This window comes from Daphnia pulex, chromosome 6 (assembly GCF_021134715.1).
Source record: "Daphnia pulex isolate KAP4 chromosome 6, ASM2113471v1".
Lineage (NCBI taxonomy): Eukaryota > Metazoa > Arthropoda > Branchiopoda > Diplostraca > Daphniidae > Daphnia > Daphnia pulex.
In genome coordinates, this window is record NC_060022.1 from 6,470 (window position 1) to 263,299 (window position 256,830).

General features: G+C 41.0%; 39 protein-coding genes, 14 long non-coding RNA genes, 1 other non-coding gene and 1 pseudogene across 110 annotated transcripts; 30 read left to right on the plus strand and 25 right to left on the minus strand.

The window, feature by feature from the left end:
• Positions 1–11,781: 11,781 nt before the first annotated feature.
• On the plus strand, positions 11,782–13,317 carry LOC124195624. The gene is made up of 5 exons (XR_006875329.1): positions 11,782–11,985; positions 12,049–12,320; positions 12,426–12,606; positions 12,833–12,967; positions 13,062–13,317. It is a non-coding gene; the product is annotated as an uncharacterized LOC124195624 (long non-coding RNA).
• Positions 13,318–13,366: 49 nt separating this feature from the next.
• Positions 13,367–16,256, plus strand: LOC124195377 (FERM domain-containing protein 3-like; the record flags this gene model as incomplete). The annotated part of the gene is given in 9 exon segments (XM_046589747.1): positions 13,367–13,556; positions 13,633–13,705; positions 13,708–13,861; positions 13,928–14,080; positions 14,156–14,170; positions 14,262–14,396; positions 14,398–15,148; positions 15,276–15,453; positions 15,520–16,256. Coding segments are annotated over 7 exon segments (861 nt in total), but the record flags the coding sequence as incomplete, so codon positions are not given.
• Positions 16,257–17,494: 1,238 nt separating this feature from the next.
• Positions 17,495–20,079, minus strand: LOC124196147. The gene is made up of 2 exons (XM_046590961.1): positions 19,273–20,079; positions 17,495–17,772 (listed from the first exon to the last, which is right to left on the minus strand). Exons 1-2 carry the CDS (start codon positions 20,007–20,009, stop codon positions 17,685–17,687), a joined length of 825 nt encoding a protein of 274 aa, XP_046446917.1. The 5' UTR covers positions 20,010–20,079; the 3' UTR covers positions 17,495–17,684.
• A 1,264-nt stretch (positions 20,080–21,343) lies between these two features.
• Positions 21,344–23,645, plus strand: LOC124195599 (protein bicaudal C homolog 1-like). Its single transcript, XM_046590086.1, has 10 exons — positions 21,344–21,469; positions 21,566–21,778; positions 21,858–22,085; positions 22,146–22,346; positions 22,417–22,576; positions 22,633–22,746; positions 22,809–22,967; positions 23,034–23,147; positions 23,215–23,334; positions 23,403–23,645. Exons 1-10 carry the CDS (start codon positions 21,434–21,436, stop codon positions 23,414–23,416), a joined length of 1,359 nt encoding a protein of 452 aa, XP_046446042.1. The 5' UTR covers positions 21,344–21,433; the 3' UTR covers positions 23,417–23,645.
• Positions 23,646–23,900: 255 nt separating this feature from the next.
• Positions 23,901–25,244, plus strand: LOC124195608 (annotated as a pseudogene).
• A 1,259-nt stretch (positions 25,245–26,503) lies between these two features.
• Positions 26,504–27,480, minus strand: LOC124195612. The gene is made up of 5 exons (XR_006875320.1): positions 27,425–27,480; positions 27,234–27,331; positions 27,058–27,163; positions 26,694–26,842; positions 26,504–26,620 (listed from the first exon to the last, which is right to left on the minus strand). It is a non-coding gene; the product is annotated as an uncharacterized LOC124195612 (long non-coding RNA).
• Positions 27,481–29,249: 1,769 nt separating this feature from the next.
• LOC124195611 lies at positions 29,250–38,287 on the minus strand. Of its 11 annotated transcripts, none has more exons than XR_006875319.1 (9): positions 38,120–38,286; positions 37,829–37,932; positions 37,425–37,633; positions 30,622–30,675; positions 30,345–30,506; positions 29,992–30,266; positions 29,682–29,922; positions 29,546–29,621; positions 29,250–29,453 (listed from the first exon to the last, which is right to left on the minus strand). It is a non-coding gene; the product is annotated as an uncharacterized LOC124195611 (long non-coding RNA). The 11 variants fall into 11 exon arrangements; XR_006875317.1 differs by having other exon boundaries at positions 29,546–29,600; positions 38,120–38,285; XR_006875310.1 differs by having other exon boundaries at positions 29,250–29,456; positions 29,546–29,600; positions 38,120–38,285.
• Positions 34,341–46,935, plus strand: LOC124195607 (GTP-binding protein Di-Ras2-like). The gene is made up of 5 exons (XM_046590100.1): positions 34,341–34,940; positions 35,308–35,577; positions 44,215–44,403; positions 44,591–44,755; positions 45,215–46,935. The coding sequence occupies exons 1-5, from the start codon at positions 34,839–34,841 to the stop codon at positions 45,359–45,361; spliced, it is 873 nt and encodes a 290-aa protein (XP_046446056.1). The 5' UTR covers positions 34,341–34,838; the 3' UTR covers positions 45,362–46,935.
• Positions 46,936–51,277: 4,342 nt separating this feature from the next.
• Positions 51,278–54,999, minus strand: LOC124195597 (transmembrane and coiled-coil domain-containing protein 4-like). Of its 2 annotated transcripts, none has more exons than XR_006875307.1 (12): positions 54,793–54,999; positions 54,580–54,724; positions 54,355–54,493; positions 54,135–54,286; positions 53,616–54,068; positions 53,478–53,509; positions 53,325–53,387; positions 52,695–52,802; positions 52,193–52,326; positions 51,968–52,096; positions 51,723–51,835; positions 51,278–51,472 (listed from the first exon to the last, which is right to left on the minus strand). XR_006875307.1 is itself a non-coding variant. In XM_046590083.1 (12 exons), the coding sequence occupies exons 1-12, from the start codon at positions 54,949–54,951 to the stop codon at positions 51,392–51,394; spliced, it is 1,704 nt and encodes a 567-aa protein (XP_046446039.1). In that variant the 5' UTR covers positions 54,952–54,999; the 3' UTR covers positions 51,278–51,391. The 2 variants fall into 2 exon arrangements, 1 of the variants encoding a protein (XP_046446039.1); XM_046590083.1 differs by having other exon boundaries at positions 51,972–52,096.
• A 521-nt stretch (positions 55,000–55,520) lies between these two features.
• LOC124195610 (eukaryotic translation initiation factor 4E type 3-like) lies at positions 55,521–56,759 on the plus strand. Its single transcript, XM_046590101.1, has 5 exons — positions 55,521–55,672; positions 55,765–55,993; positions 56,066–56,188; positions 56,251–56,350; positions 56,419–56,759. Exons 1-5 carry the CDS (start codon positions 55,521–55,523, stop codon positions 56,454–56,456), a joined length of 642 nt encoding a protein of 213 aa, XP_046446057.1. The 3' UTR covers positions 56,457–56,759.
• LOC124195606 (probable rRNA-processing protein EBP2) lies at positions 56,760–58,178 on the minus strand. Its single transcript, XM_046590099.1, has 5 exons — positions 58,005–58,178; positions 57,859–57,942; positions 57,485–57,796; positions 57,151–57,422; positions 56,760–57,081 (listed from the first exon to the last, which is right to left on the minus strand). The coding sequence occupies exons 1-5, from the start codon at positions 58,074–58,076 to the stop codon at positions 56,817–56,819; spliced, it is 1,005 nt and encodes a 334-aa protein (XP_046446055.1). The 5' UTR covers positions 58,077–58,178; the 3' UTR covers positions 56,760–56,816.
• Positions 58,179–58,329: 151 nt separating this feature from the next.
• On the plus strand, positions 58,330–61,697 carry LOC124195596. Of its 2 annotated transcripts, none has more exons than XM_046590082.1 (11): positions 58,330–58,819; positions 58,995–59,116; positions 59,177–59,272; positions 59,342–59,497; positions 59,569–60,602; positions 60,671–60,780; positions 60,859–61,027; positions 61,132–61,171; positions 61,237–61,374; positions 61,448–61,551; positions 61,611–61,697. In XM_046590082.1, the coding sequence occupies exons 1-11, from the start codon at positions 58,754–58,756 to the stop codon at positions 61,679–61,681; spliced, it is 2,106 nt and encodes a 701-aa protein (XP_046446038.1). In that variant the 5' UTR covers positions 58,330–58,753; the 3' UTR covers positions 61,682–61,697. The 2 variants fall into 2 exon arrangements, with proteins under 2 accessions (XP_046446038.1, XP_046446037.1); XM_046590081.1 differs by having other exon boundaries at positions 58,551–58,819; positions 61,445–61,551.
• LOC124195600 (sorting nexin-7-like) lies at positions 61,690–63,883 on the minus strand. The gene is made up of 10 exons (XM_046590087.1): positions 63,675–63,883; positions 63,447–63,595; positions 63,339–63,357; positions 63,002–63,277; positions 62,741–62,942; positions 62,503–62,663; positions 62,315–62,440; positions 62,111–62,242; positions 61,901–62,035; positions 61,690–61,835 (listed from the first exon to the last, which is right to left on the minus strand). Exons 1-10 carry the CDS (start codon positions 63,729–63,731, stop codon positions 61,773–61,775), a joined length of 1,320 nt encoding a protein of 439 aa, XP_046446043.1. The 5' UTR covers positions 63,732–63,883; the 3' UTR covers positions 61,690–61,772.
• Positions 63,884–63,904: 21 nt separating this feature from the next.
• Positions 63,905–68,549, plus strand: LOC124195595 (PP2C-like domain-containing protein CG9801). 3 transcript variants are annotated; one of them, XM_046590078.1, is made up of 8 exons: positions 63,905–64,538; positions 64,756–65,006; positions 65,083–65,589; positions 66,361–66,596; positions 66,670–66,840; positions 66,909–67,155; positions 67,228–67,488; positions 67,570–68,549. In XM_046590078.1, the coding sequence occupies exons 1-8, from the start codon at positions 64,390–64,392 to the stop codon at positions 67,974–67,976; spliced, it is 2,229 nt and encodes a 742-aa protein (XP_046446034.1). In that variant the 5' UTR covers positions 63,905–64,389; the 3' UTR covers positions 67,977–68,549. The 3 variants fall into 3 exon arrangements, with proteins under 3 accessions (XP_046446034.1, XP_046446035.1, XP_046446036.1); XM_046590080.1 differs by lacking the exon at positions 65,083–65,589 and having other exon boundaries at positions 63,925–64,538; XM_046590079.1 differs by lacking the exon at positions 65,083–65,589 and having other exon boundaries at positions 63,914–64,538; positions 66,909–67,488.
• A 95-nt stretch (positions 68,550–68,644) lies between these two features.
• On the plus strand, positions 68,645–73,037 carry LOC124195598. Of its 2 annotated transcripts, none has more exons than XM_046590084.1 (8): positions 68,645–69,162; positions 69,228–69,683; positions 69,762–70,293; positions 71,239–71,681; positions 71,761–72,009; positions 72,096–72,263; positions 72,370–72,582; positions 72,672–73,037. In XM_046590084.1, exons 3-8 carry the CDS (start codon positions 69,771–69,773, stop codon positions 72,678–72,680), a joined length of 1,605 nt encoding a protein of 534 aa, XP_046446040.1. In that variant the 5' UTR covers positions 68,645–69,162; positions 69,228–69,683; positions 69,762–69,770; the 3' UTR covers positions 72,681–73,037. The 2 variants fall into 2 exon arrangements, with proteins under 2 accessions (XP_046446040.1, XP_046446041.1); XM_046590085.1 differs by having other exon boundaries at positions 69,762–70,290.
• Positions 73,038–73,441: 404 nt separating this feature from the next.
• Positions 73,442–73,513, plus strand: Trnae-uuc. The gene has a single exon. It is a non-coding gene; the product is annotated as a tRNA-Glu (tRNA).
• A 345-nt stretch (positions 73,514–73,858) lies between these two features.
• On the plus strand, positions 73,859–75,830 carry LOC124195605 (growth hormone-inducible transmembrane protein-like). Of its 2 annotated transcripts, none has more exons than XM_046590097.1 (10): positions 73,859–74,005; positions 74,071–74,304; positions 74,372–74,483; positions 74,557–74,698; positions 74,788–74,963; positions 75,024–75,148; positions 75,219–75,286; positions 75,353–75,453; positions 75,519–75,609; positions 75,701–75,830. In XM_046590097.1, the coding sequence occupies exons 2-9, from the start codon at positions 74,097–74,099 to the stop codon at positions 75,601–75,603; spliced, it is 1,017 nt and encodes a 338-aa protein (XP_046446053.1). In that variant the 5' UTR covers positions 73,859–74,005; positions 74,071–74,096; the 3' UTR covers positions 75,604–75,609; positions 75,701–75,830. The 2 variants fall into 2 exon arrangements, with proteins under 2 accessions (XP_046446053.1, XP_046446054.1); XM_046590098.1 differs by having other exon boundaries at positions 74,076–74,304.
• On the minus strand, positions 75,605–78,079 carry LOC124195601 (bestrophin-4-like). 3 transcript variants are annotated; one of them, XM_046590090.1, is made up of 10 exons: positions 77,519–78,079; positions 77,344–77,454; positions 77,246–77,272; positions 77,013–77,166; positions 76,825–76,945; positions 76,666–76,752; positions 76,447–76,601; positions 76,267–76,389; positions 76,079–76,186; positions 75,605–76,003 (listed from the first exon to the last, which is right to left on the minus strand). In XM_046590090.1, the coding sequence occupies exons 1-10, from the start codon at positions 77,641–77,643 to the stop codon at positions 75,917–75,919; spliced, it is 1,098 nt and encodes a 365-aa protein (XP_046446046.1). In that variant the 5' UTR covers positions 77,644–78,079; the 3' UTR covers positions 75,605–75,916. The 3 variants fall into 3 exon arrangements, with proteins under 3 accessions (XP_046446046.1, XP_046446045.1, XP_046446044.1); XM_046590089.1 differs by having other exon boundaries at positions 76,079–76,389; XM_046590088.1 differs by lacking the exon at positions 75,605–76,003 and having other exon boundaries at positions 76,038–76,389.
• A 178-nt stretch (positions 78,080–78,257) lies between these two features.
• LOC124195603 (bestrophin-4-like) lies at positions 78,258–80,632 on the minus strand. Its single transcript, XM_046590091.1, has 13 exons — positions 80,339–80,632; positions 80,235–80,264; positions 80,092–80,172; positions 79,994–80,020; positions 79,819–79,922; positions 79,703–79,752; positions 79,504–79,624; positions 79,339–79,425; positions 79,092–79,246; positions 78,899–79,024; positions 78,713–78,820; positions 78,574–78,633; positions 78,258–78,501 (listed from the first exon to the last, which is right to left on the minus strand). Exons 1-13 carry the CDS (start codon positions 80,464–80,466, stop codon positions 78,466–78,468), a joined length of 1,113 nt encoding a protein of 370 aa, XP_046446047.1. The 5' UTR covers positions 80,467–80,632; the 3' UTR covers positions 78,258–78,465.
• Positions 80,633–82,388: 1,756 nt separating this feature from the next.
• LOC124195604 (JNK1/MAPK8-associated membrane protein-like) lies at positions 82,389–84,305 on the plus strand. Of its 4 annotated transcripts, XM_046590096.1 has the most exons (9): positions 82,404–82,596; positions 82,662–82,796; positions 82,863–82,922; positions 82,989–83,129; positions 83,195–83,381; positions 83,450–83,524; positions 83,591–83,766; positions 83,821–83,897; positions 83,969–84,305. In XM_046590096.1, the coding sequence occupies exons 2-9, from the start codon at positions 82,706–82,708 to the stop codon at positions 84,182–84,184; spliced, it is 1,023 nt and encodes a 340-aa protein (XP_046446052.1). In that variant the 5' UTR covers positions 82,404–82,596; positions 82,662–82,705; the 3' UTR covers positions 84,185–84,305. The 4 variants fall into 4 exon arrangements, with proteins under 4 accessions (XP_046446050.1, XP_046446049.1, XP_046446052.1 ...); XM_046590094.1 differs by having other exon boundaries at positions 82,389–82,596; positions 82,684–82,796; positions 83,591–83,897; XM_046590093.1 differs by having other exon boundaries at positions 82,390–82,596; positions 83,591–83,897.
• LOC124195593 (protein dispatched homolog 1-like) lies at positions 84,244–93,638 on the plus strand. 3 transcript variants are annotated; one of them, XM_046590076.1, is made up of 13 exons: positions 84,244–84,377; positions 84,464–85,374; positions 86,005–86,225; positions 86,566–86,638; positions 87,058–87,181; positions 88,430–88,614; positions 88,695–89,066; positions 89,140–89,675; positions 89,805–90,364; positions 90,436–90,871; positions 90,947–91,073; positions 91,158–91,467; positions 92,091–93,638. In XM_046590076.1, the coding sequence occupies exons 4-13, from the start codon at positions 86,622–86,624 to the stop codon at positions 93,411–93,413; spliced, it is 3,990 nt and encodes a 1,329-aa protein (XP_046446032.1). In that variant the 5' UTR covers positions 84,244–84,377; positions 84,464–85,374; positions 86,005–86,225; positions 86,566–86,621; the 3' UTR covers positions 93,414–93,638. The 3 variants fall into 3 exon arrangements, with proteins under 3 accessions (XP_046446032.1, XP_046446031.1, XP_046446033.1); XM_046590075.1 differs by lacking the exon at positions 84,244–84,377 and having other exon boundaries at positions 84,390–84,557; positions 84,983–85,374; XM_046590077.1 differs by lacking the exons at positions 84,244–84,377; positions 86,005–86,225 and having other exon boundaries at positions 84,433–85,374.
• An 885-nt stretch (positions 93,639–94,523) lies between these two features.
• Positions 94,524–98,376, plus strand: LOC124195500 (putative protein TPRXL). 2 transcript variants are annotated; one of them, XM_046589934.1, is made up of 5 exons: positions 94,524–95,475; positions 95,740–95,795; positions 96,249–96,355; positions 96,438–96,618; positions 97,619–98,376. In XM_046589934.1, the coding sequence occupies exons 1-4, from the start codon at positions 95,055–95,057 to the stop codon at positions 96,610–96,612; spliced, it is 759 nt and encodes a 252-aa protein (XP_046445890.1). In that variant the 5' UTR covers positions 94,524–95,054; the 3' UTR covers positions 96,613–96,618; positions 97,619–98,376. The 2 variants fall into 2 exon arrangements, with proteins under 2 accessions (XP_046445890.1, XP_046445891.1); XM_046589935.1 differs by having other exon boundaries at positions 94,529–95,475; positions 96,438–96,613; positions 97,616–98,376.
• Positions 98,377–98,769: 393 nt separating this feature from the next.
• Positions 98,770–100,046, plus strand: LOC124195501. Of its 2 annotated transcripts, none has more exons than XR_006875233.1 (5): positions 98,770–99,115; positions 99,193–99,282; positions 99,347–99,467; positions 99,541–99,661; positions 99,986–100,046. It is a non-coding gene; the product is annotated as an uncharacterized LOC124195501 (long non-coding RNA). The 2 variants fall into 2 exon arrangements; XR_006875234.1 differs by having other exon boundaries at positions 98,771–99,115; positions 99,568–99,661.
• Positions 100,047–101,616: 1,570 nt separating this feature from the next.
• Positions 101,617–102,792, minus strand: LOC124195502. Of its 2 annotated transcripts, XR_006875235.1 has the most exons (5): positions 102,699–102,792; positions 102,498–102,640; positions 102,110–102,259; positions 101,780–101,867; positions 101,617–101,678 (listed from the first exon to the last, which is right to left on the minus strand). It is a non-coding gene; the product is annotated as an uncharacterized LOC124195502 (long non-coding RNA). The 2 variants fall into 2 exon arrangements; XR_006875236.1 differs by lacking the exon at positions 102,110–102,259.
• Positions 102,793–102,840: 48 nt separating this feature from the next.
• Positions 102,841–104,953, plus strand: LOC124195503. The gene is made up of 2 exons (XM_046589936.1): positions 102,841–103,249; positions 103,760–104,953. Exons 1-2 carry the CDS (start codon positions 103,109–103,111, stop codon positions 104,582–104,584), a joined length of 966 nt encoding a protein of 321 aa, XP_046445892.1. The 5' UTR covers positions 102,841–103,108; the 3' UTR covers positions 104,585–104,953.
• A 2,284-nt stretch (positions 104,954–107,237) lies between these two features.
• On the minus strand, positions 107,238–175,082 carry LOC124195517. 7 transcript variants are annotated; one of them, XR_006875247.1, is made up of 13 exons: positions 113,103–113,275; positions 112,763–112,937; positions 112,488–112,695; positions 112,220–112,427; positions 111,596–111,790; positions 110,699–110,805; positions 110,330–110,583; positions 110,071–110,233; positions 109,405–109,977; positions 109,177–109,298; positions 108,789–108,991; positions 108,460–108,642; positions 107,238–108,353 (listed from the first exon to the last, which is right to left on the minus strand). XR_006875247.1 is itself a non-coding variant. In XM_046589957.1 (8 exons), exons 5-8 carry the CDS (start codon positions 109,216–109,218, stop codon positions 108,207–108,209), a joined length of 507 nt encoding a protein of 168 aa, XP_046445913.1. In that variant the 5' UTR covers positions 109,219–109,298; positions 109,405–109,977; positions 110,071–110,233; positions 110,330–110,583; positions 110,647–110,700; the 3' UTR covers positions 107,238–108,206. The 7 variants fall into 7 exon arrangements, 2 of the variants coding, with proteins under 2 accessions (XP_046445913.1, XP_046445914.1); XR_006875245.1 differs by having other exon boundaries at positions 110,699–111,790; positions 112,488–112,690; positions 113,103–113,334; XR_006875246.1 differs by lacking the exons at positions 107,238–108,353; positions 108,460–108,642; positions 108,789–108,991; ... (8 more) ...; positions 112,763–112,937; positions 113,103–113,275 and adding exons at positions 169,827–170,577; positions 171,477–171,689; positions 171,796–171,978; ... (5 more) ...; positions 174,773–174,814; positions 174,928–175,082.
• On the plus strand, positions 113,772–115,915 carry LOC124195509. 2 transcript variants are annotated; one of them, XM_046589946.1, is made up of 7 exons: positions 113,772–114,042; positions 114,126–114,367; positions 114,443–114,665; positions 114,739–114,908; positions 114,982–115,162; positions 115,248–115,463; positions 115,529–115,915. In XM_046589946.1, exons 1-7 carry the CDS (start codon positions 113,932–113,934, stop codon positions 115,760–115,762), a joined length of 1,377 nt encoding a protein of 458 aa, XP_046445902.1. In that variant the 5' UTR covers positions 113,772–113,931; the 3' UTR covers positions 115,763–115,915. The 2 variants fall into 2 exon arrangements, with proteins under 2 accessions (XP_046445902.1, XP_046445900.1); XM_046589944.1 differs by having other exon boundaries at positions 113,773–114,051.
• Positions 115,949–118,163, minus strand: LOC124195507 (serine/threonine-protein kinase RIO1-like). The gene is made up of 9 exons (XM_046589942.1): positions 118,033–118,163; positions 117,836–117,975; positions 117,368–117,776; positions 117,115–117,301; positions 116,929–117,047; positions 116,667–116,862; positions 116,488–116,610; positions 116,181–116,429; positions 115,949–116,120 (listed from the first exon to the last, which is right to left on the minus strand). Exons 1-9 carry the CDS (start codon positions 118,101–118,103, stop codon positions 116,016–116,018), a joined length of 1,599 nt encoding a protein of 532 aa, XP_046445898.1. The 5' UTR covers positions 118,104–118,163; the 3' UTR covers positions 115,949–116,015.
• On the plus strand, positions 119,030–123,511 carry LOC124195505 (coiled-coil domain-containing protein 66-like). 2 transcript variants are annotated; one of them, XM_046589939.1, is made up of 12 exons: positions 119,030–119,292; positions 119,395–119,509; positions 119,666–120,113; positions 120,233–120,323; positions 120,422–120,494; positions 120,579–120,687; positions 121,575–121,718; positions 121,822–122,207; positions 122,307–122,442; positions 122,556–122,674; positions 122,856–123,369; positions 123,432–123,511. In XM_046589939.1, the coding sequence occupies exons 1-12, from the start codon at positions 119,238–119,240 to the stop codon at positions 123,483–123,485; spliced, it is 2,244 nt and encodes a 747-aa protein (XP_046445895.1). In that variant the 5' UTR covers positions 119,030–119,237; the 3' UTR covers positions 123,486–123,511. The 2 variants fall into 2 exon arrangements, with proteins under 2 accessions (XP_046445895.1, XP_046445896.1); XM_046589940.1 differs by having other exon boundaries at positions 122,907–123,369.
• Positions 123,961–126,406, plus strand: LOC124195514 (neurofilament medium polypeptide-like). Its single transcript, XM_046589953.1, has 5 exons — positions 123,961–124,532; positions 124,602–124,845; positions 124,904–124,972; positions 125,039–125,440; positions 125,502–126,406. Exons 1-5 carry the CDS (start codon positions 124,350–124,352, stop codon positions 125,552–125,554), a joined length of 951 nt encoding a protein of 316 aa, XP_046445909.1. The 5' UTR covers positions 123,961–124,349; the 3' UTR covers positions 125,555–126,406.
• LOC124195515 (tetraspanin-18-like) lies at positions 126,411–130,771 on the minus strand. The gene is made up of 9 exons (XM_046589955.1): positions 130,454–130,771; positions 130,280–130,363; positions 130,066–130,167; positions 129,875–129,949; positions 129,686–129,754; positions 128,079–128,252; positions 127,393–127,422; positions 127,135–127,236; positions 126,411–127,023 (listed from the first exon to the last, which is right to left on the minus strand). Exons 1-9 carry the CDS (start codon positions 130,520–130,522, stop codon positions 126,931–126,933), a joined length of 798 nt encoding a protein of 265 aa, XP_046445911.1. The 5' UTR covers positions 130,523–130,771; the 3' UTR covers positions 126,411–126,930.
• Positions 132,360–134,869, plus strand: LOC124195511 (protein disulfide-isomerase TMX3-like). Its single transcript, XM_046589948.1, has 10 exons — positions 132,360–132,458; positions 132,525–132,588; positions 132,662–132,701; positions 132,777–132,940; positions 133,003–133,186; positions 133,258–133,643; positions 133,736–133,789; positions 133,860–134,052; positions 134,131–134,323; positions 134,425–134,869. The coding sequence occupies exons 1-10, from the start codon at positions 132,434–132,436 to the stop codon at positions 134,445–134,447; spliced, it is 1,326 nt and encodes a 441-aa protein (XP_046445904.1). The 5' UTR covers positions 132,360–132,433; the 3' UTR covers positions 134,448–134,869.
• Positions 135,022–139,144, plus strand: LOC124195504 (cyclic nucleotide-gated cation channel beta-1-like). The gene is made up of 16 exons (XM_046589938.1): positions 135,022–135,214; positions 135,298–135,495; positions 135,879–136,092; positions 136,164–136,303; positions 136,372–136,500; positions 136,608–136,867; positions 136,926–137,015; positions 137,081–137,268; positions 137,350–137,491; positions 137,583–137,742; positions 137,811–137,938; positions 138,014–138,067; positions 138,133–138,296; positions 138,362–138,463; positions 138,536–138,632; positions 138,713–139,144. Exons 1-16 carry the CDS (start codon positions 135,193–135,195, stop codon positions 138,977–138,979), a joined length of 2,355 nt encoding a protein of 784 aa, XP_046445894.1. The 5' UTR covers positions 135,022–135,192; the 3' UTR covers positions 138,980–139,144.
• On the minus strand, positions 139,019–143,148 carry LOC124195510 (bestrophin-4-like). The gene is made up of 13 exons (XM_046589947.1): positions 142,772–143,148; positions 142,592–142,702; positions 142,498–142,518; positions 142,300–142,403; positions 142,186–142,241; positions 142,036–142,120; positions 141,917–141,952; positions 140,314–140,400; positions 140,088–140,242; positions 139,800–140,027; positions 139,623–139,730; positions 139,489–139,548; positions 139,019–139,429 (listed from the first exon to the last, which is right to left on the minus strand). Exons 1-13 carry the CDS (start codon positions 142,852–142,854, stop codon positions 139,223–139,225), a joined length of 1,341 nt encoding a protein of 446 aa, XP_046445903.1. The 5' UTR covers positions 142,855–143,148; the 3' UTR covers positions 139,019–139,222.
• Positions 141,258–156,126, plus strand: LOC124195519. Its single transcript, XR_006875251.1, has 3 exons — positions 141,258–141,555; positions 155,569–155,673; positions 155,739–156,126. It is a non-coding gene; the product is annotated as an uncharacterized LOC124195519 (long non-coding RNA).
• Positions 143,590–146,775, minus strand: LOC124195506 (bestrophin-4-like). The gene is made up of 14 exons (XM_046589941.1): positions 146,377–146,775; positions 145,964–146,303; positions 145,760–145,870; positions 145,671–145,691; positions 145,479–145,581; positions 145,361–145,417; positions 145,196–145,280; positions 145,085–145,120; positions 144,932–145,018; positions 144,711–144,865; positions 144,432–144,632; positions 144,244–144,351; positions 144,110–144,169; positions 143,590–144,025 (listed from the first exon to the last, which is right to left on the minus strand). Exons 2-14 carry the CDS (start codon positions 146,275–146,277, stop codon positions 143,717–143,719), a joined length of 1,647 nt encoding a protein of 548 aa, XP_046445897.1. The 5' UTR covers positions 146,278–146,303; positions 146,377–146,775; the 3' UTR covers positions 143,590–143,716.
• Positions 146,774–149,598, minus strand: LOC124195513 (bestrophin-4-like). 2 transcript variants are annotated; one of them, XM_046589952.1, is made up of 13 exons: positions 149,241–149,598; positions 149,033–149,131; positions 148,729–148,839; positions 148,475–148,587; positions 148,315–148,401; positions 148,210–148,243; positions 148,055–148,144; positions 147,855–147,973; positions 147,737–147,772; positions 147,324–147,455; positions 147,147–147,254; positions 147,023–147,082; positions 146,774–146,955 (listed from the first exon to the last, which is right to left on the minus strand). In XM_046589952.1, exons 2-13 carry the CDS (start codon positions 149,070–149,072, stop codon positions 146,899–146,901), a joined length of 987 nt encoding a protein of 328 aa, XP_046445908.1. In that variant the 5' UTR covers positions 149,073–149,131; positions 149,241–149,598; the 3' UTR covers positions 146,774–146,898. The 2 variants fall into 2 exon arrangements, with proteins under 2 accessions (XP_046445908.1, XP_046445907.1); XM_046589951.1 differs by having other exon boundaries at positions 148,475–148,655; positions 149,241–149,592.
• On the minus strand, positions 150,567–153,670 carry LOC124195508 (bestrophin-4-like). Its single transcript, XM_046589943.1, has 13 exons — positions 152,875–153,670; positions 152,686–152,796; positions 152,592–152,612; positions 152,415–152,516; positions 152,293–152,350; positions 152,142–152,226; positions 152,040–152,075; positions 151,887–151,973; positions 151,660–151,814; positions 151,364–151,591; positions 151,194–151,301; positions 151,051–151,110; positions 150,567–150,979 (listed from the first exon to the last, which is right to left on the minus strand). The coding sequence occupies exons 1-13, from the start codon at positions 153,108–153,110 to the stop codon at positions 150,680–150,682; spliced, it is 1,587 nt and encodes a 528-aa protein (XP_046445899.1). The 5' UTR covers positions 153,111–153,670; the 3' UTR covers positions 150,567–150,679.
• LOC124195512 (bestrophin-6-like) lies at positions 153,965–156,765 on the minus strand. 2 transcript variants are annotated; one of them, XM_046589949.1, is made up of 13 exons: positions 156,617–156,765; positions 156,197–156,304; positions 155,994–156,104; positions 155,734–155,914; positions 155,524–155,644; positions 155,365–155,442; positions 155,160–155,278; positions 155,047–155,082; positions 154,831–154,953; positions 154,599–154,706; positions 154,475–154,534; positions 154,204–154,411; positions 153,965–154,139 (listed from the first exon to the last, which is right to left on the minus strand). In XM_046589949.1, the coding sequence occupies exons 1-12, from the start codon at positions 156,652–156,654 to the stop codon at positions 154,340–154,342; spliced, it is 1,155 nt and encodes a 384-aa protein (XP_046445905.1). In that variant the 5' UTR covers positions 156,655–156,765; the 3' UTR covers positions 153,965–154,139; positions 154,204–154,339. The 2 variants fall into 2 exon arrangements, with proteins under 2 accessions (XP_046445905.1, XP_046445906.1); XM_046589950.1 differs by having other exon boundaries at positions 156,197–156,301; positions 156,617–156,764.
• LOC124195516 lies at positions 157,526–163,122 on the plus strand. Of its 9 annotated transcripts, none has more exons than XR_006875244.1 (13): positions 157,526–157,684; positions 157,850–158,023; positions 158,096–158,295; positions 158,356–158,557; positions 158,971–159,149; positions 159,520–159,629; positions 159,761–160,048; positions 160,145–160,314; positions 160,407–160,982; positions 161,089–161,210; positions 161,396–161,598; positions 161,745–161,927; positions 162,034–162,147. XR_006875244.1 is itself a non-coding variant. In XM_046589956.1 (7 exons), the coding sequence occupies exons 4-7, from the start codon at positions 161,169–161,171 to the stop codon at positions 162,208–162,210; spliced, it is 537 nt and encodes a 178-aa protein (XP_046445912.1). In that variant the 5' UTR covers positions 159,987–160,048; positions 160,145–160,314; positions 160,407–160,982; positions 161,094–161,168; the 3' UTR covers positions 162,211–163,122. The 9 variants fall into 9 exon arrangements, 1 of the variants encoding a protein (XP_046445912.1); XR_006875238.1 differs by having other exon boundaries at positions 157,537–157,684; positions 158,091–158,295; positions 158,971–159,162; positions 159,520–159,685; positions 161,396–161,530; XR_006875239.1 differs by having other exon boundaries at positions 157,537–157,684; positions 158,091–158,295; positions 158,971–159,162; positions 161,396–161,530.
• LOC124195518 lies at positions 165,361–167,022 on the plus strand. The gene is made up of 5 exons (XR_006875250.1): positions 165,361–165,507; positions 165,566–165,705; positions 165,950–166,099; positions 166,335–166,422; positions 166,516–167,022. It is a non-coding gene; the product is annotated as an uncharacterized LOC124195518 (long non-coding RNA).
• A 1,329-nt stretch (positions 175,083–176,411) lies between the features above and the next one.
• Positions 176,412–177,931, minus strand: LOC124195537 (exosome complex component RRP42-like). Of its 2 annotated transcripts, XM_046589984.1 has the most exons (5): positions 177,567–177,801; positions 177,225–177,422; positions 177,063–177,169; positions 176,861–177,003; positions 176,412–176,801 (listed from the first exon to the last, which is right to left on the minus strand). In XM_046589984.1, exons 1-4 carry the CDS (start codon positions 177,603–177,605, stop codon positions 176,934–176,936), a joined length of 414 nt encoding a protein of 137 aa, XP_046445940.1. In that variant the 5' UTR covers positions 177,606–177,801; the 3' UTR covers positions 176,412–176,801; positions 176,861–176,933. The 2 variants fall into 2 exon arrangements, 1 of the variants encoding a protein (XP_046445940.1); XR_006875261.1 differs by adding an exon at positions 177,814–177,931 and having other exon boundaries at positions 177,063–177,707.
• Positions 177,932–179,412: 1,481 nt separating this feature from the next.
• Positions 179,413–180,434, plus strand: LOC124195405 (DNA-directed RNA polymerase II subunit RPB7-like). Of its 2 annotated transcripts, none has more exons than XM_046589794.1 (6): positions 179,413–179,515; positions 179,586–179,695; positions 179,760–179,919; positions 179,987–180,046; positions 180,106–180,240; positions 180,308–180,434. In XM_046589794.1, the coding sequence occupies exons 1-6, from the start codon at positions 179,504–179,506 to the stop codon at positions 180,353–180,355; spliced, it is 525 nt and encodes a 174-aa protein (XP_046445750.1). In that variant the 5' UTR covers positions 179,413–179,503; the 3' UTR covers positions 180,356–180,434. The 2 variants fall into 2 exon arrangements, with proteins under 2 accessions (XP_046445750.1, XP_046445751.1); XM_046589795.1 differs by having other exon boundaries at positions 179,987–180,037.
• Positions 180,435–187,327: 6,893 nt separating this feature from the next.
• Positions 187,328–201,427, plus strand: LOC124195438. Of its 2 annotated transcripts, none has more exons than XM_046589840.1 (5): positions 187,328–187,554; positions 195,004–195,201; positions 195,684–200,372; positions 200,444–200,578; positions 200,643–201,427. In XM_046589840.1, the coding sequence occupies exons 2-3, from the start codon at positions 195,012–195,014 to the stop codon at positions 200,054–200,056; spliced, it is 4,563 nt and encodes a 1,520-aa protein (XP_046445796.1). In that variant the 5' UTR covers positions 187,328–187,554; positions 195,004–195,011; the 3' UTR covers positions 200,057–200,372; positions 200,444–200,578; positions 200,643–201,427. The 2 variants fall into 2 exon arrangements, with proteins under 2 accessions (XP_046445796.1, XP_046445795.1); XM_046589839.1 differs by lacking the exon at positions 187,328–187,554 and adding an exon at positions 193,560–193,917.
• A 4,545-nt stretch (positions 201,428–205,972) lies between these two features.
• Positions 205,973–211,262, plus strand: LOC124195538. 4 transcript variants are annotated; one of them, XM_046589985.1, is made up of 8 exons: positions 205,973–206,186; positions 206,382–206,469; positions 206,665–206,870; positions 208,045–208,311; positions 208,477–208,638; positions 208,714–209,243; positions 209,653–209,858; positions 209,928–211,246. In XM_046589985.1, the coding sequence occupies exons 7-8, from the start codon at positions 209,756–209,758 to the stop codon at positions 211,091–211,093; spliced, it is 1,269 nt and encodes a 422-aa protein (XP_046445941.1). In that variant the 5' UTR covers positions 205,973–206,186; positions 206,382–206,469; positions 206,665–206,870; positions 208,045–208,311; positions 208,477–208,638; positions 208,714–209,243; positions 209,653–209,755; the 3' UTR covers positions 211,094–211,246. The 4 variants fall into 4 exon arrangements, with proteins under 4 accessions (XP_046445941.1, XP_046445944.1, XP_046445942.1 ...); XM_046589988.1 differs by having other exon boundaries at positions 208,477–208,954; positions 209,928–211,262; XM_046589986.1 differs by lacking the exons at positions 205,973–206,186; positions 206,382–206,469; positions 206,665–206,870 and having other exon boundaries at positions 207,544–208,311.
• Positions 211,263–211,922: 660 nt separating this feature from the next.
• Positions 211,923–213,600, plus strand: LOC124195520. Its single transcript, XR_006875252.1, has 5 exons — positions 211,923–212,213; positions 212,326–212,407; positions 212,499–212,641; positions 212,710–213,031; positions 213,096–213,600. It is a non-coding gene; the product is annotated as an uncharacterized LOC124195520 (long non-coding RNA).
• A 2,199-nt stretch (positions 213,601–215,799) lies between these two features.
• Positions 215,800–217,408, minus strand: LOC124196397. The gene is made up of 5 exons (XR_006875693.1): positions 217,261–217,408; positions 217,046–217,193; positions 216,807–216,977; positions 216,524–216,596; positions 215,800–216,170 (listed from the first exon to the last, which is right to left on the minus strand). It is a non-coding gene; the product is annotated as an uncharacterized LOC124196397 (long non-coding RNA).
• A 67-nt stretch (positions 217,409–217,475) lies between these two features.
• On the plus strand, positions 217,476–218,903 carry LOC124196396. Of its 3 annotated transcripts, none has more exons than XR_006875692.1 (4): positions 217,476–217,609; positions 217,717–217,822; positions 218,062–218,184; positions 218,385–218,553. It is a non-coding gene; the product is annotated as an uncharacterized LOC124196396 (long non-coding RNA). The 3 variants fall into 3 exon arrangements; XR_006875690.1 differs by having other exon boundaries at positions 217,480–217,609; positions 218,062–218,149; positions 218,385–218,903; XR_006875691.1 differs by having other exon boundaries at positions 217,498–217,609; positions 217,670–217,822; positions 218,062–218,149; positions 218,385–218,903.
• Positions 218,904–220,298: 1,395 nt separating this feature from the next.
• LOC124196432 lies at positions 220,299–220,660 on the minus strand. The gene is made up of 3 exons (XR_006875721.1): positions 220,617–220,660; positions 220,426–220,523; positions 220,299–220,355 (listed from the first exon to the last, which is right to left on the minus strand). It is a non-coding gene; the product is annotated as an uncharacterized LOC124196432 (long non-coding RNA).
• A 681-nt stretch (positions 220,661–221,341) lies between these two features.
• LOC124196434 lies at positions 221,342–222,744 on the plus strand. The gene is made up of 2 exons (XR_006875723.1): positions 221,342–221,535; positions 221,726–222,744. It is a non-coding gene; the product is annotated as an uncharacterized LOC124196434 (long non-coding RNA).
• Positions 222,109–225,828, minus strand: LOC124196427. 4 transcript variants are annotated; one of them, XR_006875713.1, is made up of 8 exons: positions 225,594–225,826; positions 224,922–225,139; positions 224,382–224,818; positions 223,912–224,312; positions 223,586–223,820; positions 223,368–223,518; positions 223,149–223,290; positions 222,109–222,824 (listed from the first exon to the last, which is right to left on the minus strand). It is a non-coding gene; the product is annotated as an uncharacterized LOC124196427 (long non-coding RNA). The 4 variants fall into 4 exon arrangements; XR_006875715.1 differs by having other exon boundaries at positions 223,149–223,305; positions 223,586–224,315; positions 225,594–225,828; XR_006875712.1 differs by having other exon boundaries at positions 223,586–224,312.
• A 1,759-nt stretch (positions 225,829–227,587) lies between these two features.
• On the minus strand, positions 227,588–228,797 carry LOC124196428. The gene is made up of 2 exons (XR_006875716.1): positions 228,594–228,797; positions 227,588–228,520 (listed from the first exon to the last, which is right to left on the minus strand). It is a non-coding gene; the product is annotated as an uncharacterized LOC124196428 (long non-coding RNA).
• A 350-nt stretch (positions 228,798–229,147) lies between these two features.
• Positions 229,148–230,263, minus strand: LOC124196415. Of its 2 annotated transcripts, XM_046591499.1 has the most exons (3): positions 230,125–230,263; positions 229,881–230,019; positions 229,148–229,772 (listed from the first exon to the last, which is right to left on the minus strand). In XM_046591499.1, the coding sequence occupies exons 1-3, from the start codon at positions 230,134–230,136 to the stop codon at positions 229,330–229,332; spliced, it is 594 nt and encodes a 197-aa protein (XP_046447455.1). In that variant the 5' UTR covers positions 230,137–230,263; the 3' UTR covers positions 229,148–229,329. The 2 variants fall into 2 exon arrangements, with proteins under 2 accessions (XP_046447455.1, XP_046447454.1); XM_046591498.1 differs by having other exon boundaries at positions 229,148–230,019.
• A 2,380-nt stretch (positions 230,264–232,643) lies between these two features.
• On the minus strand, positions 232,644–233,404 carry LOC124196420. The gene is made up of 2 exons (XM_046591504.1): positions 233,262–233,404; positions 232,644–233,122 (listed from the first exon to the last, which is right to left on the minus strand). Exons 1-2 carry the CDS (start codon positions 233,271–233,273, stop codon positions 232,775–232,777), a joined length of 360 nt encoding a protein of 119 aa, XP_046447460.1. The 5' UTR covers positions 233,274–233,404; the 3' UTR covers positions 232,644–232,774.
• A 4,751-nt stretch (positions 233,405–238,155) lies between these two features.
• On the minus strand, positions 238,156–251,953 carry LOC124196398 (mucin-2-like). Its single transcript, XM_046591459.1, has 5 exons — positions 251,818–251,953; positions 246,898–247,891; positions 241,960–244,466; positions 239,407–241,878; positions 238,156–239,342 (listed from the first exon to the last, which is right to left on the minus strand). The coding sequence occupies exons 2-5, from the start codon at positions 246,919–246,921 to the stop codon at positions 238,811–238,813; spliced, it is 5,535 nt and encodes a 1,844-aa protein (XP_046447415.1). The 5' UTR covers positions 246,922–247,891; positions 251,818–251,953; the 3' UTR covers positions 238,156–238,810.
• Between the last annotated feature and the right edge of the window lie 4,877 nt (positions 251,954–256,830).

A 256,830-nucleotide genomic window follows, 5' to 3' on the forward strand; every position in this document is an offset into this window, starting at 1 on the left:
GCTGAGCACGATGAGATCAAAATCGCGTTTAGTTCCAACACTTGCCACTTGGTGGCGCTGCTTTCCAGACTTACTAAAAATGCTCAGAAACAGGCAATCGAGGATATATTCTTGATCAGCGTTTCACGCTGAGCACGATGAGATCAAAATCGCGTTTAGTTCCAACACTTGCCACTTGGTGGCGCTGCTTTCCAGACTTACTAAAAATGCTCAGAAACAGGCAATCGAGGATATATTCTTGATCAGCGTTTCACGCTGAGCACGATGAGATCAAAATCGCGTTTAGTTCCAACACTTGCCACTTGGTGGCGCTGCTTTCCAGACTTACTAAAAATGCTCAGAAACAGGCAATCGAGGATATATTCTTGATCAGCGTTTCACGCTGAGCACGATGAGATCAAAATCGCGTTTAGTTCCAACACTTGCCACTTGGTGGCGCTGCTTTCCAGACTTACTAAAAATGCTCAGAAACAGGCAATCGAGGATATATTCTTGATCAGCGTTTCACGCTGAGCACGATGAGATCAAAATCGCGTTTAGTTCCAACACTTGCCACTTGGTGGCGCTGCTTTCCAGACTTACTAAAAATGCTCAGAAACAGGCAATCGAGGATATATTCTTGATCAGCGTTTCACGCTGAGCACGATGAGATCAAAATCGCGTTTAGTTCCAACACTTGCCACTTGGTGGCGCTGCTTTCCAGACTTACTAAAAATGCTCAGAAACAGGCAATCGAGGATATATTCTTGATCAGCGTTTCACGCTGAGCACGATGAGATCAAAATCGCGTTTAGTTCCAACACTTGCCACTTGGTGGCGCTGCTTTCCAGACTTACTAAAAATGCTCAGAAACAGGCAATCGAGGATATATTCTTGATCAGCGTTTCACGCTGAGCACGATGAGATCAAAATCGCGTTTAGTTCCAACACTTGCCACTTGGTGGCGCTGCTTTCCAGACTTACTAAAAATGCTCAGAAACAGGCAATCGAGGATATATTCTTGATCAGCGTTTCACGCTGAGCACGATGAGATCAAAATCGCGTTTAGTTCCAACACTTGCCACTTGGTGGCGCTGCTTTCCAGACTTACTAAAAATGCTCAGAAACAGGCAATCGAGGATATATTCTTGATCAGCGTTTCACGCTGAGCACGATGAGATCAAAATCGCGTTTAGTTCCAACACTTGCCACTTGGTGGCGCTGCTTTCCAGACTTACTTAAAATGCTCAGAAACAGGCAATCGAGGATATATTCTTGATCAGCGTTTCACGCTGAGCACGATGAGATCAAAATCGCGTTTAGTTCCAACACTTGCCACTTGGTGGCGCTGCTTTCCAGACTTACTTAAAATGCTCAGAAACAGGCAATCGAGGATATATTCTTGATCAGCGTTTCACGCTGAGCACGATGAGATCAAAATCGCGTTTAGTTCCAACACTTGCCACTTGGTGGCGCTGCTTTCCAGACTTACTAAAAATGCTCAGAAACAGGCAATCGAGGATATATTCTTGATCAGCGTTTCACGCTGAGCACGATGAGATCAAAATCGCGTTTAGTTCCAACACTTGCCACTTGGTGGCGCTGCTTTCCAGACTTACTAAAAATGCTCAGAAACAGGCAATCGAGGATATATTCTTGATCAGCGTTTCACGCTGAGCACGATGAGATCAAAATCGCGTTTAGTTCCAACACTTGCCACTTGGTGGCGCTGCTTTCCAGACTTACTAAAAATGCTCAGAAACAGGCAATCGAGGATATATTCTTGATCAGCGTTTCACGCTGAGCACGATGAGATCAAAATCGCGTTTAGTTCCAACACTTGCCACTTGGTGGCGCTGCTTTCCAGACTTACTAAAAATGCTCAGAAACAGGCAATCGAGGATATATTCTTGATCAGCGTTTCACGCTGAGCACGATGAGATCAAAATCGCGTTTAGTTCCAACACTTGCCACTTGGTGGCGCTGCTTTCCAGACTTACTAAAAATGCTCAGAAACAGGCAATCGAGGATATATTCTTGATCAGCGTTTCACGCTGAGCACGATGAGATCAAAATCGCGTTTAGTTCCAACACTTGCCACTTGGTGGCGCTGCTTTCCAGACTTACTAAAAATGCTCAGAAACAGGCAATCGAGGATATATTCTTGATCAGCGTTTCACGCTGAGCACGATGAGATCAAAATCGCGTTTAGTTCCAACACTTGCCACTTGGTGGCGCTGCTTTCCAGACTTACTTAAAATGCTCAGAAACAGGCAATCGAGGATATATTCTTGATCAGCGTTTCACGCTGAGCACGATGAGATCAAAATCGCGTTTAGTTCCAACACTTGCCACTTGGTGGCGCTGCTTTCCAGACTTACTAAAAATGCTCAGAAACAGGCAATCGAGGATATATTCTTGATCAGCGTTTCACGCTGAGCACGATGAGATCAAAATCGCGTTTAGTTCCAACACTTGCCACTTGGTGGCGCTGCTTTCCAGACTTACTAAAAATGCTCAGAAACAGGCAATCGAGGATATATTCTTGATCAGCGTTTCACGCTGAGCACGATGAGATCAAAATCGCGTTTAGTTCCAACACTTGCCACTTGGTGGCGCTGCTTTCCAGACTTACTAAAAATGCTCAGAAACAGGCAATCGAGGATATATTCTTGATCAGCGTTTCACGCTGAGCACGATGAGATCAAAATCGCGTTTAGTTCCAACACTTGCCACTTGGTGGCGCTGCTTTCCAGACTTACTAAAAATGCTCAGAAACAGGCAATCGAGGATATATTCTTGATCAGCGTTTCACGCTGAGCACGATGAGATCAAAATCGCGTTTAGTTCCAACACTTGCCACTTGGTGGCGCTGCTTTCCAGACTTACTAAAAATGCTCAGAAACAGGCAATCGAGGATATATTCTTGATCAGCGTTTCACGCTGAGCACGATGAGATCAAAATCGCGTTTAGTTCCAACACTTGCCACTTGGTGGCGCTGCTTTCCAGACTTACTAAAAATGCTCAGAAACAGGCAATCGAGGATATATTCTTGATCAGCGTTTCACGCTGAGCACGATGAGATCAAAATCGGGTTTAGTTCCAACACTTGCCACTTGGTGGCGCTGCTTTCCAGACTTACTAAAAATGCTCAGAAACAGGCAATCGAGGATATATTCTTGATCAGCGTTTCACGCTGAGCACGATGAGATCAAAATCGGGTTTAGTTCCAACACTTGCCACTTGGTGGCGCTGCTTTCCAGACTTACTAAAAATGCTCAGAAACAGGCAATCGAGGATATATTCTTGATCAGCGTTTCACGCTGAGCACGATGAGATCAAAATCGGGTTTAGTTCCAGCACTTGCCACTTGGTGGCGCTGCTTTCCAGACTTACTAAAAATGCTCAGAAACAGGCAATCGAGGATATATTCTTGATCAGCGTTTCACGCTGAGCACGATGAGATCAAAATCGGGTTTAGTTCCAACACTTGCCACTTGGTGGCGCTGCTTTCCAGACTTACTAAAAATGCTCAGAAACAGGCAATCGAGGATATATTCTTGATCAGCGTTTCACGCTGAGCACGATGAGATCAAAATCGCGTTTAGTTCCAACACTTGCCACTTGGTGGCGCTGCTTTCCAGACTTACTAAAAATGCTCAGAAACAGGCAATCGAGGATATATTCTTGATCAGCGTTTCACGCTGAGCACGATGAGATCAAAATCGCGTTTAGTTCCAACACTTGCCACTTGGTGGCGCTGCTTTCCAGACTTACTAAAAATGCTCAGAAACAGGCAATCGAGGATATATTCTTGATCAGCGTTTCACGCTGAGCACGATGAGATCAAAATCGCGTTTAGTTCCAACACTTGCCACTTGGTGGCGCTGCTTTCCAGACTTACTAAAAATGCTCAGAAACAGGCAATCGAGGATATATTCTTGATCAGCGTTTCACGCTGAGCACGATGAGATCAAAATCGCGTTTAGTTCCAACACTTGCCACTTGGTGGCGCTGCTTTCCAGACTTACTAAAAATGCTCAGAAACAGGCAATCGAGGATATATTCTTGATCAGCGTTTCACGCTGAGCACGATGAGATCAAAATCGCGTTTAGTTCCAACACTTGCCACTTGGTGGCGCTGCTTTCCAGACTTACTAAAAATGCTCAGAAACAGGCAATCGAGGATATATTCTTGATCAGCGTTTCACGCTGAGCACGATGAGATCAAAATCGGGTTTAGTTCCAACACTTGCCACTTGGTGGCGCTGCTTTCCAGACTTACTAAAAATGCTCAGAAACAGGCAATCGAGGATATATTCTTGATCAGCGTTTCACGCTGAGCACGATGAGATCAAAATCGGGTTTAGTTCCAACACTTGCCACTTGGTGGCGCTGCTTTCCAGACTTACTAAAAATGCTCAGAAACAGGCAATCGAGGATATATTCTTGATCAGCGTTTCACGCTGAGCACGATGAGATCAAAATCGGGTTTAGTTCCAGCACTTGCCACTTGGTGGCGCTGCTTTCCAGACTTACTAAAAATGCTCAGAAACAGGCAATCGAGGATATATTCTTGATCAGCGTTTCACGCTGAGCACGATGAGATCAAAATCGGGTTTAGTTCCAACACTTGCCACTTGGTGGCGCTGCTTTCCAGACTTACTAAAAATGCTCAGAAACAGGCAATCGAGGATATATTCTTGATCAGCGTTTCACGCTGAGCACGATGAGATCAAAATCGGGTTTAGTTCCAACACTTGCCACTTGGTGGCGCTGCTTTCCAGACTTACTAAAAATGCTCAGAAACAGGCAATCGAGGATATATTCTTGATCAGCGTTTCACGCTGAGCACGATGAGATCAAAATCGGGTTTAGTTCCAGCACTTGCCACTTGGTGGCGCTGCTTTCCAGACTTACTAAAAATGCTCAGAAACAGGCAATCGAGGATATATTCTTGATCAGCGTTTCACGCTGAGCACGATGAGATCAAAATCGGGTTTAGTTCCAACACTTGCCACTTGGTGGCGCTGCTTTCCAGACTTACTAAAAATGCTCAGAAACAGGCAATCGAGGATATATTCTTGATCAGCGTTTCACGCTGAGCACGATGAGATCAAAATCGGGTTTAGTTCCAACACTTGCCACTTGGTGGCGCTGCTTTCCAGACTTACTAAAAATGCTCAGAAACAGGCAATCGAGGATATATTCTTGATCAGCGTTTCACGCTGAGCACGATGAGATCAAAATCGGGTTTAGTTCCAACACTTGCCACTTGGTGGCGCTGCTTTCCAGACTTACTAAAAATGCTCAGAAACAGGCAATCGAGGATATATTCTTGATCAGCGTTTCACGCTGAGCACGATGAGATCAAAATCGGGTTTAGTTCCAACACTTGCCACTTGGTGGCGCTGCTTTCCAGACTTACTAAAAATGCTCAGAAACAGGCAATCGAGGATATATTCTTGATCAGCGTTTCACGCTGAGCACGATGAGATCAAAATCGGGTTTAGTTCCAACACTTGCCACTTGGTGGCGCTGCTTTCCAGACTTACTAAAAATGCTCAGAAACAGGCAATCGAGGATATATTCTTGATCAGCGTTTCACGCTGAGCACGATGAGATCAAAATCGGGTTTAGTTCCAACACTTGCCACTTGGTGGCGCTGCTTTCCAGACTTACTAAAAATGCTCAGAAACAGGCAATCGAGGATATATTCTTGATCAGCGTTTCACGCTGAGCACGATGAGATCAAAATCGGGTTTAGTTCCAACACTTGCCACTTGGTGGCGCTGCTTTCCAGACTTACTAAAAATGCTCAGAAACAGGCAATCGAGGATATATTCTTGATCAGCGTTTCACGCTGAGCACGATGAGATCAAAATCGGGTTTAGTTCCAACACTTGCCACTTGGTGGCGCTGCTTTCCAGACTTACTAAAAATGCTCAGAAACAGGCAATCGAGGATATATTCTTGATCAGCGTTTCACGCTGAGCACGATGAGATCAAAATCGCGTTTAGTTCCAACACTTGCCACTTGGTGGCGCTGCTTTCCAGACTTACTAAAAATGCTCAGAAACAGGCAATCGAGGATATATTCTTGATCAGCGTTTCACGCTGAGCACGATGAGATCAAAATCGCGTTTAGTTCCAACACTTGCCACTTGGTGGCGCTGCTTTCCAGACTTACTAAAAATGCTCAGAAACAGGCAATCGAGGATATATTCTTGATCAGCGTTTCACGCTGAGCACGATGAGATCAAAATCGCGTTTAGTTCCAACACTTGCCACTTGGTGGCGCTGCTTTCCAGACTTACTAAAAATGCTCAGAAACAGGCAATCGAGGATATATTCTTGATCAGCGTTTCACGCTGAGCACGATGAGATCAAAATCGCGTTTAGTTCCAACACTTGCCACTTGGTGGCGCTGCTTTCCAGACTTACTAAAAATGCTCAGAAACAGGCAATCGAGGATATATTCTTGATCAGCGTTTCACGCTGAGCACGATGAGATCAAAATCGCGTTTAGTTCCAACACTTGCCACTTGGTGGCGCTGCTTTCCAGACTTACTAAAAATGCTCAGAAACAGGCAATCGAGGATATATTCTTGATCAGCGTTTCACGCTGAGCACGATGAGATCAAAATCGCGTTTAGTTCCAACACTTGCCACTTGGTGGCGCTGCTTTCCAGACTTACTAAAAATGCTCAGAAACAGGCAATCGAGGATATATTCTTGATCAGCGTTTCACGCTGAGCACGATGAGATCAAAATCGCGTTTAGTTCCAACACTTGCCACTTGGTGGCGCTGCTTTCCAGACTTACTAAAAATGCTCAGAAACAGGCAATCGAGGATATATTCTTGATCAGCGTTTCACGCTGAGCACGATGAGATCAAAATCGCGTTTAGTTCCAACACTTGCCACTTGGTGGCGCTGCTTTCCAGACTTACTAAAAATGCTCAGAAACAGGCAATCGAGGATATATTCTTGATATTCTTGTTCCTCGTGTCAAGACGCATCTTTTAAGTGTATTTTGGTAAGATTCTGATTTACTTTAATTTTGACAATAGATGGCGCTGACGTCGATTGTTTAAATTGAGTTTTAAAGCACTTCTACTGGTCGGATAACTTTTTAAACCCGATATTCTTGTTCCTCGTGTCAAGACGCATCTTTTAAGTGTATTTTGGTAAGATTCTGATTTACTTTAATTTTGACAATAGATGGCGCTGACGTCGAATGTTTAAATTGAGTTTTAAAGCACTTCTACTGGTTGGATAATTTTTTAAAACCGATATTCTTGTTCCTCGTGTCAAGACGCATCTTTTAAGTGTATTTTGGTAAGATTCTGATTTACTTTAATTTTGACAATAGATGGCGCTGACGTCGAATGTTTAAATTGAGTTTTAAAGCACTTCTACTGGTTGGATAATTTTTTAAAACCGATATTCTTGTTCCTCGTGTCAAGACGCATATTTTAAGTGTATTTTGGTAAGATTCTGATTTACTTTAATTTTGACAATAGATGGCGCTGACGTCGAATGTTTAAATTGAGTTTTAAAGCACTTCTACTGGTCGGATAATTTTTTAAACCCGATATTCTTGTTCCTCGTGTCAAGACGCATCTTTTAAGTGTATTTTGGTAAGATTCTGATTTACTTTAATTTTGACAATAGATGGCGCTGACGTCGAATGTTTAAATTGAGTTTTAAAGCACTTCTACTGGTTGGATAATTTTTTAAAACCGATATTCTTGTTCCTCGTGTCAAGACGCATCTTTTAAGTGTATTTTGGTAAGATTCTGATTTACTTTAATTTTGACAATAGATGGCGCTGACGTCGAATGTTTAAATTGAGTTTTAAAGCACTTCTACTGGTCGGATAATTTTTTAAACCCGATATTCTTGTTCCTCGTGTCAAGACGCATCTTTTAAATGTATTTTAGTAAGATTCTGATTTACTTTAATTTTGACAATAGATGGCGCTGACGTCGAATGTTTAAATTGAGTTTTAAAGCACTTCTACTGGTCGGATAATTTTTTAAACCCGATATTCTTGTTCCTCGTGTCAAGACGCATCTTTTAAATGTATTTTAGTAAGATTCTGATTTACTTTAATTTTGACAATAGATGGCGCTGACGTCGAATGTTTAAATTGAGTTTTAAAGCACTTCTACTGGTTGGATAATTTTTTAAAACCGATATTCTTGTTCCTCGTGTCAAGACGCATCTTTTAAGTGTATTTTGGTAAGATTCTGATTTACTTTAATTTTGACAATAGATGGCGCTGACGTCGAATGTTTAAATTGAGTTTTAAAGCACTTCTACTGGTCGGATAATTTTTTAAACCCGATATTCTTGTTCCTCGTGTCAAGACGCATCTTTTAAATGTATTTTAGTAAGATTCTGATTTACTTTAATTTTGACAATAGATGGCGCTGACGTCGAATGTTTAAATTGAGTTTTAAAGCACTTCTACTGGTCGGATGATTTTTTAAACCCGATATTCTTGTTCCTCGTGTCAAGACGCATCTTTTAAGTGTATTTCGGTAAGATTCTGATTTACTTTAATTTTGACAATAGATGGCGCTGACGTCGAATGTTTAAATTGAGTTTTAAAGCACTTCTACTGGTTGGATAATTTTTAAAAACCGATATTCTTGTTCCTCGTGTCAAGACGCATCTTTTAAGTGTATTTTGGTAAGATTCTGATTTACTTTAATTTTGACAATAGACGGCGCTGACGTCGGATGTTTAAATTGAGTTTTAAAGCACTTCTACTGGTCGGATAATTTTTTAAACCCGATATTCTTGTTCCTCGTGTCAAGACGCATCTTTTAAGTGTATTTTAGTAAGATTTTGATTTACTTTAATTTTGAACAATAGATGGCGCTGACGTCGAATGTTTAAATTGAGTTTTAAAGCACTTCTACTGGTTGGATAATTTTTTAAAATCGATATTCTTGTTCCTCGTGTCAAGACGCATCTTTTAAGTGTATTTTGGTAAGATTCTGATTTACTTTAATTTTGACAATAGATGGCGCTGACGTCGAATGTTTAAATTGAGTTTTAAAGCACTTCTACTGGTTGGATAATTTTTTAAAACCGATATTCTTGTTCCTCGTGTCAAGACGCATCTTTTAAGTGTATTTTAGTAAGATTCTGAGCTTCTTTAATTTTGACAATAGATGGCGCTGACGTCGATTGTTTAAATTGAGTTTTAAAGCACTTCTACTGGTCGGATAACTTTTTAAACCCGATATTCTTGTTCCTCGTGTCAAGACGCATCTTTTAAGTGTATTTTGGTAAGATTCTGATTTACTTTAATTTTGACAATAGATGGCGCTGACGTCGAATGTTTAAATTGAGTTTTAAAGCACTTCTACTGGTTGGATAATTTTTTAAAACCGATATTCTTGTTCCTCGTGTCAAGACGCATCTTTTAAGTGTATTTTGGTAAGATTCTGATTTACTTTAATTTTGACAATAGATGGCGCTGACGTCGAATGTTTAAATTGAGTTTTAAAGCACTTCTACTGGTCGGATAATTTTTTAAACCCGATATTCTTGTTCCTCGTGTCAAGACGCATCTTTTAAGTGTATTTTGGTAAGATTCTGATTTACTTTAATTTTGACAATAGATGGCGCTGACGTCGAATGTTTAAATTGAGTTTTAAAGCACTTCTACTGGTTGGATAATTTTTTAAAACCGATATTCTTGTTCCTCGTGTCAAGACGCATCTTTTAAGTGTATTTTGGTAAGATTCTGATTTACTTTAATTTTGACAATAGATGGCGCTGACGTCGAATGTTTAAATTGAGTTTTAAAGCACTTCTACTGGTTGGATAATTTTTTAAAACCGATATTCTTGTTCCTCGTGTCAAGACGTATCTTTTAAGTGTATTTTGGTAAGATTCTGGTTTACTTTAATTTTGACAATAGATGGCGCTGACGTCGAATGTTTAAATTGAGTTTTAAAGCACTTCTACTGGTTGGATAATTTTTTTAAACCGATATTCTTGTTCCTCGTGTCAAGACGCATCTTTTAACTGTATTATAGTAAGATTCTGAGCTACTTTAATTTTGACAATAGATGGCGCTGACGTCGAATGTTTAAATTGAGTTTTAAAGCACTTCTACTGGTCGGATAATTTTTTAAACCCGATATTCTTGTTCCTCGTGTCAAGACGCATCTTTTAAATGTATTTTAGTAAGATTCTGATTTACTTTAATTTTGACAATAGATGGCGCTGACGTCGAATGTTTAAATTGAGTTTTAAAGCACTTCTACTGGTCGGATGATTTTTTAAACCCGATATTCTTGTTCCTCGTGTCAAGACGCATCTTTTAAGTGTATTTCGGTAAGATTCTGATTTACTTTAATTTTGACAATAGATGGCGCTGACGTCGAATGTTTAAATTGAGTTTTAAAGCACTTCTACTGGTTGGATAATTTTTAAAAACCGATATTCTTGTTCCTCGTGTCAAGACGCATCTTTTAAGTGTATTTTGGTAAGATTCTGATTTACTTTAATTTTGACAATAGATGGCGCTGACGTCGGATGTTTAAATTGAGTTTTAAAGCACTTCTACTGGTCGGATAATTTTTTAAACCCGATATTCTTGTTCCTCGTGTCAAGACGCATCTTTTAAGTGTATTTTAGTAAGATTTTGATTTACTTTAATTTTGAACAATAGATGGCGCTGACGTCGAATGTTTAAATTGAGTTTTAAAGCACTTCTACTGGTTGGATAATTTTTTAAAATCGATATTCTTGTTCCTCGTGTCAAGACGCATCTTTTAAGTGTATTTTGGTAAGATTCTGATTTACTTTAATTTTGACAATAGATGGCGCTGACGTCGAATGTTTAAATTGAGTTTTAAAGCACTTCTACTGGTTGGATAATTTTTTAAAACCGATATTCTTGTTCCTCGTGTCAAGACGCATCTTTTAACTGTATTTTAATAAGATTCTGAGCTACTTAATTTTGACAATAGATGGCGCTGACGTCGGATGTTTAAATTGAGTTTTAAAGCACTTCTACTGGTCGGATAATTTTTTAAACCCGATATTCTTGTTCCTCGTGTCAAGACGCATCTTTTAAATGTATTTTAGTAAGATTCTGATTTACTTTAATTTTGACAATAGATGGCGCTGACGTCGAATGTTTAAATTGAGTTTTAAAGCACTTCTACTGGTCGGATAATTTTTTAAACCCGATATTCTTGTTCCTCGTGCCAAGACGCATCTTTTAAGTGTATTTTAGTAAGATTTTGAGCTACTTTAATTTTTTAATATATTTTAATCCGAAACCCGACCGAAGCTTTATTTGCTTTATTAATAAAACACTTGGACCATAAACAAATCTTTTTCATGATATACAATTCCGTAACCATTTTAAGCAAGTTTTTAAACTATTTGTAATAAAAGAAAGGAAAGTCATCTTTTTCCGCAGTGCATTGACAAATTTCAAATTTGTCACTAGAGGACCTTGGATATTGTAAATTTGTAATTAAAATGTAGTTCTACTGTCGGCATTCTAATAATTTTTTTAATTGTTTGAGTTCTATTGTCGGACTTTTGAAATATTTAAAATTCAATTCATTCATCTCCAGTCCATTCGTTAAAAATTTGAATGGAGTTCTATTGTCGGACATGAAAACAATTTAACAAATTATTGGAGTTCTATTGTCGGGCACTGGAGTTCTATTGTCGGGGATTTTTAATAATATTTATAAAAGGAGTTTTGATGTCTTTGGAGTTTGGAGTTGTACTACTGTCGTTCGTCGTGGGGAAACTGTCGGTTGTAAGCCTATCACTAGGTGGCTCAAATTAATGTCCACCAGGTGGCGGTGTGCCCATTCGTGAGTCACCAAATGACCAAAATTCCGCCATTATTTTTTCTTTTTTTGAGACCCGAGACCGCCCGAGACACTGGGAAGACGTCAAAGAAAGCTAAATGTAATGTGAATTCCGCAATTTTTCATTATGAGACTTGAAAAGGTAATATAAATTTTGATACATTAAGGATACTGAATGTAAAATATTTGTGTGTGATCTACACAGGTAAATCAGCTTATCATTTTCACTTGCAAATCCACTGATGACGTGTCCTGAAACATGCTCGCTGTTTTGCCGTAATGTCGTCTGGGGCTACCACCTGTATGGGCTTTAAGTCTCATCCCATGCAGAAATACTACATAACAGAAGTAACAATGTCCAATGTTCCTACAATAAGGCTATACATTCAGTTCATTGATAGACCCCTGTGCGTTGTGCTGATTGTAGAAGATTCTGATCAGTTAAGTGTGGAAATGTTCTTATTTCCAGTTGTTTGGGTAACCAGTTTTTTTTTTAATTATTATTTTCAATTGTTTTCTAAAAGTGTATTCTTTTTGTAAAATTTCTAACGTAAAAAAAATGTACTCAAAATCTATTTTCAGAGACGTACTGAGGGCAAATGGGTTTCACATCCAGATGAAGTCTGAGCTTCTGTGGTGCTGTCTAACATGTTTGTGTTGTTGTTGCTGCAGCCAGCTGGGTGAATGGTGTGGTAAGATGCTGCTGCCATTTGGGTGCTGGTGTGGTAGGCTGCTGCGTGCAGTCCAAGGTGTGGTCACTGTGGTGAGCTAATGCATACAGTTTGTTGTGGTGGTGTTACCCTATAATGTGTCAATAGTCTTGGCCAATATTGCAATGGATATGCCAGGGGTGTAGTCTAAACTTAACAGGGATCGCTTGTTAAGCCAGAAGAGATGCATTTGAACTCGTTCTTTCGAGTCGAGGGAATTTTCTTTTGTTTTACCACCCGACAAGTTAAATATTTTCATTGCTTTTTTATTCGAACTAGATTATCTTCGAGTTGCAGTTTGCATCGTTTTCAACCGCCCAGGCGAATGTATAGTAGCCTAAACATTGGAATTCAGCCACGTTATTGCCGCATTTCGCCTTGTAGAAGATGAAGACAGTTCCGATACAGACACTGGTAAAATTCGTTCTCTTGGGACGAACATTTCTCATTTTATCATTAATTTGACTGTTAATGTCTATGTTTTTAATTTACTGGCCCACTCTTTCAGATGTGACGGCCGAGTCCGCCGCAACGGCAGTGATTCGTTGCGACAGTTTATTCCCATTTACCCCGGTATCTAGAGCAGCGAATGAGGTGAACGAACGAAAATTAATCATTTCATGGGAACAGGAGTTTTTGACCTGTCAATTAATTATATATAAGACAGGCTTATTTAAAGAGAGTATTTGTTTCATATTGGGATTTCTTTAATTTCTGGAAGGAATTTGTGGACGTGTCCATGTAAAGATCTTTTTATATACCTTTTTTAAAGATTTGAATGACAGGGTTTGGATTGAAATGAAATGAATTTGAATCAAAATAGTCGCACACAATTTGGTGCTTTGCTTCCGGGTCAAGTTCTACCCGCCGGATCCGATGCGATTTCAAGAAGCCACTCGCTACCTATTGTACCTGCAGTTGAAACGGGACCTCCAGCACGGGCGACTCTACAGTCCCGGCCCGGGTCACGACTTGGCATTTCTCGCTGCTCTCTGCCTTCAGGGTATTTCTTTCTTTTCTTAGTTTAAAACGATATGTACTTTTTTATTTTAAAACATTTTTTTTTGTGATAAAAACAGAGGAATTGGGTGACTACGATCCTGAACGCCATCTCCCCGGCTACGTCTCTGAAATGAATTTGGTGCTAAACGCCTAAACCAGTCGGAGAAACTGGAAAATCAGGTGAAAGAATTCCATTCGGGACGGGTCGGCGCACTGGTCGGCATTTCCGCCTCGCAGGCCGTCAACGCCTTTCTCAAAAAAGCCGCAAGACTCGACACTTATGGCGTCGATCTTCACCCAGTCAGAGTGAAAAACATTTCACATTTTACTATTCATTTTCGCATTTCTAATCCATTCAATGAATATAAACAGGATCCAAGAGGAGTTCGGCTCTACATCGGGACGAATCACAGCGGAGTGGCCACCTTCTACAACGGACGTCGGACTCGCCACTTTCGCTGGATCGACATCTCCAAGCTCAACTACGAAGGCAAAATGTTAATCATCCATCTCATCATCATTGAGGTATTCATTCATTATTATTTGCACTTGAAATTTTATCATAACTCATTTCTTCATTTTCAATTTGGATTCCAAAAGGATGCCAGAACTAAGGTAACATATTATTGATCCATTTCAATTTTAATTCAGGTCTGAAAAATGTCTTAAAATATTTTCCCTCAATTGGAATAATAAAATAAAACAGAAGAAACACACGGTGGGATTCAAATGCACCACTTCGTCGGCCTGTCGCCATTTGTGGCGCTACTCGGTGGAACAGCGCATCTTTTTCACGTTCACGTCGTCGGCGGAAATTCCAGCTGTCGTCACGGGCGGCAGTTTTCTTCTCGTGCGGATCCAAAGTTCGTTATTCCGGTCGGGTGGAACGCGAGCTGGCCCTGGAGGAGGTGGCCCTGCTGGCCGCAGCGGCCGCCGCCTCCATCCAGCAACACCCAGACGGAGGAGGAGGAGGTGGCCTCTGAGCCAATCCGCGGCGACGACGACGACTACGATGACGACTGTGACGAGGAGGCGACGGACGACTTTTCCTTCGATCGCCACCGTTCCGCCGAACGCAACACTCCCAATGGATCGAGGCGGAGTAGAAATCACGACGACTCGTTGCCAAGGCAACGCCATCACCCTCACGATCAAGACGGATTGTCTGCTACAACACGAAACCACTAAATAAATTTTTAGAAATTCTTTTTTAATTCAATTTTAAAAACTAGTTGGACCGGAAGGACACGATAGTTACGAGGCGTCGTCGTGCGGGAGCGGAGCCAGTCAGGATGACCGCTCGGATGTGGCCAGTTGGGTGGCGCTGGACCTGCGGGGATTGCCCCGCCACAACCTGCAACACCAACAACAGCTGCACCACCCACAACAGCAGCATCAACGGCTACGACACGCTGATGAACGACTCGGATTTCTACGGCTACGCCGGCAGCACGACGGGCAGCACGGCCGCCGATCCGTCCAACAACAGCTGGTCCCTCCATCCCTCCGACACTCAGGATCCTCATCACTGGAAACGCAGACGCAAAGCTGAAATCAAAATTCGGCTTCAACTTGAATGTTATGGATGTTAAGGTAATTATTTTCGAAAAGCTGGATAATTTTTATTTACATTAAACTTGCCTTCCAACATTTTATTCAACGCCTCGTGGATACAATAATAGAAAAAACTTAACTGGTGCAATTTAATGACGAAATTTAGGGAAAAAACGGAGAGTTGATCGTCGCCAGATGGCGTTGAAAATATATCCACCAGGTGGCCTTCTTGAATTCAATGCTGTCATTTGATTTCCGAGACGTTGAATTTGCAACGACAGTTAGAGACTTGTGTATATAATGACGTTCGTTTTCTGCAAAGGACGAATGTGCTCTGTGTTAAGGTACTCTTCTTTCTGTTTAAGGTTACATTTCTCGATCGTGACATAGTTAATCCTTGATGCATATAGGTGAAATCCTGCCTACTGTTTCGAGAACATCAAGTTGAGCCATCATTACGTGGTCACATACCCATTGGGATCTAAGACGCTTACTACCAGAATACTCCACTACCATTATTCCTTTCAGGTCTCTATTCTTCACTAAGCTCTCCAGTTTTGGTTATTAGATTTACTCAGATAATTCATCTTAACTTATCGTTTTGAGAAATTTAAGCACTCACTTTTCTATTCAATACTTAACATTTTACTGATTATATATACATGTCAATGCATTACATTTCTTTCATGTCTTAGGTTCTGTCAGCCAGGTCAATTTGAAGCTGTTTTTGTCCAATGCAGAATATTTCGACTTGCTGCATGCCAACTGCATAAATTGGGAAGTGACCTTTCTTGCATGGTTATTGTTTTAGGAGAAATTTAGTCACTTACTGTCCTCGAATCAACAATGATAATTTTACAGACAATGCAATAACATTTATTTTTTATTTCAGGGTCTGTCATCCAGGTTAATTCACAGCTGTTTCTGTCCAACGTAGAACATTTCGGCTGACCTTGCTGCTTTCTAACTGCATTAATTGGGAAGCTACCTTTCTTGCACATTTACAAAAGTTTGTTGTTTTATTGCTTCATATCTGATTTGTTTCATAGGTTTTGTTTAGGCACGACTGATATTGTCAATGATGCTGCCAGTCTAATGCTGTTGCCTGCCTGTTTTAAGGAATACTGGATCAAAATCGAATTTTCGACGGTCGTTTTTCTATTTTTTTTGTTTTTGTTTACGTTGTGAGTGGGTTCTTTATTTGTTACTAAGTGTGTGGTTTTGAGTTCAGAAAGCTGCTTGTTTTGTTTGTTTGTTGTTTTTTTTTATTATTTAGCTTTTTTTTTGCGTCGCGCCAGAATTTACTTTGTCTTAGGTCTATATGGAATGGTAAGTGGTAATGATAGTGGGAGAGGGGTGTTTACATATGCTGTCACGTTCCGGGGGCGTTTAGACCAGATACAAGGATTAAGACAAATAGATAGGTAAGTACAAATCACCGCAAAGAAAAAGGAATTAATTTTAAAGAGACCCTAACATCACAAGAAGTAACCAAAAATTCGTCTTAGCCGAGTCCTAAGGTAAACACAGTCCGTCTAGTCAGACGTTGAAACGTTAGTCTCTCCAAATACTATTTATCCGTCGATGGTACGAATTTCAATTATCCATCATTCAGTTTTTATTTCATAACTCGATATTTTATGTGCAGAATAATGGAAAAATGGGGAGGAAGGGATTGAAAGTGGCGGCCATTTTGAAATTCATTTTCTCTCCACCACAACCCGGAGATTTACATAAAAACTAGTCAAAACTGAAGACGAGTGAATTTTTTTTTCATGTTAACTAATTCAGACTCATTATTATACAAGTCATATTTTTATTGTTAATTCTATAGAAAATGGGGAAGAGACCACATTTAATCTGTAACTACTTTCTCCAAAACGTTCGTTTAAATTACAGACAGGACAGGATTGGTACCTTTGATCCAAATCGTATTGATTCTTATGGATCAATAGAATAACTGGCGATCGAAATTGATGGACGGCTGCCGAGATTTGGGTATGATTTGACTTGGCCAGAACTGTATGTCAACGTGTCGTCAGGAGACACAGCACAAAAATGACTGGCAACTTCATGTCTTCCATAAGCTTTCTTTTCTATCTACAAATTAATTCCCATTTAGATACAGCTGATGGGTGCCAAGGAGACTATTTATCCATGAAGGACATCATGGATGGTTGCTGGGACTTTTAATTACCGAAAATTGCACCTTCCGCTGACCACTTTTCCCAGTCATGTAATAGACGAACTTTCTTCACTTTGGTTGTTTTGACCGACTCGATTTTGTGGCTGGAAAAAAGGCTAAACCCATAATTTGTAAATTGTTCGAGCGAGCTTTAGCTCGCGATGAGCAATTTGGATTGTTGGGGGAATGGAGTGAAGACATTGACTGTGTGCGACCTCTATATTTCAGCTGCTTCTCAGCAAACAAAAGAACAACAAAAACGGGGGATAGGTGAGAGATGGCGCTCAGGTGGGCGGACCTTTCCCTTAGACACATCAGAATTGGAAGCAAAAACAAACTGTGGATCTGGCTTAACGGAAAATGTGTAAGGTGATCCATGGTTCAAATGGCCTATTTGTTGTTGTTGTTCTGATCGCCTTTATTGGCGGGATTGGGTGAGCCACGGTCGAAATTGGATCTGCGGCTATCATTGTTGTATCTAGCAAAAAGATAGAAGGAAAGAGGAATTAGTGGGCCGTCAATAATCGGATGCTGCACCTAATTCAAGTTAAATAACATAATGATAACGGGAATGAAGTGGGCGGGATGGGTGGTTAGAAGACAGTCAATGTCTTCACTCCATTCCCCCAACAATCCAAATTGCTCATCGCGAGCTAAAGCTCGCTCGAACAATTTACAAATTGTCGGTAAATTCGTTCGACATTGACTGTGTCTTTAAAGCAAGATATAATCAGATATAATAAGATATAAGATAAGACCCCCTGATGGTCGACAGTTACCAACGCCTGAAAATTGGAGCTCGTGGGAGCCCTGCTGGACTGTGTAACATGGATGCGCCACCAAATCGGCATTTCGTCTAAAAAAGGCGTCAATACTCTTTCATACGAATAGTTGTCGGAGGGTTCCTTCCCACCGTGCTGCAGCTCTTGCTGGAACGAAAATTAACAAGGAAAAGCTAATACCTCCTTGACGCCAGACAACAGAGAGTTGTGGTTCCGTTGCTTACACCAACTGCTCCAAGCGACCTCAGCGGACTGGTATGCAGGGTGCGTATTCGATCGAATTGCTCCCAGTATGAGCTCGATAATTTCCTTCGGAAAGGTTCGTTCTTCCAGACAACTCCGGAGAACCACCGAGCGATAAAACAGATGGATTCGTTCCTGTCAATGGATGACCCTCCCCCAACGGGGAGATCAGCCTACTTGGATGGGAAGAGAAGGAGCGGAATTTCCGTTGCTAGCTCTATCAGGGACGAGAGGTCAGTGGTGTTGCTAGGGCAATCTCGGCTAGTTTCCTAGTCCTTATTCGTTTCATACTGCCCCCCTCCCTTCTTTAAAAAGGATGCATCCGACGCCCTGGACAAATCCGTCGTCGGGAAAAATGAGCGGACGGCCAGATGTAAAATCTGCCTTTGAAACCACCCAAGAAGGACTTCTACGAGCCTCTTGTAAACGTGCCGAAAGCGTAAATTGCTCTCTTGACCTGATCAGATGATCATCCGGTTTGGAATCTAAGGGGATCCGAAGAGCACGGAAGTGTGCTGGGGCACTGCTATACCCGTGCGCCAAGATTAAAATCTCATCCCAATAAAGTTCGAGGCGAAGGTCGTTCTTCCGCAGGAAGGTTACCACTCCCCTTACTAGTCTGGTGAACGCCCATCACATTGAGTTTAAAACGAAGGAGGGGGGGCACGAATTCGAAGAAAACGCCCCCATTTAAACTGAAGGAATTTCAAAAGGCCTTCAAAAATAGGAAAAAATTTGAGACCGACAAGTATGAGTCAATCAAGTTCAACTTGGTGAGCCAACCCGCTCCCAAATAATTGGACGGGATCACAAATAGAATTTAGTTGTAGATATGGGGCCACCGTTGACAAATTCCACCGATCGAAAGCCGGTCTTGACAATTTAACATAAAAACGCGCTATGCGTCCAAGAGAAAAAACCCATAAAAGGAAAGGAGACTAGATTGGACATACCGAGATCCTTTAAAATTGGAATAGCGACCGCCTGAAGATGAAGGGGGGTGGCTGAAATCGCGATTCGATTGGCGTTGATCATGACCACCTTTAGATCCGGGCGCGCGAGGGGCTCCCGCGTTTTCGAGAGCGTTCAGAGTTTTCACTTGCTCGACCAGGGCCTGGGTGAACTTCGGACCGAAGAGGTGTTCTCCACCCGTTGGCAGGACAGCTTTGTCGTCTAGCAGTCCAATATTCTGCGGGTAGATTTGGGCCAGAATGTTGCGGCGTCGCGCGTTCGTGATGTCGTGGTACACCACCGCCCAGAGCTTCAGAGCTGTTTTGACCGCCTTGGCGTCGGCTCGGGATTTCTTCTTTTTCTTGAGCCGACTTGCTAGAAACATGATGGGCTTGACTAAGTCAAGGATCTTGAAGGTTTGGTTCCTGTAGATTTTCTCGATTGGGTCGATGTTGACCTTGGCTGCCGAAGATGACTTAACTGCCTTCAGCCGGATGTAGAATGCATCATCTAGATTGGGGTTGATCAGCAGGTCGGCGTTCTTCTTTAGTTTGGGTCTAAAGGCCTCTCTAGCACTTTTCGCTCGAGTGTCATCTAAACCCGATACGACCCAGTCGGCCAAACTAGCTGACTTTTCACTTGAGAGACGAAATTTCTTTACGCCTCCTCTTCTTGATGAGTCGGAGCCTGAACTACTAGAATTTGAGCTAGAATCGCTTGACTGTTCGGGATCCGACATGATGTTTGCACAACGAGAGCGAAAAGAGATCTGATGTGTCTAAGGGAAAGGTCCGCCCACCTGAGCGCCATCTCTCACCTATCCCCCGTTTTTGTTGTTCTTTTGTTTGCTGAGAAGCAGCTGAAATATAGAGGTCGCACACAGTCAATGTCGAACGAATTTACCGACAATGAGAAGAAGAAGCAAATGTTTGTCGTGTGATTCTTCTTCCTACAGCCATAATAGTACTTCCGGTTACGAGGCGTGGCACCTTGTGCAAGTTTAAATAGTCGAGCTATAGACAGTCCAGCAGCAACAGTTCCTCAACTGACCAGCAGCTTTGCCAATAAGCTCCTCCACTTGTAAGCGATAGAAAATGAAATTCGTGGTGAGTCCAATTTAATTCTCGATTATTTTAAAAACAAATTTAAAGTTAACTATTTCTGTTCACCTATTCAGATTGTGTAGGTTTGTTTAATGGCTGTGGCCGCTGCCGTTGACGAGAATAAACCGGATGATGCGGATCTCAACACCAACATCGAAGATCCAGCCGATCTGGACGTCGATGACTGGCACAGTCGCCGTTACTTTGGCCACTATTACAATCCCTACGGCTACTACAACCCCTACAGATACGGCAAACACTGGCGTGGTCGACGATCCGCCGCTGAAGACATCCAGCAGCCGGAAGCGGAAGCTAATCCCGTCGTCGACCAAGACGCTAACGAGAACCAAGACGCACCTCCCATTGTTGACCTAACTGGAATTTGAAATTTCACTTGGCAATTCCGTCAAAATATTACGCTTCAAAATGTTGTTTTAACTCTGGAAACTGGATCTGCTAAAGGTGTTTTGTCATATTGCCTTTGGATTTTCTTTTAATAAACTTCTTTCAGAAATAATTTCTTTGATATTCGAAATGAAATCATTTAAATCGTATTAAATTGTGTGTCTCAGGAAAAGGTATAGAATTTAGAGAGCTCATTAACAGCATCATTTACTGTGGCCCAAAGGGATTTAAATTGACTTAAGGCTATAGAATTAATTAGATTTGGCATTTCAGATTTAGCATGTTAAAGGATTATGTTCAAAACAGATATCTAATCAAAAAAAATCTTATAAAAGTTAGTCTCAGATATAAACTTACCGATCGTAATGCAACTGTTCACACAGACCGACAATTAATCGCCAACGTTCACATGCTGTTGCATCACGTCACTTTTTAAAAGGCCATCGGGCATCTAAAACAGCCACTGGGCAATTCCACACTTGTTGAAGAGGGGCGTTAAGAAGCATGTGAGAAGGAAACAAGTTCATGACCATTTAACTTTCAAGACCCCCCGTTTGACCTTGATCGATCAGCTGGTCTGACCTTACATGACCGTCGAGTCGTTGTGTGGAAGACCTCATTCGCTCTTGTTCTTTCGTTGGCTCAACACCTCGCCATGGAATCTCTCAGCAGCTCTGCATCCGGCATTTTGGTATGTTAAAAATTTAATTCCTTTCATTTTAATTGTTGTGTGTGTGTTTCTTGATAAAAGAAACTAAAAAGAAATCTTTTTTGAAATTATTTACAGTCTCCAGCAGCCACATTGTCGATGGAGGTGAGTTATCCTTACCATTCGCATCTCATCGGTAGATCTGGGCAAAATGTGAACCGCGTGATGGACGAGTCAGGGACTCGTATTCATTTCCCTGATCGTAATCGCATTGTCGGAGAGTACAAGTGCAACAACGTTATCATTCGTGGACCCATGGCTAACATCGAACAAGCTCGGACTCGCATTCGGGTGAGTCATCCATCCACCGCACCAGTCGGCCATTTTGATTTGCCATTGTCTTGAAAACATGTTCTTCTCGTATGTGTAGATGGATATTCCCGTCGAGATTATTATCGATTGCAGCAATGAACGGATTGCATCCATCGGCCAAGTGTCCCTAGAAAGTTTCTTCTCCACCACTTATGACGTCCTGTTGCGTTTCTACCCGAAAATTGACGGTCTAAACTGTCAGGTGAACATCCGTGGCCAACACCATCGCATTCAACGTCTCAAAGAAGCAGTGACATTTTTTGGTCGAATGACACAGACCCAATTGGTACCCAAAAAAACAAAAAGTTGTAACGTTATTTCCATTAAATAATCCGATTAATGGCAGGAATCGATGGGGATGAAAATCGAAACGTCGTTTGATCACGTGTGGCTTATTCACGACCACATTGACAAAATCGCTGCCGAAACCGGAACCGGAATTCGAATCCCGGATATTTCCAACTTGAAGGAGATGCCGAAAAAGTATTGCATCTGGATCCGTGGCCCTAGTGTCGATTCTGTTTACACCGCCAGTACGTTTCTCACTGTAAGTCATTTTCAATCTTTTCTTAAATTGTTGCAACATTTTTCTGAGCGATTTTCTACTGGTTGGGTAGGGACTTTTGCCGATGCAATTGATGGTCCAATTATCGTCGGATCGTATCAATCCTTGCCTCCTGACGGAAGCTCAAGAAATGGATGTTTTGTTTCACGTCGAACGTTCCGCCTTGGGTTCCCTACTGACTGTCCGACTCACTTCGTACGAATTGAATGCACGTAAGTCATGCCAATACATTTTAATTAATTGTAAATAAAAGGGCTTTTTTCATTAGGTAATTTGTACGAGATGTTGAGACGCTGCCTAGATCTGCCCGTCAGTCACGCTGTCGTGCCAAATTTGCCTCCCATTTGGTTGCATCGTGCAGATTTGGTTCGCAATACCTTCCGTAAATTTGCCAACTAATTTCTTTAACTTAAATTGGTCTTAATTATTAATTGTATCTTCTAGTTCCGACTACAAAGAAACTGTTACAAGAGTTGTCATTTGTACAAGTCCAGCGTGGCACCAGTCCTCCTCTGCAGCTGAACGGAATCGTAGTGGGAACTCCGCAATCGCCAATCAGCACCGCAGATTGCAGCCTCTCTTCCGCAAGCGTCTCTTCACCTTGTGAGTGTTTTTCCTTTAATAAGTTATTTGTCTTGGAATTTGTTTATTCACGATTTCACCTGGCAGGTGCTTCGAACGAGTCGTGCATTCCCGCATCGCTAACAGCCGCAAGATTCGACCCGAACTCGTCGCGTCATCTCTCCGACTTTTTGGGGACTGTCGGTTTATCTCACTACTCGGGTAAGAAATTGAATTTTCATTCTTTTGAATTGAATAATTGCATTTCTCATTTTGTATTGTTTTACAGATCTCTTTTTGAGAAATGAAATCGACATGGCGATGTTTACAACTCTAAAGGATGAGGACCTCATCAGCATCGGCGTCACTTCGTTCGGGGCTCGCAAAATATTGCTCAATGCCATTCAGGGTAAGTTGTATTTCATCTTCCCTAAATGAATCAAAATTAATTTACAGGTTTTATTCGATTTGTTTTAGAATTGCGCATGTAATCGGAATCGTTTGCTTTGCGGAAACCAGGATTTTAGCTGAAATATCTTTTTTTAAATTAATATTTTAACTCAGAAGACACACGTAATCCCATTTCATTGATTCAATCTTCTTCTCCCCCCTTACTCTGACCCAGGACTTTCATTCGACCCTTCCTGTCGGACTCCTTCTGCTCGTTTCTCACTTTTGATCGTCCTGTATTGATTTCTTAACATTTGAACTGCTGAACATCGCATCCGCCATTGTAAATTGACATTTATTGAAAATCTTCATTACACGACTGACCCTGTTGTGTAATCTTTCACTTGCCAAACCTCTCCCGGCCCAACTTACTAAGCGCCATTTTAAAAAGATGAAAGTTCCAGAACTCCAATTTTTAAAAATTATTGGAGTTCTACTGACTGTCGGGTATTTTTAATCCGCCGCAGTTGTAAATGTGAATCATAGATGGCGATGGAACTTGTATTTCGTCTGCTGAAAAAAGAGAATGTCTGCAATTGTCAACCTACGTGTTTCAATGGTATTCACTAATTTCAGCAGTTTGTGTCAACTAGACCCATTTCTCATTATCCCACATCATTTCGCAAAAATTAAGAAATTTAAAAAGTCGACGGTAACTTTCATCTTTTCAAACTTAGTGTCATTAGATTGTTTACACGAGAATGGCATGTGCTGTAAGAATGTAACCGGCTTTCTGTTAAAATTTATTAGGAATTCCGTTCGCTGGATCTGAGTCCCAACAAGTCGTTGAATATGAGATCATACAGACGCAAAGTATACAAGAGAGCAGCAGTACATCCTCCATGTTCCAACAAAATGCCAACTGATCAAGACTGGCCCTCAGTTAGGCCAGTTGCCAGGTTTTTCCATCCAGCTCGTGTCCTGCTGCCCTTGCATCAGGGCTGGGTTGTTCCGGGGCAACACCACCCGGTAAATTTGCCAATGCAGAGTTGATGAAGATCCCCAACTTTCTTCACTCGACACCACCCACTATTGAGAGACAATGCCAAGCATTGAAAAGTGAGAACAGTGTAATAGATATTTTAATAAAGCTTTAACCATTATTTGTTTGTAGAATTCTGCATAGAATGCCGTAAGAGTTGGATATCAAGGAAAAGATTGAAAATCATTTACCCATCACAATCACAACAAGTGATTACCTCAATTCCTTCCCCTCATTGAGTGATGCCGAGCCAGAATTGTAACACTTCAGGTCTGAAAAGAAGAAAACAAAACCGCATTTTGATTTCCTGTTATAAGTAACTCTTTTTTTTCTTTTCTCCCCTCATGTAGGTGAAATTGAGCTCTTTGAAATTGGGCAACCATGCCAAGGATAAATTCCTCTTTTTCCTGTACCGGCTGTATGTTTTGTAAGAAACACTTCAGAACTATTCAGGTAAACATGTTCAACTTTCTAACTGTGAGACTACAGACTTAGTTAGTCTGTGACTATCTCTTAACTTATTTGTTGTTGAATTTTAAGTTGTCTACCTGTAAAGGCTTGCTAGCTGTAGGTTCTTTTGCAACTTTTATTCTGAAAGATTTGTGTTTGCATAGTTTACTACAACTTATGTCATTTTTGTTTTTGTAATTTAAGACATTGTTTCCTTGATAGTTGATAGTAATTGAGTTTTTTTTTAGATTATCAGTCTGGTAAAAGTATGAGCTTCTTTGTTGCCACCCAACGTACACATGGATTTGATGCAGCCAGCTGAGGGCTTTAACTCTTGTAAGTAACATAAAATGACATTTATTTATCTAGATTAATTCATTTCGTTTTGGTTATAGGTTTAGTGTTTTATGTTCGCGTAGTTGCTGTCCGATCACGTTGTTGAAGCCTATGCTGGTGAAAGATCTTTCTACGTCAAGTTCAACTGGTGCTGGTGCTGATGTTGTGTTACCAAAGTTGCATCATATTTTGTTAAATTGTCATCGTGACTATTGCAGTTTACCGGTTATAAGTTCAGAAGCAACAAAAACAAATATGGGATGTTCATGTCAAACAAATAATAAACATGTTTTTTGGGGTAGGGAAAGGAAAGTGGTGGATGTTGGAGGGGGTAGGGAGGATATTTCAAGTTTGGATAAAAATTCAGTTAATCTATAACCCTACAAACGTATCCCCACCAATTAATCTCCAAACCCCATAAACATATACCTTCCAATTCTTCAAACCCCGAAAACATACACTAACCAACCCTTAAATCCATACCATACCCTTAACCCTATAAACCAATGTTAAACCTTAACCATGTAATATCTGTAATAAAAAAAAGAAAAACATTACATGAACCAATTTTTATTTCTCTTTAAAAATGTTCAAAAAATTCAATAAACAGAGCGTCCGGTTCAAGACGGTTTACTACTGCACGAGTTTAAACGCAACCCGCCACCACCGCTGCGGCAATGAGACAAAAAGCGATGGTCTATTTGTGCGGAAATCTGCGTCAGTCAGGTTACAAATTTTTCAAACTCATCACTTCTGTCGAATTTTGCATCTAATCTATTGGTGCAAATAGCGATCCTATGTGATTGGTAGTTAAGAAGATGGTTGTTTAAAAAACAAACAATGGTGAGTGTTTTTGGCTACACAGAACACCCCATTGTTTGTTTTTTAAACAACAATTTTCTTAACTACCAAACACATGATGGAATCGCGATTTGCACTAATAGACTAGATGCAAAATTTTACGCGAGTTGTTGAATTAGAAAAATTTGTAACTTGACTGACGGAGATTTGCGCAAATAATAAACCATGGCTTTTTGTTTCATTGGGTAGTGGGTTGCTTTGTTTAACTCGCACATGCTGTTATAGGACATGTCTACGGCCCCCAGAGATATTTATCTGGACCGAGAAGAAGAGAGAAGTACGAGGCAAGTTTTACTGAGGAGATGTAGTCATACTAGGCTTCCGGGTTAGACTCATGAGTCATGACCCTCCAAAAGTTTTCATCGGATCATGGGCCTTCCAAGTCCCCGTTCGACCAGAGCCCTCCCCTCCTCCTGGTTTCACAGCGGGTGAGTGACCACCGGCGGGCGTTGGTTAGTGGTTAGTTAGGGAAACGGGGCCACAGAAAAGAAGGGAGCCCAGATATGCACTTGTAATTGAATCTATCGTTTAAACAATTTATCAGTCTTGAATTGCAGCATTCTCTCGTCGGTTTTTCACCTTGGTTAAAGGCCATGGCAAGTAGCGAAGGATTACCCTGTAGCAGAATGAACATTAATTTGGATGTCAATAATATTCAAACAAGATTGTAGCGACAGAATAAGCAATACCTCAAATAAAGATGGCCAGCTTAAGAAAGTAAAAAGGGAGATTCAAGGGTAGCAGTCAACAGGGTAGTAAACAAGGAACCTTGTTGACTTTCTTGAAAGGACTTCTCATAAAGTCTGCCATGCAAATTTAGAAACCTGGAGTTTAGAACCTGTAAATAAAAAAATAAAAATAAGTCAGCTTGTTTAAAATTTGTGTCATCAATGTGCTTGACGTCTTTAATCTAAAAGAATAAACAGTTATCAGGAGTATACACTCAAAAGCGTCTCTTAAACATTAGATAGACGTGACTACGTGGAGATCAATATTTTAAATACATTTTAGACTGCAACGTAAAAGTTTCAGTGATGTGATAAGTAAACTTACAAATGAAACCACCAATCAGTTATCCAATCTTCTCTTGAGAAGATGAAATCAGAGATTTTCCTATTCTGGGCTTGGTGATCTAGCAATTCCAATACAATTATGACTCCTAATAGAAGACAAGAAGAGTATATGTTTCAGCAATACATGAAATGGATAAAGCTAGTGTTGGTTATTACCTGTATCATTTCGATGGAACATTCAGTAGAATACAATGATTCTGAACAAAACATATGACGGTAGACTGCACGACGGCCACGACCTTTCACATTTCCTCCTATAAGTTGATGAGAAACATTAAGGTTATCCAACATGTACACGGAATAGAACACATCACCGACAAGTTAGAGAAGAAATCACTCGAATTTACCTATGAATTCATTGGTAATTTCCGAAGAAAGGATAGCTTAACTTTTGACAGCAAACCGCCATTCCATAACTGACACAATCAACACGACAATTCACGCCATCTATTTGACACATCTCAAAACTCAGTATTTGCAGGTGGTCTTAAGATACTCAAAAAACTTGAAAAGTCCATATTAGTTAGCTAAAACCTAGCATTCAATCCTTAGAACTGTACAGAGAACAAAGCTCACTTGCTAGTTTAATGCAAATTTTCCGGAAGTATACCGGAAGTAAGCGATAGCGCCTTAACCATTGAGCTGCCGAACAAATAATTCAAATATTCGTGATCTCCGTGAAATTTGGGGTCGATTAAATGTAATTTAAACGAAATCCAAAATTTGATCAAAATCGAGAATTTTCCTGGACTATAGTTCAGGAAAATTCTCGAAACCGGAAGTACGCGTACGTAAAAAACAGAACATGAACTTTACCACAAATATTACGAGGATCACGAATATTTGGTTCTTTTGTACTTCAGATGAATATTTACTAAACTACTGACAGAAATGAGAAAACCGGAAGTAGAAAAAAAAAAAACATTATAAAAATCTAACAAGTGAGCTTTGTTGCTGAAATAGAAACTGGCAGTTATCACTAAAAACTTCGTTAGTGGAAGCGAGAAACTTCTTCAGAGATGTGCAAAGTAAACGTAACTAAACTAAGCCTAAACTAAAGCTTTTTAGCGTTAGAAAAAAAATGCCCGCTCTAGCTTGTTGACAACTTGACACTCAATTGAAAGAACAAACAATGGCAAATAACTTTGATACTCACGTAATATTCTCACTTTCAAAATGTATCACCAATAGGCAAACAGGTAAAAAGCTACCACCGCAGCATCACAACAGACGAAATCCTCAAGGTGATAATGGACGTCAGTCCAACTACTACAATGAGAGGCAGCTTGACATTCTTTTATGTGCCTTGTCTGTTAGTGATTCCAGATTGTTGACGAAATATCGTATCCCCTTTAGTATCACTTTTTAACTTTTAACTTTATTGATTTATTCCTGTCATTCTGCACTTTGCCTTACTTGTGATAAATCTTTCTTTTTCTCTGCAGGTTTCGATGGCCACTGATGATGTCCACTGTTAATGGAGATGCTGCCTAATGATGAGATGGTGAAAGGTGTACTTAAAGCTGTTGCTGCTGCTGTCCTTGGTGTCACAATTCAATTTGTCGTTTGTTAATTTGTCTGTCATGTTAAATCTTTTCCATATCTGCCACTCTAATCTCATCCATGCAAAGTACACTGAGGCAACCTGATCTTACATGATCTAGGAGTGATTCAATTGACAACTACGAGATAAAAAAACGTTCTGCTAAAACTTTCTTTCTATAATAACGAAATTTAATTAGTTGGAGCAGTATATGCTATGTAAATGAAAACAGAAAGATTCTGAAGGATGATGAAATATAAGTGTGGAAATTTAAGAAATAAATATAACACTTTATTTTAAAGATTTCGTAAAGAAAAAATAACTGTTTACGGTCTTTTTAACACTATTTTGTAAAAAAGTTTACCATCCTTCATCATACATATTTATATTTTACCCCTTTTAAATTAATTTTATTAATATGAAATGTTCAATTTTCCTTGCAAAGTTCCATCAATCAAGACAAGGGGAGACTGCCTTGATTGACTGTGCCCAAGGAGATTATCTGGACGAGGAAGGAGAGAGGAATGCGAGGCCAGTTTTGTTAGGGAGCGATAAGTCATAGTAAAGTACAAAAGTAGACTTCCAGGTAAGACTGATAATCCTCCAAAAGTTACATCAGATAATGCGCCTTCCAAGTTTCCGTTCGAGTAATCATTTTACAAATTTTACGAATCAATAACAGTTAACATACTTCGGGACTTCTTCACAGGATTACACCAGCAAGAAAGACTGCATGAAACACATCAATTTGATTTTATAATACGTTTCACCATCCAACTGCAAGAAAACCAACGGACAGCAAGGAAAGCTCAGACTTCACCAGGCTGTTAATCCTACTAGGAAAAACAATTACTATCAGCAAACAGTCAGTGACAAAACATAATGACAGAAGATGTAAGTTAAAATATACAATCTTCAGAATTACTTTTTAAAGGAATTACAGTTGGCAAGTTTTCCCCATGTAAACTAGACTGAAATTTCTAAAACAGATGAGCAAAGAACTGGTCATCAACTAACAATATCTGTAGCATTCAGGTTAGAAAGATGGTCAGCATAATTACTTTCATTCTAAGTCCAGTTTGCAGTTGGTGTTGCGGTAATTGTTCTTGTGTGACCATTACATAAAATCGTTACCGTATCAACGCCACTCTTCTTTAACATTTCTTCAGTTTCCATTTTGTCTGTCTTTGTTTTAATTGCATCAACAGACAGGTTCTTATCAGGCTCCAGTCTTCTTCTTTCTCAACTTTGACGAGTGACGACCAAACTTCTTCGTCAAATTCCAAACAGGACTGGTTGTTGCTAAAAAATGTATCAGATTATTAATTTATTTCAGGCAAAATGGGCTATGGGCTGTTTAATCGTATGCACCTTGTCAACTGTATCGTGGAAGCCATTTGCCTCAGATTGAATAGCTCTTGATAAAGTTTTAAAAAATTCCATCTTGGCAAGGAACTACATCTTCCATTACAGCAGACCAATACTTTTCTGGAATTCTTGCTTTTTCCGTTAAAACATTGTGGCAGTTTAGATGGGTAGATGTGGCTGGCACGGAATGTTCACATCAGGTTCAGGTTTGTTTTCTTCATGGCTGCTGAAAGTTGAATTTTCCTTCTTGCCCAATCTAAATTTAAAAAAAAAATGAACTGAAAGTGAAGAGATCAAGAAAAGAATGAATGAAAAGGATTATAATTAAGCAAGAAATACATGCACATGTTCATTACTAGACTCATCTGGTTCACCCAGGATTCCCGGCAGTTATGCAGGCCATACAGAACATGAAATAGGGACAAGAGCTTAGTCTTGACTCTCCAGGTACAGCTTGTCGACAAACAAAATTGGCATTGATGGGGTATTCTTCAGTGACTTTTTCTTCAGTTGTGTACCTAAAAGGAAAAGTAGACAAATTATATTTGAATTAATTAATTAATCTTCTAAATATCTGTTGATCAAATAAAAATCTACATGATAAAAATGTCTAACTATAAGTTGCACTTTCACCTGGTTAACAGAGCTTTCCATACTCATTCATTTGCAGTCACTCAATTCATTTAGCTGAAAAGAAGAAAAATAACAAAATTAAATCATAAACTAGAAATGCTTCAAATTACTCATGAAAACTGTCGAACAAAACTTTTAGCAATTCCTTTTTTTTGATGAATTCTAACAAAACTTACCCAGCTTTACTAAATCAAGCTTACTAATTATTATAGAATTCAAAACAACCAAAGAATTACCACAACCACAGCCATGAAACTAGTTTGATCATGCTCTGCCATTACCATGACCATGAGGTAAATGAAAACCTTTACATCAATTGTTTTAGATCTAACTTTAATTCACCTTTACAATTTTGCTCATTTTCTGAACATAAACGAGGTTTTAAAATTAAATTCGTATCAACTGTTATGATATGATCAATTTAAAAAGATTAGATTAAAATTGCATGTCCAATGGCTCCCATAGTCCAAACAATGAGCCAAAAGCAACTAGGCAAGTGTAGTAAGCACCAATCAAAAACAGAAGTAGCTATACATGCCTGCCCCCAAATCATTAATTTTTATGTTCGCTTGACTGGCAAACATGGCCGATGAACCAACCTGGCCATCTGTTGACAACTCTTGACACTACAACCCACCCGCACCGTAAGAAGGGAAAAAACAAAACAAACTTTGGTGGTAAATTCGTCGTTCGATAAAATTCAAGTACGTGACTTTGGCACGATCCGGCTCGGTCACGTTGCCTAGACTATTTTTAGTCGACAACTACTACACCCCCCCCCGTCTTAATCAAAATTGATGATAGTGGGCCCTGCAGCTCGGCTGCTTTTCCATGTACTACAGGAGACTGCGCAATTCAAATTCATCGACTATTTTTAAAATGAAGACTCGATCGAAAAAATAAAATGTCGATAGGGCATGCACAGTGAAAAACTGTTGTGATATCTGATTGTCTTGATAACAAATTAAATTGGATGCCGCATCCAATTTTATTCATTCGATTCTTTTCCCGTATAGCTAAATTCGGATTATCTGATCGACGTTATAGTTTGGTCTTTTTTGGGAGGACGGGATCTCGGAAGTGATGGCCGATTTGACTCTCATCTGTTAATACTGTTACGTATTGTCATGTGCGGTCGTCTAAACGACGGTACATAAAAACGCGCGCGTTATTGCCTCACATCCATCCGTAAAAGACCTCCCACGTTTCCAAATGCAATTGTGCAGCTATTGGCCAGGGTGGAGTATTAAAATGGAGAGTCTGCCCATAGATTCATACACATGCTGCCGGCTGCCGGCTGCTGTGGGTTGTGTGAATATAAACCAAATTAAGGGGGGTGACAGCATCGGCCATGAAAGAACCCAAGGGCGACATCAATCAATTGGCCAAACGGCTGTCTCCAAGTATCTTTAGTCTCTCTATGCTCTATATAGATGATGCCAATAATAAATGGCTCGTGTGTTTGGCTATGGTGAACGCGGCCGCCAAAACACCAACAATTTCCCACGAGGCCGTTATAATATAGACGCTGTGTGTCATCTATTATACATGTCGCTTCCGGTTTTCTGGGAAAAGGTCAATCCTGATAATAAGAATAACAATAATATCAAAGAAAAACTATGGCGACAAAGACAATCATGCGAATGGACTTATATCAGACTTTCTAAACATTATTGATGTTTGAGTGTGGGCTGCTGTTGATGCGGCGGCGGCCATATAACACTTTGTTATTAGACACACAGCACTCGCCCACTTTTTATAACGTGATCAATATGAGTAGTCTAGTCCAGTCTAGTAATATGTATCCATCAGCAGTAGGGGCTCTTTTTTGGTGCTCGTTCAACTTCCGGCTGCTCCTTCCGTGTCGGAATCAACCGGAAATGAATAATCAATACGTTGCTACTGTTGGCCCAAATATTATGTCTCTAATACCTAAGAATATCTATACACAGCGTAGAGCTAAATATTTAATTATAATAACAATAATACAAGATACGGTGTCTATAGTACATGTCTCCGCCATGCATAGTACGTGTGTCGAGAGCACTGCACTCGTGTGTTGCCATAATGATTGTGCATACGTAGAGCAGGAGGAGCTTTTTGATGTGATTTCTCGATCCTTTTAGACCTTCAGTTGATCAATTCCCAGGCGCTTCCCTCATTTCCTCGAGTTGCCAGACCTTTGACATTCGTTTCCCCCCCTTCATCAGCATCCGGCAGGAGCAGAAATATTATGAGATAGAGAAATGTCTAATATAAATGGAGGCCTCAACATATCAAGGAAATAGCCGCCATATTTGCGGTCGATTCACACGCAGTGTCGTGCGGGAGGAGCATCGGACGGCTGCGATGATGTCATGTCGATGATGGCCGTCGTCGTCTTTCTCGACATGATGTGTAGTTGTATACTACTACTACACACAACATGTGTGAATGAGGCTGTATAAATATAGCAACGCCGCCTTATTTATCGATCGCTATATTGTTGTGTAACCAAAGCTCTTCAATTCTTGATCGACCAACTTTGGCCTGCCACTTCTCCTGTTCCTGTGCCCATATACACTTGGCTAAACAAAAAGTCGACAAAAAGATTCACCAGGCTTCAATTCTGATAGATGTAGACTTTTCTTTATTATTACGACGTTCGCAAAAATGATGTCCTACACTCGCCGTCCAATTGCATTAGCCAAAGTCGTGTAGCACGGGATGTTCTCATGGATGTTTCAAAGACGCAACTTTGACGTGGTCCTGTCCGATTTGAACTTTACGGGGAGAGAGACTGATGGACTTTTCATCCATAAATGGATTGGGTCGCACTATTAATTCAACAGTCAGACGAGCCAGCCTGCAGATCACTATGACTTGTCGGCTGTTGAATAAGTAAAATGGAATCAACAAAGAGAAAAAGAAAGAATATCTAGAACTGAGCCTCATTCACGATGGACGGCGAACATCAGAGTTGGAACATGCTGTGTAGGAGTTGATACATTTCTGATGGAGATTTTAGCACACAAGACTTTTGTTGTCTTTATAGACAGGCCAACTACAACAAAACAATCGATATAGAAGCGTCTCATTGTTCGTCTTGATTCATTCGACACCATTCCCATCTCAAGATGGACCTTTTAAAATAGGTCAGGAACAGATAATCAAAGTTCAATTTCAACATTGATCGACGTCTAAAAATATCCGAAATCGAATCTAAATAGTAAGAGGAATGTGCCCTTTGATAAAAATAAGAATCGACGTATCTCTTTATAAAAGTTTAAAAGAATGAAATGCGGAATTTGACATATGACGGGAGCCGTGGGGTAAGAAGGAGCGAGTCAAGAAATTGCTGCTGCATAGCCTCTACACATTTTTGTCCCTCATATGTTTTGTTGGAAAAACAAATAACCGAAATCGATCGGGCCGGGGGCCCCACGTCAAGTCTATATGCTGTGCTGCCTGCTGCTGCACCTCTTGTATATTGGGTGGTGCCCATACCACTGCGCTGTATAGAGAAAGAGACGGGAGATGGGGCTAGCTGCATACAACATGTATAAGGTGCTAGGCTATATAGGGACGAGTGGGGGCTTGGATATAGAGCTGTGGGTGGGGGCTATCTAGATAGAGGGGGCTCCTATACATAAAGGAAAAAGGAGCGACTCTATATAAGTTTGTTCTTTCTTTTCTTTCTTTTCTGCTGTCTTGTAGTCTATACGCAGCGGTGGTGGCGCGGTGGGAGTTGATGGATATCAAGGGCGGAAAGCGCATCACAGCAGCAGCAGCCAAGCGACGACTGGGCTGTTCCCTTTTAGCTCCTTCCCCATTTCATCCACCTCCTCCTTCTTCGTCAGTTGCTCACCAGACGCCGAGTCAAACGTCCACGGCTCTTTCTCTCTTCCCCCCATTTGCCCCAAAAGTCGAAATCAGTTTCTACTCCAAAGCCAACCGAAAATTGCAAGTGTCTATACATCGAGTGCCGCACTGTGCTGCTAATTGTGTGTCTCATCAGTCAATGAATTCGAATTGGCGGTTGTAACAATCTGCTATAGGCCTAAATTACATCTACTTTGAGACAGAACAAGAAAAAGAGTGTCAAGTGTCTAATACGGTGTCGTCGTGCTGCTGTGCTGGTTGATTCCGTCTATCAAGAGTTTTGGCAGACGGCAATTGTTACACAAGAAGAGTGCGAAATATAAAAATTTGTATCGATCCATCTGCTGCATTGGCGGATGACAGCAGGAAAAAAAGATCCATGGATTGAAATTTGGATTTCCTACTCAACTGCCATTGATATACGGCATCTCCACTTTCCATATGACACTAGAGACCAGGCAAGTCAATCATCCATTAGTCTGAATCTAATCGAATAACAGAATAAAAATCTAAAAAAAAAGTTGGATTGGTTGAATGCAGCAGTGGCCTCTCGACCCACCAGCAGTTGGTTCTTATTTGTTTCATTTCTTTTTATACTACGTCTGAGCAAAAAGAAAAATAAAAGTTGGCCAGAGTCAAGTGCTCCGTGTTAGATAACTGAGCACTACAAATAGTGGGGGGTCACTTTATTCCTGCCATCCATCATCGTTTTTTCTTCTTCTTCTTTTTTCGACAATTTCCCCACATGTTCGCACCGAAAAAAACATGAAATATGATATTCCACTGCTGTGACGACGACGGACGCCGATATCATCAATCGAACAGCCTTTTCAGCAGCAGTCTAACTGTCACTGCGCCACTTCATCAGTTGTGAACTTGTGGTCGTCAATCACATCCCCCAACAGCAGCAGCAGAGCCCATCCATCCATCCCATCCAGCCCATCCCAGCAGAGAGCCATGCCGGAACAGAGTAACGACTACCGGGTGGTCGTTTTCGGTGCCGGAGGAGTCGGCAAATCTTCACTCGTCCTCCGATTCGTCAAGGGCACCTTCCGCGAGTCTTACATCCCAACCGTCGAGGACACTTATCGCCAAGTAAAAAAAGACAATTACAAATCAAAACTATTCCACAATCTTTTTTAATTATATCAATTCAAATTTGCCGCTTTCTTCTCTCATTGAAACATGGGGAAGTGCTGCCAAACTTTGGCTGGTTGTTGCCAACTATACATGTATACGTAATGAGGTTTCTGGCTGACTCTATCTCTATATGCATATAGGGATGGTTCTAATCAATGATGTATCGAGTTAAAGAGGGTGCCAGGAACAAAGGCAACAAAAGAAAAGGAATAGATTTGATAAGGAGAAAAAGCAGGCCTCCAATGAATGGGCAAAAAGAGCCTCCACTAAACCTCTTCTCAATTCGCATAGAGTGTCTAAGCTGATCTTTTCTGCTTCTTCCTCACGTTGGATATGGAAGGGGCCCGTCGCTGCAGTATTGATCGGCTCCAGCACACACGCAGCCAGAGGGCGCCCAGCACACACCCCGTTATATTCTCTGCTGTGTGTGTGTCTATATGAGAGAAGAGCAAAAAATAAAAACCCCAAAAAAAGGACGCGACCATGTTCTATAGACAGAGCAGAGAGAGTAGTGATGAGCTGTTGGTTCATCCGTGTTTGAATCAAACTCCTTTCCCTCCAATGACGTCACACCGACATTTACAACATCCGATGGTGCTCTAGACTATAATACACATGTAGATTTCTATACAGCCTTAGCATGGGAATAAAAAAAGGGCTTAATGTGCTGTGGGGTTAAATATCGTCTGGCCATGTTCTTGAGACTATATTTGGACAAGAAGCTTCACTTTGCGCCGACTCGGCCAGGGCCGGCCCAGGCTGTACATTTCACTCGCCGACGTCCCTCGTTACATCCTCCTGGATTTATAATCCTCTACACGTCATATACGGATTCACAGGGATGTACACAGGGCGACCTAAAGGCCGGATAATACCAAGAGAGAGAGAAAAGCTGAATGGTTGCCATGGCCACCGGGACCCAAAAATAAAAAAATCCATATTCTCTATATTATTAGAAATGAAACGACTGGAATATTAGACACGTATACGTTCCTGGCAAAGCAATTTTAGATTGATCTGCCTGGCCATGGCCCCACTTTGCAATTTCAAAAAGGTCGCAATGTGTGAAATAAAAGGCGAATCCAATCCCTGCTAGCTGCATATCGTTAGACTCTTTTGCACACATGCACAAATGTCAACAGATCCTGCATATATCCGGCAGATAGCTTTTGTTTGCGCCACAGAGTGATGTTGGCTTTCAAGTGCTGCTCCTCTCTCTCTCCATGTTGGCAACCCAAAATATCTCACATGCTGATTCGCTATAAACAGATATCCCTATACATTTCCTTTTCTATTCATGAAACGAGTTTGCTACTGCTGCAGATTCCATGCCGACCAAAAACATATCGTGGGCGATACAAGTTTACTTTCCTCCCCCCTTTTTTGTGAAACCTATTTGACAATGCCGGGGCAGGGACAGGAAACGATATCCCCTATAAGATCCCTGAGCTATTTTTGAGTTGCCTGCAAAACTCGTCGATAAATGGTCGAGCAAAGGTCACACCATTGTCTCGTTGCACTTTGCAATTTCAAGTGTTTCAAGTTCAAATGGCTTTTTGCAATTCAATTGTTTACCCACAGACAAAATTGTGAGGTACAAAACAAGCCTGATCTGCAGTATTTCTACATATTACGAGTTATTTAATGAACCCTGATTGAGTCAACAAAAATGGCGAGAGAAAAAACAGATGCAGTCGCCTAATTCGGTACGAATAATCGTACTGCGTAGCCCACCAAGTAACAATTGATAACCAATACCACCCAATAGTCAAAAAGGAAGAATAGAAATAGATTTGTCCTACCTTTAAGCCTGGGACAATATGCAGCCAGGTATCCACGAATGCTCCATCCATCCGCAGAAAAAGTTGAATCCACCAACCGGAATAGGTAAAAAGGGCGTCCTCGTGAATACACCCACACTCACATGGATGTACACGAGGACAATTCAAAGAAAAGGAGAAAAAAAAAATCCGTAACTCGGGCAACAGTCTCCAATTGGGGTTCTGTTTATCTAAATTTTAAAAAAAGTTAAAAATAGGTTTACGAATAATGTTGACAGAGAAACAACAAGTAATGAGACAGTGCTGCAGGGTAAACCTGAATTATTAATAAATGGAAAGAATTGAAGGTTTCGATGTAACACACTGCGCATTTGTGCAAGTCATACACCATTATAAAGTCTAATCAAAGTAAAGAAAATCATTACCAAAGATGATAATGCCGGGATAGTTATTGCTGATGACAGGTCAATAGTAGCAGAAGCTAAACTTGCACAACTTGTAGTTTCGATGGGTGGCTCAGGTCTCAAATCTGCAAAAAAGGAAAAGGTTATGTATAGTACAAACTGCCATGCATAAATAGTTAATCAAAATTAATCATAATAAATAATTACATCATGAATGTTAGTCAGGCACCAACATTTCATGAATTTGGAAAAGGTCTAAGTCTTCTATTTGAGCTTCATCATCATTGCATTTGTATTCTTAGTTTAATTTACCTGTCAAACAGCATGGAATTCACAAGACGACCACAAGTTAGAAATTTGTTTTGTTGCCCAGTTTATCATGCAGTCAGCCAGTCACGTACACGTTTCCAAAAAAGTGATCGTTTTCTTTTCTTTAGAATCTTCAACCAGGGGCATGGAGAGACAACTTGTCGCGTGCCATTTTGGAAATTGTGAAACAAAGTGACAGCAGACGACACTAGAATATTCTAATTAGTTTAAGATATCGATACATTAAATGATTAAAAATCAACCCGTTCAAAAACGATTAAAACGACGACCAAAGCAGTTTTCTCACCCGCGTTCGACATCCGCTGGACGGATGGGAATTATTCAAGTATTAATAAGTTGGCCTCATCAAGTTAAACTTAGCTCACTTGCTACAGTCGAAGGAAAAGTAAAACTGTGCATGAAACACCCAGAAAATAACTTTTAAAAACCAAAGTGTCCACAATAAAACCCAGGACCTGTTTGGCTTATAAATTCCAATAGGGAAATAATAATAAACCTTTTGTGCACCATCAGCGAGTCTATAATAATCTCCAATCATCGGGATAGAAGACATTTGAATGAATGGGTCTCGGACTAAAGTTTGTTATGCACGCTCACTAGGCCCATAGAATAGAAACGGAACGTTTTCTACAGCTTAAGCCAATAGAATAGGATGATGAAATCCAAGTGATGAAATGTCATTTCCCACTATAGTATCTCTCGGTATTTTCTGGGCTGGTGCTGCTGGTGCATTATTATGCTGATTTAACCATGCACGGGTGCTCAAGGTTCGTTTTGGACAGGATCGCACACGATCGATCGAGAGCCAGCACACGCTCCGCTAAATATCTTCCGCCTGTCCTCTCTTATTTATAACACTATGCATTCTGACAGCAATATGATGATAGTCTAATAGAACTTGATATGCCCAAATGCCAATCAATAAATCAGAGCTCGACAGGCTTACGACCTCATTCCAATCGATGTTTGAATTCCTCGTGTTGTATAATAATAATAGAAAAAGAGAGAATGAATATCAAAAGGTGATAATTGATCATCTCTTTGACATGGGCGTCTCGGCACTCGGATTTCACGAGGGATATTATATTGGATGATGATGCTGTGGACGTCGATCGATCATCGATAGTCGTGCTGCTACCTCATTTTCCTATTATATGAAATATAGAAATGTATTATAGGCCCGAACAAAAGGGAATAGAGAGAGAGAGAGAGTTGATGGCTGATTTATTTATTTATCAAAATACGTTGGAGGGTCTTTGACGTCTTTCCCTGTATATCCACCAGCAACTGCTGCGTCGAGTGTATTTATAGGCCCTTATAGAATATCCTTCCGGCTGTCGGATCATTTATTTCCCGGCATTCTTTGCCCTACATATATAAAAGGTTGGAGATCTACCCAACTTATACAAGTATAATATCCTTTGAATTAAGATCGAAAATAGCAGCAGTTACATTCCCAGAAAAGGGCTGAGAAAAATGAACGACGTCACATCATCTGTTATATAGGATGAGCGCCTTTTTAGCGCGGGAAATCGGATGAAGCGAATAACTTGATGTTATTATCACATGAAAAGAAATCAAGATATATATAAGGCTCTGGCTCTCTGCGTATATAGCATATAGTGTGGGGTGATTCGTGACACCCACTCACACGTCTTTAGACTTATAGACCCGTGCTGTTGCTGATTCGATTCAGATAATTTTTATGATTATATTATTAGACTTGAACAGCTTCACATATATGCTAAAAAAAATTTATCAAATCTAATGAGACTGCTCATATCGTTGCATTGGAGCTCCTGATGCGTGGGAGAAAATACGGGGGACTCTTTCTTCTGCTGGCCAAATATAATTGGCTATCGCTGGAAACGATGAGAATGTCATCACTATGGAAAACCCGTCGTTGGGTTAATTACATGCTTCATATATGGCACATGATTTAGATATATCTATATATCAACCTATAACTTTAAACTAAACTGGCGGCCCTTGTCAGCATCAGCCCAGCAGGACTTTTATCCATTGAATGAAAATGACATGGGCACATAAATGATGGGTGAGATCAAGGATATCAGGACGAGGCCTGTATAATAGCAGCACAGATATATATCATTGCGAAATGAGGGGTTAGAGCTGATGACGAGCGAAATCTTTCCCGACACGGACTATACAACGTCTCCTGTATATTAAATGGCCTTTCATTATTAAAGGAGAGCATCAGCATGCAGTATAGTGTCCATTTGGCCGAAATTGCGGTATATATTATACCACACACATGAGATTAGATTTTCCATCATCATTTTTAGCACACACGGCCGTCTGCTGAGATGCTGGGCGACATCATCAGCCAGAGACGGGCGAATTATATTTAATACGAGAGTTGATATTAATAAATTTATGGTTGAGATATATCGTCATATATAGGCCGATTATTATATAGGCGATGCAGTGAATTCACTGTTAAAAAAGGTCTCGTTTATGGGTAAATACATATTACCGAAAATTGTTACTATGTATCGAAAATCGGTAGGTTCTCCGTTTCGGTAGTTATAACCTTCGATTTTCAATAGCACGTCTCGACCAAAAATGTACATTCTCAATTTTTGTTTCCTACTTTTTCCCTTCCTTTTGTCTAGTTAAAAAAACAGCCTAAAATGTATCAAAAAGGTACTGTTCCCTACAACATATAGAAATGGCACAGCGGATCAGCATCCGACTGTGATGCCGGAGACCCGAGTTCAATTCCTACCGAAGTCTAATCTTTTATATGAGAATGGACGATTATTACTCTCGATTTCCGAGACGGAAAACACGTCTCGGTTATCGTAGATTATAATATACGTTTCTAGTTGCCCGGTTTCCGAGGACTGTATGTCTCGAAAAACGTGAGGTATTATTAACAGTGTTATAAATAGACTGCCAGCACAGTCGACAGGATGATGAGAATATAATATTAGACTCTGGTGGGTTGATACTATTTTTCTGAAATTTAATTCTAATCAAAATTGACATTTATTGCTTTCAACTGAAAATATATACGAAGGTACAGCCATATCTGTTTCGGTCGCGGATACACATAAATATAGATTGGGCGCGGTTGAATTTGAATTTGAAATGTGCAAATATGCATAGATCAACCCCTGTGATGTTATGCAGACTTGCATGATGGGATGAGCTGCTGTCACTGGCGACGAATTCAACCGGGCCAGCAAAAAGGGGGAAATATAAATGTAATAAAACTGGGCTGCTGCCGTGCGTTGTGAATAATAATTGAGATGAAACAATCGATCCAAACTATAAAAAAAAGAACATTATATATAGTATATAGTCCCTGCAGAATGTGTAATAGCAGTTTGGCCATTATATTAGCACCAGCAAAGCCGGATTATTCGGGCCGCAATATAGCTAGAGACGACACTAACTCTCTTGGTCACAATAAAACCCTCGGCCCTCCCCACACATACGCCCAAATCAACCCACAACTGCAGAAACTGCTGCTGGACAGTGTGCTGGGTCAGCATAGATGCAACTAAATCGCCAATAGCACTTAATGCTATTGGACTCGACGGACAGTATAGCTATATAGCAATAATAAGGCTCTCTGCTATACATATAGACGGTGCGCGTTTATTAGAAATGTATATAAGTTGTGTGCTACTGCTGACCTCTCAGCAATATAGTGTTGGCCTCTATAAGCCCAGCACAGCAGCTAGAGCTCAACGAGTGGCATCGGGGGACTCTTTTATAAATAATCTTGAGCCTTTGCAGTATATTACCTTGACTCCGGCTCTATTTAGATGTATATATTTGATGTACTTTTATGTATCGCATTGATATGAGATATAGGGTAAAACAGCGAATTCCGGACAGCGATCCGACTTATGGCGTTTGTGTGTAAACCCGAAATGCGAATTTCCGGACAAAACGCGAATGCCCCGGACATTTTTTCGAATTCCGGACAGAAATATTTTTAAAAACTAATTATATCAATCGATGCAGTTTTTAATTCTTAGTAAAATTGCTTAAGACATATAGTACAGTGCAATGAAAGTATTTTGAGATATTTCGATTTAAAAAATCAAAACATTGAGCTGTCAAAAACTGTTTTCGTCTGCCAAGACTTTTCGACCTGGGATCAAAACGACTTAACAACATAAAATTAATATTTTGCAAATCCCTTTCGTTTACTATATTTCACAAGAACAAATAGGCCTAGAATTCTAAAACAAAAAACGAAATTGAAATCCGTATTGGAATTCTGGAGAAATTAAAATAGAAAGTCGCCCATACGTGACGCGAATGTCCGAAAACCACCGAAATTTGAAAATTTTCTTAGAATTTCTAAGTTAATATTTTTATAGAAAAATTGGTATCAATAAATGTAGAATTAAGTCCTCTTTATGTCTAGCTGCATAATGGTAACATGACGTTAATATAATTCGTCTAATTAATGAAGGTTCTTTCCCCATAAAGCCCTTGATGCGAATTCTGGACAGCAGATGGAAAAAATATGACTAACACTGCATTACTCTTTATCCGTCGTATCTATATCAACATAGCTCAGCGGTATAACATCTGTCTACCATGCGGAAGGACTGACGTTCGATACCTGCAGAGGGTAAATCTGCATTAAAAGATTTAGTAAAATCTTTTAGTCGTACATGCAATAAGAAATACAAAGCAAGCAACAGACATATTGAAACAAAAATAATATGGACATCAGCTAGGTTCATACGTAATAATGGCTTCTTCTTAAACCATAAATATATTCAATAATACATAATTGTAACAATTATTGAAATAAGTAAAATAATCTCAACTGTTACCATCACGCTATTTAATTTTAACGTTATTGCAGTTATGAGATTTGAACGTTCAACCTTCACGTTTACAAGCGGACCTTAACCCACACTGCCATAACGATACTTGTCTAAAACTATAAAGATCGATTAGCGAGCGGAGCGGACTATGTAGTCTGTCCGGAATTCGCATCATGGCTCCTTATGGGAGCAAGACTGACGCTACATATAAGTGATTTTGAAAAAAATTTTACGCCCTTCGAACATTTTTGGGGGAATTTCAAGCAAAATGGGGTTACGGGCATGGGAATTAAATTAAAAATCACAAAGACTTTAATTATTTTACAATAAGAACCATTCCGGACGAAAGATACACCATTTTGGGGAATGGTAGTCATTATAAAACTAACTGCTCGATTTTTTTTCAAAAATTTTTTCACTAAAATTACTGAATTATTACGCCTTTTAAAAATATTGATAAACAAGTGGAACGGGAAAGAAAAATTATGACGACAGCTTTTTTGGATCTGCTAAGATTCGATCCTCTTGTCGCTCAAATCTTTTTTTTTAAATAATGGAAAAACTATACAAAAAAACTTATAAACATTGCACATCAATCGATTCGCCTTACAATTCTGCGTCGATTGATGTATAGACATATTAAAAAACAGAAAATAGAAATTTTTCAAAATTTTCTGTCCGGAATTCGCGTCAGCTGTCCGACATTCGCATTTTGGCCTGTTTTCTATTTTCTTCGATATTTAAGAAAATTCTTAAAAATAACGACAAAACCTTATATAATATTGTAGATCTTTCAATTCTCTATCGATTGATATAATTAGTTAAGGGATTTTTCTTGTTTTAACCTTAGAAATTCCTTACCCCGTAAAATATGTTTACTAACTGACAACACAGAGCCAAAGTTGTCAGCCGTATATAAAAATTGAGAAATTTCATTTCATGATAACTCAATTAATACAGCGTATTTTTAGATGCCCTTTGGCTCAATTGTGTATCCCCTGTCATATTTTGAAATTCATTCATTAGTTTTCGTTAATATTTCGTCGTTTTTTTATAATTGTAAATTGAAAAAATCGACTTTTTTGTCCGGCATTCGCGTATCCGAGATGCTGTCCGGAATTCGTTGTTTTACCCTAATATGGTTGATGTCTATACATAACGTGCTGCTGCATTTATGGATGATTGCAGCTATAGCCCTATTATGATAATCTATAACCAGCTTTTCTGTCTTGGTCGCCGTGTTCGATCGTCCGACAGGTGATAACGTGCAACAAGAATTCCATCTGCACCCTGCAGATCACCGACACGACAGGGTCGCACCAGTTCCCGGCCATGCAACGGCTCAACATTTCAAAGGGCCACGCCTTTATCATGGTCTACTCCATCACGTCCAGGCAATCCCTCGAGGAGCTCAAACCCACCTGGGAAATCATCCGAGAAATCAAAGTTTGTTCATTTCTTCCTTCCTTCTCTTTATTCTATTCTATTCTATTAAATAGACTTTGATTTGATTCATTTTGATTTCTTTTCAATTTTGGCTTTTGATTATTTCGTCACGGCGACAAATTTGATTTCTCTTGCGCAATAATCTGTAGGCCTATTTAATAAATCTATGCCAATTTGGTTCCAAAAGGGTTCGCTGGAGAATGTGCCTCTGATGTTGGTGGGCAACAAATGCGACGAGACGGACGCCAGAGAACTGACGGCCAAGGAAGGCGAAGAACAGGCCAGGCAATGGTCCTCCCACTTCATGGAAACGTCGGCCAAAACCAACTACAACGTCAAGGAACTCTTCCAAGTACGTCTTACATTACATCCAATCGATGTACTATACATATATTATGAAATAGATCTATATGTGAGCGAATCTATAAGGAATTATGTCAATCCCATATAAGCTGATGGCAATCCAATCCCACCATCGTCCGCCCCTTATAGTCTATGATATAATAAAAGTTAGTAGTATTGATATTATTCTACAAAGACTTGATGCGTATTGAGAAGCAGCCTGAGCATGCGGGAATCTTTTTAAATCGGGATTGCGATGGGGCTTCTCTTTTCTTCTTCTACTTTCTCTAATAAAATGGCGTCGCGATGACAATCGTCGGCGACCGTGTGTGACGTCAACACTAAGCGAACGAACGAACGAACGACGCACACAATTGTCTTTTGTTTCGCTGCTGCACGACTGTAGATCATCACGAGCTTATATCGGTTTTCTTTCTTTCTTATTTCTCCTTTTCTTTGATTTGTAAAGGAGCTCTTGAGTTTGGATAAGAACCGAGCCATGTCACTTCAACCGGATTCCAAGAACAAGGCCAGTCGCTCGGCCTCGGCTCCACCGGGAACATCTGGCGCCGGATCGTCGTCGGAGAAACTCAAGGACAAGTGTCGTCTGATGTGAATTTATACATACGCGATTATTCCTCATCAGACTCCTCCTCCTTCCACCATATTCCCACACTATAAACACACACGTCTACACACTTGATCAACGTACTATACTATATTATAAATAAGACTGAACTGCTATAAATTCGATTCCAAATGGGCTACGTACATCGAAATTTCGTTTATTACATCATATTTCATCAGCACTCAATCCATCGGTATATATATTGATTGATATGATATTATTATAATATACAGTCATTGATGGGAATCAGCTTCAGAAGCTGTGATTGGCACGTTATTGTATAGGCTGGCTGCGTTATGGGTTTAGGCTTTATTTTGTAAAAATAAATAGTTACGACGACATGATAGTATACCCGATCAAAAGAAATCTGTTTTTTTCTCTTTTAATTACATAGAGACTTTTATCATTCATCTGACAGATGTAGAAGCCCGTGTACAGAATTTTGATTTGTTATTTTATTCAAATTCAAATTGTCGATACCACATCATTCGCGTCCGCTTATTTAAAAAAACAAAAACAAAATGACTATACCAAATTTTACAGGAAATTCACATATATCAATCAAAGATATTGGTACGTGTATAATAGGCTTAGCCTACATCATTTCAAAAAATGTGTAATACAAAATAGAGAGAGACACAGACGAGAGACTATTATGGAGCTCAGCATTCGATTGGTTATTATCATTTTGTCCCAGACAATTTTGTATCATAGGCAATTATCAAACACTATCAATGATGTAATAATAATAATAATAATAAATAGCCACTTTCGCGTTTCCCCTCAATATATACCTTTTTGTATAATCATGATAGGGCAGAGCAGGTTATTAAATATTAAAATACTCGAAGCGCATGATGGGATATATATAAATAGACGTAAACTTTCCGGATAAATTAATTGTACAATATGCCAACATCATCACCACTATAAATTACATTAAAAATTATAATTCGATATCTATTTATATGCTGCTGTGCGGTTTAACTCCTTCATTAACCTTTTTTTCTCTCGTCGTATAATAATAATAATATACATATAAATATCTATATCCCTCACACTTCCTATACATTATTATTATTGTTATTATTACGATGTTTTGTATACTCATTTCCTCCCGCTCTCGATTTTTTGTAAACCTCACGGAAATGATAGACGAAGACGAGACAAACAGACACACAAAAAGATACAAAGAAAAAAAAACATTTCTATGAAATTAGCCGGGTGCGGTCTCTATATTAAAAATGATTGTTATTATAAGGTATACATTTCAATATATGATGTATACTCTCAGCCACTCTGCAGCAATTTTCCATGTATTATTCTCTATTCCATCATATTATTACCCCCTCCCCTTTCTTTCTATTCAACTTCTATATATTGTGTGTGTCAATTTCTATTCAAATATCATCATCCAACCAATATCCTCTTTTAATGGACTGATTGTTCGTTATTATTCATTTGAGTTTTCGTTGGACATATTATCTCGACAATTCCTCTTCCTCTCTCTCTCTCTCCTCAATTTCGTATAAATATAATAATAAACTCAAAATGATTACAAACACGTCTAGATATTCAAGCGTCGCACATTTATTCATTTAGGCCTACAATACGGTCATAATTATAGCTCACATTCTTTTATCGATTCGAGTCTCTCACATCATCCCCTCGACGCCTACAGCCAAAGAAATGAGTTAGTCATCCAGCAGTTGACGTCTATTTCGATTTTGATACCATCAGAGTCTCAGCCGAAGGATAATAATAATATCGATTTATATTTATATATCTGACATTTCGCTCTGTCAGCAAAATCAACCAAAAGCGTATCCTTTACTTTCTTTATTTTGGGATGATTTGAGATTATATTTCTTGTCTTCTATGAAATAACGAGCGTGTGAAACAAGTGCGTGTCACGAACAGGCTGCTGTTGTTGTTTGGTTGTTTTGTTTTGTTTCTCTCAGCGGGCGCCGATCGATAAGTTCAATACACAAGACATGAGGCGGGTGGAGGGGGGTTCCATTACGTGTTGATGAAACGGGCAAGTCTATAACACAGGAGCTGGGATTCCGGGATTCATTGGAAAAAGGGGATGGCAATGAAAGGAATATAATACAAATCAGCCATCAGAAATCATTCGGGTAAATATAACAGCCACGCCCAGATATTTTTGAAAAAGTCTATTATCAAAGGAAAATGTTCGTCCACCAATTTTGCCAGAACAAGGTCCGAAGGCTACGTGTATAACCATTAGAGAATAAATTAGCAAAGAATAATTTCAAAGTCTTAATGATGCCAGCAATCAAGCGCTCGGCAAATGTATATAGCCTGTCCTACTATAATCCAAATAGTAGGCTATAACAACAGTCTAATAATAATAATAACAAGAAGAATCTTTGTTTGTCATGTGCGTTTATTATAGTACGTGCTGCTGGCTGCTGGCTGTGCTGTGTTGATCGTTCATCATCTTCACATTAGTGCCTATTATTTTCTTCTACATCCTATAATTAAAAAAACAAACATGCGTCTATTCTATCAATTTATTTCTTGATTGTCTCCCTGCTGCCAAATAATGTGTATAGGTTATACATGCCGCGTGGACTCTTTATTTGGGTTGTTATCGATCCATCTCCGGCAACGCTGTTGTACATCTTTATATAGGCCTTGTATATTGGCTCATTGACGCACTTCTTTTTTTTTTTTAAATTCGCACTTTCATTCAAAAAATGAAATGAAACCAAATAATAAAACTGGCTAGATATGCTGGGAGAAAAATAATCAAAATATTCATATGTGCTCAATCAAATTGCCATTTATGACCATACAGAGAGTCCAAATTTTCCGTTCGAGTCGGCTGCTGTGCCTATATAAACTCTACATGGAAAAGTTGATGTAGCAAATGTAAAACTGTCGAAAACTGTCCAGCAGATAGAGAGAAGTGATATGAACAGAGAGCCGCGCAATCGACCTTTCCAGCCGTTGGTCAATTAGAATATCCTTTCATCTCTGCTCTCTGCTGTGCTCGCTCTAGACTCTCGGGGTTCTTTTTTTGATACTTTGCTTCCATCATCATCTTATTAACCAGAGTGCCACAGGCTCCTTCCTCTTCCTGGCCAACTTCCTGTATATATACAAGTACTCCCATCACAGACGACGACCGCCCAGAAAACCCATTTCAAACCGATTGAAAATGATTTCAATGTTATATAGACTCCCGTCACTATATTGTCGCCTTTTATTCTATTCTTGTATAAATAAGAAGATGATTCTTCCAATGGCATTTATACTTTCATCTGATGCACTTATGGCGTCTGACATTCGAGCCACTTGATGTCGTACATTTTTCTGGTCTTTGCCAACACTTTGGGTGCAGACCCCACAGCACACATCGACATCAGCAGATCAAACTGTTGAATTATTCCACTTGATGGCGGATCAACAATGATGGAATTGTCACACGGCAGCACCGCATGACCCCGCCGACTACCACCAAAAGTGGCCCATTGGGGTTCGTCGCAAATACATTTTATTTATCTTCCGTCTGTTTGACAATCGAATTCCGCCAAATTCCATTTCGACAAATCCAGCAGCAGTGACCCCATTTGTTCAAATTTCATTTCTCATTTTTCCTTTGGTTATTTTCGCTCAGCAGAGGTGAAAATGTCGTACTGAGGAGAGTCGCCGGGGTCCATCGCCAATCCAATTATCCATCGACTTCCGCTCGCTGCTCAAAACGTCAAGATGAGGAGGCCGCTCAAGTGCAGCAGCAGCTCACGTCGACTGATACTCGTAGAAGAGATCGGACTAGGTATACGTGAGACACACGACACAGCGGACGGGCAGCCCAAATCGGCTTTTCAGACCCGAAAATTGTATTTCATTTGGTTCAGCGCAGCACCGAGAGAACTCTTATTTCTTGTCTTTTCCAATTTGCGATTAGAATTAAATATGCATAGACATTTGGCACGTCACTCTACCCGTTCCAGCAACAGCAGAGTTCTTGGAATTCAATTAATTAGACGTCCTACCACTGCCGGTAGAGCTCTGAATTGGATTATCAAAATGCTGGAATATTAAAAGAAACTTCCGCGATATTATATATCCACTGTTGGATTCATGCGTTAATTTGATATACTCTGTTGAACATTGAAATCGAATTGGAATCGAATTAGAACCAAATTGACATAATGCGGCATCATCAGACTGTGTAGCAGATTTCCAATGATTCGACTCTATGATGCTGTTGGATTTATTTTTGATTGACTGACAGAGAAACGGCCTAATAATATGAGAACAAATGTCTATAGACGTCATCCGCATCAATCAATTCGATTCCACCAGAGAGTAGTCGAAATCTTCAGCAGTTGCCTAATAAATAAATAAATAATAAAGACATCAATCAACAATCGGGAGATCAATATCGCCTTGTCTATAGTTGTTATATCTTTGTTCTCAGACAAAAGAGTCGGGAATAAAAATCTATAAGGTAACCTGTCGAAATTTAACTTTTATTTCTTTTTTCCTTTAATGTTGGATATGTACTCCGGTACGTTGTGGTGGTTGGGACAGAACTTGGAGAGTGTCGCAGAATTCTATTCATCACGCTAAAAGTCACATGTGTCCCGCACTCCCGCAGGACTTTTTTCCTTTTTTTCCCGAATTTTCAATTGCGATGCCACGGGGCAGAAAAAATGGCGGCCGTGACATTTGCCAATTGCAAATAAAAAAGTATCGACCATTTAAAGAAGAAAAGTAAAAAAAGTAAAGGACTAGAATATTCAATGAGTCGAAATAACCAAGAAAAAGAAGAAAAATCAGCTGCTGTTGGGGTCAATTGCAAAATGAATGGCACACGCCACCCACCATCGCACCAGTTTATATTGCGGTCTGGTCCTTTTTGCTATTTCGGTCTGGCTGGGTCGTGTCTCTATGCAGTTGCTGTGGATCCATTAGATTATCGATTCGTTTGCTTATTCCCTTTTAGAGAAAAAACATTTTCTTTTTCGATTAAGGAAAGCGAAACAATCGCCTCGGTGTATATACGCCGTCTGCTGCCTGTGCACAGCAGAATAATCGATCAAATCTAAAAAAAGACGAAAGAGAAAAAAGGGCGTGGCTGGTGGCCATTCTAGAATCGCCCGGCTGTATACTACAAGCCACAGCCGCAGCAGAGAAGAACCAGCATCGGCCGTTAATGCAGTTATATATGTACGTACAACGTCGGTCGGGAAATAAAAAGGAGAAAGACAAATTAAGAATAGGCGGCGGCTGGCTGGCCGGCCCAGCAAATTGTAATCACCCAAAGGTTAGATCCCTCGATCAATCTACTACGGCAGCAGCAGGCCGGGCCGGGCCAGCCCGCAGCAATGCGATTATTCCCAGTTAGGAAATAAAAAAAAAAAGAAAATTGCCCTGAACCAAGATTTATAGAAGAGCCGGCCGGCCCTTAACATCTAACAACATGTCTGGCGATTTTCCTTGCGGTCGCTATATACCGAAATAATGGGCCCTCCAGCAGCCGACTCTTCCAGCTATTGCCCTTAGCCCCGCCCACCTAATACAGAGTAGTACCACCACCACCAACCCAGCCCAACAAATGAAATACCTCCATCCAGGAGCAGCAGCGATATTTGATTGGAATAATAGAGTAGAGCAATATATTGATTTGCATTTTGGTGGGGTAGCAGGAGTATAGGGTGAGAGTCACGTTCGGAATATCCCCACGTGACGAACCCTGCAGGATGGATGGATCAATTTTTTCTCATTTTTTAGTTGGCCCAGGGACGTCGCTGCTGATGTTCTGTTGCGGTCGGGTCGTAGTTTGCAGCTGACACACAACAGCCATTCCCTTTTTTCATCTTTTCTTCCGGAAAATTCCGGCGATGGAAGAGAATTTCATTATTAGACTCTGCGCACAAGAGAAATTGTATTGGTCTCTCAGACTCTAATGGAATGGAGGCGGTTATTCGTCATTAATGAGTCGTGATTGCGGAATGCGGATGATAATAGATTACAATCTAATCAGGTGGAATTGGCATCTCGACATCCGCCCACCTCCTCCTTCTCTCCTCCATCCGGAATGGGCCGGTCGTCCTGTTGACTCTGCCAATCCATCAGAAAACAAACAAAAAACAAATGCGCATCAGATCACAATTTCCATCCATCCATCCATCTCCTCGTCCCCACCCCATCATCGCAAGATGAGGGTAAACATTCCTCATGATCCGGTGGATGGAAGAGACGGGCGGATGTTGATGGATTGAAATAAAACAAAATTTCTTTCTTTTACGTTTCTCCATTCATCAAATTCCATCAACCCAAAAGACCCTGGGGCATGATTTTTTGTTCTTACTTGCGATTGTTGTTGCTGTTGTTGCGACGTGGTTGTTGTTGTTATCGGGATGACGCGGAGCAATGCGATAGCCTTGAGGCATTGGTCAGCTTTGGTCCTGTAGTCGCCGTGACCTACAACAACAACAACGAGGGGGAAATGCGCAACCAGAAATCAAAATGCCAGTGCGACGTCGTGTCTCGTCTGACGTTCCAGTGGGTCACGGCCCAGCCCAAAAAACCCCCAAAAAAGATAAAATGGCGCACCTACCGCTGATTAGATGAGAAAGGTCGACGTTGACGAGTTGATCGTGTTGGATATCGACGCCCTCCAGTCCCGCCACGTCATAAGCCGCCGACGCTGTCCGGCAAACAATTTTCAAGACCCAGTCGTTGCTGTTTGAGTTATGCCAGGGCCAGCAAAACGGACAGATGAGAAAATCAAATCAATTCAAATTTGGTAAAAAAATGTCAATTTTAAATTTTTAATACCGGGAAAAGGCGTTGACCAGTTGTCCGGCAACGACGTCCAGTAACGGCCGCCATTCACTAGGATTACCAGTGACGGGAGTGCCGATCAGAACAGCGTCCTGAACGATCCCTCGTCCACCTCTCCTGTGCAGCTCCTTGAAAAAGAAGAAAAAGGAGAAATCAATAGAAAAGAATTTCAACGTCAGCTGCTCCCATCACATTTGAATGGCACAAGTCCACACACGTGCCGGGCCCATAATAAGCACAGAGAGCGGTGCTGGGCGGGGCTGCCTTAATAATAAGAATAGAATAAGAGGGGTTTAAAAATAAAAAAAACGCGGGACGACAAGTGCTGTATGCGTACACGAACGAAAAAAAAGGAGCCGGGACGACATATGATCGATCCGGCAGTGGAAATGAGAGGAGAGCTCACGGCCATCATTGATTCGCTTTTTCTCTCTCAACTTGTGTGTAGGGAAATAAAATTTTTAAGGATCGACTGAGCACTGGCCAATAATAATACCTTGAGGCAGAAATAGACGACCCGGGCTCCTAGGCTGAATCCAAGTAGAGTGACGGGCCGACGTCCGAATGTGCCATCCATCAACGTCTCGGCCAGCATTTGCCCGACCTTCGTCATTACACAAAGAAATAGAAGAAGAAGAATGAGAATGAGACGGACAGACTCGTCGTCAGCGCCATAATAATAAGGATCGCGTCATTATTATCTCCATCTGCTCCCATGTGTACGTGTGTGTAGTAGGGACAGACAAATCAGTGAGCTCATTGTTGTACATCACGCTGGGCAATTGAAATATGAATCTACCGGCTGGTCGGACTGCCGGGGGGGATGAATAAACAAAAGAAACTGGCCCATCTTTGATTCTGATTTTGCAAGTTCTGGCACGTGTCACGGTCGTCATTCCCGAACGGCGGGAGGCCGAAAATAACAAGTTCACGAGCCCACCGTCGTCATAAGTAAACCCGACAGTCAATTTCATTTGGAAAGGGTAAGGCAGTGTCCATCTGACTATAACAAGGTCGCCCTCTTTTGGCCGTCGGGATCGACGGGATCGATCGGTGGACCTCCCGCGGTCCCGGGACCTTCTTTCTCAATGGAATAAGAAATGAACGAGAATGGAGTGCATTATACCTGGGCGCTCCGGTTACAGCAGACGTTCCATGGATTATCAATGACGGATGTCAAACTAAGGATCTATACATCAAAAACAAATTCATAAAAATAAATATCCATCAAAAGGATTTCACTAGGAAAAATGGAGGGAAATTTAAAATTGTCTCTTACGGTTCGTGGAAGAGCAACAGCCGTGACTAAACCTGTGCAAATAATTGGGACCAATGACGCAATTTTTTTAAAAAACGAAAAGAATAAATAATAAATCTGTAATATGGGACTAGGATCAAAGGATTGGATAATGTATACCGTGAAAAATGGTCATTTTAAGGACTTCGGTGGCCGCCATTGAAATGGCCAATCTGCAAACGGCATCGATGGCACGTCCCATTTCGGCCAGATATTTCGTCTCGTATTGGAGTCCGTACTGCTCCCGGGAATGAATCAATCCGTCAAACGATTGCATCAGACGTCGTTCAATGGATTCTTCTATTTCATCGTCGTCGTCGTCGCTATTTTCGTCTTCAAATTCTTCTGCCAATTGATTTTGATCGGGCGGCGGAAGCCAACCGGGACAGCAAATGGTGACGTGCAGTCGTGAGCCTTCGCCAGGTGACAGACGAACAAAGAAAAACTCTTCAACGTCGCCCACTCGTTTGTTCATCTTGTAGCCCGACACGCCGGCGCCGGCCGCACCAAACAGCGAACCAATCACGGCCGCTCCCGCCACACTTCCAGCCGCTGCAGCTCCACCGCCCACACCTTTTTATTTCATTTAAATCTAATCAGATTTAAATTTGTAGGCAACTTTTGTGTGTGTTATTATACCCAGGAGAGCCGCTAAACTTCCGGCGACCAGTGGTGCCACTAATCCGCCAGTCAGACCGACCAGAACGCCTCCGCCGACGGAAGCGGCTCCAATCCATGCGAATTTCTTGGCTTTTTTCATTTTCATTTCCTTCTTCTCTCGTTCTTCTTCCCTTTTTCGTTGTAATTCGGCTAATGAATCAATCGCCAAAAATTAAAAAGTCATAAAATGTCGACTCACTGCAAAGTTTTGGTACGGAGTCCTCGTTCCACTCGATGGACGATGGCGTCTTCCAGCATTTCAAAGTGTTCCACGCTCAATCCAAACAGTTGGGTGGCCCATTCGTGAAGGATAACTCGAATACGAGCGTCATAATTGCCTACAACAACAAAAACAAACAAAATACAAAATGAGTTGTCTGCAATCCAATATTATCTGTTGATAATAATAATAATATTATACTACCGAGCATTAGAGCCCATTGTAATGCGTCGTAAACGACTCGGGTTCCGTCACCGTGAAATTCCGGCTCCTCCAATAACATTTGAACGTACGGATCTCTGGTGTGGCCCGACTCGGATTCCATCAGCAATTGCATCATCGGCTCGCACTGTCAGACTCATTATAATAATAATTGAAATGTCGATGAATATAAAAACAAGAAAAGAAACAACAAACCCGCATGAGTTTGACGTGCTCGAGCAGACGACGCAGGGATTGCTGGCGAAATTCAGGATCACACGACTCGTGGCTGTGACGTTCATTCAAACTCAAGGCCAACAGCGAGGCATAGGCGTAACGAGCAGGATCGCTCCAATCGGCTGCAGTAGTAGCCATTCAACGTGTAATAAATGACCAAATTGCGTGTATCACTTGAAGGAGGGAATTTGGTTGAAAGAAAACCAAGCAAACGCCATAAACCAGTTTATATTGAGACTGTGAGCTATAGAGAAAGCCGAAAAACGGGAATGAATATAAATTGTTGACGAGCTTCGGGCTATGTAATCGCAGCCAACACGATAAGGTCAGCTGACCACACAGATAACACACACGGCGAGTCTCTCTGATCTTTAGATTCGAGCAACTGAAACAAATACAAAGTGAACCACAACTGCTGCACCAGTTTTTATCAAATCGACAGTTGATGGACTGAAACCCGCATGACATAGTCTATACAGTTAGTGGAACAGATATCGACTATTCTTGTTCAAGGACCAGAAATTGAGGTCGCACCCTATTTTATTAAAGCAACGCTAAACATTTCATTCGAGCTGCGTAACGTAATCGTCGGAATCAACAGGAAGATATACAAAACAGACGTTGCTAAGCAGACGAAGCAGACGACGACGCCTTCCGACTTATTACGAAATCTGCTGACACACCAACACACACAGCACAAAAATAATATGTCGAATCCAGTCAACTTGCTTCAAACCGCTAATAATGATTGTAATTTGTCACAATCTCCGGCACTGTCAGCTCACACCATCAGCACCATTCACGACCAGGAATGTAGTGGAACCCCACTGAATACTTCATGGAGTTGGTTTCTGGACAAGTATATTCTAATTTTTGCTGTTCACCCAGCAAACAGCTGCTGCTCAGACTGCACCTATGTTTACTTTGGCTTTTTATATCGACGATTATTAGGACTGTTCGCGGAGTTTCGGCGGCCGAGTACGAGGCCAATCTGAAAAAGATTTACACCTTCTCCAAGGCTGAGACGTTCTGGTCAGTGTACCACAATATTCCTTCCGTTGCAGAGATTCAGATGAGGTACAGCTACCATCTGATGAGGGAAGAAAGACGCCCGCTGTGGGAAGAACCTTACAACCGTAATGGGGGCACCTGGAAGATCAAATGCTTCAAACCTGATACTGTAAGTCTAGACCCTTTTAGCGCTGAAGGCTGGAAATACTAAACAACTTCTTCTTGATTATATTATTGCCAGGTGACAGTCTGGAGGGAACTGCTGTTGGCTGCCATTGGAGAACAATTCTGTGATTATGTGGAACCAGGAGATGATATTTGTGGAGTGTCTGTTTCTGTCAGAGACAGAGATGATATTGTTCAGGTAATATTAGGCTCATTTTCAACTCTGACAAAAATTTAAGTCTCTATCATACATTTTAATAGATATGGAACATAGACAGCACTAAAGCTGACAAAGCCAGGATAATTCAGAAGATTCAAGAGCTTTGTCCCAATATAGAGTTCCAGGCTGTCTTTTACAAGCGTAAGAATGATTTGTTGTTTCTTGAGCTATTGGAACATGTCATTACCTTTTTTTAATTTTTAATTTAGCACACCAAACTCACCATGCTTATGAAGGCGCCAAATAATAATAATAGGGTATACGCTGCCACGTACGCATAAAAATGACGGGAATAAGATTCGTCTAAATAATTTACACCTGTCAAAAAAATCTATCCCCGTATCATTAGTTCTTGTTTTATATTTTGTTTTCAGAGGGAACCAAATAAGGTCGTTCCCATTCAGTAGTTGCGTAATAGGGATAATATTTACCCGCTTTCAGTCGATCTGTTTTATCTTCAAAAAGAAAAAAGAGTATAATACTTGTACATTCAAGAAAACCTGGCCAAATATGTGTAAATACGAATAAAGTACACGCGATAAAAACGTCATTACTGTGTCACATCGTTTAATTCATTGGAAAGCAAGTCGTTTAAACATTTAGTTTTTTAACGTTTACGGGCACCACCACCACCTTTGGCTTTCTTGCCTCCTCCTTGTTTCGCTCGGCCGCCTGGTCCACCTCGTCCTGCTTTGCTGTTTCTGTCGTTGCCGGAATCTTTTTTCATGTTGTTCTTCTTTGAACCGCTTTTTTTGCCACCAAAGCCAAATTTGTTTTCTTTCGACGCGCGTTTATCACCTTTGCCTCCTCTACCCTTCACGGCACCCTTGCCTTTACCCTTGCCTTTGACTGGGCCTTTGCTCATGGGTTGACTATAGAATTAAAAACGACAATTAAATATAGCACAACATTAAAATAATTAAAAATATAGTTGGCATTACAAGACTTTGGATTCGTTCCTTTCCTTCGTCTTTTGCTTGGTGATTTCCACCATGTTTTTCTTCTTGCCGCCGTCATCGTCGAGGAAATCGAGTGAAGCCAATTTGCCTTCGCGGTATTGCTTGACTTTGGAAAGGAGCTCCTTCTTCTCCTTGGCGCGTTGAAGACCAACTTCAATTTGGACTTTTTTACCATATTTCTTGAGCTCTCTGAGTTTTTTAACTTTCTGACATTTTTCCTGGGCCATCTGCTGCGTAAGAACTCGCCTTTTGACCTATCACAAATAATAATGCTGGTATTACAGCTCCTTGACAAAACATTTAACAAAAAAATCACCTTCAACATGTGATCGTCAGATTTTGCCATTTGAGCAAAATAGTCTTCTGGTCTCTTTGTGGGAATTCCTAGTGTTTTGAGTCTGGCAAGCCCTTCAATGATGGCACTCTGTGCTTGGCGGTAAAACAATGTTTCCCTCTGCAGATCATCGACGATTCTGTCCCCAGGAGTTTCAATCTTGTACTGTGGTTCAGTATCCTCTTTGCCATTGAGAATGCTATCGACAATTGGCTCTAGTGATGTGGTCAAGTCAAGTCTTTCAACCCAGTCCAACTTCAGATGTATATCGCTTAGCTTCGAATTCAGCAAGGTCTGAAGAAGATATAAACACATTAGCAAAATGACTCAACTTGAAAAGAAAATGTACGCATTACAGTGTTGTTGGTAAAGGTCCGTGCAACTTCTTCTTTTTGGTTCAATCCGGGTTGCACCTCGCCTCTCTGATAGGCTTCTAGCAGCTGAAAATAACAATTGAATATTGAGCAACACAAAATGGAAAAAAAACGACAAAACTAAATACCTCTTCATCAGAATCAACTTCACTTTCATCGCTATCAGAGCTGGATTCATTGACGGGGAGTTTTCTCTTCATTGTGAATTAATAATTATCAACTCTTTTTTAGGCGTCCTTAACCACGAGTTGACGGCACCGCAATTCTTTCTGGCAGAAAAGCAGACAAATTTCAAGCACGTGTTTATACCTTTATGGAGTCACCCTAGCGGGAAGGCATTGAACCTCTTTGTACGGCAGCGTCTCATGGGGTTAGGCAACCCGTGAAACTGAAAGGAGACGTGGCCTTGAGTTTTTCTTGTTCGACGTAAACAAAGGTTGCCGTTCCCGTCCTTCGATGTTCTGTAGCAAAATACAGATGATAGAGATAGAGAAGAGGAAGAAATATGGTGTTGCTCATTTTCTATCTCGCCAACTAGTGACTGCTGCGTTAACTAGTAAATGTTAGGCCAGTCTCGCGAGTTATTTTAAATGTAGGGGGTGGAGAATCAGGATTTTGGATCCCGTCTACGTAAGCGCTAGTGTCGGCCACATTTTTCGGCTGGTTTTCATCTCTCATCTGTGTAAATCAATCAAATCTATGGATTCTGTTCTATCTTTCCATTATTATTTCCACGTCGGACGTTCGGCTAATTTTGAGTTTGAAATCGTTAAAATGGTTCTGTTGTTTTGTTGTTGTCACTTTTTCTGAAGACAAATTAACGGCGCTTCTATTGTGGCCTTTGGTTGGTTGCTGTTGGTGTCAAAATTCCTAGTAAATGATGTCAAGTTTGCCTAGAAGAAAAGCTGCTGAGAATATTCTTAACAAAATTCACCAAAAGCAGGTATGAATTCCTGTTTCATAAATTTCAACCAATCTAAGTTACTTGTTTATCTGTTTGAGTAAAGACCATGTGGTTTATTGTGAATTTGCTTCGTGTAAATTGTGGTCTTCTTTGTTTCCCCCCAAATCTCCATAATGGCTCATTATCATATTGTTTACACTTTTGCTGTTTTTAGCTGACTGGAAAGTGGGAAAACTACAACTACGGACAGGGTAAAGCTTCACTCTTTGGACGCCTGAATGAAAGGCTAATCTTTCAACTAGACAAAGTAATTCCCATGTCAGCCTTAGAATCAGGGTAAAATCTCTACATTTTTAACTATCACCAAAATCAACTAATATCCGAATTTTTCAACAGACATATTCTTCTTGGGTTTTCAAAATGTGCTCAATTTTTGTTGACATACACACATTCAATGGAGCTGGAAGTAAATCTGCTGACTGTGGTCCACAAGTAAATATTCAACTAAAAATAGCAGCTTTGCACCCTATTGTGTCATCTAACTATTTAAAAACAAAACAGGTACAAGCTACATTGGTGGAATTTTGTGCCTTACAAACAGGCCAGCAAGGTTGCAGAGGTTACTTTGTTCAGCGATCAAGGAGTGTCTCTGGCTCTGCAAATAGTGTTGTGCTATTGGCCAGGTGATTCTACTCGTTTACTAGTCCATGGAAGCAGGTAATCATTTTTTGTTTGTAAAAATTGTTGCTCTTCTCATACTTTATCATTTACATATTTTGGTTCATTAGCATCCGGCCTGAAGGAGAAAGTCGCGAGTGTTATCTAACCGTCACATCAGTGCCATCTGTAAATTGTTCCGATTGCCATCGAATCGCCCAGTCGTTTGAGGATGAGGATTTAGCTGCAAGTTGGGATAGTTGCGTTCGTTTCAGCTGTCTTCGACACGGCTACACAATCCATAGCAATTACTCAACTGTGCCGCCTTACCCGACTTTCATCGGCTCTGTTTCTCTACGTTGCGACGGGACTATAGTGATCAACACGGCAAATTTCTTGCATGTCCTGTCTTTTCAAGTAGAATTTCCGTCGGTTGGCTCTGATGGCGAGCAAGACTTTCTCCTATCCCAGCCATTGGATGATGTGAATCAACAACTCCCAGCCATTCATCCTGAATGGGAGGATGAGTCCGAACGCTCGTATTCTTTTTCTAACGTTCGATCAACTTCCTCAACGTTCAGCGTCACTTCCAATACGCCTAACATGTCGCCCAACTTTACCTCGTCAAGCAATCAACGAAAATCTATAAGTAGTCCTATGCCTCATGGCAACAGCAGCAGTAACCAAGAGTCAGAGTATGATTTCATGGAAGACACCTCAGAACTCCCCCGTGAAACAATCTCCGCATTTCGTAAGCGTCGTCTGGCTGATAAAAAGTACGAGTTTACAGACGAGAATACAGAGAACATCCCTCTGAAAGTAATGAGGAAAAGACGCGATCTCGAACACCAATTACAGCAACAGCAGCAGCAACCCTTTGTAGTCGTCTCGGGTTCCAAAGATGTCAATGAAGATTGGGAATGGAACTTTAGTTGCACAGTTGGTACGAATGACGTGCTCCGACCCTTCAATTCAAACATCCCGACTCCCATCCGGTCTCCTGATTGGGACCGACTTGGCGAACTAGTTGAGGATATCCGGCCGCCTATTGAACCTCAAAGAGAACCTTCAAAGCTGGCTGAGCCGCCAACTTGCGTCGCTCAATTTCAACGAAGATACTTTGAAGTGGACGACGAACTAGTCAGTGTTATTACGGATATTGAAGGTAGATTTGGTGCCATAACTTGATGATAATCTCATATCCTGATTCGTTTTCTTTGTCCGGCTTTCTAGATGATGACCTCAGTAGCAGTACGGGCTATCACAATGCCTTGCCGTTAGAAGTTCACGGAGCTGGATATAATCAAATGGCCATGGTCTCGAACGCTAAAGCCTTTCGACTGGTGCGTTTGTAGCGATTTAACTTGTTAATACTAAATACTTTTATTTTTTAATGGATTTTGTTATATTTAATTCTGCAGAAATTACCTCATGTCTGCGTTAAACAGATGAGCATAGACACTGAACAATTTTGTCATGAAATGGCACAACGACTATGCACTCAAGCGCAAAAGAAATATTGGTTTTGCAGTGATTTCAACGTAGAAATTATCGATTTATGTCTCGAAACAAATGACGTCGTAGCAGCTGGTAAGTGTCTTTTCTCTGCACCAAAAAGCGTGTGGTGGTCATCACTCATTTTATGAGATTGCATGTGACGAATATCAATTATATTGCTATTACTATATTTTCAGCTTATATGCTTGTCGAAGCAGATGTCCCACGGACCAATCAGTAAGTTTTTTTTCTTCCTTTTTTTTGTAAGGCGATTAACGCTAAATCATTTTCCTTCTCTGCAGGAAAATGCAACGATGTTTGTGCCAAGCTAGCGTCTTTTTCGCCTGGAATACGGAAACCGGACAGCATCGAATCATTGATTACGATTTACCCGTTGAGATTGCAACACTTTCTACCCAAAACCAATCGGTTTCTACCAGGTAACTATTTTATTACAAGATAATACTTGACGATTTAACCGATGTGTTATGTCTTTAATCCTTGAATCGATAGATCCGGTTGGCATCCAGCCAAAGATATTGGCCGACGTTTACGGAAAGAACTAATGACTCCAGAAAAACCCGTTTACACTCTGACAAACATCCCCGAACTTACAGGTTTATTTGCAATAATTCATATGTTATTGATTTTATGTTAACTTTCCTTTCCTTTACAGGGCGATCGTTCAATGTAATCTATGATCCATCTCGAACATTCGCTATTGTCTTGTATGACAAGAAATATTAAAACGATTATTATGTTACTAGACTCTTTGTTATTACAATTTTCGATATAACATGTGATACAATAAGGAGGAACGCTGACGTTTAAGGCAAGTTTAAATCTGTGCTTGAGATTCGTTTTTCACTATAGGCAACGCTTTTGACCAAGCATTTAATGACTAAACCAAAATATTTCAAATGTTACTTGAGTGAAGCAATCAACAAATTAGTTACTTTAACATACCTGTTCATACATCTTGATGTGCAAGTCAGCCATTTCTTGTAAAATATTCTTCAGGTCCCGTGACTTGACTTGGTTCCAGCGTTCAAAATCGGCGCGCAAATTTTCGTTAGCACATTCCATTTTATCTCGGCTTACCTAAAATTTAAAAAAATAATTTTCAGTGCTACCACGTACTACCAGACCAGTACCCTCCAAAAATGATATGCTCACCTCGACTTGCACGGCCAGCGTACTAGCGCCGGTCTCTAGCTGTTGCATTCGTTGTTGTTGAACTTGCTCCGGGCTTTTCCACATATTCATCCCGAACATTACGGGATGGTCGCTAAGCGGGGCAGTTTCCAACTGTAAGTATTTACCCATTCCAGATAGCTATATTTCGAGTTGAAGAATAGTTTATAAATCGTATTATTTTACTTGTGTCTGTTCGGCCTTCACACGGCATAACTGTTCCATTTGAACTTCATAATCAATTTGGGCATTATCTCGATTGCGAAGAGAGTCCTTGGCGGCTTCGGTATACAATCCGTACTCATGGAGGGGCTTACAAAATCCAAGTTCAAAGTTAAGCTAGTGCACGTCAAAATAATTTAAAATCCTGTTACCACTGAGAGACTTGGTTTCTGACAGTCAACTAATTTGCGTTGAGCATCAGCGCAAGTAATCGCTGCCTCTCCAATAGCTTGTAATCCCTGAGACAAATTCGGTTCGTAGGCCTGCCATTGGTTGAGAATAGGCTGCACCATTTGTAAATCCTGTAGGTAGGCTTTTCGAATTTTGGAAACGTAAAAAAAGCATAGTTCATTAACTGAGATTACGAAAATAAATTGAAAGCAGTAATACCTGTACGCTCTTTCTGGATTCTCTGACCAATCTTTTCCATAGTGCGAATCTTCTCCGACAATTTGTCGACATATTCACTCATCTTTTCAAATTCTACTGTTCTTCCTTTAGCGACATAAGACGAAGCCATATTTTGTAGAGACTCACTCATTTTGCCAAACAGCCCAAAACCAGCGAATGACTTTTTGAATGTAGAAAACTCCTAACAGATAACAGTTGGTTTTTAAGTTGTGTGATTCGCATTTCAAAATATAGACTTACCACTGGAGTGTCAATCAGGAATGCTTCAAACTTTTTGTCGCAGCTCAAAACGGGATGATCTGCAAGACGATTAAGGAATCTGTGAAGTAGTTGCATTCTTGAAGTGATGAAATCGCGATCATATCTGTCGATCTGTTCAAACAAGGAGTGCTTCTCAGGAAGTGGAGGTACTATAAGTGTTGGATAGCACAATGAAAGTTGGTTTCTGAGCCACTCAAAGTCGGAATATCGACGGCGAACCACATAGTTTTGCTTTTCAAATTCAATCCGACTAGTCTATGAAAAAGAAACCAAAATTAACCAAAAACAATAGACCAAAAGAAAAAGAAAAACTTACCTTTGTAGAGACTTGGTAACTACATGGCATTTTTTAATAGTTTTTCCAATATCACATTAATTTTACTGATTTTATTATGAACATTATAATTATTACTTTATTAGTTACCTAATGTAAGTTTCAAATGGTGTAACATGTTTCTGAGGCTGGTCTAACAGAACCTGCAAATCACGAAGATCATTTTGATTGAATGTGCCCTTCATTAGATCTCCAGCATTCTCGATCTCCGTCAAGGCTTCAATCGTATTGGAGTTTCTCTACCAAAAAATAAAATTAAAAAAACAAGTAATCTTTACTAATTTGTTAACAATAAATATATAAGTGTTGTAAACATACCATTCTATCTGTATGATCTACATAATCTCCCTCTAAATTGTCTGAACCTGCTGACATTTTGTTTCGTCTCTCAGATACTTTTCCAAAGTGAACTTTTCCAGGAACAAAGTAGGAGTTATACACTGATTAGATTTCGTACAATTTGTGTTTCTCAACTTGGATTACAGGTTGGAGGTTGACATATGTCAGCTGCTTTTTCGGGTGCTGACTTGTTCATTTCGCCATCTAGAGGCAACAGCCTTGACGAGCTTCGTATTGTGACTTGTAGGTGGCAGTGCGGACGCGTATTCCCAGAAAAAAACAAATTTCCCACTCCCCATAGAACCGAAAATCCCGAACCACGAGAGACAAAAAAATCTCGTGAAGAAAACAGACGTAACCCAGCAACGGTCAAGGGAACAGCAAACCTTCATACCTCATCGCGTAATTCATTCTACTAAGTTGTAAACAAACCCAGTTATGTTTAAGGTGCAAGGACAAGATAGTGGTGTCTTGGAAACGTAAACATGATATTGGCCGTTTTTTGTTTTAACAGTGTGTCGAATCGATTCCAACGTGCCACTCCTATCAGAGTTGATAAGTTTCTCTTTTAGACCAGTGAATCCAAATGAAAGTTTCCGTTCCCCACGTAACGTTGAAACTATTCGAGACTGGAAGATTTTTACCCTATTGTTCAACTTGACCTCATTTTATTACCAACAAAAGAACATAAACCATGCCATCCATCAAACAAAAATTTGCTGGATTCTTTCGACAAATCTCCAATTCTGGAGGTGGAGAATGTTTAGAAAATGCTAACCAAATCAAACCCATTCATCCTTCTGACAGCAATAGTGGTTGCTTTATACATCGATACCTCAACGGGTAAGGTTTCCCCAACTTGACACTTTATTTGTTTTTTTTTTTGAAATTCTGAATTTAATGTTTTATAATTGAGCATTGGCCTTGAGGGCAAACCCACTTTCCAATCATTAGCATAGAAAACAATGTTGTTTTTTCTGCATTAGCTATTGTCTGTATTCTGGAAATGTGCCACGTGTAAATGTATGTAATTATTTATTCCTTTTTCCATCCATTACAGAGAAACTCGTTTGAAACAGCCTGACATTTTGTTTGGCAGGACAGGACAGGAACTTCCTTGTTTACGGTTGTGCACACTTCAAGGTGAAATAATAGCCACACACACAGGTCCAGATGGAGGATTGACAACCGTCAATCGAGGACAACGAGGCCACGTGACCAGCCAAGATCCCGATGTTTCTTACATCGACAGCGAGGACGATGTAGGATCTCCTCCCACGACAAATAGTTCAGAACCTACCTCAAACAGCGGTAAGTTTTTCTTGTCATAACATGTAATATTAGTTGAGAGACATGTTGTTGGAAAATCGTGCCGACTTGTTGTTAGCTGGGCGAAGCCGAAGTGCTGAATTGGTGACTATTCGTGCCATGGGTCAGACCTTCCTGGTACGGAATCACCTGCCTCCAACACCACCACCACCCCAACCACCGAGACAATTCATTCCTACTCTTTCATCACCTCCCACGTCACCTAACGTTGCGATGGCAACGCCCGTTGACCCTCAAAACATCGACCATACTCGATTGTCGGATGACGATGACGATGAATTATCCACCGTCTGCGAAGATCCATCCCAACCCACGTCCAGTCCTTGTTCCTCTACCTCGCCTCCCATAATCACCAGCGCCTCCACATGCGCCGACCAATCGGACGACTATCAGGATTTCTTGTCTAAATTTGGCATCTTGAGCCTTCCGCTTCATCCGTCGCTTGATCGTCACTCGGTGGTTCAGATCGACTCACCTGACGATACACTCATCTCTGGCTCTTTGAGTCCCTTTCTCGATCAACTTGATCCCCTTCTTACGCCGGATGTGCCGCCGTCCGTCGGTGGTAAGTGTTCGAACATCCTTCCTTTTCCCCCCCACCAACCGACCTCTTTTCACCCATCCATCTGTGCAGTTGATGTCGATGTCGTGACTGAAAGACGCAGCCGTTATTTATTTTTTTCCTCTTTTGTTTGACTACCGACGTGATATTATTATTACAACCATTTTATGCCTACACCAAGTTGAGTTGATTGAACAGACACCATAAAAAGCCAACGACGGGGGCTTCCGACATAACGAGCGTTCCCGGTCTAATGATGTGTATAAGGCGTGGTTTGTGGGTCGCTTTTGATAGTTTTGACACATTTTATCCGTATGCTTTTTTTCTCTTTTTTCTCCAACGCTATGACGTCATTGGCCAGTGAGGGAATCGTGTTAGTATGATACGGGTCACATGACTCTTGCCTAGTTTTGACAGTGCCACATGGCACTTGCATGGCTTCCTATAACGGCTGGCGACGACTCCTTTTTCTTCTATTTTCATTCTGATCGATCTGTCTCCGATTTCCGCTCGCTGTGTTCATGTGACATGCACCACCTGAATGCGACCACTTGCATGCTAAGCTGTTAGGAGGGGACGTAAATTACCGGAAGAATCTATACAGTCCTGCTGAACACAATGGGGCGTCGACGCCCATATGACTGTAACGGAATCATAGTTGGCTTGGTGTTTTGACGGCCCTAATTTTTTATTTATTTAACATTACGTCACACTTCTTCCAAGAAGAATAGCTCTTTTGTATTGACTACTAACGTTGATTTATAAATGACACAGTAAGCGCTGCTGGCCAGTCGGAACCGCTGTCGGACCAATATCTTGCCAACCAAGAAGAATCGTTAGCCAAAGAACCTGAGCCACCAGCCACTACCACAGAGGCTACAGAGCCCGAAATTGAGATTGCAGGCGTCGTGAATTGGAACAGGCCAAGCGGGATCGCATTTGGAGCAGCCACGTCGCTCTACGAACGGCATCCCGTCTCTGGGGAAACGGCTGGCAATCCACTGGCAGATGTAAGCCACAACACTTTTCTAAATGAACTTTCCCCCCTGGCCGTTCATATTGATTATTCATTTTCCCTTTTAGGCATTCGCCATCGTGACACGCTCTAACAACGCCCTGCTGTGCCTGGCCGATGGAGTCAATTGGGGTGAGAGAGCTGCGCTGGCTGCTCGCAGTGCAATTCACGGTGCTATGGATTATCTGAATCGAGCTCTCTTTACTTCCACCACAAACAGCCGCCAGTTAACCACCAGCGTAAGTTATAATGAGGCTGGCCGAATAAGTACATGTTCTTCTTAACTCGTGCCTATTGTTTATTGCAGGATGTCTTCTTATCGCTGCTGCGCTCATTTCACGCGGCTCACAGCATGATCTTGCAGGAGGGCGGATTATTGACTACTCTGACAGCCGCTGTAGTAGCTCAAATGGACCAGTCTAGCTTACAAAATGCTCTTTACACGGGCTCGGATAATAGCAACAGCGCTAAATTCGCTGTATGTGTATGCAATGTGGGCGATTCGTTGGCTTACGTCTACAGTCCCAAACATGGCGTCAGAGAGATAACGCACGGTAATAATTTAGTGCTCATCAATCTGTCAACACTATCCAGTCACTCTAGTGCTGCTCATTCTTCTTCTCTAGGCTCACACGACGTTCAATCCATGCGAGACATGAGGGATGCTTTGGGAGCCTTGGGACCAGTGGACGGGCAGAATCCGGAGCTCAATAATTTGACGTGTTCTATGACAGTGATTGAAGAAGGAGACATTGTTTTTCTGACGTCAGACGGCATTTCGGACAATTTCGATCCGGTTGTGGGGAAATTTGTTGTTGCCCGGAAGCCGGATAAAATTGTTCCACTGCCGAATGGTGCCAAACAAACCGCTAAACCGCCAAATAGAAGTACGTATACATTACATTTTTACAGCTATTCCCTACGTTTCTATACTAAAATAAAAAGAATGTTTACTTGGAAAAAAACAGATTTACCAACAGTCGAAGCATTCCAAAGACATGAACTCACCCTGCTGCGGATGGAGGACATATTGCGCAACGGTATGATGCCGACCAACGACAACGGGAATCACCTGAAAGCCCAACAGCTGTGCGAGGATCTAGTCGATTTCGCCACTCGTCTGACGACGGCCAAGCGGCGGCTGCTGGAAGATCTCGAGCTCTACGTGGACCAAGATGGCAAAACACTGGATGCCGAGGAGCAGAAAATTCGACGGCGTAAAATCTGCGAGCGTTTGGCGATGATTCCCGGCAAGCTGGATCACGCCACCTGCGTGGCCTACGAAGCTCGAATTCAACCGGTTACCGGTACGGAAGCGGATGCCTTGACCCATCAAATGGTGGCCAGCTATCCCTTCCGTGAATCGTCCATTTAGAAGAAGTGAGGTCCCTCCGGGCTCAATGCCGAGCATGAAATGTAATTTGGAACCCCAAGTGATCGCGTGCCCCGCCATATAACGGACCCTTGCCGCCCACCTTAACCGGTTACTACACTCTAATTTATCCTAACAATTCTTTTAACCATATTTTAACCATTACTGGTATATGCCACTTCTTTATAGTATTCATTTTTTAAAAGTTATCTATTCACAGTGGGGTCATTCTTTAACGTCCATTTCCCTTATATCGTGACTCGTGTGGGTGAACGATCAAGGGGAAAAAAATGACACCACTAAATCACTGTCGCCCAAATTCTTTTTCTTTTACCTGTAGTTGACGCTGTAGCCTTTAAAAGACAATTCAAAGATAATCAATGGCGATATGCGTCGCTACCGCTTGCACAATCTAACCGATTGGTAAAAATTCATTTCCTTCTTTTTTTATTAGACTCTGCAGTATTTGAACCGAACATCTGGTCGCTTTTTATTTTTTTCAAAATTCTGCTGGCTGAATGATTTTTGAATGTTTGTAAATACACCTAGCGCAGTCTTTCGCTATTTACAATCATACGAAATTTGGGAAATTCTCGCTTAAGGTTTAGCGTCTTTTTCTCCGTATGTTTTTGATCACGAGATTGAAAATGCTTCAGGTTAAGAATGCGTCTATTTTCTGGGGGGAATAACTCACGCACCAAGGATCGATGGTATACACCGTATGCGTGCAACTTTCCTTTGATTCGTCGAATTGAGCGAGTTAAATTTATGGGTTAGCGCCAATGGCTGCAATTCTTTATTGTGTCATATTCCTTGGGTTTCTTCCTTTTGAAAATACTCGGAAGTAAAAAAGCCATTCGACCTCGTTCCCTTTTGTTTGACCGAGAGTCCCTTATATTCGCCTTTTTTTTTCTTGGGAACCCTAGTGCTCGATCACCTACCAAAAGTTTCACATGCTACTCGCTATGGACGAGTCACGCGGGACTTTTGTGTGCACGACCAATGCCCCAAAAGTATGTATATGTGTGTGGAAACGTTCCGGTACTTCCTCTACTTATACTTTATAAGTACTGGAATGAGAAAAGAAAAGAAAAAAGCAATTTAAAGTGGAATCGGAACCAAGAAAAATTGTAATAATAAGTCGCCCAATTGGATTCGATGGCACGAAGAACTCGCTGACCTTATTTCGGTATTACAACTATTCCATCTTTATAATTGATTTTTTTTTTTTGTAATAACTTTTATTTGTTTTAGCATTTCAAGTTATGACATTTCTCAATGAGTTGATCCCTGTTGATGGAGCAGAAATTGGAGACCGTACAAACTTTGGTACGTCGAACAAAGGGTTAAAAAGTTGGGTTTTTCTTTTGAATTGCAAGTTGGCCCGCGCATATCCGTCTTTATGTTCGTGATCCATCTGAACTATATGGATGGGTTAAGACATATGCAAGAAAAAGAAAAGTAATGCACCTATTGTACATACGTGAAAAGAGCTGGGAAGGGCGGCGCAACTCCGCCGCGTCGGCCAACCTCCCTGAACTGTAGTAGCCTATGTCCGGTTACGTTAACGTTCCTAACTCTGCGCTCTATCGTGCCATCCTCGTGAAACGGAAATAAGAACTGAGCGACTAACTTTCCTACCTGACAGTCGGTAGTTTGCTTACCAACAAACTCAGGTGTGGTGTGTGTTCCCCAAAGCAACTCCAAACGGTGAGTTCATTTGATTTCAATTCTCTCTCTCTAAATTGACTAAAAACATTTTTTTTTCATGCTCTGTCAAGCGTGTAGGTGTATTAGATGGTTGGATTAAGTGATGTAAATAAGGCGGAAGCAGGAAGCAACATCCGGAACCGAACGAGCCGACTGAACCGGTCGTCGGAAGCCATGAAATCAGCCAAAGAGAACGGAGGCTACGATTCGAGCGGAGGTGGTGGTCCGACGAATCACATCAAGAGGGGAACTGCGACGGTGCACGAATTGCAAGACCAGCACGTCGTCAGTATGGAGGAATCGCTTCTGGCGAATAACCGTTGCGTCGAGCAGCTCATGCTGGAAGACAGCAGCAGCAGCACGCAGAGCAACCCGGTCGATCCTTACGAGATGATGATCCAACAGCAACCCTCGCCGCATCGCACACCTCGGCAGCATCAGACGTTGCATCAAAAGCCTCCACATCACGTGGTGCCCATTACCAACCGCAAACTGGAAGAAAGTAAAGAGACCTCCTCGCCGAAGCGATGGGGAAAGAATATTGAAGAGAGCATCAGCGGCATTCTCAAAAGACTGGATCAATTGGCCGCCGATCATGAGCAGCATGGAGGTAAGTTGTTTTTTCGTTTTTCATTTATAACATCACTTGTTTTTTTTTTTTAAGCCATCGCCTTGGCAACCCTAATTTGACTAGAAATTAAGGAGTACTAAACCTTGTTATATTCTGATTAGTCGGGTCGTCGTTCATTTGCATTTTACTACACGACATGTTTATTATTTTAGATGCGATTATTATTTTTTTTTTCTGAAATGAGACGCGTATGGGTTAGTATTTTATTAGAGTAATTATTTGATGGCTGTGCGTGAGTTATTTAATAGGCCTAAAACCTCTCAGTTAATTGCAGACGAAGCGATGGGCTACAGTACCAAAAGTACCGGTCGGTAGTATAAACACAACCCGGGGTTCAGGGACGTTTGACTAAGTAACAAAGAAAAGTAATCAAATGAAACAGTCGTTCAAATACCAGCAGCAGGACTTACTTGTTTGATTAGTATTGCTACGCTCCATACCATCCAAGTAAACAAACAAAACAAAGTATAGTTAAAACTACCCACTGCGATATAGTACCGAATCAACCGATGTTGTGCCATATCCCTGGAGAACCCAGCACTGGCTAAATTATATTAGCGTTTTAGTGGAGTGAAGCACGGCAGTCGTAAACTCACCCGCGACGTTTCACAGATGCCAACTCTTGTAATGAATAATCAATAACCCGTATGGATGTGTATACAATTCTCATAAAAAAATCCTAAATTATCATAGCTGGACCTCCGTTCTTCCAAACTATTAAGTCTTTTAATACGTCTGTGTTTTATCGTCATTTTCTGTGTTATACGACCTACTGCTGCCGTGACGAATTTTCATGCTTGACTCTCGTGCACTCGAGTCGTTTACGTATAGCGATTTGTTTAGATGGGCTTGTAAGACCCATGACATAAGACCCTTTCATGTCCGTATTCACATTATGAGTCAAAACAATGTCTTTTCCAATAGATGTAGGCAAGAAGAATGCTTTGATTGCACCCCAAGTACGAGCTGGACAAATCACGACTCACAAGGATCTGACTAGCGAACGACTGCAAAACACTAAAGAAAAAGATCGGATGGCCAAGCGGATTGAAGAACTGGAAAAGATAGTTGAACGATTGACAAATGAGAATCGACAGTGGAAAACACGTTTAGAAGACCTGATGGTTGAAAATCGACATTTGCAGCTGGTCAAGTATCCAGCTGATGAACTCAAATCTCGCTCGTCAGTTCTCCTGGCTGACATTAAGGGACGCCCTTCCGTCGTCCTAGCAGATCAAACGGGCAAACGAAACGATGCAGCGTGGATGTCACTGTGGAATGTTTTACCTCACGTTGGAGTTCCCAACGGTATTGAAGCCAACAGCTTCCAGCCACCGCATCCGGAAATATTACTCCGTTGTTTGCAAGTAAGCCAACCAAGCTGGATCCCTAGATGAGCTATTTCCGTCCGGAATTTGACGTTTTCCTTCTCTGCTTTTTCAACAGATTAATTTACAGCACAAGAAGAAAGCCATGGAAAGGACTAAGCGCTTGCTAGTGGATCGCAATATAGACATTGCTCTGATTCAGGAGCCATATGCTCTGGGAACTGGCGCTCCTGAAATGTATGGCGTCCCACCCGGTTACACTGCCTATCACAATTTAACGGAGCATCATACATCTGGGGCGGCCGTCATCGCCAAAAACACGCTGCGAGCCAAAATGTGCAGTTACAGTCGTAACGATATCGCCGGGGTAAGAGATGTGTCTAACTAGAGGATCAATAGGGTGCTGCGCGTCGCATTCAAAGCGATCATTTATTACGGCCGTAATTCCGACAGATTCAATTGAGATCGGGCAATAAAACATACCACTTTTACTCGGTGTTCTGCCGACCAAGTTCGTTGAATCTCAGCTCGACGTTGCTGCCGCTTTTGGACCAAGCGCCTCCCACTTTGGTTATCGGGATGGATGCCAGCGCCAAGCACCCGAAATGGAACAACGGAATGGTATGTCACACAGCGAATGATAGATCCACCGGCGCAAAAGACAGAAAAACAAAATAAATCTGCCGCGTAGACGTGTAAAATAAATAAAAGCTATATAACGTTACAGGTCTATCGAAAGATTGATCAACGCGGACGAGAACTGGAACGACTGTTGGATCAATACGACATGCATCTAGCCAGTCCGCCGCTCTACAAACTGAAATACATACCGGAAAATTATACATTCATCGATGTCACACTAGGCGGAGAAAACATTCAGTTTCACGACTGGAAATTTTGGGAAGACTCTCTGTCAGATCACCCTTACGTTTTCTTTCAGGTAATAATTGCTCATCATTTTGGCAATGCGCCTAATTCAGGATCAAATTAGCTTTGCGTCTATATCTATATTTTTCTTGTCTCCTGCAGGTCGAGTAAAGATAAATCCATCCAAGCATTCAGAGTCGTTTATGCACATACCTTTTCCACCATTGAATCAAGTTTGAAAATAACACTATATATATTATTGATGTGTAGCAAACTGGTAGTTTGTCATCGGATCTCTAAAACTTGGTTTTGACCTAAATTCAACTTTAGATTGAAAAAGTAAGTATTTCATCCTTTTTCCCTTTTCCGCAGCAGCACAACGCCCTTCTAATAAAAATCGAGATAACGGATGTTCATTAATATTGTCATGGGTTGTTTTCATGTTCAATTGCGATGTAAGGCTAAACTTTTACATCGTGTTCCATAATCGATGTAAATATGTTGTGAATACACGTTTTGGCATTGAAATGGTTAATTTTTTATTTGCTTACGTCAACCCTACGATAAAAATAATATTGTTTAGTGATTACGTTAATCCCTTGGACATGCGGTTGGGTCGGCCAATTTAGTCGACAACAGCACCCCTACTTTTTTACGTTGCCAAACAAAGCTGAATCCTATCCTATCAAAACCTAACCTAACCTAACCTAACCTAACCTAACCTAACCTAACCTAACCTAACCTAACCTAACCTAACCTAACCTAACCTAACCTAACCTAACCTAACCTAACCTAACGATTCAACCATGTTTGCTAATTAAATACACAACCGGTGGGGGCTGTTGTCGGGGGGGGGGGGGGACAAAGTCGCGATCCTTTGAAGTTTTTATTTAGCAAAAAAACTGTATCTTAAAATTTGAGACATGTATATATCCCATATGGTCTAGTGGCTAGGATACTTGGCTTTCACCCAAGAGGCTCGGGTTCGATTCCCGGTATGGGAAAACCTTTTAAAATTTTTAATCTTATTTTCGCGAATAACGAAATTTATTGTCCATCATAGGTTTACTTCAAATAAACGTGATTTAAGAGTTTAACACATCGTTTTAAATGAACAAACGTCAATTACATAAAGTAAGAATAAGAAATATTGATTTTTGAAAATGAGACGTAAATATTTTCAGAGTAGATTTTGATTCTCTATCCAACTTTTATTAATATGGAATTCAGCAGTGCGGTGTGGGACTTGCGTGCTACATGGATATATGATATTTCTCATACATAGGGTGATATCGGTTTTTTTTTAGAGATATTTTGAAGACTTCTTGCGCAAGTTAACGATAGAGGGCACAAGAAACCAAAACATAGAATTTTCTAGATATGTCGTCTGCTGCTTGTTACGCCGTCAAACGTATCGCGTAATCTGAAACGTTGTTACATCATTTTTCAGTCAAGAAGCATAGGATTTGTCCGATTGTTTCACATCCATTTATAAGGTAGAAGTCAAGTAGTCAACTAAATTTAAATATATTTCGATCAACTAATGTACCTTTCATCCAAGAACAGGGACATTGTGTAAGATTTAAAATGCTGTCGGCCCACGTTGTTCGATTTGGTTTGACCAACTTTGTTGGTAAAACTTCCATGCGTCAAACAGCTGTGCTTTTCTCAAAGCCCAATGCCTACAATGCTACTTTCAGACAATTGTCCAACCAGACTCGCAATAGTTTCACCCGTAGAACAACTAGATCACGAACTCTAAAAGAAATCGTCACAGCTCCAGCTGGAGAAGGAGGTAATCATTACATTTGGAGACTTTTAGAATTGCATTCATTTTAAAATGTTGTGTATTTCTGTTACAGCTTTTAGTCTTGGAAAGGGATTAGTTTTGGGGGCCTCAGGACTTGGTCTTGGTGCCCTTTGCTTCTATGGGTTAGGGTTTGGTTCTCAACCTGGAGCCATTGATAGATCTGTGTAAGTTCAGTGGTTGGTGTCATAAATGTTTAGTTTCTTTTGCATTTATATTGTTTCATTTCATCCTTTCCAGAATGTGGCCTGAATATGTCAAAGAAAGGATTCGATCGACATACATGTACTTTGGAGGTTCTGTAATGCTGACTGCTGCCTCAGCTGTTGCTTGCTTTCGCAGTCCACTAATTATGAGAGTTGTCGCAGGAAACTCTATGATGGTGAGTTTTGATTGATACAATGTTATAGAAGAGCTAGAAAATGCAATGGTATGGAACTAATAATTATATAATATCTTTCCTAATGTTAGGTAATGTTGGGTTCCATTGCAGTCATGATTGGTACGGGGATGCTCGTCCGAAGCATTCCATACCAACCGGGTTTCGGTTCCAAGCAAGCGGCATGGGCCCTACACTCAGCAGTCATTGGTGCAGTTATTGCCCCGATGTGTTTCCTGGGTGGTCCATTGCTTCTTCGTGCAGCAATGTAAGTTCTTTAATGCTTGCATTTCTTCTACATCTTTCAGTGCGTATTGTGTTTGTTTAGGTACACTGCCGGAATTGTTGGTGGCCTATCAACGGTTGCTGTTTGTGCCCCGAGTGAGAAGTTTTTGAACATGGGAGGACCCTTGGCTATCGGTTTTGGAGCCGTTTTTGCTGCATCCATTGGAAGTGAGTCTATTCCCCCCTTTGTTTTTATTGTAAAATTTCGTTTCATTATGTCTTTTTTTTCTTTCCTAAGGTGCATTTTTGCCACCTACTACGGCCCTTGGAGCTGGACTCTATTCTATTGCTCTTTACGGTGGACTGGTAATTCATTTTAAACCAATAATGACATTTTGAACCGTTACTCTTAATCAAAATTTCTTCTGTTAGGTTCTCTTTTCAGCCTTCTTGCTTTATGACACCCAAAAGATTGTAAAAGCTGCAGAAGTTCACTCCCCCTATGCTGCTCGACCTTTTGATCCAGTCAATGCGTAAGAACTATGGTTTACAGTACGCCCAATCAGTTATTAATTACAAATTTTCAATCATTTTTTAGTTCCATTTCGATCTATATGGACACGATCAACATCTTCGTTCGCATTGCCACCATCCTTGCTGGAGGCGGAAACAAGAGACGTTAAATTACGGTATCGAAGAATTTCTTTATTTCCACTTTGGCCCTGTGCGTTTCCGAATTTTTAAACGGCGTAATGAAATTAAAATTTTTGTTTAAAACAGAATTTTATCTTCAATTGAAAACCGATGCCGTTCAAATAGTTGCATCTTAATTGCACTCGCTTCTCACATTAGACAAGTTATATCCGGAAAACTGTAAAATTGAAAGGAAATATAAGAATTATTCCTTTAATTTACCAGTTCAAATATTTGTCACTACGAGGCAAAATCATTTGGCGCATAGAGTCCGTTGATAGCGTTAAAAGGGGTTCTCTTTTTTTACAGTACAGTTTGTGGACGACTTGCAAAATTTGGAAAAAGATCTCGTAGCTTTTGATTGTAAATGACCTTCAGCCTTATGGAATCCTGTTTTTAAACGTTTGACAGTTGATTTCCACAATTTCTGTTTAATGGTAGTTGTGATAACTGTTGGTACAATACCTCGATGTGTGATTGTACGAGCTGTTTGACATTGATATCGTCTTCGTCATCCCCGAAAGGATCGACTGCAGCTCTCCCAAAACAAAGCCAGGCAAAGTAAATGAAGAACTGCGGATGTTCATTAACGAAACGAAAGAATGTTGTGTGGTTGGGTGAAAGGAAACGAACGTCATTAGTTTCTTAATTACCTGCAGTCCGGGCATGAGTGGGATGTAGGCAATCATAGCATTAGAAAGGGGTGCTTCTTCTTTGCTAAAATTTCGAGCCATCAGTGTGATGCAACCGAATCCATAGACCGCTAGAATGACAGCCTAAATAAAGGGAAAACTGAAATAGATTTCACATTTGGGTGAAAGGGTAAACCGCACCTGAATGAGAGCTGGCGAAATGTTTTGTGTGGCAAATTTGATCGTATTGCCGCAACTCTTTTTGAATGCCATTACTACATCCACGTTTCTCATGTAATTTATTTCGGCAAAGTATTGACCTTTTAAAAATGTCTCCTTCAACAGCAGCAATATCCCTTAAACATATTTGCAATAGATTTCACTCGTCATGGCTAATGGAGGAAAGCACTTAATTCTTACAATCTATAACAACCAGAGGACGTGGTGTATTCGGGTTAGTCAATTCTGGATTTTCCATGATCTCCTTCTCTTCTTGTGTTAACAATCCTTCGTTAAGCGACAAAAGTTAAATTAAAAACCGAAAAATAGCTGATAAAGAACCAATTCTTTTCACATCACCTGCAGTTTGTAACGACGCAAGATCTGGATAGATCTTAGACAGAGGTTTGCAAACGAGGCGAAATGTAAAGACCCATGATAGGATTTGCCACCGAGCGTACTGTTCGATAATCATGGGCCCCTTTGAATTTTTTGATTGCAAATTTGAGGTTATTTTCAACTTGAACCTATCGAAGAAATCTCTTCACCTCTGGTAAATCTGGTTTTAATGATAGGATGAACATGGTAATTGACTTGGCCGTTCCAGGTATCGTGATTTGCATATTAAATAGGCGCTGCATAGTTGTTGACGTGAAAAATCCCAGAACAATCATTATGTTGAGACTGCGGGAGTAGCCAGTGCTAAGTAAATTAAATCAAATCGTTGTTATTTCCTAACATCCTATTGATTTAGAAACCATCTGAACCTTTTTTAAATTACCAATGTTCTGCTAGTACCCTAAAATCCCTATAGGAAACACAGGAAAATGTTATCAGTAAAATCTTGCGGAAGAATTTTTTATTATACTTAGATTTTACTTTTTCCCATCTTCATTGAGGATGAACTGATAGAGGATGCTTAGCGATACATAGACTATTGCATAGATGAGCATATGTTTCCAAATGAGTTGATATACACTTCTTTTCCATCTGTTAAACAATTGGACTATAGTATTCATTTTGAAAATTATTATTTTCAAAATGATTGCCGTACCTGAGGAGAACTGATTTGAATCTTCCGCCGAAACGGTAAATGCCATGAATATCTGTTTTTACCGCTGTTCCTTCAGAAATCGAAGTCATTTTGATAAATTCCGACGTAGTTGAATTGTTATTCATGTTGTCAGCCGAAGATTTTGAGTCCAAGTAGGAAATTGGTGGGTAATGCACAACTAAGGGATGTGTAAACTTGCGAGGAAAACACTTAAATAAGTTTCAACAGTTTGATTAAACAAGGGACACTCTACTACCGCCGATTTCTTCCAGCACAATGAGGAGCGCATCGCTCTAGCATAGCGATTTCAGACCGGCGAAAGGAAAAAAATAAATAAGAGAAGACGAAATAAGTAATGCAATTTAAAGGGGAAATTGTATCGTAAAGATATAATGAATAGGGCTCTATTCGTAGGGTATTGTCGCCATCACACATGTACAGTATAGCTGCTCCAGTTCTCACAAAGAATGGCTTCGCGGACGGAAAAGCAAATAGGGTATGCGGTCAGTGGAACTCCTAATTCAAGTCTACTAAACTCTGAGGGGTTCCAACATAAAATTTAAAAAAATCCGCAAAGAAGAATTAGTTACAACTTACTACTAGTATGTATTATATATTTTCTTTTTTTTTTAATTGACCAACCAGAATGATGCGATACGTTATTGAAAACATCATTTTTCTTTATGTTATCGCACCATTAATCTATTCGAGTTTATTCAAATTTAAAAAATTGGCGGTATAAGAAAGTAAATGAAATGTGTATTTTCCCTCCAGTCCGAAAGTATTTGCGTTTAGTTTGTAACTAGTCATAAAAATCGCGGGCTATGATCAAGACTAAAAAAAAAAAACTAAGTGGGAAACGAATATGTTTGAGGTTTTGATTATTTGATTGAGAAAATATTGTCCTCCGTTATGTAATATACATTGTCGACGCTGTGTAGACTGCCTTACAACTGAGCCAAGTCATTATATTCTCTCTGAGGCTGTAAAAGTGCAATAACGTCAATTAGTTAAAAGGTTAAGCGGATACGTCCACAAAATCGGAAAAGACTTACCAAGGCAGGGAAAACATCCGACAAATTTCGATTATAAAGATCCTTCAACCTTTTTGCATTCTACGTTTTAAAATGCCAAGTTATGTACTTTAGTAATTAAAGAAATTGTAGTTGAGGAAAATTGAAAACAGTTGATTACCTCAATGTGGGATTTGACGAGGTCCTTAACATTGATATCGTCCTCGTCATCCCCAAAAGGATCGACTGCGGCTTTTCCGAAACACAGCCAAGAAAAGTAAATGAAGAACTGCGTTTGTCAGAGTTAACAAAAATATTCGAGTGCGATTATGTCGATGAATCATTCCCAGTTGATGTCGCAAATTACCTGCATGGCTGGCATGAGTGGCACGTAGGCAATCAAAAGATGAGAGGTGGGCGCCTCCTCTTCTTTGGCAAACGTCCGAGCCATGACTGTCACGCAGCCGAAACAGTATACAGCTAAAATAACAGCCTGATAACAATAAAATGGCGATCAGAAAAAAAGACGAGAATGGTAAAGGGTCAGTTCATGAGCGCACCTGAACGAGAGCGGGTGAAATATTCTGATTGGCAAATTTGATGGTATTACCGCAGCTCTTTTTGTACGCCATCAAAATGTCGACATTTTTCAAATAGTTGAAATCCATGAAGAATCTTTCTTGAAGGAAGGTTTCCTTCAGCAGCAACAATATCCCTTTATGGATTTATGGAATTGGATTATTAAACAAATGTAAGTAAGCCATGTAAGTATTTTGCATGCGATAATTATTTGGCGCAGTGTCTTACAGTCGATAACAACAAGTGGCCGAGGGGTGGTTGGGTCGGTCTTGTGTGGGTCCTCCAAAACATTTCTCTCCTCTTCTGTTAACAAACCTAATTGGTAATAAAAGTGAAAGGAAACTTGTTCATTCTCTGTAAGGCACTTGAAAGTTGATTTCTATACAATAGCACCTGCACTTTCCAACGCAAACAGATCTGGATATTGTTTTTTTAGTGGCCGACAAACTAATCTGAAACATAATATCCACGACAAGAGCTGCCACCGCACAAATTGTTCGATGATCATTGGACCCTGTTGTGAATAGAAATCGATAATCATGATACCATCTAGTATTGTAGTTGCACTGTTTTGAATTCTTGTTTCGCTTGCCTCTGGTATATCTGATTTTAATGACGAGATGAACAGAGTAATTGATTTGGCTGTTCCGGGAAAAGGAAAAATTGAATAATTTAAGGAATAATTCTTTAATACCCTTTTCATGTTACCTGTTCCTGGTATCGTCGTTTGCATGGTAAACAAGCGTTGCATGGCTGTTGATGTGAAGAAACCCAGCATAATCATTAGATTGATACTCCGCGAGTAGCCGGTGCTGATTATTTGCATCAATTTAAAATTCAAAATGTAAGTGTTGAATTCATTTAAATTTAATTTTAGAATTACCAATGCTCTGCTATCACTCTAAAATTCCTTAAAAATTCAAAATAACGAGCGATAAGTTAACATGTAGCCTGTTCAAATATGTAAAGAAAAAGCCATACTTTCTTCCAGTTTCATTCAGGAGGTGTTTGTAGAGGATGCTTAGCGATATAAACACAATTCCGTAGATTATCATATGCTTCCTGAATAGGGAAATATGGATAGATGATAAGATTAACTAATGGATAAAATTAAGATTAACTACCAAAGAAGTTGATAAACGCTCCGCTTCCATCTGTGGAAAAAGAAATGAGATAATTTCAAAACTCTTTTGATATTTTGCTTTTTAGTGGGGCGATAAAACTATACCGGAGAAGAAGGGCTAGATTCCCAGTAAAATCATTGCCGTTGGTTTTTGCTGTCACCTTAACATCAGGAAAAACGGATGACACTTTAATAATTTCTGGCTTGTCGAAACTTTTTGAAATTCCATGCATCGTGTTGGCACGATTTGCGCGATGTTTCAATCGTGTTGCACGTCACGTTACGACTGATGGCTCACGATTTTCCGAACCCAAAATGATAGATCCTTTAGCTTGCAGCGTGGGGCAAGTTTGGCCCTCATCTCACTAAAGTCTTGAGCTATTTTGTTTCTCGAGGCGTTTTCTTCATTACCCGTGTCCTTCTTTCCTTTGCTGCTTTAACTCGAATAACAAGGCCCCCTTAAAGGCTTTTGGAGATAATGATTTCACCTTACGAATGCAAAAACGAAGTGAGAACGAGTATACTTGGTATACTTTTACCGTCAGGTCAGTGACACTTACCAGCAAAGCAATACCTAGACCTAAATTGCCGTTCACAGCATCTGCTTCTAACATTTGATTTCATGTAAAAATTATTATGTAATATAGCGTTGATGGAGTTGATGAGTTTCTGTTGCTTTAGCGTAAGCGTATATTCATACTTTAGACACAGTATTCCAATGTGCAAGTTTTTTGTCTGTATCTTATCCAAAATTGTGAAATTCCTATAAAGGAATACGAGGAAGTTCATGCAAAATCGATTATCTGTGCAAAGACAGTCGCATTCACAAGGACGAATTGGGTGTGGTTCATTTTTGATCAACAGAGGATTCATACCCTTCTAATTTCCCACCGAGACTCGTCAGAGACAAGAACCCTCCTCTTCGGGAAGAATTTACATGGACAATTCCAAATCAATTAAATAGTCACCAATGCCATTTGCCATTTCCTAGACTTATTTTGTCTTATTGCAAGGTTATTGCACGCATTTATAACCTAATTAGATATTAAATAGCTAATATAGTGCTACCTGTTTTTTTAGAACCCCGGATATCTTAAATAAGCGGATAGAGGTGATGAGAGGCCGCAAGCGAATATTGTCCTTAGCAATCAAACGGTTCGCTATAACGTTCAATTCGTTTCAATCAGTCAAATTATTATTTTTTTTCTTAATCTTTAAATTCTCAGTAACTGAAATCACCTAAAAAAGTTTTCGTTGTTGTTTTCATTGCTATTATTCAATATCACTTTTTGCTGACGAGACAACTACTGGCCTTGATTCTCTAATCAGGTTCCGTATCCAAGTCACATAACAGGGTCATGTTTTTGGTTCGGATCCAGAATCGACTTTTTCTTTCACAAACGGGGATTCCATCCGTAGCCATAAAACAACGCAGTCGAAAGGCAATTAAGTCTAAATGCGTCGTCAAGCACTTTTTGCCAAACCAAAATCTACTTGGGTTTTCTTAGAACTTTAGTTAAAGGGAGAAAACAATAAAGATTATGTTAGTATATGAAGCAACATTCAAGCTATCATGGATGAACTCTCTGATAAGGATTTTTGCGGGAAATAAATGGAAACTTGACGGCGAATGCTCAGCATTGTCTAGGCCTTTGGAGAACGACATTTATTGCATCTTGCCGCAGTTACATCACAGGTCGTAAAATTTCCTAATTTATTCAATATACGATATGGGATTTTCTTAATCGTCGCAAAGCAACGCAGATCCATATATTCCACCATATTTTGAAACGCTTGTCACAGAACGTATGCCAAGCTCTCTCTTTGCTTGATTTAATGCATTGCAATTAACGTCGTCGTACATAAAAAAAGCCGAAGGATAGAATTTCACCCAAAGCCTCGAGGGAATGGAGGGAATTCTCCGCTCACAAAGTATTATTCTTCATTTGTGTTTGTCGATTTTGCTTTCCTTTTTATTGGTGAAAGGAGGAAATAATCTTAGGTTAAGCCAACACTCTCAACCCTCATAAAGCTTTAAGAAATAATTATGTTTTTGATAGATTGCCAAATTTTCTTCTTAAATGAAAGAGATGACTCGGTTACTAGGTTTAGTTATTATATAGTTTTGGCAGAACAAAAGGCAAGAATATTTAATTTAGTTTAGGACTTAAGGTTAATTCATTTTGAACGAAAAGTAAGCGCGACATTCGGATTCTGATGAACACACATGCCATCTAGTGGTTAAAATTTCAACGTTTTGAACTCGGAAGCAGACGACGTTTCTTGACAATCTCAGTCCGGAGTTCGGTCTCTAATTCACGGGATAGTTCAAAGAAATGAAATCAAAATAACAATAATTCTTGGTATAGAGTCAAAATCAAGCATTTAGCGATCCATCTGTAATTTTAATAATTAACAATTCCATTAGTGGACTTTTGTGATTATTGTAGAATTGGATGGCCAATAGGGAAAATGGCAGACAGTCGTTTTCTCTTTTGTGTTTTTGTCTTGACAGTCATTTTCTTGAATGTTCATACGATACACGGATATTATTATGATAAAGGTAATAGACGAATCTTGTTTGATAGTTTTATGCTGTCAATTTTCTTCAATTGTATTTTTATCAAAGGCCCAGTACAAACGTTAACTAAATGCCCAGGATATTATTGTGGCCGACATCAGATTCCAGGTATCCTATTTTCAAACATTTTTATTTGTGTGGAAACATTGAAACTTGAACTATACTTTTACTTAGCTGAAAATGGAACCAGTATATGGAGCTCTTGTGGTTCATGTCCAAGAGGTTCACGGGTCAACAGTACCTGGGCATGCTCGGATTGCAACAGTTCCCCGACTGTTTATGATTGGATGTATCTTTGCTTCATGGTAGTTGTAGGTATGAAAACTTAATCAGCAAGTATCCATGAAAAGTTGTTGGAAATGATCCTTTTGTGTATTTAGGTTTGCTAGCACAGTGGTACAGTATAGATATGATGACACCAAACTCTCAGTTTTCTTGGAAAACATTTGGTACACATTTGTCTGCATTCATTGAGACTTGTCTTTCAGCTTCCATCACATTGCTGATTCATGAGCCATTTGGTTCACTACAGTTAAAATCCTGTGCCGTGGAGCAATTATCTGACTGGTATTATTCCAAAAAAAAAAACTTCAAAGTTTGTAAATTGGTTAAAAATGAAATCGTTATCATATTAGGTACACTATTTTGCACAACCCTAATCCTAACTATGAGGAAGTTTTGCATTGTGCCCAAGAAGCTGTCTATCCATTGTATTATAGGCTTCATCATTTTATTCATACCAGATAGTTTAATCATTTTTCCGTTTCTGCATCAAGGTACAGCATAGTTTTCATCCATTATGGACTGTCGGTATTTATGCTATTCATCATCAGACCTTGGATGAATAGAGCGTTTCACAACAGAGGTCATTCTGCATCGAGACCAACTTATGCAGCTCTCTATTTGTTTCCTATATTAGCCTTGATCCATGGAGTTATGGCCGGATTAATCTGTAAGTTGTCCAATCTATCTGGTATGCTAATCGCTAAGGTTTTTATTCATTTAGATTACGCCTTCCCCTCCATTATAATTCTGCTATCACTCATGAGCCATGCATTTCACTTTGCCTCAAGATCCGATCAGGTAAATGATATAATTTGGCGTGTTTTTTTCTCAATTCATTCTGCTAATGTTTGACTTGTTTTCTGTTTCAGTCGTGGAGAGCGCTACTTTACGAAACAGTTTCGTGCATTCATAATTTGGTTGTGGTCATTGGACATTGGATGTTGCACGGTTTCGGCTTGGTGGCCCTGACGTTGTGGTTGCAACCTCAGCTGTTGGCTGGAATTCTTACCCTCGTCCCTTTACCAACTTTCCTCTACATCATTCTTTCTCGTTTCACTGATCCCGGGAAATTCCATTCCGATTAATGATCGCCTCCCAGATATTGAAAAGAAATACGTTTCGTTTTTAAAAGAAATATTTTCATATTTCTATGTAAATAATATCATGTGTTTGAATTTTATTCAACATCAAACTGTTTGAAAGTAACGTTTATTGTTTATTTAGTTTAGGTGCATTTGGGTAGCAGACGAAACCTACTTCATAAGTCATATCGCTAAGGTCATGAATGAAATGTCATCGGGATTACTCGCGATAGTGGCGTCAGTTATCAAATATTCAATTCTTTTATTCTTGTGTTCGTCTAGGATGCACGCGAGGATCCAGGTAATGTAGAAGTTAGATCCCCCAGACGTCAGAAACTCAGCCTAGCGAATAGGATTCGCCATATAAAATGTATAGGTATTATATCGGCTATCCTATTCGTAGATGTAGTATTTCTGTAGTATCTAAGTTTGTTTTGGGCTTATCATCAATTATTGACTAGTTTGTTCCACCAAGAACTTTTGCAATCAGCCAGATGTTTCTGGTTGTGGTGTCCCATGGTGAGAATTAATCGTGGGAACGCCAAGTTTTCTACTCTTTTCTAAAAAAAAAGAAAAGGTGAAATTTACATCCGGTATTGACTAAAGTAATTATGTCTCCCCTCTCACCAGTAAAAAAGGGATACGTTTTTCGACGAATTTAGCCCGTGTTCTGGGAACTATTTTTTTTATTTTTAAATTCCCATTAATGATTCACGTCGATCTATAATTTCGTTGTAAGTCGAGAAGGGTAAGAAATGTCGGTGCAAATCTTTTATATAACTTGTCCATTTTCCCTTTCAGCGCTGGTTTGAATAATGGAGTTTAGTTTTCTTCTCTTCAATGGTGTCTACTACACCTGATGGATGTGCGCGTGAGTGCGTGAGTCGATCAATCGATCGCCCGTTGTTGTTGGCCAAGCCTGGCGCATCATTGAGGCTGAGATCCAACAGATGGCGATGATCTTCAAAATAAGCCCAGTTCCCCTTCCTTTTTTCTCCTTCAAGAAAAATGCGAGAGGGGGGAAGGGTAGTAGAGCCTCCATCTCTCCAGTCAGCAACATCCGCTGGACTGAAAGCAGTCGACAAATTCCTTTCTCCCCGTTCGGTTTGCTCCTTGTTCACGTCCTTCTTTTCTCGCTCACGTCTACAAGGCCCGTTTGTTTTTTTGGATGCCATTCAACTCTAATCTGAAATGTAAGTTTCATCTCTATATAATTATCATTTAGTGTCGATTAGCCGCAGCTGAATTCCCAGTGTCACAAATCCACGAAATGTCGATTTCAACTTGTTGGCCCATTTGTTCAATGTGTCGTGTGTCTGTTGCTGCTGCCCAACAGAATTTTTTAGTTTTTTTCCTTCGAGTGTTGCCAGTCTACGACGGACGGCCCATGTGTAATTTTTAGTGCATTGGCGCGACATTCTTCCGGGTCGAAAGATTTCGGTTATTTTTTCATTTCATTTCTCTCTCCCCTTTGCGTCTAGTGTCGATTTCAAATCTCTTTTTTGGGTGGTTTCCAGTGTTCTCGTGGGATTATCACCTGGAGCCAGAAAACTCTGCGAAGCTGAAAAATTTCATTCCAACCTTGGGGGCGCAATTTAATGAAATGGGTTTCCTCTGAATTGTTTTTTTTTTTCCCTTTTGATTGTCAAAATTGGATAGTCCTGAGAAAAAGAAAAGGAGAAAGAGACACAGTGTATCGAATGGTGGAAAAAGTGGCGGTGATTTCCTTTTCAGGGTTGGATGATTTCATGTCCTGTCGGAAAGGTCGACTGATCCACTTTATATATGAAACTGCCATTTTCCCATTTTATTTTTCTTTCTAGACGATCAACGCGGATTTTCGCTTGGCTGTTGCTCGGCTCGTTTCATCACGGGCCGCCCATGAAAAGAAATTGACGACTGGAGTTGCCCGCCGCTGTGACACGACGGCAAACTTTTCATCCATCGATCCGCTCCGATCTCAAAGTTGCGGAAGGGGAGAGAAAAACCCTCCGACGGAATTGGTTTCTTTTTTGATAAGGCAACCGAGCAATGCGGCATCTCGGTATTTATATCCATCTCTTTATATGATATCTGTCGTGTCTGCCAGTGCTCTATCTCTCTGGCTGTGGCTGCATTAACTATTCCACTCTGTGTGGCGTATAAAACCTGGTCCCGGCGATCCCTGTAAACCCAGTTCCGTCGTCAGGGATTTGGCGGGTGGGGGGGAATCAGAACTGTACATTCTGACAGTTAAGAGTCGTGTGCAGTGCAGAGTTCGCTCGGTTGAACTTGCCGATGGATTTGAAGCGCTGGCCGATGCGACTGGAGATGAGAGAGAAAAAGACGGACGTTTGAATTTTGTAATTACCTTCGATTCTTTTTTTCTTTTGTGTATCCCGCAGTTTGTTGACGATGGACTTTGGACCATTACAAGTCTGAAAATCAGCCGCCAGACTCCATGTCCATCATGAACTGGTAAGGAGAAACAAATTAATCATTTTCCTTTGACAATTTATTGCGTGTGATTGTGCGTGGCCGTACCCAGTCGACTCGAAAGTTGTCGAGGAATTGGAGCGTGAGGAGGTTACACCCCTTCCTGAAACTCGTGCATCCGCCTTGTTTGATGTCTTGTGCACAGTTTTTTCTTCTTTTTTCCTGGAAACGTGAAAGATTGTCAATGAGATTTGCTTGTCACGGGCCACGTCTGTGATTAGTTTACGAGAGAGAAGACGTCAGTGAAGAACGTGCAATCAGTCGATCCTACTGAGCTGGCCTCATGTCTCTGTGTGTGTTCATGTGCCCACTCAAGCCGAGGAAGGTCGACGTTGGCGAAAATCTAATTATCTTGTTCCCCCTCTTGCCCGTCCGCCCGCCTGATGTTTTGGCGCTGTCAGTTACGGACGGATCCTGTCGGCCTATCCAGCAGCCGTGGTCTCGGCCGTCGCCACCCTGTCCGTCTCCTGCCTCATCGTCGTCTTCACTCTCCACTCGCTTCCAGATTTCTCCGATCCGCAATTGGTGAGTGATGCCGTGATCAACAATCACGTCCATTCCTTTATTATTATGGAATTTTTGTTCTCCTTCCGCCTTTTTCTTTTCCCAGCGAAAGTGTCGGAATCCCGACGACTTTGTCTTTCGCCGACCCCGTCCGCCGTTAAGTTTTTGACTACGCCAATGGCGCTCAAGCGTGAACATTCGTTATTATTATTAGGTAGTCGGGACCCATTTTATTCTCTGCGCTGGCCATTTATTAGGAAGAAATTCTCCGTGTAGAATCGATCCATTGGATTTCCCGTTTTTATTTTATTTGTTATTTATTTTTGCACGCCGAAATAAGTTTCTCGAGTAATAAAACCAATTACCCACATCCACCGTTGCCAGCAGCCCAGGCAGCCGCCAGTAGCATCCGCAGCAATCCAATTCGGGATCGGCTGTGCTGTGCTGTGCTGTGCTCGAGTCCATTTCAAGCAAAATTGCGTTTCATTTCTGTCAAGTGACTCAAAACGGCCTTGGGTTACCCCAACGGCGATTGCCATTAGTCGTCGCGTTGGTAGTGCTGGTGCTGGTGTGTGGGGCTGCATTTCAATCCGGCTGATGGTGGGCTGGGCTGGCCCGTTTCTGTGCGCGTGCTATTACGTTCCGACCCGGCAGCAGTTAAAAACTTGCAAGTGTTTCTTCTCATTTCATTTTCCCTCCGTCGCTTGCCATGCCAACAATATGGGTGTCCGTCCGTTCCCATATTCCCCCTCCCCTTTTTTTATTACCGGCTTCTTTTCCTTTTTCCCGCGTGATGTGTGAGGAAAAAAGAAAAAAAAGTCCCGGACTGATTAAAGACTCCCGGGTCCTTTTTTTCTTTTCCTTTTTACTCTCCATGAAGCAGATGGGAATTATCTTTCGAGAATTCCGGATACACACACTCCTTACAATTCTTCTTACTCGGCCTGCTTGCGTCAATGGCATTATTCCGGCATCTCTCGAGGCCAGACGAGATTTGAAATTTCTCGTCCATTTCATCGCAATCGCCTTCAATGCCTAATTTACCGTGTACGGCTTATTTCCACTCTCCGCCCGCTTTGGAAAAATTTCTTGTGTGTGTCAGCTGGATCCTTTCGGGCGACAAAAGTCAAATGCGCAACTCGCCAGTTTCTCCTTTTCCATCCCCCCTTTTACTTTCCGACATGCAAATGGCGTGAATTTTATTTGAATTGTCTGCACTTGTGTTTTTCTCTTTTTTCAATTTCGGCTGACGTGACGGGCAACGCGAAGGGGTTCGAGTGCCGCGGAACTACGTTATCACGTCGGGCCGTCGCCTGGGAAAATCTTTTGCGGGCCAGCCAGCCAGCTGGACCTCTCAGCACCAATCCGCTCGAGTCGACTGTGGCGGCCGGCACTTCCGCCGTGTCGTCGCTCAAGAGCAACGACACGCCCCGTAAGAAGAAGAAGAAGCAAAAGTGAGTCCTTATTTGCATGTAAACATCTATAGTGCACATCTACAAGACATTTGATTGTCATTTTGAATGATTCACATTAGAACGAAATGGCAGCAGTCTGAGCGGATCAACGGCAGCGACTCGACAAGTTCCGTGTCGTCGGCAATGTCGTCGACGTGGGGATCGGTGCGGACGCGGAGCAACAGCCTGGACCAAGACGGCCATCGTGAGAGCAGCAGCAACCAAGCCAAAGCCAATCAAGTCTGGCCGTCGCCGCAGACGAATAAATGGCAGACGAAAGCTGCTACTGCAAGTGGTGCTGCTGGTGGCCAACAAGTCCAGCAGCATCCATTTGAAGTTCTGCGCGGTCTGGAGAGCAGCGGCGGCTCTAAAGACGGGCAGCCGGCCAATCACAGTCATTTCCAGTGGGGCGAATCCGTCACTCGCTCACCGGCTCATCCCATCCGACACAAGTAAAAACAACAGTCCATCACGTTTGCTGGACGTCAAGTGTACCACTACATTTCCTTTTTCCTCTCTATGTAGACCCATGTGGAGCCAGTTGCAACAGCTGGGCACCGCCGGACTGTTGCGATCAGACGAGGACGATCGAGACGACGACGACGACGAAGAAGAAAACGAAAAGGAGACGGACCAGCAGATGACGAAAGTCGGTCATCCGTCTCACAATCGGTTCTATTTCTGCGACCAACCGCACGGTGAATACGCTCACGTCATTTTCGCTGCGGCCGGCCAGGCAACAGCTAATCGATCCCTGTGGAATGTCGAGTCGATTCAATCCATGTGCCGGCTGGACGAGCTGATGAGATCTAGTCCACTCTTCCCGGCCATCTGCCAGCAACCGGCTCATCAGCACCAACCAGCCACCGGCCAGCCACAGCAGCAGCAGTGCTGCCCTTCCTGGACGCTGGGCCACTATGTAGCCTTGATGAGGAATCGCTCCACGTGTGCCGATCTCGACGCCGACGACGTCACGGCGGCTTTCAACATTCTCCAGGCTTGCTCCCGACATTACCACGGGCTCCAGCTCTCGCCCAACTGCGACGCCATTGTCCAGGAAGGTATTAAATACAGTAGTAGTACACGTGTCGTTTATATTAGATGTACATTGTGGCCACCGGCGACGGCCCACCATTGTTTGTGTGTGTTGTTGATCCAAGCTGGGCTTCTTATTTTCTTTGTGGCGATAGGTTATTCCAGTCAGCCGGACACTGCGGTGGCGGGGGATTGCGGCCGAGACGTGCCTGAAATGTGTACTCGCCACAATGCAATTTTTCATATATTCCACTATTTAACGGACGCGGAATTTTTAGTGGACGGCCAGCCGCATTTGCGCTACGCCGCCGTTTTCCTACCGACGGCCCGCAGCACGGCCCTTTTGCCCTTTTTCCATTGGCTCAGCAACTCGGCTGCTGGCCGCGACGGAGTTGGAGTCTGGCCGCTGGCCGACAACTGGACGCAAGTTGTGGCCATGGACTTTGGCTTGAAGGAGGCCCTTTTCAACGAGTACGTCATCCGCGACGTCCTCTACCTCAGCGTCGGCGCCGTCCTGGTCTGCACCTGCATGTGGTGGTACACGGCCTCGCTGTTTCTCACCTTGATGGCCATCGTCTCGGTCGTCCTCTCGCTGGCCGTCGCCTATTTCGTCTACACGTTCGTCTTTGAATTGGATTTCTTCCCCTTTATGAACCTCCTGGCCGCCGTCATTGTCGTCGGCATAGGAGCAGACGACGTCTTTGTCTACGTCCAGGTCTATTTATTTTTAATTTTTATGATTTAAAATGAAATAGTCAATTAAATTGTCTTGTTTTAAATTTAAAGGTCTGGCGCTGCGTCAAGCTGGACAAGGATGGAACCACCCTGGCCAAATTGGTGATGGACACTCTAAGTCACGCCGGACTGTCGATGCTGGTGACGTCACTGACGACGGCGGCAGCTTTCTTCTCTTCTTTCATCTGCCCAGTGACGGCCATCCGGTGTTTCAGCCTTTTTGCCGGACTGACGGTCACGATCCATTTTCTCTTTATGCTCTCATGGCTGCCGGCCTCGGTCCTCTTGGCCGAGAAATACTTTTCCGGGCCCGTTTGTCGCCACCCCGGCACAGCCAACGCCGCCACCGCCACTGCCGACGCCAGTAGACGGCCGGGCGTGCCCGTTTTTGTCCTCCATCCGTTTCGCAGCTGCTGGCGCACCACTAGCGATCTGGGCCGCATCACATTCGACAAGATTCTGCCCTGCATCGTCGTCAAGTTGCGATGTGCGTAATTTATATTGAACTGATTTGTTCCAACTGTAATCAATCCATGATCATTTTGAGTTATTCATTTTGCAGATTTCTGGATTGTCGTTTTGGGCGGATTGGCCGTCGCTGCTGGTGTCGTCGTCTTCCATTACCCGAAATTGGAATTACCAGACACGAAGGAATTTCAATTATTCTCATCCGACCATCCGTTTGAACGGTGAGGCAGAGCCAAACAAAACTTTTGTACCCGTTGGCAAATTTATTCAATTTAATTATTTATCCTAATCCTATTTCTAAACAGATACGATTTGGAATTCAAAAACGAATTTTGGTTCGAGCGCTCGCAACGGGCCGAATTGCTGGCCAAACTGCCGCTGCGCTTCGTGTGGGGCGTAGTCGACGAGGACAATGGCAACTCACTGGACCCGTCGTCCAAAGGTTCGCTGGTTCTCGATCCTTCCTTCAACATGGCCGCTCCCGAGTCGCAGGAGTGGCTCTCGCACTTTTGCAAGGACATCCGCGACCAGCCCTTTTTCCAGCCGACGCTCGGCCCGCTCCTGCCCAACTGCTTCATCGAAACTTTCCAATCTTGGATGGACAGGCGTTGCGAGGTGATTGCTGCTCTGCTGCTGCTCTTTCATTAGCTGATAACAAACCAAAAAAATGGGACTCTGGGATAAGCCCCGCCCCCCCCCCCCCCTTGGCCCTTGACAGCAAGATAAAAACAATTGGAAGGGGGAAATCCAAAATGTCAAAAAAGGAAAAAAGTTTTTTCCCGTTTTCATTTCGGCCCAGCCCAGCCCCTGAACAAAAGAATCCCGTACAAGTCCGTCGGGAAACTTGAGGCCAATCGATAATCATCTCCTCTCTCTCTGCTACTGCTGCCGGGAACAGGGAGAGGAGGGGGTACAGTGTACTTTTGACCCGCGTCAACTTTGAACCACGTAGGCCGGGAGAGTTGCAAAGTCCACAAGAATGAACCCCTCCAACACCCTCAATTCGTGGGCAAGGGGGTTTCTCTTTTATTCTCACAAGTTGCCATGGAAATCCGCACTGGCAATCGGGCAAAAGGCCGAAAAAGTTCCCCCGAACGAACCGTTAATGAAACATTTCTACCATGCCCAGGGAGAGAGGATAACTCTATAGCCACCCCCAAGTTTTATCCGCTAGTCTCCTTGTAATCAAACTGATTAATTCTCACGTCTTATAACTTTTGTCTTTTCTCTTCCGTCAGGATTCGGTGGATGGCAAGAACAGGACGCCGTGCTGCGAAGTCTCGACATTCCCCTACAGCGAGCACGTCTTCAACCAGTGCATCCTCCTGGCCGTCAAGGATCTCTACGAAACGCCGGCCCAATTTTTCCTGCCCGGAGTGGCCGGGCCGAGATTCTCCAAATCGACGCAGCGACTGGACGCCGTCGTCGTCGAATACGACAGTAACGTCACTTTCTCGCTCTCCTACACGGAAATGGACGCTTTCCGTCGCCAAGTTGACGACTGGATGGACGGCCAGCTGGCCTCGGCTCCGCCTGGTATGAAGGGCGGCTGGTTCACCAGCGATTTGGCCTTTTACGACGTCCAGCGCAGCTTATCGGCCGGCACCGTTCACGCCATCGCGCTGGCCATGGCCATCGCCCTGGTCGTTTTGATTGGCGCCACCGGCAACCTGTGGCTGAGTTGCCTGTCGGTCGTTTGTTTGACGAGCGTCGTCCTGGTCTCAGTCGCCGTCCTCGTCCTCCTCGGCTGGAAATTGAACATTCTCGAATCGGTTTCCGTCAGCCTGGCCGTCGGGCTCTCGGTCGATTTCACGCTCCACTACGCCGTCGGCTATCGGCTCAGCGGCCATGAGACGGACAGGGAGTCGGCCGTCGTTTTCTCACTGACGCGGATGAGCAGTCCCATCGCCATGGCGGCCGTCACGACGCTGTCGGCCGGAGCGGCCGTGCTGCCATCTAGCGTCATCGCCTACCAACAGATTGGCACTTTTGTCGTCGTCGTCATGGTGACGTCGTGGATCTACTCGACGCTCTTCCTCCCGTCGCTCCTCAGAGTCTGTGGACCGCAGAACGGATGCTCCCAAATTCCCTCGTCCTCCTGTCTAGGCTCTGGCTGCTGCTGCTGCTGTTGTTGCCCAGCTGGTCCGACCCAGCACGTCGATAAAACCGTTTACAGTTACGGACTGTCCGAGTCGACCCTGTCCACGTCCAGCACCTCCTGTCCTAATCCCAATTCCAACATTTCCACTGTCCATTGCGAGACTCACGAACTGGAACCTCTCACGTCCAGCCATCGTGTCAAAGCCGTTCGCTCGGCTGGCAACAACCGACCACGATCCGGAAGCCTAGTGGCCGCCAACGACCATCACTCCAGCGGGTCTACCACTGCTGCTGCTGCTCCGGCATCCGCCGCCGTCACGTTGATTCAAAACGGGCGGAAGATGAGGAAGATTAGCCTGCCCAGCACGACGGCCCTGCTGGTGGCCGAAGCACATGATCACCACCGCGAGCCCCAAGTCGTTTGCATAGAAACTCTCAACTCGGACATGTGGGCGGCGTGAACTAACGTCGTGAATATTTAATTTCAATATTTATTTCAATGAAACTCCGTGTTGTTTTGTTTGTATTTTTCAATCCAGCGCTTTGATATTATTTGTTATGGTACCAAACTGTTGACGTGTGAAATTGAAAAAGAATCGATGGAAGGGCTGACACTGTTATAAATAGTGCTGCTGCATTCACTCGTGCTGGTGGTGTTGATCTCAAATACACACAAACTCATTTGACTTGTTATTACCCAGTGATTCAGTCGGGTCGGCTCTCTGCTTTTTTAATATGTTTCCCCCCCCTCCACTATTTTTAGGAGCCGACCATTAACGGGGGGGGGGGGGGGGGGGATGATGGTCATTTGATTCCGGAATTTAGGTCGACACGTGCAAAGACTTTGGTACTACAACCAAACCACATTTCCCCCATCCAAAAGGCGTCCGGAATTTTATTTTGTCTTTCATATTTTTTCAGCTGAAAGAGACCTTCGTCCCCCCTCCCCTTTTATTACAGCCCCACACATACGTACGTGTGTGTATATCCTTTGATATTTATCTTTAATGTTTATTGCTCCCGGGGGGAAGGTGCTCTGTGTATTGTGGGGGTGGTGAAGGATCAAGGGCAATCATCTCACCCACATGTTGTGTAATCGGTTGTAAAGTGAATCACAATCATGTGCTATTGTCGCTGCTGCGGTTGGTAAAGACGAGAGAGAACAAACGGGCAGTTTTCACGAGTGAACGGCGTGATCGTTGGCGTGACCACAAGTCCGCGCTCCCGGACTTTTTTGATGAGCCGGCCAAGTGATGGGCGCGTGTGGTCCACAATGCAACAGTTACATTTCCCCTTATTTCAAACGACAAAGAGAGAGAAAAACCTTTGAATATTATTTTAATAAAAACAAACGAGAGAAAAAGATAAAAATAAATGAATTGAAGAAAATGGAAAAGCGGATAGATGAGCGCGTGCGCGGCCGCCAGAGATACAAAACAAGAGAGGCAACAGTGGGAATATCTTTGTGACATTTTTAGGAGCCAATGGGATCGATTGAAATGACACCACGCCTCTGTTCTAGCCCCCCATCTCTGCCCATCTGTGATGACGATCATCGCCTCGAGTGACAACTGCTCGCATTTGACAAGTCGAACAAACTGGCGCTGGCAGCAGCGCACGAGTATCCAAGTCAGGCCAGGCCAGTCTCTCTGCCGACGACAACGTGCCAACAAGTCCCTTTCTCTCTCGTCTCCCAGTCCAGCAACTCCCCTCAGAAAAAGTTCTTGACAACCTCGTTCGTTCCTTTTAAGACTTGATTTCAATTTTGACAGATAGAAATCGAGACGGTTTGATCGTTTATTATATTCTGACGGAAGAAGAAGAAGAAAAAGTTGTTTTTCATTGTCCAAAAAAGACGAGACAATAATTAAATAAGAAAAAAGAAAAAAAAAGGATCTTTAACCGTTTTAAATCTGGCGGCCTCCGTGATCACTAGTTCTGTCGTGTGTTACCGGGCTGCTCTCCACCGGCGCCGGTCGTCGACTGCCTCCATTGCCACCGCCGCAGCGTCGGCTGCCACCGGTGGCTGCATCAGCAACCAGACCGGGCCAGGACCCAGGGACTGGTGCATCCTTTCGTTCAACTACCGTCGTCCCATTATTATGTGTTCGTCATCCGACGTCGTCCCGCCACCACCCACCACCACCAACCGACGCCTCAACCGACGCAGTCCCAGCCCCACCAGCAGCAGCAGCTCATCATCCACAGAGTCCAGGACAATTGGCAGCAGTGGGTTGGCCGTCAAGTCGCCCAGCAACAGTCTCAAGTCGATTGGAGGAGGACTGGACCATAACATTTCATTGTCCAGCAAGAACTCGTTGGAGAGCATCTCTGGCCATCGTCGTCGTGTGGCTGCTGCCACCGCCAACCCCTCACCCGTTCAGAGTCTCGAATCGCTTCAGCAATGCGATGACAACGACAATTTCGTCTCAAACAGCCCAGCACGACACAGCAACAGCAGTTCCAGTTCCAGTTCCAGCTCCAATTCCACCAGCACTCACTTTAAATGTCGCAAAGCCTTGGGTATTTTATTTTATTGTTTAAATGTTAATAACATAAGAATTGATGTCGAAATTATATAATACGCCATGGCCTTCGAATGTCTCATTTCTTTGTCTCTACCTGTCTGGTCTTTTTTCTTTTACTTTACCCTCCCCTTTGAATTTATTTTCTCCCGGGGGCTTCCTTTTATTTCTACCTGAACTTGCCGTGATGTCATATCGGCGTAATCTTTTCCTTTTTTTAAAAAACCAAATTTTATAATTTTTCTATTTTTAATTCATTCAGGAACGCGACAGGGAGAAGTGCAAGCGATTCGGACCAAATATCCATCAAAGATTCCAGTAAGTGATAATAAAAATTTTGATTTCTTATTTTGCTTTTACATTGATATGAGAGAATAAGAAAAAAGCTTCCGGGAAATGATGGATAATATTATTTAGTTGAAAATCCAACGATCGCTTCTGTCTTGTACGTCTGGGCCGTTTCCCGACTGAGTTGGGGCTGACCTCATTCATGAGATTGACACTGTTGTTTTATGTGATCAGAGGGGCGATGTTATATTTTGAAAGGGGGGATTATTATTCTATTATTCATTTCTTCCACGGAAATTTTGGTGTCTCTTCTTTGAAAATTCGATCCATTCAACAACATGGATCATCATAGTCATCGTGTGTTATTGATCTCGGGATGATGATTATTTTCCTATTTTCCGTTTGGCTGGCCCACCTAAGTCTCATCTTTGATTCTCTCAGTTCAACCCAAATGTCTTAACAACTTTTAATTTGTTTCGACAGGTGATTGTCGAGCGTTTCGATCAGGAGCTGTCGCTGCCTCACCTGCAAAAGAGCAAATTCCTCGTGCCGCAGGAGCTGAGCATGTCGCAACTCATCACAGTTGTTCGGTAATTCCATTTGTTTTTGCAACAACTCAATCAAAAAAACTGATTTTATCCTATTTTGTCCTGTTGTTGGTCATCCGCTTAGCAACCGACTGCGACTCTCTTCGACGCAGGCCATTTTCCTGATCGTCAACAACCGGAGCATGGCGTCGCTCTCCAAGACTGTGCACGAAGTCTACCGCGAATATCACGATCCCGATGGATTCCTCTACCTCTCGTATGCGTCACAAGAGGCTTTCGGCTCCGACTCGGTGACGTGACCACAGGTGACTCATCATTTTCTTTCTCTCAGATTAATGAAAAAAAACGACATTAATGACAACTTTGGCTTGGGGAAATGACTCCCACGAGCCATCCAGCCCGGCACCCGTTTTCTGTGTGTCCATATTCTCGAGAAAAACGATTAGCTGTTATTACTATTTGAGCCTGTAGCTACGTAGGACAAGGTCGATTAGGGACTCTGGCTATATCTATATTTATCATTCTTTCTCCTTTCAACAGAAATCGACCAAGAGTTTTGGGACAGTTACTGGTGGTTGCCCAGCAGTATAGCCGAACAAGGGCGGGATGTTGGTTGGGGGGAAACCTTATCGCTCTTCGCCTATTTCGAGAATGGTCTGTCGATTGGCTTGGGAAAACGGTTGAAAGGTCATCGACTGTATGTGCTCTCTGCTGACCAAAATTTTGGGTATACGCATCACTAAATGTGTCTGTGTGTCTGCTGTTGTTTGCTCAATCTATAATGGGCCCAGCAGCACAGCGAAATATGGACGGCCAAATGTCTTGACAACTGCAAACAGACACGTGTCGCATCTTTTTTCGGGGTTTCTCAGTACATAGAGACGACGTCATCATCTTCCACTTATTTCTTTTCGCCCGACCAACAAGATAATGGCAATTACATTTCGCAATCGACTCTGAATATAACTCTCAGCGCGCACATTTTGCCCAGAAAATGCTGTTGACTTTTGATAACATCACTAAGCTAGTCGAAGAAAAGGGGGGCTGCTGGTAGAGAAGACCTGCTGCACCCAAGAGAGAGGGGGGGTCTAGTTTATCAGCGAACAAATCTGTTTGTTCTCCAAATTCAAAAGGCATACCTCTTGTTCCAATTTTTTAAATTCCTTTCTCAGCTTTAATCTTTTCTTTTATGAATTAAAATTTATGAAAGGAACTTGAGTAAACTTTGACAACTGACGTGTTATCTTTAGCAATAATCTTTCAGCTTTTTTATGATTTCTTGTTTTTCTCTTTTATTATTCACAGGCGAATAAATATGGATAGTCGGCGCGCAGTTTTAAATTTTTAATCCTCGACGGAATCAAGTCTCATCGTCCTCCGCATTCGTCACCGATGGATGCTCATTGTAGTAACACTTTTTGTTTGCCAACTGGAATGGAGTGATTATAAAAGGCCCTAAATTGAGACTTTCGTCGCGTATAGTTTTCACCACTTTTGTCTTTCTTCTAGAATCAAATTAATTAGTCTCCCCCCATCATCTGTAACGTGTCTACTCGTATAATTCCGTGTTCTAAATGTGTGTCAAAAGATTCTCTAGCATCTCTGTGATTCATGCGACGCTCTGTTCCGGGTCTGTTTTCCACCGATTACTCCGAGCTCTGAGAAAATTCAATGGAAATCCCGCTCAAGTGTTGCTGGTATAATTATAATGATTCTTTTTCCCCCCTATTAAAATCATCCAGTTGAAAGTCAAATTGAGGTGAGAGAGAATATCATCACCATCATCATCCGATTCATCGCGACTATGTATGGATTTTTTAGTTTTTTCTTTCCCCCCTTAGCGCCGGACTTTCTATGATGACAAAGTATTTTACTATATTACGTGTGTTTCATTTTTCCATGGATTCTCATTTTGTAATAACTGGGTCACCAATTTTTATTTTATTCCTTATTCACTGGTCGGGATTCGTTCAAGACAGACAGTCCTTATATCGTAAGGTTTTTTTTTTCAAATAAAATGTTTTTTATTACTGAATAAATGAATCGGAGATTTTGACTTGTTACATGTGTCCTTCAAACTTCATTCTTCCATTTTTTCCGTATCTTATCAGGAAGAATTCCGGGAACGCGCTGATAGCGCTGAAGGTGTCTGCCAATTAATAAAATATCAGATGTCAATACAAAACCATTTGCGCCTATTTTAAGGAAATTATTGCGATAAAATCCATGAGACAGTGCCGAATAAACGGAAGACAGTGCTCACTCCCTAGCGGAAGAAAACAAAAATTCGGTGATTCCTATGTCAAAATTATATTTCCTACTTTCTAATAAATCAGAGGCATTCGTTTTCAAATTCCGATTTACGTATTTTCTAGAGCAGACTTTTCAAATTCCCGCGTAGAGCGCATTGGCAAGAAATACTACAAGTACATTTGGCAATGTTGAATGTCGTCTGATGTCGTCTGAACTTGGTGACAAATTATTTTGAGTTTTGAGTTGTGAGCTTCTGACCACGTGAAATACTGGAATCGTTTTCCTGATAGCTTTTCAGCCACTATTATTTAATTTGTCTTATCCTTTTGCTGCCAAAACTATTGTTGCTAATTAGACATAACCAGTTAAACACAAAATTTGGCCATTTTACCAAACTTCCTTCGGCCAAGTGATGAAGTGAGAACAGGCCCATTCTTTCACATTTAACACGACATGTCCATGGATATTGGATACTTAGTGTAGTTGTTATGCCCTGTTTTCCACTCATCAAAGTCGTCGTTTGTTTAATGCATCATCCAGTTGATACAGGTAAAAAACAATAATAGCCTAGTCATAAATTCGTAAATACTTCTTAACATATTTAGTTAATATTCATCCAATTATAGGCAGTTTCTATTGAGCTTGGTAGATCACTAACCCCAGTGTCAACATGTATTGTCAACATATTTTTCAACAACTAATACATCGACAGACAAGTATTCTTCTACTTTTGGTTTTAAATTTTTTATTTTGCGTCATAGATTGTATTTTCTGTCATAGGGAAAACTATGGAAAACATCCTTTAGCCCATGGGCAATCTTCAGGTTTATTGCAGCAGCTTTAGAATGCTTTTGGAACTTTTCAGCAACTTTTGTCACGTACAGAAACAATTTTAAAGCAAGTAAGTGAATCGTGAAAGTTGTGGCTTTTCAAACAGTCCATTTTCTAATCTACTTTCATTCATTTTGTAAAAGCGTGTCAAAGAAGTTTCCTTTCTCCAGGTGGTGCTGCCGTGTCATGAAGATGCCTGTTCGAGAGGGTCTCTACTATATTGCAAGACAGAAATTATGTGATGAAAACAGGAAATCTGAAATGGTAATAAACTAATAATGTACTTGTATGATAAATCAAGCATTTTGTTCTTGATGTCGAAGACAAGTGACATCTTATTTTGTGCTTCTAAATAGAACTTTTGTTGAAAGTTCTTGTAAAGAGTTGAAATTTTGTTTGATCAAACAGAACATAAATTCCCTTAATTCTTAAAAACCTGAAATGAAATCTTTGTGATGTGATGATCTTTGGTCATCTTGAGTTCTTTTTCTCTAGTTGGGTGTATATTTAAAGTAAATCATTATTGGCGTCTTTATTTTTCACATTCCAAAATGTTTTTTGGTTTATTAATGTTCTTTTACTTTGTAGGTGTCCATGGGGAATTGCAGTCATTTTCCAGTTAAGAGATGTGCTGAAATGGAAATTGTGCAGACTTGCAGCGTTCAACATCATACTTCAATGTGTCATTTGCTTCTGTTGGCCCATGCAGTATATGCAGTGTTGAACAGTTGGGTAAAATAGTCAATGTCCTGTCGGGCTTATTTTATCGGCTGCGTTTTGTCGTTATGTCGTCTACCCTTGCTACAGGCGTTGAGGTAATGCTTGATGTACAGTCTCGTTCAATTAGTATGACCTTTAGTTAAAATATCCCTTCTCATTTCAGTTCAATCGTTTGCTGCCGTTCCGTTCCATAGACTTGATCCATCGGTGAACTGAGGTTGCTGAAATTCAAGACTCGTCAAGAAATTATGTAGATGTAGATAAAATTACAAGTGCATATTTGGGCTCCCTTCTTTTCTGTGGCCCCGTTTCCCTAACTAACCACTAACCAACGCCCGCCGGTGGTCACTCACCCGCTGTGAAACCAGGAGGAGGGGAGGGCTCTGGTCGAACGGGGACTTGGAAGGCGCATGATTCGATGAAAACTTTTGGAGGGTCATGAGTCTAACCCGGAAACCTAGTATGACTACATCTCCCCAGTAAAACTTGCCTCGTACTTCTCTCTTCTTCTCGGTCCAGATAAATATCTCTGGGGGCCGTAGACATGTCCTATAACAGCATGTGCGAGTTAAACAAAGCAACCCACTGCCCAATGAAACAAAAAGCCATGGTTTATTATTTGCGCAAATCTCCGTCAGTCAAGTTACAAATTTTTCTAATTCAAGAACTCGTGTAGAATTTTGCATCTAGTCTATTAGTGCAAATCGCGATTCCATGTGTTTGGTAGTTAAGAAAATGGTTGTTTAAAAAACAAGTCGGAGTAGCCAAAAAAACTCACCATTGTTTGTTTTTTAAACAACCATCTTCATAACTACCAAACACATAGGATCGCTATTTGCACCAGTAGACTAGATGCAAAATTCTACACGAGTTCTTGAATTAGAAAAACTTGTAACTTGACTGACGCAGATTTCCGCAAAACTAAACCATCGCTTTTTGTCTCATTGCCGCAGCGGTGGTGGCGGGTTGCGTTTAAACTCGTGCAGTAGTAAACCGTCTTGAACCGGACGCTCTGTTTATTGAATTTTTTTGAACATTTTAAAAGAGAAATAAAACTTGGTTCATGCTACATATTTATTTTTTTTATTACAGATATTACAAGGTTAAGGTATAACATTGGTTTATAGGGTTAAGGGTATAAATTTAAGGGTTAGTGGGTTTATGTTTTCGGGGTTGAAAGGATTGGAAGGTATGTGTTTGTGGGGTTTGGAGATTAATTGGTAGGGCAACATTTGTAGGGTTTTAGATTAACTGAATTTTTATCCAAACTTTAAATATCCTCCCTCCCCCCCTCCAACATCCTCCACTTTCCCCTCCCCGGAAACATGTTTATTATTTGTTGACATAAACAACCCATATTTGTTTTTGTTGCTTCTGAACTTATAAACGGTAAACTGCAATAGTCACGATGACAATTTAACAAAATATGATGCAACTTCGGTAACACAACATCAGCACCAAGGAACGGCCAATTGAACATGATGTAGAAAGATCTTTCACCAGCATAGGCTGCAACAACGTTCCACATCGGACAGCAACTACACGAACATACATGATCAACCTATAACCAAAATGAAATGAATTAAATAATCTTCACTTCTTCAGCATCAATGGAAATGCTGTCAATTAAAAGACGAATAAATGTCATTTAATGTTATTTACAAGAATTAAAGCCCTCAGCTGGCTGCGTCAAATCCATGTGTAAGTTGGGCAGCAACAAAGAAGCTCAAACTCCACCAGGGTGTTAATCCTATTAAAAAAAAAAAAAAAACAAACAAACAACTCAATTACTATCAAGCAACAATTCTCAAATGACAAAACAATTTGAACGAAGTTAAGTTGAACTACAAAATCCTTCAGAATAAATGTTGCAAAGGAATTTACAGTTGGCAAGATTTCAAAGGTTCAATTTCCACAACTGAAATAGGTTGAAGAGATAGGCACTAACTAAATCTGTAGTCTCACAGTTAGAAAGTTGAACATTATTTTTACCTGAATTGTTCTGAAGTGTTTCTGACAAACGTGAAGCTGGTACAGGAAAAAGAGACATTTTGGCAAAATGTTCAGCTGCTCAGGCCACATGATCAGATGAAATTGCCATGTAGAAATTATAGACTGTTACCAGATACCAGGGTGTTAATCCTATTTTAAAAAAACGAACAACTCAATTACTATCAAGCAACAATTTCTCAAATGAAAAAACATTTTGATCGAAGTTAACTTAAACTACAAAATCCTTCAGAATAAATGTTGCAAAGGAATGTACAGTTGGCAAGCTTTTCAAAGGTTAAATTTCCACAACTGAAATAGGTCGAAGAGAACTAGTTGAAGAGAACTAAATCTGTAGTCTCACAGTTAGAAAGTTGAACATTATATTTACCCGAATTGTTCTGAAGTGTTTCTGACAAACATGAAGCTGGTACAGGAAAAAGAGACGACATTTTGCAGAATGTTCAGCTGCTTAGGCCACATGATCAGATGAAATTGCCATGTAGAAATTATAGGCTGTTACCAGATAAATACCTAAATTCAAACACAAATGATTAACACAGTCACATCCAAGAATCCTAAGAGCAATTACCATTATTACGAATAAAAATGTCAAGAAAGAAAAGTACGCCGTATTATCCAATCCAACGATACGTTTTCAACATGTGGTTTCCAATCAGTGTTTTTGTTGAGTATAAAAGATAAACAAACTGGACAGTGCGGCAACGCAGGATAGCCAGGAAAGAAGAGAGGGGGAGAAGGACCTACCCAGACAAAGGAATAAGAGAGGGGGACTCAGTGCTGTTGACGATTGTGGCTAGGCGAGTAGCAATACAAAGCGTTCTTTGCAGCAAACAGGTTCACGTGTTAATTTCTATATCAACAGGTTATGGGCCCAGCTGTACGCACAGCTAACAGCTACTCTGTCTGAACAATTATTTTTTTTTTGTGTGTGTCCCCGGCTAACTGTTCCCAAGAAATTAGAAATTCTTTTCTGGAGTGATGGAGAAAGATGGCCGCCGCCATGTTGTATGGTGTCTGAATGGGAAAAACTACGCGTCTTGGAAATTTGGAATGAAGCTGGCGTTACAAAGTGTTGAGCTTTGGGAAGTCGTGAACGGGACTCAACGGCAACCTGCTGAAGTAAGTTTATTGATGATTTATTGTTTTCTTTATGTGTGTGATCCGTGCCTGACAACAACGCGATATGAGATGCCTATCTGTGGCGTGGTACCAACTATTAAATTGACAAACTTAGATCCCGGCGTGAGTGCTTAATCTCTGCCACTTGATTTTGTTTTTTGTGTGTTTGTGTTTGCTGGACATTTCTCTTTTTTGTGTTTCTTTCTCAATCTGTTTGGTCACTCTGGCTAAATTCCATCATATGATGGTGGACAAGTGTGTGCTAGAGTTGCAAGCATCTAGGAGACAGCTGAGTGTTTTTCCACATCGAGATGATGTGAGGGAGATTCCACATTGAGATAATGTGAGAGGTATTCCACATCGAGATGATGTGAGGGAGATTCCACATTGAGATAATGTGAGAGGTATTCCACATCGAGATGATGTGAGGGAGATTCCACATTGAGATAATGTGAGGCTGCCATGGATATCACAAACCTAACCATCTTCTCGTTTTGTTACCACAATCAGAGACGCAATGCTGACCAGGTGATTGAAAATGCAGCTGATATAACCAACTGGAACAAGAGAAATACCACGGCAATGCAGAACATATTTGGCGCCATCAAAGAAGACCAATCAAGGATCCTGATGTCTTGTAGCACAGCCCAAGAGATGTGGATGAAATTGGAGACTGAGTATGAAGAAGATGCCGCAGACAATGCACCTCTATTGTGGACAAAGTTCTATGGATGCACATTTCGACCAAGCCAAAGTGTATCAAGCTTCCTGACTGAGTTGGAACAGATAGCATTCCGTCTGAAGAGCCTCAACATAGCTATTGATGATAATCAAATAATGGCAAAGATACTCATGTCGCTTCCTCCAGAGTTCCGTGTTTTTGCCTTTGCATGGGACAGCACGCCTGTTGCAGAGAAAACTCTCAAGAAACTGACTACTCGCCTTATAGCATTGGACAAGAGCCTGCGCAACGACGAAGAAGCAAAATCGACATCTGATACTGCCTATCTCAGTAAGCCGAACAGAGATGAATCACAGCACAAAGAGCAAGCACTTCCTGCCCAGTACGGTCAGAACAAAGGAAAAAGCCACCCTTCCAGTCAACATGCTGGTATACCGAGAACATGCTGGGAGTGCAACTCCACTACGCATGTTAGAGCTCAATGCCGTCAATACAAACGCCGGCGTGAGAGAGAAGGAGAAGAAGCGGACAGAAAAAGGAAGCGTTACGATCGACATGACAGAAGAGATGATAAACTATGTAAGCTCCCAGGAGCAACTGGCCGATGCACTCACGAAACCCCTGGCTGCTCCACGCTTCAAGTATCTCCGTGACAAGATTGGCGTTCGGGGTGTAGGGGAGGTGTAACTGAAGAGTTAAAGGAGGCTGATATTTCTTTTCTTATTATTTGTCTTGTGACACTGAACCTAGTATTTATGTCTGATTCAAATATGCTGTGTATTCTGTGCTCATGTTTATTTTTGGGGGTCCAGTTTGAGGGGAGGTGTTGAGTATAAAAGATAAACAAACTGGACAGTGCGGCAACGCAGGATAGCCAGGAAAGAAGAGAGGGGGAGAAGGACCTACCCAGACAAAGGAATAAGAGAGGGGGACTCAGTGCTGTTGACGATTGTGGCTAGGCGAGTAGCAATACAAAGCGTTCTTTGCAGCAAACAGGTTCACGTGTTAATTTCTATATCAACAGTTTTAAGGGTATCGCCATTTTGTCGCCTGCTACAAAGTTTATACAAAGTGCCCAATATTGCAACCAACTTAGGATTCAAAACTCATTACTAGATGTCGCCAGTGTCGCCCTTGTTGTTTTTACATCGTGAAAGGAGGCAAAATGGGCGAAACAATTGGATGCTAATTAATATTTATATTCCGGTGATTTCATATACCAAATTGAACTTCGTATCAATATAGGTTTATCTTTACCTAATTTCCTTATTTTTATACTGTACCAACTTATTTCTTCAAATTTTAGATGCATACTGTCAGTCATTCCAAAAAGTTGACTCAGCGCTCAGTCACTTTCCCTCCAATAGACCCATCATGTTGTCAAAAGCCTTAAAATTCATCTGTGAAGCTTACATATCGTGGAATACAAATGTGCGGAGACAAGGTATTTCCCCATTCTGCTACCACACCAACCACACCACGTCAAATGCCATACTAAATTCATCACCATTCACATATGATAAAGGTAAGCATCAATATAACCTATCACCACGCTACTGAATACTTCATAATGACACTTTCTTTCAGGAAATTTACCTCAACCTCAGGAGTAAGGCTGTTGGTTGCTGTGATTTCCATTATGCGGTTTTTTATCATGAAAACTTCAGTGTGCTTGTTAGTATAGGTAAAGATTGAAATGCTTTATTAACTGTTATATTTTCAATTCATTAATGCAATACATTTTTTTTACCGAGCACATAATAGATCCTTGAGCCAATTCTGACCTTTGTCCATGAAGGAAGAGGGACATCCAGCAACGTTCTGCTCCATCCTTATCTTCCCGACGTACGCTCATCTAGCTTCACTGCTTTTGCTGCTACAACTTGTTTTACTTCACCGACGAGTTGGAACACTTCAGTGGTCGCTACCCTTTGCTGTTACACACCTGCAGTTACTCACCACGGTATTATGCCCAGGTACCCGACAATTGACTTACTTTCGTAGATTATCTTCTAATAATCTAGTTGCGTTAAACTCTGTGTCTGTGTAATAATTCAAAAATCAGGCCCTTCTTGCGCGCAAACAAAGTTTTACTTGGACGTTTCTTTTTTCTAACGCTAGATGGCTTTTTGAAATTTGCAGCTGTCAAAACAGTCAGTTTCAGTTACTTTGCACATCTTTTTAAACATTTAGTGGCAGTTATTTTGTTGAAATATTTATTGATAACTAACGATAATTATTCCCCCAACAAAGCTCACTTGTTAGATTTTTAAAAATGTGTTTTTTTTTTCTACTTCCGGTTTTCTCATTTCTGTCAGTAGTTTAGTAAATATTGATCTGACGCACAAAAGAACCACATATTCGTGATCCTCGTAAAATTTGTGGTAAAGTTCATGTTCTGTTTTTTACGTTTTCGTACTTCCGGTTTTGAAAATTTTCCTGAACTATATAGTTCAGGAAAATTCTCGATTTTGGCCAAATTTTGGATTTCGTTTAAATCACACCTAATCGACCCCAAATTTCATGGGGATCACGAATATGTGGTTTAATTTGATGACAGCTCAATGGTTGAGGCACTGTGGTTACTTCCGGTTTACTTCCGGATTTTTTTTAAAAGACTAGCAAGTGAGCTTTGTTCTGTTTACAGTTCTCAACATTGCAAGCTTGATTTAAACTTTCAAAAATTGCATATTTAAATCTTTGAGCTAAAAAACCTGATTATTGTTTCTTTCTGTATTATGTAACTTTTATTGGCATGTCAGTAAATAAGAATTGTTTTCTCTTTATTCAGGTAATGCAGAGGAAATTTCGAGAAGATGGACACCATAACGTCGCCGGTATCTCCAAAGTGTCAGTGCGGAATTGCGGATCATCATTTGTTTTTGGTTATATGTGTTCGTTTGTGTTAGTTAACCCGTTGTCTGCCACGCCTTTGTTCTCCCCTAGCTCCTTAGCACGGGCCGCGCTGTTCGGCTTCGTGGTTTTCATGCCGCGGGGTCGGAGAGTCGCCAAGCCCAAAATTTGCCGCAAGGCAAGCCTGTTAGGCAATGCACCATAGTTCCCCCTTTTCAGCACGGACTTGTCAGCAATGGCAAGTCCCACCTTGGCCATGGATCCTTCAGACGTGGCGCGTAGAGTAGTAGAGTACAACCTACGGGTTGTATGGCGTGGCAGCCAACGGGTTAACTTAAGTGTATGTATGTATGTGATTGTAAAATGTGGTGGAATTGTGGGTGGAGGTGGGACAATAAAGCAATTCCTTTTAATGATTTTGTTCGCTGTGTCTTATAACTTATAATAAAAACATTTTTAGTTCACGACTTGTATATTTTTTACAACTTTGAAGTTTTACATATGTTATAGGCAAATGACTTTCTGACTCTGATCAACTCCAGACCCTTCAAATAAACTTCTATGAGAAACCAAACACAATCTGCAACCCCTTTGTAACACCAAATAAAGTTAAAAACAGAGCTGTTAACATCATTTTTCTTTTAAGTAAACACCACAATACGTTTCTTTCGTAACTTTCCCTGTAAATGAAGTTCGTCCCACATCAGAACATGTCGGAATGCAGAGCGAATAGAGCAATAGTCACTTCCAACATGCGAAATAGGAAAGATACAATAAAAATCAGAAAACGTCGCTATAGTAAGTTGGAGAAGCGTAGGGTGCGGCGTAATATTCAGGTGCCTTAGTGGTGTAGTAACTCGGGATAGAGTAATAGTTCGGAGCTTCGGTGTAGCTGGTCAGAGCAGCGAAAGTAGTGGTATAATACTCAGGTGCCTTGGTAGCGTAGTACTTAGGGGCCTCGATGTAGTAGTAGCTAGGTGTAGCGTAGGTTGTGGTGTAGTAAACTGGAGCCTCGGTGTAGTATTCCGGTTCAACGTAGTACGAAGGAGCAGCCGCTGTGTAGTAAGTCGGGGCTGCGTGATACTTGGCCGCCTCAGTTGTAGTTGTGTAGCTTGAGGCAGAGTAATACTTCGGGGCTTCAGTGTAGTGCCTCGGGGAAGCATAAGTTGTGGTGTAATACTCTGGAGCCTTGGTGGTGTAGTACTTGGGCGGCTCGGTGTAGTATTCAGCCGCTTTGGTGGTGTAATAAGTTGGAGCCTCGGTGCATAAGCTGGGGCATCATACGTGTAGTACTCCGGTGACTTGGTGGTGTAGTACTTGGGAGCCTCGGTGTAGTACTCAGGATCTTTGGTGATTTAGCTCGGGGCAGCATTAGCTGCGGTGTAATACTCTGGAGCCTTGGTGGTGTAGTAATTGTGGCCCTCAGTGCAGTAACCGGTTGGTGCGAATGTTGTCGTTGTGTAGCAAGGCGACGGCGTGGTGCTTTGGTATCCGCCATACCCAGGAGACATGGGTACACCAGTGATCGACCCAACCTTCAACGATACGACAAACGGCAACAGCACGACACTACAATCAAATAGGCGGTAATTGATTTGAACATTAATATTTTATATGGTACATTAACATATAAAAACAAATAATTGATACAAACTCCATGAAACAGAATATTTACCCGATTGCGTACTGATAATACGACGAAGAATGCACTTGGTGACAGTGCACTGCAGTTGTTCATCCATGTTTCGTTGCCAGTATTGTTCTCTCCAGCCAATCGCCCTGATACAACAGCAAAGTGATGATGTTCCATCGGACGACGACCCAATTTGATATCACAAAAGAACGCAACATCTCCAGCCTAATAAAAAATAAAGTCCATACACAATAATTAGAATCTAATTTAACAAGTCAACAACAGCGATGACATGGTTAGTTTAAATCTGCTGAAATGAATTCTAGATTTGAATTAACATCGCTAAAACATGTACTGAAATAACTGTTTACTTGTAGTCTTCCAAAATTGCACCCTCAACATTAGCTTTGGGCAACACATTGACACCTTGCGCTTTCACCTTCTCGGAAGTCCATTGGCTCAAATATTTAGGGAGGACTCGGCCTATGTTACCGCCATCGATGTTGCGGAACAGCGTTACGTGCTCGTGGGCATCTTTGAGGGCACCGCTCAGGGATCGGAAAAGACATACCACCTACAAGAAAAAAAGGCCATTTTTTAATTCGTATTTATTCGTAATCACAGAAATAAATTGCTAGCAGTTTAAGTAGATTCTCAGATACTATCAAGCAGGAAGATTATCAAAGTTGTTCAACATTCCATAAAGGAGTAATCATTGAGACTTTTAAAGATGAATTTCGTTTGGCATAAAATGTTTACCTGTGGCAATAACGCACTTGTCGTAGGTGATGGTACGGCCATCGTCAAGTTCGGCTTTCCGACCGACAATGTCAAGTTTAACGCGGTGTACACGTACGAATGCTACGCCGACGGTATCTTTGCTATTCAATTAGACGGGATTGCAGTAAATTCGTCGGAAAAACAGACAAGGAAGGAAAACCAGTCATTAGTACATGTTCCAAAAAATTACAATAATAAAGAGCTCACCCTCACTCTTTGTCGTTCCACTGTTTGAAACGAAGATTATTCGAAACTTCGGGGCTGCCGTGTTCGGTGTCGGAGATGCTACGTACTTGGGCGCCACTGTGTTCGACCCCTTTGGTGGTGTAATAAGCTGGAGTCTCGGTGTCGTAGGTTGAGCAGCATGTATAGTCGTGTAGTAGTCCAGTGCCTTAGTGCTGCAGTACTTTGGAGCCTTGGTGTACTACTTGGGACAGCATACGTAGTTGTGTAGTCTCAGGTGCCTAGGGAGTTTAGTACTTCCGAGCCTTGGGGGTGTGCACATGCGATTTAGTAGTGTAGCCCGGGGAAGAATAAAACTTCTGGTCTTCGGTGTAGTAGCTCGGAGCAGCACAAGTTGTGGTGTACCTGGACCCTTGGTGGTGTAACTGTAAACCTAACTGTGCAACCTCGGTGTAGTAACTGGTCGTTGCGTTTGCTGTTGTGTAGTAAGGCGGCGGCGTTGCGGTTTGGTATCCGCCATACCCAGGGGCATCAGCACACCAGTGGTCGACCCAGAAATCGACGAAACAACCAATAGCTGCACGACGCCATAGTTAACTAGACAATATTCAATAATAACGGGCATATTATCAAATAGAAAAAAAAATATAAATTGCTAGAAAATTCAACGTAAAAATACAGAATATTTACCCGTGATTGCGACCTGTTAATACGACGATAAATGCAGTTGTTGACGGGTCGGAGATGCTCACTTGATTGACTTCTGTCGCCTTTTCTATTTCCTTTAATACAATTTCCTCTCGTAGTCGACATCAACGATCAACATCCGGCAGCAACATACCGCCATAATTAACTATACAATACACGATTTGAACATTAATAACTAGTCATACCAACAACTGAAAACAAGGTAATTGATTTACGACTTGAAATAAAAATGAACATTTACCCATGATTGCGAACTGATATTACGACGAAGTATGGAGTTGTTGACGTGTCGGAGATGCTCACTCGATTTTTTCCTCACCCTCACCTCCTAAGCCTTGCGGCTGTTGGACCTTTTTGATAATGAAGCAACACGTGTCGTTCTCACCCAACCTCTACACCACTGCATGACACGTTTTGCGTAATGATCACCGCGAGCTTCAAGGCCATAGAAACTAGCCTTTTTCTTTCTGTAGGTTGACGTTGCTGGGGATGGGTCTACAAAAAACAATATCAAATCATAAATGATAATGGCTTAAACTTTAGTCACTTTAAAAATACCACATTTGACATTTGACTCGTTTCTTCGGTGAATGAATTGAATAAATCTTACATTTCGAACCGTTTGAAGGAGAGTCGGCTTTTTTTGAAAATATTCTACTGCAAACTTATCTAAGTTTCAAACACGTAATCCTTGCACCTGCGGTCGGAGAAGAAAATCTTTAAAAAAAAAAAGATTAAAAAAAGGTAAATTATTAATTTAAAAAATACAAAGCTTCTCATAAAACGGTTGAATAAAATCAATAAAATAAGAAATTAGACGCAACTGCTAAAATTCGATAGACTGTCAGAGTTCGTCCGTTACGTTCACAACGCATAACTCAAATATGAACTTAAATGATCCTAAGTAACCATCCAGGAGAAGCGGGGGGGGGGGGATCGTATTTCCACAACTGATTGAGGAGCATCTAAAACGCAAATCAAATGATTGACAATACCTGAACTCTAGGGCTATGGATTTTGTAACCGCAAATCAACAATGAGATCCTACTAGCAGCTATTTAACATAAATGAATAACATTTACAGGAGCTACCCTTACCCGGTCTTTTACATTGACAGGCCTACCATCTTGAATAGTTGATGACCGCCGGAACCTATCGCCTGTCGTTTGATGCTGCATGAACAAAAGGGAAAAAAATTTCACCCTGTAACATGACCAACGCGTTTCTGCCACAATAAAGTATGCGCAAGTAAGACCATGTTTTGACACTCGCTTTGTTTCGTTGCTAAGCAGAAAAATGTGTTGAAATTCGGGTTTTGCTCTTCACACCGAATGTAGACGGAAAGGACTCGGCTCGGATATATAAAAGATCGTTGCAAACAAATTCACATTATTTTCTGCGAAAGCAAAAGCTTCATGTCGTATCTAGCGGAGGGGGAGGGGAGGGACGACATATCGACAAAACACAGCCGATAAAATAAGCCCGACAGCCATCAGGCAACATTTACCATGTTACCCAACTGTTCAATACTGCATTTACTGCATGGACACCAACATAGGCAAATGACACATTTAAGTGTTATGTTGAACTGCAAGTCTCCACCAAACTCCATTTCAGAGCATCTCTCAATTGGAAAGGGGCTGCAAAACCACTGTACACAAAACAGCAACACCAGAATAAACATCCAACCAACCACGAACTCCTACAAAGCAAAAGAACATTGATGAACCAAAAACATTTTGAAATGTGAAAAAGGTTACTGATAATCCAATTTACTAAATTTAAAATTTATAATAAATTGAAATTAAAAAAGAAACCAGGAAATAATTCTGTATATCTACTTCCAATATGTTACAAAAACTTGGTAATACTAAGTGGGAATTTTTGTTCTAGTGGTTCTCGTTTGATTGGAAGAAAATCGAAAAAAAAAAAACTCAGTGGAAGCTGACCAACAATGTGACTATTTTTGAACAGAACCAATTATTTGGAAGGAGGAAATATTAACCCTAATTTCCCACATGACATCAAGTTAAACTTGTCTGTTGAATACAAAAAAAAAACAAACAAAAAAACAAGCAAACAAAGAAAACACAAGACTTGCCAATACAACCAATAATATCAATATAATTACCAATTTAAGAAGTTTTCCTGCAGTGACACTTCAGATAACACCAGCTTAATAAACTGCATGCAGCAGCTGCAGCTCAACTTGTCTCGATCACACCTTTCACCAGCTGGCTGCAACAAAACCATGTTAAATGAACGACACCCATGAAGCTCAGACTTTGTTGTGATTTCAATTTCTGCAACAGTTGTGCGAAGGGATCTCTGTCTCTGAACTAAACATAAACTAATATAACCTATTGCATTATTGCAGGGAAATTTATCATCAAAATTACTTTACAAGCTCTTTAGTGATAATGCACGAGATGAGACGTAGAGCCGAATAGGTACAGCTAACAATCGCCGACATTTCGGCAATTATGAAACATACAGCTGGTAAAGGTAGCAAGAAGAACACCCATCACTGCTGGCTGGCTGCAACAAAACAATCTGCACATAGCACCTTTGACTGACACACAGAAGCTCAGAATTTACCAGCCTGTTCTAAGACATCAATGAAAAAATATTCAATGAACCTAATACTCATCATAATAGTCAATTGCAAAATTACCTCAAGTGCGAGTAATAATATGTCAGGGTCCAGCAGGTCCAGCTATTAATATGCATTACTTGACATTGAACACATCACCATGACATCACAAAAGGGGCTAACAGCAAATTGGCGCCAACTCCACACCAGCAGTCAGGGCTAAATTAGTAAATTCTTCATCTTTGTGTTGTCATATCTGTAAAAAAGTGAAATTTTTCAAACATTTTCTATTTTTTTCTTTACAATTATTACTTTACTGCAAAATCCACCTATGTATATACATACTCGACCTTATTGAAAGACTTTAATTTTCACACTTCAACTTTTACTTAACTCTTCTCTGGAATTCTACAATTCTTACCTTACTAACTGTGTGAAATTTTTTTCTTCTCTCTAAGGACAATTCACACGCGGTGCTTTGCATTGCTGTTTCACTAGCACGAATTCTTGATGTGTACGCCTCTTAACGCTCTTAACCGACACCACCGACACTCGCAAGTCGCAACGTGTTCGGTCGCCATATTTTTTTCATTTTTCTTTTCGGCAACGAAGGTCCTAATCAGACAACAACATTGGACGACTGTCGCCAGATGGCCCACAGCTCGACGATTTCGCCATCTAGGCAGAGTCATCCGATCTAGGTGGTTAATTTGAGTACAAGTTTTACTATAAACCGTTAACGGACATAACGGTTTAACGGACTCGTTCATTTGCCTCTTTACTATTACAGTATAACCTTGAAATTTTCTGTGAAATGTGGCACATGGAACTCATGGGATAATGGTTAGTCGCTTAATATGATAATATGAAATTCAATTCAATGCTGTTGACGTGCGTCGTGCGTGTTGGTTTTATTGCACCATTTATTGCAGTACTACTGGCTATTACTAAATTTATAGTTTGTTAGTTGTTATTTTAAAGTATGTTAGATTGATTGATTTGCACAAATTTAAAATTTAAGAAGTAAAAAAAAATTAAAAAAAAATTACCATAATAAAACTTCAATGGGGCAACCGGCAACGTTGTTTGTTTTGATTTACAGACTCTGAACTTCGAGAAAGGTTGCCGTTGCCCGTTGTGTGACTTCTTAGTTCTTACTTGGTTTAATATACTGTGTTGTTATCTTTCCATGAAACATTCGATTGTTATCAATCCTTAACGGGAAAGTCATATATTTTTTAATGTAGTGAATGATCGAAATGGCTTCAAACGTCGATACATCATTTTGCAATCGAGCACCAGTTTGTTTAGGTAGAACTGCCACTGTCAGTAACAGCCCAGAAAATTGTGAAATTGTTGAGGTATCGGAGGTAGTATTCTTTTACAGTAATATTTTCTACCACCAATTTCTGGAAATTTGAACTTCTCTTCATGTTTTCATGAGATTCGTGATTTATTGGAATACAACCCACCACAACCTTTTAGTACATCTGCAGTTTTGAACTACTGCCAGCGCAAGATGATTCTACCATACACTAGGCTTTTGGGACTACTTGGTCTAAGACCTCTGTTAGGAGACTTCAATGACCAAACGCTTGCTCTGAGTGCAATTAACAAAATCCATCTATTCTTGGTGACATGCTTCCTCATCTTTGGTTATGTAATGCAACTCTTAACATGCTACAGGTGTCATATTGCTACTACTATTTATTCTTTCTATTCCCAAGGTTAATCTGAAATTAAATATTAATTTTTGTTTAGAAGGGACAAAGGTTTTTCATACATTAAAATTCCTGGTGTTGATCATGTTAGTCAAAATGTCAGACATTTGACCAAGTCACTTGACACACCTGAAGTTGTGTGTGATGGAAGTCTTTTCCTTTGCTACATTTTACCTCCATTGTTACATCTCGGCGCATTTATCCAAACAATTTATTTATTGCGAATAACAGATAATGAACATCTACAAACACTCTTTGAGAAGGTTAGTGAGGTGGACTTGGTAATTTGAGTACTGCATTTCTTATTTTAACTTTAGGTTTCCTGTGAGTTTGCAGGTCTTTTTACTGACTTCGAGATCAAGAGGAGCAACGACACAACGAGTTCTTCTTCGAAGACTTCGTACACATGTTATACTCTCAGTGGTTTGGTTACTTTGGTCACTCATCGCTCAAATTTTTCTTGTCTGCACCAGTCCAATAAAGACAGTTTGGTTCCTTCCTCAAATGCAAGTTATTTTCTATTGTCGATTAGTCGGTCAATATTTAAACTTTTTTTTTGTTTACTTTCTATTATTACAGGAGTAACCCCGTCCGCAATTCATTGATGGGGGTAATGATTGCCTCCACTTTATGCCAAGACGTTGTTCACTGCTTAGTTGTTAGCAACTATTGCATAGAATGCCAATTATTGATGTCGTACGTTAGTTCTATTAGCGAACGCGTAGTTGAGAAATCCATGTCGTTGGAAATCGCCATGAAAGTAAGAAACAGCTCATTAGTTTCCCATGTAGAAAATTGCGCTAATAGATAACAAACAATAGAATTGAATTTTATCGATTCAACAGGAAATGTTGGAATTTGAAAAGTTCCTGCTGTACTTGAACGAAAATGTTTCTCCAGCCATCGGTTTACTCCTGCTACTCTCCACGACCCGTACAATTGTGACGACAATGACCGTCATTCATCCTGGATTTCTGTACTATACAATCGATGCGCACTCTTTTATTGTGATAATGTTGTTGGTTCAGTGGGCTACTGTTTCCATAGCTCCACTGGTTTCTGTAAGATCTCTTAACATCCAAAAGAACAACAGGAAAAGTAATTCGAATTTGTTTCCTTACCACAGGCTGCGTATGTTACTGCTGCAAGTCGAAACGTGCGCTCTGTAGGAATGAGGATACGTGTTCGTCCGTTCGGCTTTCAAGATGTTCCGGCTCAAAAATTGGATTCGTTCATGACATTCATTGCATGTCACAAAGGAACGGCTAAATTGTGCTTCGTTCCAATTAGTGCTGCATCACTCGGAGCAGTTGTTGCTATTGCTGCTTTAATTTTTCTTATCAGTGCTAACGTATCGTAATGTTATTATGGAATCATGTACGGGTTGAATGCCAAAGTCAACGTTTATCTCTCATATCTGTTGTGATCTATAACTCTTTCTCAGGTAATCTCAGAGTTTCTATCATATGTTTAATCTCGGTCGGGGAATTCAATACACATTTAAGATTCGTGATTTTATAAGGAATTAAAAAATAAAACCTTCTGGTTTGGTAAATTTCCCATATTATTTGAGTCGAAAAAATACATCAGCAAACACTTATCAAAAAAGGTAATTACTTTTTGGTGTTGGCGAGTTTTTCCTTTCTTTTCTTGACGTGTTTCTTTACTTTCTGCTTCCGTTTTTCTGATTGCTCAGCCTTGATGGCCTTTTTCCTCTCCTATTCCAAACGAATTTCAAGGTAAAGTTAGACGTTAAAAAACCTAGCAGCAAAATTTACCTTTCGACTGTTGGGGGATTCGTCGCGAGGTCGTGCACTGCTCACAAATTGTTTCTTTTCACCATCTTCTGAATCAGACTCACCAGATGCCTCATCGCTGCTAGTTCCGTCCACAATAGAATTATCCAAAATGTCTGGAACTTGCTTTGGGCCTGACAAGTCTGGTTTAATTCCAGTTACATTCGCGTAGTTCAATTCAATTTTCTCTCCCGCTTTAATTTGTCTAATGTCTCGTTCAAAGAACATGACCTGACGGAATATTGAGGTTAGTGAAAAAGAAAGAAAATGAACCAGGGCGCGCACTCACTTCATCTAATCTTTGAGGAATATATGTCTGTTTAAAGACTTCTGCTTTCACCAAATCTTCCGCTGTAGACTCTCCTTGAATATTTCTTTCGGAAGAAACTGTTGCCATTCTATCCAAGTAGTCCTGGAATTCAAAATGTGTCACTAAAAATACAAGTGTGTTTTCCAAATTGTAAATACCTCAATATTGGTTTCATTGATAGTCAAATCAACAACAAAATCAAAAAGTTCTTTAACTGTCATGACGCAAACTCCGTTTCTTTTGAAGAAGTCGGTAATATTAGTGCAATCCTTACGAAGAAATTCAAGAGCATGCGGATGGTCATGTTCTACTGATTGAGACACATCGATTACGATCAATGATCCTTCATGATACCTAGGATTGGTAATTAAGATAATAAATAGCGTGGGTCTATAATAATCACACAAGTTTAAAATTTACAGCATGTTGAATTCGCTGAGATCAGCGTGAACGAGTCTGCAGTCGTGAAACATTCGCCGCATCAAAATGATTGTGTCTCGATATAACTCACGGGCTTTCGATTCACTCAGCTCAACTTCCTTGTAGTATAAAAGCATCAAATTAAATCTCGACACCCGTGTAATCTATCGGATATTTTCAGTATACCTTTAGTCGGGGGGCAGGCCAACCAGCATCACCAATGAAAGTCATCAACAACACATGACTTCTCAGCAAAATTGGTTTGGGACATGGTAAACCAGCTGCTTCAAGTCTCAATAAATTTCTCAATTCTTTTTCAGCCCAAGTTCGAACCATTTTACGGGGATTGTGCTTACAATAACCATGTCGAAATCTGCAATAAAAAAAACTAGTGAGCCACAAACATAAACAAAATAAGATTGTAAGGTGTCAAGGTTACCTGAACTCGCCTGTGACGTATTTGTCTCTGTCTTTGAATACAAGAATGGATGTTTTATAAATTTTGAGGGCCAAATGTGTGTCATCTTTTCCTGTTGCATGATATACATTGGCTTCTTTTCCAGTGGAGATACAACCATTGATTTGAGTGATAAATCCTCTGTTCATTAATTTAAACAGAATCATTCTTGTCCGGGGATCCATAACTTGCTCAGCAGTAGCTCTGTCTGCCTTGTCTCTGAGACGCACCTTGTCATCACCTGGCAACGAAGGCATTTTGAACTCGTCCACATTAATCTTTTGGGAATATTTCTTGAATAGCTTTTCTCTTGGCTGGAAAGAAACCACTTTATTGGAACTAGTCTGTTGGTTGGGTTGGGCTCCCTGTACTTTTATTTGAGGCCCCTGATCTGCAGTAAATGTTGTCAGTTAACGAATTGAAAGTAAGCTTTGAACATTATGTTGTTACCATATTGCCAATCGTAACAATCGTCATCGCTCATTTCAGAATCGTCTGAATAATAGACTTCGTTATTTTCATCGACGGGCGGCACTTCGTCATTGGTCTCAAGATTAAGTTGTCGAATACCTTCAGCAACGTTCGAGTCTCTGATAAAAGCACTAAATTACATTAAAATAACTTGATAATATGAAAAATTGCATTACTTTTCATCTTCAACGTCGCTAAATTGTCCTTCAACAGGAGAAGAATCAGAAAAATCCACGTGGACTGCCATGGTTAAATAAAATTTGTTTTCTCATGTGTCATAAAAATTCGTCTGCCACATCGTGTGCAACATTGCCAACAATTGCATATATACTTCTTTTCGCAACGGCAAAATTAGAAAAAGAAGAGAAAATCTGCAAATGCTTGCTGCTTAATTTGTATCAGGTTGTTAACTGTAATTTAAAATTTGTTTTTTCTTTAATATAATACACCTGGATTTAAAAAAAAAACAAAACAAATCTTTTTTCATTTGTTCGACGCCTTAAAAAAAGGAGAAAATTAATTAGTAATTCTTTTAGTACAATGGATGTATGATTGTATATCATTTGTAGAATTAGACAGGAAGGATTACGTTTCCACGTAACTCTTTGAATAAAAAGTCTACAGGCGCCTACACTTGATTGATATTCTTTCCGTGACCGACTAAACGCACTCCTTGAGTGATATGATTTAAAAGTAGGTGAAAGCAAAGCGAAAATGAACGATGTAGCATGCCTGCTGGTTAATATTCGGTAGACACGACATTTAAAATAAATAAGAAATAGTGTTGACGTGTTGTACCCTTTACGAATTGTTGGCTAGCTATAAATAAACTGAAGGTTGACCACCGCTGCGCTTGAATGATTACCTAGCTGCCTGCCTGCCTATTTTTAAAAACAATGGCGAACGTATAGACCCCGGAAACCTATTGTGTTACATATACACTTGCACTATAGAATAAAAGAAAGAAAAGAAAAATCAATTTTACGACCCCCTACGTGTAGTGTAAGAGCGCAACTAAAAGAATATGGCGCGTGTGAATCTGAATTGTGCACCCAATATCCGTGTGTGTGTTGTGCGTTTGATGGTGGAAATATCGCGCTGGGTAATACGCATTCGTCAACAACAGCTGAGGTCGCTGGTCGCTCAGTTACGCAAAGAGAGCGTCGCCTTTCCATCAAAACTAAGAGAGAGAACAGGTAGGGAGTTACCTTGGTGACGGCGTGGGAGTCGTACGTGTTTTATCGATTGCCACTCTTTCAACCCTCATCTGGCGTGGATTTCCGGCATACATGACAGTTCGGTTCGGTCCGTCGTGCTGTAGTTATTGCACAGCCATTTCTCTCCCTTGGTGTGACAACTCTCCATCAGACATCCACCAGGTATGGAAAAACCTTCGCTGATGGAACTCAAGCGTCAACAATGGGCCCGCGAAAGAGGTAAGTCATCCATCACATTTTAAATTTGGTTTAAATTAGTTGGTCAATTGGGCAAACGAAGAGAGTATATACAATCAAATCATCGCGTCTATTATATAACAGAGGAGGCCAAAATCGACTGGTGTCCATGGGGACGTCCGGGTTGCGGCGCACCGTTGAAATGGAACCGGAGCTCGGCCCGAAGCGATTCACGCTTGACTCCTGTCGACAATAAAAAGTAAGCCCACAGCACCACAAGCCCAATGATCCGCGAATTATGTCGAAAAAATCAAATATGTGGACGGATGACGGTCATCTAGCCGTCATTTTCGTTTCCGTTATTGTTTTAGCGCTGCGTAAATAACATGGCGATATTGTTTCCTGGATATATCAGAAACGACAACTACCTGCCTCCACTCAACTGGACGACTGGATCACATCAACACGAACAAGTTCAGCAAGCGCCGCCCGCCACCGCACCGCCTCCGCCGCCGCCTCCGCCTCGGCGATCAAAGCGTCACGCCATCAGCCACACGGTGACGGACGGTGAAACTTCCGGCTATCAGAGTGACAATCACTTCATCGATCCATCGGCTCCTAATTACCATCTGCGCCACCGCCGTCAATTGTCGTCGTCCAGGGGACCCAGCGTCGAGCCCATGCCGGACACCTCAAATTCTTCCAACGTCATCATCCACCATCACCACTCGACTAATCAAGAGCAAATCAATTCCAACCGTCACGACGAGGCCAATGAAATTTCGGCCAGGGCCGATTATAAGTTTCTCGAGCGCAAAAAGTGGGTCCAAGATGGAACTGTCCCCTACGACCTTTACCCAGAGGTAATGGGCTCTTTTTTATTACGTATACAAATTATCGATTAAATAAAGCATGGCTGCCTTCATGTGTTTGATTGGGGCAAGATCAAATGATTGAATTGATTATTGGTTGGCATCTCTAGTGTCTTCCACAGCTTTACGATAGGTCGACTCCACCTCGATGGGTGGCCCGTCCGACCAACGCTTTTGTTCAGACCGAGCCTCTTATGTCAGGTGGGTACTATTAGATCACGTCTACACACATTCCTTTTGTTTGCCAATGGGCCACTGATTAGCATCTTTCGTGTCGTCTGCCGGCGATCCATCAGCAGACCGGACCTTGGGCGACAGTTCCAGTATCAGCCGTCATCAGGCTGTCGTCCAGCACTGCGCAACCAATGCGGCGTGAGTGTGATTGTGTCCATAGAGAATAAGCGGAAAAGTTGAGATCCCAATTGATTTATCGCCCATATTTTGGTTGTAATGCAGTCCCAGCTTTCTGCGTGGCCAGAATGTCGTGGTGGATGTCGCCGAGTTGGCCGAGAGGGAAAGGAAACGGGCCAAAGCCAATGAACTGCAGCGGGTGCTCCTTCAGCAGGTAAAAATGACACATTGATTTCTATATAACAGTCTCTAGCTCTCCATAAAAGGCGCATAAAGGCCAACAGCATATGCGATGCAGACGAGAAACCGTTTACTAACGTGAATTATAATATTCCCGACTGGGTTGGATCGATATAATAATAGAAAAAGATAAAACAATAGAAACATTCCAAAAAAATATGCCTGCTGTCGTTGCCATCACGCGGCTGGAATTGTGTAGCCTAATATATAGATTTGGATGGCAAAAGTAGACAGCCGGAAAATACAAAATAAGAAATGAAGACGAAAAAAAGAAGACATAATAATGGTTCTAATATTTCAATAGCGAATGTTGAAGTCAAGTTGCCAGGGTAACGGGCGTCGTGACTTTTGGCGCCGTATGCCGAATATGCGACAGCACGTCCTGTCACCAACTTAAATAGACGTATAGTATAGTGCAGTATAAGGCCTCATGCAGCTGGCAGAACAGCCCAACTTAAACGACGGATAAAATCATGGCTATGTAAACCTTCCGGCGACACGCGATCCTGCGGAATATGATGATCCATATCTAATATATCCGCAGGCAGACATGCGAGACAAAATGCTCTTATAGAAATCATCTATTTTGTTGCATTTCACTTAATCATTTGTTAGATCTATGTGCCCTCTGTTCACAAACAAAAAGAAAGTAGGAAATTATTACGAATTTCCTACTCGCATGTTGTTCGATTTGGACATGGGTATATATAAAGTCAGAGGGTAAATTCCGGCTGTGTGGAATATGGCATGTGCATTTCGGATGGCAGTTGAGAGCGACCGATGGAGCCGTTCAGACAGCAGCCGAGAGAGTCGGGATGCGTCTGCATGAATTTCCGCCAATTGAAATTGTTTCTTGTCCAGTTGGCAGAGAAGGAGAACCAAAAGCTCCTGGAGAAAAAGAGACAACAGGAAGAAGAGGAGAGACAGGAGCTGGAGCTGCAAAGGCATTTGGAAGCCGAGCGACGTCAAATTGAAGAAGAGCGACGACGGGTCCAAGAGAAAAAGGTAACGCCATATCTTACATGCACTCTCATTGTTCAAAACTTGCTTCAGGGGAGGCAGCTCTATTACTATTAGGTATTATTCTTAAATTCCATGTTGAATTCAGGAGGCAGAAGAACGACGATTAGAAGCAGTTAAGGAGGCGATTGCCGGAGCCCAGCAGAATGCCTTGGCTGAGAAACTGGCACGCAGGAGGAACCTGCAGAACCGGACGGCGGTAGTCCAACCGGCGTCGGACAACGACCCGGTGGCGGCATCAGTTTCTGTCCGGAGTGAAGACAGATCGACGCCGGCGCACCAGCACCAGCTGCAGCCAACACAAAGGGAACCGACGGAATTGCGACACGCAATCATTTCCACACCGCGACCCCAACAACTAGATAAAGGCACGTTAACTCGCTCATCAGTCGACGCCCAAGTTCAAACGGACCAGCAGCAACTTCAAGTCGCTTGTCGCTGTGAAACCAACAACCCCCGGTCCCGTCAGTCTAGGTCAATATTTACTCTATTTTAAAAACAAAATTTTTTATCATGTTTATTTCGTTGAGATAAAATTGTAAAGTTATCAAACCTGTTTGTTTATCACGATAGACACAAAATAGCGGCAACAACCGAAGAAGAGCGTCCAGGAACGCAAATGTCGATGATCGCCGTGAAAAGTCAAACGTCGACCAGCACGACCAATCGCCCGCAATGGAACGCCCACAAGACCAATGCGAAATATCAAGTAAGAAATAACAACCCACAATGAACTAATAGAATTCCGGCCATTGGATCATCCCGTCTTTCATCTTGTGTAATTCTTTTTTTTTTGAATTCTCATTCGTGTTGGTTACGCAGAGCCAGACGGAAAAGGATCCCCGATTTCTCCAGCGTCGTCGTGAACGTCTCCGGCGTCGCCAGAAACTTTTGCTGGAGAAGCAACTCCACGGCTCGTGGCCATCCAGCGAGAATTCCGGGTATCTTTGCGTCCCATTATTATTCTATTTCGATAGATGGTTGCTTTTAACACCATTTCCACGGCGCGCATGCTGCTGTTGTTGTTGTTGTCCCGGCTGTGGAAATGGTGTTAAGGCGGCGCTGTCATCACGCGTGATTGACTGTGGACTGACCGACGTCGATTCCCGTGTGCGCATGAAGGAGCCAGGAAGAAATGGGAGATACAATATTCTTCCCGTTTTTACCCGGCAGCGGAACCGGCGTACCGCACGAAAGGTATTACGAGGCCCTCCAGGCCGCCGCCGTCAGCCGCTACTATAAGAAAGCCCCGGCTGTCAACCATCACCAGCACAACAAATTGATGGCTGGACGAGCAACCAGCCAATCGGACAACACAGTCGAGCTCATCATTCCGCAACCGGCTCAACTCGTCTCCCAACCACCCGTCGCCCCCACCGTTCGATCCCAGTCCAGGCAATTGTCGTCGCCACCTGTTCCGGCTGTCCTCAAAAAAATCCAAATGTCAAACGGCGAACCTGCCGCCGCGTCCACCTCTTCCGGCGGTGAAAAACACGAATGGGAGAATTACGATTCTCCCAGCGACCAGCCCGTCAAAATCGACAAAGATTTCGAAAATTTACAAATCAAAGAGCAAAGGCGATGCACTGAACAAGACAAACAAGATCTACTCTATCGCTTATCCGTTCTCAAGCAGGTAATCAATTTTAAAAGCAAGATTTAATTAATTAATTGGAAAATCTCTTTTTTAATCCGCAGAGTTTAGAACAGAGGAAAACAGCCTTGGATAAAGTGTCTTTGACTTCTCAATAATGAGCACTTGCTCAAAAAACCATTTCCAAAATAAGCTTCTTTTTGACTCACTTGCGTAACAAACCAATAATGTTCGACTCTGCTGCGCAATCAAATACAGATTTTTATGAAAAAGATAAACCGCAGGAATGCGCTCGCCTTTTTTATTGCACTTGCTGATCCATCAGTGATTTTTTCAAAAGAAAAACCGCAAAATTGGTCAATAAAAACCACAAAGCACAAGTATTGTAATGAACTTTTGAATTACAAGATGGCGTAGTAAAGGAAGTTGTGTCAGCACTCGGCTGTCAATCCGATTTAAAGGCCACAAGGCCTGGGACCTTCCTCCCGAAAAACCGGAGACGTAACAGCGACGTGCTACCTCTGCAGCGCTCCCGCCTTATATCGTTACCGACAGCGGGTACAGCATGCTCAAATCAGGAAAGACATTGGCCGCTAGAGGCAGCACCAAGCACTCTATTACATACAGTAGAAATGGAGAGCGATGACGGGCCTTTGGTTTAGAGTGTGACGTGCAACAGGTGACAGATCCAGTGTTGCCCGCTGCTGGACAGATTCTCCAAGTCGGAAGGCTTGACTCTCTTTTTGGCTTCTGTTATTCTTTTTTTTCTTTTTCAGATTCCTTTTCTTTGATTATTAATTAACCTACTATGACAGGTTCTCTACACATTTCATTTCCTTTGGGCCTGATCTGCTGACTTTACTGCTCCCTCTTGACCAACTTGACAATTCACTTCTGTGGCGGCTCTCGGCTTACCTTCGTGTCCGCCCATCTCTCCCTGTCAAAAAAAGAGTCCATTTTGAAGTTAGGTTTTTTGTGTTGCAATCCTTACTCTTCCAAGTTTACTCAACTCAGTTTCACCAATGTTTAAAATGGAGGTCGATAAATTCCTTTCCCACTCCCAGTATGCCTTGCCTGTGGGTGGGGTGCTGATATTAGCAGTACTTGTGTTTACTTTTGGCTTCAAAACTGTCGCTGAGCCCACATTCGACAGAAGTTCAGGCAACGAAGAGAAGAAGAAGAAACAAGTCAAACCAAAGACAAAGGTATTGAAACCATTCATTGGACAACCAATGATGACATTTGCGCTTATTAAACTTTTATTTCCTTTGTAGGTGAAGAAAACTGTTTCTGCATCTCCTGAACACAATGGAGAGCCCAAGAAACCAAGCACTCCATCTCAACCCAAACCACCTCAACCCAAATCCCCACAACCCAAGGTTGCTGCCAAAAAGGAATCGCCCAAGAAGACAACTAAAGTCGAGCAACCAAAGAAAGCCGAAGTGGAAGTCGCCAAGCCTGAGAAGAAGGAATCTCAGCAAAAGAGGAAGGAACTCAAACCAGCAGATTTCGACGAAGGTACACATTCACATTCTTTAACTGCATTTGTGTGGTTACTTACTTAATTCAAACTTAGGAGATTGGGTGCAAGCTGTAAGCAAAAAGGACAAGAAGAAGAAGCCGACTGATGGTGCTTCAGCTAGTGGTAATGATGTCCATTTCGAAATCAATCCAAGTGTTTGCGACTGAATGTTTTGAATTGAAATTGCAGCTAGTCCAGCAACTTCTCCTACTCACAAAGCTGGCAAGAAAGCTGACAAGAAGAAGAAGGAAAAGAAAGAAGAGGAAATTAAGAGCAACGAAATGCCCATCGAGAATGCCACGAACGATGTTGCTGCCGTCCAGGAAGTGGAAGTGAAGGCAGCCAAGGTGGAAGTCGCTGTTGTGCCTCCCAAAGAATTCGTCGCCGTCAAAGTCGAGCCCGCCAAAGTGGTGGAAAAGGAGAAGAAAAAGGCTAACGAAAAGCCTGCCGCCCAACCTGCTGCCGCCGAGAAAAAGGAGAAGAATAACAACAACGCCAACAGTGCCATCCCGAAAAAAGCCGACAAGGTCGAAGCTAAACTCGTTGCCGAGAAAATTGCCGAGGCACCCGCTGCTGTAAACAATTCAGATGGTAATTTCACACATTTTTCCCCCGGTGACGTCATCAAAAAAGTAACAACCTTTGATTATAGATACGTGGCAGGAGAACAAGAGCAAGAAGAAGAAGAAGGCCCGCCGTGATTAACCACTTAAACGTCTGCACCGCCTTGTAATGCGGAATTCTGAAACCGATGGGCATTGTAGTTCAGAGGGTGTTCATCCTATCACCTCCTACCCGCAAATCAACTTGTTTTGTGCAAAAAAAAATAAGGTCGATGGTATTTTGTTTCATGTTTTTTTCTTAATTGATTTGAGCCTTTTTTTTTTCTCTTTATACCCGACTCGGTGCTCTTTTTCCTTTATTTTTGGTGATTATAGTCGAGTCTTCTTTTTTTTTCTTATTATTATTTTCTCGTGTTCACACTCGAAATCCGTTTCGTTGTTGGCCTGGATACATTTTGGAGATATTTCAAAAGGGTTTATATGCATGTAATATTTTTTGCTGTATGTGTTTAGTGAAACTGTTTCCGTGTGGTGACACATTTGCGATTCGTGTACGATCCATATCAAAGTGACTTACATCATCATAGAGAACTGTCGGGAAAAGTAGACACCTTTTTTTTTTAAATATTGGCAATCCGAGCTCATTTTGTCGTCTTGGTATATGCCGATTGGGGTTAAGAGATTTAAAAACCAAAAAAAAAAAAAGATTTAAAAAAAAAAGCTATCTGAACTTATATTCCTAGTTACGACAGAAACAACCATTCATGTGTGTGGGATTGAAATTCTATTTTCTATCGGTCGTGGGATTATGTTTAATTGGGGACCAGAGTGTTATTTTTTTGATTGATTCTGTGTGTGGCTTCCAATCGGATAATTTCCCCCTTTATTTAGGTCACATGAAATGCGGTGAATGGGTTTTTTTGTGTGTGCGTGTGTAATGAAAATATTCACAAGATGGTCAACATTAAATTGAGAAAGATGATATGAAAAATCACGACTAGTTTATAATTTCTTTTATTTTTTAAATCTGTGTTGTTAGTATTTCTCATGACAAAACTTTACACAGTGATGAGCACAAGAAAAACAACTTTAAGCGATGCAACGGACACACACATACTACAATTTGATCTGTGCAATTCCCGTAATAATAATAACTGTAATAGGTTCTATTTGTCTCTGTACTATTTTTCCTCCGGGATAAAAACCAAACAAAGTTCCACCCGAGCGATCACAGTCAACTGCATCGCCCTGTCCTTGTTTGTCAATGTGTTTGAATTTCCGTCTTTCTCACAGTCTCTCTCTCTCCGTCTGTTTGAATATTAGTCTCATATAAATTAATAGAATAAGGTGGGCCATTGGCCGGCAATTTTTGCTTGAAATGACACATGCTGCCCTCTCGGAATGTTAGAAAAATAATGGGGGTAAAATTGATCGGCACACTTGTGTTGATGCAGCATGAGGGCGGCTAATGCGTGTCATAAAATATAGTCTGCAATCAATATAATTAAAAGTAAAGTTTTAAGGCAACTCGGAGGGTAGTGGGTCGTTGGCCATGTCAGTTTCGTGTTGGCGTAAGCGTCTCCGGGAGAGAGTTCGTGGGCGTAAGCTCGTCTGTAGAATTTTAAATAAATTTAAATAAAAAAGTCACAAACGTCGATCGTAACAGATGACAAGAGAAATCCAGCGTGAGTGACGCCATAGGCGGTAATTTCGAATGGCTACCTGGAGTCGGCGCAAGATGAAAAGGGCGACGGCGGCTGCCATGAATTCGACGGCTCCTATCGTAGCCAATCCGGCGACCCAAGCCACTTTGTTCTCTTCAAACTGAATGATGCAACCGAGAGAAGAAAAAAACATAAGCCACAACATTCAAATAACCGTTATAACAAGACAAACCCGAATAACCGCTGATTATAGGACAAGCGACAACAGCACACAACCCCAAAAAAGGAAAAAAACAAAATTCATGTGAATATTTACCCATTTGTGGAGTTTCTGTCCGCATCCAATCTGTTTGTTTTCCCGAATTCCATTTTCCCGTGTCGGAGGTAAGAAAAAAAGACAAATAACAACATCGTTTGTTAAACACACTATAGCTGCATTCTAAAGTCAAAAGAAACGAAATCTTTGTGCCGAAAACATCCCGAAGAAGAAGCAACGGTTAACACATTCACGCGCGGCATTTCCTGCTCACGCTGTATAGCTTATATACAAATGACATAGCAGGACGCGAGACTTGACGAATGGCGACATCAATTCCTCCGCGTGATTATAGTAATGACAGACGTTGTTATTCAACCCCCTTTTTTCTTTAAATTTCAAAGAATTCCTTATGGCGCATCCGCACGTCATCCAGCGACCGAACAGATGCGACGGCCATCAGAGGCGCCCCATCATCGGTCATTTCAGACGTGTTAATAGTCACCTTTTCGCCGACGTTGTAACGAGACGTCGTTAAGTACACAAGAGGTCCCTTACATTTTTATGCGGGACTTCTACATTTGCCTTTTCACCAAAAGACAAAATGGGATTGTGTCACGACCGGCCATATATCTCACGGGATAAAAACCAACAACAAATGGCCCTCCCTATCCTTATATTCATTTCTAGTTTGCATATCACGACCAAAGATGATTGATGTTTTTCTTCACCATTTCTGTTCTGACCTGTTTCAAGCGCATGTGCGGAGTGGTGAAGGTGGTTTCGTCCCAATCGGAACGTGCTATCGGGCTGCCATCGTCGTCCGTGCTGTTGTCGGTGTGCGGCTCGTAGCACGAATCGTCGATGGGCAGCGTCGAATAGGCGAACTCTTGCGGTCCCGAGAATCCGCAGCATTCCATCTATACAAGAAAAAAAACAGAATTACTCAAAAAATAACACACAACCAACGATGGCATATTCGACCATCTGCCGTATTGTTCATCATATAGACAAGGCGCTGTGGTTTCTCCATCCGATATTGGGAGAGATTTATTCAGGTTGGCCTAACCGTTTCGGTATTTTCTTAACGGCGTCGGCGCGTATATGTGTGCCATGCGTCGCCCATATTTCCGTGCTGATGCCATCAACTGCCGGGCCAATCAAGCCAACAGCCCCTTCGCAACATGTTGACATGTTGCCGCTGCTCGTCCTCCAACATATCGGGACTTGTGTTACAGACTTGGCGGTTATATTACAGAGTTTTTGACCACCCATTTACACGCAGCAGAGAGTGTCAACATTTATTAAGTGCGGGAAACTGCTGGCACCGTCGACTTTCCGGCAGCAGAGCGAAAAAAACAAAAAAACAATTGTCTCTTCTTCTTCTTCTCTTTTTGAGCGTGAATTAAAAGAGAGCAAACAAGGAAACTGTGTAAGACTATACAAAGTTTAAAAATAGTAAAAGCCGAGTATAGGGATATAAAACGACGAGAGCCAACACCTGCTGTTCTTTCTTTCGTTCCTACAACGGACACAACGGCAGCCATTCAGCACAATCAAAAGAATATTCTAAACGAAAATTAAAGAAAACTATAAAATAAAAGATAGCCCCAAGAATAAACCTAGTGAGGAATTCTACATATGGCCAACAGCATCTAGAAATAAGAGATTCCATGTACCGTATAAACGACGTCTAATGTATCTAATCTACAATTACGCAAACGAAATAACAAGGTCGGACGAGAACATAATAAGATCTGGACAAAATCTCTTTCTATTCTGGGGGCGGTGCTCAATGCCCCGGGAACTTTAAATTTTAAAAAAGGAAACGTCGTGATGTAGAGAGGAGATATAGAGATGAGAAAAAAGATGGAAGCCCAACTTTTTTTTTTAACAATGGTCGTTGAAAGAAAATTCAGGGTGGGCAGTAGCGCAGTACTACCTACTTTACTTGCGGGCTTTTCAGGTAATAATAACGCCAAGATTGGAAGTAGGCCATTGGTTTTTCTTTTTTCTTTTTTCTAAAACTCAACGTGCCATCTGTTTGTTTTTCGTTCAATGGATAGCAGGGATCCGGGGGGATGTTTAGTCAAGCGTGCGGGCCAGCACACACTATATACCCGCCCCACTGACCGGGACTATGATGAAACGGGTGGCATTATTATTCAAGGAATCTGTCGACAACTGGTGGGTATTGTTCATTATAGATTCGCTTCTAGCTAATACTACATCTATATAGCTTGTTTTTACTAGTATCGATAGGGTTGACGACCGCCAATGATGAATGCTAGTATCTCTTGATTTTCAGACAGAACATGTTGCTGTGTTGGTTTGAATAAACGAGGTCACTTACATTAAGCTGAATCATATTCCTCGTGCCTTGGTTGAGTTCCAGCCATCCGTGCTCCACCACATCTACCGTCTGTTGACGACGATTGTTGTTGAATGTGAAATTTAGGAAAAAAAAGAGGAAAATTAGACGTGCCACTAACAAGAAAGTTTGCACAAATAATAGAAAGAGAGACGGAAACGAATAACTGACCTGAATTTGAATTATGTTGAGGGTGATGATGCCACCGATTTCTCCCAAGATGCAAAGAACCGAAGCGCCAAGGAACTGAATATTTAAATGAAATAATCATAACATGAAAAAAGCTTTCATGTTAGCTATAGACATCCCTTTCAAAATTCAAAGGATATGTCGCATAAAATATTGAAAATGGCCGGACGTACCAAACGAATGAGCCAAACGCTTTGACTAACTGTGCCAACCCATCCGACCAGTCCGTTGATGAACAGGAAGAATCCCAGGGCGATCACCGTATACGTAAAAATCTATAACGGCCATCGAAATGGTCAATCGACACGCGAAAATAAAGGCAAAATGAGCAACCAGAATATAAATAAACATGCGCATGTACATGCGTATAAATGTCGTCCATCATACCAGAGTTCCGGAGAGGAAGCGATTGACTGTGGTCGATGTAGCCAATACCCAGGACATGTAGCCGATGACAATACAACCGAGAAACTGCGCAATATATAAATATAGGGGTATATAAAACATTTAGCGCAATCTAAACAACGTGATTGACACGCCAAATATGAAATTGACACTCACAAAGATGAGGACGGACAGGGCGGTGAGGACGTGTCTCATCCAGCCCCAATTTTGCTTCTTGAACGACATGGCGAAATAACACACACTGGATGCAGGACGTGAAATACTAGAACCTAATCGAATAAACTTCAGCTGAGGGCGTGAAATATCCAACTTGTGAAGCACGTTAGGTAATTGACTTGAAATCTTCTCGGCGATGACTTATATTTGAAAATAAGTTTCTATCCATCGACTACTCCGGCTGCTATTTGGACGACGACTGACTCAAGTGGCGGTGAGAGCCTCTTGTTTTGAGAGTCCCGCTCGGCCCTTAGGTGTGCCACATTTCTGTTTTTTTCGTTTCTTTCTTTTTTAAGTACCGCAGAGTCTCGGCGCTGTATATACGATTGGAGTATACTGCGCTGCTGCTGTAATAATCGGTGCTGGCCGGTCTCGCAGCAGCCGGCCAATTCGACGCCTAAATGACGCCCCATTGTACAGGCAAACACGGAAGATGTATAAACTAATAGCCATTTTGATTTCTAGAAGAAACATTCTTTGCCAAGTCAGCCTCGTCGTCGACTCGCATTAGATCTTCAACCAGATTCCGTCTGGAAATAATGCGCAGTCAATTGAAAAAAAAAAACGAACAACTCACGAACGATGGAACGCGATAGTTATTCGGCGTCGCGATTCGCTTAAACGGTTATGGGAACCAGCGCTTTCTAAATTTTGTTGCTAATCAATCTTCTTTCTCGACTTTCTTCACATTTTTTTAATTTCTAGGAGAAATTCAAAATCATTCAGCGCAACTGGACAATAATCGAATTTGGGTTGGCTCCAGTTTTATTGTTTTAAAAAAAAAGAGGAAATTCAGTAGCCCCACAAGTTTCAATTAATAACATCAACCCTCATCATATTCTTCCCCCTTCTCATTTCCGGTCGTGCGGAAATGAGCTCATCTGACATTGACCGGAAGTGCGCTGGAAATAATAGACACACAAAAACTGAAAGATCAATTCAAACTCCTGCCCATGAATCAATTGAATTCATAACAAAGGAGGGGGTAAAAAAGAAACACGCCCCTGTGATGAGCGTGTACAAGTTGATGACCAAATATCGTGGCTTGATGAAATACCCTATCGGGTTGATTTAATCAGTTTGAAATATACACAAGACCTTTTTTAACAGTTAAGGAGGAATATATTAATGATTGCGTGTGTTGGCAACAAACCAATAAATGTGTAAGACAGTATGTATGTATACGGTTTGTCCACCGTTGTCTTGGCTGAACCGTCATTGCGCGTGGGAATTGGAGGAGTGCGCCACTTGGATTTTTCTTCCCTCGTTCCCCATTAGTGGGCGCACTCTGTTTTAGGTTTTCATTCGTTATTATTTTTTATTTTTTTTTTCGTACTATACCATTAATAAATGAAATTCCGGCGGGTGGTCCTTGTCTATATAAATGTAGCACATGTAGAGTAAATAACAGTATAAGACTGAGCTGCATTAATATTATTACAACCATATGGAGATGTGCGCACAGTGCGTATTTGACTCGTGAGAGTGGGAGTGTGTAAATAGGAAATTCTATTTCGCTATTACACAACACACATGAGCGTCATTCAAAGTTACTCTTCTTAACCCAATTTCTTTTACTTAGTTTTCATTTCTAACGACTCGAAAAATTTGGGTGACACTCATCCCTACGCCTCTCAAGTCAGTTGGTCTCATTTCGAAAACAAACCAGGGTGTGAATTATAAAACTGAAACGAAATAAAAATTTGTAGAAACTTGGAAAGAGTGTCGTAAAATATATTTTTTTTAGATTTATAATTGTTGTTCTGATGCGTGATGAGTTGCAGCAATCTTTCTTTTGGATTGCTAATTCAGTTAGGCCATAAATTCAGACGCCATCTATTGTCCCGCATTGGCAGCCCCTCTTCGTTTGTGTTGGTTTTTTGACAGCTCGAGTCACGACGTTTCAACAACACGTCAAAAATGGATTGGTGGCATCTTACAATTAGTAAAATGAATCGTTTGAAAGCATTTTTGATAGTGACATATGTTGACGTTTCGTAATTTCTTTCAGGCTTACTATACCTCGTGTATAACATACCTTCCGGATCCGGCAAAGTGCTGGAACTTAGTGATAGGTTAGATCGACAATGGATTTTATTGATCCCGGCTTATAATTGCGTAAATTCGTGTGGTTTCTTCCCTTTCTAGGTTTCTCGAAGTGCAAAATGATGGGGCTTGGTTTGTCATGGTGAGATAACATAAATAATATTAAGCAAACCGGCACTTTTTAAATTTCCTTCGATGCTATTATCCATTCTCAAAGTTTTACGCTCCTTGGTGTGGCCATTGTAAAAAATTGGAGCCTATTTGGAACCAAGTTTCTCAGTCATTATATCCCCCAGTTGTGAGGGTTGCTCAAGTGGATTGCACTCGGTTCCCCAATGTGGCTTCCGAATTCAAAGTGAAAGGATTTCCAACTCTCATATTGTAATCATCTTCCCTTAACACCATTGTTGATAAATATTCTAACACTACATTTCTTTTGACAGCATGAAGAATGGGGAGACTTTCCACTACAAGGGAGAGAGAACTCGGGAAACCTTGGTGGACTACGCAGAGAGAATGGCTCTTCCTCCCATCCAAGTCATTGGCGATATTAACACCATGAAAGACAAAATTAACTCACAGCAGAAGTTTTTTCTTTATGTCGGGGACAATATAGGATCTACCTGGGTAAGTTTCCAGCAGCGTCAGTAGTACCTTTATAAGAATAAAGCTCTCAACCGTAACATTGCTCATTCCAGGAAGCATTCAACGTGACGGCGTATGAATTTCAACCGTACATCTATTTTTACTCCGTCTCGCTTCCAGTGTTACAAGCCAGTGGCATAGAAACGGTCAGCCACGCTCCTAGTGTGTTGGTTTTCAAAGACGGCACTCACTACTTGTACAAAAATGACATGCCCGTAGTTTTGGAAAACCGTTTAGAGGGCGAAGAAAGCGAGACGGCCGCCGCCCCATCTGTACCGGGATTGAGCGATTTAAGAGACTGGATCAATCACGAAAGGTTCCCTAATGTGGTCGAAATCAGTGGGGGCAACTTTCATCAAGTCATGAAAATTAAAAAATACATCGTCCTGGTCGTTACGGAAGTGGACAAAGTTGGAAGAATGCCCAAGGCTATGAGAGAGTAAATGATTCTTTTTAAAATAGGTTACTCACTAAAAAAAAAAAACAACCTATTAACAATGTTGTGTTTGCCGTTCATTTTTATGTTTTTAGCTATAAAGATGCTGTTGAGCGGTTCGCAGAAACTCACCACAGTACCTATCACGAGTATTTAACATTATAATGCATATTTAATAATTTAGGTTTGCTGTATATTGACGTTTGTTATCTTTTGCAGCAACTTCCTCTTTGGTTGGACTGGGTCTCCCGAATTGGCTAATTCAATCGCCATGACAACACTGCCAGTGCCGAGTCTCATCGTCATTAACGCAACCAATTACCTTCATCACATCCCCGAAGAACATACGGATATTATCACGCCGGAAAATCTGGCCGAGTTCCTCAACCGCATTCTCCAAAACGATATTCAGGTAAGGGGACAGAGAAAATCCATGATAGCAACGTAAAACTAATTCCAACCTGTTGTTGTTTTTCCTTAACGAAACTAGGCTTATGGTGGGATGGGTGTGTTGGCTCGGGCAATGCGCATGTACTACGAAGCGACTACTACTCTCAGCGGCATGTGGTACGGCAACCCAGTTCTCACTAGCGTCATCATTGGACTGCCCTTGGGCTTCCTCAGCCTCATTTGCTACTCCATGTGGTGTGCCGATATCATGGACGCATCTGAAGATGAACAAAGTAAAATTTCAGGAACATTGGAGAGAGACGGTGGTGGTGGTGTAAACGGTTATGATATTAATGGCGGCCCATCTTCTTTCTTTTACCTTAACGGTGTACAGATGTTCGAGAAAAGGAGGACTAGGAGGCATACTTACTACCCCTATATAGAAACAAGAACCTTTTCTTTATCCTTCTAGTCACGTGATGTTCAGCAGCTGTTTTTGTGCTGTGCAGGTTATATTTTTGTGAATCGCATCGTCAGTGTGCCAAGTCTCAAATATTTGGATGCCACCGAAGATCTTCTGCTGCTGTTGTCCCACCTAAAACAACGGCTCCCGCATCTAACCATTTGTCCCCATTTGTGGTTTTCCTCACCACGCCCCCGTATTGATTTTGGAAAGCGTAACGTACTTAAGCCGTTCCATACTATACTCTACTAATAACCACATTTTTCATTCCCCCGTCGAAATTAGTATTACTATAGGTTAAGTAGCTTTTTTTTCGTTTAATGACATCCATAACGAATTGACATTAAATTGACTCAAATAAACGAGGAAACACCAAGATACGGTTTTCCCGACGGGTTTGGTTGGCTCTTTGGTCTTGGACCCGCATTGAATTCATCTTTTGCTTTTTGGGTATATCCAAAGAAGAGAAGAAACGAATCGATCGTGATCCAGGTCAAAGTCTCTCTCGTTGCTCTTGGCAACCGTCTATGTCGACAGCAGCAAAACCATCGACACATGAGAGACTTGACTCGGTTGCGGGCTTATAGTCATTGTGTTCCCAAACCAAGTGAATGATGGGTCGGCTAATTCACTAGGATTTTCTTCGTGACCCAACTGAATAATTAAACCGTTTCATCTCATCTGCATTTCCAATCCATCATGTCAAGACCTCGTAGTGTTAGTAAGTTATCCTAATTTTCTTACATTTTATAATTGGAGCCAATTTGAATCAAAATCTCATTTACATTTTTTGTCCCCCCCAAGACGAGTACACCTTACAACGACATCTGGTCGTGCCTCTCATTGAACCCGAGTCTCCGCCACCTTCTCCTCCGGTGACCTACATAACGAGTGCGGAACTGAATCGCATTGCTCCGCAAGATTGGACACGACCGTCTCCGTTACAGCGAATGGGTCGCTCTGTCGGCTGTGACTTACCGCAGCATGTGGCCAAAAAATTCAGTAACAAAAACATTTTATCTATATTTCTTATATCTGCAACAAGTGCGCGAGAAGGGAACGAAACAGATTTTTTTCTTCTTCTTCTTTCGGTTGTTTGTTGGTTTTTCTACTGTCGGACGGATCATCACGCATAATCAGCAAGACGATTCGTTAGGTGGCGCAGTAGACCAAACGGACCCAATTTCAGTCCAGTGCACAATTTATTTAGACAAAGATTATGAGCTGACCATCTGCTATAACTAGCTGTTATGATATGTTTACAAGATGTTTTTTCATGTCCGATAGCCTGTCGTCTTGTCGTGAAACGACGATAAAATACGACATCAAGCATAGCATTAAATAATGATGGATGGTTGATCCAATTTCCTATTTTTGTTTTGTAGTTGAACAACTGTCGGAGGAGGAGAAAGCGCCAGTCACGACCACTTGCTCGTCAAATTCATTCGTCACGGAGAAACAAAAGTCATTTTTGAAACTGATCCCGACCATTTCCATCGACGAAGATGTCGGACTGAGAGAAGACTCGTGTAGGACGTGGGTTCGCCGCCCTACAGTACTCTCGGTCGCCTCGTCTTGTATCAGTGAAAACAGTTCAATGTAGATATTTGATGACAGTGAAATTTACCCTACAACAGGTTAAAAGGACTTAACAACTCGCGTTTATACAGGACAATCTTTTCCATCGATAAGAATCATTTTGTTTCGTCGAGGATTCAACGGCTCGTTAGCGCTTTTACCGACCGCGCCAAAGCGCTCAAGGAACGAATAGCCCAACCTCCAACACCTTCCACCGATTCCTCCGATCACGGTACGTTTACACGCTACATTTTTCACGCTATTTTTCCGGTCACTCGTTTTATTTTTTTTATTTTTCAGAGGGAAGAGGCCCAGCGCCACATCCTCCGCCGCTGAGCTTACGCATCGATCCGGCGCCTGAGCCTAAAGGCCGAACGTGGATCAATGGATCGAAACCGTTTCGGCTCCCGCGCACGTTCCACCCTCAAAGTAATCCAAGTTATTCGGTCAATTCACATCACAGTGCTGTGGCATTGAACCGTGCCATTTCGTCGCCAAACCATTCGTTGCTAAACATTGTCGATGTTCAATTGCAGGCTCAGTCTACATCTCTTGGCTCTTTGTGGTGTCCTCTTCGTTCATGTACAACTTGTGGAGCGTTCCGCTCAGAATTACCTTTCCTTATCAAGATGACTCCAATATCCACCTGTGGCTGATTGCTGATTACGTGGCAGATGTCGCCTACCTGGCCGACACTTTCCTCATCCGGCCGAGGCTTCGCTTCGTTCGCGAGGGCAGTTGGGTCGAGGACGTGACCGACTGTCGAAACAACTATATCGCCAGTTTGGGATCCAAGGTATTTATTAATGAGACTTTTGATGGCCGTCGAGATTTTACCTGGAACTTTTATCTAGATCGATGTCTTGTCGCTGACTCCGTTGGATCTGCTATATCTCTACTTTGGTCTACAAAGTTCACTTCTTCGTTTCCCACGAATGATTCGGGTATTTATAACAAATTGACCTTCATGTGTTGATAGGATCATTAAAACTATTTCTTAAAAAAACAGATTCTACCATTTTGGGAGTTTTTCGACCGGCTGGATATGATGGCACCGTCACCTTTTATCATCCGTATCGGACGGACACTGTTCTACATGCTCTACTTGATCCACCTTAACGCCTGTGCTTATTTCTTCTATTCCAAATGGGCTGGTATAGGCAATGATGCCTTCGTCTTCCAAGGAGAAGGAAATGCGTAAGTTATTTTTTCCTCCATTAGCTTCCCACATTTTCCGCACATTAGAATTCTAAAATATATACATGACATTAATAACAGGTATTTACGCTGCTTCTACTTTGCCATGAAAACTGCCACAAAAATAGGAAAAAACCCGAAGCCGGCCAACAATGTCGATCGGACCTTCATGATTTTCAACTGGCTGATTGGCGTCTTTGCATGCGCAGCCATCATCGGTCAGGTGTGTGTTAGCAATTCACGCATGATATGTCCTAGTCGTTTTTCTTTTATTTCCCGGAATGCTAACCATCTATTGCTCTGGCGGTTTAAAGATCAGAGATATTATGGCCGCAGCCGAAAGGAGCAAAACCGAATATCGTGAACGACTCGACCGCACTGTCCAGTTAATGAACCGCTTGAATTTACCACCCAGGATACAGGACCGCATCAGGATGTGGTTTACGTATAGCTGGTCGACGCAAAAAACCCTTGGTAAAATTGAGCCCTCTTTCTTTATAAGCAAATTTTGGTTACTGACGTCACAGTTTGTGAATTGACAGATGAGATTGCATCGCTGGTTGCATTACCTCACAACATGCAGATGGACATCGCCATGAACGTTCATGTGCAAACACTCTCCAAGGTCCAGTTGTTCCAGGATTGTGATCCTGCCTTGATCCGTGATTTGGTGAATTTTAAACTGAAATTAACAATTTGAATTAACAATTTAACAAATTAACAATTTAAACTAATTTTGAAACAGGTGCTGAAATTGAAACCTGTTCTCTTCCTACCGGGGGATTTGGTTTGTAAAAAGGTCTGCACCTTACAACCTGTGCATTCAATGGTTCGTACTAACAAGCGTCTCGTTTCGGTCGTTAGGGAGAAGTAGGCAAAGAGATGTACATCGTCAAACAAGGCCAAGTTCAAGTCATGGGCGGACCGAATAATGACAAAATCTTGGTCACTTTAAGCGAAGGTAGCGTCTTTGGAGAAATCAGTTTGTTGGCTGTTGGTGGAGGGAACCGAAGAATGGCAGATGTCAGGTAACGGACGCAAATAATCATCATTCGTTCAATATGTAAAATCTAAAAATTTGCATGACAAAAAGATCTCAGGGATATTCCAACTTATTCGTCTTGAGCAAAAGCGATTTGAACGAAGCCCTTGAATACCATCCGGAGGCTCAAAAAGTCTTGCAAAGAAAAGCCAAGTAGGTGTTTATCGAAATTATTTGATTAAATGTGAAAATAATTACAGTTAATACCGGTATATCCTATAAAAGAAAACTAGTTAAGAAATCCTCCGAACGACAGCTGTCTAGCGAGCCGATTATTACAACCAAACCAGCCACACCTAAACTAGTCAAAACTGTTCTTCAGGTAATATAAATAAAAGGGTTATGTTGAAATGCGTCATGGAAAAATGATCACACTAAATTTAATTGTTTTAACGCTTGCAGGCTGTTTCGGCCGACTCCAAGACGAGGAAATTTCTACTGCAAGGATCGAGAACGACCTCATCCATGACAAACATGTCCATTGATCCTGGGGTTACCAGTTCACTGGACGCTGTTTTCGTTGCGAAAGATGTTCGATCTTACAGCGACGAAGTGTTGCTGAAACCCAATTACCTTCCGGTTAGCAAGCGGTCCGCATTGATCAGACGCAACGCCTTTAAGGTTTCATCCAATCGAATCGCTCCTGCCAGCATTGCAAAGTTCAAATGAACCGCAAACTTCCCAAAATAGTTCAATTACTTCTTAGACTTTACATCGAATTCATTTAATTTGTGAAACGGTTTCTATTACAGATGCAATTATATTATTATTTGTACGGCAAGTTTGATTCCGGCTCGTGGAATTTCACTTGCCATTTCAATTACAAAATGAAAAGATATCTCACTGGTATACTTGACCATCATTCTAACAAGGACACTGCACAACAGTCTTGGCTTTGCATTTTGGCACCGGTCAAACGGCGTCATCGATTGTGATACCTGTGGTGTGAGGGAGGAGCAGCGGTGACATCTCATTTAATCTGACCTCGTCTTTCGCCGTTCCCTCTGGTACAGATAATAATAAACTCATTTCGGGCAAGGAATTGACATCATCTAAAAGTGGAGACGTGGCTTGTTGTGCGACTGAATCATCCGGGGGCGATGGTTCATCGAACAATCCCTTTTGTGGAAATTGTCATTCAATATAAGACGTGACTGAAATCTGAATAATGAACTCACCAAATCGGGGAACAAGTCTTCCAACTGTTGTGCATACAAAGCTGCTAGACGCCTATAGTCCTGTTATAAGAAAAGACGCCACGTTGTCAAATGGAAGTGACGAGTATCAATCGATAAATACGATTACGTTTTACCTTAATATGATATTCAAAAAGTCGTTTGACTTTGATATCAGTTTCGTCCTTACCAAAAGGATCAACTGCCATTCCGCCGAATGTCAGCCAAGCAAAGAAGATGAAAAACTGCACAAAATAATTTAATTTCAATATTTAGTATTTTGCTAACTTTATACGTAAATTGTTAAAGCTCACCTGCATGAAAGGCATTACGGGGAAGTACAGAATAATAGTCTTCACGATGTTGTCATGGTCGGGGGGCACACTATCTTGGTATTTCGTGAATGAATTGATAGACTCTTGGATGACGTCAGTTTGATTGCCGTCAGGCTGTTGAGGTGTGGGCTTGCCCATCGAGGGTGTGGACAAATCACGGGCCAACATCGTGACCAGTCCGAAATAATACACCGCTATGATAACAGCCTAAACATTTGTAAAAACTCTATTATTGACCTTCAGGTGATCCGCTTCAGCATTTGTTACCTGAACGATTGCGTGTGGCATGTTCCTTTTCGAAAATTTTATCGTATTTCCGCAGCTCTTCTTGAACGCCATAAGCATTTCAACGTTTTTGTGATGACTCGATTTGTTATTGTAGCAGCTGCATTTCAAACATTCTTTCAACAACAACAACATCCCTGCAAATGAAAAGGTGCGTCAGTCCTTAAGTCTTTATGTCATAATGTCAACAATTGAAATGAATCCTTACAATCAATGACGATCAATGGGGGAGGAGTCAAATCCCCATCTATTTCGGCGCGTTCAAGGATCAGTCTCTCGGACGGTAAAAGAATTTCTGTCGATAGTTTAATTTTAAAATTATTTCCTCTCCTCCGTTCAGCGGATGTTGAGCACTGACGATAGAACTGCTTTTACTTTTATTTTTTTACTTTTATTATTATTTATTGTTTTTTAAATTTATATTTCTTATAATTTTTTATTTATATGTCTTATTACTATTATTACTTTTACGTTTTTATCGTTTTTTGCGGATTGGATTAACGATTTAGGGAAGGGGTCGATTTTTTGGGGAGGGGGGGACCCCCACGAGTTTAAGTGTCGTCTGCTTTCGACTTTCGTTCAGTCAGTTCAGTTGAAAATTTCGAAAAAGTTAGAGACAAAGTTTAAGATTTATATTCTTATAGATTTATTTGTTTTTGATAACCGTCATACTCCGTGCTGTATAGCGGGTAAAGAAAACTAAGAATGCAAATCAAATTATTGTGGGATGAGCTATAGAAGAGTTAAACCTTAGTTTAATGTTAGTGCCAGACTAGCATTTATCATGTGATTTCCCTGTTAATTAATACATGGTATTTTGTTTGCACGATGTAACCTTTTTTCTTTTTTGCAGATTTGAGGCCAGAGCCAGCTATCATAACTACACAATTTGCAAGTTTTTCTTGTGCAGGTGTTAACCTGTCGTCATCAGCAACAATCTCACGATCATCACTCTTGGGTAATGATTTCCCTTACTTTTATTGTGGTGTTACCTGTGACCTACTAGATACATTAATGCTGCATTTATGCAGTGTATTACATGTAAACCTTGAATTCTCCCACTTATTAACAATTAGGGTTTACCCAGCAGTGTCTCATTGCTTGTTTTTTCTGTCAATATTTTTACGTAACCCATTTTATAATTTTATTTAGATGAAAAGCATCCCATTGCATTGTGAAATTACCGATGTCAATCGAGTTCTCTCCTTTCCCCCTTTCTTAAAATGTCCTCGTGTACGCCCATGTGAATATGGGTGTATTCACGAGGACACCCTTTTTACCCTATCCCGTACGTCTGGTGGTAATTTGATATTGGAGAAAAAATCAACGTCTGTCTGAATTACGGATCTCTTCATCCCTTTCTTCCTATCCTGCTGCCTGATGGATTCAACTTTTCAGCGGATGGATGGAGCAACTGTGGATGCCTGGCTGTATTATCCCAGGCATAAAGGTAGGACAAAATTGATCTCTATTCTTTCTTTTTGACAATTTTGGGTGGCGTTGATTATGAATCGTTACGTAGTCACGGAGTAGGATTATTCCTGACACCTGAGCTAGGCGGTTGACATCATCAGTTTTTGTTTTTTCTCAGTAAGGGTTCACAAAAATCTCATTTGTCGAACGACTGCAGATCAGGCTTGTTTTCGTACCTCACAACTTTGTCTGTGGGTAAACCATCACATTTAAAAATATTTGAATTTTAAACACTTGAAGTGCAACAAGACAATTTTTTGACCAACAGGGAGATGCCGCCACACCGGCACCTCCTCGTTTAAAAAATTGCATTCGAAACAATAGATAAGGAATCTTACCTTCCCTCTCTAGAGAACACAGGTCCGGGTACTTGTCTTCCGTACATTGATAAATATAAATAGAAAGTTGAGGATTAAATTTAAAATTTAAATCTCGATAATTTATCAAATAAATGTACCACGTAGGGGGGCACTGACGCTACGGAAAGCAAGAATCCAACTGAGAACTGCCCATCGGGCATACTGAAGTACAATCTTGGAACCCTTATAATAAAAAAATGTCGATTAAAAAAAATTTAACAGCCGTTAATTTCTACAAGTAAACTTACCTGCGTTAGATCAGTTTTCAATGACATCATAAACATGGAAATGATTTTGGCCGTACCTAATTTAAAACGGAATTGAAACCTAATTGATTCATAATTTGCAATAATAATTTGTACCGGGAATGGCAGTTTGCATAGTAAAAAGACGTTGTAGGGCTGTAGACGTGAAGAATCCTAGCATTATCATTAAATTCAAAGTCGAAGCACTCTTCGAAATATATCTGATTTTAATTATTGAATCAAATCCATCAAGTAGATTAATACCAATTTAATTGAAAAATTATTATCTAACTGATGGTATATGCGATTTTTTACCTGGTCATCGCTTCGAAATGCCTGTTTGTTTTAGCAAAATCAAAAGTAAAACTGATTATTCAAAATTGAATTAACGATTAATGTTTGCTTCTACCTTCTTTGCGTCTCATTCAAAGCAAATTCGTATAAGATGGTCAGCGAAAGATAGCATACAAAATAGCCTACAAAGTGTTTCCACACCAACTTGTATATGCTTCCTTTCCACCTGTGCGATTTTTTGTGGTGAATGAATCAATGGTATTGTGTCGCAATCTCATATTTCAACATCACTTACCGGAAAAGAGTTTTGAAAATGTTGAAATAGAGAGCATTGGGAGCCGGAGCTTGTTTGACGGCCCCGTTCAGTCGTTCATTCATGACGAATCTTTAAATTGTACGAAACAATTTAATAATTCAAGTTCAAAAGTTGGAAACAATTATTTGGCGGTATTATTGACATCAATAACACTGCATCACTGTTGGAAATTTCACGTACAAACACAGATAAATTAACACATCACTTGACCAATTGCAAAGGCCGAAAAACGAAATCAGCAATTCTTTTCAAAGCGGAAATTAAAGACAACAGCCTCTACGTGAAATGGCACACCCCTTTTCTATTCACAAAAAACTGTTGGCGTTTATTCTCGTCAGATGGTGAAGACGGACTGAGCGGAAGGTCGCCATAACAACCTGTAGCGTGTAACTGTTGTTGAGCCATAACAGCCGGAAGGCAGGTAGAGAAAGTGGAACGTTTGAGAGTCTGTGCCTGCCGGCCTACTTTAAGCTCAGCTTTTTAAAATTTAAAGGTCGTCTTGATTTTTGGCTTTTAGATTTTCCTTTTCTTTTTTGTCGTTCTTCATTTGAATTAATTTCTTGGTTAGGACAATTTGGGATTTGGCGTTCATATTTAACAATTGCTCAGTGATGACCGTACAACAGCTGGCAACAGTCTTAGCTTGCGATTAGATCGTGCACAATCACGTAGTTCACGTACGTGTACTGCGACTGACGGCCTGTGCCACGTCAGAAGTCTTTTCTTAACACTTTATAAGCGCACAGTCTACCCGAGACTTTGTCTACACTTATTGTTGATAAACTATTTGTTGACTTTTTGCCCAACTCATTTTTTTGTGAAATAGTGCAGTGTATAAAGTTGATTTTAAAAACTATTAAATTACATGGGTAACACAAGAGTCATGGCATTGCATTTTGGAACCAGCATCACTTTGGGAATCTATCAGTCAATAGGGACAATAAGCGATTTCATTTCAATATTATCGTCATCGATTGTGATGGCTGTAGAATTTCTGTCAAAAGCGAACGGCGACGGTTCACGAAATCTTCTCCCGTCTCTCGGCCTTTCTCCGAACGCAGAGAATGCACTGAATACGGGGGATGAGGCGACTTTATGTAATGATGTCGTGGGTTGTGTGACAGGAATTACTAGTGGATCAACCCGGGCTTTTGTTTTTGACTCACTTTTATCTTTCTGGTCCTTCTTGTTCTCTAAAGCCTCTAGAGCCGCATCAAAGAATCTCTTTTGGGGCTGAAAAAAATGAAATTCAATGGTCAAATGCAGCGACAGACAATGAATCGTAGAATTAGAACTTAACGCATTTAACTAACTCACCAAATCGGGGAACAAGTCTTCCAAATTTTGGGTATACAAAGTTCCTAGACGTTTATAGTCCTGTTATAAGAAAAGATGTAAATTTTCTGTTAAGCTGTCAAACATATTGATGGCTAAACATGGACACATGATACCTCAATGTGAGCTTCAAGAACTGATTCAAGGTCAATGTCAGTTTCATCCTCCCCGAATGGATTGACTGCCATTCTGCCGAATGTCAGCCAAGCGAAGAAGATGAAAAACTGTAGACAAGAAAGGGCGTTTCAATCATTTGAATTTAATATCAAGAAAACAAAAACGAACCAAACGTTTTACACCTCACCTGCATAAGTGGCATTACGGGAAAATACAAAATGATAGTCTTAACGATTTCGTCGTGATCGGGACGTCCATTATCCATGTATTTCGGTCCTGAATCTAGGGGTGCATCACCATCACTCTGATGAGGTATGGGTACGAGCGTAGACAAATCACGGGCCAACATCGTGACCAGTCCGAAATAATACACCGCTATTATAACAGCCTAAAGATTAAAAAAAAAAAAACTCCGTTATTGACCTTCAGGTGATTCGTTTCATAATTTTGTTTTCCAAATAATTACCTGAATAACAGCGTGAGGCATGTTTCGGGTAGCGAATTTAATCATATTGCCGCAGCTCTTTTTGAACGCCATGAGAATTTCGACATTTTTGTGGTGACTCGATTTGCTATTGTAGCGACCATATTTAAAACATTCTTTCAACAACAACAACATCCCTGCAAATAAAAAGAAATTCACCCGTCAGTTTACCGAACCGGATTAGCCTAAACAATTCTACTTACAATCAATGACAATCAAAGGGCGGGGAGTCGTATCCCCATCCGTTTCAGCGCGTTCAAGGATCAGTCTCTCGTACGGTCGAAGAATTCCTTTTATTAATTTCAATCATAAAATCATGATTGTTATTTCAAATGCATTTGAAATAAGAATCTAACCTTTCCTTTGTAGAGAAATCATGTCCGGGTACTTGTCTTTTCCATGCAAGATGCAATATGTATTAAACGATGACATTTAAAATAGAAATTCTTATATTTTATTTGAATTACCACGTAAAGGGACACTGACACTGCGGCAAGCGAGAATCCAACTGAGGACCGCCCATCGGGCGTACTGAAATACGATTATGGTCCCCTGTAAATCAAAAAAAAAGTTTGATAGAGCGCTATAAAATACGATAATAGCGTCGGTTATTATCTGTTTTGAAAACGTACTTCCGGTAGGTCCATCTTTAATGACATCAAGAACGAAGAAATGGTTTTGGCCGTACCCTTATTTTCAAGAAAAATAAGTTAAGCCAAAGACATCATTGTAAGTTAATAAGTTATTTACTGGAATGGCTGTCTGGATGGCAAGAAGACGTTGTAGGGCTGTGGCCGTGAAGAACCCTAACATTATCATTAGATTCAAAGTCGAAGCACTCTTTGAAATGTACCTAATTTTAATTAATTTGAACCAATAATAAGTAATTAACTTGAAATGAAATTTTAAAAAATTATTTGACTAGATTGAGCAGAATTTAACCTTGTCAAAGCTTCGAAATGCCTGCAGATAAAAAAAAAATAAAAATAAAAATTGATTATTCAAAGTTAAAATTAAGTAATTGCATTTACCTTCTGCCATCCCCATCTAAAACAAATTCGTACAAGACAGTCATCGAAACGTACAAGACGTAATAGATCACAAAGTGCCGCCAAACTAATTTGTATATACTTCCTCTCCACCTAATATCATGCAAATTTGGTGGGAAATGAATGACATAAGAATCTTGTTTCTTTGTTTTACTGTGACGCAATCGATTTCGTGAAAGGACTTACCGGAAAAGTGTTTTAATGCTGTCGCAATAGCGGGCGTTGGGAGCCGTTCGTTCGACGGCTTGGAGTGACGGCACTATCATCACTTCTGATTTTTTCCTAAACGAATTTTTGGAGGTTTTTCTAGACGGGCCTAATGAGGACGTTTTTCTAGATGGGCCTAATATGGAAGAGGTTTTTCTAGACGGCCCTTGGGAGGACGTTTTCTTTTTAAATGAGAACTGATGAGCCAGCGGTACGGTGGCTGCATCCAGAGTCGTGAATTCAAATGACTTTGCACGATTGAGAGGGCGATGTTCGTTCAGGTGATCATTCATGATGAATCTCCAACTCTATATGAAATCTGAAATGGAAATATGAGTCTTAGAGGCAGTGGGACAGCCCAGCATTGCATCATTTTGGATATTATAAATTACCATTGCATCACAGTAGGAAATTTCTGGGAAAGACACGTCATAGGAAACATCACTTAACACAAATCGCACTAGTTGGTCTATTATCAACAACAACACATACCGGCACTTTTTAATTATTGGCAAGAAGATGCAGACACCTCGACGTGTGCAAGGTACGCACCTCTTTTCAAACGCATGGAAACTGTGAGACTGTGGCGTCGGCGTCAGATGCTGAACCAAACTGGAAAAGTTTGGGAACAGGACTGTAACTGTTCTTGAGCCACAACACAGCCGTAAGGCAGGTAGAGAAAGTTATAGACGCCAGTAGAACAGGGTCTGGCTGCCGGCCAACTTTCAAGCTCAGCATCAACCAAAAAGAAAAAGAAAAAACAGTTATGTGGTGCTGGCTATATAGCCCTTTCTGAGTTCATATCATTTATTCCTTCATTCTATAACAGGCATTTATACAGGGCGAAGACGGGTGGCTACAATAAGCCGCCCAAAGCTCTACAGCACACCATACATATGTTTCTTTTGCATTTCTCAAACATGAACAACATTGCTGTGGATGGTTACTGACTCGTTATATTGATGTTGCGGCTGAAATGATATTGATTTGAAACATTTAGTCGGGTCATTGAATGTCTGTATAAATTGTGTGACTTACCATCATGCCGAAAAAGTCTTCCAAATTTTGAGTGTAGAGTTTCGTCAGCCGAAGCGAATCCTGTCGTAAAACGTGTGCAAATAATTTGATGAAATCTTTAGGAGGTGGCTATTAATTTACAAACCTGAATGTGGGTCTTGAGCAGATGTTTGATATCAATGTCAGTCTCGTCAGTTCCGAATGGATTCACGGCAGCTCGTCCAAATTTTAGCCAGGCCAGGAAAATGAAAAACTATAATCAATTTCCCAATGAAATCATTTGCTTCAAACCGAAATAAGAAATATGAATAGGGTGTGTCACCTGCATGCTGGGCAATATAGGGAAATACGAAACAATGTTATTTGCTAGTTTATTCTCTTCTTCGTTGTCCTCGTCCAGATTACGGGCCATGAGCGTAAGCAGTCCAAAAGCGTAGACGATTATTATGGCAGCCTGTTTCGGACAAGAAAAGAAATTAACACTTGAAGACAAAAAAAACCTTTTTAGACTGAACAAAGAATTCGTCTATGCGTAAAACGTAGCTGACCAACACTTTCCAATCTGGGTCAACATTTTTTTCTAATAAACGAACCGCTGAACGTCTTTGAACTAGTTACATAGCAAGTGCGTTCAACCGTAGATAATGAAGGACGATGGAAAGTTTGATTGAAATCGGGTTTTACGCATCTTAGAGGAATTCTCATCATGGAAATTTATTATCAAATCGTGTATACCTGAATGAGAGCGTGCGGAATATTTTGCGTTCCAAACTATTTTGGCGTTTGAAAAATTTCGTTAGAAATGTATGATAAAGAAAAGTTTAAAAAAAATGTGTGAAATAAGAAATCAAACTTTGATGGTGTTTCCGCAACTTTTCTTGAAAGCCAAAACAGCTTCAACGAGTTTGAGATGGCTGGATTTTTCGACGAAACGATTCTGATTCGACGTTTCCTTGAGTAAAAGCAACATCCCTAGATTTCTCAATGGCAATCGTAATCGTTATTAGACAATAAAATTGGCCCCATTTGGATTGTTTAAAAAACACTGCCTACAATCGATGGCCACTAAAGGACGTGGTGTCGAATTGTCGTCATCGGCGTCAGCTCTCTCCAAAATCAATCGTTCCTTGTCTCGGAGAATTCCTATTTATTTATTATAGACGGTTAAAGAAAAAGAGATTTCAACTTGAAATTATTAGGATTGATACCTGCCGTCTGGAGTGAAAACATGTCTGGATAAATCTTTACGAAAAACAAATGTCGAGTTAAAATTAAATTATTTTTTGAAATGAATGAAAAATAATTTTATTTACGTCTCGGAGTGGTTTACTAACAAGTCTGAAAGTGAGGATCCAAGAAATGACCGTCCAGCGAGCAAATTGTTCAACTATAAATGGTCCCTTTGCATATCAATTAACAAGTTAATAGGTTTAGCGAGTAATATAACATACAGTATAATACAGACACATTTACTTCTGGCATATTTGGTTTGATTGCTAAGGTAAAACAACCGATGACTTTAGCCGTGCCAGGCATCATTGTTTGCATGGCGAAGAGACGTTGCATAGCCGTTGAAGTGAAGAAGCCTAGCATAATCATAAAATTAAACGAGTTCTCATTGCGGGAGCAATATTTCGCCAACGCTGTAAAAGTTCTGCGCACAAACATAAGCATTTGTGTTATTATATATTGGGAACAAGGTGATTCAAATGCAATGTAGAAATTACTTTTGTCCGTCTTCGTCGAGAATGAATTTGTGTAAAATGGTGAGCATGTAGTAAAGAGTGTAGTACACCAACAAATTGCGCCATACCAGTTTGTAAATGCTTCCCTTCCACCTGCAATGCAGATCAAGGACAAGTACTAGTCAATGTGTCCGAATTTCTACATGTCACAGAACACGCAAACAGGTGTAGTAACACGTCAAACGATCACATCAAGTTAGAACGTAACGAAACGAGTCCATCAGGCTCATATTTATCCACCAGGTTTTGGGTGATATGCACTAAAATAAATTGTGATTTTACTTACCGCATGAGAATGCAGATGCATTCTCCGAAACGATTAGCATCGGGCGCAGTATTGGCGACCGCTAGCGCACTCGGCACTTGGAACACTTGACTCTTGCTCCTGGGAATTGCATTGAATTAATTCATCTTGGCGAATAATTTCTTCATCAGCGCATGTCTGGCTGAATGTTAATTGTAGAGTATAAACCTGTTTTTTTTTTCGTACTAACCTTTCGTAATGCATCATGATAATTGGCCAATGATTTGACGTCGGGGAAGCTGAAAATGCGGACGGGCCGCTACATCCAAACCAACAAGCGGAGCGGCTGTCCGCCGTGAATTCTTTGTCGAGACTGGGCGATAGGGCGGGTCGATTCTTTTTTTCTTTCTTTCCAAAAGAGTAAACCAATTTCACTAGAGGAATCCCGGAAGAAAAAACCGCGAGAGAAACAATCAAACGGAATGACGAAGCCCGCCCTCTGCTGGCCCCTGTTGATCTTGCTCGTAAAGAAGCTGAAACTGCTCAACAGAATAATCTTAAGAAAACTGGGTCTGAGCTGCTTCTCAGTCGAGCGGGCCGTGCCCAAAGAAAAGACGACCTAATTAACAATGGGTTTTGGGGTCTGAATCATTTGTCTCTTAAATGATTCGGCGCAATCTCTGGAACGAACTAGGCTCTATTGTGTCAATCCTCTATTGATTGTTGTTATAGTGTAATCACCTTTTTAGCTACTTTTCGTAGCTACCATTGTCACTATACTCGAATTGTTTTTTCTTGGGGGAGTAACAATTTTTTGGCAACCCCTCCTTACCGTCTCTGACTATTTTGTAACCTGATACTAGAAAATTCGAAAAATCCGAAGGAGTGGTGCCAAAAATGGCCATAACTATTTGATCGCACTGTATAGGAAGAAAAAGTAGCTTAAAGTCGTTAGAGGCTTTCACTCATGAATGCGCTTACGAATGTAAATGGATTCTGAAACTATAACTCCAAAAATATTGAAAAATCGATTGGTGAAGTGATTAGGTGTTTTTTTCGGTTTTATATTTTCGCGCAAAACGTAACTGCGTGATATCACGACCCCGAGAAAATGGAAAAATTGCTCCAGATATCTCTAGAGCACACAACTTTCTACCTCTTCTCTCGGTTCGTTTAGATAAAAGGACAACGCCCCTTTGTGACACGCAATAAATTGTGTTGGCTTTCTCCTTTCTCTATCACAGGCTTGTTACTTTGTTGGCGCAGGAAGCACAAAATCTTTACAACGACAAAACAATCACGTGGTATTCATCTCTTTTGAAAAAACATTTTATTTTTTTTTTTTTGAGACGTTGATTGTTATTTGAATCTTTTCCAACAAGAATCGAACGCAGTTAAACCAGTTTTCTTTCTTAACTGCTAAATCTTGTCTTCGTGTTGGCTTCCTACACGGTGTGTCTTCCCACTCTATGTTGACACCAGCCACACCAATGTGATAAGAGTTATGATTTATGAAGCTTAAAATTGAATATGTCTATCTTCTTTTTCACCCAAAATCAAAACTACTTTTCCAAACTAATTTGTGACATGTGTATTATGCTCTTGACTATTTCAATTGCTTCGATATCATTACGGGGGTGTGCATGCTGGCTTTGCATCTTGGCAAGGTCACACGCCATGAAAAATCTCTCACCAAATAGGGACGTGAAGCGAATCGGTTCGAGTGGCGTCATCGATTGTGATGGCTGTCGATAGCCGTCGATCGTAAACGAGCGGTGATGCGGTCTCGTAATTTCTCTCTTCCATCGCCGATGCTCCCATTATAGAGAATGCTCCCATTTCGGGGGAGGAAGGGATGACATTTAAAACTGGGCTCGTGGGTTGCGCAACTGGAACAACCGGCGGATCATCCGGGGCTTTCGATTTGGACGCATCCTTGTCCTTGTTGGATTGAGCCTGTAGAGCCGCGTCGACGTATTTCTTATGGGGCTGATGTAAATGGCATTTCGGTATAGTCAGATGTATCATTCCAATTTTAAAAACTGAATTATTTAACTCACCAAATTGGGGAACAAGTCTTCCAACTTGTTTGTATACAAATTTCCTAGACGCCAATGGTCCTGTTATGAAGAAAAGACACCGCTTTTCTATTAAAACCATTTAATCAAATGGGTGTGTCAATTGATAAAGGCGGATACATTACATCAATGTGAGATTCAAGAAGGACATCGAGGTCAATGTCGGTTTCATCCTCACCGAATGGATTGACTGCCATTCTGCCGAATGTCAGCCAAGCGAAGAAGATGAAAAACTGCCGAATAAAATTGATTTTGAATCAACAGAATTATAGTAATATTACGAAGGTTATGTCACCTGTATCAGTGGCATTAAGGGAAAGTAGAGAATGATATTCTTCACGATGTTGTCATGGTCTGGACGTCCACCGTCTGGGTATTTCGGGAATGAATTGATAGACTCTTCGATGGTGTCAGTGTGATGCTCCGCAGGCTGTTGAGGTACAGGCTTGCCCGGCGAAGGTGTCGACAAATCACGGGCCAACATGGTCATCAATCCAAAGTAATAAACCGCTATCATAACAGCCTTGAGATTTTTTAAAATTCCGTTATTAGACTTGTAGCAATTATAATTTTATTTTTCCAAATAATTACCTGAATAACGGCGTGTGGCATATTTTTGGTTGCGAATTTGATCATATTTCCGCAGCTCTTTTTGAACGCCATGAGCATTTCGACATTTTTGTGGCTACTGGATTTGTTGCTGTAACGATTGAATGTCGAGCATTCCTTCAACAACAGCAACATCCCTGCAAAATGAGAATGCCAAAGTCAGATCACCAAAGAATATTTGCATGTCAACAAGTGAAATAAATTCTCACAATCAATAACAATCAATGGGCGAGGAGTTAAATCGCCTTCGGTTTCAGCGCGTTCGAGGATCAGCCTCTCGTGTGGTTGAAGAATTCCTTGATAATAAATTTTAATCGTATAACATTTTTAATAAATTCAAAATCCACAAAGAGAAATCCAACCTTTAATCTGGAGGGAAATCATGTCCGGGTACTTTTCTAAATCGTTAATAATTGAATATTAAATAAGGAATTTATTTTTTTAGTTAGAATTAATTAATTTACCACGCAGGGGGCCACTAACACTTCGGAATGCCAGAATCCAACTAAGAACCACCCATCGAGCATACAAACGTACGACTACGGAACCCTGAACATATAAAATGTAGCTAGCAGTTAAGTTTACAGCCTAAGACCAAAAGTAAACGTATCATACCTCCGGTAGGTCGGGTTTCAGTGACATGGTGAACGAAGAAATGATTTTGGCCGTTCCGCTAATTTATAATAATAATACTATTTAACTACTAACTACTAAAGTTAATTATAATAAGCATTTACGGAATGGCCGTCTGCATAGTGAAAAGGCGCTGAAGGGTTGTAGATGTAAAGAAGCCTAACATTATCATTAGATTCAAAGTGGAAGCACTCTTTGAAAAATATCTAAAGAAATCAAACCCATTAAATAATTTATTTTAATTCAATTAAAAAAATATCTGACTAGAAGTGATATGAAACCTGGTCAATGCTTCGAAATGCCTGCAAATTAAAATTGAGAAAACTGGTTATTCAAGATAAAAATCAACTTGATCAATTAAAATTAGACATTCACCTTCTGCCCGGCTCATCCAACATGAATTCATAGACGATGGTCATAAAAAGATACAAGGCATAATAGATCACAAATTGTCGCCAAACTAATTTGTAGATGCTTCCTCTCCATCTGTAAATTTTTGTTAAGCAATGATGAAATCATTTCGAAAACTGAGATTGTGACGCAATAATTTTCTAAATTCCTTGCCGGAAAAGAGTTTTGAAACCGTCGAAACGGCTAGTGTTGGGTGCCGTTCGTGTGACGGCCTGGAGCGACGGAACTCTTGTCATTTCAGATTTTTTCCGAGAAACTTGGGAGGCTTTTCTAGTCGCTGTTGAATGGAAGGCATCTTCGGAACAAACGTGGCGATGAGCATCCGCCTGGGCGAATTCGAATGATTTGGCAAGGGTTAATGAAACGTGTTCATTCAGATGCTCATTCATGATGGAAGTCCAGTTATTCAGTTGCTCTGAAAAGTAGTTGCACGCACACAACAACAACAAATGAAAACATCACTCTGAATAAGCCTGTGAGTGTATGTCATCCGGACAATCCGGCAGTGCTTTGATTGGTAAGAAAAACGCAACTCGAATGAAGGTAACTGTTTTCGATGTGCGTTAAATTGTTGCCGTTCGTGTCAGCTGGTTGAGAAAACTGTGAAGGTCGTAAAGGACATGTAACCATTCTTAATCCACCACCGTAAGACGGCGGGTAGAGAAAGTTGAACGCCATGAAAGTCTGGTCTAACCTAGACAAATTTTTAGATCAGCATAAACAGCATATAAACTATTATTTGCTGCCATTTGGCATTGTGTGTCCCTGTTGCTATACACGTCCGAGTTTAACTGATTGCCAATTTCACTTTTTCATATACAACACAAAACCTGTATTCTTGTTTGGATGCCAAAACCAAATGTAAAATTCAGTTCCGTAATTTTCGGTCGACTGGAGAGCCGCCGAGGTCAAAAACAAGTTGCGTAATCCAGTCCAAATAAAATGAATAAAACGAAAAAATGTAATTTTAAAATTTATGAAAATCTTCACCTGTCTCAGGCAGATGTGGGCAGATGTGGGCTTCACCAATTAATGACTCTTAATTACTTTCGCAATTCTTTTTTTTTCCTTTAATTCTTTTGAATTCACGCGTCTCTCCTTATGGAGGTCGTGTTATAGTAATGTGCACCTGATTACCTGTAAGCCATAGGTTTCAGTCTCAGTGGCAAGTTAAGGCGACGACTTTTTAATCGAGAAAGTAGAAAATCCTCTATCGTCTGGGTCAAATAATTATGCAAAATGCGGCATTTAAAATGTATACTGGTACCTGTGAAAGTCTTTTTGGATTTATTCGTTAATTTCGTTCATGCCATTTTTGGTGCTGGTAGTTGATCCCTTTTTTTTATCCACTTAAATTCTACGATACATCGGTACTAGCGATGGACTTGAAAAATGCTTAAAACAGAATCAGAGTCAACCTAAAAAGAACCGCAATTTTATTCAAATTCAGGCGCGCCAATAATGAATACAAATTAAATATACAATTAAATCAACTGCAGCAGCAGAGAATGTGTCCACTCCAATATTCGCTTGAATAAATTGCGATGGTGCATGTGTGCGTTATGAGGATTTTTCTACAACACTTTGGACAATAGCGTGAGTCGTCTCTTTGCCGAAATCAACAGGCTGTCTCTAGGAATGGAAGCTTTGAGGGCTGTTCTTGGTTATTAGATCTAAATTGCTTTTGAGGCTACACATATTTGAGATCGATTAATTTTCGCCTTACATGTGTTTTGTTCCGAAATTTTCTCACCAGATTATAAAAGACGTCATCCAACTTTTTCGTATATAGTTCTGTCAGCCAGTTGAGGTCCTACAAGTAAATAAAATTCTAAATTTAGAAACTTTCTGTTGCCATTGGCATTCTATCCGTTTACCTGCATGTGAGCTTCGCAAAGTTTTCTGACGTCAATGTCCGTGTCGTCGTTTCCGAATGGATTCACGGCTGCTCTGCCGACACTGAGCCAAGCGATGAATACGAAAAACTACAAAGCATTGTGTGTGCAAGGAACAATATATAACTTAATTACCAAAGATTGGCATTTCAAGGGAATGCACAAGTTAAGAGAGACAAAAGTGAAAGTGAAAGTGAGAAGTATAAAAGTCAACCTGGATGTAGGGCATCACGGGGAAGTACCCAATGACGTGGCGAACGATTTCATTGTCAAACTTTGGAAGATTGCGAGCCATCGCCGTAACCACCCCGAAGCAGTAGACTACAATGATGACGGCCTTTAAGCCAACAGTCACCACAACATGGTAATGCCATTAACTCAGCAGAACAATTATAGTAAATCATTTCCTTTTTTATTTTTAAATCTTTACCTGAATGACAGCGTATGGAATGTTCTGTGTAGAGAACTGAAAATGAACCAAATAACCTTCGTTATTTCTATCTCACGTAATATGGTGTATAAACAATATAACGGATAATATACCTTGATGATATTGCTGCAACCTTTTTTGAACGTCATGACGGCTTCAACGTTCTTGTTGTGACTTGACTTGTTAATATAACGGTCTTCCTTGACACACTCTTTGAGCAGCAAAAGTAACCCTGAGGACAGAATCCCATCATTTTTACTTTTTAATAGCCTAGTTAAAAACAAATCTATTTGATATGTTGCCGTATATGAAACTTACACTCGATGACAATTAAAGGGCGTGGTGTGGGATATCCTCCGCGCTGAAGAATACGTTTCTCCTCCTCTAAAAGGATCCCTATACAGTAAATAGAAGTAGGAGGTGTCAAACAGGAGGGCATCTTATAATTTCACTTATCACTCTGTAGTGAAATATAACCTGAAGTTTGGATTGCAGTTAAATTTGGAAATTTGTCTCGTAAAGGCTTGCACACGGAGCGGAATGTGAGGATCCATGCGAGGACAACCCACCGGGCGTACTGGTCAACAATATCCGGACCCTTTCGTCCGAAAAGAAAATAAACATTTAGTAAGTTTATTCGAATAATAATTATAAATATCTGACGTCGTCTGTTTAACAATTTTATACTTCAGGTAAATCTTGTTTCAGAGACATGATGAAGATGGTGGTGGTTTTAGCTGTGCCAGGCGTCGTCATCTGCAGAGTGAACAAGCGATGCAGCGCCGTGTTGGTGAAGAATCCGAGCATAATCATCCAGTTAAACGAGCGCGTGTAGCGGGCGAAATAGGCGCTTAAAGCCTCAAAGTGTCTGTCAGGAAAAGAGAAAAAGGGCTACACATGAGAACTCATATAATTGAAATCGGTATGTGGACAAATTTGGAATTAACTTTTTGTTGTCCTTTTCTAAACCGAAATTGTAGAGTGCTGTTAACGAGAAGTAAACGACAAGGAAAACCAGTGAATGCCTCCAAATCATCTTGTAGAGACTTCTCTTCCATCTTTTACCATTTGGAATGGAAACACAATAAAAATTGAATGGCAATTACATTAATACTGATGTAATAAATAGATGATGATTAACGTGGTTTACCGGAAGACAATGTTAATACTTTCGCCAAAACGGCTGGCGTCAGCAGCAGCTAACATCACGATCGATGCTTTTTTACTGCTCATCGTGTAATAGGACCCTCGACAACTGCTACAGTATCAAGCCGCAAATATTAATTAGATTGTTCGTGTTAACCAACCAAATATACCAGCCAATAAGTGTGATGCTTAAGTGGAACACACAATTATACAAAAGATAAGAAAAACCCAGATGAGCCTTCAATTCACTCGTTATCACATAAAAAGCTCACGCCGTTATAAATAACACAGTATTGCATTAATTTATTGTACAATTTATACTAAAAGGGAAAACGACCTCACTCCCTCTAAAATATTAAATGATACCTTGCAGGTCTAGTAAATTTAAAAAATACGATTAATAAATTTGTGGTAAATATTTCACCTATTTGAATCTATAAAATTTTGATCAGAATTTGGCATGCTATTTGAAATCTCACTCGGCGAGAAAGGATGGGGGGGTATGCAATCTCCAATTGGGCTAACACGGTTCGTCAAACCGGGCGTTGCTGTACCCTTACTGGAAGTATTGCATGGCCTAAACTCACTTATATAGTACTTTTATCCAATAATGCATACAAGTTATATCAAGCCCGGAAAACCTCACCACCGCAGAGATCATTCCTGTTGATAAAAAATCATGGTTCGTCAAGGTTTCAATCATTTAAGCAATAGCCGGCACGGATGTAACCAGTGTGAAGCTTACAGGTCGGTTCCGTCTTGCAGTTTTTCTCGTCTCCAATGAATAATGTAGCGTTTAAGACTTTGAAAACTCCAGACAGTTGTGTTTGACCGTCTGAGTATTTTAAATTCCATGGAATATAGAGAAGTAGGACGAAGTGAAAGTGGTAGCGCGAGCCTCTGTTGTCTGATGTAAACTCTTAAGTTCATCATCGATCATAATTTGTCGTATCCTTTTTGTAGAAACGTACAAGCAAGTAGCACTACTTAAGCAGGCAAAGGCTACCGTCTCTTTGGAGAATAAAACCAACACGCACCTCAACAGCATTGAATTGAATGGATATATTATCATATTAAGCGACTAACCATTATCCCATGAGTTCCATGTGCCACATTTCACAGAAAATTTCAAGGTTATACTGTAATAGTAAAGGCAAATGAACGAGTCCGTTAAACCGTTAACGGTTTATAGTAGAACTTGTACTCAAATTAACCACCTATATCGGATGACTCTGCCTAGATGGCGAAATCGTCGAGCTGTGGGCCATCTGGCGGCAGTCGTCCAATGTTGTTGATTAGGACCTTCGTTACCGAAAAGAAAAAAGAAAAAAATATGGCGACCGAACACGTTGCGACTTGCGAGTGTCGGTGGTGTCGGACTGTCGGTTAAGAGGCGTACACATCAAGAATTCGTGGTAGTGAAACAGCAATGCAAAGCACCGCGTGTGAATTGTCCTTAGAGAGAAGAAAAAAATTTCACACAGTTAGTAAGGTAAGAATTGTAGAATTCCAGAGAAGAGTTAAGTAAAAGTTGAAGTGTGAAAATTAAAGTCTTTCAATAAGGTCGAGTATGTATATACATAGGTGGATTTTGCAGTAAAGTAATAACTGTAAAGAAAAAAATAGAACATGTTTGAAAAATTTCATTTTTTTACAGATATGACAACACAAAGTTGAAGAATTTACTAATTTAGCCCTGACTGCTGGAGTGGAGTGGCGCCAATTTGCTGTTAGCCCCTTTTGTGATGTCATGGTGATGTGTTCAATGTCAAGTAATGCATATTAATAGCTGGACCTGCTGGACCCTGACAAATTATTACTCGCACTTGAGGTAATTTTGCAATTGACTATTATGATGAGTATTAGGTTCATTGAATATTTTTTCATTGATGTCTTAGAACAGGCTGGTAAATTCTGAGCTTCTGAGTGTCAGTCAAAGGCGCTATGTGCAGATTGTTTTGTTGCTGCCAGCCAGTGATAGGTGTTCTTCTTGCTACCTTTACCAGCTGTATGTTTCGTAATCGCCGAAATGTCGGCGATTGTTAGCTGTATCTATTCGGCTCTACGGCTCATCTCGTGCATTATCACTAAAGAGCTTGTTAAGTAATTTTGATGATAAATTTCCCTGTAATAATGCAATAGGTTTTATTAGTTTATGTTTAGTTCAGAGACAGAGATCCCTTTGCACAACTGTTGCAGAAATTGAAAACACAACAAAGTCTGAGCTTCATGGCTGTCATTCATTTAACATGGTTTTGTTGCAGCCAGCTGGTGAAAGGTGTGATCGAGTCAAGTTGAGCTGCTGCATGCAGTTTATTGAGCTGGTGTTATCTGAAGTGTCACTGCAGGAAGACTTCTTGAATTGGTAATTATATTGATATTATTGGTTGTATTGGCAAGTCTTGCGTTTTCTTTGTTTGCTTGTTTTTTTTTTGTATTCAACAGAAAAGTTTAACTTGATGTGATGTAGAAAATTAGGGTTAATATTTCCTCCTTCCAAATAATTGGTTCTGTTCAAAAATAGTCACATTGTTGGTCAGCTTCCACTGAGTTTTTTTTTTCAATTTTCTTCCAATCAAACGAGAACTACTAGAACAAAAATTCCCACTTAGTATTACCAAGTTTTTGTAACATATTGGAGTAGATGTAAAGAATTATTTCCTGGTTTCTTTTTTAATTTCAATTTATTATAAATTTTAAATTTAGTAAATTGGATTTCAGTATTCTTTTTCAAATTTCAAAATGTTTTTGGTTCATTAATGTTCTTTTGCTTTGTAGGATTTCGTGGTTGGTTTGATGTTTATGGTGTTGCTGTTTTGTGTACAGTGGTTTTGCAGCCCCTTTCCAATTGAGAGATGCTCTGAAATGGAGTTTGGTGGAGACTTGCAGTTCAACATAACACTTAAATGTGTCATTTGCCTATGTTGGTGTCCATGCAGTAAATGCAGTATTGAACAGTTGGGTAACATGGTAAATGTTGCCTGATGGCTGTCGGGCTTATTTTATCGGCTGTGTTTAATCGATATGTCGTCCCTCCCCCCCCCCCCCCCCCCCGCTAGATACGACATGAAGCTTTTGCTTTCGCAGAAAATAATGTGAATTTGTTTGCAACGATCTTTTATATATCCGAGCCGAGTCCTTTCCGTCTGCATTCGGTGTGAAGAGCAAAACCCGAATTTCAACACATTTTTCTGCTTAGCAACGAAACAAAGCGAGTGTCAAAACATGGTCTTACTTCAACCGTTTTATGAGAAGCTTTGATTTGTATTTTTTTTATTTAAAAATTTATTTACCTTTTTTTTTATCTTTTTTTTTTTTTTTTTTTAGATTTTCTTCTCTGACCGCAGGTGCAAGGATTACGTGTTTGAAACTTAGATAAGTTTGCAGTAGAATATTTTCAAAAAAAGCCGACTCTCCTTCATCAAACGGTTCGAAATGTAAGATTTATTCATTCACCGAAGAAACGAGTCAAATGACTCAAATGTCAAATGTGGTATTTTTAAAGTGACTAAAGTTTAAGCCATGATCATTTATCATTTGATATTTATTTTGATATTGGTTTTTGTAGACCCATCCCCAGCAACGTCAACCTACAGAAAGAAAAAGGCTAGTTTCTATGGCCTTGAAGTTCGCGGTGATCATTACGCAAAACGTGTCATGCAGTGGTGTAGAGGTTGGGTGAGAACGACACGTGTTGCATTATCAAAAAGGTCCAACAGCCGCAAGGCTTAGGAGGTGAGGGTGAGGAAAAAATCGTATAAAAGGAGAGAGAAAAGGCGATTGAAACCAGTCGAGTGAGCATCTCCGACACGGCAACAACTCCATTCTTCTTCGTAATATCAGTTCGCAATCATGGGTAGATGTCCATTTTTATTTCAAGTCGTAAATCAATTAACTTGTTTTCAGTTGTTGATATGACTAGTTATTAATGTTCAAATCGTGTATTGTATAGTTAATTATGGCGGTGTGTTGCTGCCGGGTGTTGTATCGTTGATGTCGACTACGAGAGAAAATTGTATAAAAGGTAAGAGAAAAGGCGACAGAAGTCAATCAAGTGAGCATCTCCGACCCGTCAACAACTGCATTCTTCGTCGTATTAACAGGTCGCATTCGCAATCACGGGTAAATATTCTGTATTTTTACGTGGAATTTTCTATCAATTTATATTTTTTTTCTATTTGATAATATGCCCGTTATTATTGAATATTGTCTAGTTAACTATGGCGTCGTGCAGCTATTGGTTGTTTCGTCGATTTCTGGGTCGACCACTGGTGTGCTGATGCCCCTGGGTATGGCGGATACCAAACCGCAACGCCTTCGCCTTACTACACTACAGCAAACGCAACGACCAGTTACTACACTGAGGTTGCACAGTTAGGTTTACAGTTACACCACCAAGGGTCCAGGTACACCATAACTTGTGCTACTCCGAGCTACTACACCGAAGACCAGAAGTTTTATTCTTCCCCGGGCTACACTACCAAATCGCATGTGCACACCCCCAAGGCTCGGAAGTACTAAACCCCCAAGGCACCTGAGACTACACTGTAACTACGTATGCTGTCCCAAGTAGTACACCAAGGCTCCAAAGTACTGCAGCACTAAGGCACTGGACTATTACACGACTATACATGCTGCTCAACCTACGACACCGAGGCTCCAGCTTATTACACCACCAAAGGGGTCGAACACAGTAGCGCCCAAGTACGTAGCATCTCCGACACCGAACACGGCAGCCCCGAAGTTTCGAATAATCTTCGTTTCAAACAGTGGAACGACAAAGAGTGAGGGTGAGCTCTTTATTATTGTAATTTTTTGGAACATGTACTAATGACTTGTTTTCTTTCCTTGTCTGTTTTTCCGACGAATTTACTGCAATCCCGTCTAATTGAATAGCAAAGATACCGGCGGCGTAGCATTCGTACGTGTACACCGCTTTAAACTTGACATTGTTGGTCGGAAAGCCGAACTTGACGATGGCCGTACCATCACCTACGACAAGTGCGTTATTGCCACAGGTAAACATTTTATGCCAAACGAAATTCATCTTTAAAAGTCTCAATGATTACTCCTTTATGGAATGTTGAACAACTTTGATAATCTTCCTGCTTGATAGGATCTAAGAGTCTACTTAAACTGCTAGCAATCTATTTCTGTGGTTACGAATAAATACGAATTAAAAAATGGCCTTTTTTTCTTGTAGGTGGTATGTCTTTTCCGATCCCTGAGCGGTGCCCTCAAAGATGCCCACGAGCACGTAACGCTGTTCCGCAACATCGATGGCGGTAACATAGGCCGAGTCCTCCCTAAATATTTGAGCCAATGGACTTCCGAGAAGGTGAAAGCGCAAGGTGTCAATGTGTTGCCCAAAGCCAATGTTGAGGGTGCAATTTTGGAAGACTACAAGTAAACAGTTATTTCAGTACATGTTTTAGCGATGTTAATTAAAATCTAGAATTCATTTCAGCAGATTTAAACTAACCATGTCATCGCTGTTGTTGACTTGTTAAATTAGATTCTTATTATTGGGTATGGACTTTATTTTTTATTAGGCTGGAGATGTTGCGTTCTTTTGTGATATCAAATTGGGTCGTCGTCGGATGGAACATCACCACTTTGCTGTTGTATCAGGGCGATTGGCTGGAGAGAACAATACTGGCAACGAAACATGGATGAACAACTGCAGTGCACTGTCACCAAGTGCATTCTTCGTCGTATTATCAGTACGCAATCGGGTAAATATTCTGTTTCATGGAGTTTGTATAAATTATTTGTTTTTATATGTTAATGTACCATATTGAATATTAATGTTCAAATCAATTACCGCCTATTTGATTGTAGTGTCGTGCTGTTGCCGTTTGTCGTATCGTTGAAGGTTGGGTCGATCACTGGTGTATCCATGTCTCCTGGGTATGGCGGATACCAAAGCACCACGCCGTCGCCTTGCTACACAACGACAACATTCGCATCAACCGGTTACTACACCACCAAGGCTCCAGAGTATTACACCGCAGCTAATGCTGCCCCGAGCTAAATCACCAAAGATCCTGAGTACTACACCGAGGCTCCCAAGTACTACACCACCAAGTCACCGGAGTACTACACGTATGATGCCCCAGCTTATGCACCGAGGCTCCAACTTATTACACCACCAAAGCGGCTGAATACTACACCGAGCCGCCCAAGTACTACACCACCAAGGCTCCAGAGTATTACACCACAACGTATGCTTCCCCGAGGCACTACACTGAAGCCCCGAAGTATTACTCTGCCTCAAGCTACACAACTACAACTGAGGCGGCCAAGTATCACGCAGCCCCGACTTACTACACAGCGGCTGCTCCTTCGTACTACGTTGAACCGGAATACTACACCGAGGCTCCAGTTTACTACACCACAACCTACGCTACACCTAGCTACTACTACATCGAGGCCCCTAAGTTCTACGCTACCAAGGCACCTGAGTATTATACCACTACTTTCGCTGCTCTGACCAGCTACACCGAAGCTCCGAACTATTACTCTATCCCGAGTTACTACACCACTAAGGCACCTGAATATTACGCCACACCCTACGCTTCTCCAACTTACTACAGCGACGTTTTCTGATTTTTATTGTATCTTTCCTATTTCGCATGTTGGAAGTGACTATTGCTCTATTCGCTCTGCATTCCGACATGTTCTGATGTGGGACGAACTTCATTTACAGGGAAAGTTACGAAAGAAACGTATTGTGGTGTTTACTTAAAAGAAAAATGATGTTAACAGCTCTGTTTTTAACTTTATTTGGTGTTACAAAGGGGTTGCAGATAGTGTTTGGTTTCTCATAGAAGTTTATTTGAAGGGTCTGGAGTTGATCAGAGTAAGAAAGTCATTTGCCTATAACATATGTAAAACTTCAAAGTTGTAAAAAATATACAAGTCGTGAACTAAAAATATTTTTATTATAAGTTTTAAGACACAGCGAACAAAATCATTAAAAGGAATTGCTTTTCTGTCCCACCTCCACCCACAATTCCACCACATTTTACAATCACATACATACATACACTTAAGTTAACCCGTTGGCTGCCACGCCATACAACCCGTAGGTTGCTTTCTACTAATCTACGTGCCACGTCTGAAGGATCCATGGCCAACGTGGGACTTGCCATTGCTGACAAGTCCGTGCTGAAAAGGGGGAACTATGGTGCATTGCCTAACAGGCTTGCCTTGCGGCAAATTTTGGGCTTGGCGACTCTCCGACCCCGCGGCATGAAAACCACGAAGCCGAACAGCGCGGCCCGTGCTAAGGAGCTAGGGGAGAACAAAGGCGTGGCAGACAACGGGTTAACTAACACAAACAAACACATATTACCAACAACAAATGATGATCCGCACTGACACTTTGGAGATACCGGCGACGTTATGGTGTCCATCTTCTCGAAATTTCCTCTGCATTACCTGAATAAAGAGAAAACAATTCTTATTTACTGACATGCCAATAAAAGTTACATAATACAGAAAGAAACAATAATCAGGTGTTTTAGCTCAAAGATTTAAATATGCAATTTTTTAAAGTTTAAATCAAGCTTGCAATGTTGAGAACTGTAAACAGAACAAAGCTCACTTGCTAGTCTTAAAAAAAAAATCCGGAAGTATACCGGAAGTAACCACAGCGCCTCAACCATTGAGCTGTCGTCAAATTAAACCACATATTCGTGATCCCCATGAAATTTGGGGTCGATTGGGTGTGATTTAAACGAAATCCAAAATTTTGCCAAAATCGAGAATTTTCCTGAACTATAGTTCAGGAAAATTTTCAAAACCGGAAGTACGAAAACGTAAAAAACAGAACATGAACTTTACCACAAATTTTACGAGGATCACGAATATGTGGTTCTTTTGTGCGTCAGATCAATATTTACTAAACTACTGACAGAAATGAGAAAACCGGAAGTAGAAAAAAAAACACATTTTTAAAAATCTAACAAGTGAGCTTTGTTGGGGGAATAATTATCGTTAGTTATCACTAACTATTTCAACAAAATAGCCTGCCACTAAATGTTTAAAAAGATGTGCAAAGTAACTGAAACTGACTGTTTTGACAGCTGCAAATTTCAAAAAGCCATCTAGAGTTAGAAAAAAGAAACGTCCAAGTAAAACTTTGTTTGCGCGCAAGAAGGGCCTGATTTTTGAATTATTACACAGACACAGAGTTTAACGCAACTAGATTATTAGTAGATAATCTACGAAAGTAAGTCAATTGTCGGGTACCTGGGCATAATCCCGTGGTGAGTAACTGCAGGTGTGTAACAGCAAAGGGTAGCGACCACTGAAGTGTTCCAACTCGTCGGTGAAGTAAAACAAGTTGTAGCAGCAAAAGCAGTGAAGCTAGATGAGCGTACGGCGGTAAGGATGGTCGATAAGGATGGAGCAGAACGTTGCTGGATGTCCCTCTTCCTTCATGGACAAAGGTCAGCATTGGCTCAAGGATCTATTATGTGCTCTGTAAAAAAAATTTATTGCATTAATGAATTGAAAATATAACAGTTAATAAAGCATTTCAATCTTTACCTATACTAACAAGCACACTGAAGTTTTCATGATAAAAAACCGCAAAATGGAAATCACAGCAACCAACAGCCATATACTCCTCAGGTTGAGGTAAATTTCCTGATGCTAAAGAAAGTGTCATTATGAAGTATTCAGTAGCGTGGTGATAGGTTATATTGATGCTTACCTTTATCATATGTGAATGGTGATGAATTTAGTATGGCATTTGACGTGGTGTGGTTGGTGTGGTAGCAGAATGGGGAAATACCTTGTCTCCGCACATTTGTATTCCACTATATGTGAGCTTCACAGATGAGTTTTAGGATTTTTACAACATGATGGGTCTATTGGAGGGAAAGTGACTGAGCGCTGAGTCAACTTTTTGGAATGACTGACAGTATGCATCTAAAATTTGAAGAAATAAGTTGGTACAGTATCAAAATAAGGAAATTAGGTAAAGATAAACCTATATTGATACGAAGTTCAATTTGGTATATGAAATCACAGGAATATAAATATTAATTAGCATCAAATTGTTTCGCCCATTTTGCCTCCTTTCACGATGTAAAAACAACAAGGGCGACACTGGCGACATCTAGTAATGAGTTTTGAATCCTAAGTTGGTTGCAATATTGGGCACTTTGTAAAAACTTTGTAGCAGGCGACAAAATGGCGATACCCTTAAAACACTGATTGGAAACCACATGTTGAAAACGTATCGTTGGATTGGAGGATAATACGGCGTACTTTTCTTTCTTGACATTTTTATTCGTAATAATGGTAATTGCTCTTAGGATTCTTGGATGTGACTGTGTTAATCATTTGTGTGTGAATTTAGGTATTTATCTGGTAACAGCCTATAATTTCTACATGGCAATTTCATCTGATCATGTGGCCTAAGCAGCTGAACATTCTGCAAAATGTCTCTTTTTCCTGTACCAGCTTCATGTTTGTCAGAAACACTTCAGAACAATTCGGGTAAATATAATGTTCAACTTTCTAACTGTGAGACTACAGATTTAGTTCTCTTCAACTAGTTCTTTTCACCCTATTTCAGTTGTGGAGATTTAACCTTTGAAAAGCTTGCCAACTGTACATTCATTTGCAACATTTATTCTGAAGGATTTTGTAGTTAAACTTAACTTCGATCAAAATGTTTTTTTCATTTGAGAAATTGTTGCTTGATAGTAATTGAGTTGTTTTGTTTTGTTTTTTTAAATAGGATTAAAACCCTGGTATCTGGTAACAGCCTATAATTTCTACATGGCAATTTCATCTGATCATGTGGCCTGAGCAGCCGAACATTTTGCCAAAATGTCTCTTTTTCCTGTACCAGCTTCACGTTTGTCAGAAACACTTCAGAACAATTCGGGTAAATATAATGTTCAACTTTCTAACTGTGAGACTACAGATTTAGTTAGTGCCTATCTCTTCAACGGATTTCAGTTGTGGAAATTGAACCTTTGAAAAGCTTGCCAACTGTACATTCCTTTGCAACATTTATTCTGAAGGATTTTGTAGTTCAACTTAACTTCGTCCAAATTTTTTTGTCATTTGAGAATTGTTGCTTGATAGTAATTGAGTTGTTTTTTTGTTTTTTTAAATAGGATTAAAACCCTGGTGGAGTTTGAGCTTCTTTGTTGCTGCCCAACTTACACATGGATTTGACGTAGCCAGCTGAGGGCTTCAATTCTTGTAAATAACATAAAGTGACATTTATTCGTCTTTTAATTGACAGCATTTCCATTGATGCTGAAGATTATTTAATTCCTTTCATTTTGGTTATAGGTTGATCATGTATGTTCGTATAGTTGCTGTCCGATGTGGCACGTTGTTGCAGCCTATGCTGGAGAAAGATCTTTCTACATCAAGTTCAATTGGCCGTTCCTTGGTGGTGATGTTGTGTTACTGAAGTTCTATCATATTTTGTTAAATTGTCATCGTGACTATTGCAGTTTACCGTTTATAAGTTCAGAAGCAACAAAAACAAATATGGGTTGTTTATGTCAACAAATAATAAACATGTTTCCGGGATTGGGAAAGGAAAGTAGAGGATGTTTGAGGGGGGAGGGAGGATATTTCAAGTTTGGATAAAAATTCGGTTAATCTATAACCCTACAAATGTTACCCTACCAATTAATCTCCAAACCCCACAAACATATACCTTCCAATCCTTTCAATCCCGAAAACATAAACCCACAAACCCTTAAATTTATACCCTTAACCCTATAAACCAATGTTAAACCTTAACCTTGTAATATCTGTAATGAATAAAAATAAATATATAGCATGAACTAAGTTTTATTTCTCTTTAAAAACGTTCAAAAAATTCAATAAACAGAGCGTCCGGTTCAAGACGGTTTACTACTGCACGAGTTTAAACGCAACCCGCCACCACCGTTGCGGCAATGAGACAAAAAGCGATGGTTTAGTTTTGCGGAAATCTGCGTCAGTCAAGTTACAAATTTTTCAAACTCAACAATTTCGGTCGAATTTTGCACTAGTCTATTAGTGCAAATCGCGATCCTTATGTGTTTGGTAGTTATGAAGATGGTTGTTTAAAAAACAAACAATGGTGAGTTTTTTTGGCTACACAGAACACCCCATTGTTTGTTTTTTAAACAACCATTTTCTTAACTACCACACACATGATGGAATCGCGATTTGCACTAATAGACTAGATGCAAAATTCTACACGAGTTGTTGAATTAGAAAAATTTGTAACTTGACTGACGGAGATTTGCGCAAATAATAAACCATGGCTTTTTGTTTCATTGGGTAGTGGGTTGCTTTGTTTAACTCGCACATGCTGTTATAGGACATGTCTACGGCCCCCAGAGATATTTATCTGGACCGAGAAGAAGAGAGAAGTACGAGGCAAGTTTTGCTGGGGAGATGTAGTCATACTAGGCTTCCGGGTTAGACTAATGACCCTCCAAAAGTTTTCATCGGATCATGCGCCTTCCAAGTCCCCGTTCGACCAGAGCCCTCCCCTCCTCCTGGTTTCACAGCGGGTGAGTGACCACCGGCGGGCGTTGGTTAGTAGTTAGTTAGGGAAATGGGGCCACAGAAAAGAAGGGAGCCCAGATATGCACTTGTAATTTTATCTACATCTACATAATTTCTTGACGAGTCTTGAATTTCAGCAACTTCAGTTCACGGATGGATCAAGTCTATGGAACGGAACGGCAGCAAACGATTGAACTGAAATGAGAAGGGATATTTTAACTAAAGGTCATACTAATTGAACGAGACTGTACATCAAGCATTACCTCAACGCCTGTAGCAAGAGTCGACGATATCTACAAAACGCAGCCGATAAAATAAGCCTGACAGAACATTGACTATTTTACCCAACTGTTCAACACTGCACAAACTGCATGGGCGCCAACATAAGCAAATGACACATTGAAGTATAATGTTGAACTGCAAGTCTACACAAGCTCCATTTCAGCACATCTCTTAACTGGAAAATGTCTGCAAAACCACTGTGCACCAAACTGACCATGAACACCTACAAAGTAAAATAAACATTAATAAAGTAAAAACATTTTGAAATGTAAAAAAAAGGATGCCAATAATGATTTACTTTAAATTTACACCCAACTAGAGAAAAAGAAATCAAGATGACCAAAGATCATCACATCACAAAGATTTCATTTCAGGTTTTTAAGAATTAAGGGAATTTATGTTCTGTTTGATCAAACAAAATTTCAACTCTTTACAAGAACTTTCAACAAAAGTTCTATTTAGAAGACCAAAATAAGATGTCACTTGTCTTCGACATCAAGAACAAAATGCTTGATTTATCATACAAGTACATTATTACCATTTCAGATTTCCTGTTTTCATCACATAATTTCTGCCTTGCAATATAGTAGAGACCCTCTCGAACAGGCATCTTCATGACAAGGCAGCACCCAGCACCCAGCACCACCTGGAGAAAGGAAACTTCTTTGACATGCTTTTACAAAATGAATGAAAGTAGATTAGAAAATTGACTGTTTGAAAAGCCACAACTATCACGATTCACTTACTTGCTTTAAAATTGTTTCTGTACATGACAAAAGTTGCTGAAAAGTTCCAAAAACATTCTAAAGTTGCTGCAATAAACCTGAAGATTGCCCATGGGCTAGAGGATGTTTTCCATAGTTTTCCTTATGACAGAAAATACAATCTATGACGCAAAATAAAAAATTTAAAACCAAAAGAAGAATAATACTTGTCTGTCAATGCATTATTTGTTGAAAAACATGTTGACACTGGGGTTAGTGATCTACCAAGCTCAATAGAAACTGCCTATAATTGGATGAATATTAACTAAATATGTTAAGAAGTATTTACAAATTTATGACTAGGCTATTATTGTTTTTACCTGTATCAACTGGATGATGCATTCAACAAACGACGACTTTGATGAGTGGAAAACAGGGCGTAACAACTACACTGAGTATCCACTATCCATGAACATGGCGTGTTAAATGGGAAAGAATGGGCCTGTACTCACTTCATCACTTGGCCGAAGGAAGTTTGGTAAAATGGACAAATTTTGTGTTTAACTGGTTATGTCTAATTAGCAACAATAGTTTTGGCAGCAAAAGGATAAGACAAATTAAATAATAGTGGCTGAAAAGCTATCAGGAAAACATTCTGGCGATTCCAATATTTCACGTGGTCACAAGCTCTGCTCACAATCAAATCACAATTCACCAAGTTCAGACGACATCAGACAGACTGACAACATTCAACATTGCCAATTGTAGTATTTCTTTCCAATGCGCTCCACGCGGGAATTTGAAAAGTCTGCTCTAGAAAATACGTAAATCGGAATTTGAAAAAGAATGCCTCTGATTTAGAAAGTAGGAAATATAATTTTGACATATACGTAGGATTCACTGAATTTTTGTTTTTTATATCGTTTCTTCGGCACTGTACATAGATTTTATCGCAAACATTTCCTAAAAATAGACGCAAATGGTTTTGTATTGACATCTGATATCTTATTGATTGGCTGACACCTTCAGCGCTATTAGCGCGTTCCCGGAATTCTTCCTGATAAGATACGGAAAAATGGAAGAATGAAATTTGAAGGACACATGTAACAAGTCAAAATCTCCGATTCATTTATTCAGTAATAAAAACATTTTATTTGAAAAAAAAAAAAAACCTTACGATATAAGGACTGTCTGTCTTGAACGAATCCCGACCAGTGAATAAGGAATAAAATAAAAATTGGTGACCCAGTTATTACAAAATGAGAATCCATGGAAAAATGAAACACACGTAATATAGTAAAATACTTTGTCATCATAGAAAGTCCGGCGCTAAGGGGGGAAAGAAAAAACTAAAAAATCCATACATAGTCGCGATGAATCGGATGATGATGATATTCTCTCTCACCTCAATTTGACTTTCAACTGGATGATTTTAATAGGGGGGAAAAAGAATCATTATAATTATACCAGCAGCACTTGAGCGGGATTTCCGTTGAATTTTCTCAGAGCTCGGAGTAATCGGTGGAAAACAGACCCGGAACAGAGCGCCGCATGAATCACAGAGATGCTAGAGAATCTTTTGACACATATTAGAACACGGAATTATACGAGTAGACACGTTACAGATGATGGGGGAGACTAATTAATTTGATTCTAGAAGAAAGACAAAAGTGGTGAAAACTATACGCGACGAAAGTCTCAATTTAGGGCCTTTTAATCATTCCATTCCAGTTTGCAAACAAAAAGTGTTACTACAATGAGCATCCATCGGTGACGAATGCGGAGGACGATGAGACTTGATTCCGTCGAGGATTAAAAATTTAAAACTGCGCGCCGACTATCCATATTTATTCACCTGTGAATAATAAAAGAGAAAAATAAGAAATCATGAAAAAGCTGAAAAGATTATACCCAAAGATAACACGTCAGTTGTCAAAGTTTACTTAAGTTCCTTTCATAAATTTTAATTCATAAAAGAGAAGATTAAAGTTGGGAAAGGAATTTAAAAAATTGGAACAAGAGGTATGCCTTTTGAATTTGGAGAACAAACAGATTTGTTCGCTGTTAAACTAGACCCCCCTTCTCTCTCTTGGGTGCAGCAGGTCTTCTTCTCACCAGCAGCCCCCCTTTTCTTCGACTAGTTTAGTGATGTTATCAAAAGTCAACAGCATTTTCTGGGCAAAATGTGCGCGCTGAGAGTTATATTCAGAGTCGATTGCGAAATGTAATTGCCATTATCTTGTTGGCCGGGCGAAAAAAAATAAGTGGAAGATGATGACGTCGTCTCTATATACCGAGAAACCCCGAAAAAAGATGCGACACGTGTCTGTTTGCAGTTGTCAAGACATTTGGCCGTCCATTTCGCTGCTGCTGGGCCCATTATAGATTGAGCAAACAACAGCAGGGCAGACACACAGACACATTTAGTGATGCGTATACCCAAAATTTTGGTCAGCAGAGAGCACATACAGTCGATGACCTTTCAACCGTTTTCCCAAGCCAATCGACAGACCATTCTCGAAATAGGCGAAGAGCGATAAGGTTTCCCCCCAACCAACATCCCGCCCTTGTTCGTCTTGGCTATACTGCTGGGCAACCACTAGTAACTGTCCCAAAACTCTTGGTCGATTTCTGTTGAAAGGAGAAAGAATGATAAATATAGATATAGCCAGAGTCCCTAATCGACCTTGTCCTACGTAGCTACAGGCTCAAATAGTAATAACAGCTAATCGTTTTTCTCGAGAATGGACACACCAAAACGGGTGCCGAGCTGGATAGCTCGTGGCAGCATTAGCTGCGGTGTAATACTCTGGAGCCTTGGTGGTGTAGTAACCGGTTGATGCGAATGTTGTCGTTGTGTAGCAAGGCGACGGCGTGGTGCTTTGGTATCCGCCATACCCAGGAGACATGGATACACCAGTGATCGACCCAACCTTCAACGATACGACAAACGGCAACAGCACGACACTACAATCAAATAGGCGGTAATTGATTTGAACATTAATATTCAATATGGTACATTAACATATAAAAACAAATAATTTATACAAACTCCATGAAACAGAATATTTACCCGATTGCGTACTGATAATACGACGAAGAATGCACTTGGTGACAGTGCACTGCAGTTGTTCATCCATGTTTCGTTGCCAGTATTGTTCTCTCCAGCCAATCGCCCTGATACAACAGCAAAGTGGTGATGTTCCATCGGACGACGACCCAATTTGATATCACAAAAGAAGGCAGCATCTCCGGCCTAATAAAAAATAAAGTCCATACCCAATAATAAGAATCTAATTTAACAAGTCAACAACAGCGATGACATGGTTAGTTTAAATCTGCTGAAATGAATTCTAGATTTTAATTAACATCGCTAAAACATGTACTGAAATAACTGTTTACTTGTAGTCTTCCAAAATTGCACCCTCAACATTGGCTTTGGGCAACACATTGACACCTTGCGCTTTCACCTTCTCGGAAGTCCATTGGCTCAAATATTTAGGGAGGACTCGGCCTATGTTACCGCCATCGATGTTGCGGAACAGCGTTACGTGCTCGTGGGCATCTTTGAGGGCACCGCTCAGGGATCGGAAAAGACATACCACCTACAAGAAAAAAAGGCCATTTTTTAATTCGTATTTATTCGTAACCACAGAAATAGATTGCTAGCAGTTTAAGTAGACTCTTAGATCCTATCAAGCAGGAAGATTATCAAAGTTGTTCAACATTCCATAAAGGAGTAATCATTGAGACTTTTAAAGATGAATTTCGTTTGGCATAAAATGTTTACCTGTGGCAATAACGCACTTGTCGTAGGTGATGGTACGGCCATCGTCAAGTTCGGCTTTCCGACCAACAATGTCAAGTTTAAAGCGGTGTACACGTACGAATGCTACGCCGCCGGTATCTTTGCTATTCAATTAGACGGGATTGCAGTAAATTCGTCGGAAAAACAGACAAGGAAAGAAAACAAGTCATTAGTACATGTTCCAAAAAATTACAATAATAAAGAGCTCACCCTCACTCTTTGTCGTTCCACTGTTTGAAACGAAGATTATTCGAAACTTCGGGGCTGCCGTGTTCGGTGTCGGAGATGCTACGTACTTGGGCGCTACTGTGTTCGACCCCTTTGGTGGTGTAATAAGCTGGAGCCTCGGTGTCGTAGGTTGAGCAGCATGTATAGTCGTGTAATAGTCCAGTGCCTTAGTGCTGCAGTACTTTGGAGCCTTGGTGTACTACTTGGGACAGCATACGTAGTTACAGTGTAGTCTCAGGTGCCTTGGGGGTTTAGTACTTCCGAGCCTTGGGGGTGTGCACATGCGATTTGGTAGTGTAGCCCGGGGAATAATAAAACTTCTGGTCTTCGGTGTAGTAGCTCGGAGCAGCACAAGTTGTGGTGTACCTGGACCCTTGGTGGTGTAACTGTAAACCTAACTGTGCAACCTCAGTGTAGTAACTGGTCGTTGCGTTTGCTGTAGTGTAGTAAGGCGAAGGCGTTGCGGTTTGGTATCCGCCATACCCAGGGGCATCAGCACACCAGTGGTCGACCCAGAAATCGACGAAACAACCAATAGCTGCACGACGCCATAGTTAACTAGACAATATTCAATAATAACGGGCATATTATCAAATAGAAAAAAAAATATAAATTGATAGAAAATTCCACGTAAAAATACAGAATATTTACACGTGATTGCGAATGCGACCTTGTTGCCGTGTCGGAGATGCTCACTCGACTGGTTTCAATCGCCTTTTCTCTCTCCTTTTATACGATTTTTTTCTCACCCTCACCTCCTAAGCCTTGCGGCTGTTGGACCTTTTTGATAATGCAACACGTGTCGTTCTCACCCAACCTCTACACCACTGCATGACACGTTTTGCGTAATGATCACCGCGAACTTCAAGGCCATAGAAACTAGCCTTTTTCTTTCTGTAGGTTGATGTTGCTGGGGATGGGTCTACAAAAACCAATATCAAAATAAATATCAAATGATAAATGATCATGGCTTAAACTTTAGTCACTTTAAAAATACCACATTTGACATTCGAGTCATTTGACTCGTTTCTTCGGTGAATGAATAAATCTTACATTTCGAACCGTTTGATGAAGGAGAGTCGGCTTTTTTTGAAAATATTCTACTGCAAACTTATCTAAGTTTCAAACACGTAATCCTTGCACCTGCGGTCAGAGAAGAAAATCTAAAAAAAAAAAAAAAAAAAAGATAAAAAAAAAGGTAAATTTTAAATAAAAAAAATACAAATCAAAGCTTCTCATAAAACGGTTGAAGTAAGACCATGTTTTGACACTCGCTTTGTTTCGTTGCTAAGCAGAAAAATGTGTTGAAATTCGGGTTTTGCTCTTCACACCGAATGCAGACGGAAAGGACTCGGCTCGGATATATAAAAGATCGTTGCAAACAAATTCACATTATTTTCTGCGAAAGCAAAAGCTTCATGTCGTATCTAGCGGGGGGGAGGGGAGGATAACTATTTTTTGTTTCATTGTAATCATTCCTCTTTTTTTTTTTTCTTTTTGAATGTTAATACATGGTGGAATTGTGGGTGGAGCCCGTGGAAGTGGAACAAATAAAACAGAATTCTACTAAATATCTTTACTGATTTACTGATGAATTGTACTTAATTTTCTTTATGTTATTAAAGCTTAAGTATGTTTCCTACCTCTTTCTAATCCTGTGTCTTTAAGAAATGACTTAGTATGTAAAAAGGCCTTACACACTATCAGATGTTAATAAGAGACAATAAGGCTTCCATGGCTAATCAATTTAAAAGAAATTTATGCAAAAGATAAGTTTGAGTTTGGCAATCCACACACGTTTGACTACTTCTTTCTAACCCTTCCAACACAAAAATTGCCTTGATGTAAATGTCATGCGATGTCCTATCAAAATACAGTGTGCTTTATTTGCTGTGTACCAAAAAAATTCGCTCTGCCCTATCTACTTTACACACTTACACTATAGACATAACAAATATTCAGGAACTTTGGCGTGTGAAAAGAGATATGAAAAGATGAAAGCAACACCTGTTACCTCTTCTGGCTTCACCACTGGTACCCCCATCATTCCAGCTACCTAAAAAGAATAAAATAAACGATTACTATTAGCAGCTTCATAATTATTTCAAGAGTTTCATTTCTGATTTTCAATTGTTACTACACTCTTCGCTGAAATTCAACAAATCTTACTAAACTAACTGTGGAGAATTGTTCTTCTCCCCGACCACAATCCACGCTTCACGGTGCTTTACAGTTTACACTGCTTTTTTGGTATGACATCAATTGTTGACGTATTCCAGTAAACGCCTCTTTTCCGACAGCCGACAATGCAGCCACAGGAGACAATACCGGCATACCGCACATCGTGGTCGCCATGTTTTTTTCAACGGTAAAGAAATCGAAAGAAGCAACAATTTCCCATGACTGTCGCGAGATGGAGTACAAGGGCATTTGAGTAAAAGTAAACCCTTAACGGTTTAACGGACACGCTAGTCACGTCACGTCTGTAGCCTAATGGCATAACCTTCAATAACGTAAAAACAGATCCTCATGCCGATCCCTTGCTTCGCGCGCGAGTTTCCCGATAGGGTGTTTTTTTCACGGGGTTTAGGTTTTTTGGGGGGAATTTGTCAATATTTCCACCAATCATCAATTTCTCATTTTTCCACCAATCAACAATTTCTCATGAATCATTTTAATGGCATTAAAATAGATCATGAATGTGGAGAGAACCCTTATGATGCAGTGTCATTTGCTGTGAAATCGGCCCTTTATGCAACATAAATTCCATCTATTAAAATATCAACCATGGATGGATATCAACATGAACTGGAGGTATTCAATAACACTCATACTCAGGCTCATCGTTGTCGAAAAGCACTTGGAGGAGGAATGCGGCAGGCGGGTATTTTGGCCGCAGCCGGAATTTTGTCACTTTCAAAGGGACCTACCAGGGTAGCTCAAGATCATATTTTCACCAAACAATTGGTCAATTGGCTGTTACTGCGCAAGAGGTTGGAAAAAGCGTTGTGGAAGTTGATCGATATACCGTAGAGACGAATATGGTTATGCTAAAAGTCGAGCCCATATCAGGTGCTACCCCTAATTCAATTGTGAAAAGATTTGCTGAATCTACTGAAAAGGAAGTTCACGGGATCGGTCAAGATATTCGTTGGCTTGCTTACCCGATGACTGAAACGAACATCATAATTGTTGTTCACTGCAGTAACCCACCTGAAGACATCAATCTTGCTCAAGACAAATAAGGGTATGTTTTTGATGAAATCAATCAAAGTAACGCTGTATAAGTAAACTGGAAGCTTCATAAGTGCTTTATTCCATGTAACGATCATTACAAACGTAGTATTAAGTGTAGATTGGGGAATTAGTGGAAGAGCTGTTCTTTTGTTTGTATCAGCCGTTACTCGTCTTCTATTCATGTGTAAAAAATGAATACATTGTTATTTACCATTTCGTAGTTGTCGTTATGAAATCATGCGTTTTATAGCGCCTTTTTTAAAACTACCTTAAGTCATGTCGCATATCTAATTAGGTTTTTTTCCCCCAAGAAGCCAAGCACTTCCACTAGTGGTTAGATATTATACATAAATACAAAGCTCGAGCTTCGAATTCAAGCAAAACGTAACACGGCGTACAAATGTAGGGAAATTTGATTAACTGCTTGGACGTGTTTATTTAATCTTTGCTAGTAAAAAAAAAGAGAGGCCAACACCCAAGCAATAAAAGTAAGCCAGCAGTTACACACGCACGTTACGATATTGATTGGTTTCAAACCTTCTCCTTCTCCGAAAAATGCTTCATCGTCGCTCTCAAACGTGTTATCGGGCACCTTGTAAAGGCGGATGACGGGCTTGTTAGGATCCTTCACCAACAAATATTTGCCATCCTCTTCCTTCATACACAAATCATTAATCCAACGGAGAATGCCCCAAGCATTGTCGATATTAAGGTTGATTTGCGATGCGAAATCTGACAGGTGGAACTGCTGTGTTCCAAGGATTACACGACGCGATGTATCTCGTAAGTGCATACGTGAAACATATCTGAAGCAAACAATATTAGTTACAATAATGTTCGAACGACAACAGGAGCCTTCACATACCCGAATTTAATCCAATCAGAGTTGGCGAGCAGAGCTTGCACAGTCCATTTTGCTAGCTTGCATGCATTATTCTTCAGCTCGTTGGCCTGAACAGCACCTCGCTGAGTGTCCAGTTTCTGGCGCCATTCGACTTCACCAGACAACTTGAAGTACAAAATTATTTTAAAGACACAGTTTCATTACGAACAGTAAATATGCATACCCTTGAGTCCCATTCATTAAGAGCTTTGATGTTGATAAATTGGTTATCACCAGCCGATCCAACGGTGACAGCGTCATGTTCGCAACGTGCCACCAGGACACCACCTCCTGAAAACTTAGTATTAGACTATTTATTTCAAATTCAAAGTTTTAACCTACAAATCTTCATCAAAGTCAGTACACAAGGAATGTTCTCTGTGTTTAGTCTCTTGGTATCATAAGGATCATCTGAGAGCTCCAGTTCATGTTGATATCCGTCCATGGTTGCTTTTTTAATAGATGGAATTTGTGTTGCATAAAGGGCCGATTTCTCAGCCAATGACACTGCATCATAAGGGTTCCCTCCACATTGATTCATGATCTTTTTTAATACCATTAAAATGTTTCATGAGAAATTGTTGATTGGTGGAAATATCACATCAGCTATATCAATATGTCAACATACATGACCCAACATTGCTGTCGTGTCAATAAAGAAAGTTGACATAAATTAATTAAGTACCACCTGAAGCATAGGATCTTTGTAGGAATTTGCAAATTTCATTTTCCAGATGTTGATGAGTTTGCAAGTCTCAGCCTTGCCGATCCACTGGCATTGGAAACTAATGTAGTTTCAAGAATTATAGGGTGATAATCCAGCATTGTTCTACCATCACATCGTAAATCATCCATTGATATATCCAAAGTTGAATTTCGTTAAGTAAGGACAATTTTATTTCAATAAGAGACCAACAGAATTTAATTATTTATACCTGGACTCCATGATGAATGAATGCTTTACGGTATATAAAAAACCGTACGGCTATTGTACCAGCTTTACGTAGTAGGGAAAATAATTTACAATCAAAGGATTATACTAACTACATTATTTAAAATTTGACTACATTTTGCTTTAAACTTGCCTTGATTCAGTTGATTTGATTGATTAGCAGCCAGCCTTGTTTTGTTTTTGTTTTGTTTTTGAATCCAATCCAAGGCCGCGTTGAAGTTCGTCGGCCTTGAATTATGGATTGGCGTCAGAATCACCTGTCGGGAGAAAAACTAACTAAAAATAAGCGATTATTTTTTACATTTAAATCACAACGACCCCATTATCTCAATCAAAGCGGGATCACGACGTTGCAATGTAAAAGCATCCCCTCTACAAGACGGTCGCAATTTGAATACCGTGACGAAAACCCCCGCAAATCGCATAAAAGAACAATGGAACCCCCCAAACGAAAATCGTTTCCCTATCTCTCCGAGAGGAACAGCGCCACCTCCCAGAGAGAAATCGAGTAAAAAACCCCGAAAACAGCTATCGAGCCGTAGAAGAAAGAGACGTCGTCGCACAGTCGGAGTAGGAGGTGGGTAGAGTGGGGTCGGGTGGGGTGGGGTGGTGGGTGGGAGGAGACAGGGTCGTTTGCCGATAAATCCCTATCGGGAAAATTACCCCACCTTAAGTCGTCAAGTTAATGACGATTCAATTAAAATTCCTATCATTTTCAGTTTATGGCACTGAACTTGGGCTATACTACCCTACCTATGAACCCACTTACAAATGAATCAAACCTTTACATGTTTATTTTTCATTTCATCCACTATCAGTACGAACTCATTAAAAAAAGCTATGAAATGTTTTCTATTTATATTAAATTATAAATGTATCGGTAACAGCTGCATCTTCGGCTGAAGAATAAAACAATTGTAAAAGGGACTTAAACGCAAACATTAAAAAATAATGCGCTAACGTCAGGATGTCTAGTGCGACCACACGTGCCTGTAAAAAAAATTATGTCAGATACTCAGGTGTACAGCAAAGATCTTAAACAAACTATACTGGAAAAATAGGAATAAATAAGGTAAATAAGGATTCCACTATCGCGAATTTTCGAGCATTTCAGTATTTAAAAAAAAAACTTTGTGATTAATTTTTGCCTCTTTTTGTTGTTATATAAGAACCGTACCGTTGAGCTTGCTACCTGAGTGCCACTACGAAAACTCGAAAAGTTAGTTCAACTAAGTCTAAATGGAGAAAGATTTCTCCGCAAATCGGCCAAATAAACCATTGATGAACTCACTATCACGGTCAAAGAGGCAATTGAGCACACTAGTTGTGCTTCAGCCTTCGCTTATCATTATCAATACATCAACGTATTAATCAGCCCTGTCGCACAAAGGAAACCTCAAGAACACGATTGGCTTACATGTTCCAAATTGTAAAAGCAAGTTAAACCAAGAAGTTACACAATCAGTAATTGCCTATGGGATAAAAGGGCGAGTTAATAAATCGAAGGTACCGCAGAGAAAAAAGTCGACTTGTCGACTAGCGCGTACCGTAGCGGTGGTTGGAGGGACTGTTTTTTCTTGATGACTCGGCAAAAATGACGTAAGAGTTGTTCAACGTTCAACCACGTTCTGACTTCTGAACGAAATTTTGATACACCATCAGAACCGATCAGAATGTTCTATCATGTAAAATACTTCAGAATATTTTCTTCTTCTCTCCACCATACAATTAATTTTGAATTGTTGATTTTCGCAGATTGCTTTAGAACACGAAATTCTTTTGCATCCTTTTTATTTCGGACCACAATTGATGGCAACTGTGAGACAAAAACTTTCTACAGAAGTTGAAGGCACTTGCGTTGGAAAGTAATGCTTTTTTCGATAAAATATGAAACTAGGCATTGTGAACTATATTTTTTCAATAAACTAGCTATGGATTTGTCATAGCAGTGACAACTATTGACAATATTGGTGCTGGTTTCATTCTGCCTGGGAGAGGTTTTGTCGGATACCCTGTGAAATACAAGGCAATTGTCTTTCGACCATTCAAAGGGCAAGTTTTTGATGCAGTGGTAACCCAAGTGAATAAGGCAAGAAATCTTATTTTAATTTGCTGTTAACTTTTATGAAGCAATTGGTCTTTTTTTGTGTTTGCAGGTCGGTCTGGTTACAGAAATTGGACCTCTTTCATGTTTCATATCCAGACACGTATGCTGTGTACTTTCAGATAAGAGTTAAATTTCTCTCCAACTAACTAACTATTCATTTCACTTTAGAACATTCCATCAGACATGATTTTTTATGCTAATTCAAACCCACCTTGCTACAAAAATCAGGATGTAGATGTCATTCAACAGGACGACGAAATCCGCATAAAAATAATCGGTTTGAGAGTGGATACCAACAATATTGTAAGATAGATATTGATAGAAACAAATAAGTGTACTAAACATCTACTGATCTACATGTACTTTTTAGTTTGCTATTGGAACACTGAATTATGACTACTTGGGTTTGGTCAGCTGAATGATTTTGCTCATCCGTGTTTGTATTGCCACTTATTCGAAGGTTAACGTACGGAGTTGAAATTAAACGAGAAAAGGAATGTAACATTTACCATTTTTATAGTGGAAAGAAAATCTTCAATCATTCTTTCGGAGCTCGGACGTCGAAATAGTAGGACATGCGGCTATGAAAAGTATACAAAAATAAACATCATTTAAGACCGTGATTCTAAACTGAATAACGGCGACAATAAATTTGTGAATGTAATGAGAATTATAGGGACGGAGCTACTATTCAACACAAAGTTAATTCGAAAGCTTACGGAACTTACGGTGTGAAAACGTTCCCTATCTAGACAAAACTGTTTGAAAAATTAGCATACGCTTTTTCGACGACGACGAATGACGATAATTATTTGGGAAAATCTTCCGTATCAATTAGTAACCAGTAGTAGTTCGTCACATTTGATTTCTGGATGGAAGGTATCATCCCGCAGGCTCCAAAATTGCTAGCTAAAATGAAGCCACGGCTAGTTGCGAGCCAAATTCCAATTGGATAGCTAGATCTACTTTTCACTCTCAAGTATTTGTTACTTGTTAGTGAGTAGCGAACGAAATGTCTTTTCAGCGTTGTTTTTCTTCTGGGAAGTCTAACGTTGGTTAAAAGTGTCTTCTGCGAACGAAGTTGTATGATCGTCGCCAGATGTCGTTCTTATACACTTCAACCGAGAAATTCAAAAAATGAAATTATTCCTCAGGTACCTAGTCAATCGCTTTCTCATTTCATTTTCCACGTTTTCTTTTCTGCGTGAGCCACTTCTCCAAAACACGATACAGGATTTCCATTCTCCAATCCCTCACGCATCACTTTTAAATGCGCCTTATTCAACAACTCTCTTACTCTCGCCTGATATCCTTTTTGAGTGGCGATAATCCTTCTCGGAAACCTTAACGTTTTTATTTTTCTGTTATCATCCCGTTGGAGTTCCCTGGAGTTTTCGTGACAAGTGTCGCAATTGTCGACATTGTAACAGCGGCACTAGCGCCGTAGCGCGTTTGAAAATCCACTGATGCGAGTTAAGATCTGAAATTAGCGGGTCTGAGAACTCTCTGTCCTATTCCCACTAGATACTGTAGTGTGTACTTCAAAGTGCTTGGAAATTCACGTCAGGATATATATATTACTGTATCAAGACGATATCCAGTACGTTTTCTTTTTACGATTGGCTTATATAGTTGAAGTCTTACGTTGCAATTCCCAGGGTCCTCAGATCACGACAAGCTATTTCTGGCATTGGCTTTATACTAGGAGATGAAATCTTGTTATTTATACGTTAAACCATTGAAACCGGGATCTGATCACCTGTAACAAATGTCAGTCCACGTCAAGCAATGCATATTCTAATTATAAACGTGAATAAAGAGCTGAATTGATATTTTCAAGCAATGACAGCTTAGTTAGTGTAATTATCTCTAATAGAGTGTTTTGAATTTGGCCAAAAATATTAATGAAACATGAAACTAGCCTTTCGCGTTCTGTTCTGTTAGCGAGACATTAATTGAATCACCTCCTCCTCCAAATTACGGTTACGTATTACACGATTGCATGTCGAGATATTCAAACGCTCGTTTCTGTATACACAGTCATATTTCCTTAATGGAAACGAGAGTAATTGTTGAGCTGTCTCATAAGAAATGTTGAAAACTGGCTTCAAATCATTGGCCATCATCCTGTTTCTGTTAACAAAACTTTTTGTGCTCTCTTGAATAATATTCTTCTGGCGATGATACGGGCTATGACTTTGACCATCTGCCATTCGCCGTTCAGTTATTTAGGTTATGCAGATTTCTTTTTCCAACTTAATAAATTTGAATAATATTATCAAGTGAAATAAAGTAGCCAAAAGATATACAATTGTACAGTCGACTCCCTGCCGATTCCGATGGATGCTGGGGCTACACAGAAAAAACACGCCCTATAATATACAGCAGCTGCAATATAACTCACGTTCATCAAATATTTAGAACCTGCAAGTCGGTAGAATATTTGAAACGACAACGGGAAGTGGGCCAGATCTCTGTTAGTTATTAACAAGGAAAAATTGTGGGAGTGAAATGAATCTACTGGGTCACACGGTGAGATTAGTTGGATGTAAAACACACACACGACGGCAGTTCCCGTGGCTGGTAGAAAATTTCCATTCCACAATGACGTTTTGTTTTATTACTGAAATGCTACGATTCAGAGGGAAAAGAAGGCGTGGTGCACCTTCACGATATTCTCTTAGTGGTTGCGACCGTTCTGTACCGTTACGTGGTACCATAGAGTGAAAATGTGAACGAGGAGATGAGATCAAAAAGTCAAGTGCTTCTTTACTTGGCCTAGGCAGACAGACGCTGTTGGATGTCAAAGTCAAGTTATAATAATTACCTCATATTTCCCGAGGTAAAGAAACAAAAGACACGCAAAGAGATTTCAGACCTGACTCGCGCTACGTGTGAGGTGGAAAAAGCCGGAAGGAACACGTGTATGTGAGGTGGCATAACGGAGCAAATAATTGAATAATTACTAGGTACGACGTTGGGAAATTCAATTGTTTTTGGCCATTAAATTCATTTTCTTTATACTTCATATGAAACTTTTACTCCATGAATTTCGTTTTTGTTTCTTGAGCTATACACGAGATCGCGACCCTACCGAACATTAAAAATAATAAGTCTTGTAACATCTATAACGGTGGGAGCGCAATAATAACCTTTTATTAGATTGTGCTGTTAATATAAAAGGTGGAAAGTTAATAATACAAAACAGCCTGGAAGACAATAATACTGGAAACCGGACGTCGAGCAGCCCACCTGTGATGCATGTACCGTATAGCACTGCAAGCCGGATTTGCCAAAAGATTTTTCTCTCTCATCCGTCAAATATACTGCACATCCGAATAATCCTTCATCGATGCCAAGTAAAAATTTGTTTTCTTGACCGTGATAAAACTACATTGTTCCCGAACCGATCCCTCTCTGCGGAGAATGGCCAACGGCTTTAGCGCACAAGAAATCCGAGTGGTTACATCAAAATCTCTTCATCACATGAAAATAAAAATCTGAGATGGCCCATCTCAAAATTTGTATTTTATGGCCAAACAATAAATTATTCTGCTAGGGCGGTTAAAAGTGCTTTTCCGATCCCACAAATCTACATTTTCTTTTTTTTTTTACTTTGTATTTTATTTTTTAAAACCATGGCTGTGATTTTTCAAGAAATGACTTACGGTTATTTATGTCTTTCTGTTGGGCTAATTCCTGCACAATAAAAGCTCGACAACAACAGGTGTTCGATGAGCCGTGAAAGTGTTGATATCTCGCCCCCAAGTCTTTTTTGGTCGCTCTTTCTATTATGTATATATAACACTTTCGTCACAAAAATGAGTCTCTTCCTCGGAATTCTTTTGTGCGCCAGCTGCTGTTTCGCTCTCTCTATTATTTTGCGCATTGAATAATGCTATCCAAAACTGTGGTTATACCGTTTTCCGCCAAGGTATCTCCGTTTCTATGCCTCTTCAGTTTTTTTTTTTTTAAGTTTTATTTTTTGAAAGTGAGTCACGTTTCGTTGAGCCACAAGAGCCTCAGCACTCGAGAAAGTACCGCTGGCTGTATATGTCGTTTCTTTTTACGACGCTGACTGTTTTTAATATTTATGGCTATAAGGGCTTTTTATATTTATTACATTAAAAACTAAGCTAACATTACCGAATATAGTGGAACGCTCCGGTGACCTAGTATAGTCCCTGAAATAGCTTCATTGTAAGAATAGACGGGGGGGAAAAAATAACGCAGATATTATGATATGTGACTTGAATTGGTTGTTGTTGTGATGTATTCTTATACCATCATCATTTCTCAGACGATGGCGAACCAATATCGATTCCGTTACCTTATATACTGAGATTGTTATATGTTCTTTTTTTTGACGGGGCGTTATTCCAAAGTCTTTAAATGTTTAACGGTTATATGCGCTCGGGCGTCGATTCAAATCTTGATGGCCAAAGAACTGTGATTCTGCAGCATTGAAATCTTAATCATAGACTTTGAGTATTGCAAATAGCCTTGTTTCCCATGGGTTATATTCTATAGCGTTGGGTCTGACTTACACTTTTATAGCTGCTCTTTCATATTTTTTTTCCTCCTTCAATATTTTTTAATACGATCTACCGTTATTATCGGAGATATCCTACTACCCCACAGCTACCAGCAAAGCATCGGTGCCGATCGTATATCGGTGCATTTGGCAATAATAAACACAGTTATACGTAGGGGAGACCGGGGCTGTGTGGGACATGGGGCTACATGGGACATCGCAGTTTTGAGCATGTTCCCGTAATTTTTTTTAAATAATTTTTTTACTATATTTGAGTATTTACCATGCCCCATGTTGGGTAAAAAAATTATTTAAAAAAAATTAAGGAAACATGCTCAAAACTGCGATGTCCCATGTAGCCCCATGTCCCACACAGCCCCGGTCTCCCCTATTACGTATCGAAACGTATAAGGACGAAACTGTCTCCTACTCTCTGGGTTCTTGTTCACTCAGCGGAACAATTAGCGGAGTTCCGATAGGCGAGGGAAAACCTTGTTACAACGAGGATATACTGCTCGTTATAAAAAAAGAGAAACGTCAGGCAAAGAAATGAACAATAATGCCAATTTCGGTATTATTAGATAAAAGATTAGAAAATTTCTTTACAAATTGTCCGTCACACCTTCGGAAATGTTGTCTAGCGGATCTCTACGTACGTATTTGTTGCTTTTATTCTTGTCTTGCGCACTGTTGCGTGACAAGGCATGAGAATGTAACACAGCTCGTCTCACCTTTTCATCTACAAACCACTACTTTTCTTTTTTTTTCTGGTATAGCCTAAAAGCAAAACCTTTTACTATTTTGTTTTATCGGATTTACGTTGTGGTAAATTCGGTAAACGGCAACGAATAAAGTCGGAAAGCCTGCTGTGGTCGGTTTGATGAATAAGCCGAAAAATATTGTTGGGCTATATCAAATTATACAATATAGACCTAACCTTATTCTGGTACGTTCCTCGTCTTTTTTTTAATTGATACTTTCTCGTTTTTTGATTGATAAGAATAAAAATGAAGAAATTTTTTATCAAAATGGCCAGACGACTTTCACCCATCAGTTGTCAACTGACAAGACTGGCAACGTGTGCGAGGAATGATGGACGACACCGCAGAATGGCCGTCCACGCGCGATGATGCCAATGGTGTCAATGGCCAACTAAACTTTATGTTCGTATCGTGCCATGCCATCATTCATTCCTTTTTTTTTTTTTGTGCTACGAAATTTGCTATTTGACGATGACCGCGATAGGACGTAACCGTGGAATCTAGCAACCTGACCCAAAGTCTTGAATTTCCATCGAGTCTACACCGAGTAGTAGGATGCCACCACTGACTTACATATTTAATATATATATATCGCCAATACAGATCCCAAATGATGAGGGTCGGCCAGCACCAGTATAAATAAATGATGGGGCATATATAACAGATGGCTCGGACACTCCTATACAGTGTTTAAATATTCTATACTCAGCAGAGTCTATAACGGTACACACCATCACCATGATGTTACATTACCATAGAGGCCGTGGTGGAATGTTGCCCATATATAACAGTTTGGCTTTCGATGACGGTCGACGTACACATGTACAGACGCAGGCGGAAAAATCAAGGCACAACTCAGCCGTCAGCAGTTTGACTATAATCAGCAGCTTTACTATTACGTGGGCTAGTGATTTTTTCTAACGACCTAAGGCTACGTATAGTATTTTAGTTTGATGGCTGGAAGCTCGATCCATATGTAATCACATATCTCTCCTTGGCGTTCCGCATTTGAATCGCCCGCGTTACAACCAAATGTCAAACCATAAATCGGAGAAAAACGCAGCAGAAAACTAATTCTAAAATTATATGTGCATTGCGCAAATGCGCATTGTTCCATTTGTTTTGCCTTTCCGGTGATTGAGCTAAATAAAAACTGGTGTTTCGGTTTCCGGATATAGTCTATACCCGCAAAAATTTACAAGAAAACAAAAATTGGCTGAATGATGTTAAACGGAAAAGTTTAGAATTTAAAAGGTATTGTTGTTCAACCGGCCGTTCAATTAGCAATGACAAACAGCCGATAAATGTTGGGAACCGAATGCGACAATTTTGTGGCTAGGATTTAAATAGAACAAAGTATAGTATAGGTAATAAGCCAACCGATACTATGTCTACCTGTTGATTTATTATACACCCGGAGAAAGTATACCGACGGGGTGGGTCCGACAATACAACAAATCTAAGACGCGTATACTTAACACACACAACACTCGACTCCGGTGGTCATTAAGAGAAAAAACTGGGACACTGTGGGTCCAGTTAAAAATAAAAATAAAAATCCTTTTGAACGCCAATTCCTAAATTATCTTTCAAAAATTGAATAACAAGAGAAAACGCGTCTTCCTTCTTCGTTTCGCAATAGGTGAACAAATTTTCGATTGTCATTATTATTCGTTTGATAGTGTCCGAACGACGCTCTCTCCGAAAATATAGGCTAGAACACAAACGAGAAGACGCATCGATTTCCTCATTGTTTCTTTTCGTTTTAAGAAGAAAAATAAGTTGATGTATAGCAGCAGCTATACAAGACTCTCAAAAGGAATTGCGCTGGAAGCCAAGACGCCCTGAAGCGCATCGTCATGCAAGTGAGCGCAGCAGGGCCGCGGTTCACGGCCACCCCGGCTTAAATTTTTCTCGGTTGCCTTATTTTTGTTTCGATTGTCGTGCTCTGTTGTCTGCGGTGCGCTCCTCTGTGTGCTGTGTACACGTTATTGTGTGCATCAGATATCTAACTTTGGCTCCACCTACAAAGGAAAAATAGAGGCCTCTCCCGTCTCTATTTGGAGTCTCCCGCTGTCAATCTCGAGCTCAGTAGTTGAATTCGATCCCGTCCGATCGGATCGACAAGAATCTTTACGGTGTGTCGAGAGAGACCCTCGTCTGTTGTTCTGTTGCGAAACAAATCAAAAACAAGAAAGAGAAACTGCAAAAGACCGTGAAGTTTTGAGTCCGTTTTGATTTTCTTCTTCTTTAGGGGACCGTTTTATTTATTTACTTTGACATCCGACGCTTATTTCATCTCAAGCCGGTTACCTGCATACGGTAAGTCATTATATCCTAATTCTGTTTTTTGTTTCGCAGAGTTATACGCAAGGTTAGAATTAAAAACAACATCATGTTGCGCTTCACGCGTTACTGATGCCATCGTCGTATTAGCCGTGGTCATCCTTTCTCTCGATTCTGTAGCTAATATAACGACCGGTTGAGGTTTTTACACTTGACGTTTCTATTCAAACAAGTCGCTCAAGGGATTTTCCCTTTTCGGTAAAAGAAAAAAGAACTCAAAAGATTTATTCCGGCTGCTCAACTTGTCTCTTTTTTCTTCTGTGTGAAAAGTCATTCACACGGCTGAAACCGAAAGGCTAAAAACCTGCGCGTACCATTTAATACCATTTTGATGGCATGTGGGTATGTGTACGTGTTGTATGTCCACATTATACGATTGCGTTCTAACTGTACCTTCCCTCGACTGCCACCGTAGAGAAAGGGAAAACATGTCGGATGGACACATGATGGAAAATGGCTGGTCTGGGATTCCTGTCAGAATTTGTAATTTGTTGGCTACTCGCCCAACTGCTAATGTTGTGTCGATCGCAACCAACGGTGACGACGACTAAAAACCAAATGAAAGGGAACGCATTTAACTGCAAACGAAAAAGATAAACCAAATCAAATTAACCGCATGCCGCGCTTAAAAAAAAATAAACCGTTTATGCAGTGTACGGCATAAGCGGCTGCTGCGCGTTGTCCAAAAGACCATAATAATAATAACTCTCGATTCGAGTGGAAAAGATGAACGAAAAAAAGGAAAACTAAGCAGCGTGAATGACAAAACAAACCCCTGCAATTTGTTTCGTTGTACCTGTTTTTAAAGAAAAAGCTAGCGCGTCGATCTAACGGCACGCGGGAAAAAGTAAGAAAATGATCAGCGATTTGCTGACAGGAGAACGCGTGAAGGGACGCGGAAAACTGAAAATAAACTCGAATTTATTTGCGTACTCTAATACGGAGTAGCCGCTTTCCTAATCTAGGTATCCAACTGTTAAAAATTCTCCCGTTCACTTTTATTTCGTTTATCATTGTAGAGAGAGAGAGAGAGACAAGTTCAAACAGTCGCTACTGTTGTAATTTCAGTTATACGATCCGCTGTCAAGTTGGCAATTTAAAAGAAAGGTTTAGAACGGACATTATGTCATGACGGCGGGGGCCTACCTGCTGCTGAGACGTTGGCGGATATTGAAAAACCTCAGCGGGGTCATCACGACATTGGCTGCGGCTGAGCTGGTAATTATTGCACACCGGGAAATGCCTCGCAGTTGTTGTTGCTTTCCTGATCGTAATGATGATGATGATGATTGCATTCTAAAAAAAAGAGTTTAGCCCAGATTTTCGCCGACTATTATAAGAGCACACAAAGCGTTTTAGCTCTTTTATTCCATGGGTCCGTCCTTTCTATAGACATAAAATAATAACTCGCTGCCTCGGACGATTGTTTCATTGTTTGAAATCGAGCCCGACAAATTGTCACCATTGCGCCGCCTATCGTCGTATTGTTATGCGGAGAAAATCAGCAAAAGAGACCGCCGTCGTCTAATTTAGTTGCCTGAATTTGTTATCAATTGGGACAACGCACAGTCCGAGTGATAACAATCAATCAGCCTGAAGGACTATTATGTAAGGCACATTGGCATAAATGTCTGGACTGCCCAAAATATTAGAAAATAACAAATCCAGCATGTGCGTATGGTAATAATGGTTTAGAATCTCACGAGTTGTATATGCCCTTTTAAATCCATATGCACGCGCTTATGTGTGCGTTGAACAGGTGGTGGCCACAAGTTATGCGGCTTTGTCTTTCGCTCCGCGGCTGTTTACCATGTCAGATGGTGGCTCACAAGTATAAACATTGCCTGTTCGTGTCTTGTATCTTGTGGGTTGTCCCTTTTCCGAGTTTCTTTTTCCCTTTCTCTGCCTTTCTAGACGGAAGCGCTGGGGGAATATACCGGATGGGACTTAATGACTGTGTGTTCCTGTATATATGCTGTGTACGTAACAGTCTGATTCCCTCCCTAATCTCGACCGCGGAAAAAAGAAAAAGAAAGCAAGAAAAATTCTGGGAATATCGAACAACATTTGTGGAAAAAATATAACCAGGGCAGTTCAATTTTTTTTTTCTTTCAAGGGTATACACACACGTCTGCGTATTATATACATCCCAGTGTTATTTCGAGCTGGGTCGTCGTATATTTCGCACTTTAAAGTATTCATTATTGGCGTACACACACACACGCGGGGGAACAGCAGGAAACTGTCAGTTTTGACGTTTCCACCTATTTCCGGTTTGAATGTACTTAGCCTAAATATTACGTAAACAGGACCCAGCACAGTACACCTAAACTACATGGACGTGCCATTTTCGTGAACGTCCATAACCGTCACGAACTATGCCGGCAATGGCAGCGGTTTGATCGATTAACAGAATTATATTGTCATCCATTAGAGAACGAATAAGTGGCTCATATCACTTTTGGTTAGGCTTTTGTATTCCGGCCCAGCACGAGCCGCAAAAAGAAAAAAAAGAAAGACAGAATTGCGGGCCCACCAACTAGTAAAGATGCTCGCAATTATCACGCTCTACTAGTACCGAATTTCGAGAATGAAATTTCTTTATCCGCTTGATGAAGAGACGAGAAGTAATACACTCTTAATTTCTATTTAATGAACCCTAACTGAGAAAAACAAAAACCGGCAAGAGAAAACAGTTGCAGTCAACCGCTTAGCTCAGGAATAATTGTACGTCGTCAAAGAGGAAGAATAGAGATAGATTTGTCCTACCTTGAAGCCTGGGAAATCCACAGCCAGGCATCCACAAGGGCTCCATCCGTTGAAAAGTCGAATCCAGTACCAGGCAGGACAGGGAAAAGGGGGTCCTCGTGAATACCCCCACACTCTCATGGGTGTACACGAGAACATTCAAAGATAGAGGAAGAAGAGATAGGTAAATCGGCCGACATCGGTATAAATCCTCCGGATCTGTTTCTCCAATCAGGATGTTGTTTATCTAAGTAAAAATGTAGAAATGGGTTACGGAAAATATTTGCAAACAACAAGTAAGGAGAAGTTGAAAATGAGACAGTAAATAAACCCCAAGTTTTGAGAAATGGGAGAATCTCACGTAATACAGCTGCATTTATACAAGTCATGCATCATGAAAATGTCTAGAAGGTCGCAGGAATGAAAGTCACACAAATCATCATCCCAGCGTACTGAGATTGACAGGTCAATACCTGCAAAACTTGCACAATTATCTTGTTGTTACTACAGCTGGCTCAGACCTCAAGTGTACAGAAACGAGAAGGTTACACGTTGCAGACAAACTGCCATGCATCAACAGGGGGCTTACATGATAAATGCCAGTCAGGAAATAATAACATTTCACTAATTTGGAACAGGTTTCTCTTCTATTAACCCTCCCATAGTCATTCCATTTGTATTCTTAGTTTTATTTTTACCTGCCAAACAGCAGGAAGTGGAGAGGAAATGGAGAGCCCCAACACCAGAGTTCATACACACGTCTAGTACATTTATGTAGTTTTATCTGTTGACCGATTTTTCGTGCAGCCACATTCGTTTCCAAAAATTTCATCGTTCACTTTTCTTTATTAATCTAATTTTGTCTCCATTTCGAAACCACGTCGAAACTTTCAAACTAAACGAAATGCAGACGACACTAATATTCTAATTAGCTAAGATATCGATATAATATTGACTCCACTACCACAGTCAAGATAAAAGTAAAATATTTTCGACCAAAACCACCAGAAAAAGACCCTCTTGAAAGCCAGAAAAATAACATGGGAGAGAGTCTATTAGAAAAGAAAAAATTTATTCGAAACCAATGAGAAACATTATTATCGATATGGTATATTACTTTTGTGTGAATCATTTTCACCACGAGCTATATCGATTAATGATTTCTATTAACGAATGGTCATCGTACCGATTAGGCACTTTCTTATTTATGAAGTCTCTTTTTTTTTATTAGTTTGTCCTTTATAGGTACATGTCAGGGAATGTCGCCTTGTTAAAGATTCAAAGAGGCTGAGTGAGTAGTACCGTGTAGCATACTATACTATCAAAGTAAAAAGAAGAAAAAAGATCTAAGGATGATGGCCGTAACGGTACAAAAACAACCATCAAGTTGATCGGCCATGATGACTCTGGGGCCGGAGTCAAGTAAAGGAGAATGCAGAGGCGTTGATCAATGGGGCGCCGAATTTAATCCATTGCCGGAAGCAGCAGCAGAAGAGCCCCTTCCGCATGTTGTTTTCCAAAGTGCGTGTTTGGAAATCGTTCGTTATAGAACTACACACACTCTCCTTTCCAGCTTTATATACCATCGCTCATATTTTCAAGGAAATCCGAAACACATTTATACAAACGGGACTTGAAAGATCTAACGACATTAAGTCAAAGGTCGCGCGCTCGTTAACGGATATATATCTTTAGTTCTTTTAGACGTCTATCGCTCTTTGTCAATTCACGTGCGACCTACATATTCGTTCGAGGTTTTTCTCTTATTGCGCTTTTCTTCATTTAAAAACGTACAATGCTGGGCCACTGTGTACACATTTTTGGCGAGGAAAGATTTCATGGAGCGTAACGCGAATTGACCGTGGCGCCGCGGCGCATATGGGATATGCCACGCATGACTGCCATAGCTCTACATGTCAGATCGAGTGTATAGAGTTTGTGTGTGTGTATGTATACAGTCTACTATATAGCCTCTATATGCTACGGAGGGCTGCTGCTGTCGTCGCCGCCGTGATAAATATGAGATGCTCTGGCTCCGATAAGTTATATAAGAAAAACGCACACAAACCCATACGGTATATTTTTTGGTTTGGCGATATAAATCAGCTTTCTCGTTATACATGGCGACTCAGCTGTATATATAGATGGAAAACGAAATTACTGGTGAGGATTAAACGAGAGCCAAACCGAAATAATAATACAAAGGGGAATTAATATTCCGCGCAGACTGTATTACCTATAGTACGAAATCATTGAACTAATGTTATATACTGTTCCGATTCCCATCACAATGAGGCGCATCACATAGTGATGAGTGATAATAAAGAAACAGAATCTGAGAAACAATATCTGACCAAAGGTTTTCTCTTACATCAGTTCGCATACAAGAGAGTCGAACGTAAAATAGTCAAAGGACAATGGAGACTTTTGCCACTTTTTCTTTTTTCTTTCCCCGTGTCATTTTCCCCAATTAAAAGGCCGAAAAACCCGAACGATATCTCAGTAATACACTGGGATTGTATATGAGGTACATTGTTTTGCATTGGTTTCTATATGTACACATAAAGCGACTTCTCCCTTTTTATTTAGTTTTTCCTTCCGCTTATTCCCACTTTCTTTCTCTCGTCGCTTTCTTTAGTTTTCTCTCCTGGGCTCACAAACATTTTCACTGGGCCAAAGAAAGAAGAAGGAAAAAAAAAAGGGAAAAAATATAAAACAAGAAGGGAAAACCGATGGACCACATCGTCGTTGTGTATAGTTTATGTAAACGTGTAATATGATGTGTGTTCAATATCCTATACGTGTAGTTACAATGTTATAGACCCCCTGCTCGCGAAAATGTTTCGCGGTCTGGTTATCATTTACACTAAGTGGATGAGAGCTTCATCATCATACGTGTGTATACATCTAGCAGCCACTTCCCTGTACAGCCATCGGGAGTGGAACAGTATACAACAAGCTAGTCTCATTTTAAAACAGCTGACTGGTACGCTTTCATCTTCTTCTTCCACGTCGTTAAGAACAAAAACGGCTGATGTCGTTTTTTGGTTTCCGCGCGTGGACAATAGCAGAGCACCTGAGACGAGCACCACAGTGGGCGGACTCTCTTTTTTTTTCTCTGAAGAGAAAACCGCCCAGCTGCTGCAACGTATAGAGAGACTGGTAATGTGGGCAGCGTGTTTGGTGGGCGAGCAAGAGTATCTATATAAGTGGCGGGCCGCTGGACGGCCATTTCAGTCTTTCGTCTCGGAGCTTCCCTCGCTCATTTCGGCTCTGTATAGTCTCCGATTCCAATTCAATCCGCTTCTAGTTTGAAATCAAGTGTTATATACTGGGCCTGTGTTAGCCCTTGGCAGAAAATCGCTCGAGTTTATTCCTGAAATTTTGTCGACACGAATTGAACAAGTGTCGAAATCAAAGCGCGAAATTGACTGGTTTGAATTGGTTTCTTCGTTTGTATTTTCCCGCCAAGTGCCGCTATCAAGGAAGACAATTAAAAGGCGCTGAAATTAAGACATTCACGGCGTCGTTGGCGGCAGATTTTATTCAACTGCTGGAGAGGAGTCACGGCAACGGATCCGAAAGTGTCGGGTAAGTTTTCTGTATAGTCAAACTGAACAGTTATATCCTTAACGGGACAAAGCGGGACAAATCATTCATTTAAAAAATAGAAAAGGGAAATAAGACGCTCAATAGCTAACAATGTACATATATAACGCCACTCTCTCTTTATGGTGGCCAAACTGCTGCCTTCTATATACTTTGAGATCTATCTGCATCAACGCGCACTGTGTATACATCCTGGAAAGAAATAGGGCTGTGATTGCAGACTGTATTTATGGTATATCCAAAAGTCCGCCCTGCTGGGCACACACACAACCCACCAGGAAATGAGAATCAACAGTTTGTTACATTCTTTCGAGATTCGGGAGTTTGTGGCCAACGAGAGGGTCATCATCATCTTTATCCTTTCCCTTCTAAAAACTTTAACAATTGAGAGTTAAGAGCGTGCGAGCCCGCCAGCATCAGCAGCCTTTTTTCCCCCCTTGTTTTATATTTATATATTTTTTAGAACCGAATTTGTTATAGTCGGCTTGATGTTTTGTGTGTGCCGTTGTACTCGCCCCGCAGTCATCATCATCTCCTCTCAATGCTGCACACAGCCGAGCGTTTGTTGTTATATAGACGCTATATAGAGACTTTCAATGACGGTCGTTGATTTTCTTTTCCCTATCCGGAATGACGATGATGATGCTCAGATTTTTATTGGTAAACTATACTGCGCAGAGCCGTTATAGTAGCAGGCAAAAGGACCTTCATCCTTTTTCTTTTTTACAACGGTAGTTGCGCAATGTTCCGCACTCGTTTCCTCCTCCCTCTTAAATAATCTACACTGGATAAGATGGAACATTCCGATGTCTTAGTACAATATCCGGTTCGGTATTATTCACAAAAAATTTGTTAATATGTTGCGATCATTATACTTTGTTCCTATATTTGTAAAGAGCAGCTGCTTATCTTTTTTGATTGTTGTGATGAGCTCCAGCTGGGTTCTACAAAATATCAAGTCAAAGATATTCCCGCGTTCAGTGCCTGTGTCTATTCTTCTCCGCTATTTGCGGTTCTAACAATACAATACAGCGAAATTTAATGTTGTACATAATTTTCGTTTCGCAGAATCACCAATGATGTCGCGGTCCCTGGAAAAGCCAAGACAAACAGCCATGAGAGAAGGACAGCTGTCAACACGGGCGACCGCAACAAGACGAATGTCGACGCTTGCGCTGGCCTTGATGTTATTCCTCCTAGTGTCGTCCGGACTCTCCTGGCAGCCGCAGATGGTCTCCTCGGCACCGACACCTCAACACAACGACGGTATATACAAGCTGGAATTTAATTTGTTCGCTCGACATTCAAAAAAAACTAAATTACAACAGTTAAGCTCTACATATACTCCCACCAGTGGGTATTAGCTATTATACACACCAAATATTCACCGGTTTTGTGACCATCAAGATGAAAGATTCTTATCGGACAATTTTTGGCCGGCAGCATCGCCAAGGCGTTGAGGGGTGACGTAACAAAATTACTTTCATCGCTCAACGTCGTTTACCGTTTTCCTTTAATTTTTATAAACCATCAACATCCTTTTAAGTCTGCTGTAGGGCGGTGATATTTATTTTGGAGGGGAAATTTATATAACACGACTTATTTTATACATCACTTTGCTGTTGGTCATGCCAAATTGTTTTGAGCTTTTTAGCAAAGATAATTATTAACGACGCCGTATTTCATGATTTGCATTTGGTCGTTGACAAGTTAATTGATTCCATTATATATCTCGTTTGAAATTCTAGTCGTCGCATCTGCTGGACGGAAGGACGACGGGTCGCTCATATTAAACGGGACGCATCAGCTGAGCGATGGAGAACCTGCGGAGCCGGCCAACATAAGTGATCGCCATCAACGTCAAATTCCGATTGGCTACAATCAGCCATTAGCCATGATGGACGATATCAATGACATGTTCTCCACACTGTTGGACGACAGCAGCAGCTCAACCGGCTCGAGAACGATAACGTCACGAAGCGACGACCCAGTGATGGAAGATGAACGCAATTTGGTTTTCAACATGGTCATCCAAAAGGAGCGGACGGAAAAGTCGGCCTTTATCGCCCCGGACGTCAACTGGCTGAGAGATTTGGTGCCCAAAGTGGTGGACGTCGTCGACAAACCCGAGACGACCATCAAGGAAATCATTTCCAACGCCGTGAACGAGGACGTTCAAGCCGAGCCGATGAGAGATCGGCAATTGTTCGTCAACGTCGTCAAGTCTCAAATCGGATCGGAGAACGACGTACCGAAAATTCTGGCCAGTCTGGCCAACCTGATGAAGACGGGCGGTCCGGACGTCGAGTCCAAACTCCTGGAAAGTCGAGACATTGGTGAACCGCAGACCCGCGTCTACGTCATCAACATCATCATTTTCAACTTGGTCGTTTTAGAAGCGCCGGTAGACAGGCCGGTCCTCGTCACCGATAAGGTCAGCCACATCGAGGCCGACATCACCGAAGACTCTTACATAATCGCTCTCAAAGAGTCGCAGAAGAATCGCTTCGGTTCTCCAGGTTCCGTTTCATCCGGCCGCATCAATCAAAGTCCAGTTTCAGTTTCCAGCCAGCAGCATCCCAGGACTCCCGACAAGGATCTAGAAGAAGATTCCTACATTGTGGCATTGAAAGAGTCGCAAAAGGATCGATTTAAAGGATCGCCTCCGGTATCAGCTGGCCATCACCATCATCACCACCACGCAATCGATAAGGTCGCAACTAATCAGCAACAATTGGGCGGGCAATTCTTCACCGCGGTGCCGACGTACGAATATGTTTCGACGGCCAGGCCGTTGATGGCTATGGAGAAAGATTATTTGAGACGGCAGACACTGAAGCCGGCCCAGCAGCAATTGGCGGAAGCGGTGGATGAACAAGAGCCATTGGCGGATGAAGAGGAGCAATTGTACGACGAACAACAATCGGCCAGCGAACAACAACAACAAACGACGCAATCAACGGTAGTTGATCCTTACGGCAGTTTGGAATTTGTCAATCTGCCAACGGGTCCGTATTTCACCAAACCGAATTATGCGCAAATTGTTAACGCCGAAACGACGACGTCATCCATCGAGAAACCACCAGAGATCGAGGCCTTCGTTGCTGATGTGTCGGTGACGGGCGGAGTGGGCAGCCATCTAGTGGTGACGACTACGACTACGACTAGGAAACCTGTCGTGAATAAGAAGCCGCTAATAGTCAGAGTGCCGGAGGCGATGGGAGTGATGACTAACAAGGCCACTAATGTTGTCCGAAATCGAATCAGGACAGTGGGCATGCTAGGGATTCCCATGATGGTAGGTCTGGCCGGCACGGTCAACTCGTGGTTGCCGGCCGTGGCGGCCTTGGGTCGCCGCAGAAGGAGGCGTTCCATTACGGAGGAAGAGGATTGGAGTAACCGCGAAATGTCCAGCGACGACGACGACCGGAGCCGGACACTTGGCAACGCCCAGATACTGGCCAAGTTGATGGGCAAAGGTGCAGAATCGTTGCTCAACAACTGGAAGAATCGAGAGCAAAGTACAAGGAATTCCGCCATTGAATCACCTGGAAGTCAATCGACCGCGGATGCAAACAAATCGGCCAAAAAGAGACGACCGCTGTGGTTCCGTCGGCCAACCGTCAAAAAGTCGCGTACCTCCAAGAAAATGCGGAATTTCTTATCGACCAGCCGGAAGTACGTGACACCCTTGATCTACGCGACATTATTTGGAAACGAGAAACCGGATGCGGATAACCGAAATTCAGCCGCCGACGACGACGACGTCATGGAACACAGAGAGGATCCGGAAACCAGGCAAGAGGCCGTGGTGGAATACGATTTGGAACAGCAGGAAGCCTTGGAGAATGAGACCGTCGATCCAGCACCAATCGACGACGAGAGACCGGAAGAAAAAGAAATGGAAGAGGAAATTCCCGACTCCGCCGGCGGCCCTTCATTCCTCTCGCAATCCGGCTCGGATTTCGACATTGTCTCCAATTTCGTCAGGGCTATGATGATGAACCATAAGAAGGAAAACGAAGACGACGATTTGGCTGAAAATCGCGAGGAAATCTTCTGGGTCAAAGAGGCTTCCATCGTCAACACAACGCAAACTGTCAATCACAAGCCCAACAAACCCGGACACAGCGGCTCCAGTTTGTTGCTTTTAAAGCCCGGCGTGTGGGTGCCATCTAGCGGATTAAATCACAAAAACGTCAGCCTTTTCTCCGCCACGAATCCTGCTGTCAAAAAACCCAGCAGCTGGAGTAATAACAATAATCACGAGAATGTTACCAACAGTCCAATCACTTACGTGTCCATCAAGTCACCGACTAAAGTCACTTGGCTGGGCGTTGGCCCAGCAGACCTCATAACGTCAACATCGCCGTCCTCCTCATCTGCCGAAGACGACGATCCTGTCGAGGTGATGGACACCATCGACTTGCCTCCCAGTGAAATTGTCGGAGCTCCGCTGGAATTCTACGACGAGGAAACGGACAATTACGTGTCCAAAGAGGTGCCCAGCCTTCCTGGCCAGCCCACCGTTCCCTATTACATCACGGATCGGACCCCTCCTAGCACTGCCGAGCCTCCAGCGCTACCCCTTGACGATCCTGCCGATATGCCCAAACCGGTTCGACCGATCGTGATGCGCCCAACTGACCTCCGTCCGGGTCTTTCCTCTTTGCTGCTGACCATCGCCAGTTTCAACCGGCCCAAATTGCCTCCGCCCATCGACGTGTCCAGCAGTGTCTCGTCACAGGATCAGGAAATGGTGACCCCGCCCAACGAAGAATTCAGAGACGACACGACCAACAAATACACTCACGGCCACGGGATCGTGACGCCATCGGACGACACTTTGAAATACACCCACGGTCACGGGATTATCGTGACAAATCCTCCATCGTATGACTTGAACCAGTTGACGGCCGAGTCGTCGCTATTGGACAGCAATTCATTCCTGAATCTGAATCCACTGGCCAACTTGATCAAAGTAACTACCGGCAGCAGTCAATTTGATGACGAGTGGGACGAGTCGGCCGAGTCGCCCAGTTTGCTGGGCGACACCAGCATCCAGTTCGTCGGCATGTACGGCGGCACTGTGGTCAACAGCACCAACGGTCCACTTCCAATGATTGAAATTCCGGAGAGCGACGGAATGGAGTCGAGTTTAGACGATCTGATCACTCAATTAAAGGCCAACTTGACGACCGGATTAATGACAGATCGGCCGGCCGGAGGACTTCATTTTGTCAACACGTCGACCGACATTGTCATCATCAATCCATTTGTGACGCCCAGTTCCATGTTCCCCCCTCCGCCTCAGGTGGAGGCCGTCGAAGCGGAAGAAGGTGACACTTTTGGTGCCATTGCAGAAGACGAAGATAATAACGCCATCGTTGTCGATGGCGTCGCTGGGGATCAACCGGACTCGGTGCCCGTCGTATCCAATTTGGCCAATCTCTTTTTCGGCTCTTCCGGCGGCGGATCCTCGTCATCATCCGGGTCTTTGGTAACCAACGGAGGAATCAGCAGCGGAGGCATTACCGGCGGAACTGTTTCTTCGACGACCACCAATCCATTGGCGTTGCTCTACACTTACGGATTGGCTGCCATCGGCATTTTCGCTCTGACGTTGCCCCTTTGGGTTCCGTTTGTCGTTGGCAAGAAGAGGCGACGGACGTACGCGCCATCCAAAACTTATCCGGCCAGCAAGAAGAAGACGCCGACGTCGCCGAAAAAGACGTACGGTGAGCCGCCGCCCAATCATTACAAAGATCTGAGCGAAGAGGAAATTTACGGCAACGATGCTGACTATTTCGATCAACACCAGCAATTGGCCACCGCTGCCCATCAACAGATCCAGCCTCAATATCCGACCACGACCATTGACGATTATTTCCGTCCTAGCGAGGAACTGAGGCATTCCGATTATTCGCTACCAAAGTCGGACGATCACTACATGTTCCGAGATTCGATTGCACTCAACCCGCAGGACGACATGTTTAATAATCCAGGGCCACTTAGTTCGGAAGCCCTTTACGGATCTCCGGCCAGGATCTTTTTGAAGGCGAGGCGACGACGCTCCACGCGCCGATTCCGGCCATCCAATAACAAGAGATCCAATGATTGAAGATAATTATGATGTGATGAACAATTTGATATATAAGATAATTTTATGCAAAATAAATAAGCTTCTGGTTTGACGTGACACCAAGTCTCACGCTCTACGACGCTGTCATGTAATCCAAACCCCCACATTGTTAATCAATTGCCTTTAGGCCTTAATAATGCTTACGCATCATGTGTTTCATACCTAAATCTTCCTCAAACAAATACTGTACAAAGACCTTAAAACCGTTCAGAAAAGGCAAAGTTACCAAGTCTTCAATGTCGAAATACCTTTTATTTAAAAAACAATCGAGCTCCAATCACTATGGCAACATCAGGTAACTAATCTAATCATCTTATATTTGTAAAAATTAAAGATACAAATTTTTATTTCATTGCACCTTGGTAGCCGATGTTCCTGTACCGGACATACTTTCTACCAATCGTTCATCAACGTATAGGTGTAGTCTACATCATTATAATTCCCTCCTGTAAAGCCATAATTTATTGAATTACAACAGCAATCAGAAGAGCAAAGAAATAGGTAAATAAAAATTTCGTCAATTATTTTTGTGGATAGTAGTCATGTTTTTTTTTGGAATTTACAGGCTTATATTATTGAGGACGCGTGAATATACGTGAATATCAACAGAGGGATAAGAAAACTGGAATTATCTTTGAACTCGTCGGTAGCCTACTATATAATTCACCAAGTGGCTGCCAAATCGTGCGATGACGATGGAAATGCTGAAAACTTTGGCAGGTTTGGCAACGGCAACAAGCTCTGTGGTTGTTTGATAAGCGAATAAGCCATAGTCGAGCAAGCGCATAACTGGTTGCCAAGCCTGAAAAGTTGCTCAAAAAATTACCATTTGAAAAATCTGTACAGAGTATCCCGATTTCCGAAGACTTAATAATAGCTTTTGCCTTTTCGATTTTCAATCGACGGCTTACCGGTATAATTTCTTTGTTGATGTTTTAAACTTAAAATATGGATGGTGCATTTTAAACTAATTTATCTAATTAGTTTTGTTAAAGTTTGACCTGTATTGTTAAGTTTTGCTTCTTTGTGACTACTTCATTATGCGTACTTCATTTTTGTACAAAAGTTTCAGTGTAAAGCGATTCATCTGATACAGATCCTGACTTATGTATTTGACGCTCTTGTATCATATTTTGTTATTATTATATATTTTGCGTTATGTCAGATACTGTACTTATTGAGTGTTATTTGTTATTGGTTTCATGGCCTTGACTATTATCACCTCATCCTTATACCCATCATATTTGTTGTAGATTTTCATCATGAGACACTGTCAGTCAGACCAATTCCCCTAACCATATTTAGTTGTCAAATTATATCCACGTAAAATAAACGCAAATAATTTAACTATAAAATAAGCAACAACACAAATTTATTTTCCGAAGAACTCAATATGTCTCAGTAGGCCTATGTATTTAACAATTTCTATACATGATGCGCAATAAGTGTTTGAGAGTTGCAAATTATTTTTACCGCCAGCTGATGAGATTTCATCCAGAATTTGCCTTTTCATCTTGATATTATAACTCAACAGGCCAGTAAAAAAATAGTAACAACATAACTCATATCTATTGAGTCGATCATATACTGATGACAATTTGGTCCCTATATAATAAGGCATTCTAAAAGTAGACCCTATAACAGTATAACCCATATCGCACACTAATGAAATGTTTCAATTAATTCGATAATAAAAGTCCAGCTGAGTGAAAAAGACAGCAGCAGAAAGTAGGACGACAAAGTCCATTATTATTGTTATAAATAATGTTGCTGCCCGGTGTGTGTATACTGGGTCACATACTGTGAAATCGCCTTCGATGAAAATTTCTCGAAATGAAACGAAAAGAATAACGTTTAGTTCTCATCTCGGTGTCTGAAAGTGTTTATTATATCGAAAGGGATGTCTTTTATATCTGGCTTTTTGTTTCATCCGCGTTTTCTTTTTTCGCTTTGATGCTGTTCAACTACACAATTTTTGCCTTAAATCGCTTTCCTTATCATTAGCTCTCAACTGCTCTTGAAAGATATAAACCTCTTTTGCATATATATGATATATGACCTGATTTGCATATAGCATCGCTCTTACGCCTCTTATATTAATTGTCTTGGATTATCCAAGCAGTGTACAAGTCAAACAATCCAAGATGTATGAATATTATAGGAGCTGTGATTCCATAATAAAACAAAATAATAATAGACCTGCTGAATGGTGTTGTTGTGACAAAAGTGTGTATATACTTCACAAGACGTCAGTTTAGATCCCCCCCCACTTCGTGGTCTGTTTATAATAAGTATAACATAACAGCCATCACCCATTTCCCCCTTTTCCCTCCCAACTTTCTTTCTTTAAAGAGGACACCGGAATTACTATATACGCAACAAGTAACGAGCAGCGCGCGGTAAATAGCCTATATGCTGGATAACAAGTACAGCAAGCAAGCGATAACAGGTGATTGTCCGCTTTCATCTTCTTTCACGTTATAAAAAATAAAAAAGATGACATCTTTTTGTTTCGCGGCTGGACACAATGGTGTGCGCTGCGGCAATTTTTGGTTTGCACTTATACACGGAACATCCCGCTCAGTGGGGGTGCCTGGATTTCGTATTGGGGGGGAAGAGAAACCAACCATCTTCTTCATTGTACACAAGTGACGACATGTGCGCTACCCAAAATCGCGGCCATATCGAACAAAAAAGAAACAAAAAAATATTTGTATAAAAGTGGCAAGTTGGTGGTTGCAAGTCTTTCAGTCTCATCTTTGCTCTCTTCGTTCATCGAACTACCAAAATCCGCAGTTGTTGCTGAGAATTCGCGGTCGCATCAATTTAAAATATATTTCATCCCCCAAAGAAGCGTTTATATTCACATATTGTTATAGACACCAGTGTCATCCATAGAAAAGAGGCGGACGAGGATGACGTCGTCATTATGGACGGTTGTGCTCATGGCTCTCTTACTTCCGCTGTCGGAAATGGCTTCCGTATCACAGATGTTCCGGCAGAACGACAATCGTGTATTCATTTTTCAAATACCACTGCAACAACTTGACCCCAAAATATCTCCAAGGATTCCCGATACAACTGCAACGGAAGATTCTTACCTAGTGGCTCTGAGAGAATCGCAAATCAATCGCAATAAAGTCCCTGCTGTCGCTGCAGTCGGCCAACATCATCAGCACCACCATCACGAAAAGGGACATCATCACGTAGAAGACGCAAATAACCAATTCAAAGGACAGCATCATCATTCAACTCAAGTCCTACCAGCAACGTACGGACATGTTTCGACAACCAGACCGTTGACAGCCATGGAGAAGAACTATTTGCGGCCCCATAAACCTCATCAGCTATACAAGAAAGATGCAGCAGTGCCTAATTCACATATCGGAGAGGTCCATCACCAATCGGAAGAAGATGAAGAAACATCGGAGGAAGTGATGGAAACAAGTGCTAGCGATAAGGTTGCCACCTTGGCTACGAGGCCGCTTTCCAGTGTCTCAGATGTGAACTCAATATATTCAACCTATTCATCTAATCCGGCTCGTTTTGTTGCCAACAAGCCACCATCGATTAGGAAAAGCTTTGAGATAATAACTGGGACCTCGGTGATTAAAGCAAGTGAAAATGGTAGCGAAAAGCCACAACCAATCAAAAAGACGCTCCGAATCAGAGTACCTGAGATGGTAAGTCTCATGTCTAACAGGGCCGCTAACGTCGTCAGGAATGGAATGAAAACCGTCGGCTCTACGATTGGCATTCCCGTGAGAAACAGTTTGGTAGGCAAGGTTAACTCTTTGTTGCCAGTCGTTGCTGCTCTCAATGTTGGACGAAAGGAGCGATCCATTCCGGAAGCGAAAGATTGGAAGGACAACATCCATAAATCCAGCATCAGGACATTGGGTTACATAAATTTTTTGGCAAAATTGATGAACAAACCCTGGCAATCGGCAACAGCAACCAGCATAAACAAATTCTCCAGCGCCGGCAAAAGGCCGCCGCTGTGGTTACAGTTTACTAGCAGACCGGTCGATTCTATCAGGAATGGCGTCGCCAGCAATAAAGCGCATTCGGTCGTTAAACGATCGACGAATTTAAAGATGAAAAACTTTCGCGCCACCGCTTTGAAACGTGTGATGCCGTGGTTCCATTCCGCATTTTCCAGGAACAAAAACAGAAGAAAGGAGAGCCAAGTGACACATGCTGATGCTGGTATTACGGATGAAGGAAATTTTGTGGAAGAAAATGAAGTAAACGTCGAACGTTTAATGTACAGCCCATCATCAGCACCACAAACTAGCGCATATCAATCAGGAGAAAACGAGACCAGAATGGAACAAAATGTAGAAATGAACGTCCTGCTCGGCGACAAAGACAATAAGATAAGTAGCACTTTGATGTCAGAGCTTAAAGAAGACGAACTTGAAACTGTCGAGAAGTACACTCACGGCCCCGTTATCATCGTATTACCTCCCGAAGAAGTGTCCGACAGTGACGAAACACATAAGGATGCTCACAGCCACGAAGCTGTCATACCGCCAGAAAATGAAATTGATGCTAATCATGACGAGGATGATGTATTCAAGTACACTCACGGTCACGGAATTATTGTAGCAAATCCGTTAGAAGTTTCAAATCCAGCAGGAGACTCGTCCAATGAAACCGCAAACAGTGAATCGAATAATATTGAAAACAACAATGTTTCTCCAGTAATTGCCAGCAGCCCTGGCGACCAGTTTATAGCAACGGGAATCTTTGGAGATGAGGTGGACTCGGAGTTGGATGACTTGGGATCATTGATGGCGGACATCGTCATTGCCCCACTTCCAGTGGAAGCCGTCGTAGCTGAAGAAAGTGTCACCGAGTCTTCACTCGATCCGTTTGATGCGGTCATTATCGAATCTGCAGAAGAAGGAAATAAACCAAGTTCAGTAGTATCTGCTGGGCCAACAATAGGCCTACCCGCTCCATCAAATTTGGCCAACATCTTCATTGCGGCTTCTTCCACCAACAGCCAGACTTCATCAAGCTCATCGTCGTCCAGCGGTTCGTTAAGCAGCAGCGGAGGGATCACTGGCTCAACTATATCTGCGGCGTCATTCGACCCCTTCGCTTCACTCTACACATTCGGATTGGCTGCGATTGGCATCTTTGTTCTGTCTTTGCCCATTTGGGTTCCGTTTGTCGCTACTAGAATGAAGAGACGCCGGAATAAGTTTGAACGTAATCGGAGTCAATCCGATTTCTCATCATTCTACACCAACATCATGGAATTCAATCCCTATTCCATTTTAATGCGCAATTTAATGCCGTCCAATTTAGAAGAACCGTTTAGCGATCCCGGTCCGCTCAAGTCGGAAGAAATTTACGGACCTGCCACCTCTAACCGACGTTGGCGACGTCGTTAAGTGGAAATCAAACGTAGATAATCAACAGCAGCTTCTGGATGAACGACCCCACCTAAATTCTTTTCATGTCTTATCTCTTCAATCCTCACTGTTAACAGCTAGTATATTTATTGCTGACTATTTAATCTTCATCACATTTCATGCGCTCATGTCGGAAAAATGGACATAATAAAGAAATATTAATTCAACAGAGCATCATGATTACAGACACAAATTATATAATAATGAATCAGTTCATATTTAGCTGTACAGTTGATTCCCTCTGGAGGATCTTATTGTGGTGGTTTTGGTCTAGAGTAATTATCTGCGGCCTTCGTGCACATTTCTAATTTAATCTCGACTGTGGTAGACTCAGTGTACTTGATGAAACGAACTATTAAAAATACTAAAATAATCCCGATCCGTTCAGCGGATGTCGAGCGCAAAACCGCTTTTTATCGTCGTAGGGGGTCGATTTATAATTGATATCGATAGTTAATGATGGCGAAGATTAGTGTCGTCTGCTCCCGTTTAGTTACCAGTTTGGGAAACGAGAAGTTTTCAAGATTTCAATGATAACGTAAAGATCGTTTATTAGGAAACGTAAAGTAGCTGCACGAAAAAGTAGCACAACAAATAAATTGCAAAAATGTGGTCGTCGTTTGAACTCTGGTGTCGCGTCTCTTTAAAGAATCGCTTAATACAGGCGTCATGCTGTTTAGCAGGTAAATAAAAGAACATGAGAAAAAATAAGAATACAAATAGATTAATAGAATGATTATGGGAGCTTAAATAGAAAGGTTAAACCTGTCCCAAATTTCTGAAATTTTAGTTCCTCACTAGCATTTATCATGCAAGCCCCATGTCAATGTGTGGCAGTTTGTTTGCAACGGTTTGTACTAACCTTTTCATTTGTTCAGATTTGAGGCCAGATCTAGCCACAATAACCACAAGTTATGCAAGTTTTGCTTGTGCTGCACCTGACATTAATGTATCATCACTTATTGGGTAATGATTTTCGTTAATTTTACTAACCTGTCACCCTGCTAGATATTATAATGATGCAATGTACAAGTGTGGTGTATTACATAACCTTAAATTCTCCTGATTATTAACATAATTTGCCACTGTCTCATTTTCAACTTTCCTTACTTGTTGTCTCTGTCAATATTTGTTCGTAACCCATTTCTTATTTTTATTTAGATAGGCAGCATCCCGTTTGTTTGGAGAAACTAATGTCGGTGCAAATTACGTCTTTATTCTTCCCCTTTAAATGTCCTCGTGAACATCCATGCGAGTGTGGGGGTATTCACGAGGACTCCCCCTTTTTCCTATCCTGCCTGGTGAATTCAATTTTTCTAAGGACGGAGCACTTTTGGAAGCCTGGCCGTATATCCCAGGCTTAAAAGGTAGAACAAATTAATATTTTTACCTCCTCTTTGAATTTTTGGTGGCGTTGATTATAAATCGTTAAATAATAAGGGGTATGACTATTCCAGAGCTAGGCGATCATTGTTTGCTCTTGCCGTTTTTGTTTATTACTCAGTAAGGATAGAATCCATTCAATAACTCATTTGTAGAAAGACTGCACATCAGGCCCGATTCAAAACATTCAAATTAAAAAATATATATTTACTTTAAATACTTCAAGCAAAGTGCGACTAGAAATTTTTATGACCAAAAGAGGAACCTCTGCCGCCTCACCGGCACCTGCTTGTTTCTTTATCACTACACCGACTGTGTTCACTGCTGTGAGTTGTGGCAATACTTTTTAAAAAGCTTAGCGGTTTTTTATGGTAGTTTGTGAAGCGTTTTTCACACGAAGGCAGTGATTCAGAAGCTTTCACGCGGTCTAATAACATATCGGAATCGTTTCACTGATTGACGCACGGTTCCAGTGCATTTGAGAATGCACCGAGGCGAATAAGATCCGCTTTTCTTTTCAGATATCTTCTTAATTATCATATTCCACATGAACTAAATAAGCCCATACATTTTTATGCAGAAATACCGAGATGCTTTTCTAATATTTTTACAAATAAATTTTCTCCGGGTCCTAATGTACTTATTTTGGGGCCTTCAGTTGCAATTCTTTATTTTTAACCATTTTTACTATACAGCGTCAAAAAAAAACTCGGTGAAATCGACTCAAATTCGCGGTAAACATTTTGTAATGATTTTTCATCCGGGTACGAAATCAAGTAAAAAATAGCCTATTAATAGTTTTACCTGTAGAAGAAAGTATAGTCGCAAAAAAAAAAGAATAGTTATCGATGTGGTCTCTTATTCGTTATAGATTGTTAACTAAGCCCAATTTATGGCTCTGCTGGCAAAAGAGGGTATCTTTTAAAATTAGGCCCATATAATTACACCACCTGCGATATCGCACGTTAATCAAATGTTAGTAAAGGTATCGTCCTCCTCGTATTTGGCGGTAAAAGCGAGAGAAATGGAGAAGAAAAGTCAAAGAAGTGGGGCAAGTCAGTTATCATTAATTTCGAAATTGTGGGAGTGAAAATGTTTAATACTGAGCCGTACTTTGTGATATCAATTTAAAAAAAGAAACTTGTTTTATTGAATTAGGTCAACATCTGCAATAATCCAATAATGCGGGACCGTTTATTTAGAGGTATTTTTAGACTAGCAGTCTGATACAAATATGCCTCATCTTTTCTCTTGCCTCGTCTTTTACGCTCATACAATGTGGTGGGAGAAACGTGTTTTAACGGCCGAATGATACAACACTATATCACGTCGCCTTTCTCTCATCGGCGAACAATAGTTCCACGGTAACAATTCTATTTATATGTCTGCTGTTGCACTGCTGCTGCTGCTCAGCAACAACCACAGGTATTCATTCTTACAAATCTTGTAACAAGTCATCCATAAAATAGGCTACAGTTCGCTAATGAGTCGGAGAGGTGTTGATTTATTATGCCTGGGATAAGGTCTCGATTTCCCTTTTTCCCCTTTTTTTCCCGAATTTTTAACAAATTTTACTTTTTTTTTCTGTAGTGTACATTTTCTTCGAACTCATATCTTCATGTTGTTTCATGCGGCATGATTAGCATAGGCTCCAGTTCTCACGGAAAGCTGCGACTCCTCCTCGTTCACTCTTTCCACATTAAAAGATAGTTCCGATTGAGTCACGGCACGTTTAACAGAAGCAACCGCTGGGTACCATAGTAGTTATGTTCTTGACTTGTAATATATTATTATACATGGACATATATTACATCTATTGCATTATAGGTAGGCCTAATGGTGGAGCGTTTTGCTGACCTAGAAACCCACAACATCTTCACGTGCATTCGACAGAACTGGTCAATCGCCAATGTTGGACTCGACTTGGGACTGTAATATTGTCCTCTCGAGGCAAGAAGAGGAGAACAGACTTTCACCCGTAAATAGACTATATATAGGTGATGGTCCGTGCCGCTGATCATTTCAGTCTCTCGCTGTCTCATCTCAGCGCTAATCGTTCGTTCGTCCGGTACGGCTCTTTTTTATTTTTCCCTCTGTTTTCCTTTTTTTTGGATTGAACCTCTCTTCTCCGCTCGATTGTAAAACGGAATCAAGTGCCTTACAACATTATTCGAGATATTAAGTTTTCTATTTTCCTATCGCCTGCAAAAATTCAAAAAAATACTGGCGCGAAAAGTGACATCAAGAAAAAAGTTAAAAAGAAAAAATTCTATCAAACACAACAGACATATTCGTGCCTGATTTAGGATTTTCTGTTGGAAATTTGGAATTCAAATTACAACCGCAGCAAACAGTGGGTAAGTTTCGCAACAAGTAGAAACAGTTATATCACTTAACGGGATAAATTGAGACAAATCATTCGTGAAAAAAAAAGGAAACATCGATTCCACTTGGCTGCCTATGCTATACTGGTATTCGGAACACCAGCGTACAATACCCTAAAATGCTACCGTGTTTGTTCCATTACATAATAGTTGAACTATAACAGGAAATGTCAAAGAAGAATGGCATCAATGCATCATCGTCTATTAGATATCGCCATCCGCGGGGTTACTAAGTAGCTTTTATCTGGGACAATTTGTAGAAATTAACCATCCTTATCATTGGTTATTGACGACTATCCTATTTGTTAGTTCAATTACCGATGTGACGCGATCAAGACTTACCACTCCGGCTGATTTCCTTTTTCTTGATTTGTGTGTTTAGGTTCTACTTGGAAATAATGCCACCGTGCTTTGTGTAAAAAGGACATAAGGAGAGACGTCACAAAAAAATCTGCTAACATTGCCGAAGAATTAGACGAAATAAGATGCGGTGGTCAGTCGTGAAAGTTTTGCTGGCTCTGTTTATTTTGGTGTCAGGTTTTGGTATGCAGATGGTCTCCTCAGCATCACTACCCCAACAAAACGATGGTATACCATAATATTTATAAATATTTTCTTTATTTTTTGATTAATTGTCTTATTTATTCTCACGTCTAGCCCCCACTGAATTCGACAACGAAAACTCGCAATTAGTTGAAGAGAGTGACATGGACTATAATGGAGTAGAATCAAAACTTCCGCTGTCCGTTGGTGTTTCCGATAGCGGCGCGACGCGCAAGTACACTCATGGTCACGGACTCGTAGTCTATCCCTCGTTGGAATCTTCATTTGGATCCAATAACCATTATGTCGGCCATCACAATGGTTTGCCGAATTTAATCAAAGGAAGTTCTGACTGTCCGATACTGTCTGATGGACAGCAGCATGCGACAATTACTCCAAGTATCACATCATCGCCCGCTTTGATTGGAGAAACCAGCGTCCCAGTTGTCCTGTTCCCGACGGCTGACCAAGGAGAACTGGATTCAACGTTCAGTGACGTGTTGTCCCAATTGCAGACCAACATCGGCTTAGTGTCAACTGGCGGATTGATCGACGATTTGAATTTCGTCGACAAGGACACGGACGTTGTCATCGTCAAACCTCCACCCCAAGTTGAAGCTGTTGAAGCGGAACCTGAAGTCCTTGTTGATTCGCCTGTCGTCTCAAACTTGGCCAACATTCTTTTCACTTCTCCTTCCTCATCATCCAGTTCCACATCATCCAGTTCTTCGTCGTCTAGCGACTCTATCAGTAGCGGTGGCATAACTGGTGGCGATATATCCTCAACGTCGATTGCGAACCCGTTCGCTTTATTTCTCAGTTTCGCATTGGTCGTCGTCGGCATTTTCGTCCTAAGTCTTCCCATTTGGATCCCATTTGTCATCGCCAAGAGACGCCGGTCACACGGACCATTCAGGAAGAAGACATTGGCTTTGGCGGGGATCAAAACACATGGAAATTCAGTACCCCATTATCTCCCGAATCAAGTAAAATTACCATACCGCAAATACAAAGCCGGTCCAGCGTTGCCTCAGCCAGAATACCATAGTACAACTATTGAGGACTATTATCGCCTTAGCGGCAATCCCAATTATTCGTACAACATGGACCTGAATGTCAAACCCTATTCCGCTCTATTTGGCAATTTATTTCCTTCGTATTCAAATCAATTCAGTGATCCCGGACCAATGAAATCAAAGGACCTCTACGGACCTCTAAGCAATTTCTTTTTGAAAGCCCGACGTCGAAATTCCTACGTCAAGATCGAGAAGAAACGTTAACTTGTTATGTATATAGCCACGCTTCTCTAAAGTGACCTTATTCTGGCATCGTTTATTGTACGTGTAGATGCTATTTTCCGTTAACATCCATATTTTTGTACTTGAAACTGAATGTATTTAATATATCATTAATGGTGTGTTCCCACAAATCAGATTTCATCAGGCAGGCCAATATTCTTATTATTTTATTTTTTGAAAGATTTACAGGAACTATATACTTCAATTCTATATATTCATTCAATTCTACATCGAACATCGGTCAACAACAGGTATGATTTGTTCTCAATTTCTCTGGCTCTCTGACGGTACAAGTCCATATTCTTTTTATATCTTATGTCTTAGTCTTAATCTTATAAGATTAAAAAGTCAGCATTAACTATTTATTTATTTGTTTTACACTGTTGAATTGAAGATTTATTATGCAATGCATGCATTAATTTTTCTTATAAAATGCCTGCTCCACCAGTCCACCCTAGATGGCGAAGGATGAAGAACTTAGAAGTCGCTATTGGTCAGTGGCTCAGTGCCCATCTCGCGGCAGTCATAGAAAACTGTTGTCTGATTTGGAATTTGGACCTTCTTGTTCTTGATCTTTGGAACAACAAATATGGCGAACACGTTGCCGTTGCGAGGGTCGGGTCGTCGGATAACATGAGAATAATGAGACTTATTAATAGCATGATAGCATCTAATAAGAAGGCTAACGTCAACAAATCGTGCCCGTACTTAAACACAAAACAGCAGTGCAAGTGCAAAGCACCGTGGATTGTGGATGGAGAGAAGAAAACAGTTTCCCACAGTAGTTTGCTAATAAGTAAAAATGGTAGAATTTCAGCAGAGAGTGTAGTAAAAGTTCAAGTGTGTAAATTAAAATCTTTCAATGAGACCGAGAGTATAGATTTTGCAGTAAAGTAACGATTGCAGAGAAATGAAAGAAAATGTTGGGATCAATTGATTTTTTTAAAATCTTCATTCAGAATTGTTACTGGAGTTACTACTTACAATAGCCTAGCTTTACAACATATTTTCTAATTCTCTGTCCATCTTGTATCTGGCAGGAGAATGAGAATGAGGAAACTGCAAGAACCTGTGCCATACTTACCATATCCAAAGTGTCAAAGTTAGTATCGGTATCATTTTGTAATAACCCAAAATGTTGCTTGTTAATGTGTTGGTACGAAATGTTTATTTATCTTAAAATGTTTTTGTTTCTTCTTCCTACTGTGAAACAGGACTTAATTTACTGAAAAACTCTGAAACTGCATGAATATGTAGGCTACTTATCAGATCCTACATGAACATCAATATCCTTTTGTAATAGTCCAAAAAGTTGCTCAACAATGTGATAACAATTGATTATTTCTTCTTATAATATTTATTGTTTCATCTTCCTAATGTAAAACAGGGAATAGTTTACTGGTTTAGAAACTCGGAAATCATCGGCTACCTGCATCCTCTCTGCTGCTCCGCAAGTTTTAGATCGCAATTTTTCGTGAACTACCAGTTTGACCTAAAATGCAAAACTGCAGTTGATGAACGATCATAAAGGTGTAAAACAATTAAATTGCCTAGTTATTGTCTTAAATACGCTGAATGATTCCTTACATTTTATGCAGCAACAAATCCTATCTGAAACATGACGAAGACATTGCTAGAGATGACTTCTGGTTTCACTTTGGTGATGGAAACCGACTGGAGAAAGATATTCAAGAGACAACTCTTCAACTGCGGCTGGCTTCTTGGTTTCTACTACTTGTTCAACGACGGGTTCCGCTTCTGGAAGTATGACTACTTGTTCGATGACCTTAGGTTTCACAGGAACGACGGCGATTTCTTCGATGACCTCTGGTTTCACTTCAACGATGGTAACGACTTCTACAACTGGAGCGACTGCAGGTGCGGTGGGAGTCAGAAGTGGTGGAAGATCTTCAATCGATGGTAAATCTGGGTTTGGTTTGTTTTCAATAACAAATTTATTTATTTTTTTTTTTTTTTGCAATAGCGATGGTGGTACAGCATAGGCGACTGAGGCTGGGGCAGCGTAGGCAATTGGAGCTGGAGCGGGAAAATCGTAAGTGTTTTGGGGTTGAACAGCACCCTGGACGGGCGAGTTGACCAAGTTAGTCGGTGCGGCCGATACGGTGGCAACCAAATGAGTGACCAAAATCTGCCAAAAGGAAATCAAATGGCACGAGTCTTTTTAAATTAAAACAATATTTTTAAGAGCGCCCATCAATTTTAAGTATTAAAGTTGAAGATGTTTGTATCGAAGTTGTTGTCTCTTACCAAAGGATTCATTTTCGACTTGAGACTGAATCGAGAACTTGTCGGGAACTGACGATTAAACTAATAGGAGTTGCGATTCATTTTTATGTCACATACGGCAATTTTTATATACCGGTACTTTTTATTGAACTGAGTATTAGTAGTCAATTATACAACATTAAGTTGTTGCCCCGTGCACAAGTGCCACGTAAATTGTAACGAGAACACAGATGTTGGTTACCCTGATTTCAGAACTGGTTAAAACTGGGGACATTGCGAGTTCAACGACACATTCTGTGCAACATTCTAGGTTTACTCCCATTTACGGATTTGTGTAGTTGTCTTACTCTTTTCAAACATTACTGAAAGTAACTAATGTAACACCTGCAGTCGAATGATTAAAATGTCTCACTTGCACACGGGCTTGCGCAAAGAAGAGCAAAAATATAATTATGCAGTAACCTGATTTACTTGAGAATTCAAGCGCGATTAGATGATGTTTTTTTTGTTTTTTTTTCTGTTGTTTTTTTGTTGTTTTCGTTTATAACCGCATCCCTTGCAAAATCTTCTAAAGGTAACCTTTCTCCTTAACTTTTAATTCATTTCCTGTTTGACCAAGCGCCGTCTTCCGCTCCGTGGATAATATTTAATGACGAAATACGCTATCACGCCCAAGAGATAAATGGAGAAATGGAACGAAGAACCGTTTTCAGCGTCTCACCTGCATGGATGGTATTAACCATTGTATTTTTCGCCTAATTTCTTTAATTCCATACATATATTATGAATACAGACTTGGCAGACGAGAAGACGACTTGGCAATCGAGACAGAAATATTTCGGTTTTGGTGATCGACACTACCAAGTACCAACAAACCTGACGCCTTAGATCCTGCCTTAAGAGGAGCTAGCCGCCTCGACCGAGAAATATCACTTGGAATACCAGACCTCACCGCAAAAGAGAAGATTCTCAAAGTGGTCTGCAAGAACCTCAGTTTAGCTTTGGATATGGACTTTTAAGTTCATGTCTTAGAATGCAATGTAGGAGGGGATTGCTTGGCTTAGTGTCGAGGCTGGAGGCTGGCATGATAGCAGTGAATAGCTGAAATAAAGATTATGATTATGATTATAACTTTTTGTCACTATATTTGCGACTTATTTTTCTTTTTTTATTTACAGGTTCTAAACTCCTGGTTTCTAAATTTTCAGATTGGCAGACTTTATGAGAAGTCATGTCCTTTCAAGACAGTCAACAAGGTCCCTTGTTTACTAACCTGTTGGCTGCTACCCTTGAATCTCCTTTTTTTTTTACTTTCTTAAGCAGGTCATCTTTATTTGAGGTATTGCTTATTCTGTCGCTACAATCTTGTTTGAATATTATTGCCATCCAAATAAATGTTCATTATGCTTACAGGGTAATCCTCCGCTCATGATCATGGACTTCATCCACTGGTGAAACACAAGTGAATGCTGTAATTCAAGACTGATAAATTGTGTAGTTAGATTCAATTACAAGTGCATATCTGGGCTCCCTTCATTTCTGTGGCCCCGTTTCCCTAACTAACCACTAATCAACGCCCGCCGGTGGTCACTCACCCGCTGTGAAACCAGGAGGAGGGGAGGGCTCTGGTCGAACGGGGACTTGGAAGGCGCATGATCCGATGAAAACTTTTGGAGGGTCATGAGTCTAACCCGGAAGCCTAGTATGACTACATCTCCCCGGAAAAAACTTGCCTCGTACTTCTCTCTTCTTCTCGGTCCAGATAAATATCTCTGGGGGCCGTAGACATATCCTATAACAGCATGTGCGAGTTAAACAAAGCAACCCACTACCCAATGAAACAAAAAGCCATGGTTTATTATTTGCGCAAATCTCCGTCAGTCAAGTTACAAATTTTTCTAATTCAACAACTCGCGTAAAATTTTGCATCTAGTCTATTAGTGCAAATCGCGATTCCATCATGTGTTTGGTAGTTAAGAAAATGGTTGTTTAAAAAACAAACAATGGGGTGTTCTGTGTAGCCAAAAAACTCACCATTGTTTGTTTTTTAAACAACCATCTTCTTAACTACCAATCACATAGGATCGCTATTTGCACTAATAGACTAGTGTAAAATTCCACCGAAATTGTTGAATTTGAAAAATTTGTAACTTGACTGACGCAGATTTCCGCAAAACTAAACCATCGCTTTTTGTCTCATTGCCGCAGCGGTGGTGGCGGGTTGCGTTTAACTCGTACAGAAGAAAAACATCTTGAACCGGACGCTCTGTTTATTGAATTTTTTGAACATTTTAATAAAAAAATGGGTTCATATAATATATTTACTTTTATTTATTACAGATATTACATGGTTAAGGTTTAACATTGGTTTATAGGGTTAAGGTTATAAATTTAAGGGTTAATGGTGTATGTTTTCGGGGTTTGAAGGATTGGAAGGTATATGTTTGTGGGGTTTGGAGATTAATTGGTAGGGCAACATTTGTAGGGTTATAGATTAACAGATTTTGTATCCAAACATGAAATATCCTCCCCCTCTCCAACATCCTCCACTTTCCTTTCCCAATCCCGAAAACATGTTTATTATTTGACATAAATATCCCATATTTGCTTTTGTTGCTTCTTAACTTCTTAACGGTAAACTGCAATCACGATGACAATTTAACAAAATAATGATACAATTTCGGTAACACGACACCAGCAGTCCAGCACCAAGGAACGGCTAATTGAATTTGATGCAGAAAGATCTATCACCAGCAGAGGCTGAAACAACGTACCACAGCGGACAGCAACAACGCGAACAAACACGATAAACCTGTAACCATAATGAAATGAATTAATTTTCAGTATCAATCCATGTGTGAATTAGACTGGAACGGAGAAGAAGGTGAAGACAAGACTTCAACTAGCTGTTAATCCTGCTTGTAAAAACTAATTACTATCGAGGAATTAATTCTGATGTGATTCTCACAAAAATGACAAGTATAGCTTAACTACACATGCTCTCAGAACTATTCTTAGAACTGTAACAAAAGAATCTACAGTTGACTAGCTTTAATGAGAAATACAATTAAAAAATTTATTAAAATAATTACTTCAATATTTCTTAAGTGTTTCTTCAAGGGACTGAGCACACAGCAGCACAGGAAGCAAGAGAAAAACCTTTACCTGCCGCTTATGTCAAATCCATGTGAACATTGGGCAGCAACAAAGATGCTCATACTTCACCAGGCTGTTAATCCTATTAAGAAAAAAAATACCAACAGAAAACAGTAAGTGACAGCATAGTTACAGAAGATAAGTTTTTTTCATTGTTCTGAAGTGTGTCATACAAAAACACTTAACAGAATGAATGATATTACCATCATAAAAAGCAAACATCAGCAAAGAACTATTCATCAACTAATAATATCAGTAGCATTCAAGTTAGAAAGCTGTTCAACATAATTACCTTCATTGTTCTGAAGTTCAGTTCATTCTGTTCAGTGTTTTTTACAATATGAAACATACAGCTGGTACAGGTAGCAAGAAGAGCACCTATCACCGGCTGGCTGCAACAAACCCATCTGCACATAGCACATATTGGACTGACACAAAGAAGCTCAGAATCCACCAGCCTGTTCTAAGAAATATATGAAAAAAAAACGATTCAATGAGTTAAATGCTCATCACAACAGTTAACTGAATTACCTCAGGTGCGAGTGACAATTTGTCAGCGTCCAGCTATTAATGTGCATTACTTGACATTGAAAACATCACGAAAGGGAATGGCAGCAAATTAGCACCAACTCCACATCAACAGTTAGGGCTAAATTCTTCATCGTAAGTGTTGTCATATCTGCAAAAGTCAATAAAATTTCAATTGGATATGGATTTGGAAAGAGATGAAAATGTTTCCTCTTAACTTGATATATATGATTTTTTATGTTGTAGAACCCTCTTCAGGATAGTCCTGGGCTATTTCAAACATTTAGAAGATTGCCTGCTTTGTTTTAACCACATTGTTGAAGGACGGGAGGATCCTACGAGGCTACGATTGAGCAATCGATAAAACTGAGAGCTCTTCTTCTTTAGCAGACTAAAATACAAAATTCATCGCCATCTATGATTCACATTTACAACTACTGATATGGAACAATAAGTCTTAGTTACGAAAGACAGCCGCCATTTTTATTCGAGCACTGATTGAAAGCGTATCGTTATCCGTATCCGTATGGCGTATTTTCCTTCCTCACATTTTTCTTCATAAAAATGGTATTTCCCGTTTTGATTATTAGATGTTACTGAATCATAATTATTTGTGTGTGAATTTAGTAATTTGTGTGGTAACCTAGCCTATAATTTCTACTTGGAAATTCCAGCTGATCATGTGGCCTGAGCAGAACCTGAGCATCTGTACATTTTGCCAAGATGTCGTCTCTTTTTCCTGTACCGGCTGTTTGTAAGAATCACTTCAGAACAAATCAGGTAAATATGTTCAACTTTCTAACTGTGAGACTTAGTTAGTTGGTGACTACTGACTATGTCTTAACTTGCCTGTCATAGAACTTTAGTTGTCTACCTTGGAAAAGCTTGCTAGCTGTAGGTTCCTTTGCAACGTTTTTTCTGAAGGATTGTGTAGTTGACTTTAACTTCTGTCATTTTTGTTTTTGTCATTTGAGATGCTGTGTCCTTGATAGTAATTGAGTTTTTTTTGTGATTAACAGTCTGGGAAAGTCTGAGCTTCGTCGTTGCTGCCAATGTACACATGGACTGCTGTGTGTTTGGTCAAATGAAGAAATATGAACAACTGAAGTAATTATTTCAATCAACCTTCTTATTGTCTGGTGGTTTCAAAAAGCTCGCTAACTGACAATGAGAGATGTTTAGCTGTACTTGTGTCATTAAGCTAATTTTAGGTTTAGGCTTGTTAGGTAAGCTAATGATTTGTGTTAACTCTTGTAAATAACATAAAGTGACATTTATTCATCTTTCCATTGACAGCATTTCCATTGATACTGAAAATTAATTCATTTCATTATGGTTACAGGTTTATCGTGTTTGTTCGCGTTGTTGCTGTCCGCTGTGGTACGTTGTTTCAGCCTCTGCTGGTGATAGATCTTTCTGCATCAAATTCAATTAGCCGTTCCTTGGTGCTGGACTGCTGGTGTCGTGTTACCGAAATTGTATCATTATTTTGTTAAATTGTCATCGTGATTGCAGTTTACCGTTAAGAAGTTAAGAAGCAACAAAAACAAATATGGGATGTTTATGTCAACAAATAATAAACATGTTTCCGGGATTGGGAAAGGAAAGTGGAGGATGTTGGAGAGGTGAGGGAGGATATTTCAAGTTTGGATAAAAAATCTGTTAATCTATAACCCTACAAATGTTGCCCTACCAATTAATCTCCAAACCCCACAAACATATACCTTCCAATCCTTCAAACCCCGAAAACATACACCATTAACCCTTAAATTTATACCCTTAAGGCCTTAACCCTATAAACCAATGTTAAACCTTAACCATGTAATATCTGTAATTAATAAAAATAAATATATTATATGAACTCATTTTTTTATTTTCTTGTTAAAATGTTCAAAAAATTCAATAAACAGAGCGTCCGGTTCAAGATGTTTTTCTTCTGTACGAGTTAAACGCAACCCGCCACCACCGCTGCGGCAATGAGACAAAAAGCGATGGTTTAGTTTTGCGGAAATCTGCGTCAGTCAAGTTACAAATTTTTCAAACTCAACAACTTCTGTCGAATTTTGCATCTAATCTATTGGTGCAAATAGCGATCCTATGTGATTGGTAGTTAAGAAGATGGTTGTTTAAAAAACAAACAATGGTGAGTTTTTTGGCTACACAGAACACCCCATTGTTTGTTTTTTAAACAACCATTTTCTTAACTACCAAACACATGATGGAATCGCGATTTGCACTAATAGACTAGATGCAAAATTTTACGAGTTGTTGAATTAGAAAAATTTGTAACTTGACTGACGGAGATTTGCGCAAATAATAAACCATGGCTTTTTGTTTCATTGGGTAGTGGGTTGCTTTGTTTAACTCGCACATGCTGTTATAGGATATGTCTACGGCCCCCAGAGATATTTATCTGGACCGAGAAGAAGAGAGAAGTACGAGGCAAGTTTTACTGGGGAGATGTAGTCATACTAGGCTTCCGGGTTAGACTCATGACCCTCCAAAAGTTTTCATCGGATCATGCGCCTTCCAAGTCCCCGTTCGACCAGAGCCCTCCCCTCCTCCTGGTTTCACAGCGGGTGAGTGACCACCGGCGGGCGTTGGTTAGTGGTTAGTTAGGGAAACGGGGCCACAGAAAAGGAGGGAGCCCAGATATGCACTGATAATTTTATCTAATTAACTACACAATTTATCAGTCTTGAATTACAGCATTCACTTGTCGGTTTTCACCAGTGGATGAAGTCCATGATCAGTAGCGAAGGATTACCCTGTAAGCATAATGAACATTTATTTGGATGGCAATAATATTCAAACAAGATTGTAGCGACAGAAAGCAATACCTCAAGTAAAGATGCCCGTTTTAGAAAGTAAAAAGGGAGATTCAAGGGTAGCAGCCAACAGGTTAGTAAACAAGGGACCTTGTTGACTTTCTTGAAAGGAGGACTTTTCATAAAGTCTGCCATGCAAATTTAGAAACCTGGAGTTTAGAACCTGTAAATAAAAAAAGAAAATAAGTCACATTGTTTATAATTTGTGTCATCAATGTGATCTAAAAGAATAAACAATTATCAGTATACACTCAAAAGTGTCTCTTAAACATTAGACGATAGACGTAAGTGGAGATCAATACTTTAAATACATATTAGACTGCAATGGAAATAGTTCAGTGACATGATAAGTGAACTTACACATAAAACCACCAATCAGTTATCCAATCTTCTCTCGAGAAGATGAAATGAGAGATTGGTCTATGCTGGGGGCCTGGGGTTGGTGATCTAGCAAGTCCAATACAAACAGCAGATAATTATGACTCCTAATAAAAGACGAGAAGAATATATGTTTCAGCAATACATGAAATGCATAAAGCTAGAGTTGGTTATTACCTGTATCATTTCAATGGCACATTCAGTAGAATACAATGATTTTGAACAAAATAGTTGACGGTAGGCTGCACGACGGCCACGACCTTTCACATTTCCTCCTGTAAGTTGATGAGAAACATTAAGGTTATCCAACATATACACGGAATAGAACACATCACCGACAAGTTAGAGACGAAATCACTTGAATTTACCTATGAATTCATTGGTAATTTTCGAAGAAACTTTTGACAGCAAATGAGCAAAGCAAACGCCATTCCATAACTGACACAATCAACACGCCATCTATTTAACACGTCTCAAAACTCAATATTTGAAGGACTGGTCTTAAGATACTCACAAAACTTGAAAAGTTCATATTTGTTTGCTAAAACCTAGCATTCAATCCTTAGAACTGTACAGAAAACAGAGCTCACTTGCTAGTTTTATGCAAATTTTCCGGAAGTATACCGGAAGTAAGCCACAGCACCTTAACCATTGAGCTGCCATCAAATTAAACCATATATTTGTGATCTCCATGAAATTTGGGGTCGATTAAGTGTGATTTAAACGAAATCCAAAATTTGGCCAAAATCGAGAATTTTCCTGAACTATAGTTCAGGAAAATTTTCGAAACCGGAAGTACGCGTACGTACAAATAAAAACATGAACTTTACTATAAATTTGACGAGGATCACGAATATGTGGTTTTTTTGTGCGTCAGATTAATATTTACTAAACTACTGACAGAAATGAGAAAACCGGAAGTAGAAAAAAACCCACTTTATTAAAAATATAACAAGTGAGCTTTGTTGCTGAAAGAGAAACTGACAGCTATCACCCAAAATTTCCTTGTAGTAGCAGCGAGAAATTTCTCCAGACATGTGCAAAGTAAACGTAACTAAACTGAGTGGAAAATTATCAAAGGCTAAGCCGTCTAGCGTCAGAAAAAAGAAACGTTTACATGAAAACAATGTCCGCTCTAGCTCGTTGACAGTTGAAAGAAAGAACTAACAAACGAAGGCAAATAACTTTGATACTCACGTAATATTCTCCCCTCCAAAGTTACATCTCGTCTTCACCCAAAAGCCCCCACCGCAGCATAACACATCACAACAGACGAAATCCCCTAAGGTATAATGAGAAGTCGCCTTTACAGTTGACATTCTTCTGAATCTGTGCCTTCTATGGCATCTCTTAGTGATTCGTCCAGATTGTTGACGAAATATCGTATACTGTTACCTTTACGTATCACCTTTTTAACTTTATTCTTCTCATTCTGCACTTATCCTTACTTGTGATAAATCTTTCTTGTTCTCTATAGGTTTCGATGGCCATTGATGTTCGGTCTGTTGATGGAGATGGTGAAAGGTGTGCTTAAAGCTGATGCTGCTGCTGTCCTTGGTGTCACAATTCAATGTGTTGTTCGTTAATTTGCCTTTCATGTCAAATCTTTTCCACCTCCGCCACTCTAATCTCTTCCATGCAGTGATGCAGTATACAATTGAGGCAACCTGATCTAACATGATCTAGGAGTGATTCAATTGACAACTGCTAGATCAAAAAACTTTCTGCGCCAAACAAATAAGGGCGTTGTTATAATCGCGGTTGAGAAAGCAACAGGCCCTCTGCCATCTAATAAAATTGTGGGTCTTGTGTTTATTTTGATTGATTAGTGCAGTATGTTACGAAATTGGAAAAAAAAAATGAAGAAAGCAACAGATCATGTGTTGGGATATTTCGATATTTATACACTACACAGCACTGTAAAGAAAAATAACTGTTTACAATCTTATTGACATTTTTTTGTACATATGTTTATCATCCCTCATCGTACACATTTATATTTTACCATCATTGCATTAATTTTATCAATATGAAATTTCCTTGCCCAATTTAGTCAATCAAGACAGGGGAGACTATGCCTTGTTTAATTGTGCTCAGGGAGATTACCTGAACAAGGAAGAAGAGTGCGAGGCCAGTTTTACTAGGGAGCAATTAGATATAGTAGACTTCCGGGTTACACTCATAACTCTACAAAAGTTTTCATCAGATCACGCGCTATCCTAGTCCCCGTTTCACCAGAGCCCTTCTCCTAGTTTCACAGCAGGTGAGTGACAACCGGCTGGCGTTGGTTAATGGTTAGTTAAGTAAACGGGGCCACAGAAGGAAGCCCAGATATGCACGTGTCTACATCATAGTCTACATCATAGACTACATCAAACAATACACTAACCACAAACAAGCAGAACAATATTTGTCAGAACACCAACCCACTCCAGGATAATACCAGTATCACAGACTCCATGCAACAGCTGAACTTTTGACGACACCTTTCACCGGCTAGCCGCAACCAAAAACCGCCAAAAACCATATGTTGTGTTGGACAGTAATGAAGAAGAGATTTCACCTGGCTGTTAACCCTATTTAACAAACCAAAATTAGTCAATACTATTTAGGAACAGATTTCTGATGGTGAAACACAGGAGTGAAGTTGAATTGAGCAGTCCCTCAAAATTACTTGCTACAAAAAATTTTACAAATAAGTCTACAGTAAACAAGATTTCCCAATTTAAAAAAAAAATGTAAATGATAAATAAAAAATCAAATAAAATCACATCTAAACAGACTTCACTTAAAATACCACAAAATTGAAACAAAGGGATTTACTCTCTCTCGTCTCCAACCACTAAATCTATGGCTTTCTTTTAGGGATCATGGATAGATCAGCCAATAAAATCTGCTACCTGAACACAACCTAACGAATTCGGAGATGGTCACAGCGTCTCATTCATCCAGCAACATCTGATTATCATCCGGACGTGCTTAGCCGCCGTTTAGTTGACCAAACCACCGCCAGTCTACCCGCTGAGAATTGGGATCAAAATTCTACAGGTAAAAATGCTGAATGAGATAACACCTTTTCATAGTAATTCATGAAACAATGTAACATGTGCAATAGATACCTTCAAACTGCGGAGGTAACGTTAATATTTCTTTGTCCTGTGAACGAATCACAACGTTCGAATCGTCACATTTCCCTTCAAGTTTGCCATTGGAATGTCAAAGTATATACATCTCAGTGAAGCGATACGGTATTCTCCAGAAGACATTGATCTGTGTAAGGAAATGAATAAAAATTTTTGCGGTCTGGCACGCGAGAGATTTTAATTTTAATAATTACTGGAGTTGCGGAGGCAAGGAGAGCAATTACTCCAATTAGTACAGCTAGGGAGGAGTCCCGAAGCTGAACTTATTATTGCGCGATCAACCTAAAATATGTTTTACCATTTATGGTGGTGAATGAATGGTGATGAATACGCCGACCCATGGGAATTCCAGTTGTTCCGGCTGCGTAAACACCAATCGAGTTGAACAACATTAGTTTGTTGCAGGAGTGGTGTTGCAGGAGTGGTGTTCTTTAGTGATGGGTTAGAGAATTACGTAGTGAGCGCAATTGCTATTAGGAATGAGCATTGAGTTTCTTCATGGTCTTAGATTTCGGTTTACCTCCAGTCCCAACGTATCTAGTGGCCCTCAAGTCGAGAAAGATGAGGTGGTCGTATTAGCAGGAGCTTTTTCGTTCGTCTTGTTGTAATGCTAATAGTAACTTGCGTTTACGCAATCGTGGACGAGATGGGGTGAATTCCTTGTCCGATTAGACTGTCTATGCCTAGGTTGCCGGCTTTGGTCACCATTTCTTCTCAGCGAGACATGCACAGAGGGTTCAAACTTTCAAAGATAATTCACTCAACGATTTGATGTCGTTTGCGCGGAAATCCGAGACATTCTGAACAGAGGTCTGGCCAATGGGAAGTCTTAAACGACATCGTGCTAGATGCTTTTCGTTGTGATACTGTAGAACTCAATTAATCCTAGAGACAAATTTCATCAACTTTGGGTTTCTAGATCTGCTGTTGAAAAGATTAAATTGTTCTTTAGACATGGATTCGAAAAGAAATAAAATTATCTCTCATTACCTGGTATTTTGGGCCATTGCTCTGGGTCTGGGATATGGAAGTAATAAAGGTTTGCTAAAGTGAACTTGAAAAAGTAACATTTGCGATGTCTCTTCTCTGACGCCATGCTCTTACAGACCGCAAACATATGTCGGCCTCTCATGCCAAACTTGAAAATGATGTCGGTTGGTGAAGGATTTTGATTTGGTGAGGGTTACCACTGCTTTCCTCCTTGATGACTCCACCAGAACCGTCGTAAGTCATTGTCATGAGTCTGCAAGAGCACGCCATAATAATGCCGTCTTGGAGTGCATGGAATAAGTTCCGTTGGTTATTGGTATATCGGTAGTAGATGGTTCTTCAAGCTTTACTTTGGGTTCAGATTCTTCTCCTTTCTTAACATTGACGATCATTTGAAAGACGTCCATAGCAAAATTCCAGAAAGGATTGGCTGGTGCCTAAAGTATAACATACTATTAGCATGTTTAAGACAAATAGCCTACTAAGTAGTTTTATTGTATGCACTTCACATTATTTTATCAACTATATTGGTGGAGTTACCTGTCTCAATTTCTTGTTTTAGATTGGATTTTTCTCTTGACAAAGGGCCTTTTCAAATTCAGTAGTGGAAAAACTGCAATCAACTGTTCAAACTGATGAGCAGCACAGCTTGTCGATGTGTAGTACCACATCTTACAGTACTCAACGGCAATAGTTTTTTCACAACAATCACCACCACCAACAATTTATTCCAGACTGTGCAATCCAAATATTACAGTCTGAGAAATTAAATGGAGAATTTCATTAAAATATTCAGTAAATATTAAAAAAAAGGTTAAACACATACACATACAACCTAATGGAATAACTATCTTTTTTGTAAATCTAATTATTCTTGTGTATGTTAAAATGTAATGGAGGTGGGAGAAGTAAAACACAGTTCTACCTGTTCTACCACTTAATATCTTTAATTAAATTGTACTTCCTTTTCTTTATATTCAGCTTACCATTTCTTAATTACCTCTTTCTTACCCTACATCTTTCAGAAATGACTTAGTATGTAAAAAGGCCTTAGGCAAAATCAAATGCCATTAAGAGCCAATAATGCACTAACCACTAGTTATTCAATTTAAGAGAAATTTCTTCAGGAGATAAATTTGAGATTGGCAGCATGGTGTTGGCAGTCCAAACACTTTATCAATAAATTACAACACAATATTAAAAAATTCTTACTTAACTGTGGAAAACTGTTCTTCTCCCCGACCACAATCCACATTTCACGGGGCTTTGTACTGCTGTTTTGATACAGCATTAATTGTAAACCGGTAAATCGCCTCTCGTTAGTCGTTACCCGACACCTCGTAACGTGGTCGCCATATCTTTTTCCAACGTAATGATGAAATCATGAAGATGAAGGTCCACATCGTCTACATGAACAACCTCTCATGACTGACGTGAGATGGAGTACAAGCTCGACGACTTCGCCATCTAGGGTGGGGCATTTGAGTAAAAAGTCAATCGTTAACGATTTAACGGACAGTTATAAACCGTTAGGTTAGATCTATTGTCACGACATATGTCGTGGCGCGACGGTCAAAACTGTCTATTGTCACGACATCTGTCGTGGCAATAAAGAGAAAATTGTCTATTGCCACGATACGCCTATACTTCCTCTCTAGTCCCTCATGTCGTGGCAATAACACGAATTTTGTCTATTGCCACGACATGCGTTTTCGTACTAAGTTCCACAGAAGATGTTTAGGAAAACTACTAAATAGGGTAAAACTAAATGTGAATAATTCCCGCATCATTTTTCTTGTCAATTATCCCGTGAAACTCAACCTTTGTTGTAATCTCCAAATAAAAAATTACCCTCTCGACGGAGAATCGAACGCCATGCTATCGCATGGTGGCATTCATCGCTGACCATTCGGCTACCACTACTGAAATATTCGTGTAAAAATTTTGACATATATAACCTAACCTAACCTAACCTAACCTAACCTAACCTAACCTAACCTAACCTAACCTAACCTAACCTAACCTAACCTAACCTAACCTAACCTAACCTAACCTAACCTAACCCAACCTAACCCAACCTAACCTAACCTAACCTAACCTAACCTAACATGCGTGAATGTCGAATTTAAAAAAAAATTATGTCGTGGCAATAGACAATTTTCGTGTTATTGCCACGACATGAGGGACTAGAGAGGAAGTATAGGCGTATCGTGGCGTGTCGTGGCAATAGACAATTTTCTCTTTATTGCCACGACAGATGTCGTGGCAATAGACAGTTTCGACCGTCGCGCCACGACATCATGTCGTGGCAATAGATTTAACCAAACCGTTAACAATTTAACGGACAGTCAGACAATAACAACACATTTTTTCCTCGAATACCCCCCACCCTAAGTCGTCGAGCTAATACTGGTTCAATTAATTAAAAACAGGGCATTAGAAATTCTGATTGAATGACCCATTAATTGTGGCATTGAATAAATCTAAATAATGATCAACTCCTGCATAAAAAAAAAAAAAAAAAAAACAATTGGCAAACAAAATCTTAATTTTACTGTTGCTAAAAAGCGTAGTGCTTTTAAAGTCATTATATATTTAACAATACCAGTCCTTTGTAGGGTGCGCATTACTGGGTTGTTATTTGCAATTGGAATTAGTATTTTACAATATGCGTTACTGTTTACATTTTCCGTGATTTTGGCACGAACGGCTTGCTACCGTGGTATGATTGGTAAGTTGTTACGTTCACCAAGGTTCTGTTTATTGAGCGAGTTAACACAAAAGTGAATTCTAGATGGAAAACGAAAAAGCATATGTATTGTGCCAGGTTGTTGATCTGGACTAAAAAAACAACAACAAAAAAACTCGACAAACTGGTTAAAGGAATTCAATACTTGAGTTCAGTCACTAGTCTCAGTTCATGCTCTTTTTTTGGTAGATTTTTGGTAGATGAAACTTGAAAGTAAAATATTTAATTTGTGTCTGCTCATCGCGTGCTGATCGCGATGGTCTGCCATTATAACCAATTTTTCAAAACCTGGTGAGCAAGTTTTAGGAATATCATTATAATCCCAAAAAAATGTATTGTCTTTGTTTCACCGCGTAGTCTAGTTCCTACCGCTATTCCATTCATGTTTCCCCAATTAATAGTCTATTAAATTCTTCGGAATATAAGCTTAAAAAAGAAATGTGCATTCCAAAATCCAAATGTTACAAAGCGCTGTATTAGAAGATTAATACAAATATTTAAAAAAAAAAGGATTTGTAAAATTTCATATGTCTTGTGCAGCATATTTTAAATTTGACATGGCCCCTGAAAACACCTGAGTAACACTACTACAAGGGCTTGATAACGATATGGGGGTTGTGGAGGCAAAGATACTGGAAATATCATTTGGGTAATTCATACTGATTCAAAGGTTTCACTAAAATTTGCCTTGCATCAAATAGCAACGAAGGATAACCGCTGAGAGTTTTCCCGGTGGTCGACGGAATTGTGACATTGGGGCACGAAGGATTGACAAGACAAAGGATGATGTTCCATCTCCAAATCCATTGCGCCATTTGAAAATTGGCGGCTGATGTTAGGATACTCGTGGATTTTGCTTCAGCGACATCTGTATTATAAACTGTTGGAGCATTTATTTCAGGAATAAAAACTGTTCCGTCCGGAACACCTGGATAAGCAAGAGTTTCAGCGTCTTTTCGAGAGAAAGGTTCGGGAACAAATATTTCTGGTGGGTACTCTGCTGCCCAGTTCTTCCACATATCGAATTGGTGCGGATCATGACGGAAGGCGGTAAAGAAATTCTTCGGGAATGGCAAATCTACGAAGGAACATTTCGATTTTTTGTCTGGCTTTTTGTCTGGCTTTTTGTCTCGCTTTTTGTCTGGCTTGGAGGATTTAGGAGTGAAAAGGCAAATAATATAAATCCATTTTTACGCAACTTTGACAACTGCCAGCCAGCAATTGCCTGAGTGGTATCCGTTAAGGTACCTGAAATCACTGGTAAATCTCGATTGTGTGCGCTGTACCCGACTGGAACGGAATAATCGTCCAGGTAGATTTTGTCGGGATTTTCAGAACCCAGAGGAGCTGCCCTTACAGTGATAAAGACAAGCAGAAGAAGGCCAGGAACCTTAATCAAACCAAAGTAAAATGTATTTCAATGAATAGAGTCGAAACTAAAATTATGAAAGGAAAATACTGACCACCAACTTCATGTTTAGTCTTCTTGAATTCAGAACTAGCTGAGACAAATCCTAGTTTGATTCTGAAGATGGTGTTCTAGCGTTGTTGTTCTATTATCGACGAAGATCATGTTAACGGTTTAAAAAGGGTATCGGGTAACACCCACATAACCTATCCACCAACTAGAGTTGAAATTCCTGTTTTGTTTTTGTTTTTAAGTGAGAAAGTCCGAATCTGTCACGTATGAAAAAATTTCATAAGTGAAAAAAATATCAAATTGCTTCCAAAACATGTCTAAGTAAGTTTCCGTATATGGAAATAGGACGAACAGTCATTGTCCGAAAGTAAACTATCGACCTTTTTTTTCTTTTTACAGAATGTACTCCATATTAAAAAATTTGTAGCAAATCAACTTTACTTATGTGGTATTTTTATTTATGCTAAGATGTGCATATGATTTATTTCCATGCATAAAAAACTCATGTGTAATTAATTAAAAAATAAAATAGCGTCAATACCATAATCCGAAAACGGACCATGATCATTTTTCATATTATTTTGCCAGTCAAGTATGTTTTTAGTGATAGGGTTTCTCGTGTATTAAAAGAAGAAAGTATTAAAAATAGTACATGAAATTGAAAAATAAATATACGCATAATTAAAACAGGATTGACTATTTGAGTGTAAGTCGAAATGGTGTAACATAGCAAACAAAAGAGGGAAAAGTTCCACAATTGGCATTCAGATTATCTTGGCTCACTGCGGAGCAAAGGAAACCGGAATTACCACACCACGTCGTGGGTCTTGGTTCATAGCTCTGAGGGTCTCCATGTCAACTCGAAACGAAGGATAACCCGGATAACCGTTGCGAGTTCTCTTCACGGTGGTCGACGGAATTGTGACATTGGGGCACGAAGGATTGACAAGGCAAAGAATGATGTTCCACCTCCAGATCCATTGCGACATTTGAAAATTGGCGGCGGATGTTAGCATACTCGTGGACTTTGCCTCTGCGTCATCCTCAGTAACCGGAATAGTTCTGTAGGGAATACCGGGATAAAAAGGATTTTGAACGTCATTTCGGGTGATTGGTCCAGGCGCCAACATGTCGGAGTATTGTGATGCCCATTTGTCAAAATCGCTATTGAACTGGAGCGGATAATTACGAGCAGGCGCCCACGGATGCTTCGTTGGGAATTCTAGTGAAGGGCATGTAGGATCCATTAGGCAAATAACCATGATCCATTTTCTACGCAGCTGTAATAATTGCCAGGAAGCGATTGACTGAGTCATATCCGTTAGCGTACCGGTAATCGCTGGTAAACTTCGGGTGTGAGAGTTGTCCCCAACTGAAACCGGATATTCCATCGAATAATAACTAGCGGGGAATTGGGGATTTGCAGCGGGAGCTGCCATAACGCAGGCGACAAGCAGAGAAAAAATAACCTTTGATAAAGAATCAAATGAAATGAGTTAAAGATTAATTTTTTTCCCGATTATTCTTAAAGGTAACTTCTTAAAAAAGAAAAAAAAAATATGCAATTAACTGACCGCGATATTCATGTTGATTCTTGTGATTTTGAAACTGCGCTGTCTTGGGCACTGACTGGTTTGATTCTGGAGATCTTGTGATGGCCGCTTTGTTATTTTATACGCTGGAGTTCGGGTCACTGATCTGGACAAACAAGTTTTAAAGAATGCCCTCCCCTTTCAACTCAAAAGACGAGCAAGTGAACGACAACGGAATTTGTTTTTGCTATTGAAAAAATATTACAACAAAATTGTTCGGTCCGAAAAATTTTTTTTTTTTGTTTTTTTCTTGACGTTTTAACGATTTCTTCGTTACGGACATGGCGACGTTATATCCAACAACAACAAAAATAAAAAAAAAAAAAAAAAGAATAGGAATGCCACTATACAAGTGATAAAGGTGATGTCTTTTTTAAAAAAAGCGTACAGTGTAACACACAATCCCGAAATGTCAATTTGAATTCGTCTGAGGTCTGACATTACTTTTTGATTGCCAATGCCATATACATAATACGAACTCATTTAAATTCAGTCTGGTTTTTTTAATATTCATCTTCACACCTGTTGCATACAATTTTGTTAATGCGCAGTACAGTTAGCAACAGACACTGAGTAGCCAACTTGCATGTCATTACGTGATTATATTTTTATTAGCATACATTTCTTTTATTTCTTTTGTGAGCCCGAAGCCGAATTTTGATTTAAATGGGCGTTGCTGGAGCATTTGATTTATGCATCCGGATCAAATCCGTTCGAATCCGACGTCAAAACCCCCTATTTTATTTTGTTTGCAGAAAATGTAAGATTGGAAACAGGTTCAAGGTTCTGTTCATCGCAGATATTATTCTCGGAATTGAAAAACTCCCTTTCTGGCATTGCCTTGCGCCAACAGCTCGAGTGCAGTAGCACTGATTGCAGAGAAATTTGAATTTGTTTTTAACCGGTTCGAGTTAGAGTAATTTTTTTTAAAAGTTTTGTTGTGATTGCCATTTGAGTTTATTCAACTCGCAAACATTTTTTTCGTTATTCACTTGTAGCAAACGGCAAGACGTGTTTTTTTGCATTGTTGACGACGAATAAAATTACTGGCATTTTTGACGGCACATCACGTCTGGCACATTCCATCAGCTTTTCTATCTCACACAACCACAGCAGGGGAAACGATTTAAAAATCAGTGCAGCAGCTGCAACAAATTGTTGGCAACATGTTACAAATTTATGTCATTGGAATGTTCCGTTATTCGCAAGTGTTTTCGTAGCAGATGGGTTTGATTTTGACTTTTGAAACCATTGGTCAAACCCCTTTTTAATATCAAGATAATGACGAGGTGCCGGTTTGGTGGCACCGTGGCAGGTCCCCCTTGGTCATAAAATTTCCAGTTGCACTTTGCTTGAAGTACATCAGTTAAATGTTTTTGAATTTTGATTGTTCACCCACACACAAAGTTCTATGATTTTATAAATGACTTATTTAATGATCCCTAACTGAGTAAACAAAAACGCCAAGAGAAAACAGTTCCAGTCAATCACTTTAGCTCAGGAATAATCGTACTCCATACTATCAAACGATTCATAATCAACGCCATCAAACAGTCAAAAAAGAAGAAGATAAATTTGCCCTACCTTTATTAAGACTGCGAAATACGGCCAGGCATCCAGCACAAGTGCTCCATCCGCAGTGAAGTTGAATCCACCAGGCAGGATAGGAAAAAGAGGCACGTATGTAATGTGGGTACATTCACATGGGCGTAGGCCTACATGAGGACACTATAGAGGAAGAAGAGAGACGTATAACTCGGCCGACATTGGTAGTTTCTTCAATGGGATGCTGTATATCTAAATAAAAAATAGAAAATGTTATGAAAAATATTTAAAGAAACAACAACTCAACAAGTAAGGAAAAGTTGAAAATGAGACCCTAATTTTAACCCTAAATTTAATAAAAGTAACAAAAATCAATATCTTAGCGATGATACTGATATTTGTTGCTAATGGCAGGTCAATACCAGCACAATCAAAATATTGTTACGATGGCTGGATCAGGCCTCAAATCTGCACACATGAGAAAGTTACATAGTGAAAACAAACTGTCGTGTTTACATGATAAATGCTAGTCAGAAACTAGCATTTCACAAATTTGGAATAGGTTTACTCTTCTGTTTAGGCTGGCCAATATCATCCCATTTGTAATTTTAGTTGCATTTACCTGCCAAATAGCTTGAAGTGGAGAGCCGTGACACCAAAGTTCACACGACGATCACATTTTATAATTTTATTTGTTGCCTTATTTTTCGTGATAGTCAATGTACGTTTCCAAAAAAAGTGATCGTTCCGTGAACTTCTCGTTTTCAAAACTGGTAAACAAAACGAGAGCAGACGACACTAGCATTCGATCGATATCTAATGCTAAACATATCGATAGAAATTTCCAAACCGCTCACGATCAAAGCGGTTTTCTCATTCGCGCTCGACATCTGCTGGACGGATCGGGACTATTTTAGTATTTAATAGTTCTTAGGAAATATTAGAATTCTATCAAATTCAGAAGACGTGCGTACTGCATATTTTATTCATTTTTAAGTAGGATTTAGCCAAATTCGCCGTATAATCAGAAGCAGTTCATAAATAGAAACATTATTAAATGTTATTGAGGTACAATATGGAACGTCAATTATGCGAGCTGGTCGGATACGAGAAGTGGATAAGCCTGCTCCCTGCCAAAAGGAGGTGTAGGCGGCAGTACTACTTCGGGACAGGTGGAATCCAAATAGCATAGAATTGTATTCCACTTTTTAACGGTGTAATACAACTGCAAATTCGAGAGTGAAGCTGCAATTTGCTGGGCCAGTACTGTAAATCCGGGTACATTCTGACGAGTCAAATCCTGTCCTTCATACACACCCCGGAACGGATATCCATACTGGATTGGATAATTGACGTCCATCAGATAAGTATTTGCTGGAGTATTTTGATTGAGTGGAGCTGCCAATACAGCAGCTGCGAACAGAGGAAGCAGAATCTAAAAAAATAGAAACAAAATCATATAATTAGTTAACTACAGTATGTACTAGGTTTATAACTAGGAATTTTCGCAAATCATACAACACGGATTTACAACTCTATACGCGGAACAAGTTATACATATAGCATATACTCACAAGACAATTCATTATGATGGAACGAGCTTGGACTCCGACTCTTTCGATTCTGGACACTTTAACGACACTGATGCTGGCTTAACTCTATTTATACGGTCGTATACAGGGTCAGAATAGTGCGTTGATCTTCCGGCTAAAAAACTTGTTTTTTTAAAGTACACCCAAAACTTCTTAGCTTTCCCAAATACGGATCGCGGCCTCTGATGCGTACCTACATATGCAATCCTTCTAAAAAATTGTCATGTGATAATGTCAAAAGTCTTTCGTTTGGGTATTTGAGAGCAGAGCACGCCTCCTTGAACGCAAAGTTTTTTTACACGCTGCGTGTTTTCGTCTCCTGATTTAATTCTTCTCCTACATTCTGTTGTGGTTGCGAGATTGAAAAGCTAGATTCATTCCACAAGTTGGCAGTTCTTTGAGGTTTTTTTTTTAATTCAGGAGCGACTTTGAGCAGTGACTCGTGTAATGAATAAATACGCATGAGCGTGTTACTTTACCAACGTGAAGGAGAAGTCTCGTCTAGTCGAAGCTACACTGTAATTACGATTAACATCAGAGCGAGACGCTCTTCTAAACCAGTCAAGAAGCAATCAAAACCAGAAGAGTTCGATCAAATGGGTAACTCATTCAGAGTTAGAGGCAATTATAGCGTACTCTTAATTTGGGTAGTAGAAGGTGTATACACAACTTTAACGCCCAAATATTGTTTAAATATGTTCATGCGGCGGAAATGAAATCAAATGTTTAATACTAGTTTTTCTATTCAATACTAATGATGGAAACCTGTTTTCTAAATATCGTTTACACAGCGAATAAAATCGAATGCTGAATATCAAGTCATATACTGATCAACCCCAAAAAAGGTACCGGCAAGATTTTTAATCACTACACATACCGTTATCCGCTCCTAAAATACTATCAACGTACATGTTAAACTCGATCGTTGGTCCAACTTGCTATAAGGAGGTAATAGCAACGAAACCTTTTCCCGTTTTCCTTACTGACAAATTTATAGGTAAAAATTTGGCAAACATGTCCATAAATCAGGGTCACGGTGTACCCCCCATATTACGATGCATAGTCGTCGTTAAGTCTATTCTCTCAACGCGCAACGGGGATAAAAAGTAAAACTGGAAATCGGCAATGTTGTCACCACGTCCTTGTCGTCGCCTCATTTGCCAGCAACTGAAATTGGTTGGGGATAATTGACTTTACATGAAAAAGGCGCGAGGACGAGTAGACTTGTGTTACATCTGCCGGAGCACATTCTCAAAGCTTAATCGTCTATGGAGAGTCACGGTGAAATTTTTGCACCGTACGAATGCGCTTATAGTTTTCAGTTTCTATGACATCTAGACAAGCGTGTAGCTGCATATGCTTAGCGAGACCGCAGAGTTTCACCCAACTGGCTTTTGTCTACGTATAATAATAAGACGCAAATTGTCACTCCAATGACGGGCGGTGCAGCATTATATACCGAAAAAAGAACTTGAAGCATCACGAAGTTGTTATTATTGTCTGTCTGTTCCTCCGAGAGCTTCCGTTTTCTCCTGCGCATCATATCCGCACCGCTGCGTATTTATTTTTTAAGAGGCGACTTTTTACAATTATAAATGCGCATCTTTTAACCGCTTACGTTTCGGCAGGTACTATACATGTATAGGCCGCGCGGTGTTGTCGCCCGCAACGCGATCTGCTGGCGTGACTAGAAGAGTCTCACAATCTTTTTCGAGAGTGAGAGAAAGTGTCATATTATTATTACATGCTAAACAGGGAGAGGTAAATGGAAAAGAAAAGGGTTTGGCGTGTGATATAGGAGCTCCTCTTCGTCGTATGCCAAATGGTTGGCATCAAGTGAAAGGGGCTGACGAAATGACATCGACAGTGAATCCTCCCCAGTGTCCATGAACTAAATTCGACATCGTTTGACTCGGAATGCTCAAACGAAAGAGAAAATTTTCAGATGACGATTATTATGTATAGCGATGAATAACAAGGAGGTGCCGGTGTGGCGGCAGGTCCCTCTTGCTGGTCATAAAATTTTCGTAAGCTAAAATATTTATGAATTACACTGACAAAATTTGGAGGAACAAAAACAGGGCCTGATCTCCAGTCATTCTAAAAATGAGTTAAACCTTACTGGAGAAAACAAAAATGGCAAGAGAAAACAGTACCAGTTAACCGATAGCTCACTCTGGAACAATCGTACACCCGTACGTAACGATTTACAATTAACGCCACCAAATAGCCAAACAGGAAGAATAAACGTAGATAAATGTTCCCTACCTTTAAGCCTGGGAAATACGGCCAGGCATCCACAAGGGCTCCATCGGTAGAAGAGTTGAATACGCCAGGCAAGATAGGAAAAAGGGGGCCCTCGTGAATACCCCCACACTCGCATGGGTGTACACGAGGACATTTAAAGAAAGGGGAAGAAGAGATAGGTAACTCGGCCGACATCGGTAATTACTCCAATCAAATGGGATGCTGTTTAGTTAAATACAAAAAAATAATTGCAGAAACGAAAATTAAGATAAAGTTGGGAATGAGACAGTGGGTAATTTGGTTAAATTTGTTAATCAATAGGAGAATTAAAGGTTTACATGTAACACAAGTTGCAGTCAAATGGAAGTCATGCTTCATTAAAATGTCTAGCAGATCACAGGAATAAAAGTAATGAAAATCATTACCCAAGCCATGTTATACTTGTGAGATTGAGATGAGATTGTTGTGATGACAGGTCAATACGAGCTCAGGAAACACTTGCAAATCATCTTGTTACGATGGTTAGCTCAGGCCTAAAATCTGCATAGAGAAAAGGGTTACATAGTGCATCAAACAAATAATTGCCATGCATCGACAGGAGGCTTACATGATAAATGCCAGACAAGAAGTAAAATTGCACAAATTTTGAACAGTTTTAACTCTATACCTGCTATTAAACAGCATGAAACGGAGAGCATGGAGAGTCGAGACAACAGATTTCACACAACCCAGACACGACGACCACATTTTTGTAATTTTATTTGTTCTGCTATTTTTCGTGCAGACTGCAGACACGTACAAGTATACGTGCGTACGTTTCCAAAAAAAGTTATCGTTCCATTTTCTTTGGAATCTTAATTCTTAAACCTTAAACTTTGCCTCTTTTTCCAAACTGGTTCTGCTGGTAAACTAAAAAAGCAGACGACACTCAACATAAAATATCGATACAAATTAAATCGAATCGGAAACCGTCATAATACCCTCTTGGAAGTTGGAAGCCAAGAAAGGGAACAAGATTTATAATATAGGATACTTACATAAACATAAATATTTTACAACAGTCCGCTATTGCTGTGAACCAAAGAAAGTTTATAGTTATCGATAGTTATGTAAAAGAAGAGTTCCCGCGAGAAATCGAAGCGCGCTGCTGGGAACGTGAGCTGGCGGTCGTCTCCCGATAGATTCATGTAATTGCGCATGTTATTATTACCTATCGAGCCCATATCAGTCACAGGCACGACAAAGGGATTGCATTACCATATGTGTTGAACATATTTCTTGGGAACAAAGTATACAGACGATGTATGTATTTGCTCCGGCAATCCATCATTTATTTCGGATCGTGTTGAAAAATCAGTCACGATTTCAAATCCCATCGTTCACCATCAATTCCCACCTAATAATTCGAAATGTCACACATCATTATCAGATTTTTTTTTATTGTCGACATTTTTTTTTTACTCACCCGAAAATCAGACCGAATTTAAATTTATATTGAATAATGTTTTGTTCCTGTAATAACTTTCCGACCGCTTTTTTTTTCTATTCGTTTTTTTGAGTTTTACAGCAGCTCGTGTACACCGTTCACGATAAAGCTATAGCTTTCCCGGTCGCTCGAAAGAAAAGGGAAAAGACGGCGGAGAAAACTATTACGATGAAACGGGAGGAAAAGTCATAAAACAAAACAAAACGCAAATGCTAAATAAGGCAGTGTGTGTAATATAACACAGAAACAAAAAAAAAAGGAAAACAAAACGTGATTATACGTATGCAAACCCCCCCTCCTATACGTTACGTATACATACAGCTGCGGTAGTTCTGTAGCGTTGTGCACGTTTCGATATCATTAGAGAGATTGCCGGAATTCGTTGCTGCGTGACCGGAGCGTTAATGATGAAGACGACACAGCGGCGTAGAAGAGTTTTCGTTTGTTGTTTGGAGTTCGTGTGTGGAATTATTCTTCCCCCACAAATCGCTTGTGGGTTTGTACATTTCGGGGGGCATTAAAAAGATAACAAGAACTTTCTCTGCGAGCTGCGCTCTTCTGAAACTGCCAGCACATGGAGATATTAAGTCATGACGGTTTAGTGTTTCATCCTCCACTCGATCGTCCCATCGGAAAAACAAACAAAACGAAAATGTTGAAAGCTGAGAGCATCTTCGCTGTTAAAAAGGAGAAACAACAAGCAAAAGGGAAAGGATGAGCTTTGTGTGTGGGTGTGTAGCATAAATAGGTGAAGACCGTAAAGCTATTGCCTATTGGCATATCTTTTCTGTTTAATAACATAAATGCAATGTGGGTGGGAATCAGAGCAATGATCGTCATAATTATGTAGGGCAAATGTTATTATTCTGATTCAGAAAAAAAAATTGAATAGTTCCCATGAATGGTGATAATAATAAAAAACAAAAGGGGCAGATTGGCTCCCGTGATGCGCCACTGTTTTACGACTTATTCTTTCTTTTGAATTTTTAATCGGTATGGCGAATCTCTGGGGCGGATGTTGAACAAATTTACTTGTTGGATAATTACTGGAATTTCTCACCGTTATATGTACAAATTTGTCGCCATAGATTCCCAGTTCAGGAGGTGTAGGTCGGGAAAATATAATGAAACAGATGCATTGGGTCAAGTTCTAATTAGCGAATCACGCTCGTATATTTTTTATACATTTTCTTTTTCCATTATTCAGTGTATATTCATACTATTTACTCTAACTATAAGAAATAATAAAATATACTATATACTTCATTAGCGAAAAAAAAAGTGATTTTGAGCCGGAAATAAAAGGAAAGGAGGGAACAAAAAAATTCCATTTATCAACGCTCGAAACTTTTTCTTTCTTTTTCGTTCAAGTTGAGCCGATTGAATCATTCAATTATAACAGAAAAGGAGGTATAAAATTACTGGTTAAAGAAACTGACGAAAACAAAATTCTCGTGTTAGTGAAAAAGAGCGTCAAAAGCCAATGCTGTTATTTCAATTTGTTGTTTCTATCAGAATTGTATTTGCATCGAAGGAAGGTTGAAAGAATACGCAAAAAGTTTTTATTACACACCCATATGTACAGCCGACAAATCACTTGAAGATAATTAGAGCTTTACATCGTCATCATCATCAATCATAATAATCACACTCTGATGGTACTGTTGGTTTTGTTTTTGTTGTTTTCCCATCTACCACGTTTTCCCTTTTCTCTCTCCTGGTTTTTTTTTTGGTTCACGTTCTGCATATCTTAAGTATGTGCCACCAGTCCGACCATCAGTACCACCAGAATTAACCATCATTCCGACGTGTTATTACTATTACTACTACTGCTGCTGCTGCCGTTGCTGACGTTACGTGACGAGCGCGGTGGCAATTCTCCAACGATCTGGATGACCTCGCTGATTTCCGTCGACGAAGAGAAACCCAGCACGATGGCGCCCTCTGGGAAGAGCGTGATGGAAGAGTCATCCGTGATCTCCACCGCGGCCGGGCTGGTGGTTTCGATTAAAGAGGCCGATACACCTGCTGGTTGCTCAGCCTGTAACACGATGACAGCATCCGCTTCCGTCTTGACGGTGGTGGTGGTGGTCGGCGGAGCGCTGGTGCTAGTTGTGGAAGTGATTGGTACCTCTGTTGTTGTTGTTGTTGTTGTAGCGTCCGTGACCGTTGAGACTGTGCTACTGGAAGCGGTCGTGCTGCTCGTGGTGGTGGATGTGTTGACGGCGAGGCCCGAGCTGACGCTTCTGCCTCTCGATCGGATTCTCTCGCCGATTTGCTGGGCTTGGATGGAAACGCTGTTGACTTCCGGCGTATTCGACGTCCGGTTTCTGTTGCCAATGAACCAATGCGTCAATTCAGTTATTATTTCAGAAATGGATAGGAAATGCATACCTCAAGAGTCGAGTAGTACGGGCTGGAAGAGTAGGGACTTCGCCTTCCGCCAAAGTTTCCGGCGTTGTAGATGAGACTCCTGGACGGAATCGGCTGGCAGTGGTCCTGGTAGGAGTCAAACGGATTGTTGTTGTCTCTTCAACGGGCCTCGACGTGGTAGTTGTTGTGGTGGTCGGTCTGGCAGGTCGCCGGGCCAATAATCCAGCCAATCCGTTGGTGGATGCGACGTTGGCTTCAGTCGACGACGTTGTATTCGAGGCCGGCTGGTTGTCTTCCACTTCGGCGCTGCTGTTGGTCGACTCACTGGTGGCCGTTCGGGCAGTTGTAGTCCTCACTCCTGGCCGTCGCCCGCTAATGATGCTGGCCACAGCTGCTGATCCAGCATTGCTTTCAGTTCTAGCGGGAGTTTCTGTGGTTGTCGTGGTCGTTCGGACTGACGGACGACGAGCCAAAAGGCCAGCCAATCCACCGGGAGTGGACGGGGCTTCAGTGGCTTCAGTGAGGCTGTCGACGGTCGTTGGGGCTTCCTCTTCGGATTCATCGTTCGTTTCCAGCGCCACAATAGGTGAGGCAGTAGTAGTTGTCGTAGGACGGACGCCTGGTCGACGACCACTCACGAGACTAGCCAACGCATTAGTGCTGCTGTTGGCTGCTGCGGTTGCCGGAATAACGGCTTCAGTTTCAACGGCGACATCTGTGAGGGTTCTCGCAGTCGTCGTTCGTCCGGCTCCAGGTCTTCGCCCGCCGAATAGGTTGGCAATTCCGGTTGTTCCATTATTATTAGCAGCTAGGGTATCATTGGATGCTGAGCTTTGATCGTCAGATGAAATTGCTCTTGGAGTGGTTGTTGTTGTTGTCGTTGTTGGTCTAGTTCCAGAGCCTGGCCGTCGCCCGCTAATGATGCTGGCAACTGCAGCTGATCCGATTCCGGCATTCGTTTCAACTAGAGCTGGTCCCTCGGTGGTTGTAGTTGTCGGTCTCGCAACAGGTCGTCGGGCTAAAAGACTGGCCAGTCCACCAACAGCCGGGGCTTCAGTTGGTGCCTGAGTGACTTCGAGACTCTGAACGATGGGAATGCTAGTGTCGATCCTGCGTCCTGCTCCTGGCCGTCTTCCGCTCAACAAACCCGTCAATCCAGTCGTCGAGACTGGGGCGCTAGTAGTGCTGGAAGGTCTCCGCCTACCACCGAAAGAATCCACCGAAATGCCGAACGATTCAACAGAGAAATTCTCTTCATCGTCTAGAAGTTCTTCGTCGTCGACGACACCGAAATCATCCTCGACATTGTCGTCCAAAAGCTCTTCAGTCGAATCGACGAAAGGACTTTGAGTGGTGGTAGTTGTCGTTCGGGCGGTAGGTCGTCCTGGCCGGCGTCCGCTAATAATGTTAGCCACTGCAGCGGAATTGGTATCCGCCGATTGAACTGGAGCTTCGCTGACCACTTGAGGGGTAGCCGTTGTTCTTCTTCGTCCGCCGAAAAGTGAAGCTATCCCACCACCGGCATTATTGGCAGCAACACGGGCCGTAGTTGAGCTGGATGCATCACTGGATGCAGTGGTGGTGCTACTCGGTGAAACAGTCGTGGTGGCAACAGACGGCCTTCGCCGAATTCCAAGACGGGCAGTGACCGAAATAGCAGCAGGAGCTGCTGTCGAAGTCGATTCACTGACTTCAGCTGTGACGGCGGCGGTGGTTGTGACAGGACTTTGGGTCGTTCTCCTCCGGCCAGCAAAAAGTGAAACGACTCCTCCTCGCGGAGTTTCAGTTGATTGGGATTCCGCCGCTGCTACGGTCACACTGTCCTCCACGGCTAATTGGCCGACGGTTGCGCTGGTAGACGAACTTTCAATTGGAGCGGCAGATTCGGTTGTTGTACTACTAACGACCGGGGTTGTAGAGACGGTCGTTATTTCCACTGTGGTTGCGGCTTGGGTGGTGGTTGTTGTTGTTGATGGCTTGGTTACTCGAACGCTCTCAATCACTTCAGTTGGCGTTTCTTCTTGCGGATTGGAGGTAGTTGCGACGGATTCTTCTACCTTAACCGGCTCGATCGTTGTCGTTTGGCCAACAGTAGTTGTGGTTTCGGTTGTTGTTGTTGTGGTCGTCGTTGTTGTTGGCCTTCGTCGGTTATTGATTGGTGAAACTGACGGCGAGACGGAGGGAACTTGATTCTCGACTGGGCTTGCGTCCACTGATCGTGCTGTGCTTGACTGCGGTCGCCTGCGTAGACCTCCTGGCCGTCTGCCACCAAACGACTGGGCTCCTTCGTTAGCGGCCGGAATGTCGTTTGTTTCAACAGCGACGGATGCAACTGTTGTTGTTGTTGTTGCTGGTGAGGGTCTGCGTCCTCCTCCGATCCTTCGATTACCTCCACGAGCGGCAGTGACAGTGGAAGAAGGTGCAGCTGTTGAAGTTGTTGCTGGCGACGTCTCGGGCACAGTTGTCGTTGTTGAAGGTTCAACTGTGGTAGAACTGTTCATTTTTAACATTAAAAAGGGAGAATGTTAATCGTCTTGTTTAACTATAATTCATTAAATATCAATGCAATTTTACCTTTTGGGTAGTTCAGTTGTGGTGGTTGGCTGTGCAGTTGTGACGTCCGCTACTTTCAATTCCACTTGGAACGTAGTCGCAATGACGCTGTCCGTGCTGGTCGATTCGGATGAAACGTCGGAATCGACTGTCGTCGTGAAAAACGAGTCGAAAATCGATTCTGTGGTTGATCGAATAGCCGAGGGTCTGGTCCTTGGTGTTCCGGTTGTCGTTGGTCGAGTCTCAGTGACAGATTCGACTGTCGTCTGGGCAGCTTCGGTGGTTGTTGTTGTGGTAGTTGTCGGGTTGGTGACAGTGTTGAAAAGGTTCCTGTTGATGGGTCGAACTCGTTTGTTGACTATCGAATCGGCGTCAATGCTGATAATATCGTCAAGCGATTCACCGGAAGTGTCACTTTTGACCGACTCGGTTGTCGTAGTGGTGACAGCAGAGCTTTCCGTTGTTGTCGTCGAGATGGGCCTTCTTCGGTTGTTGGTAAACGACGGGGTGGTAACCGAGAGCTGATTGTCTACTTCTTCGACTGATTTCACTGTCGTTGTTGTTGTTGTTGGCTCAGTAGTGACCTGATTGTTGGGCCTAGTACGCCGGGAGTTGTTGATGACGGTCTCAGCTCTAATGGTAATGGGTTCACTGGTTGTTGTGATCGACTCCGTGGTAGTTGTCGACGCCGCTGTGGCGTCGGTGGCAGTGTTGAAAATGTTGCGATTGATGGGCCGAGTCCGACGCGAGGAAGAATTGGTGTTGGTTCCAGCGGCGTTGTTGGCGTTGGCATTTTGGCTACCGAAAACGCTACCGATCGTGCGAATAATTTGCTCGGCTCGGTTGCCAGTCACTGGACGGACTCGGCTTCTGCTGTTGACTGGAGCTGTTTTGACAACCGGAGGAGTTGCAGTGGTGGTCGATCCTCCTCCGTTGATGGAAGCCGAAACGGCGGCCGCAAAGGCCTCAGCGGTGACACTCGGAGTCGATTTCGAAGAACTGGATAGCGGCGGCGGAGTCCTGGTGATGGTCACGGTCGTCTTCTCCGGAGTGACGATAGTGAAAGTGAATGGCTTGGTAAGATCGACGGTGGAATCGGTCACAACGACCGAGGCGGTGGCAGGGACTTGTGTTGAACTAACGACCAAAGTTTCGGTTGTCGATGGAACTTCCGTCGTCGTCTCGGAGGGTGTCACTTCCGACCGGATGCTCACAACTGGATCCGATGCCGATGTTGTTGTTGTAGTTGTCGGCGCCGCTGTTGTGGTGGAACGGACTCTGCCTGAACCAAACAACCTGGATCCAGTCTCTTTGACACGTCCAGTGCCTCCCTCTCGGCTCGATTCGAAACTGTTGACGATGGTCGCCTCTGAAATGGTTTCCGGATCTTCCGGCCCATCAGTTTCGTCGTCATCATCACTATCCACAGTGGTCGGGGCTAAAGTTGTTGTTGTTGTTCCCGCCTCGGTTGTTACAGACTCGACAGTCGTCAACGGCACGGTGGTGCCTTCCGTCGTCAAGGCAAAAGCGATGGGTGAGAATGAGCTACGAGCGAAAACGGACGGACTCATTGGAGTGCTGCTGCGAGGTGGGAACCGGGTGGTGGACGTCACAGGCTCGGTGACTACCGAGAAAGTGGTTGTTGGCACGGATTCGGCTGTCGTCGTCTCGGCAGCAGCTTCTTCCGCAACACTCGGGGCATCTGTACGGATTTCCACAGTCGTTGGTGAAATTGTTGTTGTTGTTGTTGTTGTTGGTGTTGTCGTTCTGACTCGGTTACGAGGGAAAGTCGGGAACAAAGTGGATGGATTTTCAGTTGTAGTTGTTGTTGTTGTTGTGACGTCATCTGAGCCGAGGAACTTGGTAAATTCGCTGGAATCATCCTTGTCTTGTACAACAACAACCGTGGGCTTGATGCTCTCGGTCTCGACGGCCTTCAATTCGTTGACTGCGGCCGTGTTGGATCCTCCGTCGTTGATTTTGCGTAGGAATTGCGGCTGGCGGATGACGGCCGTCTCTTCCAAGAGTCCGGCCTCCGTGATGTTGAGCTTAGCCTTGGGTTTAGTGCGAATGATAGTCTTGACTTGATCCTTGAAATTGCTCGGCTTCACTTGTGATCCGGGCGGATTGAAAAAGTTGCCCTTTCGCTTTTTGGTGTTGTCCGTTCTCTTGCCGAATTCCAGTTGGAATTGGCTGAGCTCCTCAAACGAGATGCCAATGTCGTTCTCCTCGTCCAGCACTTTCTTAATCTCAGCTCCATCGACCAAGGCCAGTCCCCAATTAGTGACGAGGACGGGCGGGATGCTAATCAGCTGCTCATCTTCGCCGGACGACAACAACACCCTTTGGCTCTTTTGCGAAGAGCCGCCGCGGCCGCCGGTAGACAGCCGCCTGTTGGACGCCGTCGAAGCTTCTTCGACGCTGCCCTTCAGGGCCTCCGAGATGAGCAGCTCCTCCTCGTCGTAGTCGTCGTCGAGCGTCGGCAGGGCCCGTGCGCCCAGCGCCAACAAGGTGAACGCAATCACCACCTGGGCGAATCGAAAGTGGATGAGCTCACCATCACATCATCAAAAACGGCAGAGGACGCCAGAAATGTTACACGTTCCGACGCCTGATTGAGAGAGTTCGCTTGCCCGCAAAACCGCCATCAAAATCTCATTATGTCGAACAAGTTCCCACGAGGGAGAAAAAGAAAGAGACTCAAAAGAGTTTGAAAACTGAGGGGGGAAAAACTCGCGGATAAAGCAATTATCAATAAATGTCGCTGGAGAGCTGTTGTTCTATAGTGCGCCACTGCCACGCAAAAGATTTATATGTGGAAAGGAAAAAAGAAAAAAAAGTGAAAGCAGAAACCCTGGCTAAATAAAAAGCGACGCCATCAAACATCACCACCTGCAGAATCTTTTCTTCACGTTTTTTCCCAAACTTGGCGCATTTTCTAATGTTTCCCCTTTTTTTCCTTTTATAAAATGTTGAATATTTTTCAGTAGAAAAGGACCCGGCTGGATTTTGCGATTTGCATCTGTGAATAACAAAACCGGCTGTTTCTTTTTTGGGGGGTTTAGGCAGGGCCGTTTGGACTTGGTGACTTTAATCGATGGTATAGAACTATATACGATCTGGCGCGCGCACGATTGATTGATTAGATTCTTCTTCGCCTGAAAGAACATCACCTTCCTAAATAAGAAAAAAAGAGGAATACCGTTGTGTGGTGTGTGTGTGCCTTTCACTTTTGTTTAAGGGCAACTGCGGGAATGATTGTGTACGTCTTATCGGCCCCGGAATTTTAAAAACAAAAGTGATGGGAAATTTTATCGACCGGATTGCGGCCGAGTTAAATTAGAGGTGAAGAAGAACAAGACGGATCTATAACGCAATGATTAATAAACCCCAAACACACAAACACACAAAAAAACTCGAAAAATTCCCAAGTCCTTGGCCTAGTGAAACCGAAATGAAAACATTTCTCTTTCGCCTATAACCATATACGAATCTCTGTTGGGTTCATTAAATTATTTTAACCGTTTCGCTCTTGAGCCGGCGGATGATGGAGGATTACCATCTCATTTCCACGCAGTTTCGCGCCATCATTAAAAGATAGAAAAGTTTGAAAGCGAAGGTGATGACGATGAGTTAAGTGTCAGATGAGCCCCGCCACAGGGAAAAGAATCTTTCCAAAATGTTTTAACTTTTTTTTGTTTTATGACATCGCCTATAACCGGCACTGATTTTTCTCAAAAAGAAGAAGAAGAAATCTCAGGGGGGGTGTGTGTGAAAAATCTAAAAAGGCACTCGCATCTTTTATCGCAACTTTTTTCGCTCAAAAAAACTATTCCCAACCGGTTCTCTGCCTCATACTGGGCGTGTGAGAGAGTCCCGAACTCTCTTTCTCTCTGATGCGGCGCTCTCTTGTCTACATCTTACCGTGTCTTATGTGATGGGACCCGCGCTTCTCGGCGGCTCGTCCTCAAAACTTTCTAAACACAGTTTTGAGGAGGAGGAGGAGAGAAACCCCATCCCGGGAGTGTGTGTGTGCACACGAGACTCTTCTTGGCACATTGCCCGAACTTCTTGTTTTTTTTTCCAAACGCGCGCAACTTTTTATTATATTCTACGCGCACAGTTTGGCAAGACAAACGCCAGGCGTCGAGTCTGACTGGCGGGGGGAGAGCGAGAGCCGCCGAAGTCAGCGGTAAAATAGCCTCAGGCTTTGTGTGTGTGGGAAGAACCTCTCGGATCGCTCTGCGTGTCACTTTCGTTCGTGAACATGTTTCTTCTTCTTCTTTTTTTTCGTCCCGTTATTTTGTTTTGAAGCTTCGTGAGTTCCATCGCCGGGATGATGACACCGACGACGGCGGCCGCTAAAATAAGAAGAGAGAGTCACGCCTGGCCTACTCACCTCTCCCTTTTAGCTGCTGGCGAACAAGTTCGTTTTTCTTCTTTTTTCTTATATAACGCTCCGGGGTGGGTTAGACCGTGCATTTTGGGATATTTCAAACCTTTTCCAACCCCCTTTTTTTTGTTTGGGGTTCGTGATGTGCCTGTTCCCCCTTTCCACCGAGTCGCAAAAGTCACAACTAAAAGAGCTACCCCGTCATCATCGGTAAATAAGATGTGTGTTATTCCTTTCGGTTTTGTATAAGTCTATGATTTCGAGGAGAGAGAAAACACACACACAGCGCAGACGTCCAAAAGAAGAAGAACTCTCACTCTCTCTTTCGATCCAATCATTTTTTTCTGTTTTTATAATATCCTGACCCATCCCCAGTACCCCCCTCGTCCTTCCTCACGACCATCTGAACGCTCTCTCTCTCTCTCCGCCATCAATCGATGTCTTAATTCTCTTCTGCCAAAAAATTCTCAATCATCGACAGTGATGGTGATCGAGAGATTTCCTACTCCCTCCCACACACGCACACATACAAAATTGAACGGAAAAATAAAAATTTCGGGACTTACCGTGAGGCGCAGTGTCGACTTCATAATTGTCCTCCGAATCGGAATTGGCACCACCGGATCTTAAATAAAAACCTGCTCCCTCCTTCCCTCAATAGAAGAATCACTTGGGAGGGAATGTGAACCGCGTTGAAACCCAATACAGAAATGATGTACCAGGGAAAACTGTGGAGGGAATATAAGAGAGAGTTGTTGTTGTTTTAAGTGTACGACGACTGGAGGAGGACGACGATGCAACACACTAGACAGACTCGGATGGAGTGAACGTACGTCTTTGATGACCAACTGAGCTTTATACACAACCGGCGGGACGTATAGTGCGTCTATAAAAACCTATACACCTTGGGTGCTGCTGCTGCTGTAGCGACGTCATAAGACTTATGTCTCTATGCTAGAAAGGCAGAGCTAGAGAGAGAGGGGGGATAGACATACACTGTGCAGCACAGAATGCACATTGGTGCAGATCGTGTGGGCGGCTCTCTTCACTCTCTCTCTCTCTTTCTCCGGTGGATGGATAAGTCACTCCCACCAAACGACTACTGCAGCACTATCAAGCAAAGTTTCTGCTGGTTCTCTTTTTCGCCTTGGTGCTGTTTTGTTTTGCAACATTCCCAGAAGAGATGGAATGACGGGGGGAGGGGGGATATATGTCATCCCATTATGTTCTTTTGTTTGATACACACACCCGGATTTTTTCCATCCATCCAACCAAGGGCTACACCGCTAATTACAGTCTTAGATCTTTTTGTTTTTTTTTGAAGTAGGATATACTACCTTCTTCTCATCATCATCGTTGTGGCTTCTGGGTATTTTTAGGTCCTCGCCGGTTATAACTATCAAAGAAGAATTGCAGTCTGAGTAGAAAGAAATGCGACGACAAATCCGGAAGTGTGCTGCAAAGTACTGCGCTGTTGGTTTTTTGGCTGGCGCTTGCATCCGCTTTCTGTCTCTTTATTCCGAGAGAGAGGATAGGAAGACGAACAACTTCCCACACCGTCTGAATAAAACAAGAGATTGTTAGATTTGATGACGAAGAAAAAACCAAAAAAATTCCGAGAAAATTGAAACAAAACAAATAAATATTATGATTGTCTTCCGGCTCTGATGGAAATCAACTCAAAGTCAACATCTTTTTTTATATAAACTAAACTAAAAAACGACTGGCTACCGGCTATACAAATAAAGAAGTAAAATAAATAATAATAATCATAATTCTCGGTCACTTTTCCCTGTTGGATTTATTTTTATTTGACCGATTTCACTTATAGGCAACTTAGATATTTTCTCTCCCCGGAGCTTTTCATTTCCTTTCTTGCATGTCATTCAGGCAGAAAAATATAAAAGAATCTTTTTTGACATTTTCGGTTGAAAAAAAGGGAAAAAAGATTTCTCCTCTCGTAACGTGAAAGAAAAACACGTCCGGACTCGATTCGGATGACACATTCTTCTCCGGCGAACAAACACAATGTCTAATATTTTGTTAGGTATGTATAATACTCTCCCAAGTATAGACGCACCCAGCAGCAGCAACCATATAGGCTACACTTTAGTGTCACTCACGTCACGTTGCAACGGAGCAGTCCGTCTCCAGCACTGCAATATTATGCAAAAAAAGAGCTGCTGGTGCCTGCGGACTGTGTAACACAAGCAAGGAGACCAAACACCCGTAATAAAAAATAAATAAATCTGAATATAATGGAAATAGATTTTCCCGATACTTTTATGCGTTTTGGTGTTGCAGGGACGATATATTGGGGAGGGCTGTCACGAGCGCGCGGGGAGAAAACGAGCTCAACACGGAAAAATGATTTGTAGCAGACGACAGTCCTCCGTGATCTACTGTGTGATGTCAATACACCGAATAAGGTGAAACTCTTTTATTCTTTTTGTTGTTTTCAAGCTGGAAAAAATTTTCGATTTGGCTGTTGGCTATTCTGCCATTTTTGTGCGCGGCGGTTTTTCCTGGTATACTTTTTGCCTGGACGTTTGTTCTTCTTCATTCGGAGAATTCCAAATTTATCGTCTTTCTCTTTTCTTCGGTCGTCGCCGGTGTCTCTCGTCTTTTCTCCGTTTCCGAAGACGATAAAGACCCATAGCTACACACACACATCAGCTGTGTGTAGTATAGAGATAGTCTTCTTCACTATACGAATGTTACGTCGTCGTGTGTTGCCACTCCACCCGGTCAGAGAAATCTCCTCCCTTTCGCTCCTATATAGTATCAACCGTAAACAACGAACGTCCATCAACTACACACAACTGATGCGATTGCCGTACTATCCCAAACGGTATTCGTTTTGTCTTGTCTGTTTCTGTCTCTGCTCTTTTCTCCTTGTTGGCTGATTGGAATGCAAATTTCCACGTAACACACAGAGAGAGAGAGATTCAGATGCCGTAACAGACAACCTACCCCCTCTCTTATTTTTTTTTGCAACACGTTTCCCATTTCGCTTTGACCATTTTTGGCCATTCAAAATCGATGCGGCGCTTTCTTCTTCTTCCATTTCTCATCGAATCGTTTGATTTTAATTTTCTTCACCTGCGCAGTGTCGGTCACTTGACACCGTGTAGCAACCGATAATGTTGACTCACGCTGGCGTCAAGTGAGCCAATGTATTACGTCGCGCGGGATAACCGTCATTTGTTAATTCAATTTCCGTTTGGGAATTAGGCAAGAGATGTAAATTTGCGGCACTCACGACATACTCGTTGGCAAGCAGCGAACGGCGCTCGAGGCGACCATTGTCACTGATTATATCGACGCCCTCTCATCTTTGGCTTCACACTCTTCTTTTCACTTTTCAATTCTCCCCTTTTTTCGCCTTGGAAGGCGAATCCGAATTTTCGGTTGAACCTTCGGATGATTTGACGGGCGAGCGGTTCTTCTCTCAAAAAAAGCGAAGGTCGACACTGGAATTCAGAGAAAGAGAGAGAGAACATTTCATCGTGACCTCATTATGAAATCCATCATGAGAGCACACCACCCACGCCGCCTTGGACTTGTTTATTGCGTCGGTGGGGGCCGCGAGACCAGCGCCAAGTTCAATTGACGCTCTCCGCATCCACCGCAAATAAGAATTCCCGGACGAGGACGACTGAACCGATTTCAAACCGCCGTCCCAAAAAAAAAAAAGAAACGAAAAAATTTGTCAATTCCTCCTCGCTCCGTGTCAGTGATTTAGAATTCCGCTGGATATATTCATCGCACGAAATTCCCATCTACGCGCGAGGCCCGGGAATGACTGGCGCAGTGATCTCTTGAACCCGTAGATTTATTCACGTTTATGTACGTGTGCGTCTCTGTATAGACACTACACAAGGCGGCAGGTAGCTGCTGTCTACAAGGTAGGAAAGAGTCGAGAGAGAGAGATAACAAAAGGGAAAAGCCAGAGCTTTTTCTCACCTGCACTTCGTGTGCGGATATATGTATGCAGCAGCGGCACAGCATATAACGGAGCGCATCACACAAATTACCCCGGCGACTACAGTGCGCGATTTCACGTTGACGGGCGATCCGCTCCCGTGTTGTTTTTGTTTTCTCTCTCTCTATCCCCTGCGTGCAACAGACAAAAGAGAGAAGAAGAAGAAGAAGAGTCTTATCAAAATAGTGTGGATAAAAACAGCGACAACAACGCAATAGAGAGAGAGAGAGATGTACACACGGTCCGTGTTAAATTCGACTGTTAAAAAAGAACCCGGCTGAGATAAATTTCACGAAGTGGATAGAGAGGGGGGGGGGACATTTTGATTTCACGAAGGGAGAAAATGTTTGTAATACCGTGTAAGAAAAGGCGAAGACTGAAAAGAAGGCGAAGAAGAAGATTAATGACGTAGAAGTAAAAATGTGTGGAGGAAAGCGGGACCCGGCGCGTTGCGCTCTGTGTGTGTGTGCAAGTTTGCGTTCGCTCGGCCAATTATCGATGCTGGGTCTCTTCTTCTTCTTCTTCTTTCATTCCTTTTGAACATGTAATTTGCTCGTCACTCCTCGATGGGAAGAACCGACCACCCCTCCACCCATCTCTCTACTCTTTCACCAGCCCCCATCGTCGCCGACGTCGTCCTCTTTGATTTGTTCCACAAAAACATAATAACAGCCACGGGCAGAGAGAGACTGTTAATTCACGAGAAAGAAGAAAGAAAAAAGAAAATAAAATAGCTAATACAAGATTTGTTGCTGTTGTTGTCGTGTTATTATGCTGTTGTGGATGGATAAAAGCCTCGCCTGGACGGTTTTTGGATTGTTCTCCCAGAAAAGGGGAGAAAAGAAAAGAGAGAGAAAAAGAATAACCGAAAGGTGAGAACCGCCACGGCCACGCGTTGATGGCGACCGCGATCGAATCGCATAGCGTCGCCGATTCAGAATGTCTAAAATTACGAAACGATTGACTCACGCTCAAAACTGCGCGGTCTAATTATATTGACTTTTATTTCTTTTTCTTTTTTCTTTGCTAGTGTGCGGGGGTTTGTTTTCAAGTGCTTTCCTCTCGTTAGACACCGTCGTCCGCTCTGCCAACTAGCGTTGCAAATATTAGTTTGAAAAAACAAAATAAAACTTCAATCATTTGGTTTTTCTAAAAACGTAATACAATGAATCAGCTTTGTCTTGTTTTTGAACTAAATAAAAAACTCGACAAGTAAACTTCAAGTAGTCTTCAACGTACTGAAGAAACCTGTTGGTAGTTCTGAGTGTTTAAGTTGCTTCACCAACGAGAACCACCATATGACTTGTTCACATGGGTGATGTTGGACAAGAATGCCTGAAATGATACCTCCATCATTTTCTTTAAAGTTTTCTCCTAATTTGGCCCATGTAGCCTCATCCTGGTCTCTGGCAAGAAAAACAGCTAGGTCTGTGTCTGCCCTACCAGCTCTTTACACTACACAATAATTCACTCAGGTTTAGAAAATTAAAGTTAAACATACCTGCCAAAATAGTATGATGTCCATTATGAAATGCACAAATGATTTCCAATGATTTCCTAGATTTTATCTCTGATATCTAGTATTTTCACGTTCAAAATTTAAAAAGACAAAGACATCTCATCATGTGTCGTTCGCTAAATTGTCGTCTGCGATCTGGGATGGCCCTAATTTGCATTTGCCAATTGCCAGATTGCGAAATTGAGTCGAATTGAACAAACTCAAAATTGAAAATGTCTAAAAAAACAAATATTCAATAAAAATGATTGGGAAAAAAAACTAAATAACAAAATAAAAATAAATAAATCAAATAAAACCGGGAAATACGATAAAACTAGATATTGACAAAATCAGATTTGCAACACAAATTCTAACCAACAAGTTTTTTTCACATGTCTCTGATATTATATGGACACGAGTCCTGGCTAAAGAGCCAAATTTGAACGGTCACGCGTGAGTTCACGAGATTTTTTTCGGTTATTTAAATTATTCAATTGCGTTTACTTCAACTCTTCCTTTCAAGTGCCCCCGCTTTCTATTAAGGACGGGCCGCCGCTGTATATTGTTTGAATATTTTCTTAAACCGTCCAGACGGCATAATTTCGTTTGCATCACCAAAGTCCAGTGGCCAAGGAGTATAAAAGATCTCGGGGGGGACCTGCTATTTACACGAAAATCTGTTTAGTCTATCCCCCAAAAAAAGTTGAATAGAGTGCGTAATAATGTAATAGCTATGCTGAACTGTGCATCAGCTCATCTTCTTCCATCTTTTGTTCGACTGCACGTTTCCGTTTTTGGTTATATGGAAGACGACATACAGACTATTTAATAATAACCGCCGAATAACGACAGCAGTGCTGATTGTCCAGAAGAAGATGAGCCGCCGAGAGAGAAGCCCAGCAGACGTATTGTCTGTACAACTATAAAAATATAAATAATGGAGAAGAAGAAAAAAAGTTCCCCGTCTATATTTTCACTTTCACTTTTTTTCTGGCTGGTTGTTGCTGACTCTTCTTCTTCGCCTTGTACTCAAACCGTTTTGCATAACACAGACAGAGAGAGAGAGAGAGAGATAAGAGTTGTTGTGAGGGAGGCCATCAGCAAAGAGGATTTAGGTATAATAACCAAATAAGCGCATTTTTAATTCGGGTTAATCTGCCTTGTTACATCCTATCCGCGCTGTTTTTTGTTCGTCGTCACAATTTTTTCTTGTAAATCTCTTTAAGTGCTGCTCAAATGGCGCACGGCAGTAACAGATATCCGTAGCAAATTCCTTCGTATTTATCTCTCTCTCTCTCTCTCCGTAAATGTCTTTTACTTGGAAGTCTAATAAATTTTTTTAAAAAAAGGCCCTCGTAATTTATTGTGTACGATATAAGAGATGCAGTTTGCTGCTGCTGCTGCCCGGAGGACACAACATAGTCCTCATTTCCTTATCTATACGTACAGCCTTTGGTCATTTTTTGACCGATGTTTTATTCGTTTCATTCTGTTATTCGCTTTTACAGTCCAGTTAATCGCCGCTGTATAAACACACACGTACACACATGTGTCCTGATTTCTTAAACGCAATGGCGAAGAAGAACTAGAAGCTGCTGCCTCATTCTGCTACTCCAACTGATAAAACCAGCGCACGCAATAAATTATAGCCTACTTGTTCGTTTAAGAAGAAAAGATTACCATCCACGCGACGTGTAACAGCGCCACAGACCCTAACACAACCCAAAACCAAGAAGAAGAAGATGGAATATTAAAATAAAAAGGAAAGAGAGTGAGAGAGAGAGAGAGAGAGTCAAAAGGGAAAACGATTCTTCACGGGGCGGAGGAGAGAAAAGGCGAGTTTTGTATTTTTCTTTTCTTTTTGATATATTGTCGGGATTGACTGTAAACCGGCGGGAGAAACGACCGTACGTACAAACCGAATTTTTATTTTTTTGCGCTACCATTAGACATGACTTTAGCCGGTCCCGCGCGCACCGGTTTGTTATTTGTTCGTTCACGCGGTTTGTAGTCCGCGCGCGTGAGGTGTCGGGTCCAAACGTCTCAGCACACACAACCCGAGCAAATTTTTTAAAAAAAAGCTCACACGCAGAGAGTATGAAAGCAATAATAAAACAATCTGACGAAGGAAAAGTGCGCATCAAGCGTCACCCAAGAAATTCTCCCATTCATTATACAATGCTTGTATATAGGTGCAGTTTCAACCATAGTTGGATGGCTGGCTGGCTGGCTGCTGCCATGACGAAACAATCGGTGGGAAAAACGAACGGCTTCACGTCGTGTATGTCACCCACTTTTTTTTTTTTTTTTTAACTTTTACAGCGGGATGGGATCACCAGATTTTTGTTGGTGTGGGCAGAAAATTTTTTGGGCGCGTCGGATGACATGCCACACTTTCATCTTTTTTCCCAGTGCTGAGAATCATCGTACAGAGGTGAATACCTATGACAAAAGCCAATGGTGAGATAAGACTAGTTTCTCGACATGCCAACTGGTCCGTGCATGTATGTAGTGCAGAGACTGCTAATACCAAGACTGTCGAAAGCTGCTGACACAAGCAGAAATAAGCAAATAAGCAACAATATGTTTCGAGTCCAATATTAGACAACCAACCGTATGGTGGCAGCCATTTTTTCATTGTCGCGGAACAAGTCCCACGGCTTATATTTTTCTTTTCTCTTCTTCAATTTTTTGGCAGAAGATTTCCATCGAATACAAAAGACTCTTCTTCTTTTTTTTTACTCTCCCTTTCTCTCTGGAAATAAAAAGGGGAGAGTCTTCTTCTACGTACTATGCTGTATAAAGAAAGATTCATCTTCTTCTTCATCTTCTTGGCGGCTTTTAATACCGCAAGCAGCTAGGCCAATGCGCATTGCAGTTTGGTTGGGGTTGTCCCTGGCACGAACATCTCCACTCGACGCGCCCCATAGACGGCGCGCTAATCACTTGCAGCAAAAGCCACAACTGTATAGATGAGAACATATATACGTGCGTATGTACGGGTGCACAATCTAACGGGACCTGCGCTGCTGCTGCTGTTGCTCTTGTCCCGCTTTTCTTTTCTTACCTCTGGCTGATGATGATGATATTGTGCTGCGCACTCTAGGCTGCTGCTGCCCAATTATTGTTCATTAAGTCATCTCTTTTTCCCCTTCTCTCTCTGTCGTGTTGTCTTGGATATTTCTACAGTCGTTCGATGAGAGACCTATAGCTCCTTACTTTCTTGTCTTGTACATTCCACGATTGCCTTTTTCGTACTGGCAGAAATGTCGCCCGTTCTCTTTTGGCGAATAAGCCATCCATCAAAAAGTGCCCATGTCATCTGCGCCGGCATGATTGGCGGGCCAAGAGTTCACGGACGAGCGGGACACCTTACACGACAATCCTTGGACTCTTGTTATATACATGTAGAACATTTCACAAAAGAGTTGTATAGTGTGTGAGTCTCTCTTCCTTATTCTACATAGAATGTCATCCACTTTTGCGGTGAAGGTGACAAGGTCCCGTATATACCTGTGTCTAAATAAAAAGCTGATTCAACGTTTCCTTATTTCCCGCTGGAAATGCGATGCTTTCCTTTCTAAAAAAAAAGAAGCTGGCCACGATTCGACAGTAACAGTAGTGCTAGTCAACAATAGCTATAGAGGTGCAATATGAGAGTACAGTCCCGCGTGCAGCGTGTTGATGCCATATCCGTGATGTCAAATGCCAAGAGCAGAGATCGGGAAAAGAGAAGAAGAAATAGACAACAAACACGACCGCACAAGTTCTCTGCTGTCGTTTTGGCTGATTGAGGTCGAATTGTTCGACCGGCGGGAAATAAGAAAAAATTCAAATCGGCAATAGAATTATATAGAAGAGAGTCTCTCTCTGTTATTTCTCTGTTGAAAGCTGATGGAATATGCAAGCTCGAGTGAAATGGAAAAGAAAGGAGAAGAAGAAGATGAGAGAGAAAAGACGGGGGAGGCGAATAGGTTACGTGTATTATCCTGTTGGAGGAATATATTAAATTCATGGTGCCATTGTGTTGCTGCAATATGGCGGACTTGTACATAATAGACGTATGGAAAGAAAGTGAAAGGGCCCTCCTCGCCAAACTTGTGATGACTGCTAGTCTCTTCTCTCTCTCTCGTGTGTGTAAAAACCTCTTTTTGGCTTCGACTATTGAACGACGGATCTATCGTTTCCTCAGCACTATAGGGCCGCATCGTGAGCCGCGCTAGCCAAAATAAACACAAGAGGAAAACAAAATAACATTCCAATACTATATAGCAGCCAAAAAAGAAAAGAGAGAGGATTTGTCTGATATTCGCTGGTCTTCTTTTATCTGATATGTTATATGCTACACGTGGCCTTAACATTTTTCTGCGGAACGGAGCGCGGGGACCTTAAACAATATTTCCAAGACACTTTCCAATTCCCAGCGCCATCATCCAGCTGTGTGTGTGTGTGTGTGTGGGTATATAGTAACATATCCCCTCGAGTTCTTTCGCTAGAGGATGAGCCACACAGCCATAAAATAAAGTCAAGAAGACAAGCTCAGCCAAAAGAAACAAGGAGACAATGTGAAATCACGGTCATTTCATATGCTGGATAGTATAGTTAGACGCTATAAGGCCAAAAAAACAAAAGCCGCCCGGAGAACCTCTTCAATCCTTTCGATTTTTTAAGAAAAAGATTGTTCTGGTTACATACACACAACACTCTTTTGTAAAAAAATCAAATTAGGTCTATCCTTTTATCGAGTTTCTTATTGTCAAGGGCTTCTTTTGAGATTATGTTCGTTAGAGTATTGTTGCCAATGTCGACAACCGTCTCCAATCTGAGATAACGGCCTATACATACCTTTTAACGCCAAGGAGAACTATCTACTATGCTGCTGCTGCGGTTTTCTTTCTTTTCAGATGAGTCGTGAGAGATCTTTATCTCTATACTCCACATATAGACACCTGCTGAGACTTACCAAAGCCTTTATATACCAACAATAACAGTACTTTCGTGTAATATTTTGATTGC

Bases quoted from the DNA above. Each gene is read 5' to 3' on its own strand.
- LOC124195605 (XM_046590097.1), top strand. From the start codon at position 74,097: ATGCTGTCGGCCCACGTTGTTCGATTTGGTTTGACCAACTTTGTTGGT. The intron at 75,149-75,218 runs GTGAGTCTATTC...TTCTTTCCTAAG, and splicing joins TTTTGCTGCATCCATTGGAA to GTGCATTTTTGCCACCTACT. The intron at 75,287-75,352 runs GTAATTCATTTT...TTCTTCTGTTAG, and splicing joins TTGCTCTTTACGGTGGACTG to GTTCTCTTTTCAGCCTTCTT.
- LOC124195438 (XM_046589840.1), top strand. From the start codon at position 195,012: ATGATGTCGCGGTCCCTGGAAAAGCCAAGACAAACAGCCATGAGAGAA. The intron at 195,202-195,683 runs GTATATACAAGC...TTGAAATTCTAG, and splicing joins GACACCTCAACACAACGACG to TCGTCGCATCTGCTGGACGG.
- LOC124195509 (XM_046589944.1), top strand. From the start codon at position 113,932: ATGATCGAAATGGCTTCAAACGTCGATACATCATTTTGCAATCGAGCA. The intron at 114,909-114,981 runs GCAAGTTATTTT...CTATTATTACAG, and splicing joins GTTTGGTTCCTTCCTCAAAT to GAGTAACCCCGTCCGCAATT. The intron at 115,464-115,528 runs GTAAGATCTCTT...TCCTTACCACAG, and splicing joins CCATAGCTCCACTGGTTTCT to GCTGCGTATGTTACTGCTGC.
- LOC124196147 (XM_046590961.1), bottom strand. From the start codon at position 20,009: ATGTCGGATCCCGAACAGTCAAGCGATTCTAGCTCAAATTCTAGTAGT. The intron at 17,773-19,272 runs GTATGTCCAATC...TCTTTTTGCTAG, and splicing joins TCCAATTTTAAAGGATCTCG to ATACAACAATGATAGCCGCA.
- LOC124195607 (XM_046590100.1), top strand. From the start codon at position 34,839: ATGACAGCAGGAAAAAAAGATCCATGGATTGAAATTTGGATTTCCTAC. The intron at 44,404-44,590 runs GTTTGTTCATTT...TGGTTCCAAAAG, and splicing joins AAATCATCCGAGAAATCAAA to GGTTCGCTGGAGAATGTGCC. The intron at 44,756-45,214 runs GTACGTCTTACA...TGATTTGTAAAG, and splicing joins ACGTCAAGGAACTCTTCCAA to GAGCTCTTGAGTTTGGATAA.
- LOC124195511 (XM_046589948.1), top strand. From the start codon at position 132,434: ATGGATTGGTGGCATCTTACAATTA. The intron at 132,702-132,776 runs GTGAGATAACAT...CCATTCTCAAAG, and splicing joins ATGGGGCTTGGTTTGTCATG to TTTTACGCTCCTTGGTGTGG. The intron at 133,187-133,257 runs GTAAGTTTCCAG...TGCTCATTCCAG, and splicing joins ACAATATAGGATCTACCTGG to GAAGCATTCAACGTGACGGC.
- LOC124195506 (XM_046589941.1), bottom strand. From the start codon at position 146,277: ATGAATGATCACCTGAACGAACATCGCCCTCTCAATCGTGCAAAGTCA. The intron at 145,871-145,963 runs GTAAGTCCTTTC...GCATGATATTAG, and splicing joins AGCATTAAAACACTTTTCCG to GTGGAGAGGAAGTATATACA. The intron at 145,281-145,360 runs GTACGTTTTCAA...TTTGATTTACAG, and splicing joins TAAAGATGGACCTACCGGAA to GGGACCATAATCGTATTTCA.
- LOC124195510 (XM_046589947.1), bottom strand. From the start codon at position 142,854: ATGAATGAACGACTGAACGGGGCCGTCAAACAAGCTCCGGCTCCCAAT. The intron at 140,401-141,916 runs GTAAGATTCCTT...AACTATCGACAG, and splicing joins GTGTTCTCTAGAGAGGGAAG to AAATTCTTTTACCGTCCGAG. The intron at 139,430-139,488 runs GTGAGTTCATTA...TTTCCACAAAAG, and splicing joins AAGACTTGTTCCCCGATTTG to GGATTGTTCGATGAACCATC.
- LOC124195599 (XM_046590086.1), top strand. From the start codon at position 21,434: ATGGAATCTCTCAGCAGCTCTGCATCCGGCATTTTG. The intron at 21,470-21,565 runs GTATGTTAAAAA...AATTATTTACAG, and splicing joins GCTCTGCATCCGGCATTTTG to TCTCCAGCAGCCACATTGTC. The intron at 21,779-21,857 runs GTGAGTCATCCA...TCGTATGTGTAG, and splicing joins AAGCTCGGACTCGCATTCGG to ATGGATATTCCCGTCGAGAT.
- LOC124195517 (XM_046589957.1), bottom strand. From the start codon at position 109,218: ATGGCCGTACCATCACCTACGACAAGTGCGTTATTGCCACAG. The intron at 108,643-108,856 runs GTGAAAGCGCAA...ATTTTTTATTAG, and splicing joins GCCAATGGACTTCCGAGAAG to GCTGGAGATGTTGCGTTCTT. The intron at 108,354-108,459 runs GTAAATATTCTG...ATTTGATTGTAG, and splicing joins TATTATCAGTACGCAATCGG to TGTCGTGCTGTTGCCGTTTG.
- LOC124195505 (XM_046589939.1), top strand. From the start codon at position 119,238: ATGGAAAAACCTTCGCTGATGGAACTCAAGCGTCAACAATGGGCCCGC. The intron at 121,719-121,821 runs GTAACGCCATAT...TGTTGAATTCAG, and splicing joins GACGGGTCCAAGAGAAAAAG to GAGGCAGAAGAACGACGATT. The intron at 122,208-122,306 runs GTCAATATTTAC...TTATCACGATAG, and splicing joins CCCCGGTCCCGTCAGTCTAG to ACACAAAATAGCGGCAACAA.
- LOC124195606 (XM_046590099.1), bottom strand. From the start codon at position 58,076: ATGAAGAGAAAACTCCCCGTCAATGAATCCAGCTCTGATAGCGATGAA. The intron at 57,797-57,858 runs GTAATGCGTACA...TATCTTCTTCAG, and splicing joins GGACCTTTACCAACAACACT to ACCTTGCTGAATTCGAAGCT. The intron at 57,082-57,150 runs GTAATGCCAACT...TTAATTCTATAG, and splicing joins AGGAACGAATCCAAAGTCTT to TCAACCCATGAGCAAAGGCC.
- LOC124195597 (XM_046590083.1), bottom strand. From the start codon at position 54,951: ATGGCTACTACTGCAGCCGATTGGAGCGATCCTGCTCGTTACGCCTAT. The intron at 53,510-53,615 runs GTATACATTATC...TTATTTGCACAG, and splicing joins TAAAATGACCATTTTTCACG to GTTTAGTCACGGCTGTTGCT. The intron at 52,097-52,192 runs GTATTAAAAATT...TAACTCAAACAG, and splicing joins CTGGTCAACGCCTTTTCCCG to CAACGACTGGGTCTTGAAAA.
- LOC124195537 (XM_046589984.1), bottom strand. From the start codon at position 177,605: ATGAAATTTGCAAATTCCTACAAAGATCCTATGCTTCAG. The intron at 177,423-177,566 runs GTGGTACTTAAT...GTATTAAAAAAG, and splicing joins ACAAAGATCCTATGCTTCAG to ATCATGAATCAATGTGGAGG. The intron at 177,004-177,062 runs GTATGCATATTT...TTGTACTTCAAG, and splicing joins TTAATGAATGGGACTCAAGG to TTGTCTGGTGAAGTCGAATG.
- LOC124195507 (XM_046589942.1), bottom strand. From the start codon at position 118,103: ATGGCAGTCCACGTGGATTTTTCTGATTCTTCTCCTGTTGAAGGACAA. The intron at 117,976-118,032 runs GTAATGCAATTT...TGCTTTTATCAG, and splicing joins AGCGACGTTGAAGATGAAAA to AGACTCGAACGTTGCTGAAG. The intron at 117,777-117,835 runs GTAACAACATAA...CATTTACTGCAG, and splicing joins TTGTTACGATTGGCAATATG to ATCAGGGGCCTCAAATAAAA.
- LOC124195503 (XM_046589936.1), top strand. From the start codon at position 103,109: ATGGAGAAAGATGGCCGCCGCCATGTTGTATGGTGTCTGAATGGGAAA. The intron at 103,250-103,759 runs GTAAGTTTATTG...TACCACAATCAG, and splicing joins CTCAACGGCAACCTGCTGAA to AGACGCAATGCTGACCAGGT.
- LOC124196398 (XM_046591459.1), bottom strand. From the start codon at position 246,921: ATGAAGTCGACACTGCGCCTCACG. The intron at 241,879-241,959 runs GTAAAATTGCAT...AAAAATGAACAG, and splicing joins ACAACTGAACTACCCAAAAG to TTCTACCACAGTTGAACCTT. The intron at 239,343-239,406 runs GTATGCATTTCC...CATTGGCAACAG, and splicing joins CGTACTACTCGACTCTTGAG to AAACCGGACGTCGAATACGC.
- LOC124195604 (XM_046590094.1), top strand. From the start codon at position 82,706: ATGGCAGACAGTCGTTTTCTCTTTTGTGTTTTTGTCTTGACAGTCATT. The intron at 82,923-82,988 runs GTATCCTATTTT...ACTTTTACTTAG, and splicing joins TGGCCGACATCAGATTCCAG to CTGAAAATGGAACCAGTATA. The intron at 83,382-83,449 runs GTATTATTCCAA...TTATCATATTAG, and splicing joins GTGGAGCAATTATCTGACTG to GTACACTATTTTGCACAACC.
- LOC124195596 (XM_046590081.1), top strand. From the start codon at position 58,754: ATGATGTCAAGTTTGCCTAGAAGAAAAGCTGCTGAGAATATTCTTAAC. The intron at 59,117-59,176 runs GTAAAATCTCTA...ATTTTTCAACAG, and splicing joins ATGTCAGCCTTAGAATCAGG to ACATATTCTTCTTGGGTTTT. The intron at 61,172-61,236 runs GTAAGTTTTTTT...CCTTCTCTGCAG, and splicing joins GATGTCCCACGGACCAATCA to GAAAATGCAACGATGTTTGT.
- LOC124195515 (XM_046589955.1), bottom strand. From the start codon at position 130,522: ATGTCGTTCAAGAAGCAAAATTGGGGCTGGATGAGACACGTCCTCACC. The intron at 130,364-130,453 runs GTGAGTGTCAAT...TATATTGCGCAG, and splicing joins CCCTGTCCGTCCTCATCTTT to TTTCTCGGTTGTATTGTCAT. The intron at 128,253-129,685 runs GTAAGTGACCTC...TTTCTTGTATAG, and splicing joins GGAATATGATTCAGCTTAAT to ATGGAATGCTGCGGATTCTC.
- LOC124195512 (XM_046589949.1), bottom strand. From the start codon at position 156,654: ATGCCAAATTCTGATCAAAATTTTATAGATTCAAATAG. The intron at 156,305-156,616 runs GTGAAATATTTA...TTGATACTGTAG, and splicing joins AATTTTATAGATTCAAATAG to CAGTTGTCGAGGGTCCTATT. The intron at 155,645-155,733 runs GTATAAAATTGT...TTCGGACGAAAG, and splicing joins TGAAACAAGATTTACCTGAA to GGTCCGGATATTGTTGACCA.
- LOC124195513 (XM_046589951.1), bottom strand. The intron at 148,840-149,032 runs GTAAGTAAAATC...TCTGCATTGCAG, and splicing joins TGCATCTGCATTCTCATGCG to GTGGAAGGGAAGCATTTACA. The intron at 147,255-147,323 runs GTGACACACCCT...AATTGATTATAG, and splicing joins CTATATTGCCCAGCATGCAG to TTTTTCATTTTCCTGGCCTG.
- LOC124195601 (XM_046590088.1), bottom strand. From the start codon at position 77,643: ATGAATAACAATTCAACTACGTCGGAATTTATCAAAATGACTTCGATT. The intron at 76,753-76,824 runs GTGATGTGAAAA...CGCTTAACGAAG, and splicing joins TGCGTCGTTACAAACTGCAG to GATTGTTAACACAAGAAGAG. The intron at 76,390-76,446 runs GTGCGGTTTACC...CCCTTTATTTAG, and splicing joins TTTCGCCAGCTCTCATTCAG to GCTGTCATTCTAGCGGTCTA.
- LOC124195516 (XM_046589956.1), top strand. From the start codon at position 161,169: ATGGCCGTACCATCACCTACGACAAGTGCGTTATTGCCACAG. The intron at 161,211-161,395 runs GTAAACATTTTA...TTTTTCTTGTAG, and splicing joins CAAGTGCGTTATTGCCACAG to GTGGTATGTCTTTTCCGATC. The intron at 161,928-162,033 runs GTAAATATTCTG...ATTTGATTGTAG, and splicing joins TATTATCAGTACGCAATCGG to TGTCGTGCTGTTGCCGTTTG.
- LOC124195603 (XM_046590091.1), bottom strand. From the start codon at position 80,466: ATGCATGGAATTTCAAAAAGTTTCGACAAGCCAGAAATTATTAAAGTG. The intron at 80,021-80,091 runs GTATGGCTTTTT...TGAATTTTTAAG, and splicing joins CTGAATGAAACTGGAAGAAA to GAATTTTAGAGTGATAGCAG. The intron at 78,502-78,573 runs GTAAGTCTTTTC...GCACTTTTACAG, and splicing joins CGGATGTTTTCCCTGCCTTG to CCTCAGAGAGAATATAATGA.
- LOC124195598 (XM_046590084.1), top strand. From the start codon at position 69,771: ATGGTTGGATTAAGTGATGTAAATAAGGCGGAAGCAGGAAGCAACATC. The intron at 71,682-71,760 runs GTAAGCCAACCA...CTTTTTCAACAG, and splicing joins TATTACTCCGTTGTTTGCAA to ATTAATTTACAGCACAAGAA. The intron at 72,264-72,369 runs GTATGTCACACA...ATAACGTTACAG, and splicing joins CGAAATGGAACAACGGAATG to GTCTATCGAAAGATTGATCA.
- LOC124195600 (XM_046590087.1), bottom strand. From the start codon at position 63,731: ATGTCAGCAGGTTCAGACAATTTAGAGGGAGATTATGTAGATCATACA. The intron at 63,596-63,674 runs GTATGTTTACAA...ATTTTTTGGTAG, and splicing joins TAGATCATACAGATAGAATG to AGAAACTCCAATACGATTGA. The intron at 61,836-61,900 runs GTATGTTAAAGT...ATTTTGGTTTAG, and splicing joins ACATCAAGATGTATGAACAG to TCATTAAATGCTTGGTCAAA.
- LOC124195508 (XM_046589943.1), bottom strand. From the start codon at position 153,110: ATGAATGAGCATCTGAATGAACACGTTTCATTAACCCTTGCCAAATCA. The intron at 152,613-152,685 runs GTGAATGTCTAA...TTTAATTTGCAG, and splicing joins TTGGATGAGCCGGGCAGAAG to GCATTTCGAAGCATTGACCA. The intron at 150,980-151,050 runs GTGAGTTAAATA...CATTTACATCAG, and splicing joins AAGACTTGTTCCCCAATTTG to CCCCATAAGAAATACGTCGA.
- LOC124195500 (XM_046589934.1), top strand. From the start codon at position 95,055: ATGTGTTCGTCATCCGACGTCGTCCCGCCACCACCCACCACCACCAAC. The intron at 95,476-95,739 runs GTATTTTATTTT...TAATTCATTCAG, and splicing joins TAAATGTCGCAAAGCCTTGG to GAACGCGACAGGGAGAAGTG. The intron at 96,356-96,437 runs GTAATTCCATTT...TCATCCGCTTAG, and splicing joins CAACTCATCACAGTTGTTCG to CAACCGACTGCGACTCTCTT.
- LOC124195538 (XM_046589988.1), top strand. From the start codon at position 209,756: ATGCGGTGGTCAGTCGTGAAAGTTTTGCTGGCTCTGTTTATTTTGGTG. The intron at 209,859-209,927 runs GTATACCATAAT...TCTCACGTCTAG, and splicing joins ACTACCCCAACAAAACGATG to CCCCCACTGAATTCGACAAC.
- LOC124195504 (XM_046589938.1), top strand. From the start codon at position 135,193: ATGTCAAGACCTCGTAGTGTTA. The intron at 136,304-136,371 runs GTACGTTTACAC...TTTATTTTTCAG, and splicing joins CACCGATTCCTCCGATCACG to AGGGAAGAGGCCCAGCGCCA. The intron at 137,269-137,349 runs GTAAGTTATTTT...CATTAATAACAG, and splicing joins TTCCAAGGAGAAGGAAATGC to GTATTTACGCTGCTTCTACT.
- LOC124195405 (XM_046589794.1), top strand. The intron at 179,696-179,759 runs GTAATGCTTTTT...TCAATAAACTAG, and splicing joins GAAGGCACTTGCGTTGGAAA to CTATGGATTTGTCATAGCAG. The intron at 180,047-180,105 runs GTACTTTCAGAT...ATTTCACTTTAG, and splicing joins TATCCAGACACGTATGCTGT to AACATTCCATCAGACATGAT.
- LOC124195514 (XM_046589953.1), top strand. From the start codon at position 124,350: ATGTTTAAAATGGAGGTCGATAAATTCCTTTCCCACTCCCAGTATGCC. The intron at 124,846-124,903 runs GTACACATTCAC...ATTCAAACTTAG, and splicing joins ACCAGCAGATTTCGACGAAG to GAGATTGGGTGCAAGCTGTA. The intron at 124,973-125,038 runs GTAATGATGTCC...TTGAAATTGCAG, and splicing joins TGATGGTGCTTCAGCTAGTG to CTAGTCCAGCAACTTCTCCT.
- LOC124195610 (XM_046590101.1), top strand. From the start codon at position 55,521: ATGTCGAATCCAGTCAACTTGCTTCAAACCGCTAATAATGATTGTAAT. The intron at 56,189-56,250 runs GTAATATTAGGC...ACATTTTAATAG, and splicing joins ACAGAGATGATATTGTTCAG to ATATGGAACATAGACAGCAC. The intron at 56,351-56,418 runs GTAAGAATGATT...TTTTTAATTTAG, and splicing joins CCAGGCTGTCTTTTACAAGC to CACACCAAACTCACCATGCT.
- LOC124195595 (XM_046590078.1), top strand. From the start codon at position 64,390: ATGCCATCCATCAAACAAAAATTTGCTGGATTCTTTCGACAAATCTCC. The intron at 64,539-64,755 runs GTAAGGTTTCCC...CATCCATTACAG, and splicing joins ATACATCGATACCTCAACGG to AGAAACTCGTTTGAAACAGC. The intron at 67,489-67,569 runs GTACGTATACAT...GGAAAAAAACAG, and splicing joins CGCTAAACCGCCAAATAGAA to ATTTACCAACAGTCGAAGCA.
- LOC124195593 (XM_046590076.1), top strand. The intron at 89,067-89,139 runs GTAAAAACAACA...CTCTCTATGTAG, and splicing joins GCTCATCCCATCCGACACAA to ACCCATGTGGAGCCAGTTGC. The intron at 91,074-91,157 runs GTGAGGCAGAGC...ATTTCTAAACAG, and splicing joins TCCGACCATCCGTTTGAACG to ATACGATTTGGAATTCAAAA.